A 288,358-nucleotide genomic window follows, 5' to 3' on the forward strand; every position below is an offset into this window, starting at 1 on the left:
TGCTGGACTTTCCAGCGATGCCCACATTCTGTGAATGAATAATAATTTAAAAAAATATTCCCTTTGGCACTTCTCCTTTCCTCTCTGCTTCACATTCACTACTTCCCTCTGCCCTCTTTCCTCCTATCCACATCTCCCCTCATGCCCCATCCCCTTTCCTCCCTCCAATCATCCCTTCTGCTTCCTCTCAGAGTTCCACATCACTCCCTTCCCTTGCCCTCTTTTTGTCTTATTATTTCGCCTCTGCCTCGACCCTCCTCCACACTCCCTGTTTCCCCTTTCTCCCTCCAGGGCAACCCATTCTTGCCTCGCTTCCTTTTTTGCTAATCTAGACGTGCTGGAGGAATCAGACGCAGGCAAAAGTGGACTCTGCCCCGGCAGCAGTTTAGAGTGAACAGCGAGACTCACTCTCTCCCTTCACAGCACCATCCATGGACAATCACCCCAGAGGAGTGAGAGAGTAAGGGAGCCTCTTATCAACAAGAGCAGACATTGAAGCAGAGATTCAACACCGCCTCCAATGCACCAGTGCAGCCTTCAGCCGCCTGAGGAAAAGAGAGTTCGAAGGCCAGGCCCTCAAATCTACCACCAAGCTCATGGTCTACAGGGCTGTAGTAATACCCGCCCTCCTGTATGGATCAGAGGTATGAACGATGTACAGACGACACCTCACGTCGCTGGAGATATATCACCAACGATGTCTCCGCAAGATCCTGCAAATCCCCTGGGAGGACAGACGCACCAACGTCAGTGTCCTTGTCCAGGCCAACATCCCCAGTATTGAAGCACTGACCACACTCGATCAGTTTCGCTGGGCAGGCCACATAGTTCGCATGCCTGACACGAGACTCCCTAAGCAAATGTTCTATGCGGAGCTCCTTCATGGCAAATGAGCCAAAGGTGGGCAGCGGAAACATTACAAGGACACCCTCAAAGCCTCCCTGATAAAGTGCGACATCACCACTGACACCTGGAAGTCTGCCCTAGGTGGAGAAAGTGCATCGGAGAAGGCGTTGAGCTCTTCGAATCTCAACGCTGAGAATGTGCAGCAGTCAAGCGCAGGCAGCGGAAGGAGCGTGCGGCAAACTAGTCCCACCCACCCCTTCCCTCGACGAATGTCTGTCCCACCTGTGACAGGGTCTGTGGCTCTCGAATTGGACTGTTCAGCCACCAAAGAACTCACTTGAGGAGTGGAAGCAAGTCTTCCTCGATTCCGAGGGACTGCCTATGATGATGATGAGAGGCAAGTGTATTGGGTGATATGGAGTGCACAAATAAGCAGGAGCCACTGGTGCTGGAATATGAGGACCATGGCTTTGTTGACCAGTGAGCTCTGGACCCATCACCCCTTGACTCACTGATCTTGCTTTGAAATGAAGGATGCTTGTAGAGCATCTAATGTATGTGCAGACACTGGGGATTGTGCCAGACAGTTCTATAGATGCTGGATCAAGTGGAACATCCACTACTCACATGACAAGGATGTCAAAGCCTTGGGGAGAGTGCAGAGGAGATTTACTAGAATGGTTAGGGGCTTCAGTTATGTAGAAAGACAAGAGAAGCTGGGATTGTTCTCCTTGGAGCAGAAAAGCTTAAGGGGAGATTCAATAGATGTGTTCAGAATTATGAGGGGTTTTGATAGAGTAGATCGGGAGAAACTGTTTCCGACCAGCAGGAGGAGCCGGTAACCAGAGGACACAGATATCAGATAATTGGCAAAAGAATCAGAAGGGAGATGAGGAGAAATATTTTTATGCAGAGAGTTGTTATGATCTGGAATGCACTGCCTGGAAGGGTGGTGGAATCTGATTCAATAATAACTTGCAAAAGGGAATTGGATATATACTGGAAAAGGAAACATTTGCAGGGCTACGGAGAAAGAGCAAGGGAGTGGGACAAATTCGATAGCTCTATAAAGAGGTGGCAGAGGCACGATGGGACAAATGACCTCCTTTTGGTATGTGTGTGCTGGATGGCTTCAAAGCATTGCAGTCCACCCTGGTGTGTGTAGTAATTCCAGGAACATCTGTGGGGGGGAAATGAAAAAGAGACTGCACCCTCTGACACTGCACAAATATGTAGAAGACTATTCCCTCGTGGTTGTGAACTGGGCAAGTGGCCTGGATGTCAGTAAAATGGTCACCACGCCTTGCAACACTCGCCACCCCAAGTCCCCAGCAGCGCCGGAAAAGGATTCCCTGAATACGCAGCTGGTCGGTAGGAGGTTTCGCCAAAGTGTGTCTCAACTGAAGATGAGGAACAGGAAGTGGAAAGCGTGCAACAGTAAATTGTAGAGGAAATTGCAGAATGGAATGGTAAGGAAAGAATTAACGGGAGAAGGTTCAGGTTGTGAGGCAAAGGTTCTTGCCTCTGATAAGCAGCTTCAGACGGAACTGCTCCACGCGTTTGAGCCTCCTCAATACACTTAACATTAAAGGATGGCTCTCAGTTCCTGGGATGCCATGGCCGCAGGTTAGATGCAAGGCCAGGACACCTAGGCAGCTGAAAAGAAAAGCTTGGATTTTTTATAGCGCCTTTCACGACTAACGGATGTCCCAAAGCGCTTTACAGCAATTGAAGTACATTTGAAATGTAGTCACTGTTGCATTTTAGGAAATGCATCAACCAATGTGCGCACAGCAAGCTCCTACAAACAGCAATGAGGTAATCACCAGATAATCTGTTTTTAGCGATGTTGAGGGATAAATATGGGCCAGGACACCGGGGATAACTCCCCTGCTCTTCATCGAAATAGTGCCGTGGGATCTTTTACGTCTCTCTGAGAGAGCAGAGCGGGCCTCGCTTTAACATCTCTTCGAAAAGACGGCACCTCCGACAGTGCAGCACTCCCTCAGCCCTGCATGAACTGTCAGCCTAGATTTTTATCTGGAGTGGTATTTTGAACCCCCAACCTTCTGACTCAGAGGTGAGAGTGCTACCCAGTGAGTTACGGCTGACGCCTCTGATAATGCCTCTGGAGGTACCCACCCTACTCCGCCGATAATCAGTACATCCCAGACTCTGGGAACCCTCGCAGCAAGAGCTCTTCTCTCCATTAGCCACGTGCTGCCTAAGCCCAGCACCCACAGTTGCGGCTGCGGATATGCAGCTCCAGCTGAAGCCCTGTTGCCTCAGTCAGGAGAGAGCCCCTGCCAGAAGCAGCCGTGCTCCAGCCTTTTAGTATATCACAGTAAAGGAAGGGTAACTCCAACAGAGCTGCAAGTACTTCCCGCAGTTTGATGGAGAAGGGCTGCCTGTGATAACTTGGGCGGAGCACCCAAAGAGGAAAACTGTCGCCAGCACTGACCATTTTAAGGATCCTCAATGTAAGAGGAGGGTCTGAAAACAGAAAGCCACTACCTGAGTGTGAACGCACGCCTGACTATTTTGCCTGAGCAGGAGACTTAGAACTCCCATAGAAAACCAGTGTGTCCCATCGTTTCAGAAAAATTAGTTAAATCCAGGGGAGGGCTATAAATGACTAGCCAGTACCAAATCATGGCTGTCAGCAGCTGATGTATGACCAACAGCAACTTGCATTTATATAGCACCTTCACAGGAGCTTTATCAAAATATAACCATATAAGGAGATATTAGGGCAGATGACCAAAAAGGTAGGTTTTAAGGAGTGACTTAAAGGAAGAAAAGAGAAGTAAAGAGAGCGCGGTTTAGGGCCTTGGACCTGGGGCCTCGGCAGCTGAAGGCACGGCCGCCAATGGTGGACTGATAAAAATCAGGGATGGGGAAGAGGCCAGAATTGGAGTAGCGTAAATATCATAGAATCATAGACATTTGAAGTTTACAGCACGGAAAGAGGCCATTTTGGCCCATCGTGTCCGCGCCGGCCGACAAGAGGCTACCCAGCCTAATCCCACTTTCCAGCTCTAGGTCCATAACCCTGCAGGTTACGGCACTCTAAGTGCACATCCAAGTACTTTTTAAATGTGGTGAGGGTTTCTGCCTATACCACCCTTTCAGGCAGTGAGTTCCAGACCCCCACAACCCTCTGCATGAAGACACTTCCCCTCAAATCCCCTCTAAACCTTCTACCAATTACTTTAAATTTATGCCCCTTGGTTGTTGACCCCTCTGCTAAGGGAAATAGACCCTTTCTATCCACTATATCTAGGCCCTCAGAATTTTATGCACCTCAATGAGGTTTCCCCTCGGCCTCCTCTGCTCCAAGGAAAACAAACCCAGCCTATCCAATCTGTCCTCTAGCTAAGATTCTCCAATCCTGGTAACATCCTCATAAATCTCCTCTGTACCCTCTCCAATGCAATCACGTCTTTCCTGTAATGCGGTGACCAGAACTGCACGCAATACTCCAGCTGCAGCCTAACCAGTGTTTTATACAGGTCAAGCATAACCCCCCTGCTCTTGTATTCTATGCCACAGCTAATAAAGGCAAGCATTCTGTATGTCTTCTTAACCACCTTATCTACCTGGTCTGCTACCTCCAGGGATCTGTGGACCTGCACTCCAAGGTTCCTTTGTTCCTCTACACTTTTCAGTGCCCTACCATTTAATGTGTATTCCGTTTCTTTGTTAGCCCTCCCCAAATGCATTACATCACACTTCTCCGGATTAAATTCCACATGCCACTGGAGGGTTGTGGGGCTGGAGGAGATTACAGAGATAAGGAGAGGACGAGACCATGGAGGGATTTGAAAACAAGGATGAGAATTTTGAAATTGAGGTGTTGCTTAACCGGAAGCCAATATAGGTCAGCGAGCACAGGGGTGATGGGTGAACAGGTGCGAGTTAGGATACAGGCAGCAGAGTTTTGGATGAGCTTAAGTTTATAGAGGGTGGAAGATGGGAGGCCGGCCAGGAGTGTGTTGGAATAGTCAAGTCTAGAGGCAACAAAGGCATGGATGAGGGTTTCAGCAGCAGATGAGTTGAGGCAGGGGTGGAGTCGGGCGATATTATGGCGGTCTTAGTGATGTAGTCAGAATCTCAGCTCGGGGTCAAATACAACACCAAGTTTGTGAACAGTCTGGTTCATATTCATCATCATACGCAGTCCTGCGGAATCGAGGAAGACTTGCTTCCACTCCTAAAGTGAGTCCTTTGATGACTGAACAGTCCAACACGAGAGCCACAGACCCTGTCACAGGTGGGACAGACATTCGTTGGGGGAAGGGGTGGGTGGGACTGATTTACCACATGCTCCTTCCGCTGCCTGCGCCTGACCTCTTCACACTCGCAGCGTTGAGATTCGAAGAGCTCAACGCCCTCCCGGATGCACTTTCTCCACCTAGAGTGGTCATCAGCCAGGGTCTCCCAGACGTCAGTGGTGATGTCGCACTTCACCAGGGAGGCTTTGAGGGTGTCCTTGTATCGTTTCCGCTGCCCACCTTTGGCTCGTTTGCCATGAAGGAGCTCTGCATAGAACAGTTGCTTAGGGAGTCTCGTATCTGGCAAAAGAACTAAGTGGCCTGCCCAGCGAAGCTGATCGAGTGTGGTCAGTGCTTCAATGCTGGGGATGTTGGCCTGGTTGAGGACATTGATGTTGGTGCGTCTGTCCTCCCAGGGGATTTGCAGGATCTTGCGGAGACATCGTTGGTGATATATCTCCAGCGACTCAATGTGTCTTTTGTAAGTCATCCATGCCTCTGATCCATACAGGAGGGTGGGTATTACTACAGCCCTGTAGACCATGAGCTTGGTGGTAGGTTTGAGGGCTTGGTCTTTGAACATTCTTTTCTGCAGGCGGCCAAAGGCTGCACTGGCGCACTGGAGGCGATGTTGAATCTCCGCATCAATGTCTGCCTTTGTTGACAAGAGGCTCCCGAGGTATGGGAAATGGTCCACATTGTCGAGGGCCGTGCTGTGAATCTTGATGACTGGAGGGCAGTGCTGTGCGGTGAGGACAGGCTAGTGGAGGACCTTTGTCTTATGGATGTTAAGCGCAAGGCCCATGCTTTCATATGCCTCAGTGAATACATCGACAATATCCTGGAGTTCAGCCTCAGAATGTGCGCAGACGCAGGCGTCGTCCGCATACTGTAGCTTGACGACAGAGGTTGGAGTGATCTTGGACCTGGTCTGGTGATGGCGAAGGTTAAACAGATTCCAACTGGTTCCGTAGTTTAGTTCCACTCCAGCGGGGAGCTTGTTGACAGTGAGGTGGAGCATGGCAGCGAGGAAGATTGGGAAGAGGGTTGGAGCGATGATGCAGCCCTGTTTGACCCCGGTTCGGATGTGGAATGGGTCTGTAACAGATCCGCTGGTAAGGATCACGGCCTGCATGTCGTCGTGGAGCAGGCGAAGGATGTTGACAAACTTTTGGGGGCACCCAAAATGGAGGAGGTTGCTCCATCAGCCCTCACGGTCGACAGTGTCAAAGGCCTTTGTAAGATCGAAGGCCATGTATAAGGGCTGGCGCTGCTCCATGCATTTTTCCTGCAGTTGTCGTGCTGAAAAGATCTTGTCTGTTGTTCCCCGTAGGGGACGAAATCCGCACTGCGACTCCGGGAGGAGCTCCTCGGCCACAGGGAGAAGACGGTTGAGGAGAACTCTAGCGACAACCTTCCTCGTGGTTGACAGCAGGGAGATTCCCCTGTAGTTGTTACAGTTGTATTTGTTCCCCTTGTTAAAGATGGTCACGATCACTGCATCTCTGAGATCTTCCGGGATGCTCTCCTCCCTCCAAATAAGAGAGATGAGGTCACTTATCCACGCCAACAGCGCCTCTCCGCCATATTTTAGCGCCTCAGCAGGAATTCCATCCGCACCCGTAGCCTTGTTATTCTTGAGCTGTTTTATGGCTTTGCCAACCTCGTGCAACGTTGGGGTTTCACTGAGGTGGTGGCGGGTCGCATGCTGCGGGATGGAGTTGAGAACACTCGAGTCAAAGGCAGAGTCTCGATTGAGGAGATCTTCAAAGTGCTCCTTCCAGTGGGCCCTGACAGCCTCGGTGTCCGCTCTTTGCCAGGACTGGGGTGGGGCCTTGAGAGTTGGACCGTAGGTGGCCTTGACTTCAGGAAAGAATCCTCGTATGTCGTGGCTGTCGGCTAGTTGTTGTATCACCTGCGCTTTCTCCATCCACCACCTATTCTTTAGGTCCCGGGTTTTTTGCTGGACCTCTGCCTTGAGCCGTCTGTAATGTTGCTTTGTAGCTCCCGAGTTTGGTTGTTGCTTGATGCTCAAAAATGCTCTGCGTTTACGATCTATTAGTTCTTGGATTTCCTGATCCTTTTCATCAAACCAGTCCTGGTGTTTTCTGGTTGAGTGACCAAGTGTCTCTTCACAGGCACTGGTTATAGAGGCCTGGAGGGCAGACCAAGCGCTGTGGGCATTCAGCATCTCAGGGTCATCAAGGCACGCCAGATTGGCTGTGAGGCGCTGGCTATATAGGGCTCTCTTAGCTGGGTCTTTAAGTGCCCCGGCATTAATTTTTTTGCGGCACTGCTTCTGCTGTCCCCTCTGCTTTGGGGCTATGTTAATGTCGATGATGGATTGGATTAGGCGATGGACCGTCCAGCAGTCATCAGCTCCTGTCATGGCGCGGGTGATGAGCACATCCTTGCGTTCCTTGGCTCGGACGCTGTCTGGTTCGGCCTCAGACAGTTGCCAGGGAGAGAGATGGAGTTGGGAATGGTGTTAGTGGTGGGGACCGAAGACAATGGCTTCGGTCTTCCCAATATTTCATTGCAGGGAATTTTTGTTCATCCAGTACTGGATGTGGGACAAGCACCTGTTGGAAAACACGTGGAGCAGCCCTTCCAATGTGCAAGTTAAGCGATGGTTTTCATCTGTCGATCGGTCCAGTTTGCTGAACTGGCGTAATATAATGGGAGGTGCACGAATTGAAATCATGGAGCTGAGAAACAAAGAACAACTGGTTTTTAAATTAGAGGATGTCCCAAAGCGGATTACAGCCAATGAAGTGCTTTGTAAGTGTAGTCACTGCTGTAATGTAGGAAACGCCAATCTGTGCACTGCAAGCTCCCACAAACAGCAATAAGATAATGACCAGATGTTGACTGAGGAATAAATATTGGCCAGGACACCAGGGAGAACTCCCCTGCTCTTCTTCAAATAGTGCCACGGGAATTTTTACGTCCACTTGCGAGGGCAGTACCTCTGACAGTGCAGCCCCCCCTCCCCTCTGGTGTGGGACTTGAACCCACAACCATTCTGACTCCGAGGCGAGAGTGCTCCCCACGAGGCATGGCTGACACCAAAGCCTGAGGGCAATGCTGCACATAGGAAGCAAAGGGGAAAGCGATGGGCAGACCAGAGCCAACACAGAGGGGGCAGCAGCAATGTTGGAGCTATGGCCCGAGGCAGCAGCAAGAAGCCAAGGGAAAGTCAAGAGCCCAAAACAGAAACATTTAAAAAGTCACAAATTAAAACAGCCAAACTCTGTGCATTGTTTAAATTGGAGAAAGGAGGGGGACTGGAGCTGGACAACTCGCTAGATGACTGGCGCCACAGTGACACTAGTGGTGGGAGGCCTGTAATTCATCATCATCATCATCATCATCATGAACTACACCCTGACGAGCAACTCTGTTTATGGAATTGCCTTAAGAATGTTAACACAGGCAGTTTCCATTGTAACTGTTGACAATAAAAGTGTTACTCAAAATGGTGGCACAAAAGGTAAGGTTTGTGGACAGGTCTGTATGGACGTCAAACAATTAAATCAGAGACATAGGAATATAAGGCTGAAAAGGTGTCAACCTTGACTCAGTGATTCTTCTTCTTCTCAGGCAGTCCCCCAGAGTCGAGGGTGACTCGCTTCCACACTAACATGAGTTTTATGGTGACTGATGAGACCAAAGAAAGATCTCCTGATGTTCCAGGTCTCTAACTTCATTTTAAAGGGTGGAAGATGCTTGTGCGCGAATTCTTTTAATGTGGGGTTGACGTTGCACACCATCTACCACACAAACTTGACAGAGCAAGGTCTTGGTCCAATGGCAACGGTATCCAAGATGATTGGTGTTGTGTCTTTAGATGCTCTAACAATGACTCCACGAGGCAATGTGTTGTACTCGAACTGTAGTGACCTTAGTCCTTTATTAGTTAACTCCAGAGTGAGGATCACACCTGGTGGCCTGCCTTTTATACTAGGCCAGGCACACCTGTACAGGTAACCTGCGAGTCTCCCACTGCTGTGCCCTCTGGTGGCACACCTTGCGATAGTACCAACAGTAGCCATGTAGGATACATGACATCACTCCCCCCTGAACCCTCAGTGCAAATCGACCCCGAATTGACACTGTTCTGAGCTTAGCTCGATATGGGTTCTGTCTGGTAGACCTCTGGGTGGGTAGTGGGTGCAGTAGCGTGCTGGTGGTTGCTGTTTGTGTGTGTGTTCCTCACCACTCCATTTCCCCCCCCCCCTTCCCCTATTCAAGTACATTCGAGTTCAGGTAAGTGGGGTTTGCGGTTTTTGTTGTGGTTCCGTGGTGCGACAAGAGCGTTAGATGCCTTGTCGATGCGGTAACCGCTGCGTGAGGACGAGCCAGTTCCGGAGCCTATGGGTGGTGTCCCTACAGTCTGGTGGCAGCTCAGTGCCCGGTGCTGGCAGTGGGGAGCCGGTTGGCTCTCGTAGCCTGCTCTCGGGGCTGTTGCCGTGGTCCCTAGTGTCAGGCAGGTTCACAGATGTCTGTGACCCCCCCCACCCGCCGTCCTTCCTTTACGCCCTGGGTCACAGCTTCTCCCTGAGGGGCTGTCTAGCAGTGCACAGGGAACTGCTGACTCGCTGGCCTGTGCGTCGCTTGGTTTGGAATCCTGGCTGGTGCTTGTTTCCTCTGGGGGAACAGTGGCGGGTGACCCTATATCTAGGGGTGTGGCCTTGGTGCAGTCTGCTCCTTCAGGCTCGTGGCCGTTGGTACCATTGGTTGCCTGAGAGATGGAGCCGACCCAGGGCCTGGTATCACCACCGTTGCCGTTGCCCTGCTGAGGTCACTTGCTTCGCAGCTCGTGTGTGTTGGCTGCTTGTGGCCACACTTCGTGGTGCCTGACTCTGGTCCTCGGGACGCATGCTACAGCATTGGGTAGCTTGCTGGACCTGTGTGTACCCGATGGGTGTCTGCCCGCTGCATTGGCTGCGTGCAGTGGGAATCTTCCATCGCACAGCTTTTCCTTACTTATAATGGACACTCTTGGGGTCCGATCACGATCGCGCGATTTTTCCTCGCTGGTTGCATATGCACAGTTCAGATCATCAATTACACATTGTACATATTCGCGCGACATTTCCTCGCCGGTTGCATGTATACAATTCCGATTATCAGTTACACTTTTTATATGGTCAGTTACCCGCTTTACATAATCCATTACACCTTTAGTCTCTAACTTACAATTACTGTTACATTGCTTAAATGTGTGGCTGTCCTTTAATTGTAGTGGGTTGCAGGCCTCCTTTAAGAGAGCCTTGTTTGCTTTACCCCAATCCGCTTCTCCGTTTGATGCCACGTGTTGCTCCATCAGTGCTGCACCTTGTGGTCTGGCCGCGGCCATCTTTGTCTTCAGCGCATCACCTCGTGGTTCGGACGCCATCTTTTCTTCATCCACGATGTTGACTGTGGCGATCTTCTTCTCCCCGGGTTCTGCCTCCGCAGTTGGGAAGTCGTTGCTGGATCCGATTTTCTCCCTCCCGAGGCCTGCCACTGGAGCCTGGAAGGTGCGTTCAGGTCATCTCAGCTGAATCATCTCTTCGCAGTCGTGTTGGGTGGTCTGTGTCTCGGGTGCCGTGCTGGTCAGCTCTCCGGTGCCGGGTCCACCCTCAGGTGAGGGTTTGCTTTGCCTCTGAGCACAGAGGGCTTCGATCGTTGGAGGGGTGAAGTCTTCCCACATCCAATGGATCTTCTCCATCCACCTTCTGCCGAACAACGTTGGTCCATCACCTGCAACAATCTACAGAGGTAACTTGTGCACCGCGCCATCATGGAGTACCTTTACATTCACACTACCAACGACTGGGATGATTTCATTGGTGTAGGTGCGCAGCTTTGTCTGAACTGGGGCCAACTCGGGTCGTTCAGCCGGATTGTCCCATAGCCTCTCAAAGGCTTCTTGATTCATCACTGACTGACTCGCCCCCGTGTCCACTTCCATGAAGACTGGACTTCCCTCTATCTCGACTTCCATCTTCAGCGGGGAACACTTGATGGTACAGGTAAACATGCTGTGTACCTCCCCATGGGACTGGGCTGCCTCTCTGTCTAACAATTCATAATCCACGCTGGATTCATGGCCATCTGCAGACTCCTCATCGACACAGTGAGTCCTATTTCTCTTACACATTCACTGGTGGTGGCCCTTTGTGCCGCAGCTTTTGCAAACATAATCTTTAAAATGGCACTGGTGAGCCTTGTGTTTCCCTCCGCAACGCCAGCATGGTGCGACTCGATTATCCCCCCTCGGCGGACTCTGAGTTAAGGGACTCAGGGGCCTGTTCTCTCTTCCCTGAGAGGGTTCGCGCTCTACAGTCCAGCTCCTGAACGGCGCCACTCTGTGCACAGTACCTGCCGGGTTTGAGTCCTGAGGATGAGACATCTGCCTGGAGCCGCAGGTCGAGGTCATGAATGCCTGGCTCACAGAGATGGCCTTCTGCAGTGTGACTGTGGTATCCACTGACAGTAGCTTGTGAAGAAGGCCCTCATGGCCAATTCCAATGCCGAAAATGTCCCGCAGCGCTTCGTTGAGGTGGGTGCCGAACTCGCACGGTGCCGCCAGCCTCCTGAGATCTGCGGCATACTTCGCGACTTCCTGGCCTTCGGGCCGTCGGTGGGTATAGAACCGGTGTCTGGCTGTGAGGATGCTCTCCTTGGGCTTAAGTTGCTCCTGGATCAGGTTTATGAGCTCCTTGTACGACTTGGTCGTTGTCTTCACTGGAGCCAGCAAGTCCCTGACGAGGCCATAGACGCTGGGCCCACAACTGGTTAGCAGGATAGCGCGACGCTTATCAGCCAGTGTGGCCGGGTCATCTCCTGCCTGGTCGTTTGCTGTGAAGAAATGTTCTAGCCTCTCCACAAAGGCGTCCCAATCATCACCATCGGCGAACTGCTGCATCGTACCAAGGGTAGCCATTTCCGCATGGAAGTTTGTAATCTCGTCGCCAGTTGTTGTGTCTTTAGATGCTCTAACAATGACTCCATGAGGCAGTGTGTTGTACTTCAACTGTAGTGACCTTAGTCCTTTATTAGTTAACTCCAGAGTGAGGACCACACCTGGTGGCCTGCCTTTTATACTAGGCCAGGCACACCTGTACAGGTAACCTACGAGTCTCCCACTGCTGTGCCCTCTGGTGATAGTTTTGGAGACCAGATTCTGCTGTATGGGCCTAGCACACACACACACATGTTTCTATTGATCCCCTCCCTCAGGTCCTCGCTTCCTGGTTTGCAGAGATCGCAGTGTAGGTGAGTGCATTCATCTTGGAGCAGCTTGCAAATTTGTCCATAAAATACTGACACTGTGCCCTGGCCCCCCTCCCACCCGCCGACCCCCCCCTCCTGCCGCCCCCGCCCCCCCCGGCTCTGGCTCCAGCTCCAGCTCCAGCACATTGCAGTCTCGCATTACACATACAGACATACAAGCAATGATGGACAGGTAAAGAGTCTCTGGTCCATCGAGCCTGTTCCACAGAATTGCGATACCATGTGCATCCCAATATATGATCTCCATTCCACCCAAAACCACGTGATCTCCTGGGAGAGGCAAAGAAAAAAGATTTTAAAAACCCGGGCCAATTTGGGGAAAATATCTGGAAAATTCCTCTCCGACCCATCTCGGCGGGTCCCGAAACTAGTCCCGGAGATCGCCCTGGCCCGGAATTCCCTGCAGTACCTACCTTCTGCAAGAGGTCATCTCTGCCCCAGCCAGAAACAGATCCAGCTCTCGCTTGAAGGAATTCAACGAATCAGCATCCACCACATGAGCCTGTTCCAGAGATCCACTCCTCCGGAGACGAGGCTGAAGTTACAGTGCAGTACTGAGGGAGTGCAGCATGGTCAGAGGTGCCGTCTTAGGAACTTCGAAAGCTAGGAGAATGAATAGGCCACTCAGCTCCTCAAGCCTGTACTCCCTGCAGTGACCATGGTGCCTTTCCAAAATCAGAAATACCATTTAAATATTGACTCCTGTATCCTGTGCAATATTAACAGTCTAAACTTGCTGGTGATAAGACTGTATGTTAGTGTTCATTAAGCTTTCATCTAATATAGTCATGGATTGAATGATAAAGAACACTAAACAACTAGACACATGGAATCTGGTTTCCGATACCCTGATACAAAAAGCAATGCTGTAAATTAGATAAAATCAAATTTATTTTCCATCGTTTCTTGCATTCATTGATTATGTGTTAACGTGTGCAATGGAAGGAAAGTCCATGGGGTAAATGATAATTCAAAATACCACAATATATACTCGAAGAGTGCTAATTGTTATATCCGGGCTTGACCTTTCTGTTCTTGTATAACTGAAAGCATGTTAAAGGGCTGTAGAGTACAAGCATAAGACATGTCAACAAACCCCTCCCCCCTCAAAAAAGGTACTGCAGTTGTCCAGAGTTATTGGTATAAGAACATAAGAACACAAGAATTAGGAACAGGAGTAAGCCATGTAGCCCCTCGAGACTGCTCCGCCATTCAACAAGATCATGGCTGATCTTCAAACTCAACTCCACCTTCCCGCCCTATCCCCATATCCCTTAATTCCCTTAGTGTCCACGGGGCTGAAATTCAGGTGCCCCAGAAAACCAGAAAGAGTTTTGGAGTGGTAGTCACCGCTGGAACTCCTGGTGCGGTGAGTAGATCCATTTTCAGGACGTTGATCACAGGAAATGGATCACAATGGGGGTGGGCCTTAGACTCAAAGCCAGGCTGACTGGCTGAAAATGGGTCGGTCGGGCCGTCCCAAGAGGGGATGCCAGGCTGCCTATTGGCAGACCAGCTGAACCCGGGGGTAGTATTTTGCCGGACTGTCGGCAAGTCAGCCGTCAAAAATGTTTACATTGCGGCCGTGACAGTGGGCCCTCCCCTTTAAGGGCGCCAGCTGCCGGACCGCACTCAGTGCGGAGATGGTGCACCGGCAGAAAAACCTACCGGGGGCACCGCGGCGGGGGATCGATGGACGGAGCTGAATATAGATAAGTGAATATTTCTTACATTTTAAATTGGCGGTGCATCTACTTGAGCAGGATGGGGTCCAGGCCGAAAAATCCCCGACCTGAATTTAGATCAGGTCGGCCTGTTGACCCCAAAGCGGCGGCCATTCGATGTTTAGGAATGGGCATTAACAGGTCTCTTTGCAACCCTGAATTTCCGCCCCCCATAAATCTATCGATCTCCGCCTTGAACATATGAGAATTCCAAAGGTTCACAACTCTCTGAGTAAAGAAATTCCTCCTCATCTCAGTCTTAAAAGGCCGACCACTTATCCTGAGACTGTGCCCCCTAATTCTAGACTCTCCAGTCAGGGGGAAACAACCTCTCAGCATCTACCCTGTCAATCCCCCTCAGAATCTTGTATGTTTCAATGAGAATTGCATTAGAATTTCTTGGTTGAATCAAGGAAAAGATTTGAAAACTGCTTTTAAACATCCCAGTGGAATATGATCATGCTGTGCAGGAGGAAGCCATTCGGCCCATCATGCCTGTGCCGGCAGAAAATAACTTCAAACATATAAATTTAAAGACCCATTACACATGAATGCTGAGAACTCCCAAAGTCGCCATATATGTTTGCAGACATATTTCCAACGACAATACTTCTAATATTTAATTTAAGGGGCAGATGTGCAGTGGACGCCATTGTTAAACTTGACCCGTGGTATTTTTCTAAATGTTTGTCGTATCTAAATTGTGCCGTGTGCTATAGATGGTTATAATAATTAGGCTCTGTTTAATACAGTGAAGGAGTTTACAGTGAATGTGCTACCATAGCATACAATGCAATATCTCAGTGTAGTTTGGTAAACAAAACTGCTGAATTGGCTTCTGCACTGAACTTAGGTACTGCTAAAAAACATCTACTCTCTAATTGAGCAAATTGAGGCTATTTTAAAATGTAGCTCTGATTTTCCAGCTCTTCCTCTTTCTGTCAACATCAGAATGTGTATACACGGAACAACGTCCTCCGAGTTGGCTACATCTCATGCAATGACCTGTGCATGGTCTTGTCCGTCTGCCACTGGTTAGCCCCTTGCCGCCAGAACCAGCGTGGTCACCACACTCCCAATGACCACCATCGCAGCTCCGAAAAACCACTTCCATGGGACAGCCTGCAACACAAGGTGGAGTTTAGTGGCACAAAGCAGTGATGTTTCAAAATGTCCTTCTTATGTTCGTTTAGGCCGCGTACAGTAGGACAGACTCCATACCAGGGCCGTCTTCTGTAGGGTCGGAAGGGGTGGCCCCGGCTTCTCCCCAGGTTTCTGGCACGTGCTGTCTTTTTGCTTCAGGGGGCCTGTCTGGCCAGTCTGTTTCTTAACTAGTTTGGAGAGTTCTGCATGAATGGCCTAGTAATGAATAAAAATCTATTAGCGCGGGTTGGGTGTAAACATAATATAGAAACATAGAAATTTACTGCGCAGAAGGAGGCCATTCTGGCCCATCGTGTCCGCACCGGCCGACAAAGAGCCGCACGGCCCTCGGTCAGCAGCCCTGAAGGTTACATATAAACCTATGAACAATGAACAATGGCGGACAGGTAAAGAGCATCCGGGCCCAATCAGTCCACCCCACACAACTGCAACACCCCTTACACTGAAACATTCTACACTCCACCCCAGCCGGAACTCTGGACATATTTTACTGATCATTTGTTCAAAAGAAACCACCAGTTTCTAAGGCGATCAGAGAAACAGAGAAATCATTGCATTTTTCCGCGAAGATTAAAAAAACGATGATAGCCTGTGATAAGCTTAGAACAACCAACTAGATTCTCTGCAGTTTCTTCAACAGGATCAGTTTTAGCAGGCATCAATTCTGGTCTCTTTACATCCCCCACTGTGTTCGCTGACCTACATTGTCTCCCGGACCCCATCCCAGGCAATAGGGATAAGTGAACATATTGTATTTTTATTTTCTTATCCTTGTGTTCAAATCGATCCATAGCCTCGCCCCTCTCCTCTCTCCTATCTCTCTAACCTTCTCCAGTCCTACAACCCCCTGAGAACTCTGCACTCCTCCAATTCTGGCCTCTTGTTCGTCCCCCAGATCCTTCGCTCCACCTTTGGTGGCCGTGCTTTCAGCTGCCCAGCCTCATAGCTCCTGAATTCCCTCTCTAGAAAGAAAGAAAGACTTGCATTTATATAGCACCTTTCACAACCGCCAAATGTCTCAAAGCGCTTTACGGCCAATGAATTGTAGTCACTGTTGTAATGTAGGAAACACATCAGCCAATTTGCACACAGCCATGGGTTAATGACCAAATAATCTATTTTTGTTATGTTGATTGAGGAATAAATATTGGCCAGGATACCAGGGATAACTATCTTGCCTTTCTTCGAAATAGTGCCATGGGATCTTTTACGTCCACCTGAGAGAGCAGACGGGGCCTCGCTTTAACGTCTCATCCAAAAGACGGCACCTCTGACAGTGCAGCACTCCCTTGGCATGTCAGCCTAGATTTTTATGCTTAAGTCCCTGGAGTGGGTCTTTAACCCACAACGTTCTGACTCAGAGGCAAGTGTGCTACCCACTGAGCCACAACTAACACTGAACTGCTCCAACTCTCCTTTTTTAAGTCGCTCCTTAAAGCCTATCTCTTTGACCTTGGTCAGTGTTGGATCAACCACCTTTGACACAACAGCAATGGAGGCGCAGAATTTCCAGTTCCCATGCACAGTTAAAGAAAGACTTGCATTTATATAGCGCCTTTCACGACAACCAGACTTCTCAAAGCGCTTTACAGCCAATGAAGTACTTTTGAATTGTAGTCACTGTCGTAATGTGGGAAACACAGCAGCCAATTTGCGCACAGCAAGCTCCCACAATCAGCAATGTGATAATGACCAGATAATCTGTTCTTTTAATGTTGATTGAGGGATAAATATTGGCCAGGACACGGCAGATAACTCCCCTGCTCTTCTTCGAAATAGTGCCATGGGATCTTTTACGTCCACCTGAGAGAGCAGACAGGGCCTCGCTTTAACGTCTCATCCAAAAGACAGCACCTCCGGCAGTGCAGCGCTCCCTCAGCACTGCACTAGAGTGTCAGCCTAGATTTATGTGCTCAAGACCCTGGGGTGGGACTTGAACCCACAACCTTGAATGTTAAGTGAAGGCCAAGCTCATCCTCACAAGGAGGAGAGCCAGCCCAGGGTAAAGGGGACTGGTTCAATGGCTGATAATTGAAGGCTTGGGGGCAAGCCTGTGTGTAAAGAAAGTAAATGGGGAGAGAAACAGAGGAAGAAACTCATCTTAAGACCACAACAACAACTTGCATCTATGTGGCACCTTTAATGCAGTAAAATGTCCCAAAGTGTTTCACAGGAGCATTATCAGACAACATTTGACATCAAGCCAAATAAGGAGATATTAGAATGGATGACCAAAAGCTTGGTCAAAGAGGTAGGTTTTAAGGAGTGTCTGAAAGAAAGAGGGAGATGTAGTGAGGTGGAAAAGTTTAAGGAGGGAATTCCAGAGCTTAGGGACTCGGCAGTGAAGGATTCGCCAATGGTCGGCGATGGAAATCGGAGATGTGAAAGTGGCCAGAAATGGAGGAAAGCAGAGATCACAAAGTGCTGTAGGACTGGAGGAGGTGACAGAGATAGGGAGGGTGAGGCGATAGAGGGATTTGAACACGAGGATGAGAAAATAAAAATACACCATGTTCACTTGTCCCTATTCCCTGGGATGTAACGATACTTTACATTCTTCGTGCTGTTCCCTATACTGTCGTCACAATGTGCTTTTACCATATTTGCCAGCACTTTGTTTTGCCCTGGATGCAAATTTGTTAACGATAACTGGGATTTTTGTTAAATTATCTTTTCGTGACATTTACATTTACGCTAAAAGTTTGGAACAGATAGTCAAAAGCCCATCATCGAAATGTTTTGTTCTGAAGATTCAGCCATTGACGGTATCAAAGCATACAGAGCAAAGGTGTGAAAATCGTGTTGAGATGCAGATCAGCCATATTCTAATTGAATGGCGGAACAGGCCTGAGGGGCTGAATGGCCTACCCATGTTCCAAATGTTCCTATGAGTTTTCAATATTGGCCTGGAAATCCCAGCCTCAACGGGTCCGTGCGCTGAAAACCGGCTTTTCCAATCTGTCAAGCTGGAGCCTGACAGATCCAAACGCATATCAGGAACGAGGACATTCGCATGGGCAAGATTGCGGTATTTACCCATATCTTGTCCAGCAAATGTCCTCAAAACTCTTGCGCCTGATAAAAGCAGGCGCATGGTCTACTTTTACAGGCGTAAGAGTTTTAAAACATAAAAAATATAATAAAATAAAATTAAAAAAACACATTCTATTGCTAAATACCTTGCCCACTAAGGAAAGTTTATTTTTAACCCTAATTACAAAACTTTAAAAAAAATTGGAAAAATATTTTTCTTTTCTCTCTCTGGATATCAAAGTTACCCAATCACTGATATTAAGTGGTGTACAAGAAAGAAAGACTTGCATTTATATAGTGCCTTTCACGACCACCGGACGTCTCAAAGTGCTTTACAGCCAATGAAGTACTTTTGATGTGTAGTTACAGTTGTAATACAGGCATTTCTTCACTTTAATTTAAATTAATTTCAATTAATTTTGTGTGTTTTTTATTTTTTATTATGGTGTTTAGTGTGTTTGTTTTTTTTCTCATTAACAGCAATGAGAACTGGTAGATATGGAGTTCCCATTGCTATTAGTGAGAAATCTGTGGAATACTGTACCCGATTGGTTGAGCAGTCCCACACGTGACTGCACCATCTCCGTGGGAACCTGGAGGACGGGAGCGCGCTTCGCAGCGCGGGAAGAGAAGGCCTCCCCACCGGAATCCTACGCTACTCCGGGATCACGAGGTAGATTCGTAGAAATTTTTCAGGTCAGAGGCATCCGCCCGAAAGAAGCCTCTGACCGCAATTTCTGGGCCATTATGTTTATTGCAAAATGACTGGAATAAATCTCTTCTGTAATGAAACAAAATCTATTGGTAGCAATGTTTACTATGGAGGACATGATAAATGGGTAAATAGACAGTAATATTTGGTAATATGAGTTACTTCTAACTAACTTCTAACAATGCAACGTCTACAGACAGGTTTTCACCGAGACATGCAGAATTGCAGTTTTTAAAATCTCCAGCAGAGGGCAGCCTTAACTAATAATTCTTGGCAGATGTTTCTGGATATCAAAGGTACCCAATCACTGATACTAAGTGGTGTACAAGAAAGAAAGACTTGCATTTATATAGCGCCTTTCACGACCACCGGACATCTCAAAGTGCTTTATCGCCAATGAAGTACTTTTGGAGTGTAGTCACAGTTGTAATGTAGGAAACGCAGCAGCCAATTTACACACAGCAAGCTCCCACAAACAGCAATGTAATAATGATCAGATAATCTGTTTTTGTTATGTTGATTGAGGGATAAATATTGGTCAGGACACCGGGGATAACTCCCCTGCTCTTCTTCGAAATAGTACTGTGGGATCTGAAAGGGTAGACCGGGCCTTGGTTTAACATCTCATCCAAAAGATGCAGCACTCTCTCAGCACTGCACTGGCGTGTCAGCCTAGATTTTTTTGTGTTCAAGTCCCTGGAGTGGAGCTTGAACCCACAATTTTCTGGCTGAGATGCAACTGTGCTACCCACTGAGCCACAGCTGTATAACGAATGTTACACAAGTGTTCCCTTCACATTCTAGTTGGTCCAGGTTGGCTTCTGTGAACCTAAGTGTGGCCGTTTCAATTCCCATCCCATCCCACCACCTATTTCCCTCTCCTTTAAGAACTTGATCACCATCCTCTATTGATAGTCAGCTGTGGCTCAGTGGGTAGCGCGCGCCTCTCTGTCAGAAGGTCGTGGGTTCAAGTCCCACCACAGAGTCCAGCCTGACACCTGTGTCTTTCGGATGAGACATTAAACTGAGGCCCTGTCTTCCCTCTCAAGTAGACATAAAAGATCCCATGGCATGATTTCGAAGAAGAGTGAGGGAGTACTCCCTAATGGGCTGGCCAGTATTTATCCCTCAACCAACATCACTAAAAACAAATGATCTGGTTGTTTTCACATTGCTGTTTGTGGGAGCTTGCTGTGCATAAATTGGCTGCCGCGTTTCCCACATTACAAGAGTGACTATATTTCAAAAGTACTTAATTGGCTGTAAAGCGCTTTGGAATGTCCTGAGGCTGTGAAAGGTGCTATATAAATGCAAGTTCTTTCTTTCTTATTCTCCAGTTCAACCTCCTCCCAGTCGCACTCCATAGCTACTTACTAAAACTTTCATAACACAACTGTTTCTAGCAATCCACCTCAGGACATGATCTGGATGTCTAACTACAGTTAAACTGATTGTGAATAGTCCCTGCTATTCACAATCTACATCAATGATTTGGATGAGGGGGCCAAATGTAATATATCCATGTTTGCTGATGATACAAAGCTCGGTGGGAATGTAAATTGTGAGGAGGATGCAAAGAGGCTTCAAGGGGATATAGACAGACTAAGTGAGTGGGCAAGAACATGGCAAATGGAATATAATGTGGAGAAATGGGAAGTTATCCACTTTGGTAGGAAAAATAGAAAAGCAGAGTATTTTTTAAATGGTGAGAGATTGGGAAATGTTGGTGTTCAGAGGGACCTGGGTGTCCTTGTACACCAATCACTGAAAGTTAACCTGCAGGTACAGCAAGCAATTAAGAAAGCAAATGGCCTTTATTACAGGAGGATTTGAGTATAAGAGTAAAGACGTCTTACTGCAATTATATCGGGCCCTGGTGAGACCGCACCTGGAGCACTGTGTACAGTTTTGTTCTCCTTACCTAAGGAAGGATATACTTGCCATTGAGGGAGTGCAACAAAAGTTCAACAGACTGATTCCTGGGATGGTGGGATTGTTCTATGAGGAAAGATTGAGTAGACTAGGCCTATATTCTCTAGAGTTTAGAAGAATGAGAGGTGATCTCATTGAAACATAGAAAATTCTTACAGGGCTTGACAGGGTAGATGCAGGGAGGATGTTTCCCCCGGGCTGGGGAGTCTAGAACCAGGGGTCACAGTCTCAGAATAAGGGGTCAGCCATTTAGGACTGAGATGAGGAGAAACTTCTTCACTCAGAGGGTGGTGAATCTTTGGAATTCTCTATCCCAGAGGGCTGTGGAGGCTCAGTCTTTGAGTATATTCAAGACAGAGATCGCTAGATTTTTGGATATTAAGGGAATCAAGGGATCTGGGGATAGTGCAGGAAAGTGGAGTTGAGGTCGAAGATCAGCCATGATCTGATTGAATGGTGGGGCAGGCTCGAGGGGCCAAATGGCCGACTCCTGCTCCTAATTCTTATGTTCTTATGTTCTTAAACGCGATAAAAACATGTTACTATGAAAAGGTGTTCCCTTCCTCTTTGAAAAAACATAGTAAAGATGTGACAATCTCAACTTCATTTTTTATTATCCTGTGTTCTAATACATACACGATTCACTGCCAGAAATAACTTGGTAATATGCAAGACCCATCTCACACTACTCGAGGTCCAATATTACAGAGAGGTTTTATACAGCCAATCAGTGGTGGGCTTACTGAAAGTGCAGTCACCTCCTGTTGCCATAGCTACAGAAACACAGACTGCAAAGGTAAAAATGTACATCAGGTTTGAAATTCCAGACAAAAAAAATTCCTAATCACACATTCATAATAAAGAACAGTTAGCTTTGGCTAAAACCTCAATTCTGATAATTGACATCCGTTCAAATATGAGTCCCATGATTTATGAGGCTATTTAAGCCCAGAGTCGATTGCTGGCTTTATAATTCACAGAGTGTTATTCACTATCTGTCGCCCTCTGGATATTATGTAATTTTAACGGATTGGAGTCCCGAGGTTTGAAATTCCACAGTGCTGTTTACAGAATTTATTTTTCCTTAAGCTAATCCACCTGGGGTGTTTCTGGCTCGATTTCCTGTCCCTCTTTTCCGTGAGCTTTCAGCACGACGTTTCAGGCATTTGCCATGTGCAGATAATGAATTGTCATTTTTTGGCAAATAATGCACACTATTTGCAAGAGGCAATGTGCAAATATTTGTTACTAAGTCAGGCCTTCAGGGTTCTGCTCTAGCCAACTGGGTGGCATCAAGACATTCCCTGTATACCAGTGTAAAGACATAGGGTGACAACACGTGGCATAGTGCTGCATTGTAGACCCTGGTGATGTTTCACTGTAGCATGGATTTAAGTCAATAGGCCACAGGAAAAAGCAACCAGTTTGCTCCTTTTAAGGTGACGGTGATAGAGGAGAGGGGGCACGGAATTGCAGAACACATGAGGACATATAAAGGAAAGCCTCACAGACCCTTCCACAATGAAGGCCCGCTATCTTTTATATTCATTCTTCGGGATGTGGGTGTCACTGGCAAATCCGGCATTTATTGCCCATCCCTATTTGTCCTTGAGAAGGGGGTGGTGGGTCTTCTCCTTGAACCACCGCAGTTCGTGTGGTGAAGGTGCTCCCATAGTGCTGTTAGGGAGGGAGATCCCTGATTATGATTGTGCGACAGTGAAAGAATAGCAATACGTATCCAAGTGTTAGGGATATCAAAAGGGAGTTAGATGTGGCCCTTACGGCTAAAGGGATCAAGGGGTATGGAGAGAAAGCAGGAATGGGGTACTGAAGTTGCATGATCAGCCATGATCATATTGAATGGTGGTGCAGGCTCAAAGGGCTGAATGGTCTACTCCTGCTCCTATTTTCTATGTTTCTATGTTGTGTGGCACTACCACGATGCTCAATGGGATTGATTCAGAACAGATCTAGCAGCTCAAAACTGGGCATCCATGAAGCGCTGTGGGCCATCATCAGCAGCAGAATTATATTCCACCACAATCTGTAACCACATGACCCGGTGTATCCCTTACTCTACCATTACCATCCAGCCAGCGGACCAACCCTGGTTCAATGAGGAGTCAGAAAAGCATGCCAGAAGCAGCACCAGGTGTACCAAACAATGAGGTACCAACCTGGGAAGCTGCAACACATGGTAAACAAGGGAAGCAGCATGCTATAGAAGGAGCTAAGCGATCCCACAATCACTGGATCAGATCAAAGCTCTGCAGTCCTGCCACATCCAGTCGTGAATGGTGGTGGACAATTAAACAACTAATGGGAGGAGGAGGCTCCATGAACATCCCCATCCTCAATTATGGTGGAGCCCAGCACGCGAGTGCAAAAGACAAGGCTACAGTGTTAGCAAACATTTTTAGCTAGAAGTGCCGAGTGGATGATCCATATCGGCCTCCTCCTGAGGTCCCCACCATCACAGAAGCCAGTCTTCAGCCAATTCGATTCACTCCACGTGATATCATAAACGGCTGAGCGCACTGGATACAGCAAAGGCTATAGGCCCCAATAACATCAGGCTGTCGTGCTGAAGACTTGTGCTCCAGAACTAGCCGTGCCTCTAGTCAAGCTGTTCCAGTACAGCTACAACACTGGCAATTACCCGACATTGTGGAAAGCTGCCTAGGTATGTCCTGTCCACAAAAAGCAGGACTTTTCCAATCCGGCCAAATAATGCCCCATCAGTCTATTCTCAATCATCAGCAAAGTGATGGAAGGTGTCACCGACAGTGCTATCAAGCGGCACTTACTCACCAATAACCTGCTCACTGATGCTCAGTTTGGGTTCCAACAGGACCACTCAGCTCCAGACCTCATTACAGCCTTGGTCCAAACATGGACAAAAGAGCTGAATTCCAAAGGTGAGGTGAGAGTAACTGCCCTCGACATCAAAGCAACATTTGACTGAGTGTGGCATCAAGGAGCTCTAGCAAAATTGAAGTCAATGGGAATCAGGGGGAAAACTTTCCACTGGCTGCTGTCATACCTAGCACAAAGGAAGATGGTTGTGATTATTGGAGGCCAATCATCCCAAGCCCAGGATATCACTGCAGGAGTTCCTCAGAGCAATATCCTAAGCGCAATCATCTTCAGCTGCTTCATCAATGACCTTCCCTCCATCATAAGGTCAGAAGTGGGGATATTCATGTAGTGCATCTCATACATGGTACACAGTGCAGCCAGGGAGCATCAGTGGTGGAGAGAATGAATGCTTAGGGTGTTGGATAGGGTGCCGATCAAGCGGACTGCTTTGTCCTGAATGGTGTTGAGCTTCTTGAGTGTTGTTGGGGCTGCACTCATCCAGGCAAGTGGAAAATATTCCATCACACTCCTGACTTGTGCCTTGTAGATGGTGAAAAGGCTTTGGGAAGTCAGGAGGTGAGGCACGTGTTGCAGAATACCCAGCCTCTGACCTGCTTTTGTTGCCACAGTATTTATATGGCTGGTCCAGTTGAGTTTCTGGTCAATGGTAACCCCCCCACCCCCACCGCTCCCCCACCCTCCCAGGATGTTGATGGTGGGGAATTTGGTGATGGTAATGCCACTGAATGTCAAGGGGAGGTAGTTAGATACTCTCTTGTTGGGGAAGGTAATTGCCTGGCACTTGTGTGGCACGAATGTTACTTGGCACTCATCAGCCCAAGCCTGGATGTTGTCCAGGTCTTGTTGCATGCAGGTATAGACAGCTTCATTATCTGAGGAGTTGCGAATGTAGCTGAACATGGGGCAATCATCAGTGAACAGCTCCATCTCTGATGGAGGGAAGGTCATTTATGATGCAACTTAGAATGGTTGGACCTAGGATGCTGCTTGAGCGGCATAACTGGTGGGGAGTGTATAGGTGGTGGGGTGCGTACAGGTGATGGGGAGTGTATAGGCGATGGGGAGTGTATGTGATGGGGAGTGTATAGGCGATGGGGAGTGTATAGGCGATGGGGAGTGTATGTGATGGGGAGTGTATGTGATGGGGAGTGTATAGGTGATGGGGAGTGTTTAGGTGATGGGGAGTGTATGTGATGGGGAGTGTATAGGTGATGGGGAGTGTATAGGCGATGGGGAGTGTATGTGATGGGGAGTGTATAGGCGATGGGGAGTGTATGTGATGGGGAGTGTATGTGATGGGGAGTGTATAGGTGATGGGGAGTGTATGCGATGGGGAGTATATAGGCGATGGGGAGTGTATAGGCGATGGGAAGTGTATGTGATGGGGAGTGTATAGGTGATGGGGAGTGTATGTGATGGGGAGTGTATAGGCGATGGGGAGTGTATAGGCGATGGGGAGTGTATAGGTGATGGCGATGGGGAGTGTATAGGCGATGGGGAGTGTATAGGTGATGGAGAGTGTATAGGTGATGGAGAGTGTATAGGTGATGGGGAGTGTATGTGATGGGGAGTGTATAGGCGATGGGGAGTGTATGTGATGGGGAGTGTATAGGCGATGGGGAGTGTATGTGATGGGGAGTGTATAGGCGATGGGGAGTGCTTAGGCGATGGGGAGTGTATAGGTGGCGGGGAATGTATAGGTGATGGGGAGTGTATAGGCGATGGGGAGTGTATAGGCGATGGGGAGTGTATAGGTGGCGGGGAATGTATAGGTGATGGGGAGTGTATAGGCGATGGGGAGTGTATGTGATGGGGAGTGTATGTGATGGGGAGTGTATAGGCGATGGGGAGTGTATGTGATGGGGAGTGTATAGGTGCCGGGGAGTGTATAGGCGATGGGGAGTGTATGTGATGGGGAGTGTATAGGCGATGGGGAGTGTATGTGATGCGGAGTGTATAGGCGATGGGGAGTGTATAGGGGATGGGGAGTGTATAGGTGATGGGGAGTGTATGTGATGGGGAGTGTATAGGTGATGGGGAGTGTATGTGATGGGGAGTGTATAGGCGATGGGGAGTGTATAGGTGATGGGGAGTGTATAGGCGATGGGGAGTGTATGTGATGGGGAGTGTATAGGCGATGGGGAGTGTATGTGATGGGGAATGTATAGGCGATGGGGAGTGTATAGGTGATGGGGAGTGTACAGGCGATGGGGAGTGTATGTGATGGGGCGTGTATAGGCAATGGGGAGTGTATGTGATGGGGAGTGTATAGGCGATGGGGAGTGTATAGGTGATGGAGAGTGTATAGGTGATGGGGAGTGTTTGTGGGGGAGTATGGGTAGCAGGGAATGTATAGGTGATGGGGAGTGTTTGTGGGGGAGTATGGGTAGCGGGGAGTGTGTAGGCGATGGGGAGTGTATGTGATGGGGAATGTATATGATGGGGAGTGTATAGGCGATGGGGAGTGTATAGGCGATGGGGAGTGTTTGTGGGGGAGTATGGGTAGCAGGGAGTGTATAGGTGATGGGGAGTGTTTGTGGGGGAGTATGGGTAGCGGGGAGTATGTAGGCGATGGGGAGTGTTTAAGTGGTGACAAAAGGCGGGTGGGATGTGAAATGGGCGTCTGACCTGAGCCCTCTCCATTCTCGCTGGACAGTTAAGCTGAAATGGGGAACCAGTTGAGTTTGCTCTGAACTCAGTAGCTGAACCAGACTGCGGAGCACAGCAGGCCTGATGCCAGGCAGTGTGCAGACACAACACAATAAACCAAAGACGTTATTGCCAGAGAATGAATAAAACAGTCAAACTGCTGGGAAGAAACTTGCACAATATATGCGAAGTCTGGTAAATGCCTGTCAGTGATAACTCCCCTGGATTACAATATTTTCAACAATGGTCCAATATGAGTGTAGACAAATAGATTAATGTTTCATGCCTGTTTTCTTAGCTCTGCTTGTTCCAAGGTGTATTTGTAGCAACATGTCGCAGAGCATAGTAAAGTGCTCAGTAATTCGACCTGTGGATAATCCTGAAGTCTCTGCGGATGGCTGCTTGTACGTTAAGTACAGACAGTCCGAGTAATAATCTCTGTTTAAGAGCGCTGGGGGTGTATTGCACCGAAACAGAAAAGATAGAGTATTTTCACTTTGCTCATAGCTTGCTTTAAGACTGTAGCATGCTGTCTTTACATGAGCTGTAGTGGCAGATTCTGTACCCGTGTAAAAGATGTCTTTTGCGAGCTACAAAGAACATTCAATACTCAAAAGAGGTTACAAAAGTTCACAGCCCAGCGCAGATTTCTTCCAGCAATGTTTTAGTACAGATTAGATACTTGAGCCAAGATAGTCAAATGATTTTTATTAGTTACTTCAGACACAAGAGGATTTGGTCCAATGGATAGCAAGGCAGCATCGTTACCCAGAGTGAAGCGAGACTTGACGTAATTAAATCTGATTGTGCAAATACACTTTCCCAATCCCTGCTCAGCACCTTCTGTTTGTATTAGAACTGTACCCTGAAATATGCCATTGCTAATCCTCTTTGAAGGCACATGCTATTTTCCCTATGTAGATGTGCAAAGGTTAAATTGAGGTTTAAAGCATTTATTTACCTTTGTGCTGGGTTCAAGTTTCAACGCTCTCTTGAGTGTCTCCATAGCTTCCGCATAGTCACCCTGTTCAGATAACAACTGCAGTACAATTCAAAAACAGAATAAATCATTTCGAGGAGACAAAGCCAAACAGGATTGTTTTTGTTACTTTTTTTTGACGCAGCGTAGTTTGCCCGTTTAAGTGCGTGTGGAAATTTAATTTAAAAAAAAATCATTTATAATGGCTTCAAGGGACTTTTAGAACCACAATGATGTGCAACTCAACATTGATTACGATGCTGGGTGAGATAAAGGTCATCGACTATTCCAGTCAGTTTGTGTTTCTTTTCAGTTGGCTGCTTGCATGTTGAGTGCAGTCAGTTCAAGCTGAGAAGCAAATCATCGCAATCCTCTTCTCTCCTCACCCCCACCCACCCCACAGCTTCACATTGTTGTGATTATTTATGCTTAATGCAGGAAGGGTTTAAACTAGAGCGTAAAGTGCCGGGACCTGATGGGGAAACATTCAAGCTTCCTGAGGGAAATGGAGGACGCAATAGTGAAGTCCCTGGAAATGATACTGCAGGGTGTTACTGACTGTGGATGTGTGCTGGAGAGTGGACAATGCAATAAAAGACAGACTTGGATTTATATAGCGCCTTTTACGACCACCGGAAGTCTCAAAGCACTTTACAGCCAATGAAGTGCTTTTGAAGTGTAGTCACTGTTGTAATGTGGGAAACGCAGCAGCCAATTTGTACACAGTAAGCTCCCACATACAGCAATGTGATAATGACCAGATCATCTGGTTTTTTTTATTATGTTGATTGAGGGATAAATATTGGCCCAGGACACTGGGGATAACTCACCTGCTCTTCTTTGAAATAGTCCCATGGGACCGTTTCATCATCACAGGCAGTCCCTCGTGATCGAGGAAGACTTGCTTCCACTCTTAGCATGAGTTTTTAGGTGGCCGTACAGTCCAATACGAGAACCACAGTCTCTGTCACAGGTGGGACAGATAGTCGTTGAGGGAAGGGGTGGGCAGGGAACCTGGTTTGTCGCACGCTCCTTCCGCTGCCTGCGCTTGGTTTCTGCATGCTCTCGTGACAATACTCGAGGAGCTCAGCGCCCTCCCGGATACACTTCCTCCACTTAGGGCGGTCTATGGCCAAGGAATCCCAGGTGTCAGTGGGGATGTCGCACTTTATCAGGGAGGCTTTGAGGGTGTCCTTGTAACGTTTCCTCTGCCCACCTTTGGCTCGTTTGCCTGGACGAGTTCCGAGTAGAGCGCTTGCTTTGGGAGTCTCGTGTCTGGCATGCGAACTATGTGGCCTGCCCAGCAGAGCTGGTCGAGTGTGGTCAGTGCTTCAATGCTGGGGATGTTGGCCTGGTCGAGGACGCTAATGTTTGTGCGTCTGTCCTCCCAGGGAATTTGCAGGATCTTGCGGAGACATCGTTGGTGGTATTTCTCCAGCGACTTGAGGTGACTACTGTACATGGTCCACATCTCTGAGCCATTCAGGGGGGTGGGTATTACTATGGCCCTGTAGACCATGAGCTTGGTGACAGTTTTGAGGGACTGATCTTCAAACACTCTTTTCCTCAGGTGGCCGAAGGCTGCACTGGCGCACTGGAGGCGGTGTTGGATCTCATCATCAATGCCTGCTCTTGTTGATAGGAGGCTCTCGAGATAGTAGAACATGTCGTGGAGTTCAGCCTCTGTTCTACGTCCACTTGAGAGAGCAGATGGGGCCTCGGTTTAACGTCGCATCTGAAAGATGGCACCTCCGACAGTGTAGCACTCCCTCAGTACTGCACTGGAGTGTCAGCTTAACACCCATATTCAAAAAGAGAGGCACAGCTAACCCAGGGAATTACAGGCCTGGGCTATAAGTGGTAGGAAAAAAGTGCCTTCTTTAATTAAAGATAAATTCACTAAATAGCTAGATAAAGAGAAAAACATCAAAGGCAGCCAACACCAATTACAGAAAGGAAGATCGTGCTTGACTAAGCTAATGGGTCCTTTGAGGAGATGACAATTGTTGGGAATTGCAGTGGATGTGTTGCATATGGAGTTTCAGAAAGCCTGAACAAGATACCACACAGGAAACTATTGGAGAATATTGAGGGGTATGGAATTGGGCAAGGGTTGTAAATCAAATTTAAAACTGTCAGAAGAGAGACAACAGAGAGTAGGAGTATAAGGGTGGTTCCCAGAGTGAGTGGAGATGGGGAGGGGTGTTCAAGGGTCTTGCTCTATCACTGACTGGAGATGGGGAGGGGTTCCCACAGGACCTTGCTCTATCACTGACTGGAGATGGGGAGGGGTTCCCACAGGACCTTGCTCTATCACTGACTGGAGATGGGGAGGGGTTCCCACAGGACCTTGCTCTATCACTGACTGGAGATGGGGAGGGGTTCCCACAGGACCTTGCTCTATCACTGACTGGAGATGGGGAGGGGTGCCCACAGGGCCTTGCTCTATCACTGACTGGAGATGGGGAGGGGTGCCCACAGGACCTTGCTCTATCACTGACTGGAGATGGGGAGGGGTTCCCACAGGGCCTTGCTCTATCACTGACTGGAGATGGGGAGGGGTTCCCACAGGACCTTGCTCTGTCACTGACTGGAGATGGGGAGGGGTGCCCACAGGACCTTGCTCTATCACTGACTGGAGATGGGGAGGGGTGCCCACAGGACCTTGCTCTATCACTGACTGGAGATGGGGAGGGGTTCCCACAGGACCTTGCTCTGTCACTGACTGGAGATGGGGAGGGGTGCCCACAGGACCTTGCTCTATCACTGACTGGAGATGGGGAGGGGTGCCCACAGGACCTTGCTCTATCACTGACTGGAGATGGGGAGGGGTTCCCACAGGACCTTGCTCTATCACTGACTGGAGATGGGGAGGGGTTCCCACAGGACCTTGCTCTATCACTGACTGGAGATGGGGAGGGGTTCCCACAGGGCCTTGCTCTATCACTGACTGGAGATGGGGAGGGGTTCCCACAGGACCTTGCTCTATCACTGACTGGAGATGGGGAGGGGTTCCCACAGGACCTTGCTCTATCACTGACTGGAGATGGGGAGGGGTTCCCACAGGACCTTGCTCTATCACTGACTGGAGATGGGGAGGGGTTCCCACAGGGCCTTGCTTTATCACTGACTGGAGATGGGGAGGGGTTCCCACAGGGCCTTGCTCTATCACTGACTGGAGATGGGGAGGGGTTCCCACAGGGCCTTGCTCTATCACTGACTGGAGATGGGGAGGGGTTCCCACAGGACCTTGCTTTATCACTGCTGCTGATCACTGTGCACATCAATGATTTGGATATAGGGCTAGAGGGAGAAGTCTCCAAGTTTACAGATGATACTAAAATAGGAGGCATAGTAAATAATGACAGGAACCAAAGGAAGCAGGAAGGAGGTTATAATAAGATGATGGAATGGGCAAATTGTGACAGATGGAATTCAATGCCAGTAAGTGTGAGGTGGTACATTTCGGTTAAAAAAACAGTAATAATGATACATTGAATGGAGGAAGGTTGGGTGATGTGGAAGAGCAGAGGGATTTAGGAGGTCCGTTTCACAAGATATTAAAAACAGCACCTCAATAGCACCAGCACGGACACGATGGGCCGAATGGCCTCCTTCTGTGACGTAATCTTTCTATGATTCTATGAATAGAATGAGGCCATAAAAAGCTGGGTTTTATGGCAAGAGGTACAGAATATAAAACTCAAGCTGTAAGGGTGAATCTATGTAAATCCTTAGTAAGGTGACAGTTGGAGTGCTGCTTGAAGTTTTGAACTCCACACGCTAGGAAGGGACTTGTGGATTCAGAGAGGTTACAGCACAGATTCACCGAGATGCTGCCTGGTATGAGGAAATATTGACAAATTTGCGCTGTTTCTGTTAGAACGGAGGAGATTATGGGGTGATTTGATTGAGAGACAGTTTGAAATTATGAAGGGATGGGACAGACGAGATAGAAACGGATTGTTGCCAGTGATTGAGGGATCCGGAATGATGGTACAGATGGAAGATTACATGTAAAAGATTTAGGACAGAGAGCTGGAGAAACTTTTCATATACAGCGGGTTACAAGGCTGTGGAACAGTCTGCCAGTGTTAGTGATTGAAGTAAAGACCATGTTAACTTTCAGAATCGGTTACATAGGTGGTTAAAGAAAGGGGGATAAAGGGAAATGCAAACAGGGCGGGTACATTCCAACAATGGAGACAGTGCGGAGAAGAACTATGAGGTTGATCGCTAATGTTAGAGGCCTGAGTTGTAAAGAAACACTGGAAACACAAGGGCTTTTTAGTCCTGCAAGGCAGCACCTCAGATGTGATCTTATAGTAGATATCTTATAGTTATATTTTAAAATATTCCTACATTACAACAGTGACAACACTTCAAAAAGTATTTCATTGGCTGTAAAGCGCTCTGAGACGTCCAGTGGTCATGAAAGGCACTATCTTTTTTTATTTTAAAATGATAATAGGATTCGATAGGATAGATAAACTTCAACAATTGTACATACCTGTCTGGAGTAAAAATAAAACGGGGAAGGTGGCTCAACCGTGGCTAACAAGGGAAATCAAGGATAGTGTTAAATCCAAGGAAGAGACATACAAATTGGCCAGAAAAAGCAGCAAACCTGAGAACTGGGAGAAATTTAGAATTCAGCAGAGGAGGACAAAGGGTTTAATTAGGAGGGGGAAAATAGAGCATGAGAGGAAGCTTGCTGGGAACATAAAAACTGACTGCAAAAGCTTCTATAGACACGTGAAGAGAAAAAGATTCGTGAAGCCAAACGTAGGTCCTTTGCAGTCAGAATCAGGTGAATTTATAATGGGGAACAAAGAAATGGCAGACCAATTGAACAAATACTTTGGTTCTGTCTTCACGAAGGAAGACACAAATAACCTTCCGGAAATATTAGGGGACTGAGAGTCTAGTGAGATGGAGAAACTGAAGGATATCCTTATTAGGCGGGAAATTGAGTTAGGAAAATTGGTGGGATTGAAGACCCAGGGCCTGATAGTCTGCATCTCCGAGTACTAAGGAAGTGACCCTAGAAATAGTGGATGCATTGGTGATCATTTTCCAGCAGTCTATCGACTCTGGATCGGTTCCTATGGACTGGAGGGTAGGTAATGTAACACCACTTTAAAAAAAGGGGGGAGAGAGAAAACGGGTAATTATAGACCGGTTAGCCTGACATCAGTAGTGGGGAAAATGTTGGAATCAATTATTAAAAATGAAATAGCAGCACATTTGAAAAGCAGTGACAGGATAGGTCCAAGTCAGCATGGATTTATGAAAGGGAAATCATACTTGACAAATCTTCTGGAGTTTTTTGAGGATGTAACTAGTAGAGTGGACAAGGGAGAACCAGTGGATGTGGTGTATTTGGACTTTCAAAAAGCTTTTGACAAGGTCCCATACAAGAGATTGGTGTGCAAAATTAAAGCACATGGTTTTGGGGTAATCTACTGACGTGGATAGAGAACTGGTTGGCAGACAGGAAGCAGAGAGTTGGGATAAATGGATCCTTTTCAGAATGGCAGACAGTGACTAGTGGAGTGCCGCAGGGCTCAGTGCTGGGACCCCAGCTATTTACAATATACATTAATGATTTAGATGAAGGAATTGAGTGTAATAGCTCCAAGTTTGCAGATGACACTAAGCTGGGTGGCGATGTGAGCTGTGAGGAGGACGCTAAGAGGCTGCAGGGTGACTTGGACAGGTTAGGTGAGTGGGCAAATGCATGGCAGATGCAGTATAATGTGAATAAATGTGAGGTTATCCACTTTGGTGGTAAAAACACGAAGGCAGAATATTATCTGAATGGCGGAAGATTAGGAAAAGGGGAGGTGCAACGAGACCTGGGTGTCATGGTTCATCAGGCATTGAAAGTTGGCATGCAGGTACAGCAGACGATGAAGGCGGCAAATGGTATGTTGGCCTTCATAGCTAGGGGATTTGAGTATAGGAGCAGGGAGGTCTTACTGCAGTTGTACAGGGCCTTAGTGAGGCCTCACCTGGAATATTATGTTCAGTTTTGGTCTCCTAATCTGAGGAATGACATTCTTGCTATTGAGGGAGTGCAGCGAAGGTTCATCAGACTGATTCCCAGGATGGCAGGACTGACATATGAGGAGAGACTGGATCGACTGGGACTGTATTCACTGGAATTTAGAAAGATGAGAGGGGCTCTCATAGAAACATATAAAGTTCTGACGGGATTGGACAGGTTAGATGCAGGAAGAATGTTCCCGATGCTGAGGAAGTGCAGAACCAGGGGACACAATCTAAGGATAAGCGGTAAGCGATTTAGGCCTGAGATGAGGAGAAACTTCTTCACTCAGAGTGTTGTGAACCTGTGGAATTCTCTACTGCAGAGAGTTGTTGATGCCAGTTCTTTGGATATATTCAAGAGGGAGTTAGATATGGTCCTTATGGCTAAAGGGATCAAGGGGTATGGAGAGAAAGCAGGAAAGGGGTACTGAGGTGAATGATCTTATTGAATAATGGTGCAGGCTCGAAGGGCAGAATGGCCTACTCCTGCACCTATTTTCTATGTTTCTATGTTTCTATGAAAAGAACCAAATCCAGAACAAGGGGCATAATCATAAAATTGGAGTCAGACCATTCAGGAGTGAACTCAGGAAGCACTTCTTCACACAAAGGGTAGTGGTACTCTGGAATTCTCTCCCCCAAAAGGGTCAATTGAAAGCTTCAACACTGAGAGTGATAGATTTTTGTTGGGTAAGGGTAATAAGGCATAAGGAGCAAAGGTGGGTAAATGGAGTTGAGGTACAGATCAGCCATGATATAATTGAACGGTGGAACAGGCTCGTGAGACTGAATGGGCTGCTCCTGTTCCTGCAGTCAACAGTATGGAAAAGGTAAATGCAGAAACTGAAAATTAAATTGCAAGTGTCGAATATAGGGAGACAAATTTCAACTAGTAAAAGGCAAATTAGGCACTGATGCCAGGAATGTCTCTGGACAAAGAGTGATCAACATTTGGAATGTATTCCCAGGTAGTGTAGTGTTGGAGAAAACTCTGGGATCATTGAAGGAACAATGGGGGTGGGGGGGCTGTAGGGTCATTTCGGATAGGTGTACTAAGATGGGCTGAATGGACTTCTTCATCTGTAATTATTTTATAATCTTATGAATTCCTGTCCACAGTTAATGCAGCACACCAGGGAAGGCCATTTTGGGAAGTGAAACTAAATCATTTACTTCTTGGAAGAACCAATGTTTCTTTAGTGTTGTGGATCACAATGACAAAGCATGCAGTTGAAGTTATGACCTCTCTCTGACAGAAGTAATGTCACGGTAGCTTTTGTCACTGTCCTATTAATCCAGAGGCCTGAACTAGAGACGTGAGTTCAAATCCCACCATGGCAGCTGGGGAATTTAAATTCAATTAATTAAATGCGGAATTAAAAAGCTAGTAACCATGTAACTGCTGGATTGTTGCAAAAGCCCATCTGGCTCACTCATGTTCTTTAGGGAAGGAAATCTGCTGGCCATACCTGGTCTGGCCTATACATGACTCCAGACCCACAGCAATGTTGTTGACTCTTAACTGCCCTCTGAAATGGCCTAGCGAGCCACGCGGTTGTCAAGAAGGCGGCTCACCACCATCTTCTCAAGGGGCAATTAGGGATGGGCAATAAATGCCGGCCTTGCCAGTGACACCCACATCCCATGAATGAATAAAAAACCCACCACGGATGATGTTGTTGTGCTGAGTGGACCTCCAACGCTCCTTCAAACAATTTTACAGGGTCGATGGCGCCCTTTTAATATCAGACCGTTATAAATACAAATCTGTAAATTATTAAAGAACTGTCAACTCAGTTAATGGGGAACCAGAAGAGCATCTGTTTCTGATTAACACAGAAGAAAGGTAACTCATCAAGAACAAATCAATTTGTCAGGGTGCTCGTATAAGTCAGAGATAAGGAACCGAGATTGAGGGATAAACAGCTCAATAAGCTGCAATCTGCCTCCCAACCATATGTCATTTTAAACTGATGTACACTGGCAGCACATCCACATAGCAACTCGGCTCCCAGCAACCGAGAATTCTGAATGGTTAATATGTAGGCTAATGTGCACTTTATAGAGCACGAGCATCTGTCCTATCCAATTTAACTTTGCACACAGGACATATTACATTGACCCAGTTGTATTATGCAAGGATTTCAGGGAAGTGTATCAGAGATACCTGTTAGAATCCAATATTCTTTAGCGTGCACATTGGGAGGGGAACAGAGAGCTCCTTGTATTTGGGGTAAGTGCGCTCTTACCTCGTACTGTAAGTGCCTGGTATTTAGGTGCAGCAAGGCGTCTGGTTATTGATCCCGGATAACATTGTGCTTGGTAATCTCACCAACCCCGAGGCAAACTTCTTATTAACATTCAATTTTAAGCGTTCCATGCTTGAAGCTGAGAGGATTTTGCGCGTTTGGAATGCAAATTGTAGAACAGGAGAAAGGGGGTGGGAAAGAAAGGTAAACACACAACGAAAATTTACACGCTTGCTCATATTCAAGTAAAATTAGGAATACAATATGCAGACGTGGAACGCTGTTAAATTGGATTTCCCCCCCCCCCCCCCATTAGAAAGTAAGGAAATTTAGCATCTGACCCACTTCTTTCCCTTCATAACCATTTTGAGATGGGGCGAGAGGCTGTGCAGTGATGCAATGCTGACCAAGGAAAGCAGTGTAATGAGATATTTCAATGTGAGTTATGATTCCACATTGTCCATCTGGGAAACAAACCAAAATTTAAAAAAAAGATTCATTAAATTGTTTTCCATGACAACACCCCCCTTTAAAAAGTCTGGCAAACAGACTTCCTTCTGAAGACTGTCGTTCTTAACATTTTGCAAAGGTGCTCCTCTAAATCCTAGAAATTTATAGTCCATATAAAAACAGAAAATGCTGGAAATCTCAGCAGGTCAGGCAGCATCTGTGGAGAGGAAGCAGAGTTAACGTTTCGGGTCGATGACCCTTCGTCAGAACAGGGACAAATTTATAGTCCCATCGTTTGTAAGTGGCCAGATCCTATTGAAATTGGACAGAGAATTGAAAAGGTCTTTAAAACTCAAGCATAAAAACTTCATGCAAAAACTTTTTTATTACCATATCAATGACAATGTATTGACGCATTCAATGCATGCTTGAACCAGGAAGCTAGCTCAAATTTAGGCCTCTGGCATCCTCGCAATAATGTGGGGGAGCCTCTACAGGCAGCTCGCTCTTTTTGTGAAGCAACAAGTTCAAGGCCGCCTGCCTCCCGGGGAGGTGTTGGGGGGGCCTGGGGGATGGACAGAGTGAGGGCCCGGGGGTGGGGGGGGAACCAATTTCTTTTTTTAAATGTACCTTTCGTTGCTGCATGTTGCTTAAGCTGCAGGGGCTGCTAACGAAGCCTGAGCGGGGTAGGCCCAACGCCTGTCCGGCTCATCGCACACCAGCGTTTGTGAGGGGACCTAAATAGCCATTAAGCCCCTTATTTACATGCGTAATGGAGCGAACGCCTGTTCAGGTAGCCGGCAGGAATGCCTGAAAAATGGCCCGACCCAATATTATCACAGGCGGCGTTTAGAGCCATCATTAGGACATAGGACACCGGTGCCCGAAATTGGACCTTGTTACACCCATTTCACGCCCGTAAAATGGCAGCAACAAAATCCAATTTTGACTCCACCATCTTTAGTTTGGCTGCAGAGCGGTTCACATGAAAGATCGTGTGTTAACTGGGTCAATGGCTGATCCAATTGATTTGTAGACATGACTGTCAAACCCCAAATCCCAGTCACTCCCAGCTCCAAGTTTCAGATCTCAGGCTGTAGTGCAAACTCCGTTTGGATCAGAAAGGGTGAAGTTTAACTATACTAAGAAGAAAAAACACATTTAAACAGTAAACAAAAAAATCCCATTCAGTTGTCCTTCCTGGGGATAGAGTTTGAAATGATTTTATAGGTAAAAGGAATCAACTAAACGTGTGTAGCATGATATCTCCACAGATGAATCCCCATTTACTCAGAAGCGGTTTTGGAGGTGGCTGAGTGACTGAGGCTTCCAAATCTCAAGTGAACCTAAAGATGTTGTATATTTTCTCAAACATAGATTCATAGAATCGCAGAATAATACAGCACAGAGGGAGGCCATTCGGCCCATTGTGCCTGTGCTGGCTCTTTGATAGAGCTGTCCAATTAAACCGCACTCCCCTGCACTTCCTCCATAGCCCTGTAAGTTTTTTCCCTTCATGTATTTATCCAATTCCCTTTTTAAAGCCACCATTGAATCTGCTCCCACCGCCCTTTCAGGCAGCCCGTTCCAGATCACAACAACTCGCTGCGTAAAAAAAATGATTCACCGTGTTCCTTCTGTTTCTTTTGCCAATCACCAATCTGTGTCCTCTGGTTACTGCCACTTTTGCCACTGGAAACAGTTTTTCCGTATTTACTCTATCAAAACCATTCATAATTTTGAACACCTCTATCAAATCTCTGCTTAACCTTTTCTGCTCAATTCGTTCTTAACTCTTATTAAAGTCCAACAACAACTTGTATTTATATAGCACCTTTAACGTAGTAAAATGTCCCAAGGCGCTTCACAGGAGGATTATGAGACAAGACAATTTGACACCGAGCCACATAAGTATAAATCAGAGCAGGTGACCAAAAGCTTGGTCAAAGAGGTAGGTTTTAATGAGCGTCTTGAAGGAGGAAAGAGAGGTAGAGAGGCGGAGAGGTTTAGGCAGAGAGTTCCAGAGCTTGGGGCTTAGGCAACAGAAGGCACGGCCACCGATGGTGGAGCGATTATAATCAGGATGCTCAAGAGGGCAGAATTAGAGGAGCACAGACACCTCAGGGGTTGTGGGGCTGGAAGAGATTACAGAGATAGGGAGGGGCAAGGCCATGGAGGGCGAATATTAGTGTATGAACAGTTAACATGTTGGTAAGCAGTTCCTTTTTCTGCCAGGCTAGTGGAGGGACGGATTTGTTTAAAATAAATGGATTAACGTTTCAGTTAGTTGAGACAAAAAGAATTCTGTACAAGTGGTAATATTCACACAGCGCAAACTCAAGCCCTGGGAGATGTTGTGGTTATGGAATACTCAACCTTTCCTTTCCTGAACAAAGCTTTCACGTTGTTGGGGTCCAGTTGCAGTACAGCGTTACTGGATGCAAGCACCTCTTCACAGAGGTCCAACTTCAGCTGGGCAGCTGCCAAATTATTGAGACATTTCAGCCCATCTTCCTGCAGTTCTTCTGCTTCCTGAGCATTGGGATTAACTGCAATTTGAAACCAGCACAGACATTAGAATGACCGCAACATACTTTAAAATTAGAACTCGTGCCGCATTGAAATTTATTCCAATCTATATGCATTTCCTATCGATAAAACTGTACTTCTTGTTGCCATGTTTCTGTGACACTTTTGTGTCGACTTGTAAATTTCAATGGTCACATTTATAATGGAAACTGATTATGTAAACATGTCACGCTGTAATCACACCCTTTTGCCAGAGGTGGCGCTGTGGTGCCTCTGTTTGGCTTCTTTTAGTGAATCCAACTCTCTTTGTTTCCCAAATTGCTGCAAGTTTTTTCATTTTAAATCTAAATAATAATATAAAACCGATGTATTGCATAAGAATAAGGATAGAATATACAACTTCAAAATAGAGTCTGAATCACGATTACATGCCCTGTCCAATTCGCTTGGCTTTCACTCCCCATGTGCCACACCATTGAAGATCCTATAAAATGATTGAATCAGAAAATATTCATCACGCTTAAAATGTCTTAAAATATTTCTGCCAACTATTTCCATTGCAAAGATAATAAAATTGTCATTTATCGTAGAAAAGCGTTCTAAGGTGCTTCACAGAGGCATTTAAAAAAATGGATGCTGAGAGGAGAAGGGGATATTAGGAGGGGGTCAAAGTGAAGAGTTTTAAAAATGGTCATAGAAGAGGATGGCGAGGTGGGGATATAGGGAGGGAATTCCAGAGGGTGGGGCTGAGGTGACTGAAGACAAATTGTCAATGATGGGGTTAGGCCAGAGTCAGAGGAACAGAGAATTCGGTGGGAAGGGCGGGGAGAGTATGGTCGGACTAAAGGAGATTACAGCGATGGGGGGAGAGGGTTGGCCATGAAGGGATTTAAACATATAAGCCCATCGAGCTCACGCTCTACAAAATCTATGACCTAAGTACAGCATCCAGCTGTCTCATGAATGCTTTTACCTACCTCTACCTTACGGTGAAGACCATAGAATCATAGAACGGTTACAGCACGGAAGGAGGCCATTCGGCCCATCGAGCCCGTGCCGGCACGCTGCAAGAGCACTTCAGCTAGTTCCCCTCCCCCGCCCTTTCCCTGTAGCCCTGACATTATTTTTCTTTCAGCTACTTATCCAATTCCCTTTCGAAAGCAGTGATTGAGTCTGCCTCCACCACCCTCTCAGGCACTGCATTCCAGACCCTAACCACTCGCTGTGTAAAAAAGTTTTTTCTTATGTTGCCTTTGGTTCTTTTTGCCAATCACCTTAAGCCATTATGACCATTCCACGTATTGATCACTCTTTCTGAGTGCTGTCTGAAATCAAGTGTCTGCTTGACTCAGTGGTGGCACCTTCACCTCTGAGTTAGATGGTTGTGAGTTCACGCGCCATTGCAGGTCTTAAGAACGTACTCGAGGCTGAAACTTTGGCACAGTACTGAGGGAGTGCTGCATTGTCAGAGGTGCCATTTGTTAGATGAGATGCCCTCCGTTCAGGTGGATGTTAAAGATTACAGGCATTGTTTGAAGGTAGAATTCGCCCAGTAAATATTGCAAAGACCGAAGCCATTGCCTTCGGTCACTGTCAAGCCACCAACTCCATCTCTAACCCTGACAACTATCTAAGGCTGAACCAGGCTGTTCCCAACCTTGGGGTCATATTTGAACCTGAGGTGAGCTTCCGACCACATATCTGCACCATCACTAAGACTGTCTATTCCCTCCTCCATAACAATGCCCAATGCCTCCTCTGCATCAGCTCATCTGCTGATGAAAACCTCATCCATGCCTTTGTTATCTCTAGATTTGACTATTCCAATACACTCCTGGCTGGCATCCAACATTCTACCCTACATAAACTAGAGGTGATCCAAAACTCAGCTGCCCTTACCTAACTTGCGCCAAGTCTCGCTCATCCATCACCCCTGTGCTCGCTGATCCACATTGGCTCCCGGTTGAGCAACACCTCAATTTTAAAATTCTCATCCTCATTTTCAAATCTGTTATGTATGTATGTAAGCCTTATCAAAATGTAAGCCTTGAAACTAGGGGGCACACCTGTGGGAGACCTAAGGGTCACCTGTGCACCCTGGGGCAAGCAGGTATAAAAGGTGATTCACCATGCTGCTTCCCCACTCTGGAGTCTGAATAAAGAGACCAAGGTCACAACAGTTTGAGCTTGCAATACAGTCCTGTGGATTTATTCTGTATTCAACAACTTGGCGACGAGTAATGGATCACTAATTTTCACGGGGTAATGGCTGCCATTGGTATTCTTGAGAGATTTGTTGAGGGTGATGATTGGGAAGCCTTCATCGAGCGCCTCGTCCAGTACTTCGTGGCCAATGAATTTGACAAGGCTGAGACAGCGATCAAGTGCAGGGCGATTCTCCTCACCGTGTGTGGGTCATCGGTATATGGCCTCCTTAAAAATTTGCTGGCACTGGTCAAGTCAACGGACAAATCTTATGCAGAGCTGTGTACACTGGCTAGGGAACACCTCAAGCCAAAGGAGAGCATCCTGATGGGCAGGTATTGCTTTTACACGCACCGTCGCTTCGAGGGCCAGAACGTGGGGAGTTTTGTCGCTGACCTAAGACGCCTTGCGGGGCAGTGCGAATTTGCAGGATCCTTGGGGGAAATGTTGCGGGAATTTTTCGTGCTTGGAATTGGCCACGAGGTCACTCTTCGCAAACTGCTGTCTGACAAATCCCTAGATCTGAGCAAGGCCATCACGATAGCCCAAGCTTTTATATTCACGAGCGATAACACTAAACAGATATCTTCACAGAATCGAAGATCACCGGCAAGTACTGTGCATAAAATAATGTTTTCAGCAGGCAGATCTGTATAGGGCAGGACCCACACGATTGCAGAGGCCAGACCTAGGCCTAGAGTGACTCAGAGTCCGCCATGGGGCATGAATGCGTATCCATTAGCAGCATGTTGGTGCTGCAGGGGCAGCCATAGAGCCCATCAATGTCAATTCAAGCCCTATGTGTACAAGGGCTGTGGAACAATGGGGCACCTCCAGCGAATGTGTAAACAATCTCTGACTCACCAAGTGGCAGAGTCAGGAGAGGACGACCGATCCAGCGAGGATCACGATGAATGAGCAGGAGAGGCAACTGAACCTGTGGATGAAGAGGAAGTATATGGGATACACATCTTCACCACCAAAAGCCCTCCGATAATGTTAAAAGTTGAACTTAACGGCACTCCAGTCTCCATGGAACTAGACACGGGGGAAAGTCAATCAGTTATGAGCCAGAAGGAATTCAAGAGGCTGTGGGGCGATGAAGCACAGCGACCCGAGCTGATCCCGATTCAGGAAAAGCTGCGCACCTACACCAAGGAACTGATACCAGTTATTGGTAGTACCGACATAAGAGTATTCCATGAGGGGGAGCAGTGCACGATTTACCGCCGTGGATTGTTTCAGGTGATGGGTCAATGCTGCTTGGCAGGAGGTGGATGGGGAAGATTCGATGGAACTGGGAAAACCTCTGCGTACCCTCTCCGGCAAACGAGGTCTCCCTTTCTCAAAGGCTGAGCAAACCCCCACCTTCAGGCATCAAAGTGCAGATCTATTTGCGGATCCCCGAGGCACAGGCCGCTCATCACGACCACGAGGAGGTGAAGATCAATCGAGCAGAGGTACAGGCGCGGTACCCACCACCCGAAGCCGACGACCTCGCAGCAGTCGGCATCACGGACACGGACGAAAGTGCGTCCAGACCACGGGACGAGAGAGCGTCCACACCACGGGGGGTCGCCGCAACGAAACGGAGGAACGTGTCGCTCAGCAAGACGACTGGGTTTGGGACAAAGATAAAGGGGCAGCTGCTGAGAAGGCCAGGAACCCACTACGCTCCAATAAATTGTGTGCACTATGTAACCCTTGTGAGTGGTCTTTCGCAGCCAATGACGTACCATTATATGGGGTGGGGGGACCTTACAACAAGCCAAAGTAACAGGCGAACACCAACCGGTTGTATATGTATCTGACAAAGTACTTGTAACAAGTGATGCGTTATCACAGGGGTCGCGAGTGTTGTGCAGCAAGCAAAAGTAGCGGCCGAGCCCCAAACGATTGAACATGTATCCAATAAGTTAACTAAGGCAGCAGCCTGTATTCCCGGGACTAAAGAGACGTACCAAAGACTGTCCCAATATGTGCTCGAGTCAGACAAGCTGTTCATCCCACGAGCTTGGGCGAGCAGAGGCACCAGTATCGATGCGTTGTTTCGAGAATGTCTAACACTGTCTGTGCACTGTAACATGATCCGCCACAGGCCAGACACTGAGAACGGCACTAATGCTCTCAGTTGGCCACCGTTGCCCACCCCCGGGGTGGAAATGGCGCAACCCGCAGACCCTCTCGTGGTCGTGGAAGTGCTAGAAAGTGAGGGGTCAACCGTAACGGCCCCCCAGCTTGGGACCTGGACCAGCCAGGATCCCAAGTTACTGCCTGCCAAAGGTGAACTAGACGGGATGTGGCAACTTATCCGTCGTAGAGACGAAAGACCCATCCCAACTTTACAAAGTAAGGTAGGGCAGTTACACATAGTCGGTGGTCCGGGGCCCCCATACTACGGCCCAGGATCCACGGGGACCACTAGGCCTCCCACCACTACTGAAAGTCTCAAGGGCACTGCGGCCATCCTGGGCTTACTAGACCTCAGGGTCAGTGACAATAGCCCAGAGCAGGCAGCCCAAATCACTAAACCTAGCACCACGCGTGTCAGGGTAGACTCCCTACAGACCCGGCTATCCTGGCCGCTACGCAGTCACCAGACAGAAACTCTCAGAACCGAGCCTTCCGTATGCCATCAGCAGAGAATGCACCATGATCGCACGGCCCCTCCACGCGGCATCAGAATAAATGATGTAGACCACGTTCAGGGCCCCAGTTGGGCCGCTAGCACTACTTTAGCTAAGGGGGGGAATGGAGTATATGTGATAAAAATGGAACGTTTGATTGTGAAACCGGGCTAACGAGTAAAGCATGTGGACAACATCAAACTGCGAACTACAGATAACCAGGAACCACGGTGAAAAGACCTGGCCCCCAGCGACCCACTAACACGATCGACCTCGCCGTCAACCACGAGGATGAACCCACCATGTCAGGCCTTCAACCCAGGCGATCGACCCAGGGGCACAGGGCATCAGATCGCCTCAACCTGCAAATAACTTGCACATAAGACTTTGGGGGGGGGGGGGAGTGATGTTATGTATGTATGTATACCTTACCAAGATGTAAGACTTGCCACTAGGGGCACACCTGTGGGAGACCTAAGGGTCACCTGTGCACCCTGGGACAAGCAGGTATAAAAGGTGATTCACCATGCTGCTTCCTCACTCTGGTGTCTGAATAAAGAGACCAAGGTCACAACAGTTTGAGCTTGCGATATAGTCCTATGGATTTATTCTGAACATAACAAAATCCCTCCATGGTCTTTCCCTCCCTATATCTGTAACCTCCTCCAGCCCTACAACCCACTGAGATATCCGCACTCCTCCAATTCTGGCCTTTTGAGCATCCCCGACTTTAATCACTCAACCATTGGTGGCCGTGCCTTCTGTTGCCAAGACCCTAAGCTTTGGAACTCCCTCCCTAAATCTCTCCACCTCTCTACTTCTCTTTCCTTCTTTAAGACACTCCTTAAAGCCTACCTGTAATCTGCCCTAACATGTGGTTTGATGTCAAACTTTTTTTGATTACACTCCTTGAAAGGCCTTGGGACGTTGTACTATGTTAAAGGTGCTATATAAATATAAGTTGTTGTTTCAGTGTCCTGACCAACATTTATCCTTCAGCCGACATCACCAAAAATAGATTTGCTGGTCATTTGTTGTGTGCAAATTTCCACTGTGCTTGCCTCTGTAACAATTGTAACTCCACTTCAAAATGTATTCATTGGCTGTGAAGTGCTTTGGGACATTGTGCGGATATGAAGGGCACTATATAAATGCAGGTTCTGTCTTGTGTCCTGAGCTTGCCTTTAACCAGTTCGTATCTATGCGGCGAGAGTTTGTGGAGGAGGTGTGGCAAATGTTTGTGGTGGAGGTGCGGCGAGAGTTTGTGGAGGAGGTGCGGCGAGAGTTTGTGGTGGAGGTGCGGCGAATGTTTGTGGTGGAGGTGCGGCGAATGTTTGTGGTGGAGGTGCGGCGAATGTTTGTGGTGGAGGTGCGGCGAATGTTTGTGGTGGAGGTGCGGCGAATGTTTGTGGTGGAGGTGCGGCGAATGTTTGTGGTGGAGGTGCGGCGAATGTTTGTGGTGGAGGTGCGGTGAGAGTTTGTGGTGGAGGTGCGGCGAATGTTTGTGGTGGAGGTGCGGTGAGAGTTTGTGGTGGAGGTGCGGCGAGAGTTTGTGGTGGAGGTGCGGCGAGAGTTTGTGGTGGAGGTGCGGTGAATGTTTGTGGTGGAGGTGCGGCGAGAGTTTGTGGTGGAGGTGCGGTGAATGTTTTTGGTGGAGGTGCGGCGAGAGTTTGTGGAGGAGGTGCGGCGAGAGTTTGTGGTGGAGGTGCGGCGAGAGTTTGTGGTGGAGGTGCGGTGAGAGTTTGTGGTGGAGGTGCGGTGAATGTTTGTGGTGGAGGTGCGGCGAATGAGGGTACGGGGCCCAGAAGAACCGAGGGCCCTGAGGCAGCACGGGCCCAGCCCACACTGCGATATGTGATCCTGGTTTAATTTGAAACTGTGCTCAGCATTAACCTTTTCTATTCCACTTAATATCTTTTGTACCTCTATCATCATAGGTGGTCCCTCGAACGAGGATGACTTGTTTCCACAAGAGTTCACAGGTGTTTCGATGAAGGACCCGATGTTCCAGTCCTGAACTCCAATCGAGGGGGTGGAAGATGCCTGTGCGTGAATTTTTTTAACGTGTGGTGACTGTTGCACATCAGCCATCACACGGGCTCGACAGAGCTAGGTCTTTATCCAGTGGCAAGGGTTAACCAGGATGATTGGAGACCTGCTCTGCTGCACGGACCTAGTGCGCTCACATATCACAGTGTGGGCTGGCCCGTGCTGCCCCTGGGCCCTCGGCTCTTCTGGGGCCCGTACCCTCATTCGCCGCACCTCCGCCACGATCTCTTGCCGCTCCTCCGCCACAAACATTTGCCGCACCTCTGCCATGAACTCTTGCCGCACCTCCGCCACAAACATTCGCCACAACTCCGCCACGATCACCCACCAAATCTCAGCCACGATCCCTCATCACTCCTCCGCCCCGATCACTCGTCGCAATTCCGCCACGACCTCCCCGCTCCTCCGCTGTACCAGGGCCCCGCCGATGCTCCTGCCCACGCTCCAAACGGCAACCTGGGTCCTGATGACGTCACCCAGTCGCCCACCTCAAAGCCGTTGCACATTTGTGTCGGCCCCCGCTGGAAGCTGCAGTGGCTTGCTCCAGCTCTTATACTCCCGACCTGCGGCGGTGGCACCTCGATAAGGTTCTTCTCATACACCCTTTTGCAAGGGTGAAGAGCCCAGCAAAGAATGACGAAGAGAGCAGTAAAGAAAGGAAAGATAGATTATGAAAGTAAACTTGCGCAAAACATAAAAACAGACAGTAAAAGCTTTTACCGATATATAAAACGGAAAAGAGTGACTAAAGTAAATGTTGGTCCTTTAGAAGATGAGAAGGGGGATTTAATAATGGGAAATGTGGAAATGGCAGAGACCTTAAACAATTATTTTGCTTCGGTCTTCACAGTGGAAGACACAAAAACCATGCCACAAATTGCTGGTCACGGGAATGTGGGAAGGGAGGACCTTGAGACAATCACTATCACTAGGGGGGTAGTGCTGGACAGGCTAATGGGACTCAAGGTAGACAAGTCCCCTGGTCCTGATGAAATGCATCCCAGGGTATTAAAAGAGATGTTTAGCAGATGCATTCGTTATAATCTATCAAAATTCTCTGGACTCTGGGGAGGTACCAGCGGATTGGAAAGCAGCTAATGTAACGCCTCTGTTTAAAAAAGGGGGCAGACAAAAGGCAGGTAACTATAGGCCGGTTAGTTTAACATCTGTAGTGGGGAAAATGCTTGAAGCTATCATTAAGGAAGAAATAGCGGGACATCTAGATAGGAATAGTGCAATCAAGCAGACGCAACATGGATTCATGAAGGGGAAATCATGTTTAACTAATTTACTGGAATTCTTTGAGGATATAACGAGCATGGTGGATAGAGGTGTACCGATGGATGTGGTGTATTTAGATTTCCAAAAGGCATTCGATAAGGTGCCACACAAAAGGTTACTGCAGAAGATAAAGGTTCGCGGAGTCAGAGGAAATATATTAACATGGATAGAGAATTGGCGAGCTAACATAAAGCAGCGAGTCGGGATAAATGGGTCCTTTTCGGGTTGGAAATCGGTGGTTAGTGGTGTGCCACAGGGATCGGTGCTGGGACCACAACTGTTTACAATATACATAGATGACCTGGAAGAGGGGACAGAGTGTAGTGTAACAAAATTTGCAGATGACACAAAGATTAGTGGGAAGGCGGGTTGTGTAGAGGACACAAAGAGGCTGCAAAGAGATTTAGATAGGTTAAGCGAATGGGCTAAGGTTTGGCAGATGGAATACAATGTCGGAAAATGTGAGGTCATCCACCTTGGAAAAAAAACAGTAAAAGGGAATATTATTTGAATGGGGAGAAATTACAACATGCTGCGGTGCAGAGGGGCCTGGGGGTCCTTGTGCATGAATCCCAAAAAGTTAGTTTGCAGGTGCAGCAGGTAATCAGGAAGGCGAATGGAATGTTGGCCTTCATTGCGAGAGGGATGGAGTACAAAAGCAGGGAGGTCCTGCTACAACTGTACAGGGTATTGGTGAGGCCGCACCTGGAGTACTGCGTGCAGTTTTGGCCACCTTACTTAAGGAAAGATATACTAGCTTTGGAGGGGGTACAGAGACGATTCACTAGGCTGATTCCGGAGATGAGGGGGTTACCTTCTGATGATAGATTGAGTAGACTGGGTCTTTACTCGTTTGAGTTCAGAAGGATGAGGGGTGATCTTATCGAAACATTTAAAATAATGAAAGGGATAGACAAGGTCGAGGCAGAGAGGTTGTTTCCACTGGTCGGGGAGACTAGAACTAGGGGGCACAGCCTCAAAATACGGGGCAGCCAATTTAAAACCGAGTTGAGAAGGAATTTCTTCTCCCAGAGGGTTGTGAATCTGTGGAATTCTCTGCCCAAGGAAGCAGTTGAGGCTAGCTCATTGAATGTATTCAAATCACAGATAGATAGATTTTTAACCAATAAGGGAATTAAGGGTTATGGGGAGAGGGCGGGTAAGTGGAGCTGAGTCCACGGCCAGATCAGCCATGATCCTGTTGAATGGCGGAGCAGGCTCGAGGGGCTAGATGGCCTACTCCTGTTCCTGATTCTTATGTTCTTATGTTCTTATGTTTCCTTATAACAGTCCCTCTGATACAAGGGGCTGGTGTTTTGGCAGGTTTGTGACCGGGTTTTTGCTGCGATTTGACCCTCCGCAGCGGAAACCCGGTCACAAAGCCCGGGCGGGATCCTCGGGTACCTGTTTGCGGTGGTGCTTCCAAGTATCGCCAGGGAGAGGTGCACCGAGGTGTAACGACTCGGTTTGCATTTGTGTCTGAGTTTCGGCACTCTCCTGACCCGTACACCGCGCCCAGAATAGAGACAGGGTCAAACCTGTTGGTGCAGCCCTGCCAGCAGCGGTGAGTATGAAAACCTGCCAAAAAAGTTAAGTTAAAGTTTTTATTTTTTAATTTTTTTGCAGCGATTAGATAGTTAAGGGTCTTGTAAATGTTTTTGGAATGTTTTATGGAATTTTTTTCCCCCCTCCAAAGGCCTCTCTTGCAGCATCCCCAGACTAAAGTTGCCAAAACTCGCATTTTGCGCCATGAATGCTTGTGCAACGCCTCCGTTAATGCAGATGTAAAAGGCCAAAGTTCAGCCTAAAAACAATAGTGCAGCGAAAACGCTAAGTTTCACGGATCGCTACTGATTTCGCTGAAAAGCCCCGAATGCCTAAAATGCGGCTTGGATCAGGCTTGTGACCCTTCCTTGCACCACTGCCAGGATCTGGATGGTTCCCCTCATGTCTTGTTGACCAGAACTGAACACAGATTCAAGGTGCGTCCTAACCAAACCTTGAGTATGGCAACATCAGTTTCATAACAGTGACTACACGTCAAAAGTATTTCATTGGTTATAAAACGCTTTGGGACATCTTTGAGGTCACGAAAGGTGCTCTATAAATGCAAGTTCTTTCTCGCTTTACTCTACTGACCTACCAATATTGCTCAGCATTATATTTTTTTGATAATTCCTGCTCCTGCAGATCTCTTTCAACCTCTTCCGTATCTAGTTCATCGCCATTCCTTAAGCAGGTTCCTTATTGTTCTTCCAATGTGTAGATTACAATGAAATAAAAGGGAACTACCAGTAGTGGGGTTGCCAAATCTGGAGGATCTGCTCTGGGATGGTTCTCATCTTTCAATATTGAGCTAAGATGGGAGCTGGGGGTGTCAGCTAAAGACCCGCACGTCTTGTGAAGCTGGCTACACCCTGAAAATAAACTTGCTAGGATCTGCCAGCTGGGAAGACCCATGGTGATTCCTGCCACTTTTATTTTCCCGGTTTATCCAGTTGGGCGAGAGGTTGGCGCCGGAGGGACTGGAGTGCATCATCACCCCCGGCAACCAAATTTTAATTTAAACCATGTAATGTCTAAAGTTTACTTAGTTTAAGTTTGTCGGTTTTAGTGCACCCCCCCCCCCCTACCTTTAACCAGGGGACACTTGATTTAATGATTTATTGTTTTACAGGTACAACTAAAATAGTTGTAGCCGGTTGGGCAAGACCCACGGATCAGCGGCCTATACCATTATCTCGGGCTCTGGCGCTGAATAAACACAGCTGTTGACACCAAGCCCAACATACACGCTAGATTTTCACTAGGCCTCATTTTTCATTTGTATTCGTAATAAAGATTTTAAAGTCCTCCGAGGCTGTCTGCAGTAGCAGCAACACAGGTTATTTCAGTAGCATAGAATAGGCAACAGGCCACAGCAAATATAAATCCTCAGAGAGGTTGTCAGGCCAGTTAACAGGGACCCATGCAGCTGCAAAGTTCAACTCTTTCAACAAAACTACTCATGAATATCTGTCCCGTTGATGCTTTCTATGTGCTCATATTTGGCAGCTAGTATTAAAGGGGGAGAAAAGTTAAAGGGGAGGACTTTCTGTTCAAAGTAGCTAACAGGAAAAGCATATAGACGCTGACTGCCGCGTGTTCCCGGTGCTGGTTGGATAATATCGTGATTTTGTGGTGACCCACCATTTTGAGATTTTCTACCTCCAGAGCTGTTCCATCATGTCACTGTTGGGGAAAAGCCAACTGCTTCATGAAATGACCCTGCCCATTGTAATGAAGGAAGCAAATTTAATGCAACTTGAGAGAAGAAAGGAAGAAGAAGAGGAAGTAAAAGAAGAGAAAGAGGAGAGAAAAGAAGGAAAGAAAGACTTGGATTTATATAGCGCCTTTCACGACCACCTTTACAGCCAAGGAAGTACTTTTGGAGTGTAGTCACTGTTGTACTGTGGGAAGAAGAAGAGAAAACAAACAAACAAACAAATAAATAAATAAATGACATTTGGTTCATGCCGGCATTTATGCTCCACTCGAGCCTCCTCCCGTCCTTAATTATCTAAATCTATCAGCATAACCCTCTATTCCCTTCTCCCTCATTGGCTTGTCTAGCCTCCCCTTAACTACATCGATACTATTCACCTCAACCACTCCCTGTGGTAGCGAGTTCCACATTCTCACCACTCTTTGGGTAAAGAGGTTTCTTCTGAATTCCCTATTGGATTTCTTGGTGACTATCTTATATTGATGGCTTCTAGTTTTGATCTTCCCGATAAGTGGGGACGCTCTCTCTATGTCTACTCCATCGAAACCGATCATCATTTTAAAGGCCTCTATTCGGTCGCCCCTCAGCCTTCTCTTTTCAAGAGAAAAGGGACCTGGCCTTTTCATCCTTTCCTGATAGGTATAGCCTCGCAGTTCTGATAGCATGCTTGTAAATATTTTTTACACCCTCTCCAGTGCCTGGATATCCTTTTTATAGTATGGTGACCAGAACTGCACGCAGTGCTCCAATTGGAGCCGGATTTTCGGCTTTTGGAGTTTTCTGGCGACAACGGTAGCGATATGTGAAAATTACCATTTATGTTGCGCCGTCGTTTTTAGGCTGAACTTTCGGTCTTTATGGGACGCATCAGTAAAGGAGGCATTGCACGATTATTCACAGCGCAAAACGTGAGTTTCGGCAACTTTAGTCCTGGGTCATTTGCACTGTGAGAGAGGCCTTGGGAGGGGAAAAATAACATTCAAAAAAACATTGCAAAAACATTTACAAGACCCTTCGCTACCAAATCGCTGAAAAATAAATTAAAAAATATAAACTTTAACTTCCTTTTTTTGCAGGTTTTCATATTACCGCTGCTGACAGGGCTGCACCAACGGGTTTGACCCTGTCGCTATTCTGGGCGCTGTGCACCGGTCGGTAGAGTGCCGAAAGTATGACGGTAACGCAATTGCATAGTTACACATCGGTGCACCTCTCTCCGACGGTACGTCCCATCACTGCCACAAACAACAAGCCTGGGCTTTGTGACCAGGTTTTTGCTGGCGAGAGTCAAAACGCGGCGAAAGCCCGATCGCAAACCACCCGAAAATCCGGCCCAAGTGTGGTCTAACCAAGGTTGGATACAAGTTTAGCATAACTTCTCTACTTTTCAATTCTATCCCTCGAGAAATAAACCCTAGTGCTGGGTTTGCTTTTGTCATGGCCTTATTGACCTATGTCGCTACTTTTAGTGATTTGTGTATTTGTGCTCCCAGATTCCTTTGCTTCTAAGTCCCATTTAGATTCTTATTTTCCAAGTGAAAAGTGACCTCCTCATTTTTCTTACCCAAATGTAATACCTCAAACTTATCTGTGTTGAATAAAGAAGGAGAACAACAACAACAACGAAAAGAGTATATATATTCTCCTGGACTAATGTCGATCGCCTGGATGGGTCGGAGAGGAATTTTCCCAGATTTTTTCTCCCTAAATTGGCCTGGGTTTTTATCTGGTTTTTGCCTCTCCCAGGAGATCATATGGCTCCGGTTGGGGTGGAGTGTAGAATGTTTCAGTATAAGGGGTGTTGCAGTTGTGTGAGGCGGACTGGTTGGGCTGGGTGCTCTTTGCCTTTCCATCATTGTTCATAGGTTTATATGTAACTTTTAAGGCTATTGACCGAGGGCCGTGAGGCTCTTTGTCGGCCGGCACAGACACGATGGGCCAAAATGGCCTCCTTCTGCGCTGTAAGTTTCTATGTTTCTATATATATATAAAACACCTGTGGAAAACAGGGCAATTCTCAAAGGCATAAGAAAAAAATGGATGCAAAGCTAAAGGAGGAAATATAAGGAGGGGTGAGTCAAGGAAGTGGGCTTTAAGGAGAGGTTCGAAAGAAGAGAGGGAAGTGGAGTGGATGTGCACTTAATTAGATAACTTAATAAAGAGCCATAACCTACAGGGCTATGGACCAAATGCTGGAAGGTGGGATTAGGCTGGGTAGCTCTTTTTCGACCGGCACGATGGGCCGAAATGCCTCCTTCTGTGTCGTAATTTTCTATGATTCTATGAGAGGTTGAGGGAATTCCAAAGCATGGATCCAGGAGACATGTGGGGACATGAAGGTGGGGCGAAAGAGATGGGGTTCAGAGAAGCTGAAAGTTTGTATTTATATAGTGCTTTAATATCGAAAAGCATCCTTTCGATGTTAAAGGTGCTAGATAAATGTATGTTGTTGTTGCCATTGTCCTGGTGTGATCACCCTCCCACAATATTCAAATGCCTCTGATTTGGACAGGGTCAGGGACATCGCCAACGGAACAGGCAAAATTCACAGCCCGATCTCCTGCCATAACTTTGCCGGAAACCTCGGAGAAACAGCTTAATTGGCTTGGCTTGTATTCCATTGACTCTAGGAGATTGAGGGTTGATCTGACCAAGGTGTTTTAATGTTAAAAGGATTCGATAGGGTAGATACAGAGAAACCATTTCCCCCGATGTGGTAATCAAGAACAAGGGGACATAATCTTAAAATTAGAGCGAGGCCATTCAGGAAGGTAATCAGGAAGTACTTTTTCAAACAAAGAGTAGGAGAAATCGGCAATTCTCTGCCCCAAAAGGCCGTGAGTGCTGGGAGAATTGGAGCTTTCAAGACTGAGACACTTGTTGCTTAAGGTTACCATGGGATGTGGAACAAAGGTGGTCAATTGGAATTCGAGATTTAGATCAGCTATGATTTAATTGAATGACGGAGCAGGCTTGAGGGGCTGAATGGCCTACTCCTGTTCCTAATGTTCCTATTTACACTGTTTCTCCGGAGTTTCTGCTAAAGATCAGGAGAACCCCACTACAAATTTTACCTCAAAGTCTGTAACTTGGGCTCTTTAAGAGCAAAGTGTATTCAATGTCAAACTGGTCTGGCAAAATTCCAGTCTATTTGTTGAAATCAACTGGGTACATGCAAGCCTGAACTAATCCCCTGTTTTGTTTTCATACTGTCAGCATCTGTGATTTGAATATGTGAGTTTATGCACACGACATGCAATTTTAATTTGCGGTATGTTAGTTACCTGTGCTAAGAAGCAAATCAGGTTCTCTTTTGTTCTGAAGCTGTCACATAAAGTGAAGCAAAGATGTCCTATTACACATCCAACAGATCCAGGCACGTTTAATACATATTCAAATTATACTGCTCAATATTCCAGTAGCTTATTGGTCTGTATGATCTGCAACTGAGTTATGTCTTTGCCCTATGGGTTAGGTGTTGTGAAACTTTAGATTGACAATGTCAATGAGTCAAGTTTGAATTGCAAAGAACAATGTGAGATACATTCTCTGCCATCATGCAGTGATTTATAAACAAACGTGAGGATTCATGCAGTTCAATATTTCTTGCTAAAAGCAATATCATCGCTTAGTCTTTGGGCACAAAGGCCAGGGAAAAGCAGACCAGAAACCGTTGATCATTAAGTTTCTGCCTCCTTCAAGTTACCCTGACTGTTTCAGGGCTTTCTTTGAGCAGTGGAGTGAGGCCTGTGCCTCCAATAGGTGTAGGCCCAGCATCGTCACGGTAATAAGGCAGAAGGGGGCATTCCTTGTGCTTGTAGTCTGGGTCACCCATTTCCCCATGGAGCCCCAAGAACGTTTGTGCCTGGGCTCTCCTCAGGCCAGTGGGTACGAGGGGGCCAGGAAACAAAACCGGAAGGCAAGTGGCCTACATTTTTTTGGCTGGCATTTTATTGATATTTGGTTTTGGAGGCCTTCTGTATGGTGCTCCCCACAACAGCAGCCAGATTGCCCAGAAGACCTCGATACCGGTGGATAGCCCCACCAAATGTGGGCATATCTCGACCCGAATAGGTGCAACACACTTCGGGCACATGGTGTCTTGTCCCGCACCCAGGAGGAAGGGGGAATCGGCCCCATGGTCTCTCAGGCCAAGCCCTCAGCTGATATTCAAACCCATCTCCCCTTGATGTGAGAGTTGCTATGGTAAACAGCACCATGAAAAGCAGCATGCGATTGTTGCAGGACACTGTCTGTAAGAAGGAAGAAACAACAGCAAGGATATCTTCTGCATCCCACTAAATATTGACCCCTATTGGCTAACGTGGAGTGAAATTGGAACATAGGAGCAGGAAGAGGCCATTCCGCTGCTTAAGCCTGTTCCACCGTTCAATTAGATCATGGTCTGTACCTTAATACCCGCCTTGGTTCCATATCCATTTATACCCTTCCCTATCAAAAAACGATCAATCTCAGTTTTGAAATTTTCAATCAACCCCCAGCCTCAACAGCTTTTTGGGGAGAGAGTTCCAGATTTCCACTTTGTGTGAAGAAGTGCTTCCTGACATCACCCCTGAACAGCTTAGCTCTAATATAAAGGTTCTGCCCCTTGTTCTGGACTTCCCCACCAGAGGAAACAGTTTCTCTCCATCTACCCAATTAAATCCTTTAATCAGCTTAGACACCTGAATTAGATCACCCCTTAATCTTCTATATGTAAGTCTAGACTATGCAATCTGTCCTCATGATTTAACCCTTTTAGCCCCGGTGTCACTCTGGTGAATCTGCGCTGCACTGCCTCCAAGGGTAATATATCCTCTCTGAGGTGCGGTCCAAGAACTGATAATACTCAAGCAGCTATCAGGTTGAACTTCCCTTATCTGGCACCCTTGGGACCTGGCCTGTGTCGAATAAGGGATTTTGCCGGATAAAGGGAGGTCACACCGAAGGGGGAGGGTGGGGGCGGGGCAGAGAGGCAGACCGAGGTCGGGGAGGGGGTGAGGTCGGTGCCCCGGGTGGGCCTGAAGTGTGGGCGGGCCCCAAAGTCGGGGTGGAGGTCGGCCACGTTCTGCGCATGTGTCCCCGGCCATCAGAATCATGGCGGACGAGGGGTGGTGCCAGATAAAGGCGGTCCAACCTGTATAATCCATTCTATCAGCTTAGATCATGAAGAACATCACTGATTAAAAAAAAGAAATAACTTGTATTTATATAGCACCTTTCACAACCTCAGGACACCCCAAAATGCTTTACAGCCAATGAAGTATATTTGAAGCGTAGTCACTGTTGTAATGTAGGAAACATGACAGCCATTCTGTGCATAGCAAGCTCCCACAAACATCAATGAGATAACGACCAGATGATCTGTGTTTTAGTGATGTTGGTTGAGGGATAAATATTGGTCAGACACCGGGGGGAACTCCACTGCTCTTTTTGAAAATAGTGCCCTGGGATTTTTTACGTCCACCTGAGAGAGCAGATTCGGTTTAACGTCTCATCCAAAAGATGGCATTCCGATGGAGTGTCAGGCCTAGATTTTGTGCTAGAGTGGGACTTGAGCCCATGACCTTCTGACTCAGAGACGAGAGTGTCACCCACTGAGCCACAGCTGACACCCAACACCATTGGGACGGGCAAAAAGCCAGCAGAAAGGGATTAAATGGGTGAGGGGGCGACGGGGGAATGATAATGAAACAACACAATTCAAATACAATAACCCGAATGTTGCTGCACCAGAAACAGTCAGAGGTTAGGTGAGGAGGGAGCTATAACCATTGTCTTGTGTCTTACGTTCTGGGGAAACATTCAGGACCTCCAGTGCCAGGTTGTAGGATTTGATGGCACCGTGGTAGTTTCCCCTCTGAAAATGGTAGTTTCCGCGCTCCCGTTTCTGTTTGCAGGTCCGAATGCAGTCTGAAGCCGACAGCCGTTTTGGGTCAGGAGCATTTCTGACGTCGAGAAGCTGGACTTCGTATATCAGGGTGGCATCGGTGGGAACATCAGGGACCCTAAAATGGGAGAGAACGTAAAAAGATCAGTCTTTGTTCGCCAGTCCTGTATGTGCGGGAAGGCGGATTTTTCATCAGATGTCGTTTTGCCGACATTTTCCATTTTGCACAATAGAAATGAGTTTGATATTGGGGCAGAAAGGGGGCCATGAATGGAAGGAGTTAGCCAGAACAACAGTCAGACATTCTTTGGGTGTGAGCAGCAGGTAGGGCCTACAGCCCAGTGGAATTTTGTTATGAGCCACAGGTTAGGAAAGACAGAAATTTCAATGGCCCGGAATTTGCGGTTGTGTCAGCACTCACTATCATTACCCTGAGAAACTGACAGCAGCTTCTGGCATCCGCACATGCTGTTAAACGTGCAAATCGGGAAGTTGCTGACAGTGATACCCAGCCCCTCCACAGGGCATGTTGTTGAAGACCTCACAGACGGTAATCAGCACAGAATCAGCGATTTGATGTGAACATCCCCTTTTATGCTATAATATCGCTGTTAAACCACCCCACCCCACCTCAAGAAAGTTAAGCCTTGTTCAATGAGGTGTAACTGGGATGTTAAAAGCGTACTAACTCATAATTACTGCTGAACAACCTCTCCGGCCCTAAAAAAACAAATTTTATATTTGTGGAATGTCAATTTTTTCCATTCTGATTAAAACGTCATATTTTTTTAATATAATAAAATATATATTTTTTTTAAAGTTTGTTTATGATATTTCAGCTTCTACCTTAATCCCATATGTATGTCCCAATCATTATTTCTCTCCCTGTAACATGATTAAAAAGTGAAGGATAAAGCTTACTTTTTACTTCCTGGTTTGCTGTCTGTGAGAATTTTAAAAATGTGTTTGGATGCTTAGCCTGCTTGAGGACATCAATGTTGCTGAATGCTGGCGATCTCCGAGACATGGCACCAGAATCAAATTATCGTTAAGAAAGGTGAAATCAATGCCACAGAGATCACGAGATCTTTGTGGGCAGCTTTCTTCATGGTCAACGGTGAACGCTGTCATTTTCACGCTGACCTCAAAATCTGGGCCAAACAATCCCAGGAACCTAATAGCCTCTGTAATCTCATCTGGGAGCGGAGAGCTTTTGGGGTACCTCAAACTCAATATGAACATTGGGTTTCATGCAGCTCTTGACTTTTACATTTACACACATTGGAGTAGAAATTAGACTTCGCTGTCAGTGTTTACGGGTGTAGAACAAGTGCAATGGTGACCAATTTCTGGCACCAATGTCCCATGCCCAAAGCCTGAAAGATGTCTAATCCGATACTGGGTCGGACCATTTTTCACGTGTCACCACTGTTTGCCGAAAACAGGCATTGGCCCCTTACATATGTAAATGAGTGGCCTAACTTAAGCCCTCTTGTCGAAACTGGACAGGCATTGCAAGTGCTGGGCCGGCTCTGATCAGAATTCTTTGATGGTGGTTATGTTTTATTTATCGTGGTGCTAGGTGAAGCAGGAATTGTCCCTAGACTCCACAGTAATCACGATCGGCCTCCCTTCCCCCAAGACCTCTGCCGGCGAGGCAAGTGGCCTGATATTCATTTTCTTAAAATGTGTGAGCTGCCTGTGGAAGCACGACAGATAAGAACATAAGAAATAGGAGCAGGAGTAGACCATTTGGCCCCTCGAGCCTGCTCCGCCATTCAATAAAATCATGGCTGAACTGATCCTGGCCTCAACTCCACTTCCTTGCCCACTCCCCATAGCCCTCGACTTCCTTATCATTCAAAAATCTGTTTATCTCCACCTTAAATATATTCAACGACACAGTCTCCACAGCTCTCTGGGTAGAGAATTCCAAAGATTCACGACCCTCTGAGAGAAGAAATTTCTCCTCATTTCTGTTTTAAATGGGTAACCCGTTATTCTGAAACTATGCCCCCTAGTTCTAGATTCCCCCACGAGGGGAAACATTTGCTCTGCATCTACCCTGTCAAACCCCCTCAGAATCTTATACATTTCAATAAGATCACCTCTCATTCTTCTAAACTCCAATGAGTAGAGGCCCAACCTACTCAACCTTTCCTCATATGACAACCCCTTCATCTCAGGAATCAACCTTTTGAACCGTCGCTGAATTGCCTCCAATGCAAATATATCCCTCCTTAAATAAGGAGACCAAAACTGTACACAGTCTCCACGTGTGGTCTCACCAACACCCTGTACAGTTGGAGCAGAACTTCCCTACTTTTATACTCCATCCCCTTTGCAATAAAGGCCAACATTCCATTTGCCTTCCTGATTACTTGCTTTACCTGCATGCTAACTTTTTGTTTCATGCACAAGAACCCCCAGATCACTCAGTATTTTATAATTGCTCCCCAATAATTTGCTTTTTTTTCCAACCAAAGTGGATAACCTCATATTTTCGCACATTATAGTCCATCTGCCAAATTTTTGCCCACTCACTGAGCCTATCTATATCCCTTTGTAGATTCTTTATGTGATCCTCACAACTTGTTTTCCACCTATCTATGTATCATCAGCAAACTTGGCTACATTACACTCGGTCCCTTCATCCAAGTCATTAATATAAATTGTAAATAGTTGAGGCCAGCAGTGATCCCCGTGGCACCCCACTAGTTACAGTTTGCCAACCTGAAAATGGCCCATTTATCCCGTCTCTCTATTTTCTGTTAGCCAATGCTCTATTACCCGCAGCCCGTGAGCTCTTATCTTGTGCAGTAACCTTTTGTGTGGCACCTTATTGAATGCTTTCTGGAAATCCAAATATACAACATCAATTGGTTCCCCTTTATCCACTCTGCTTGTTACATCCTCAAAGAACTCCAACAGATTTGTCAAAATTGATTTTCCTTTCATAAAACCATGCTGACTCTGCTTGATTGCATCAGGATTTTCTAAATGTCCTGCTACTACTTCCTTAATGATGGACTCCAGCATTTTCCCAATAACAGATGTTAGGCTAACTGGTCTATAGTTTCCTGCTTTCTGTCTTCCTCCTTTCTTAAATAGAGGTATTACATTTGCGGTTTTCCAGTTCGCTGGGACCTCTCCAGGATTCAGGGAATTTTGGTAGATTACAACCAATGCATCCACTATCTCTGCAGCCACTTCTTTTAAGACCCTGGCATGCATGTCATCAGGTCCAGGGGACTTGTCCACCTTTAGTCCCATTAGTTTGCCGAGTACTTTATCTCTAGTGATAGTGATTGTTTTAAGTTCCCCCGCACCCCCCACAATAGCTCTTTGATTAGCAATTATTGGGATGTTTTTAGTGTCCTCCACGAAGGCCAATGCAAAATATTTGTTAAAATTTCTGCCATTTCCCTGTTTCCCATTATTAATTCTCCAGTTCCATCCTCTAAGGGACCAACGTTTACTTTAGCTACTTTTTATATACCTGCAGAATCTCTTACTGTCTGTTCTGATATTTCTTGCTAGTTTACTCTCATATGCTATCTTCTCCATCTTTATCATTTTTTTAGTCATCCTTTGCTGGTTTTTAAAAATTTACCAATCCTCTGGCCTGCCACTGTCCTTTGCAACATTGTATGCCCTTGTTTTTAATTTGAAACCATCCTTTACTTCCTTAGTTAGCCAGGGATAGTTCATCCTTCTCTTAGCATCTTTATTTCTTACTGCAATAAATCTTTGCTAAGAGTTATGGAATATCTCCTTAAATGTTTGCCACTGCATTTCTACAGTCTTACCCTGTAATATATTTTCCCAGTTCACTTTAACCAACTCTGCCTTCATACCTTTGTAATTACCGTTATTTAAGTTCAGTACACTAGTTTGAAACCTAGCTTTCTCTCCCTCAAACTGAATTTGAAATTCTATCATGTTATGATCACTCTTCCCAAGAGGATCCTTCACTACAAGATCATTAATTAATCCAGACATGTTACACATTACCAGAGCAGGTCTCCAGTTGTCCTGGTAAACACTTGCCACTTGATAAAGACCTAGCTCTGCAAAGCCCATGTGGTGGCTGATGTGTCATGGTCACCACACGTTAAAAAAATCCATGCACAGGCATCTTCCACCCTTTCAACTGGAGTTCAGGACTGGAACATAGGGTCCTTCATTGAAACATCTGTGAACTCATGTGGAAGCAAGTCATCCTCGTTCGAGGACTACCTATGATGATGATGACATTACCAGATCTAAAATAATTTGCTCCCTGGTTGGCTCCACAATGTATTGTTCCAAGAAACCATCCTGCATACACTCTATAAACTCTTCCTCAAGGTTACCATTGCGAATCAATATGAAGACTAAAATCGCCCATGATTATTGCTGTACCTTTCTTACAAGTCTCCATTATTTCTTGATTTATACTCTGTGCCACAGAGTGGCTATTGTTTGGGGGCCTGAAGACCACTGCCACCAGTGATTCTTTGCTTTATTACTTCTCATCTCCACCCAAGCTGATTCTACAAACTGATCAAACTGATGCTAGAAGTTTGCACAATTAATATTACTGAGGCCCAATGCCTGTTTTCGGACAAGCCTCAGGCCTCCCGGCTGGGGCGCAGTGTCCATTTCAAACGGGCCTAAACTAATTTCAACCCCATTGCTTTCTTTTTTCCAGTGAATTTTATGCTTGACAACGTGAGGCCTGTTAGTGCTGAAAAATGGAGCACTTTCCTTTTTCAGGCACGCAATGTTACTAATAAATACTCCCAAGCCAGGTGTAATAAAGTTAGATGGAGTGTAAAGCTCCTTCTGAACATCCCAACAATTTGCCTGAGGCTAAACCTCAGAAGAGCAGCTTCTCCTGCACCAGTCTGACACCTTTCCATTTTCCACACGAGCCATCCCGATGGCTTCTCTGAGTGAAGTTGCTAATTCCGGGCCAATTAGTGCCAATTCAGAGCAGCTTTGTCTTGCAGCCCATGCCCGCTTGGATACGGGCTGAAACTGCCTGAGGCTATTTTACACAGTGCCATTACAGTCTTGCAGGGAGACCCAGACTTCCACCCCATCAGCCTGGCCTGGATTTGAACATAGGTCTCACGGGGCGAAAGGACAGCACCTAACTGATTTGAAGATTTTTTGTGAAGAAGCCTCAGTAGAGTTAATGAGGTAGATGGAGTAGCTGAATGAGGTATTTTTAGGGCAGAACATGGCACCAAGACACAACACTGTGTGAAGGTCTGCTGATAAACAAGTGTAATAATTATCACCTGATGTATGCAACAAGGAACAGGGACAGTGTCTAAATCTTCTAAAGTCTACTGATAATTAGGTCCAGAACAGATGATAATCACTGTTCACAAGATAATCACAAGAGTTTTCTCATTCGTGTGTACTGCCATGGGTGTTAACATTTTCTCTCTGCTCTGAGAAACACTTGTTGGAAAGATTTGCATTTATATAGCACCTTTCACGACCTCAGGATCATCCCAAAGTGCTTTACAGCCAATGAAGTACAGTTGAAGTGTAGTCGCTATTAAAATGTAGGAAATGTAGCAGGCAATTTGTGCACAGCAAGCTCCCACAAATATGATAACGGCCGGATAATCTGTTTCTTTTAGTAATGTTAATTGAGGGATAAATATTACTCAGGATATCGGGGATAACTCCTCTGCTCTTCTTCGAAATAGTGCCATGGGATCTTTTACATCCACCTGAGAGAGCAGACGGGACCTCGGTTGAATACCTCATCCAAAAGACAGCACCTCCAACAGTGCAGCACTCCCTCAGCACTGCACTGGAGTGTCAGCCTAGATTATGATGCTCAAGTCCCTGGAATAGGACTTGAACCCACAACCATTCTTATCCCAAGGCAAGTGTGCTCCCCACTGAGCCACAGTTGACACTTAACTAAAGACTAACAAATCAACTTTCTGCTCGTAATATATTTGTTTGGAATCTTCCTTGATTGAATTTGTTGCAGCCTAAATAGTGCAATAAAATATATTTGTAAATTGATGTTTATAACAGATGTGGAGAGAGCCTTGAGCACTTTTGCACAAAGATTTCCAACAATGGAAATCGGGGCCTTCTATAATGGCAGTTTTACACTCAGGCATTAAGTTGAAAATCTGCCCCAATGCCTCTTTCTCCCATGTCTGTTGCTATACTCAGTGCCCAAAGTACACTTGTGGGTTAATTCTATCCTATGTCTCCCGGTCTCTCTTACCTTGCCCATCGCTCACTTATTCGGAACTGTTTGGCTTTAGTTCCTGCTGTGTTTGTGTTTCTGAATCTATCTGCTTCCCTGTCACCTGTTGATATCTCTCTACTGATCCGTATCCACATTTAGTCATCGGCCCAATGGGTTTTGTTCTCTTTCTCATTCCCTTTCCATCTTTGACAACCAAAGGTATTGCGGGATATGAGACAGAGCCGGGTAAATGGAGTTTGGTCGCAGATCAGCCTTTATCTCATTGAATGGCGGAACAGGCTCGAGGGGCTAAATGGTCTACTCCTGTTCCTATATTTCCTTTCCCCTACTGACAGCCTAATGTTAACCTTTAAAAAAATTAATTCTCGGGATGTGGGTGTCACAGGCAAGGCCGGCATTTATTGTCCAATCCCTAGTTGCCCCTTGAGAAGGTGGTGGTGAGCTGCCTTCTTGAACCGCTGCAGTCCGTGTGGTGAAGGTACTCCCACAGTGCTGTTAGGGATGGAGTTCCAGGATTTTAACCAGGCGAGGATGAAGGAACAGTGAGCTATTTCTGCAATTTGCCATGTTCGGACATAAATCATCTACTTAATCTCATTACAACGCTATAAGCCTGACACAAAGTGCAGGAACTGGTGCATACATTCAAGTGAAAGAACAAATTCCAGATTGTATTTCCCCAAACCGTTTATTCACAGTTACCATGACGTCTTGCCCAGCATCACACATGTTTAATAAGATGGATCGGCTGCCTCTTTTTCTGCAAATGCTTTTCAAAGATTTCGAGTGTACATGAGTGCGGGTAACATTAGTTTGGTCAACTGTGACTTGATTGCAAATCATACTCCAATTGCCGAGAGTTTGTATAAACAATGGACTAGTTCAGCAGTGTATGAAGGGAGGTGTGTGTGTGTGTGCTGATAACAATGGCACAGGTCGTAAAAAGTTCATTGTAAATTAATAGTGTGTGTCCTGTTCAGTTACTTAACTTCTTCATAAACTATTCACTGTGTAAAGAGCTTATTTTGCATTCCTCGCCTAAGACTGAGTTGGGGGTAATTGCATAAGGTATTTGTCATTTATGTTTTATTATATTTTGCAAGGCTCAGTGAGAGTACGGAACATAATCTGCATGGGGAAGGCTGCCAAAAAGGCTGGAGAAATGCCGAAGGTATTATGGCTCTATTCACTGGACAAAAATAATATTCCATGCTGGCTTTTGCTTCCTAGGGATCAGCCGGCCTCTGCTACTTTGCCAAAGTTGACCGTTACTATACGTGAGGTCGGGCAAGGCACCTCGACAGGCTATTCGACCATTTGCTTCATGGGTTCTTTGCTTAAGAATTCATCGGAACACATTGCTATTCAGAACTAGTTGGTTTATTAGCAAAAGGTTTAACATTCACACTACATATTACCAGTTCATCCACCAGGCTCACAACCACCGTGGATCCCCTGAACCTAACTGGCTGGGGTTTTATTTAGTCTTGTGAACATCACGTGACTGGCTAAGCCACTCCCAACTCAACAGCTCTACAAGCCTGTGAGCATTCTCACAGATGCATACATTACAACAGCCAAGTCCAACCTCACCCGGTGAACACACAGGCAGATTTTTGTAAGAAGGGGTGGTGGTCACCGGATGGTAAACAGGAACTAGAGCAAGAGCCGCTTGTTCCCTTCCCCAACCTGAGGGACACCGAGGGCCTCAGCTGAGATTAGCCAACTCAGTATAGAGTATGGATTCAACCCAGTCCCTTCCTAACCTGTCCTTTTCAAGTCCACAGTCGGCAGTGCATCGAGCCACTGCGCCATCAAGGCTGGCATGAAGGCAGCAACTTGAATTTGCCTTCCTTCTCGTGGCTTTGTTAGTAAATATCTAAACAGTTGTCCTGATGGGCTGCCTGAAGTACTCATTTGATGGAGTGTCAGCTGTGACTCATTGAGCAGCACTCTTGCCTCTGAGTCAGATGTTTATGGGTTCAAGACATACTCCATAAATTTAAACATAAAAATCTAGGCTGACTTTCAGTGTAATGCTAAATTGTTAGAGGTGCCGTCTTTCAGTTAAACTGAGGCCCCGTCTGCTCTCTTTCTGATGGATGTTGAAGATCCTGTGGTACTATTTTGAAGAAGAGCAGGGGAGTTATCCTCGGTGTCCTGGCCAATATTTATCGTTCAATCAACATCACTAAAACAGTTTATCTGGTCATTATCATATTGCTGTTTGTGGGACCTTGCTGTGCACAAATTGGCTGCCGTGTTTCCTACATTACATAAGAACATAAGAAGATAAGAAATAGGAGCCGGAGAAGTCCACCTGACCCCTCGAGCCTGCTCCGCCATTTAATACGATCATGTCTGATCTGATCATGGGCTCAGCCCCACTTCCCTGCCCGCTCCCCATAATCCTTTATTCCTTTATTGCTCAAAAATCTGTCTATCTCCACCTTAAATATTTTCAATGACCCAGCCTCCACAGCTCTCTGGGGCAGAGAATTCCACAGATTTACAATCCTTTGAGAGAAGAAATTCCTCCTCATCTCAGTTTTAAATGGGCGGCCCCTTATTCTGAGATTATGTTCCCTAGTTTTAGTTTCTCCTATGAGTGGAAATATCCTCTCTGCATCCATCTTGTCGAGCCCCCTCATTATCTTATATGTTCCGATAAGATCACCTCTCATTCTTCTGAACTTCAATGAGTATAGACCCAACCTACTCAACCTATCTTCAGAAATCAACCCCTCATTTTCGGAATCAGCCTAGTGAACCTTCTCTGAACAGCCTTCAATGCACGTATATCCTTCCTTAAATACGGGAATCAAAACTGTACACAGTACTCTAGGTGTGGCCTCACCAATACCCTGTACAGTTGTAGCAGGACTTCTCTGCTTTTGTACTCTATCCCCCTTGCAATAAAGGCCAACATTCCATTTGCCTTCCTGATCACTTGCTGTACCTGCATACTAACTTTTTGTGTTTCATGCACAAGGACCCCCAGGTCCCTCTGTACTGCAGCATTTTGTAATTTTTCTCCATTTAAATTATAATTTGCATTTCTATTTTTTTTTGCCAAAGTGGATAATCTCACATTTTCCCACATTATACTCCATCTGCCAAATTTTTGGCCACTCACTTAGCCTATCTATATTCCTTTGCAGATTTTTTGTGTCCTCCTCACAATTTGCTTTCCCACCCATCTTTGTATCATCAGCAAACTTGGCAACATTACACTCGGTCTCTTCATCCAAGTCATTAATATAGATTGTAAATAGTTGAGGACCCAGCACTGATCCCTGCGGCACCCACTAGTTACTGTTTGCCAACCAGGAAATGACCCATTTATCCCGACTCTCTGTTTTCTGTTAGTTAGCCAATCCTCTATCCATGCTAATATATTACCCCCAACCCTGTGAACTTTAATCTTGAGCAGTACCTTTCATGTGGCTCCTTATTGAATGCCTTCTGGAAATCCAAATACACCACATCCACTGGTTCCCTCTTATTCAGCCTCAAAGAACTCCAGCAAATTTGTCAAACATGATTTCCCTTTCATAAAACCATGCTGACTCTGCTTGATTGAATCATGCTTTTCCAAATGTCCCGCTACTGCTTCCTTAATAATGGACTCCAGCATTTTCCCAACGAAAGATGTTAGGCTAACTGGTCTATAGTTTCCAGCTTTTTGTCTGCCTCCTTTTTTAAAATAGGGGCGTTACATTTGCAGTTTTCTAATCCGCTGGGACTGCCCCGGAATCCAGGGAATTTTGGTAGATTATAACCAATGCATCCACTATCTCTGCAGCCACTTCTTTTAAGGCCCTAGGATGTAAGCCGTCAGGTCCAGGGGACTTGTCCGCCTTTAGTCCCAGTATTTTACCGAGTACTACTTCATTAGTGATAGTGATTGTATAATATTCCTCCCTCCCTATAGCCCCTTGATTATCTATTATTGGGATGTTTTTAGTGTCTTCTACCGAGAAGACCGATACAAAATATTTGTTCAACGTCTCTGCCATTTCCCCTGTTCCCCATTATTAATTCCCCAGTCTCATCCTCGAAGTGACCAACATTTACTTTAGCCACTCTTTTCCTTTTTATGTACCTGTAGAAACTCTTACTATCTGTTTTTATATTTCGTGCTAGTTTACTTTCATAATCTATCTTCCCTCTCTATCATTTTTTTAGTCGTTCTTTTCTGGCTTTTAAAAGTCTCCTAATCCTCCGGCCTCCCACTGGTCCTGGCCACATTGTATGCCCTTGTTTTCAATTTCATACCATCCCTTATTTCCATAATTAGCCACGGATAGTTATCCCTTCTCTTACAGTCTTTCCTTCTCATTGGAATATATTTTTATTGGGAGTTATGAAATGTCTGCCACTGCTCATCAACCGTCCCATACTTTAACCTATTTTCCCAATCCACTTTAGCCAACTCTGCCTTCATACCTTTGGAGTCTCCTTTACTTAAGCTTACGACACTGGTTTGAGATCCAACTTTTTCACCCTCCAACTGAATTTGAAATTTAACCATGTTATAGTCACTCATTCCTAGAGGATCCTTTACTACGAGATCATTTATTAATCCTGGCTCATTACACAGTACCAGATCTAAGATAACCTGCTCCCTGGTTGGTTCCGCAACGTACTGTTCAAGGAAACTATCCCGGATACACTCTATGAACTCTTCCTCAAGGCTACCTGGCCAATTTGCTTTGTCCAATCAATATGAAGGCTAAAATCGCCCATGATTATTGCCGTTCCTTTTTTACAAGCCTCCATTATTTCTTGATTTATATTCCGTCCAACAGTGTAGCTACTGTTAGGGGGCCTATCGACTATGCCCACCAGCGACTTTTTCCCCTTATTATTCCTTATCTCCACCCAAACTGATTCAACATCTTGACCTTCTGACCCAATATCGTTTCTCACTAATGCACTGATCTCAACCTTTATTAACAGAGCTACCCCACCTCCTTTCCTTTCTGTCTGTCCTACCACATTGTCAACTACCCCTGAATATTTAGTTCCCAATCCTGGTCACCTTGCAACCACGTCTCTGTAATGGCCATCAGATCATACCCATTTGTGCTGTCAACTCATCTATTTTGTCACGAATGCTACGTGCATTCAGATAAAGAGCTTTTAAATTTGTTTTTTGACCATTTTTTCCTGCTTTGACCCCACTTTCTGATTCACCTTTATGTTTATACATTCTGTCCCTTCCTGTCACACTCTCCCTGGTTTCCTGGCCAATATTTATCCTTCCACCAACATCATTAAAACAGATTATCTGATCATTATGACATTGCTGTTTGTGGGAGCTTGCTGTGCGCAATTTGGCTGCCGCGTTTCCCACATTACAACAGTGACTACACTTCAAAAGTACTTCATTGACTGTAAAACACTATGGGACATCCTGAGGTCATGAACGGCGCTATATAAATGCAAATTCTTTCTTTTGTTAAGCAGAGTTCTTTATTTGAAAACATCCAAACTTTTTTTTTCAGTAAACAGGCAGAAAGTTGTCTCGAGCTTAATGGGAAACCAAATCATGATATCTCTCTATCTGCCTGTGTTTGATGAGTGCTTATTTTGGCAGGTCACTGGGCTGTCAGCAAACACAATGGAACCAATATAGTTGCTACTGGGGGCAATTATCAATACTGACAGTCCTCAGACTGTCTGCACGCAATCTGATAAAAGCTGCAATTCAGTCCGCATTGTTCTGAAAATGATAAGCACCATTCCAGCACAATCAGCTCTCAAGAAAGAAAAACACTTATTAGTGTCAACAGGGGATGGTTTCTGCTATAAAATTTCAGTGTCATTCATTTTGAGAGTCCACCTTAGTAAATTGCACACAGCTTCGGCACCACCTGGGCACAGAGCAGCGGCCAGGCGAAGTGGTGGTTGGGGGGTGGGGGGTGGTGCACAATCGTGTGCCAGTGATAGAGCCCACCCAGGCAAGCTCCATTACAGTCGCGCCATCCTCTCCACATTGATTTTCCTCTCAGCGATCTGCTCAGGTGATAATAACATATAAAACAAAAGGCATTTAGGGAAAGTCACTGATCAGCCAATAATCTCATTGAATGGCAGAACAGGCTCGATAGGCTAAATGGCCATCTCCTCATCTTATGAATCATAGGCTAACATTGCTCACCTTTCTGGTCCATATAATTTGAGCCCATGCTAAGAAAATAACTTCCCGGAGGTAGCCTTGACAAAGTTGCCTTGTGCTTTGAGGTTTATAATGGTGATCCACAGTACAATGTTCAATGTATATTAATGACTTGGAAGAGGGGACTGAATGTAATGTAGCCAAGTTTGTTGACGATACAAAAATTGGAGGAAGGGTAATGTGTGAGGAGGACATAAAGTGGCTGCAGGAGGACATAGACAGGCTAAGTGAGTGGGCAAGAATTTGGCAGATGGAGTATAATGTTGGAAAGTGTGAGGTCATGCACTTTGGCAGAAAAAAATCAAAGAGCAAGTTATTATTTAAATGGAGAAAGATTGCAAAGTGCTGCAGTACAGCGGAACCTGGGGATACTTGTGCATGAAACACAAAAGGTTAGTATGCAGGTACAGCAAGTGATCAGGAAGACCAATGGAATCTTGGCCTTTATTGCAAAGGGGATGGAGTATAAAAGCAGGGAAGTCTTGCTACAGCTGTACAGGGTATTGATGAGGCCACACCTGGAATACTGCGTGCAGTTTTGGTTTCCATATTTACAAAAGGATATACTTGCTGTACAGCCAGTTCAGAGAAGGTTCACTAGGTTGATCCCGGGGATGAGTGGGTTGACTTATGAGGAAAGGTTGAGTAGGTTGGGCCTCTACTCATTGGAATTCAGAAGAATGAGAGGTGATCTTATCGAAACGTATAAGATTATGAGGGGGCTCGACAAGGTGGATGCAGAGAGGATGTTTCCACTGTTGGGGGAGACTAGAACTAGAGGGCATGTTCTTAGAATAAGGGGCCGCCCATTTAGAACTGAGATGAGAAGAAATTTCGTCTCTCAGAGGTTTGTTAATCTGTGGAATTCACTGACTAAGAGAGCTCTGGAAGCTTGGACATTAAATAAATTTAAGACAGAAATAGACAGTTTCTTAAACGATAAGAGGATAAGGGGTTATGGGGAGCAGGCGGGGTAGTGGAGCTGAGTCCATGATCAGATCAGCCATGATCTTATTGAATGGCGGAGCAGGCTTGAGGGGCCTCTTGGCCTACTCTTGTTCCTATTTCTTATGTTCTTATGTTCTTATGTTATGTTCTTATGTTCTGTAGCATTCCCCACATCTTTTTGCAGAACCCATTATCGTATGATACCATAGTGTCAGGGACGTGACTTGCTCCAGTTTTCCCATTGCCATCCCTGATGTGGAGCATGTAGGCATTGAGATTCTTTCTTCAGGCACTGACCCTGTATTTCGCTTATGATAACTAGACATACCACCTCGAACTCTGCATCTTACGAGGTCACGTCTATTTAAAAAATAAGAAGTAGCTTTGCTGAGAAATGTTCTGCAGGGCATGTTGCCATGTTTACATTCTGTTGCGGAGATTCACGGCGAAGGACACCTCCAAGGTTGAAAAAAGTAAATGAAGTCAAGAGGTAGTCATTGGCTGACACAAAGATTAGATTTTAAAAAGCCCAAGGATTAAAGGAGGAAGGAAAGACTGAGGAATATTGTAGTTTTGAGAACCTGGGAAAGAATGAATAAGAAAAGTACGAAGAAAGAACTTGCATTTATATAGCACCTTTTACAACCGCAAGACATCCCAAAGCACTTTACAGCCAATGAAGTACTTTTGAAGGGTTGTCACTGTTGTAATGCAGGAAACGCGGCAGCCAATTTGCGCACTGTAAGCTCCCACAACTAACAATGGAATAAATGACCAGTTAGTCTGTTTTTTAATGATCTTGATTGAGGGATAAATATTGGCCAGGACACAGAGGAGAACTCCCCTGCTCTTCATCGAAATTGTGCCATGGGATCTTTTACTTCCAGCTGAGAGAGCAGACGGGGCCTCAATTTAATGTCTCGTCTGAAAGACGGCACCTCTGACAGTGCAGCACTCCCTCAACACTGCACTGAAGTGTCAGTCTGGATTATGTGCTCCAGTCTTTGGCGAGGGACTATGAACCCATAACCTTCTCACTCCGAGGCGAGAGTGCTACCACTGAGCCAATGCTGATGAAGTCGATGAAAACTGAGTCTTGATTTTAACACAATGAAGATGTGCAGGACAGCATATTTGGGGCTTAGAGAGAAAAAAGTTATATTTATTATATATATCTCTCTCAGAAATGTCTCTAAGCAATTTAGATACAAACAAATACTTTGAAATACAGTGAATGCTGTTATTTTGGAAGACATTTCATGCACAGTATGATTCAACTATTATCAGTGCGATGAACCAGTTACTCTGTTTTTTGCGGTGTTGGTTGAGGTAGGAACATTAGCTAGGACACCAAGAGAAGTACATGTTTTCAAATGTTGTCAGTGTCAGCTGTGGCTCAGAGGGCAGCACACTCACCTCTGAGTCAGAAGGTTGTGGGTTTAAATCCCACCAGAGAGACTTGAACGAAAAAATGTAGGCTGACATTCCAATGCAGTGCTGTGCACAAATTGGCTGCCGCGTTTCCCACATTACAACAGTGACCACACTCCAAAAGTACTTCATTGGCTTTGAGATGTCTGGTGGTTGTGAAAGGCACTTTATAAATGTAAGTCTTTCTTTCTTTCTGGAATCCTTAACATATCCCTGAACCAGTGATACTGATGGACATGATCTCAGCTTAACATCTTATCTGAAAGATGACATTTCTGAAAATTCTGTCCCCCTCATTACTGGACTGGAATGTCAGCTTAGATTATGCACTCACGTTCTGAAGTGGGGCTTTAACCCACGGCTTGTGACTCAGAAGTAAGAATGCTACCAATTGAACTAAGCTGGGACTGAAAGAAGAATCGAGGAAAGGTCAAGGAATAACTGAACCAATGAAATAAAAACAAGAAAGCTTCAACAGCAAGACAATGCGAGAGCCCAGGCGTACAAGAGGGTTGCCTTCTCAAACCTAAGAGCATTAATTAAAGTTTTAGGAGGACTTGGGCTTCATTGAAAGTTAGAATCCTTGGAGATGTGAGAGTTCCATTTGAGTTCAGAGGCCGTCCTGGAAGGTCATTAAGCACTTTTCCCACTGTGGGCTAACTGGCCTGTAATTAGCAGGTTGTAATAAAGGTATCTAATCCAGTAACAGTGAGGATTTTAGATCAAGGGGCCGAAAGTCACTGTCCCTGAGGTTTGGGCGGCTGGTCGAAAAAATGGAATGGCCGCCGTTTTCGGTTGGTTTTTCCTCCCTGAGCCATATTCAGCTTGGGGTGCTGGGGGGGGGGGGGGGGCAGGGAGGGCGGGGGGGGGGCAGAGGGGGGGGGGCGGTTCCAGCGGTGCGCACTGCCACCGGAAGTGGCGCGGTGAAGCCGCTGTAAAGGAAGGTTTGCAGCGATGACCTCAGCAGCGTGCGGGCCGCTGGAAAGCGGCCATGACAGCAATATTCGGGGATAAAAACATCGGATTTTTCTGGGCAGTGCCCCGCGAGGCTTTCCAGTCAGTGCACAAACGCGAGAGGTTTGCCGCGATCGGGTCCGTTTATTGTGGTGAGTAGTTTGTCATTGTTTTGGCTCCGTTAAACCTGCTGAGTGCTGCTCAGACAGACCTTTTTAAAACTTTCAGGTCTGACTGTTTAGTGGAGGCCTGTAGGCCCCATTGTGGGTTGTAGAGAGCTGCTTAGCAGGATTCACCCCGAGGATGGAAGGAGTGTTGGGAGCGCGATACCTGGTACTCCTGGTCAGAAGCAGGGCGGCCCACAGGAGAAGGCGTCGCCGTCAGCACCGTGCAGACAGGCAGCGAGCAATGGAGGCAGCGGCCATCTGCACAACAGAGAGCAGGGCGTGCAATGTGCGCAGACCTGAAGCTAGAGAGGGTGGCCAGGAGGGAGATGGCATCAGGAGAAGTGTGAGGGATGCTGACCCACAGCACCCCTCCCCCCACCGCCCACTCCCCCCTCCCCTCCAAATACGGGGAGATGAACCTTTCCAGCAAGAGCCTCCACAGGAGCCCAAGAATGAGGATGACCAGGGAGATGGCCAGCAGGCAGCTGCCAGGGTGGGTGGCCAACGCAGACGTGGGAGAAGGAGGCCCTAACCTCAAAGGGTCTACAGACCTCAGTTCTCCTTCCTCCAGCTCACTGATGAGCAATGTCTGCGAAGGCTACGATTTTGGAAAGAAGTACTGAGGGAGGTCTGCACTGTCCTGCGAGATCTGCAGCCTCAAACATGCCTCAGGACCACCCTCACCGTGGAGACCAAGGTCACCATCGCCTTGATTTTTATGCCATGGGGTCTTTCCAGTCTGCTACTGCAACATCTCACAATTCTCGGCACATCGGTGCATCCGGCAGGTCACAGATGCACTGTAAGGAGAAGGGTCCAGTACATCTCCTTCCCGATGACAAGGGACAAACAGGTGGAGCGGCAGGCTTCCCGAGGGTGCAGGGTGCCATTGACTGCACCCACATTGGGCTGAGGGTGCCACATCATCACCCCAAGATCTTTGTCAACTGCAAAGGCTTCCACTCTCTGAACGTCCAACTTGTGTGTGACCACCAGCGTCGGATCCTAGCCATTGATGTGAGGAACCCAGGCAGCAGCCATGATTCGTTCATTCTGCGCCAGACCAATGTGCCCGCCGTCATCACCGGCTCGAATCAGGATTGTGTTGTCTGCTTGGGGACAAGGGATATCCCCTGTCCACTTGGCTGCTCACTCCACTGCAAAACCGCAGGACAGCGGCAGAGCATGCATACAGTGACACACATTGTGTCACCAGGTGCATCATCGAGCAGTGCAGAGGCATCCTTAAACAGAGGTTCCGGTGCCTGGACTGATCTGGTGGCACCTTGCAGTACTCTCCTCAACGGGTCTCCATAATCATCGTGGTCTGCTACATGCTGCACAACCTGGCCATCATGAGGGGCAGCCACTGGAGGTCGAGCCAGCAGTATCACCTGAGGAGGAGGAGGAGGAATCCGTCGCCCCAGAGCTGGGAGGCGTTGCCCCATCGCCACCCTGGAAGGGAGGTGCAGCTGCATCTCATAGCTGCTCGTTTCAGATAATCCCATCCACACATGACCCTTCAGCTCCCACTTTTAGTGGCCATCGCAATGCGTGCCTTAACGCAGAATTGCCCACTGCCAAATGAAACCCCTGGCCAGATATATGTGCCAAAAATAAAGAAACATAGAAACATAGAAAATAGGTGCAGGAGTAGGCCATTCGGCCCCTTGAGCCTGCACCACCATTCAATATGATCATGGCTGATCATGCAACTTCAGTACCCCATTCCTGCTTTCTCTCCATACCCCTTGATCCCTTTAGCCGTAAGGGCCACATCTAACTTCCTTTTAAATATATCTAACGAACTGGCCTCAACAACTTTCTGTGGTAGAGAATTTCACAGGTTCACAATTCTCTGAGTGAAGAAGTTTCTCCTCATCTCGGTCCTATATGGCTTACCCCTTATCCTTAGACTGTGACCCCTGGTTCTGGACTTCCCCAACATCGGGAACACTCTTCCTGCATCTAACTTGTCCAATCCCATCAGAATTTTATATGTTTCTATGAGATCCCCTCTCATTCTTCTAAATTCCAGTGAATATAAGCCTCGTCGATCCAGTCTTTCTTCATATGTCCATCCTGCCATCCCGGGAATCAGTCTGGTGAACCTTCGCTGCACTCCCTCAATAGTAAGATTGTCCTTCCTCAGATTAGGAGACCAAAACTGAACACAATATTCAAGGTGTGGCCTCACCAAGGCTCTGTGCAACTGCAGTAAGACCCCCCTGCTCCTGTACTCAAATCCTTTCGCTATGAAGGCCCACATGCCATTTGTCTTCTTCACCGCCTACTGTATCTGCATGCCAACTTTCAATAATTGATGTACCATGACGCCCAGGTCTCGTTGCACCTCCCCTTTACCTAATCTGTCACCATTCAGATAATATTCTGCCTTCCTGTTTTTGCCACCAAAGTGGATAACCTCACACTTATCTACATTATAATACATCTGCCATGCATTTGCCCACTCACCTAACCTGTCCAAGTCACCCTGCAGCCTCTTTGCATCCTCCTCACAGTTCACACTGCCACCCAGTTTAGTGTCATCTGCAAATTTGGAGATATTACATTAAATTCTTTCATCTAAATCATTAATGTATATTGTAAATAGTTGGGGTCCCAGCACTGAACCTTGCGGTACCTCACTAGTCACTGTCTGCCATTCTGAAAAGGACCCGTTTATTCCTACTTTTTGCTTCCTGTCTGCCAACCAGTTCTCTATCCATGTCAATACATTACCCCCAATACCATGTGCTTTAATTTTGCACACTAATCTCTTGTGTGGGACCTTTTGAAAGTCCAAATACATCACATCCACTGGTTCTCCCTTGTCCATTCGACTAGTTACATCCTAAAAAATTCTTGAAGACTTGTCAAGCATGATTTCCCTTTCATAAATCCATGCTGACTTGGATTGATCCTGTCACTGCTTTCCAAATGCGCTGCTATTACATCTTTAATAATTGATTCCAACATTTTCCCCACTACCGATGTCAGGCTAACCGGTCTATAATTCCCTGTTTTGTCTCTCCCTCCTTTTTTAAAAAGTGGGGTTACATTAGCTAGCCTCCAATCCATAGGAACTGATCCAGGGTCTATAGAATGTTGGAAAATGACCACCAATGCATCCATTATTTCTAGGGCCACTTCCTTAAGTACTCTGGGATGCAGACTATCAGGCCCTGGGGATTTATCGGCCTTCAATCCCATCAATTTCCCTAACACAATTTCCTGACTAATAAGGATTTCCTTCAGTTCCTCCTTTTCGCTAGACCCTTGGTCCCCTAGTATTTCTGGAAGATTATTTGTGTCTTCCTTTGTGAAGATGGAACCAAAGTATTTGTTCAATTGGTCTGCCATTTCTTTGTTCCCCATTATAAATTCACCTGATTCTAACTGCAATGGACCTACATTTGTCTTCACTAATCTTTTTCTCTTCACATATCAATAGAAGCTTTTGCAGTCAGTTTTTATGTTCCCTGCAAGCTTACTCTCATACTCTATTTTTCCCCTCCTAATTAAACCCTTTGTCCTCCTCTGCTGAAATCTAAATTTCGCCCAGTCCTCAGGTTTGCTGCTTTTTCTGGACAATTTATATGCCTCTTCCTTGGATTTAACACTATCCCTAATTTCCCTTGTTAGCCATGGTTGAGCCACCTTCCCCGTTTTATTTTTACGCCAGACAGGGATGTACAATTGTTGAAGTTAATCCATGTAATCTTTAAATGTCTGTCATTGCCTATCCACCATCAACCCTTTAACCAGTCTATCCTAGCCAATTTACGTCTCATACCATCGAGTTACCATTCCTTAAGTTCAAGTTCCTAGTCTCTGAATTAACTGTCATTCTCCGTCTTAATGAAGAATTCTACCATATTATGGTCACTCTTCCCCAAGGGGCCTCACACAACAAGATTGCTAATTAATCCTCTCTCATTACACAACACACAGTCTAGGATGGCCAGCTCTCTAGTTGTTTCCTCGACATATTGGTCTAGAAAACCATCCCTTATACAGGAAATCCTCATCCACCGTATTGCTACCAGTTTGGTTAACCCAATCTATATGTAGATTAAAGTCACCCATGATAACTGCTGTACCTTTATTGCAAGCATCCCGAATTTCCTGTTTGATGACATCCCCAACCTCACTAATACTGCTTGGTGGTCTGTACACAACTTCCACTTGCGTTTTCTGCCCTTTGGTGTTCCACAGTTCTACCCATACAGATTCCACATCATCCCAGGCTAATGTCCTTCCTTACTATTGCATTAATGTCCTCTTTAACCAGCAATGCTACCCCACCTCCTTTTCCTTTCTGTCTATCCTTTCTGAATATTGAATACCCCTAGATGTTGAGTTCCCAGCCTTGGTCACCCTGGAGCCATGTCTTCGGAATTCCAATGATATCATATCCGTTAACAGCTGTCTGCGCAGTTAATTCATCCACCTTATTACGAAAGCTCCTCGCATTGAGACACAGAGCCTTCAGGCTTGTTTTTTTAACACTCTTTGTCCTTTTAGAATTATGTTGTAATGTGGCCCTTTTTGATTTTTGATTTTGGGTTTCTCCGCCCTCCACTTTTCCTTATCTCCTTTCCACCTTTTGCTTCTGCTGCCATTCTACTTCCCTCTGTCTCCCTGCATAGATTCCCATCCCCCTGCCATATTAGTTTAAACCCTCACCAACAGCATTCGCAAACACTCCGCCTAGGACATAGCTTCTGATCCTGCCCAGGTGCAGACCGTCCGGCTTGTACTGGTCCCACCTCCCCCAGAACTGGTTCCAATGTCCCAGGAATTTGAATCCCTCCCTCTTGCACCATTCCTTAAACCACATATTCATAGAAACATAGAAACATAGAAACATAGAAACATAGAAAATAGGTGCAGGAGTAGGCCATTTGGTCCTTCGAGCATGCACCACCATTCAATAAGATAATGGCTGATCATTCCCTCAGTACCCCTTTCCTGCTTTCTCTCCGTACCCCTTGATCCTTTTAGCTGTAAGGGCCATATCTAATTCACTCTTGAATATATCCAATGAACTGACATCAACAACTCTCTGCAACAGGGAATTCCACACGTTAACAACTCTCTGAGTGAAGAAGTTTCTCCTCATCTCAGTCCTAAATGGCTTACCCCTTATCCTACGACTGTGTCCCCTGGTTCTGGATTTCCCCATCATCGGGAACATTCTTCCTGCATCGAACCTGTCCATTCCCGTCAGAATCTTGTAAGTTTCTATGAGATCCCCTCTCATCCTTCTAAACTCCAGTGTATAAAGGCCCAGTTGATCCAGTCTCTCCTCATATGTCATTCTCGCCATCCTGGGAATCAGTCTGGTGAACCTTCGCTGCACTCCCTCAATAACAAGAACGTCCTTCCTCAGATTAGGAGACCAAAACTGAACACAATATTCCAGGTGAGGCCTCACCATGGCCCTGTACAACTGCAGTAAGGCCTCCCTGCTCCCATACTCAAATCCCCTAGCTATGAAGGCCAACATACCATTTGCCTTCTTCACCGCCTGCTTCATCTTAACTATCCTACTATTTCTACTCTGACTAGCACGTGCCACTGGTCGCAATCCTGAGATTACTACCTTTGAGGTGCTATTTTTTAATTTAACTCCTAGCTCCCTAAATTCAGCCTGTAGGACCTCATTCTTTTTTTACCAATATCGTTGGTACCTATATGCACCATGACAACTGGCTGTTCACCCACCCCCTCCAGAATGCCCCTCAGCTGCTCCGAGACATCTTTGACCCTTGCAAGGATCAAGGGTCCCCTATCTATTCCCCTTACAATAGAAACCCCTACCACTATAGCTCTCCCATTCTTTTTCCTGCCGTCCTGTGCAGCAGAGCCATGCATGGTGTCATGAACTTGGCTGCTGCTGCCTTCCCCTGATGAGCCATCTCCCCCAAAAGTATCCAAAGCAGTATATCTGTTTTGGAGGGAGATGACCACTGGAGGGGACTCCTGCACTACCTTCCCACTCCTGCTCTGCCTGATGGTCATCCATCCCCTATCTACCTTTGTAACCTTTACCTGTGGTGTGACCTACTCACTAAACGTGCTAGTCACGACATCCTCAGCATCGCAGATGCTCCAGAGTGAATCCATGCGCAGCTCCAGTGCCATCATGCGGTCTGACAGGAGCTGCAGCTGGATACATTTCCCGCACATAATAGTCAGGGACACTGGAAGTGTTCCTGATTTCCCACATAGCACAGGAGGAGCATGACATGGGTCTGGGCTCTCCTGCCATGACTTAACCCTTAAATTAACTTAATTTGGCAACAATGCCAAAGGTTTCTTACTGATAAGAAAAAGAAAAAAGATAAAGAAACAAGATTTATCCAATTATCCAAATCACTGTAAAAACAGAACGTAAAGAACAATATAATAATTCTGTAATCATTTTTTACCCCTGTGCATCTCACTATAACACCTGTTACACGTGACTACCCTAAAACTACGCCCAACTGTCATCCCTGTGGCTGCATCATGGGTCCGGGAAGGCTGCTGCGGTTGTTGTCTGGGACCTACAGCTCTGGGCCTGGAAGAGCCGGATGCAGACTGGCCAGAACTCTCCTGGGAGAGTGCGTCCTCACATATATGGAGGTGCCTGACACCTCCCATGCATTATGTACTGCCTGTCTGCCAGGTCTCCCCACATCAGGAAACAGTATTCTTCTTCTGACCTCCACACCGTCCATCAGTGTCTCCAGCTCCATATCAGTGAACCTGTTGGCTCTCCTTGCACCTCTTACACTAGCCCACTTCCAAACTCCTTCCCCCTCAGGGCCTTGCTGCAAACTCTGGTCTTTCGAAACCGTTACCTGCATGCTGAATTTCTCAGTGGTGATAACGCTCAAATTAAGACAATCACAGCACTGAAAAATCCACTTTGGAAGGGTTCATTAGCGCTGGAAGCCATTTGTTCACTTTTGGAGCTGAATATGGGGTGGCCCAGACACGAACAAATGTTGACGTTAATGGCCACAAAAAGGTGGGGGCACACCAGCTTTCCAGCGGGACTGAATTTCGGGCCCCCAGACTCTGTAACTGGATTGACATGCCTATATTAACTATTCCTGTAACATCTTATCCTGAGCATACAGAATCTTCCTCAAATATCCTCAAATATCATCATTGCGGTTTCCATTGATCAGACACGTAAACCAGATGTCTACAGTTTCACACAACTGCTGCCAGGTGACGTATTTCAGATTTTAATTATACCTCAGTCAGTAAAGCAAGGTCATGCATGCATTCTACGCACCTAGAACGCTTTATAATATGCAGGAAATAAATATCAAAAGAAGATGTTATTAGAGTTTATTCCTTCCATGTATCTCTGGCTGCAGTGATTTACTGCAATCCCCGGAATACTTCCTGATTTCTGATCCTCACTCCCCAATACCAAGAAACCGAAGTATTTTAATTTCTAGCAATACTGATATATCTCAACTAAAAATTATGGGGTGGAATTTCCTACGTGGAAGTCACACCTGAAATTACGCCCATTTGGGTGGGTATTTTGCCGATGTCTATTTATACCCAAATTTCCTTCCAGTCTTATTAACATAAACCTGAACATGATGAGTTAGTCTGGAAATATTCCTAACCTTCAAATGTATGCAGCCTTTCTTTGATATGCCTGGAATTCAGTGGTACGATGGTTTACCCTCTGTTGTGGTGGGAAGTGCAGCTGAAACATTCGTTGAAAATATACAAAACTGTTTCCTGACTCAACATATCAGTGAAGTAACCAAGGATAATTATGTATTAAATCTATTGGTTAGTAGTGAGCCTGACCTTGTCACAGGCCTCCATGTGGGGGAACATCTGGGCAACAGTGACCGCAACATTATATGGTTTCAACTGGCTGGTAGAACAAAAGCTACTGAGAAGCTACCAGATATCAGAAAGGCAAAATTTGCTAAAATAACAGACGATTTGGAATGGGTTAATTGGCTAACTGGGAAAATTTTTAAGAACAAGATACGAATTGTGGAAGTCAAAAGAAGGAAGTGTGGTAACAAAAAGCCACGGTGGTTGACTGATTGTGTGCATAGTCAAATAAGATTTAAACAAAAACGTTTCAACAAACCAAAGGCATTTAATATTTTCATAAGCAACCTAGACTTGGGTGTCGAGAGCAGCAATATAAAGTTTGTAGATGATATGAAACTTGGCAAAGTAGTAGATCATGATGAGGATAATTATAGGCTTCAGGATGACACAGACAAGATGGTGAATTGGGCAGAAGCAGGGCAGACGGAGTTCAATGCAGAGAAGTGTGAAGTGATGCACTTTGTGTGGACTAATATGGAAAGACAGAATACTATAAATGGCATGTTTTGAAACGTGTCGATGAGCAGAATGACCTTGGTGTGCATATACACACATATTTAAGGGTGGCGGGGCAAGTTGATAAGGTGGTCAAAAAGCATATGGGTTACTTGATTTTACAGTGAGAGGGATACAATATAAAGAAATCATGTTAGAATGTTATAAATCACTGGTTAGGACTGAGCTGGAGTATTGCGGACAATTCTGGGCACGACTTTTCAGGAAAGATGTAAAGACCTTAGAAAGGGTACAGAGGAGGTTTACCAGGACACTACCAGGCATGAGGGGCTTGAGTTATAGGGAGAGGTTGGAAAAGTTCAGACTGCTCTCCTTGGAACAGAGAAAGTTAAGAGGTGACCTAACAGATTTTCAAGATGAAAGGTTTTGATGGAGTAAATACGGAAAAAATATTCACTCTGGCCAGTGGATCAATAACTGGAGGTCATAAATTCAAAATCATTGGAACAGATCTAGCGGGGAGATGAGGAGAAATTTTTTCACTCAGAGTTGTCGGGATCTGAAACACTCTGCCTGAAAAGGTGGTGGAAGCTAATTCCATAAATAATAGGTATTTGAGGATGAATACTTTACAGGGTTACAGACAAGAAGCAGGGATGTTGCACTAAGCATGATTGCTCTTTCAAAGAGCCAGCATAGGCATGATGGGCTGAATGGCCATCTTCCACACTGTAAGTTTCTATGAATCTATAATACTCAACTAAACAGAGCTCAGTACAAGAACAGCTAAAAAGAAACACAGACTGTTGTTAGATCAGCTAAACGGATAATGGAAAAGAGGATCGTAGACCATTATGGAAGTAATGGGAAAAGCTTTTTCGTCGTGTGAAGAGTCAGAGAATTATTGAAGACTATTGGAACACTGAAGGATGCTCAAGATCAGGTTACTAAAGACTCACTAGGTATGGCCAAAATATTACGTTGCATCATTCTTCACTCTTGAATATGATGCTTAACTGTTAGAATTTAGTATGCTCTAATGTTAATAATAAAACTAGATGAAGATATTGTTTTAGATAGAATTAAGAACCTGAAAATTGATGGAGCAGCCAGGTCGGATGGTATCCATCCGAGGGTTCTCAGGGAGATGGGACATGTGCTGTGAAAACCCAGCCCGTATTTTAATAACTCACTGCACTCTGGGATGGTGCTGGTAGACTGGAAGGAGGTTAATGTAGTTTAAAAAAGGAGACAAAATGGACCCAGGTAACTATCGGCCCATTAGTTTGACATCAGGTGCTTGGGGGAATCATTAGGGATGCAATTTATAATTACCTGGGTAGGGAGGGACATATTAGGGACACCCAATATGGCATCAAAAAAGGAGGTTGTACCTTATAAATCTAATCATATGTTTTGAAGAAGTCACCAAGATGGTGGATGAGGGAAGCCCAGTAGACATCGTCTACTCAGACTTCCAAAAAGCTTTTGACAAGGTACCGCACAAGAAGTTCTCTAGTATCCAAGAGGTCTTTAGTATTAGTGGTAATATATTGAGTTGGATTGGGAACTGGCTGGAGGGATGTACGCAGAATGTAGTTATAGATGGATTTGGGTGTGTTTGGTGTCCAGCAGGGATCGGTTTTGGGATTGCTGCTCTTTACTATTTGTAGTAGTGATCCAGATGTAGGTGTTTGGAGCACAATCTGCAAATTCACGGCCGGTACCAAGATCTGTTTGAGTGTTAGGACTGTAGACGTTGCTCAATTGCTTCAGGCGGGTGATTGAGCTCATGACTGGCAAATGATGTTTAATTTGGAAAAGTGCAGCGTTATGCACGCGGGAAGGACAAATTCTCATCATCCATACACACCCTTCAGAGAAAAGCATTAAAGAAGTTGGACAGAGAAAAAGATCTGGATGTTCTAGCACCTAGATCTCTAAAGATTCATGAGCAATGCTATGAAGCATCAGTGAGAGCGAATAGAATGTTGGGTACATTCATTGATTATAAGACAAGACATACTATTTTGTCCTTGTACAAGACCTTGGCCAGGCCGCACTTGGAATACTGTGTCAAATTTTGGTCTCCTCACATGGTGGGTGATATTGAGGCTTTGGAGAGGGTGCAGAGGAGGGCCACTAGACTAATTTCTAGTCTAAAGCATCTTAGTTATCAAGATTGGTTAAAAGAGTTGGGACTCTACACTTTAGAGAAGCGTAGCCTTAGGGGGATCTGATTGAGGTTGAAAAGATAATGGAAGGGAATAGATTATGTTGGAATTGACAGGTTGTTCCAATTAAATAGGTTAGGGAGGACCAGAGGCCACAATTTTAAGTTGTGAAAGGTCTAGGTTAGATGTCAAGAGGTGGTTCTTTTCCCAGACAAAACATTGTGGACCTCTAGAACAGGTGCTGTGGACACCGATTTGCTAAATTCCTATAACAAGAGCTGGGCCTGTTTAAGGCTGGGGTGGAGATCACCACTTACGGACGGTAGGTGCTGCAAGGAATTCTCAGGGCCAGAGTGGTCTCCGGACTAGTTTTGATTGCCTAGTGGGGGTCGGAGAGGAATTTCCCAGATTTCTATTGCCAAATTGGCCTGGTTTTTTATCTAGTTTTTCGCCTCTCCCAGGAGACCACAGGTTTTTGGGTGGGATGGAGAGGGTACATATTGTGATACACAAGGTATATGTCTGCTATTGTTCGTACGTTTGTATGAATGTAAAAATCAGTGTAAACTATCGGGGCCCCGAGAGAAGAGCCAAACTCACACCATATATTCTTTCTAAAGTATGAAAATTAAAGTTTCAAGCCATCTAACTATCGTTGATGCATATTAGGCACAGCATGTTTAAGAATATGCAATCATGGAAGCTTTTCAATTTTTAATGTAACTCATTTTGATGCCATAAAAATGCACTCAATGTAACAGGAAATACAAAGCTGGTCTCAGTGAGGATAAATTCACAAATCGCTCAAAAGATCACAGTAAAACACCAGAGAAATGACTTTGTTTTCTGCTGTACATAAAATTCTGGCCTTAGTTTTACACCAGTTTTGAGTTGGCGTAATTGCAGGAGATTTGCTTGTACGGGGGATGGAGACTTTATGATGAGCCGAAATGTGTTTGGGCGCAGGAATCAATAGACGGGCGTAAACGAGTAAAGAAAAGACAAGCGTAACACACTTGCACCCGAGCTTCTTCTATCTTTTACAACGGATATTTTCTTTACATATGTCTCTGGTCACTAATACCACCTCCTTGATTTTACTTCTTATAAAGCAGTGGAAGTTGTCTTCCATGGTCTATCATTTGTGTATTCCAGGGACATCACCTCTATCTGTATATGACAGGAAATATCATCCACTGCCAGTGAATGGCAGGGAGAACTGCACCACTTGACCTAAGATAGGGGTTTAGCTCTGAACTCGGATATGTCGGGGCAGAGGAAACTCTGGGCTTCCATTCTCCCCGAAGCAATGAATAGATTTGCTCCATCAGTGGTGCGATATTATTTATTGCGGTTGTTGATTGAATAATATTAGGAAATGTGATCCGTGGCACAATCGTTAGAGAATCACACAGCGCAGAAAGAGGCCATTCACCCCCATCGTTCCTGTGCCGCAGGTTTTTGTTTTTGTTGAGTAATAAGGTCTAGAAAGGCTAGAAATGAGCCTCTTTGATTATTTTTTGTACCAGACACTACATTGTAGTGATCTGTGTACACGGACCCCGAAATCTCTTTGAACCTTCATTGTTCCTAGCTTTTCACCATTTAAAAAATATTTAGATCTATCCTTTTTTTGGTCTAAAATAGATGACCTCACACTTACCTGCGCTGAAATCCATCTGCAAGTTTCTATCATTCTAGATAATTTTGCTATAGAAACAGATAATCAATTCCATAACTTCCATCAAACATTTTTCCAGAGAATCACATCAGAATGTAGTCTGTACACTGAAATTGGAATCAAATATTCTGAAGTCTAACTAAATGAAAACTATAAAATGTTATATTGATAAGGTCGGCCAAAGAATGAAAGCCATGCCCCAGCACCTTGTGTGGTTCGCTGGTAGTGTACCCACACATTCCACTGTCAAGATACCATATTGTTTGATGCCATATTGTTCTTGCGGCACAGGAACGATGGGGGTGAATGGCCTCTTTCTGCGCTGTGTGATTCTCTAACGATTGTGCCACGGATCACATTCCCTAATATTATTCAATTAACATCCGTAATAAATAATATCACACCACTGATGGAGCAAATCTATTTATTGCTTCGGGGAGAATGGAAGCCCAGAGTTTCCTCCGCCCTGACATATCCAAGCTCAGAGCTAAGCCCCTATCTTAGGTCAAGTGGTGCAGAGGGATCATAGATATGAAACATTAACTCTGTTTTACTCTCCACAGATGCTGCCCGACCTGCTGAGTATTTCTTGCATTTTCTGTTCAGATTTCCAGCATCTGCAGTATTTTGCTTTTTGTGTTACCATATTGTTTATTCATTTCTTTTTATTTAGAACTTATCTGTGACATAAATCCACTGGGGGCCAGTTTAACTGAACGCATCCAGCGGGAAGAGGTGGGTTCAGTTCGACGCCTGTTTTACTCCCCGCTTTATTGTACACTCCACTGACTTGGAGCGTAAAATCGGGCGGGGTGTACATCGGGCGGGGTGTACATTGGGTGGGGTGTACATCGGGCGGGGTGTACATTGGGTGGGGTGATTGGATAGTCTGGGGTTGCTTTTGGGATTTTTTCCAATAATTTTCCCACCACTGAGGTTAGGCTGACAGGCCTGTAATTACTCGGCCTATCCCTTTCTCCCTTCTTAAACAAGGGTACTACATTAGCAGTCCTCCAATCCTCGGACACCATACCCAAATCCAAAGAGAACTTGAAAATGATGGTCAAGGCCTTTGCTAATTCCTCTTTTACTTCGCTCAACAGCCTGGGATGCATTTCATCCGGGCCTGGGGACTTATCTACTTTCAAAGCTGCTAAACCCCTTAATACCTCCTCTCTCACTATGTTTATTTCATTCAGAATTTCACACTCCTCGTCGGTAGCAGTATCTGCATTGCCCCTTTCCTTTGTGAAAACAGATGAAAAGTATTCATTAAGAACCATACCAACATCTTCTGCTTCGGCAGAGATTACTCTCACGGTCTCTAATAGGCCCTATCCTTCTTTAGTTATCCTCTTGCTCTTAATATATTTATAGCACATCTTTGGGTTTTCTTTAATTTTACTTGTCAAGAATTTTTCATGCTCTCTCTTAGCATCCCTAATATCCTTTTTAATTTTATCTCTATGAAACCCTAAGCCACCCTGTTCCTGCTGACAGGTTTGGCTAAAATGGGACCACTATCAATAAATGGCTGAAATTAGTTTTGAATCGACACATCCTATCCTTCTTCTATCTTGCTATTTGTTATATTATGGCTTATTTGTGGATAGATCAAAATAGATCACGATTATTATTATTTTCCAAGCGTTCTACATAAGAACATAAGAACACCTTACTTAAGGAAGGATATACTAGCCTTGGAGGGGGTACAGAGACGATTCACTAGGCTGATTCCGGAGATAAGGGGGTTACCTTATGATGATAGATTGAGTAGACTGGGTCTTTATTCGTTGGAGTTCAGAAGGATGAGGAGTGATCTTATAGAAACATTTAAAATAATGAAAGGGATAGACAAGATAGAGGCAGAGAGGTTGTTTCCACTGGTCGGGGAGACTAGAACTAGGGGGCACAGCCTCAAAATACAGGGGAGCCAATTTAAAACTGAGTTGAGAAGGAATTTCTTCTCCCAGAGGGTTGTGAATCTGTGGTATTCCCTGCCCAAGGAAGCAGTTGAGGCTAGCTCATTGAATGTATTCAAGTCACAGATAGATTTTTAACCAATATGGGAATTAAGGGTTATGGGGAGTGGGCAGGTAAGTGGAGCTGAGTCCACGGCCAGATCAGCCATGATCTTTTTGAATGGCGGAGCAGGCTCCTAATTCTTATGTTCTTATGTTCTTATGTAGTAACTATTGGTATTAGACATTTGAAATACAGGCAATCATTGTCTGAAACAAGAAATTCTCTAAGCCTACCTATTGAGGGCGACCATCTTATCTGTGTGACATTGCGGGATAAAAGGTCTTTATTGTACTGGCATATTAATATTAATAATGTAGGCATATTACCCTTCAAAGTTTAAAAAAACAGAGGCACGCACTGACTTTGACAGTGAGATGGCCAGACTCACTGCAAAGCAGTGGAAACTAAGAAGGCAGCAGGATACCTGTTGACTAAAGACAAACATAAATGAATACTTATAATCCCTTGGCTCAGTAATAAAAACTGCTCAACTAGGTAGATTTATCTGAGCAGTTTTCAATGTAAAGGTATAACTACAACAACAATTTGCATTTAAATGTCGCCTTTAACACAGTAAAACATCCCAAGGCGCTTCGCAGGTGCATTATCAAACAAAGTTTGATGCCGAGCCACAGAAGGAGATATTAGGACAGGTGGCCTTGGTCAAAGAGGTAGGTTTTAAGGAGTGCCTTAAAAGGAGGGGGGGGGGGGGAGAGAGAGGGAGAGGCCGAGAGGGCTAGGGAGAGATTTCCAGAATGTAGAGCTTAGGCAGCTGAAGACACGGCCACCAATGTGAGGCGAAGGAAATCGGGGATGCACAAGAGGCGAGAATTAGAGGAATTCAGAGATCTCGGAGGGTTATAGGGCTGGAGGACATTACAGAGATAGCGGTCCTGGTGGGATTTGAACATGAAGATGAGAATTTTAAAATCCAGGCGTTGGTTGACCGGGAGCCAATGTAGGCCAGCAAGCACAGGGATGATGGGTAAATGGGAGTTAGGAAAAGGGCAGCAGAGTTTTGGATGACTCACCTCTTCATTTTTAAAGTGGCCTATAGACCTTAAAATGACCCGCCTACCATTGCAATATCATTCAAACATTTTAAAGTGGTGTTCTATCAAAATGTAAATCACTCCCATGTCATTTCAATCCTGCAGCTGAATTGAATTATTTAATTCAAATTGAGTTTTTGACAAGTTGAAGCAGCTCTTTGTTAGATTTCTCCAGCTGCAGTTGGATTTTGTCATAAGGCAGTTTTAATGTTTAATGTTGTATGATATGTGCTGGTACCAGTAATGAATACGGAACTTAAATGGCTGTTTTATTGTTTTTCGATCCTTTGCTGTGAGATGAAAATTCAAACCTGAGTACTTGCCTTGAGAGGGATACAACTGTAATATTCTGGCCTATTCAAAGCCTATATTAGCAGGCCTCACAACTTCAAAGATTACATAAACTCCTCAGTTGCAGCTATGGTAATTACACCGGATTAAGGCCAATCTTATCTCAGCTTTCCTGTTTAACATTGCAAGTTCTCTGCAGGTTTCTTTCTCGTATTACATTTGTACTCCATCTTCCAGACGAGGCCTACTCGGGTGGAAGATTGCTCAATGCGAAGAAGACCATGGAGTTCTTCCAGCCTTCTGGCCAACATTCCTCTCTCAAACAATATTACCAAAAGCAGATCAATTATCTCATCTCTGTGGGATCTTCCTGGGCACAAAATTAGCTGCCATGCTGGCCTACATAACAACAGTGATCCATTGGTTGTGAAGCACTTTGGGATGTCCTGAGGCTAATGAAAGGCACCATATAAACACATGAGGGGAGAAATTCGGTCGCGCCTCATTTGGGGCAATAACCCAGGCAGAGCAGTAACTTTAGCGTCTTGAAAAAGTTTGCACCCTCTGACCAGAAATTCGTCAGAGTCAGTCGAAGAGCTGAGGCGTTAAATCAGCTGTTGCACACCAGGGCTTGGGGGGGACACTAATGAAAATGCCGGCGCTAAATTTAACTGAGTCATTGCATATGCGCGGAACTCTGATTCTGATCCCGGAGAAGCCGAGTCATAAAGGCACGGCATAGTAATGTACCATTAAAGTTTTCAAAAGAACTTTTTCTCGAGCTGAACTCTTATTGCTGCTGCAAACTGGGAGGCTCACACACCGTGCTGTGTGTTAATCGTTGCACTGACTGCGACCTCCGAGGGAAGCGGCTCTTCATTCCTTTAAGTAGCCGCCAGTTAACGACTCTGCAAGCCTGGACCCACTGTTTTTCCACACCGAATTTACCAACCGAGGCGCAAGTGTGGGCGTTGCACCAGGAATACGTCATGAGCGGAGTGATCGTCAGTACCCCGGTACTACTGGTTTGCGCCCCTGGTGAACCTCTAATGAATTTTTGGTCAGGGCGCTAAACACTGCGCTCCCGGTTGGTAACCTCGTATTATCGCCAACTCTGGCCGCTAACTGAGGTGTTAGACAACCGAAAATCCAGCCCCAGTTTTTTGCTTTATCTCTTTCCTCCAGTTAAGAGGCAATTCTCCCAGACAATCAACTTTACACGCACAGATAGACATATCCTCAAAGGCACTCACTCAAACAGATGGATGATGAATTTACTTCACAGCATTTGCACCTACAAAGTCCCTACCTTCAGTGTCAGCATTGTAATGAAAATGAGATGGCAGTAATGAATACTGGGCTGCTTTACTTGTCAGGATGCCCGATGGATAGCAGCGGTGGTGACAGTGGCGGGAATAAGTTCCCAGCAGTGGCATTGAACACCACAGGCTGCCATTTGTTTTCTGGTCTACCTGTTCGATGGGGTGTTTCTGCATTCGGGTCCAAATGGACCTTCTCCAGCCGCTGGAGAAATTTAAAAGTAGCATCCCCGCGGCTGTTTTTGTCTTGGTTTGGTTGATGCACTAGAATGAGTCCCGCACCGCAACGGGTTGGATTCCACAGCACCTGCAGCCAGAACAAAGAGGACTGCTTCTACCTGAAGTATTTTTATACAAGTGGAGGTCATTCTAGAAGGTTCTACTCCTAGGACGAGAGCATCAGGGCTGTAGGACCACAGTCCCATCTCCGCTACTGCGCTCACTGCTAGTCAGGATCTATCCCTGGGAGCAGAGCCCAGCAAAATCACTGTCTTTTCTGAAATATAAGTGTCTTGCCATGGTATCTGCCTCACTATACTGAAGTCTAATAGAAAACAGTTAAAACTGATCTCTTATTAGTGTCAGCTGTGGCTCAGTGGGGAGCACTCTAACTTCTGGGTCAGAAGGTTGTGGGTTCAAGTCCCACTCCAGGGACTTGAACACATAAATCTAGGATGACAGTGCAGTGCTGAGGGAGTGCTGCATTGTCAGAGGTGCTATTTTTTGGATGAGATATTAAACCGAGGCCCCGTTTGCTCTCTCAGGTGGACATAAAAGATCCAATGTCATTATTTTGAAGAAGAGCAGGGGAGTTATCCCCGGTGTCCTAGTCAATATTTATCCCTCAATCAACATAACAAAAGCATTATCACATTGCTGTTTGTGGGAACTTCCTTTGCGCAAATTGGCGGCTGTGTTTCCCACATTACAACAGTGACTACATTCTAAAAATACATCGGCTGTAAAGCGCTTTGAGATGTCCGGTGGTTGTGAAAGGCGCTATATAAATGCCAGTCTTGCTTTTTTTATGATTCCGATATCACATGAATATTTATTGCACTCCACTAATGATTATGTAGCAGCTGTCCCTTCATACAAACAGTCTGACGACTGACTGGGTCATTTGAAGCATAATAAAACTTTTCACATAGTTTCCAACCATTTTGCCCGCACCATTTTAATGATATGCTCCAAAGCGAGCTGCTTTGGTTGATTAAATAGGTGGCAAATAAAATCCCAACTGAGCAATTAAGTGTTTTCTTTCCATATCAAAGGGATGTTTTCTTGGGCCCAGCACTAAAGCAGCAGGTACTGAGAGCAGCAACAATCATAATGATTGTCGACTTCCTGCTGGGTCCAACCCCCAGAAGCTTCCTGAGTTTGGCCTAATTAATTATTCACAGCAGGGTAAAAATTGGGGCGGCGGGGGGGAGGGGGAAATAAAAATTCTTGCAGCCTTTATTCATTTATCGGGCAGCACATAATTAAAAAATGTACGCCAGCCTTTCCAAAGACCGTACACAGCAGATGGAATGTCTGGCAAAATAGATGCGGAGGCAGCAAGCGGGAGGGTAAATTCAGCACTCCTGCCCTCCCAACAGAGTGCTGCACTTAAAGGAAGGGTGGGTTAACGACTTGGGCAAAGCAGGTCCCATCTTCGAGGACATTCCCGGCCATTGTTTCACCAATCTGTATGTCAACATGATCTGCGTCCTAAAACAATGTCATTTTGTTCCGTTCATGGACTTACAGAGCGCTGGCTGCAGCAGACAGCACTGACACAGTTAAGGGGAGGTTTGACGCAAACATAGAGGGATATGGAGGCAAGGTGGGAAAGGGTCATTAAAGTGGGAGGAGGCTCACGTGGAGTATTTAAAAAAAGAAAGACTTGCATTTATATACCTCCTTTCATGGCCACTGGACGTCTCAAAACGCTTGACAGCCAATGTGGCTGTGACGAGGGCGACTGGATTTGATGTCACCCAAATCCAGGTCGCTGATTGGAGTGCGGGCAGGAGCTGGAGCAACGAGGTCGGGGCGAAGGAACGGCGAGAGTTCGTAAAGGGACCTCATCGGGGCCCAGGAGAGGCGTGAGTTCGGGACCCAGAAGAGGCTTGGGCCCAGGGGCAGCATGGGGCCAGCCCACACTGCGATATGTGTGCACACTAGGTCCGTGCAGCAGAGCTGATCTCCAGTCGTCTTGGTATGGCGAGAAAGCAGGAATGGGGTACTGAGGTTGCATGTTCAGCCATGAACTCATTGAATGCTGGTGCAGGCTCGAAGGGCCTACTCCTGCACCTATTTTCTATGTTTCTATGTTTCTATGGTTAACCCTTGCCACTGGAACAAGACCTAGCTCTGTCAAGCCCGTGTGGTGGCTGGTGTGCAATGGCCACCACACGTTAAAAAGATCCATGCACAGGCATCTTCCACCCTTCAAGATGTAGTTCAGTGCTGGAATATTAGGTCCTTCATTGAAATATCTGTGAACTCATCCCTTTTTTGACGTGGAAGTGGGTCATCCTTGTTTCAAGGGACTGCCTATGATGATGATGTAGGAAATGCAGCAACCAATTTGCGCACAGCAAGCTCCCACAAACAGCAATGTGATAATGACCAGATAATCTGTTTTTTTTGCTATGTTGATTGAGGGATAAATATTGGCTCAGGACACTGGGGATAACACCTCTGCTCTTCTTTGAAGTAGCAGCAATGGTAAATTTTCTTTTATTTATTTTATTTTTGAAGTTACATAAGGTTCCATAAAGTTTTTCTACAATAGGTAGGGAATCCATTCAGATGGGGATAGGAGCGGGCTGCGCTGCTTTCTTTAACTGCAGGTAAGGGTTTTTCCTACAGTGTTTTTAGTGTGTGTGCCGATTTAAAAAATATCGCTGATCAGGAAACTGGGCCTTATGTACTTTTCAACGTCCACCAACACCAGAACGTATGGCGCCAAACATTCTGTCGCTTGTAGTCGACACTGGTGCCCCATAATTGAGGAATCTCTAAACTAAACTTCTGCGCCAGAAAGAAAGAAAGAAGAAAAAAAAAAAAGAAAAAAAAAAATCGCTGGGCAAAATTCAGCCTATAAACTGAGCTTTTGAGAAAGCCACTAATCTGCTTTGCTCTAACAAGCTGCTGGTACATTATGACCCATGTAAACGTTTAGTATTGGCCTGTGATGCTTCGTCATATGGAATTGGTTGCGTACTCCAACAAGCTAATGAGTCGGGTAAACTTCAACCAGTCACGTATGCTTCAAAAAGTTTGTCTAAAGCAGAAAGAGCCTACAGCATGGTAGAGAAAGAAGCACTAGCCTGTGTGTATGGGGTTAAAAAGATGCATCAGTACCTGTTTGGTCTTTGGTTTGAACTGGAGACAGATCACAAATCGCTCATTTCACTGTTCTCTGAAAACAAAAGGTATCAATACCAATGCTTCACCCCGCATCCAGAGGTTGGCGCTGACATTATCCGCTTATGATTATGTCATTCGCCATAGATCTGGCACCGAGAATTGTGCCGATGCTTTGAGCCGTCTGCCGTTGCCCACATCGGAGGTGGAAACGTCACAACCGGTGGACCTATTGTTAGTTATGGATGCTTTTGAGAGTGAAGGAACCCCTGTCACGGCTCAACAAGTTAAGACTTGGACCAGCCAGGACCCGATTTTATCAGTGGTAAAGGGTTGTATCCTCAAAGGTGATTGGTCTGCCATACCCAAGCAAATGTGCGAGGAAACCAAACCTTACTTTTGTTGCAAACTGTCTATTCAGTCGGATTGTATACGGTGGGGCAATCATGTTGTTATGCCCAAGAAAGGGAGAGAGAAATTTGTGTGTGAGCTACATAGCACACATCCCGGCATTGTAATGATGGAAGCCATCGCCAGGTCTCATGTATGGTGGCTGGGAATTGACTCTGAGCTGGAATCATATGCGCATCAGTGCAACACTTGCATGCAGCTCAGCAAAGCACCAGCAGAATCGCCACTGAGTCTGTAGTCATGGCCATCCAAACCATGGTCCAGGATCCACCCAAACTTTGCAGGTCTCTTCCTGGGGAGATGTTTTTAAGTTGTGGTGGATGCATATTCGAGGTGGATAGAGTTTATAATCATGTCATCCAGCACATCTACAGCTACCATTGAGAATCTCAGTGTCATGTTCACGACACATGGTCTGCCTGACATCGTTGTTCGCGACAACGGATCATGCTTCACCAGTCAGGAGTTTCAAGAGTTCATGAAACTCAATGGTAGCAAACATGTAAGGTCAGCACCGTTCAAACCTGCATCCAATGGCAAGCAGAACGTGCTGTCCAAATCATAAAGCAGAGTATGAAGCGAGTAACCCAAGGGTCACTGCAGACCTGCCTGTCATGCATACTGCTGAGTTACAAGACAAGACCACACACGCTTACCGGGGTCTCGCCTGCTGAACTAATGATGAAGTGAGGTCTTAAGACTAAGCTATCTCTTATACACTCTGGCTTGAATAATCATGTTGAATATAAAAGATAAAGTCAGCAAGGGTATCACGATCGTGCAGTTGTGTCACGCGATATTTCTGTAAATGATCCTGTATAAGTTCTGAATTATGGTCAGGGTCCCAAGTGGATCGCTGGTACTATCATGGCCAAGGAGGGCAACAGAATATTTATTGTCAAGCTCAAAAATGGGCAAACGTGCAGGAAACAAATGGATCAGACAAAGCTGTGGCACACAGACGAACCGGAACAGTCGGAGGAAGAGACAATCGACGACCAACCAACCTACCCCCAGTCATCAGAGGACTCAGTGGTCATCAGTGAATCGGGACTTTCAATCCCTGACATGGCCATTGCCACTCCCACCAGGTCAGCCACCCAGCCACCAGTCACAACAGACTCTGAACACTCACCCAAGGCTGGAGTTGAACTGAGACGGTCAATCCGGGAGTGTAAAACACCGGACCATCTCAATTTGTAAAAGACTGTGTTACATCTCAGAGGGGGGTATTGTCATGTATGTACTTTTGGGATCACTAGGCACTAGATGGTGTCACTGTTGGAGACCATTGGGCTGCACGCACGTGTGTGCAGCCCAAGTATAAAAGGCCAGCCATTTTGTATATTAGTTACTTTGGGCCTTAATAAAGCAGAGCCAAGGTCATACCTCTTGGAGTTAAACACTCAGTCTAACAGTTATTGCAGCTAAATTAAAAAGTAGGACCTCAAAGGTAGTAATCTCAGGATTGCTACCAGTGCCATGTGCTAGTCAGAGTAGGAATTGCAGGATAGGCAAGATGAATATGTGGCTTGAGGAATGGTGCAAGAGGGAGGGAATCAAATTCCTGGGACATTGGAACCGGTTCTGGGGGAGGTGGGACCAGTACAAATTGGACGGTCTGCACATGGGCAGGACCAGAACCAATGTCCTGGGGGGAATGTTTGCTAGTGCTGTTGGGGAGGGGTTAAACTAATATGGCAGGGGGATGGGAACCAATGCAGGGAGACAGAGGGAAGTAGAAAGGGGGCAGAAGCAAAAGATAGAAAGAAGAAAAGTAAAAGTGGAGGACAGAGAAACCCAAGGCAAAAATTCAAAAGGGTCACATTACAGCAAAATTCTAAAGGGGCAAAGTGTATTAAAAAGACAAGCCTGAAGGCTCTGTGCCTCAATGCGAGGAGTATTCATAATGAGGTGGACGAATTAACTGAGCAGGCAGCTATTAATGATTATGATATAATTGGCATTACGGAGACATGGGTCCAGGGTGACCAAGACTGGGAACGCAACATCCAGGGGTATTCAGGAAGGATAGACCGAAAGGAAAAGGAGGTGGGGTAGCATTGCTGATTAAAGAGGAAATTAACGCAATAGTAAGGAAGGACATTAGCTTGGATGATGTGGAATCTGTATAGGTAGAGCTGTGGAATACCAAAGGGCAGAAAACGCTAGTGGGAGTTGTGTACAGACCACTAAACAGTATTAGTGAGGTTGGGGACATCAAACAAGAAATTAGGGATGCATGCAATAAGGGTACAGCAGTTATCATGGGTGACTTTAATCTACATATTGATTGGGCTAACCAAACTGGTAGCAATATGGTGGAGGAGGATTTCCTGGAGTGTATTAGGGATGGTTTTCTAGACCAATATGTTGAGGAGCCAACTAAAGGGCTGGCTATCCTAGATTGGGTGATGTGTAATGTGAAAGGACTAATTAGCAATCTTGTTGTGCGAGGCCCCTTGGGGAAGAGTGACCATAAAATGGTAGAATTCTTTATTAAGATGGAGAGTGACACAGTTAATTCAGAGACTAGGGTCCTGAACTTAGGGAAAGGTAACTTCGATGGTATGAGACGTGAATTGGCTAGAATAGACTGGCAAATGATACTTAAAGGGTTGACGGTGGATAGGCAATGGCAAACATTTAAAGATCACAGAGATGAACTTCAACAATTGTACATCCCGGTCTGGAGTAAAAATAAAATGGGGAAGGTGGCTCAACCGTGGCTAACAAGGGAAATTAAGGATCGTGTTAAATGCAAGGAAAAGGCATATAAATTGGCCAGAAAAAGCAGCAAATCTGGGGACTGGGGGAAATTTAGAATTCAGCAGAGGAGGACAAAGGGTTTAATTAGGAGGGAGAAAATAGAGTATGAGAGGAAGCTTGCTGGGAACATAAAAACTGACTGCAAAAGCTTCTATAGATATGTGAAGAGAAAAAGATTACTGAAGACAAACGTAGGTCCCTTGCAGTCAGAATCAGGTGAATTTATAATGGGGAACAAAGAAATGGCAGACCAACTGAACAAATACTTTGGTTCTGTCTTCACGAAGGAAGACACAAATAACCTTCCAGAAATACGAGGGGACCGAGGGTCTAGTGAGAAGGAGGAACTGAAGGAAATCCTTATTAGTCAGGAAATTGTGTTAGGGAAATTGATGGGATTGAAGGCCGATAAATCCCCAGGGCCTGATAGTCTGCATCCCAGAGTGGCCCTAGAAATAGTGGATGCATTGGTGATCATTTTCCAGCAATCTATCGAATCTGGATCAGTTCCTATGGACTGGAGGGTAGCTAATGTAACACCATCTTTTAAGAAAGGAGGGAGAGAGAAAATGGGGAATTATACACTGGTTAGCCTGACATCAGTAGTGGGGAAAATGTTGGAATCAATTATTAAAGATGAAATAGCAGCTCATTTGGAAAGCAGTGACAGAATCGGTCCAAGTCAGCATGGATTTATGAAAGTGAAATCATCTTGACAAATCTTCCAGAATTTTTTGAGGGTGTAACTGGTAGAGTGGACAGGGGAGAATCAGTAGACGTGGTGTATTTGGACTTTCAAAAGGCTTTTGACAAGGTCCCACACAAGAGATTGGTATGCAAAATCGTATTGGGGGTAATGTATTGATGTGGATAGAGAACTGGTTGGCAGACAGGAAGCAGAGAGTCAGGATAAATGGGTCCTTTTCAGAATGGCAGGCAGTGACTAGTGGGGTGCCATAGGGCTCAGTGCTGGGACCCCAGCTATTTATAATATACATCAATGATTTGGATGAAGGAATTGAGTGTAATATCTCCAAGTTTGCAGATAACACTAAGCTGGGTGGCATTGTGAGCTGTGAGGAGGATGCTAAGAGGCTGCAGGGTGACTTGGACAGGTTAGATGAGTGGGCAAATGCATGGCAGATGCAGTATAATGTGGATAAATGTGAGGTTATCCACTTTGCTGGCAAAAAGACGAAGGTAGAATATTATCTGAATGGCGGCAGATTAGGAAAAGGGGAGGTGTAACGAGACCTGGGAAGTCCTGGTTCATCAGTCATTGAAAGTTGGCATGCAGGTACAGCAGGCGGTGAAGGCGGCAAATGGCATATTGGCCTTCATAGCTAGGGGATTTGCGTATAGGAGCAGGGAGGTCTTACTGCAGTTGTACAGGGCCTTGGTGAGGCCTCACCTGCAATATTGTGTTCAGTTTTGGTCTCCTAATCTGAGGAAGGACGTTCTTGCTATTGAGGGAGTGCAGCAAAGGTTCACCAGACTGATTCCCGGGATGGCAGGACTGACATATGAGGAGAGACTGGATCAACTGGGCCTGTATTCACTGGAATTTAGAAGAATGAGAGGGGATCTCATAGAAATATCTAAAATTCTGACAGGACTGGACAGGTTAAATGCAGGAAGAATGTTCCCAATGTTGGAAATCCAAAACTAGGGGACACAGTCTAATGAAAAGGGGTAAGCCATTTAGGACTGAGATGAGAAACTTCTTCACAGAGAGTTTTTAACCTGTGGAATTCTCTACTGCAGAGACTTGTTGATGCCGGTTCGTTGGATATATTCAAGAGGGAGTGAGATATGGCCCTTACGGCTAAAGGGATCAAGGGGTATGGAGCGAAAGCAGGAAAGGGGTACTGAGGGAATGATCAGCCATGATCTTATTGAATGGCGGTGCAGGCTTGAAGGGCCGAATGGCCTACTCCTGCACCTATTTTCTATGTTTCTATGCATACACAACACTGAACAAGATGGATGCAGAGAGGATATTTCCATTCATAGGGAAAACTAAAACTAGGGGCATAGGGCCAGAAATTCAGTCCCGCTGGAAGGCTGCTGCTCCCCCCACCTTTATGTGGCCATTAGCACCAAAATATCTGTGGCTGGGCCACCCAATATTCAGCTCCAAAAGTGAACAAATGAGTTCCAACGCTAATGAACCCTTCCAAAGTGGATTTTTCAGCGTGTGGCTGTCTTAATTTGAGCGTTACCACCAATGAGAAATTCAGCATGCAGGTAAGGGTTTTTAATGAGCCAGCTGCTCCGTGGCCTTTTTAAAGGCCAGAGTTTACAGCAAGGCCCTGAGGGGGAAGGAGTTTGGAAGCGGGATGGTGGAAGAGGTGCAAGGAGAGCCAACAGGTTCACTGATATGGAGCTGGAGACACTGATGGATGGTGTGGAGGACAGAAGAAGAATACTGTTTCTGATGTGGGGAGACCTGGCAGACCGACAGAACATAATGCATGGAGGGAGATTTCAGGGGAGGTGTTAGGTACCTCCATATATGTGAGGATGCACCTTCCCAGGGGGCTGCTGGCCAGTATGCACCCGGCCCTTCCAGGGTGGCGATGGGTCGACGCCTCCTAGCTCTGGGGCGACGGGATCCTCCTCCTCCTCCTCCTCCTCGGGTGGTACTGCTGGCTTGACCTCCAGTGGCTGCCCTTCGTGGTGGGCAGGTTGTGCAGCATGCAGCAGACCACGACGATTATGGAGACCCTTTGAAGTGCAAGTGCCACCAGAGCGGTCCAGGCACCGAAATCTCTGCTAAGGATGCCTCTGCACAGCTCGATGATGCACCTGGTGACACAATGAGTGTCACTGTATGCATGCTCTGCCGCTGTCCTGGGGTTCCTCAGAGGAGTGAGCAGCCAAGTGGACAGGGGATATCCCTTGTCCCCAAGCATCCAACCGCAATCCTGATTCGGGCCGGTGAAGACAGCGGGTACTGGCGCAGAATGAACGTATCACGGCTGCTGCACGGTACTGATGGCGACACCTTCTCCTGCGTCCTGTGTCTGACCAGGTGTACCAGGTGTAGCCCTCCCAACATTCCTCCCATCCTCAGGGTGAACCCTGCTAAGCAGGTCTCCGCAGCCCACAGGTCTCCACTAAAGAGTCAGACCTGAAAGTTGTACAAAAGTACAGGGGTGTGCGCAAACCTCTGAGCAGCACTCAGCAGGTTTAATGGAACCAAAACAATTAATAAAATTACAAGAAAAGATAAATACTGCGGATGCTGGAAAATGAAATAAAATCACTAATAATTAATAAAACTATATCAAAAGATAACTACTGCGGATGCATGGTGGAAAATGAAATAAAAACAATCATAAGTGATAAAACTATTTACCTACCAAAGGGCCCCAGCGGTGTTGTGTTCGAGCATCGCATCGAAAACCTCGCCGGAGCACTGCCGGGAAAGTCCCACATTTCCCTCGGTGAATGTCACTGTGGTAGTCCCTTGCCAGTGGCCCCGCACGCTGCAGAGCTCACCGCCGGAAACTTACCTTTACTGTGGCTTCACTGCGTCATTTCCGGCGGAAGTGAACACCGCTCAAATCCCCCCCACGAGCTGAATATGGCTCGGGGAGGGAAAAGTACCCGACCACGGTGGCCAAAGTATATTTAAGGCGGAGATAAACAGATTTTTGAGCGATAAGGATATAAAGGGTTTTGGGGAGCGGGTGGGGAAGTGGAGCTGAGTCCATGATCAGATCAGCCATGATCTTATTAAATGGCGGAGCAGGCTCGAGGGGCCAAATGGCCGACTCCTGCTCCTATTTCTTATGATCGTAATCTGGTTTAATGATACTATGAGGGATAAATATTGGATAGGATACCAGGGATAACTTCTCTGCTCTTCTTCAAAATAGTTCTATAGAATCTTTTACATCCGCCGGCAGATTGAGCCTATACTCTCTGGAGTTTAGAAGAATGAGAGGTGATCTCATTGAAATATATAAGATTCTGAGGAGGATTAACAGGGTAGATGCTGAGAGATTGTTTCCCCTGGGCTGGAGAGTCTAGAACTAGAGGGCACAGTCTCAGGATAAAGGGTCGGCCATTTAAGACCGAGATGAGGCAGAATCTTTTCACTCAGAGGGTTGTGAATCTTTTGGAATTCTCTACCTGACAGGGTGTGGTTGCTGCAATGTTGAGTATATTCAAGACTGAGATAGATAAATGTTTGGACTCTACAATAACAACTTGTGTTTATATAGCACCTTTAATGTAGTGAAACGTCCCAAGGCGCTTCACAGGAGTATTATGCGATAAACGTTTGACACCGAGCCGTATAAGTAGAAATTAGCGCAGGTGACCAAAAGCTGGGTCGTAGAGGAAGGTTTTAAGGAGCGTCTTGAAGGAGGAAAGAGAGGGAGAGAGATGGAGAGGTTTAGGCAGGGAGTTCCAGAGCTTGGAGCCTCGGCAATAGAAGGCAAGGCCACCAATGGTTGAGTGATTCTAATCAGGGATGCTCAGGAGGGTCGAATTAGAGGAGCGCAGATATCTCGGGGGTGGGGGGGGGGTGCGGGTTGTGGGACTGGAGGAGATTACAGAGATAGGAAGGGACGAGGCCATGGAGAGATTTGAAAATAAGGATGAGAATTTTGAAATCAAGGCGTTGCTTAACCAGAAGCCAATGTAGATCAGCGAGCACAGGGGTGGTGGGTCAGCAGAACTTGGTGTGAGTTAGGACACGGGCAGCGAGTTTTGGATCACCTCTAGTTTATGTAGGGTAGAATGTGGGAGGCCGGCCAGGAATGTATTGGAATAGTCAAGTCTAGAGATAACAAAGTGGACCAATGAATCTGGGGATCGGGTGGGAATGTTGAGGTTGAAAATCAGCCATCATAATCATCATCATAGGCAGTCCCTCGAAATCGAGGAAGACTTGCTTTCACTCTAAAAGTGAGTTCTCAGGTGACTGGACAGTCCAATACGGGAATTACAGTCTCTGTCACAGGTGGGACAGACAGTGGTTGAAGGAAAGGGTGGGTGGGGAGTCTGGTTTGCCGCATGCTCCTTCCACTATCTGTGCTTGATTTCCGCAAGCTCTTGGCAATGAGACTCGAGGTGCTCAGTGCCCTCCTGGAAGCTCTTCCTCCACTTTGGGTGGTCTTGGGTCAGGGATTCCCAGGTGCCGGTGGGGATGTTGCACTTTATCAAGGCGACTTTGAGGGTGTCCTTGAAATGTTTCCTCTGCCCACCTGGGGCTCGCTTGCTGTGTCGGAGCTCCGAGTAGAGCGCTTGCTTAGGGAGTCTCGTGTCGGGCATGCGAACAATGTGGCCCGTCCAACGGAGCTGATCGAGCGTGGTCAGTGCTCCAATGCTGGGGATGTTGGCCTGAGTGAGCATGATCTTATTGAATGGCGGTGCAGGTTTGAGGAGCTAAATAGCCTACTCCTTCTGCTAATTCTTATGTTTTTAAACTTTAACAGAAATGAAAATCAGGTGGTATCTATAATGGGCGGTTGTACCACAACACCGGTTTCACACCCGGTGAGTTGAAGGTTGAACCAAGTGGGTAGCAGTCATGAGTGTCAACCTTGGCTGATTTAACTCCATCCCTGGCTCAGGGGCACGGAGGTCAACGTGTGCCTTGTCTGAAATGAATGAATTCAGCAGAGGCAAGGGACCCGGGAGCATCCTGGTCCAAATGTCTCCGCTCCGTAGCAAGCATTTGCCGACAACTTTTACTACAATTTTGAATTTCTTAGCATGTTATCTGGGTTCAAGCAGCCCTGGAGCCAATTGTTTTCAATGGTTACTACTTATTGGGTCATGAAAAACAAATACTATACGATAGCTAACGTTGGATCTTTATGATGCTGAATAAGCATGTAGTCTGGTAGAATTTTAAGTCTTACTGCATATCTGATCTTCATCAAAACTATAGTTATGGTCAGTAAGTGCACAATGCAATTGTCCATTTGTATTTCTAGTTCAACTGTTGATAGCTTTGTGATACGTTCCTAGAACTGACTGCTTGCCGGCAGCCCCTGTGAACCATGACGACCAGCCACAGGCAATCTAACAGAGTGCAGGGCTGACTAATCGCGGCAGCAGAAAGATTCAAAATGAGCTCAGAGGGTTGATAAAATATTTTCCGCCTACCTTACCGACAATCCCTTTAACTACCGTTCCCCAAGCGACCGGCCGAGCTCACAACGCCTCCTGCAGCTGCCAGTGTTGACACCCGGCGATGCTGCAGGGGGCGGAAGTGAATTTCGGATCCGGGGCGGTAACAGGGCGCTGCACACTGGATGACGTCATGATCTCCGCGATTCAGCAGATTGTGGCGTTAAGGTTTACCACCACCGCTAGCGTGCAAGAGAAGTTCGCGGGTGTCGGTACTCTCTCCGTGCCCAGTCAGAAAGCCAGTAGCGTTCCGTTATCACCTAACGGGAGGTGCAAAGGATGCTGATTTCTCCCCCAAAAGACATTTTTTACCCTTAATTGGGCTCAAGTTTTGGCCTGAGTTGCTCCTATTTTTTTGGAGCAACTGGTTTAGAATGGAGCATCTTAGAAATTGCAATTCTCGGCATTTAGTTTGCTCCAGTTCTAGTGAGTTAGAATAGTTTCATTTTAGAACAGATTTTTTTTTCCAAAAGGGGGCGTGTCCAGGCACTTGCGCCTGTTTTGCAAGTTTAGGCAGCGAAAATTTACTCCAAACTAACTTAGAATGGAGTAAGTGTAGATTTTTGTACACTCAGAAAAACCTTGCCTACACTTAGAAATCAGGCGTAGGGAACGAGAGATGGGGGGCGGGGGGAAGGGGGTTTACAAACATTAAACACTTCACTTTTACAAATAAAGAGCCATCATCAATAATAAATGATAAATAAATCAATAAATCAACCAATAAATCATCCAAAAAATAAAAACTATTAAAAATCAAACAAAATTAAAAAAAAATAATAAAAAATCAATCAATAAATAAATAATTAAGTTTCTACTCACCTACTGCAGCACCGGGAGCCCTCCAACAGCATGCTGGGGCAGGACCCCCCCCCCCCCCCCAGGAGATGCGGGTCAGGCGGGCCCCACCGCCGACACCACTTCGGGCGGGGCCTGCACCCAGCAGATGATCGCCGCCGCCGAGGACTTTGGGCAGGCCCCCCCCCAGTGAGATGCCGGGCGGGCCCCCCCCCCAGTGAGATGCCGGACAGGCGGGCCCCCCCCCCCAGTGAGATGCCGGGCGGGCCCCCCCCCAGTGAGATGCCGGGTGGCAGGCCCCGCTGCCGATGAGGGAAGGGCTGTCAGGCCACTCGGCCCGGGATAGGGGTGACATCCCTTCGGCCAGGGATAGGGTCGTCGCCTGGAGACAGGACGCACTGGAACGGCCGGAACTACTGCGCACGCGCGCAGCTGCCGACACTGTTTTTGGCGCAGGGCTGTAGCTCCGCCCCCAGCAGCTCCTGCTGCGCCGCGACAAACTGGAAATGGGCCGACAGATATCGGAGAATCGCAAGGTAAGTATTCGTCGCAATTTCTGTTCGACAAGTTAGGCGGGTCTCTCCGATGTGCACCGTTCTAGCGGGGATCCGAAACTTGAGCCCAGTGAGTGGTAGACATGGAGTAAGTACTCAATAAAGTCATTAACACTGTGCCCTGGCAAGAAGCTGGATAATTATCTTGCTGCTAAATGTTGTAATCATAGATTTGGTCAGAGATAGTTGAACACACTGGCTTCTGTCCTGCAATGGTCATGGGAGTGTTACCTGCGGAACCCGTCAGGTTTGAATGGTATAAAGCATGGTGTGCTTTCATATCCTGAAATTTTGCTTAATTGCCTTTGGAGATTAGGGAGAGATATTATGCAGCATTATCTTTGAAGTTTTCCCTGTACTTATTCACCAGGAGATTATAGAGGTGAGGAAAGCCTTTCCTCTCCATTGATAATGAATGGTTGTACATCTAACCCTGTAATAACAATGTGAATAGTGCATGGTCTCTTTGAAGGAACAAGCTTGAACATTTCCTTATTTCATTTTTTTATTAATAGCAGACTTAGAAATATTTAGAGGGAACCTGATATATCCTTTTAGAATTGACATTCTTTTAAAACTTTGAATGGAATGTAACTTTTTCCAACTGAAGAATATCAACAAAATACTGCGGATGCTGGAAATACTCAATAGGTCAGGCAACATCTGTGGAGAGAGAAACAGTTTCAGATCACTGACCTTTCGTCAGAACGTCTGAAGAAAGGGTCATTGACCTGAAACGTTAACTCTGTTTCTCTCTCCACAGAAGTTGCCTGATCTGTTGCATATTTCCAGCATTTTCTGTTTTTGTTTTATAGAATATCAGCTTTAGTTTGGGTCTTTACCGAACTTTTCCCTATCAGTTATACCTGCACATCAAGGGAGGTTGGAATAGAAAAGTGAGGAAAATACACAGAGCCACAGGAGATATTCAGACAGGTGATCAAAAGCTTGGTCAAAGAGGTAGGTTTTAAGGAGCATCTTACAAGGTGACAGAGGTAGAGAGACAGGGAAGTGTAGGGAGCGAATTCCAGAGCTAAGGACCTCAGCAGCTGAAAGCATGGCCGCCAATGGTGGAGCGATTAAAATCGGGGATGCACAAGAGACCAGAATGGGAGGAGGGCCGAGATCTCGGAGGGATGTGGGGCTGGAGGAGGTTACTGAGATAGGGAGGGGCGAGGCCATGGATTGAACTTTTTTCTCTCTCTCTCTCTCTCTCTCTCTCCAAGAAGTGCTAAGTCTCTGTAATGGGCTTGGGGAGGGGAAAGGGATTTAGAATCCAGCATTGTCACAAGTCATGCTGTACAAATTTGGATTCCAAATCCCTCCCCCCTCCTTAAAGTCATTACAGAGACTGAGCACTTCTTGCTTATTTAGAATAGAATCATACAGCACAGAAAGAGGCCATTTCGCCAATCATGCCTGTGCTGGCTCTTTGCAAGACCTAACAAATTAGTCCCACTCCCCTGTTCTTTCACCATGGCCCTACAAATTTTTAGTTTTTAAGGATATATTGAATTCCTTTTTGAAATGTACAGATTGAACCATCCTTATCTGGGACTCCCTTATCGGGACCACCCCTTGTCCAGCACCACTCCCAACCGCTCCGACGTGAACAAATTGAAATTCTTCCTCGCTGCCGACTCCCACAATCGCTGGCCTGACCCCACGATCCACCGTCCCCTCCCTACCACCCCCCCCCCCATGATCTCTCTGCCGCACTCCCAGCCCCAAGCCAGCCAGCCCCGATATCCCCTTGCTCAGCACCTGTACCTTCTAATTTAACGTGCCCTCCCCTCGTCCGGAAAAATCCCTTATCCGGCACAGGCCAGGTCCCGAGGGTGCCGGATAAGAGGGGTTCAACCTGCACTGTTGATTTATATATAAATAATAGTGATTAATTAACCTGCACAACCTAATAATGACTTGCTGTCTGGCTACCTCAAGATGATAATCTGTTAATGAACCATCCCCTCCTCGGGGCTTCATAACATTCACAGTTTTGATGTTATCCATTGGTTCAGTGAAGAAACTTGATGTTTTCAGAATAGCATTGTGGTGCGTTGCTTAAAGTGTTTATGGTTAATTGACATCAACCAGCAATCTCTGTATTTCAATTTCCCACTAAGTACAATTTTAAAATCTGAAAAGTTTAGGAACAAGCACAAGAAAACTAATGAGTGGTAGAAAGACTTCGAGTTGATGTTGAAAATGGAATCCTGTTTGATTCTGCACTCAGGGCCACATTTTTGCAAACTTGTAGTTAATAATTAATCAGCCATGTGCAGAAAAAAATGGAATTTACAACCTGGAAGCTATATTTTGAAACATGCAAATGGGAGCCTTCAGCAGTATTTGGGAAGCTGTTACTGTTCCTTGAAATTTGTCTTAGGGTTAAATATTTTTGTCCTCCCAAAGTTCGAGTTTCCACTAATGAAGGTGGGGGTGGGGTGGGAAGAAAGGAAGAGGGTCCTGAACTTTTAAAATGTTAAATGGAATAAATTTTAATGGACAGAAAACCATTTGAGCTGCAAATTGGCAATACGGACTTCTGGGCCCAAACTTCCAATATGGGCCTGGAATTTCCTCCGTGGGCCCACTCAGGAAGTTAGACCCGAGAAATTACCCATTCCTTCGCCCTTTCTGTCCATGTCAAGTTACACTCAACTTCCCCGTTTGTAGAGCTGTTGAGTTGGGAGTGGCTTAGCCAGTCACAAGACTCAATAAAACCCCAGCCAGTTGGGTTCAGGGGATCCACGATGAGGCAGGTGGTTGTGAGCTCTGGTGGATGAACTGGTAATGTGTAGTGTAATTGTTAAACCTTTGCTAATAAACCAACTAGTTCTTAATAGCAATGTGTTGCTATGAATTCTTAAGCAAAGAACCTATGAAGCAAATACATTACAAGCGTAAACAATCGTGACCCGAGGAAAGCCCAGAACTCTCACGATATATTTCATCTTTAAATATGACAATTATAGTTTCAACTCATTCAACCATCATTCCTGCACATCAGGCATTGTAAGAGCTCAAACACGAATAATGGCCACTTGGTTGATGTACGTTGCATCATATCTCAGCCTGAGTAAACGCTTTCAGGATAAGAGAAAAAATATAATAAAATATTAAAACATTAATTCAAAGCATTAAAAATTAAACATTAGTGGGTTGAATTTGATTATGGCTGTTTTTGAGGAGATGTCACTGCCTGAGTGCTGATTTTGCCGCTAGGTGTTAGGTGCAGCCTCAAAATGCCGAATTCGGTTTTGACACCCAGAGATGAGAGAGCAGCACTAAAAGTGGCGTTGCACACATCCTCGGTGCCAATGGGGCGGGAGCTCAGGAAGCCCACTCAATTTCCCGGTGGGAGGCTGCCGGCATGCGAGTTGGAAAACCCATACACATGTACTTCCCCACTGATGCAACCTGTAAATAAATGTTGAAATAGATAAAGAAAAAAACTTACCTTGATCTTTGGGCAATTCCGCCCAAGATCCACTATGTTCGCACCACTTTTTGCCGGCTGTACGATCGCCTGCCGATGAGCCCACCGTAGAAATGCAATATCGCAACAGTGGCGCCAAGAGGGCATTGCACGACAGATGAGGTCACCACGTGGGTGGCGTTACCTCGTGGACCCTCCACTAAATACCAACTCAATTTCCACAAAGACCTGGACAACACTTACCGCCAACAGTAGGCCTTTGCCACCTGGTTGCCGCGCATCACCGGCATTAACGGGCAGCGTTATCAAGGGAATTTCCGCCACTAGAAGGGTGAAGTGATACATTTTGGAAGGAAAAATGAGGAGAGACAATATAAATTAAATGGTACAATTTTAAAAGGGGCGTAGGAACAGAGAGACCTGGGAGTTTACATACAGAAATCTTTGAAGCTGGTAGGACAAGTTGAGAAGGCTGTTAAAAGTATACAGGATCCTGGGCTTTATAAATAGAGGCATAGAGCACAAGCACAAGGAAGTTATGTTTAAACCTCTATAAATCACTGGCTAGCCCTCAGCTAGAGTATTGTACCCAATTGTCAAGGCCTTGGAAAGGGTATAGAGGAGATTTACCAGTTTGAGGGACTTCAGCTTTGTGAAGAGACGAGAAAAACTGGGACTGTCTCCTTAGAGCAGAGAACATTAAGGGGAGATTTAATCTAATTCAAAATGATGAGGGGTTTTGATAGAGTGGATAGTGAGAATCTGTTTCCACTGGCAGGACGGTCGATAACCAGAAGACACAGATCCCCAGATCTCAGGTAAGTGGTTGGGAAGGATGGAATGCTGAGGCCTGGGGAGGCCCAAGGTGACCAGAGGAGAAACTCTGCACCTCCTGGTCCACAAGGAAACCAAAGAAAAGAATAAAATAAAATTAACTTATCTTTCTGGGCCTCCTCTGGCTCTGACTCCTGTAAAGTATTTGCTTCTTTGCTTAAGAATTCATAGCAACACATTGCTATTAATAACTAGTTGGTTTATTAGCAAAGGTTTAACAATCACACTACACATTACCAGGCTCACAACCACCTACTCATCATGGATCCCCCAAACCCAATTGGCTGGGGTTTTATTGAGTCTTGTGAACATCATGTGACTGGCTAAGCCACTCCCAACTCAACAGCTCATTACAACTCCTTTCATTGCCAAGTTGGCCTGGCAGGAAATCCACGATGACTACTCCAATCAGGCCTTGGGTTAAAATTGCAGTCCGGCCCCTTTGATGTCATTGGTGCACGATCTGCACATTTAAAGAAGGACCCTCAAAAGCGTAGGTTAAAATTACAGCGGATAGCAGGGGTAAATGGCTGCTGCCATTTTAACTGCCCAGTTTTCACTGGGTGACAGGTTAAAATTGGCCCTTACATGTTTACTGAGGAAGAAAATAGGTGCTGTCTTTGAAATCTGCAGAGCAGGAATCTAAGGCTCATTTCCAGTAAGATGCTTCTTTGCTTCTGGAATAGATTCACTACTAATGTGTTCCAAATTGCTCCAGGGAATTGATTAATGGTTATTTCCTGTGACTTCACTTCAGAGCAAACACTCCCACACAGTGGCTCAAGTACAGGCCTGGGCGGGAGAATGACAGCTTCGAAGTAGGCTGGCAGAAGCTGTTCCAAGTGGTTTTGTCCCAGGAAATCAGTGCACCGAGTAAGTAATTTATCACTGTCCTAGTCCAGAGATGGACTGAATATAACCAGAATAACCGGGATATAAACTGGACCAATTCTGGTATCTAGCCTGCTCATTGGATGCAAACAAATCCTTCTGTAGTTTAAGCATTTGTACTTGAAAAATACAAAATCCCTCCCACTTGTAATTGACTGCCAGAAGGCATCAGAAACTGCCCAGGCATAATTCTGCTCTCTAATTTTCCCTCATTCCGTATCACAAGATAATTACAGAAGTGAAGGACTAATCCATCCATGTGGAAGCACCCTACAGTGCCACCCCACCCCTACACCCATTCCATTTACCTCCTGAATGGTTCCAATACTCTAAATCGGAGTTCTTTCTCATAACTCCAATTTCTAACATTAGGGATCAGCCTTGTGGCTTTTCTTTGCACTACATAACATAAGAACATAAGAAAGAGGAGCAGGAGTACGCCATTTGGAGCCTCGAGCCTGTTCTGCCATTCAATAAGATCATGGCTGATCTGATCTTGGCCTCAATTCCACTTTCCTGCCTGCTCCCCATAACCCTTCACTCCCCTATCAATCAAAAATCTGTGTATCTCCCCTTTAAATATATTCAATGACCCAGACTCCATAGGTCTCTTGGGTAGAGAATTCCAAAGATTCACGACCCTCTGAGAGAAGAAATTCCTCCTCATTTCCGTTTTAAATGGGCAACCCCTTATTCTGAAACTATGCCGCCCCTAGTTCTAGATTCCCCCTCGAGGGGAAACATTCTCTCTGCATCTACCCTGTCAAGCCCCCTTCCACTGCCTTTGAATATCTCTCTTGCATCTCAGGGAGCAGAACTGAGCACTGTCCTCAAGCTGCGGTGTGTCCAGAGCACTGGTACAGTTTGGTCAGACTTCCCGTGACTTACATTCCAATTGTCTTGGCTATGTAGTTCAACATTCTATTGGGTTTCTGCACTACATTGGTTGAACATGTTTAGTGTCAAGTCCATTAAGACTCCCAGGTTTCCTTTAATTTCACCCACAACTATTTCCGCACCGTTCATGGAGTGCGTGTGTTGCTTAGTTTTCCCTTCCTATTTACGGTATCCTGCACTTGACTGCATTAAAGTGATATATCTACATACTTATTTTGTTCCACTCACCCTGTAATTTCCTTTGGGCTAGGCTTTCCACTCAGTAATGTGTGGCGCGCTGAGAGATACCACAGATGTCGCTAGCTGAAGCCTGAAAGGAGCCCGATGCGTAGAAGGATAGTGCCGCAGTAACCTTTACCTCAACAGGCAGTGTGGTCCTGATGGTGCTGGTAGGCTGCAGATCCCCCTTGATGAGCTGGCATAGCTCATCGATGACCTCCTTTCAGAAACGCAGCCTCCTAAGGCACGTGTTATCAGACAAGTTGAGGTAAGATTGCTTTTCCCTGTAAGTCCGTCGGCTGTACATTCTCCTCCTCCGCATTAGTCTGCCACCTCTTTGATTGGGCCCTTCACTAAACCCTTCACTAAACCCAACTTCAGACTCCAACATGTGAGCATTTACAAGTAATGATAGAGAAGTTACAGACCCCATCACTATCACTATCAATATTGCCATAAATGACCTTTGCACTAAAATAAATCTAAATATAAATGTGAGTGGATCAATCAGTAACTATAAGGCCCTTAAATAACTCACAAATTTAAGCAGCTTCTCACTTTCTCCGCGTTCAAAACGGTGTCCGCCGTGCCGAGTTCTGTGAGGAACGCCAGATAAAAACAGCTTTTCTCCAGCGATGTCCAGCAATCTTCTCGGCGAGCAATCAGCCCGGCGATGTGTGGGCAATGTGCCGAAAGTTGTGCTGGGCATGTGTGGGCGATGTGTGGGCGATCACCTCGGCGCTGTGACACACAAAAGTTGGGCCGGCAATTTTTCGGCAATGTTCTGGCCCAACTTTCCACTTTAAGGGAAATGGGCAATAGCCTGCCTTTTTGGGTGATAAATGGGCGATAGCCCAGCGATCTCGAATGGAAAGTCCAGCCCATTGATTTCACTGTCTCTCGCGCAGTCTCTCTCAGCACTCAGCACTCTAGGATTAATAACACTGCCTATTATGTTTGTTTTGAGCTCGTTTAGCTTGACCAGGACTTCCATGACATTTATTTTGAAGTGATTTTACTTTGGTGGTTTCTGTTTGAGGAATGCACATTAACTCATGTCTTCCCCTATGAATAACTGGAGGAACTAACAAACAAAATATTTATTATTTTATGCTAATTCTTAATTTTGATTTTATGGTTTCTATTTTTTATGTTACAGAATTAAAATATTTTTCCATATTATGTTTAACCATTGTATTTCTTATGAGGGAATCCCTTCCTCTTTCGAGCTGCAGGATTGTAGAGGCTATTTTTCTTCTTTAATAATGCTGTTAGTTTGTATGTTAAACTGTAGGAGTAACTTCACCACACGGACTGCAGTGGTTCAAGAAGGCAGCTCACCACCACCTTCTCAAGGGGCAATTAGGGATGGGCAATAAATGCCGGCCTTGTCAGCGATGCTCACATCCTGTGAACGAATAAAAATAAATTAGGGTCATGTTTGTTTAGCCTGGATTTTGGTCTGTATTTATCATGAAATGTTCAGTATTATACCTTTAAAGGTGTACTACCTGTCCTCCACTGACATTTCCTTGAACAACCACTGCCAATCTATTTCCTTTAATTGTTCCCTCATTTCATTGAACTTAGCCCCTTTAAGGTTATATATCTATCCCCTGGTCTTAGGTATTTCTGAGGCCAGATGATAATAAATGTTATCATTCTGTTGTTCCAAGGATGCTGCAACTTCCATTTCCTGTATGTTACTTGGATCATTTACACATATTAAGTCAAGATGAGCGCTGCTTATTGCTGTTTTAATGCACTGGGTCATAAATAAATTATGCATTGGTTTTACCAACTCTGATTCTGAAACACTGTTCCGTCAGTTTATATTTGGCTGATGGAATAATCCCTTCAAATTAACTTTCCTATTCTAAAAATACCCTTTTTGTCTCTTCATTGAACAATTCATGCCTCGTATACTAATCTAGAGTAGCATTCCCCCAGCAGTAGCTTGAATTTTTTTGCACTAGAGTTTTCCACCCACAGTAGTTAAGTCTGTTGCTTTTCCCTTCCATGAAAAGAAAGAAAGACTTGCATTTATCTAGCACCTTTCAGAACCACCAGGTGTCTCAAAGTGTTTTACAGCCAATGAAGTTCTTTTGGAGTGTAGTCACTGTTGTAATGTTGGAAACGCAGCAGCCAATTTGCACACAGCAAGCTCCCACAAATAGCAATGTGATAATGACCAAATAATCTGTTTTTGTTATGTTGATTGACGGATAACTATTGGCCCCAGGACACCAGGGATAATTCCTCTGCTCTTCTTCGAAATAGTGCCATGGGATCTTTTACCTCCACCTGAGAGAGCAGATAGGGCCTCGGTTTAACGTCACATCCAAAAGACAGCAAAACTCTCCCTCAGCAGTGCACTGGAATGTCAGCCTAGGTTTATGTGCTCAAGTCCCTGGAGTGGGACTTGAACCCACAATGTTCTGACTCAGAGATGAGTGTGCTGCCCACTGAGCCACAGCTGACACAGTCAGCTTTGACAGTGACGTCAACATTGTTTACTTTCCAGCTATCCCTGACATGTAGAAGCACACCTGTAGAGGTATACTCCACCTCCTTTTTCATCCACAGAGTTTTTTGTAGGCACTCTACACTCCTCAATCTTGTATTCACCTCCATCCTATTATTTAGCCATGTTTCTGATATTCCCACCAGAACCTCTGGCCACAATGTTACCTACCGCGGCGGGTCTGTGTGGATGATGTTTGTAGCTGGTGTCGCTGCTGGCTCCACCCCGGCCTCTGAAATGAATTTCCATTGAGATTGGGCTTGTTAAGCCCGCCCAGCGCGTTTGCCGACCAATTAGAGGATGCGGGTCTGGTGACGTCATTTGATGACGTGTCATCAGCCGGTTTCCTTAAAGGGACCATGGCCAACTTTCTTTTAACATTTGTGCTGTCAATGTTCGACAGCAGAGGGCTGTCCCTTGATTCCCTCCATATGCTTCGGGAGGGAAGCACAGCAAGCAGGGAGGTCCTCTTCCCTTCCCATGGGCAGAAGAGACCTCCCCAGGGGATCAACGCAGCCTGGTTGCACATTGCACAGGAGGGCACAAGCAGGGATGTGGTCAGGAGGACCTGGGTGCAGTGCCACAAACGTTTCAATGATCTCAGTAGATCACAAAACATTGGTATAAAGCCACACTCAACCTCATCCTGCTGTGCCTCTCATCACATCCCCATCACACTGCCTTGCCTAACCTACTCCTGCACATCCTCACTCACACCGACTTACCTTGCACCTCCACCCATCCCTCACTATCTACATTATCACATCCCCATCTCACTAGCCACCCTCACACTCACCCTCATCCTAGTGCAAGCATACCAACTAACAACACACAAGGGTAGGCACTTGGGTGTTTTATGCAATGTGCATGTAAAGTTTCTGTTAATATGGTGTCAAACATTGAAACCTTTATTTTCACCACTTTGCATTCTTGGATAGATTTGTGTGCACCTTTGGAAGTGGCTTAGTGAGTTGCAGTGAATGGTGAGACATAACGCCACCCCCGCAATGGTGATGTGTGTGAAAGGAATGGCTTGGGCATTGCCGGGATGTTTTGTGGTGCTGGTGGGGGGTGGTGCCAATCTGACACGGTGCTGACATCTTCGTCAGAAGCGTGGTGGTTCGGCGCACTAACTGCGGGGCGCGACACTGCTGTGCCCGCAAACTCCAGGGTAATTTCCCGGGAGGTGGTAGCGCTCCCCTCCCCTGGGCAAAAACTGTTAGTGCCCCCCCCCCCCCAGAGGCACGAATGGGGCTATAAAAAGGGGCAATTTCGCACCCAGATTTTCTGGTCATTATCTCATTGCTGTTTGTTGCATGCAAATTGGCTGCCACATTTCCTACATTATAACCGTTCAAAAGTACTTCATTGGCTGTAAAGCGCTTTGGGATGTCCTGAGGTCATGAGCAGGGCTATATAAATGCAAGACTTTCTTTCTTTCATGTACATGCATCTTAATACACCAACAGTGAACAGAGACACTTACTTAGATTATGAATATGGATGTGGGTAAAATAAAGAATTAAATTTCATATGGATAAAATAAAGAAATGAACCTTTAAAGTACTGTGGACAAGTTATCTCATTCGGCCGTGGCTGGATCACTGGAATAACTCAAGTTTCACTAGCAGTTCCTGATTTAAGTCTTGAAAATGCATCAATAATTGATCTCGTTGTGAAGGAGCAGATTTTTCGGGAACTGAAGGTAATTATCTGGGATAAAAGTCTCCTTGCTGATACCTGTGAGTCCTAAGGCTTTTATCTTTTATAATTAAGAGGTAGCGCTGCATTGAGGTTATTTAAATGTTATGATCACACCCGTGGCTAGGGGCCAGGTGCTGATTGTGAAACTCATTAACGTGGACTCTGCTTATGAGAAAGTAACTGGGACGAGGATGAAAGAAATAATTTTGCAGAGTTGATAATTGCTGCTGAGACGTTCTGTGGTGAGTAGGATGTCTGACAAGCATCTCAGGTGATCCATCAGCCACACCCAGTGACAGTGTGTCTGCCTGTAAAGGTTCTGAGAATGATGGATAACAGGCATCGCTGGTGTAACCTACAGCGTGTTTCTGTCGATCACATTTTTCAGTGTATAATGCACGTCATTTTATATTTCAAAAATAGCCAGTGCTCGCCATTGTCAGAGCATGGACATTATTGTCCAACTAGAACTCAAGCTGATGTAAAGGACACACGCGGCAGAAAGATCAGCGGAAACTCCGTTTACATGTCTATCGAGGGTTTCCTCTGATCTTCCACTGAAGTTATAGCATGCCAATCAGAAGAGCCCATGAGGAAATTCCTGACATTATCGAGGAGCCATATTACACAATTCATATCCCACAAATGGGCAATTTGATCAAGTTGAAAAGAAAGAAAGACTTGCATTTATATAGCGCCTTTCACGACCTCAGGCGTCCCAAAGTACTTTACAGCCAATGAAGTACTTTTGAAGTGTAGTCACTGCTGTAATGTAGGAAACACAGCAGCCAATTTTTTTCCCACAAACAGCAATTGATAATCTGATTTTTGGTGATGTTAATAGAGGGATAACTATTGCCAAGGACACTGGGAATAACGCCCCTATTTTTCTTCGAAATAGTGCCACGGGATCTTTTACGTCCATCTGAGAGAGCAGATGGGGCCTTGGTTTAACACCTCATCCCAAAGACAGCACCTCTGACAGTGCAGCATTCCCTCAGTACTGCAATGGAGTGTCAGCCTAGATTTTTGTGCTCAAGTCTCTGGATTGGGACTTAAACCCACAACCTTTTGACTCCGAGGCGAGGGTGCTACCCACTGAGCCACGGCTGACACTTTATGATTCCAACCTACAAATTACGGTTATAGTTGCCTGTGATTATTGGTCAGTATTGCAAGTATATTATCCCACAGCTTCTCATTGTGTATTCTGTTTATACCACAAATTGAGTAATGACAATTATAGAGGATAGATTTTACGAGTGTAGTGGTTATAGTACTGCAGCAGCAACCCAGAGTTCAAATCCCATTGTGGCAATTTGTGAAACTGAAATCAATGGATCTAGTAACTTGTCGGTTGGCACCATAAAAAATGACAATGAAATTGGCCAGGTTGTTGATTAAAAGAAAACCCCAGCTGGTTCACTAATGGCCTTCAGGGAAGGGAACTTGCTCGCTGAACCATGTCTGGCCTACACACAACTCCAGTCCCACACCACATAGTTGACTTTTAGTATCCTCTGATGCAGCCAAATAAGTCATTCCCTTGTAAAAACAAGCAGTGCCAGGGCAATCAGAGATGGGCAATAAATGTGGCCTTGCGCAAGTTACCCACATCCCAAAATCAGATTTTTTTTAAGTTACGACATTTTTAATGGTGCCATTATTTCAGTACTGCACTGAAGTGTCAGTTTAGATTATGGAGGGAATTTTAACTTCAAAAAGTGGGTGGGTTTGGAGCATGGCAGTAGTTAAATTGTTCAAAATGGGATTCCCGACCCGATCCCGACTCCAACCCGCCCACTTCCTGTTTTAACAGAGGCGGGATGGGAGCAGGATGAGGGCAGGTGACCAACCCGCTCCCAGGGGGCGGAGCATCAATTTAAATATTATAATGAGGCTGCAAGACTCTTTTTTAAACTCCATTTTGTTTTTATCTGCATGTGGACGGGTTTTACACAATTCGTAAAACCCGACAGTTTCAGCAAGGCAGGGACTGCTGGATCCAGGAGGTAAGTGACTTTGTACATACCTCCTGGATCCAGGGTCCCTGCTTAACTAACCCATCGCAATCGGACACCCCCTTATGAGGCCTGCGATCACCATCCCGGACACCTCCCCCAGGCCTCCCCCCACAACGATGGAACTGAAGTCAGGTCGATCATCCGGTGGCCAACCTCCATCTACTCTTCACTCGCCCTGATCATCTGGCCCTGATTGTCTCCCGGCCTCTGAACCCTGGTCCTCTCACATTCCTCTGATCCTTTGCCCGGCCCCTGATCCTCTCTCCCCCCTTAACCCCCCCCCGCCCCCCCCACATCCTGATCCATTTAACAACCCGGCCCTCACGCAAATCCTCCCTCCTCTGTCCAGTCGAAGGCCCTACCCTCCCGCAGTCAGGCAGCCGCTGGCTGCGGGCAGGAAACCCAGGCCTCACATGCAAATCAGGCCCTGCCGTTAAAGTCGGCGGGGCCTGTGGGAATCCCAGCCTCCTGGCATCCCCAATTGTCTGAGAGACCCCCTCCCACTCCCAAACCGCTTTCCTCCACAACATTCCAGCCTACGTGTTCAAGTCTCTGGAGTGGGACTAGACCCATGACCTTCTGAGTTAAAAGTTGAAGCAAACGAAGGCAGTCCCATCAAGCTGAAGAATGAGGAAGAGACATTGGAGGAGGATGGTCCGGGCAATCACATCAAAGGTTGCAGAGTGGTTGAGGAAGATAAGGAAGGATAGTACACCGTGATCACAGTGCCAGACACTGTTGTTTGTGACTTTGGTTACAGCCTATTGGTGTTGTGAGAGGGAGGGAAATCTGATTGGAAGGATTGAAACACAAATGTCCAGGAGAAAATCAACTACAATTAAGCCTAGTTAAGACTTTGGTCAAGGGCGGATTAACCACAGGGCAGATGGGGCTGTAGCCCCAGGCCCACCAAAGAACATAGACCCACCAAATAAATGTAGGAAAAAAAATATAAGGCCTCCCACATAGGCTGAATAGAATAGACAATAACAGAGGAAAAACAAGACCGAGGAAAATAGATTCACTTGTTTATACCTGTATAAAGAAATACCTATATACACTAATGTACCTATGTACAGAACAGAATATGTACCAGCCTGTTTTATTTCACATGTTATTGCATGCATATATGTATTGGAATCTAGTATTGCAATGTTATCAGAACCAGAATATTTACCTACTCGATACAAAATAAATGCTTGACTCTACAGGCCTATGTTTTCAGACACAGAATCAGAATCATATACATAATGTAATGAACATGAACAAACATAACTATCGGCCCATTGGGCTCAGTTTGCCCCAGACCCATCAGACCCATCAGACCCATCAGACCCATCGGGCCCATCAGGCCCATCAGACTCATCGGGCCCATCAGACCCATCAGACCCATCGGGCCCATCAGACCCATCAGACCCATCGGGCCCATCAGGCCCATCAGACCCATCGGGCCCATCAGACCCATCAGACCCATCAGACCCATCAGACCCATCAGGCCCATCGGGCCCATCAGACCCATTGGGCCCATCAGACCCATCAGACCCATCAGACCCATCGGGCCCATCAGGCCCATCAGACCCATCGGGCCCATCAGACCCATCAGACCCATTGGGCCCATCAGACCCATCAGACCCATCAGACCCATCTGACCCATCAGGCCCATCAGACCCATCAGGCCCATCAGACCCATCAGACCCATCGGGCCCTGACTTTGGTTAACCAGGATGATCCTTGCTGGAAATGAAAACCTTTTGCAGAAGGCAGCACATATCCAAAAGTGGAGTTAAAGGAGAAACTGTTCCATTCAATTGATATGTAATTCTGAAGGATAAATATAAAAATATCGGTGGATTTTTAATATTTTTAAGCCCCCCTTTGTCGCTGTGTTTATTCAATAAAATGGGTCTATTCTGCAGCACAAAATCCCTCACCTTAATGAATGCAAAAGTCCTAAAAAAAATCAAACCTTCTGTCGTCAAAGTACTGAATCTCTTGATTGCTGTGGTTACGATCTGCTTGATGCACAGGCATAGCAGTTGCCCCATACAGTTGCGAAAGTGACTAGTAATGCCCACTGACCTCGCTGGGGAGAACAAATCAGGCTGACGCAGGATTTTGTTCTGTCTGGCATTCGTAATGAGCCATTACGCTGGTCCCTGCCTCGCAGCATTGTTCGAGCAGGTCAAGTAGCAAAGATTCAATTACTGATGACTCTTCAGTTCACCCACATACCACCTGCTGTCTAGAACTGATTAGTTGGCAAGTGCAACAGTTAGCAATGACATTCTCACAGGATGGTGTCACGGAGGGGTCAAGACACCCAACATCAGCATTGGAATGACAAGGGACAGATGCGCAGCTCTGACGAATGCTGAGACGCATTAGTCTAAGGTTATGATGACTGTATTTATTAGTCATTCTGATGAATGAATAATCATTCATCAAAGGAAGAGAACTGATTCACCAGTGACAGACAAACACCTGGGAAACCACATAGTGCTATAATTGGATGTATTCATTTCAGAAGCCAGTTCTCGTAGAGTTTATCCATCCAGTTTAGTAATAGATGTGCAATATTTTATTAAGAAAAGCTCAGACAAAAGGACCAAGAGGTTCACAGGATTCAACAATAATCATTTCAAGATGATTGATTGACATCTATTTATGGCATGTTGGCCAAACTACACTGTGTGAGACTGAGAGATAAATCACGCTAGACAGCTTTCACACTACGCCACATGGTCCTGCAATTTTGAGAGTTGTATTCTTTATTGTGATTAGCTGTAACACCACAGGGACCTGAAGATTATATTCAGATGTGCAGGTGCCATTTATATGAGAAGTTAGATGCAACTTCAAGTCGATTTGATCTGGATGGCTTCATTTCACTGAGGAAGTCTTTACTTACTGCATCAAACCAAGGCCCTGTCTGCTCTCTCAGATGAACATAAAATATCCCACAGCACTATTTGAAGAAGTGTCCTGGCCAATATTTATCACTCAACCAACATCACAAAAAAACAGATGATCTGGTCATTATCTCATTGCTGTTTGTTGGACCTTGCTGTGCTCAAATTGCCCGCTGTGTTTCCTGCATCATCACAGGCAGTCCCTCGGAATCGAGGAAGACTTGCTTCCACTCCTGAAGTGAGTGCTTTGGTGGCTGAACAGTCCAATACGAGAGCCACAGACTCTGTCACAAGTGGGACAGACAGTCGCCGAGGGAAGGGGTGGGTGGGGCTGGTTTGCCGCACGCTCCTTTCACTGCCTGCGCCTGACCTCTTCACGCTCTCGGCGTTGAGACTCAAAGTGCTCAGCGCCCTCCCGGATGCACTTTCTCCACCTAGGGCGATCTCTGGCCAGGGACTCCCAGGTGTCAGTGGTGATGTTGCACTTTATCAGGGAGTCTTTGAGGGTGTCCTTGTAACGTTTCCGCTGCCCACCTTTGGCTCGTTTGCCGTGAAGGAGCTCCGAGTAGAGCACTTGCTTTGGGAGTCTCGTCTGGCATGCGAACTATGTGGCCTGCCCAGCGGAGCTGATCAAATGTGGTCAATGCTTCAATGCTGGGGATGTTAGTCTGGATGAGAACACCGATGTTGGTGCACCTGTCCTCCCATGGGATTTGCAGGATTTTGTGGAGACATCGTTGGTGATACATCTCCAGCAACTTGAGGTGACTTCTGTACATCGTCCATGCCTCTGAGCCATACAGGAGGGTGGGTATTACTACAGCCCTGTAGACCATGAGCTTGGAGGTAGATTTGAGGGCTTGGTCTTCGAACACTCTTTTCCTCAGATGGCCGAAGGCTGCACTGCGCACTGGAGACGGTGTTGAATCTCTGCATCAATGTCTGCCTTTGTTGATAAGAGACTCCCGAGGTATGGGAAGTGTTTCCTGCACCTTAACAGTGACTACACTTCATTGGCTGTGAAATGCTTTGGTACGTCCTGAGGTTGTGAAAGCAGCAAATTATTTCTTTCTTTATCCATCTTCGCAGCTGTGAAAGTTGCAAGCAGAAAATCCTTGAAACTGTCAAAAATAAAGGGGGAAAGCGCATTCAGACTGCAACTTCAGGATTCCCGCATGTACCTGCGCTCACTTTCAAGCCTGGACCACAAATTCCGGGCCATAATGTAGCATGACTTTTCTCCATCCTGTGTAAGGTTGCTTTGGGCAATGAATATTATGGACTAGTGTTCGGTGCCTGTCTTTGACCATGTGTGAGAGCCCCAAGGTGCCCTTTATAATTGGTGCCATATGAAGGAGATTTATGAGGAAGATGAGTCTTGGAGGCCACGAAGTGAATGAACTGGACACGGCAATTGAAGAGATGAAAGGAAAGTGAAGACCAAAAGACAAAAAAGAAAGAGTGCTCAGCTATTTATCATCAGAAATGATGGGTCGCCATAGAAACTCATGAAATGGAGGATGGAGGGAAAGATGCAATCTTCACGTGGCTGCCCTGAGAATAATATTACGAACGGAAAAAGGAGAAATAGATCTCCAAAGATTTAATTTTGATGATTTCATGCAAAGGGAGTAAAGGAAGAACTTACATTTACCTTTTCATGTCCTGAGGAGATCCCAATGAATTACTTGCTTCACAGCAAATTAATTACATTTTGAAGTGCAGTTAATGTTGTTTTGTAGGCAAACATAGCAGTCAGTTTGCACATAGCAGTGTCCCACTAACAGCAAATGAGATACATTACCAGTTAATCTATTATCATGGGGCCCGAGTTTGATCACCTTACTGCCCACTGCCACCGACATTCCTCCTGAAGTACCACCCACTGACACTTACAGGGTGGTCTGGAACGGGCGGGAAAGGAGAGCCGCCGGGAACCACCCGCTGACGTAAGTGAACGGCCGAGCTTCCGCCTGCCGAGCTCCCAGATTGGTGCGGGCGGGAGTCAGTGCCACAGCGGGGTGGAGCGCTGGCTGGAGGCTGGTCTGTCCCCAACAGTAGGTAGGAAGATCCTGAAAAAAAGATTAGTGAACTTTTTTGATTTTTTTTTCACAGCACAGCGACGTACCTCAATGGTGACCCCGGAAGGTCTTCCGATAGATTTTTTTTTCCCAACGATTTTAATTTTCAGCTCTTCGACCCTCCATGGGCCCGACTCCATCCTCGGTGGCACTTGGGCCGAGAATAAGACCTCCCGCCCGCTGCTGCCCAGATTGGCGTCGTACGTCGCAGATTTTGCCGCTCGCCCCCACACAAAGTACCGTCAGGGATCTCTACGGCCATCGGCGGTCCTTTGGATGGCACTTGGATGGGCGGAGGCCTTCACCAAATTCGGGCCCAAGGTGTTGGTTGAAGGAGAAATATTGGTCAGGACAGTTGAAGAACTCACAGCTTTTCAAGTCAACCATGGGATCTTGAACTTGCACTTGGGTAAGCAAATGGGGCCAGGGTTTAACGTCCCATGCAAGCGTCTGCACCTCCAGCAATGTAGCACTCCTTCAGTATTGCATGGGAGTATCAGCCTAGATTATGTGCTAAAGTTCTGGAGTGGGATTTAAGATCAGTTGCTCACTCAGGCAAGTGCTATCACTGAGCCAAGCTGACACGTTGCAAAATAAAAGAGCTTCTTCCAGCCATCTGCTTCATTAAGCAATCATCCCAAAGTTCAGTTGAGGTGCTATGACATATTGCCCAATGTCCGATGATCATACTGTATACAGATTGTGTGTTTGTGTTTATAGTTCGCTACTTTTATTTACTCAAGTTTTGACTCTGAAATCTGAGCCATTTTTTTGGCTTGGTTTGAGATGAGCTCATCCTGGAAAATCTATGACTTGCCCACCCTTAGTAAACATCTCATTTAATTGTTTACTTGAATGTGGAATTTGAAGAAAAACATTCACTGCTCTGAGATGAGATGCACAGAGTTTTACTTTCGCAGAGTGGTAGAAATCACAAAGCAGAAAGACCCCGTCACACTTGAAGAGGCTGGCTCTTCAAATGGAGCGCTCTACGCTAATCCCACTTCCCTGCCCATTCCCCGTATCATTTTATATCCTTCCTCCACAAATATGTTCTGATTCTATTTTGAATGATGCATCTGCCTCAATGGTCACTTGTAGTAAACCATGCTTCACATGGTGTAATGTATGCACCTGTGAGTATGCTCACAGGTTTGTAGAGCTGTTGTGAACAGGTCCAGGCAGCGGGCGGTCGAGGGGGTCGTTCAGCCCGACTGCCTGTCTCTCTTCTGCGGTTACATCCGAGCCAGGGTGTCCCTGGAGATGGAGCACGCGGTGTCCACCGGTACGCTCGCGGCCTTCCGCGAGAGGTGGGCACCGGAGGGACTGGAGTGCATCATCACCCCCGGCAACCAAATTTTAATTTGATTTTATATGTTTGAAAGATTAATTGGTTTATTGTGCAGGGATTTAGTGTCCCCTCCCTTTTAGCCAGGGGGCACTTGTTTGAAAGTTTTTGGAGTGTTCCCCCCCTTTAATCAGGGGGCACTTGATTTAATTGTTTAATTGTCTTCAACCCAAAAGAGTTGTAGAGCTGTTGTGAACAGATCCAGGCACGGGAACTCCAGGGGGTCGTTCAGCCCGATAGCCTAGAACACAAGCACATAAGAAATAGGAGCAGGAATAGGCCATTTGGCCCCTCGAGCCTGCTCCGCCATTCAATAAGATCATGGCTGATCTGATCATGGACTCAGCTCCACTTCCCTGACCGTCCCCCATAACCCTTTACTCCCTTATCGTTCAAAAATCTGTCTATCTCCACCTTAAATATATTCAATGACACAGCCTCAACAGCTCTCTGGGGCAGAGAATTCCACAGATTTACAACCCTCCTTGTCTCAGTTTTAAATGGATGACCCTTTATTCTAAAACTATGCCCCCAAGTTCTAGATTCCCCCATGTGGAAACATTCTCTCTGCATCTATCTTCTCAAGCCCCCTCATTATCTTATATGTTTCAATAAGATCATCTCTCATTCTTTTGAACTCTAATGAGTACAAGCCCAACCTTCTTCATAAGTCAACCCCTTCATCTCAGGAATCAACCGAGTGAACCTTCTCTGAACTGCCTCCAATGCAAATATATCACTCCTTAAATAAGGAGACCAAAACTGTATGCAATACTCCAGGCGTGGCCTCACTGATACCCTGTACAGTTGTAGTAGGATCTCCCTGCTTTTTATACTCCATCTTCCTTGCAATAAAGGCCAACATTCCATTGCCTTCCTAATTACTTGCTGTACCTGAATACGAACTGTTTGTGTTTCATGTACAAGGATCCCCAGGTCCCACTGTATTGCAGCAATTAGTAATTTTTTCCATTTAAATAATAAATTGTTTTTTTATTTTTTCTGCCAAAGTGGATAACGTCACACCTCCCTACATTATACACCATCTGCCAAATTTTTGCCCACTCACCTAACCTGTCTATGTCCCTTTGTAGATTTTTTGTGTTCTCCTCACAACTTACTTTCCCACCCATCTATGTATCATCAGCAAACTTGGCTACATTACACTCAGTCCCTTCATCCAAATCATTAATATAGATTGTAAATAGTTGCGGCCCCAACATCGATCCCTGCAGCACCCCACTAATCACTGGTTGCCAACTGGAAAATGACCCATTTATCCCAACTCTGGGCTAGAGTTTTCTCTCAAACCGCCCATTTATCGCTCGGCGGTAAATTCCACAGTCATTACCGCCGGGCGGTATTCGATACTGTCCGCCCATATATTACCGCCCAAATTGGTAGTTTCAGCATTTAAGATCCGTTTACCACAGGACCTTAATACCGTCCTGAAAAAGCAGGTCTTACTGGATTTTAAGTGGGCGGCGTGGACATGATCTGACAGGTTTGTTTGATATTACACAGATCTTTATAGTTCTCCACAGTTTGAGGTTATTTTAAATGGATTGTAGTATTTTCTAGTGTTAGGCAATAACATATATGGCCTAATAAAGCCTTATTTACTCCTTTGGTCACTCTCACACTAGTCTCACTCACATTAATCTCACTAACCCCCAGTCTCTCTCTCCCCAGTCTCTCTCCACGCCCAGACTCTCTCACCCCCCAGTCTCTCTCCCCCCAGTCTCTCCCCACCCTCCCCCGAGTCTCTCCTCCCCCGAGTCTCTCCTCCCCCGAGTCTCTCCTCCTCCCGAGTCTCTCTCCCTGCAGTATCTTCCCCCCAATCTCTCCCCCCCCAGTTTCTCTCCCCGCAGTCTCTCCTCCCACCCCCGTCTCTCTCCCCCCAGTCTCTCTCACCCCTCAGTCTCTCTCACCCCCGCAGTCTCTCCCCCGCCAGTCTCTCCTCCCCCCCCCCAGTCTCTCTCCCCCTGCCACAGTCTCTCCTTACCCCCCAGTCTCTCTCAACCCCAGTCTCTCTCCACCCCCAGTCTCTCTCACTCCCCCAGTCTCTCTCACTCCCCCAGTCTCTCTCACCCCCAGTCTCTCTCACCCCCCAGTCTCTCTCACCCTGCAATATCTCTCCTCCCCCCAAGTCTCTCTCCACCCCCAGTCTCTCCTCCCCTGAGTCTCTCCCCCACCAGTCTCTCCTCCCCCCCACAGTCTCTCCTCCCCCTCAGTCTCTCCTCCCCCCGCAGTCTCTCCTCCCCCCCCCCAGTCTCTCTCACCCTCCAGTCTCTCTCAACCCCCAATCTCTCTCACCTCCCACTCTGTCTCACCCCCTACAGTGATCTTCCCCACCCCCACAGCGATCTCCCCTCCCCCCCCACAGCGATCTCACTCTCTCCCCTACCCCCCCACAGCGATCTCACTCTCTCCCCTACCCCCCCACAGTGATCTCACTCTCTTCCCGCACCGCCCCCACACACCCCACAGCAATCTCACTCTCTTCCCACCTCCCCCCCCCCACACACCCCACAGTGATCTCACTCTCCCTCCCCCCCACAGAGATCTCTGGCCTCTCGTCGCGCCTCTCGGGGGGGCAGAGTTTGACGGCCGTGTGTACATGCGCACAATGTGGGAGTACAAGATTCCCGAGTCGATAGGCCTCCTCTGCTGCACAGCTTCGCTGCCGCCGACATGGAGCATCCGAAAACTGCGGGAGCGCGCACCAGCGGCTTTCCGGCGGTTGAAAAAAACGCAACCGCCGGAACACCGCTAAGGATCGGACGGGGACAAATTCAATGGAAAATCCAGCCCTCTGTGTTTTCTGTTAGTTAGCCAATCCTCTATCCATGCTAATATATTACCCCAACCCCGTGAGCTTTTATCTTGTGCAGTAACCTTTTATGTGGCACCTTATCGAATGCCTTCCGGAAATCCAAATACACCACATCCACTGGTTCCCCCTTATCCACTCTGCTTATTACATCCTCAAAGAACTACAGCAAAATTGTCAAACATGATTTCCCTTTCATAAAACCATGCTGACTCTGCTTGACTAAATTATGCTTTTCCAAATGTCCCGCTACTGCTTCCTTAATAACGGACTCCAGTATTTTCCTGATGACAGATGTTAGGCTAACTGGTCTATAATTTCCTGCTTTCTGTCTGCCTCCTTTTTTAAATAGGGGTGTTATATTTGCGGGTTTCCAATCCGCCTCTCTTCCACAGCTACATTCGTGCCTGGGTGTACCTGGAGATGGAGCATGCGGTGTCCACGAGAGGTGAGCACTGGAGGGACTGGAGTGTATAATTATCCCCGGCAACCAAATTTTAATTTGATTTAAGTTGCTGTTAAAGTTTTATTTTGACATTTTTGGGTTCTAGTGCCCTTGCCAAAAGGAGCACTTGATTTAAAATAGTTGTAGAGCTATTGCATTGTGAGTGGCTTAGCCAGTCACATAATGTTCACAAGTCTCAATAAAACTCCAGTCAGTTGAGTCTAGGTCATGCACGATGAGGTATGCAGTTGTGAGCCTGGTGGATGAATCTTTGTTATTAAACCAACTAGTTTTTAATAGCAATGTGTTGCTATGAATTCTTAAGCAAAGAACCAATGAAGCAAATACATTACACACAGTTTTGCAGATAACAAAGTGTTCGTGTGATCTCCTGGACTGGTTCTGATCGCCAGAGGGGATCAGAGAGGAATTGTCCAGAGTATTTTTTCCCTTATTGGCTCTGAGTTTGTTCTCTGTTTTATTGCCAGAAGATTACATGGCTGTGGGTGGGATGGGGGATGGGGGATGCAGAGTGGGTTGGGGGATAGGGGGTGTGGGCTGGGGTAGGGTAGATAGAATGGGGGATAGGGTGTGGGGTGAGTGGGATAGGGGTGGGGGATGTGAGCTGGGGTGGGTGGGATGGGGTGCGAGTAGGAAGTGTCTGGTTATGATACTTCAGTCATCACGTGTGTGGGGCTGGTTTGATGGGCTAGTTGGTCTTTTCCTCATCATAATTTTTCTATGTTCGTATGCCATGTTCCAATAACTTTCAGTGTGAAAATAATCTTCATTGCTCCAGTGATAATCCTCCATCCCACTCCAGTTGCAAATTTGTCCACCAGTGAAAACAACCTTTCACTGTTTAACCTCTCAGAATTTCAAAAACTTGCTTTCCATGATGGAACATTTCCTTGACCATATTGGTTTGGGACATTACATAAGAACATAAGAACATAAAAATTATGTAGGCCATCTAGCCCCTCGAGCCTGCTCCGCCATTCAATAAGATCATGGCTGATCTGGCCGTGGACTCAGCTCCACTTACCCGCCCGCTCCCCGTAACCCTTAATTCCCTTATTGGTTAAAAATCTATCTATCTGTGACTTGAATACATTCAATGAGCTAGCCTCAACTGTTTCCTTGGGCAGAGAATTCCATAGATTCACAACCCTCTGGGAGAAAAAATTCCTTCTCAACTCGGTTTTAAATTGGCTCCCCCGTATTTTGAGGCTGTGCCCCATAGTTCTAGTCTCCCCGACCAGTGGAAACAACCTCTCTGCCTCTATCTTGTCTATCCCTTTCATTATTTTAAATGTTTCTATAAGATCACCCCTCATCCTTCTGAACTCCAACGAGTAAAGACCCAGTCTACTCAATCTATCATCATAAGGTAACCCCCTCATCTCCGGAATTAGCCGAGTGAATCGTCTCTGCACCCCCTCCAAAGCTAGTATATCCTTCCTTAAGTAAGGTGACCAAAACTGCACGCAGTCCTCCAGGTGCGGCCTCACCAATACCCTGTACAGTTGCAGCAGGACCTCCCTGCTTTTGTACTCCATCCCTCTCGCAATGAAGGCCAACATTCCATTCGCCTTCCTGATTACCTGCTGCACCTGCAAACTAACTTTTCAAACTAACTTTTTGGGATTCATGCACAAGGACCCCCAGGTCCCTCTGCACCTCAGCATGTTGCAATTTCTCCCATTCAAATAATATTCCCTTTTGCTGTTTTTTTTTCCAAGGTGGATGACCTCACATTTTCCGACATTGTATTCCATCTGCCAAACCTTAGCCCATTCGCTTAACCTATCAAAATCTCTTTGCAGCCTCTCTGTGTCCTCTACACAACCCGCTTTCCCACTAATCTTTGTGTCATCTGCAAATTTTGTTACACTACACTCTGTCCCCTCTTCCAGGTCATCTATGTATATTGTAAACAGTTGTGGTCCCAGCACTGATCCCTGTGGCACACCACTAACTACCGATTTCCAACCCGAAAAGGACCCATTTATCCCGACTCTCTGCTTTCTGTTAGCCAGCCAATTCTCTATCCATGCTAATACATTTCCTCTGACTCCGCGTACCTTTATCTTCTGCAGTAACCTTTTGTGTGGCACCTTATCGAATGCCTTTTGGAAATCTAAATACACCACATCCATCGGTACACCTCTATCCACCATGCTCGTTATATCCTCAATTTCTAGAGTAGATGTAACAGTGGATGTGCAGGAAACGTTAACCACTAAACACCGTTTGTGAATGGTCTTTGACAGTTTGAGCTGCGTTGACTTTTACTCCAGGTGAAATGGCGTTTTATAGGTTTTCTTGCGGGGTGTAGATGACAAGAAGGCTGCTGGCAAACACATGCCCCGCTGCAAACCAATTGGTCATGGCTGCAGCAGTGGTGATTTAGTCTGAGCGCAGGGGCACGACATTCACCACTGATGTGTTTGTGACTTTTGAAATGTTTATATTTACCACAATAAAAGTTGTATTAGATTTGGATGGAATCGACTTCAGACCTTTTGTGTTCAAAATGTGGACATGCTACAGAACTTTTATTCCCGCACTATTTTTAAAGGATTTACTGCCATATTCAACAATCGTGCAGGATTATGCTGGGCCCGTAAGGCTCCCCATGTAAATTCTCTTGTCGTATTTACTGCAGTTAGGTAAGGACATGAGGGAGAAAGGAATAGAAAGAATATGTAGATAGAAGTAGGGTGGGAGGAGGCTTGTGTGGAGAATAAACACCAGTATTGACCAGTTGAGACGTATGACCTATTTCTATGCTGTGAAATTCTGTCTAGACTTGACTATTCCAACACACTCCTGGCTGGCCTCCCACATTCTACCCTATGTAAACTAGAGATGATCCAAAACTCGGCTGCCCGTATCTTGACTCGCACCAAATCCCACTCACCCATCACCCCTGTGCTCGCTGACCTACATAGGCTCCCGGTTAAGCAACACATTGATTTCAAAATTCTCATCCTCATTTTCAAATCCCTCCATGGCCTCGCCCCTCCCTATCTCTGTAATCTCCTCCAGCCCCACAACCCTCCGAGATGACTGCACTCTTCGAATTCTGCCCTCTTGAGCATCCCTGATTATAATCACTCAACCATCGGTGGCCGTGCCTTCTGTTGCCTCGACCCCAAGCTCTGGAACTCCTTGCCTAAACCTCTCCACCTCTCTACCTCTCTTTCCTGCTTCAAGACGCTTCCTAAAACCTACCTCTTTGACCAAGCTTTTGGTCACCTCCTCTAATTTCTACTTACACAGCTCAGTGTCAAATATTTATCGCCATGGGACGTTAAAGGCGCTATATAAATGTAAGTTGTTGTTGTAATTCTATGCAATTGGGTTAAAATGCACCTTCCATGCATCAAAATAACTGGTCAAAAGTAGAAACGATGGACTGTGTCTTGGTGGACTAGTAAATATTGGGATCAAATGGTAACTTTCCCCTCCTCCTCCTCCATAACAACCAGAAATATTGTTCTGCACAGAGAGGTTATCTCTGCTGCTTTGGACTGTTTCCTGAACAGATGGCTTGTAATTTGTAGAGAAAAAATAATTTGATCTTGTTTTCTGCAGGGTTTGCGGCAGGTTCAATGTTATCTCCTCACTAACCGAGTTAATCCTTTTTTTGAAAATAACTTGTGGAGTGAAAATTTTGCAACCACAAAAGACCCACATAAACAAATATGGTCCAGCATCACAGAAAAAAACCCAGCCACAGCAGGCTGCATTGAAAAGCCCACGTGCAATTAATATTGCCGAACTGTTTGAACACAAAGCTCTCAGTCTGTAAGGTTTTCTTACACACCAGCGTAGGAAGCGGCCATAAGCATAGCTGGGAAAATGAGTAATGTTTACAATTGGTCACCCACAAAAAGACTATTCATTGAGGTTCTGGGAATCATACTTCTCCACACATATATAACTGGAATAAACCCGTGCACTCAAACCTTTGGTTTTTTTTTAACAGTTGCTTTACTGACCTTTTACTGTTATTTTTTTAAGGGCTCTATTTTAGGAACGTCTTGCTACACAGAAGAAATTGAGGCACTTGGTTGATGCCCACTGCCGAGCCTGTTTACTAGTTCCAGCGATTTAGTTCCAGCTTTCTACTTGTGGAGAGTCAAAAATTAGGGACCATAAGACAGTCACTAGTAAATTCACTAAGAAATTCAGGAGAAACTTCTTTACCCAGAAAGTGGCGAGAATGTGGAACTTGCCACCACAGGGAGTGATTGAGGCGAATAGTATAGATGCATTTAAGGGGAAGTGAGATAATCACATGAGGGAGAAAGTAATAGAAGGATATGCTAATAGGGTGAGATAAAGTAGAGTGGGAGGAGGCTTGTGTGGAGCCTGAAGGCCAGCACAGACCAGTTGGGCTGAATGGCCTGTTTCTGTGCTGTAAGTTCTATGTAATTCTAAATGCTAGGAGAAGGTATGCTGACTGCAGCTTAATTTTCACAATAACTGTTTTTGCTGCGACTGAGAGTGTGCGACACAATAACGGGGTAGTTTTAACCCAACTTGCTGGGATGGAAACACATGGCATCGGGTGCAACGCTGGTTTTACACTAAGGAGTCGCCAACTCTGGTTGGATATATTCCTGGAGGTGTCATCACATGACCATCTGCATCCAGCCGCCCCCCCCGCTTCCCCCCAACGCTCCCGCCATTGGTCGACCGACAATCCATCCTCAGGGTGCACTGCCTTCCCGTACCAATCGGAAAGTGAATAGACCCTCATTACCCGATTGGATGATTCTGGACTGTCAGTCAATCAGCCTTTTTTCCCATTTCCGATATTTTTATAACAAATAAACAAAAAATTTGAATGAATTTTTTTGAAATCACACTTTTTTAATGTCACTGTGATTTTTCTCCCAGTTGCTCACAGCAGTGTCTGGAGATTAACCGATAATTCCTGGAGACTCCAGGACAATCCTGGAGGGTTGGCAACCCGATCTACACCCCGCCGAATATTATTCTCCCTTCACTTCAGTGGAGAGTTAAATCGGGCGGGATGTAAAATTTGCGATGTACCCAATCCCATCAGTTTCCCGATGGGCAGATTATAAGAACATAAGAACATAAGAATTAGGAACAGGAGTAGGCCATCTAGCCCCTCGAGCCTGCTCCGCCACTCAACAAGATCATGGCTGATCTGGCCGTGGACTCAGCTCCACTTACCCGCCCGCTCCCTGTAACCCTTAATTCCCTTATTGGTTAAAAATCTATCTATCTGTGACTTGAATGTTATGTTAAAATTGCACCCAATATTTAACTTCCCTGTGGGATATCTTTCTTTAATATATGAGATGAAAAGATAACTTCTCAGCCAATACTACTTCTCAGCATTCGTTACAAGAGATTCTGAGAGATACACAAGATGACCCTTCATGAGTCACACACTGCATCCATTTCACACCGTTGTATCATCACTTTTCCCTTCAGGCACCTCCCGCCATTAGCATGACATTATCCTCCCTCCAAAGGCTTGACTCTTAACAACAATTTACATTTATATAGCACCCTTAACTTAGTGAACCATCCCAAGGTGCTTTGACATCGAGTCACAGAAGGAGATATTTGGACAGGTGGCCAAAAGCTTGTTCAAAGAGGTAGATTTTAAGGAGCGTCTTAAAGGAGGACAGAGAGGTGGAGAGGTTTAGGGATTCAGCTTTGGGCTCAGACAGTTGAAGGCATGGCCGCCAATGGTGGAGTGACGAAAATCAGGGAATCACAGGAGACCAGAATTGGAGGAGATCTCAGAGGGTTGTAAGGCTGGAGGGGGCTACAGAGATAGGCAGGGGAGAGGCGATGGAGGGATTTGAAAAAAAGGATGAGAATTATAAAATTCAGGAGTTGCTAGATTGGGAGCCAATGTAGGTAAGTGAGCATGGGGCTTACGGGTCTTCAGCCTAAAATTGACCATACTGTCACATTCATTGGGTTGAAAAGGTTCTCAAAGATAATGTTAAACTCGCTCACTATTACGTATACCAAATAAATGCTCACTCTATCACAGCATACAAGTCTGTGCTGATTGTAGATGTAGACTCTAAAGGTTCGTACATTTCTTACAAAGACCTAACAAAAACCCTTTGATCCACGCACTCCTCTCTCCCATTAAATTCTCATCCTTCTTTACAAATCATTCCATGGCCTTGCCCCTCCCTATCTCTGTAATCTTTTTCAGCCTCACAACCCCACAAGATGTCTGGGCTCCTTAAATTCTGGCCTCTTGAACATCCCTGATTAAAACTGCTCAACCATTGGTGGCCGTGCCTTCAGCTGCCTGGGCCCTAAGCTCTGGAATTCCCTCCCTAAACCTCTCCGCCTCGCTACCTCTCTTTCCTCCTTTAAGAAGCTCCTTAAAACCTCCCTCTTTAAACAAGCTTTTGGCCATCTGCCGTAATTTCTTCTTTTGTGACTGGTGTCAATTTGATCTGCTTTGTCTTATAACATTGCTGTGCAGCGCCGTGGGACGTTTTACTATGTTAAAGGCGCTATATAAATAAAAACCAAAATGGGCGCTGCTACTTTAATCTTTAAAACACCAACTTCCAATACCCGTCCACAACGCAGCCGGCAGCCTTCCTCTGTCGATGGATCATGTTTATTCGGCTGCCGGCTGGCCAGATCGAAGCGGATAGCGCTGGATTGTCCTTCATTTGCACTCACCTGGGAGGGCCTGTGGCTGGGTCTCGCTAGGTGGATGGGGGTCAACTTCTATATATATATATATAGTTTTCTTGATTGTTAATGGGGGTCAATATATATGTATATAATTTTCTTGGATGAGGACGCTAACATTGGTGCATCTGTCTTCCAGGGGATTTGTAGGATCTTGCGGAGACATCATTGGTGGTATTTCTCCAGCAACTTGAGGTGTCTACTGTACATGGTCCATGTTTCTGAGCCATACAGGAGGGCGGGTATTACTACAGCCCTGTAGACCACGAACTTGGTGGCAGTTTTGAGGGCCTGGTCTTCAAACAATCTTTTCCTCAGGCGGCCGAAGCACTGACCACACTTGATCAGCTCCGCTGGGCGGGCCACATTGTCCGCATGCCAGACACGAGACTCCCAAAGCAAGCGCTCTACTCGGAACTCCATCACGGCAAACGAGCCAAAGGTGGGCAGCGGAAATGTGATAAGGACACCCTCAAAGCCTCCCTGATAAAGTGCAACATCCCCACTGATACCTGGGAGTCCTTGGCCAGAGACTGCCCTAAGTGCAGAAATTGCATCCGGGAGGGCGCTGAGCACCTCGAGTATCGTCGTCGAGAGCATTCAGAAATCAAGCGCCGGCAGGGGAAAGAGCGTGCGGCAAACCTGTCCCACCCTCCCCTTCCCTCAACAACTGTCTGTCCCACCTGTGACAGAGACCGTGGCTCTCGTATTGGACTGTACAGCCACCTAAGAACTCATGCTAAGAGTGGAAGCAAGTCTTCCTCGATTCCGAGGGACTGCCCATGATGATGATGATAGTTTTCTTGGCTGTTAATGGGGGTCAATTTATAGATATATATATTGGTAGCAAGAGAGAGTGGTGCTGTCGAGGTAATCCTGGTGAATTGCTGCATTGCATCCTGCAGCCGCAGTATGCCGGTGATGGAGATGATGGAAATCGAGTTCAGTGTCTTCGATTATGTTGAGCTTCTTGTGTTTTGTGGCTGCACCCATTCAGGTGAATGATGCATCTGTCCATGACCGTATTGATAGCAGTCGTTGATTGGAGCGTGGGCAGGTACAGCAGGAGCGGCGAGGTCGGGCTGAAGGAGCGGCGCGTGATTGCAGAGCGACATGATCGGGGCCCAGGAGAGGCGTGAGTTTGGGGCCCAGGAGAGGCGAGGGCCCAGGGGCAGCACGGGCCCAGCCCACACTGCGATATGTGAGCGCACTAGGTCCGTGCAGCAGAGCTGGTCTCCAGTCGTCTTGGTTAATCCTTGCCACTGGACCAAGACCTAGCTCTGTCAAGCCCGTGTGGTGACTAGTGTGCAAAATTCCACACACAGGCATCTTCCACCCTTCAACATGTAGTTCGGGACCTGGAATATTAGGTCCTCATCCAAACACCTGTGAACTTGTCCCTTTTTGGCGTGGAAGCAAGTCATCCTCAATACGAGGGACTGCCTATGATGATGATGATAAATCAAAATTATTATTATTTATTATTATACAAGCACAGACTGGAACATGAAGGCTGCCTTTATACCAGTGTGATTCTCCTGACCATGGACTGCCGTCGTTTATAACCGAATTCTCAAATCTGGGGTTAAAACCGGTCCTGGAGGCCACAGCAATTTTCAAACCAGGTTTTGATACTACATGAGTTATACTCTGTACAGTGTCCATCCCAAGAGGTGGGAGACTGCCTACCCCCACCCTCTCCACCCTCCCCACCCCACCCTCCACACCCTCCCCACCCACCCTCCCCACCCTCTCCACCCTCCCCACCCTCCACACCCTCCCCACCCTCCACACCCTCCCCACCCTCCACACCCTCCCCACCCACCCCACCCTCTCCACCCTCCACACCCTCTCCACCCTCTCCACCTTCCCCACCCTCTCCACCCTCTCCACCCTCCCCACCCTCCACACCCTCCCCACCCACCACACCCTCCCCACCCTCTCCACCCTCTCCACCCTCTCCACCCTCCCCACCCTCCCCACACACCAAACCCTCCCCACCCTTCACACCCTCCCCACCCACCACACCCTCCCCACCCCACCCTCCCCACCCTCTCCACCCTCTCCACCCTCCCCACCCACCACACCCTCCCCACCCTCCACACCCTCCCCACCTACCCCACCCTCCCCACCCACCACACCCTCCCCACCCACCCCACCCTCTCCACCCTCCCCACCCCACCCTCCCCACCCTCTACACCCTCCCCACCCTCCCCACCCACCACACCCTCCCCACCCACCCCACCCTCTCCACCCTCCCCACCCACCACTCTGACCTCCTGGGGCTCGCCAGTCGTGATGGAGCTCGGAGTAGAGTGCCTGTTTCGGGAGTCTAGTATCAGGCATGTGGACTACGTGGATCTGATTGAATGTGATCAGTGCCTTGATGCTGGGGATGTTGGCCTGAGAGAGAACACTGACGTTGTTACGACTAATGCAAATGCAAAGTAGAGACTGCTTGACAGACCCATTGAACGGCAGTATAAATACACGCTGAAAACTCCAGAATAAAGTGAAATAAATTTGACATTGTTTTTAAGTGGAATGTACTGATTCTTTTCTCAGTACGGAGCATCTGTGTAACATTAAGTGCTACATTTAGGCCCATCTTGTCCTAAGGAATGGCGTCCACTGGTGTCTTGATGTAATGCCAGAATGAGTTCCAGCGAAGAAAGAATCTTCATCTGGAACCATTTCAAACCTGACGATTAATCTAGTCTAAATCCTAAGTTACCTGTAAATAATATGTACTCTAAACTACATGAGTCGTCGCTAATAAAACATTTAGGGTTGAATTTCCCCGGTCATTTCCACCTTGCTTGAACCTTTTTGCAAGTGACTTTTTTTTTGCTATAAATCAATCTTTGATGTTCTTAAATCAATTGATTTATTTTCTAAATTTGTTTTCTAGGCAACAGCTGTTCCAAATTATAATTTTGAATTATATTTATAAACATTTTTAATCTTTATGTTACCCACATATGGTACATAGAAAATTGATCCAGCATTAAGTCCTACATTGCAGCCTCCCCACAGACCTACTATAATATAACTGTGTGCATGCAGAGGTCAACAGTTAAGTACTTTATACTTAAGCTAAATGGTAGTGTTCCAACTGTCACTATCACTTAAAAATACATTGTGACTACATCTGAGGTCCAAATGATGCACTGCACGAAGAAAAGAAAACAAGATGGGAACAATTAAATATGAGTCTCCTGTCAAACTGTTGCAATGAACATCTCTCCTAGACAGAGTTCAATGTATTGCAATTGCATTTTAAAACCCCAGTTTCACTTATAATCTGTAAACGTGGTTCTGCATGACCAGTTCTAAGGTCCTCTTCACAATATACTGGAACATTAAGAACATGTTCTGCCTAATCCCCCAAATCCGTGACCATCTTTCTATGAATTCAATGTTTGAATCCTTTCAATCTGGTTTTCACCCCTGCCACAGGACCGAAACGGCTCTCATCAAAGTCACAAATGACACTTGCGAGTGTGACAGAGGTGAACTATCCCTCCTCGTCCTTCTGGATCTGTCTGCAGCCTTTAACACAGTTGACCCTCCATCGTCCTCCAATGCCTCGCCACCAACTTCCAGCTGGGTGGGACTGCACTGGCCTGGTTCCATTCTTATCTATCTAATCGTAGTCAGAGAATCACCTGCAATGGCTTCTCTTCCCACCCCCGCATCGTTACGTCTGGTGTCCCCCAAGGATCTGTCCTTGGCCCCCTCTTATTTCTCATCTATATGCTGCTCCTTGGAGATATCATCCAAAAACACAGAATCATATGTACGCTGACGACAAACAGCTCTACCTCTCCACCACTTCTCTCGACCCCTGCTTGGGGTCAAAATTGTCAGATTGCTTGTCTGACATCTGGTACTGGATGAGCAGAAATTTTCTCCAAGACCAAAACCATTATCTTTGGTTCCCACCACAAACTGCGTTCCCGAACCACTGACTCCATCCCTCTCCCTAGCATCAATCTGAGGGTGTACAAGACTGTTCGCAACCTAGGTGTCATATTTGACCCTGAAATAAGTTTCCAGCCACATATCCACATTTCCACCTCCGTAACATTGCCCGACTCTGCCCCTGCCTCAGCTCTTCTGCTGCTGAAACCCTCATTCATGCCTTTGTTACCTCGAGACTTGACTACTCCAACTCACTCCTGGCCAGCCACCCACATTTTACACTATTTAAACTTGAGGTCATCCAAAATTCAGCAGCCCATGTACTAACGCGCACCAAGTTATGATCACCCGTCACCCCTTGTGCTTTCTGACCTACATTGGCTCCCGGTTAAACAACACCTCGATTTCAAAATTCTCATCCTTGTTTACAAATCACCCCATGGCCTTGCCCCTCCCTATCTCTGTAATCTATTTCAGCCTCACAACCCCACAAGATGTCTGCGCTCCTCAAATTCTGGCCTCTTGAACATCTCTCATTAAAACTGCTCAATTATCGGTGGCTGTGCCATCAGCTGTTTGGGCCCTAAGTTCTTGAACTCCTTCCCTAAACCTCTCCACCTCTCTACCTCTCTTTCCTCCTTTAAGATGCTCATTAAAACCTACCTCTTTAAACAAACTTTTGGTCATCTGCCCTAATTTCTTCTTTTGTGGCTCGGTGTCAAATTTATCTGTTTGTTTTGTAACACTGCTGTGATTTGCCTTGGGACATTTTACTATGTTAAAGGCGCTATATAAATAAAAAGTATTAGAATCATCATTGCTTCTCCTACCCATCCTTTCCTGTATCCAACCGCATTTAACATTAATATATACCTCCATGCAACAAATAAACACACTGCACACCAAAGAAGATGCATCAAGAAAGCCAAATGAAACAAAGGTCAATAGGGGTTAAAGAGAAAATGCTCCAGTGGCTGGAGCCAGGCCTGACGGCTGTGATCATTGGAGACCAATCATTGTAATCACAGGACCTCGTTGCAGGAATTCTTCAAGGCAGCATTATTCTCCATCTCTCCAACTTCTTCTGCTTTATGAATGTCCTTCCCTCTGACATAAGCTTAGGAATGGGACCATCCACTAACTATTCCACAATATGTAGCTCCTTTCGCACTTGCTCTGAAAATAAAGCGACCCATGCGAGCCTACAACCGAACCTGGACAACATCCAGGCTTGGGCTCACAAGGTAACATTCATGCCACACGTGTGCTGGGCAATGATAAGCTCCTACAAGAAAAAGCCCAACCACAATCGTTGATTTCCCCACCATCAATATCGTATCTGGACCAGTCAATACAAGAGCTACAAGACCTGTAAGGGTGGGTGTTTGTGGGTCTCTATGAGGGAGTCAGGTTCCCTTCTGACCAACTTGAGCAGTTTCGAATCGCTCCCCCTCCCTTGGGTTCTGTACTCTGGATTTATTTGGGGTGGGGTGACAAAAGTGCAGAGGACGCTGGTTTGTTGCAAAGAACTTTGGTTTTATTACAGTCAGGGTAATACAGGCTTACTACTCTAGTAAGAAAATACACAGCCAAACCACAATCACTCGAATAAAGAACAATACAAGGAAAGGTACAAGGTCAAACTTATAATCACTCTAACAAAGTACCAGACACTACACATTCAAAAGGGGTTGCAGTAACATTATACCTCCCATCTCCCAATACCTAATTCTAGCTAGGTTACACTCCAGGGCAGGCAGGGACTTATGCTTACCAATCCTTTTGATAGTTAATGGTAGATGGTGATGTTCTTCCTTCCTTCAGGACTTCAAGACTTCGAGGCTGTCGCATTGGTTTCTCTCCTTGTCTTGATGAGGTAGTAGCAACCACCTCTCTCCCCTCTCTCTAACTTCTGTTGAAAACAGGGGCAGTTATACGATTTCAGTGTTCTAATCTTGCCGCCCAAGCTGTTCACAATCCTTTGTATAATTTTGGCGGGCTTGGTTCTTCTTTGTAATATTTTGTCGGGCTCGTTAAAAGTTGATATGTCTTGGGTGGGTTGATGTTCGAAAACTGTTTCCTGATGGAAATATTAGTTTGGTAATTGCAATGTCCTTTTGTGCTTAGTCTTTCACATATAGGCTGGATTGGGCCTCTTTGTGATGTATATGCTGAAATGGTTTGTCCAGACCCATGTTGATGGGGAGCTATCTCTGGGTGATACTCATTCTTCCAGACAGGTTAACTCAGTCCTCACACCCAGACAGTTCCAATAATCAAGTGGGCTTCTTTTGTTCCCTAGGTCTGCCCACAGGCTTGAATTTGTCTTGTAAAAGTTCATAATTCTATTAAAGTTTGTAGTTTCTTCCATAAGCATTTTAGAGTTCCAAACATTTCGGTAGATAGTCCCAAATTAAATTTCCTTTCGAATGAGCCCAAACACAGGGGGGGGGGGTTCTGGTGAATTTTGCTCCCTGCAGTCCCTCCTGTTGACACTCTACACTCCTTGAGTGTCAATCAAGGTAAGCAAAATTCCTGCTCCCGAGAGTCAACCTTCCCTGCATTTATACTAGCTAAACATTACCCTGCATCCTTCGTTGAAATGCAATGCAATATACAGGTGAATACAGAATAGAGGGGTATGATGTCCCTCTTTTACTTGGTTTTCACAGTAAAATGACGCTATACAGTCATACACAACTTTAATAAAGTAAAATAAAAACACATAGTAACACATTCTCAAATAGCAAAAAAGGTCCATAGTCAAACACGTTTTAAGTTCAGTAAAATAAAGGTACATTGTCAAAACATTTAAGTGACACTCTTACAACACTCGCGATGTTGCGGTTTACAGCAGGTAAAATCAAACACAAATTAAACATGGTAGTATGATGTTACCCCTCCCTGCGCGATTTCCAAGTTCGGCCAAGGAGCGTACAGCACCCTTTGGTGCCTGACCTAACGGCCTCTGCGTTTCACTCGGCAAGTGAGTCACCATAAGTAAAGTATAATCACAAGTTGACAAATAACTAAAGTGTGGGAAGCGATTCTGATCCAGACTGGGACCTCTGTATTTCTGAAAAGGTCCCACCAAGGCGGAATGGTGATCTCAAGAATCTTTTTCTCTATCCCAATGGTTTTCTGTTCTAGAGTGTAGAAGTGTTTTTGTGAGGTAATTACAGCTTTTAGTAGAGCGATAAGATGTTCGGGTAGAGGGGGAATTGCTTAGCCAAAATGTACAACATAATCCTGCAGGTTTGTAATGTTTTCCTTCACAGTGAGGTGGACAGTGGAGGGTTCAGGAATGGGGATAATCCGTTCCTGGGCCACTTGAACTGATGCCTCAGGTTTGAAGCAAAAACTGCTGTCACTTACCGGACACCAGAAGTGTCCATGTTGGTATTGGGGCGCACTGATGGTGACACAATATGTCCCAGCCCCTATGTATGTTACCTGTGGAGGGACCTGGTCTTGTGCCAGTACCTCCACGGTGCAGTTAATAGGCTGTGTGACAGCAGCTTTAAACCCACAGTGTGACTTTGAATGGGCACTGAAGTGCTGGGAACACAGTATTACGTGTGCACCCCAGCTCCGGCACCCGGAGAGGTCAGTACCCGTTACAGCGTGCTCCCACTTTATGACATAGGGTGGGACTGCTGCGAAACGAATGTATGCACCTCCCTGAATAACTCCAATGTTCTCCACCCGGTACACCGGTGTGGGTCGGGCTGTCCCACCCATGACCAGCATCCTTAATACTATCCCCATAATAGTGTGGTTAGATTTCCCACAGTCTACTGGGACAGGGTAGGCTTCAGAGGCTAGGCGGAGCTGGCACGGGCTTAGTGAATTGCTGTACAGGTGGAGGGCTGCGAGGTGCTTGTTCCTGATCCAAGAGGGGACTACACCTTGTTTTAAATCCTCCAGGTTGTTGCAGCCCTCGCCCAACAAACATGCCCCATACAGTACGCACACCTCGTTCTGTGCAGCCTGGTCAGAAGCGTTTCTATCCTCCCGTATAAGTGCATTCACTGTCTGTGCTTGTTTTTCCAGCTCAGCCACTATTTCTTTTAAATGGACAGTCATAGCCTGATCCTACTACTGTGTTCTCCTGTTTCAGGATTTTTCTCAATTGGTTCGTTAAACTATTTATCAATGTTTGCAGTTCTATGTCATCTGGGCTATTTATTACAGAGGATACTGTATTGTAGGAAGTGAAAACGTCGTTTATGATTCCCCTTTCTAGGTCTCCCTGAGCCCATGGTGTCCCTAACGTTTAGGGTGTATAGGTCTGCTTTGTCTACATTTCCAAAGTCTAACTCATAAAATGTCTTGAACATGTCTTTAAGTAGGGCCTGGTATAGCAGCTCTGTTTCCTTTGGACACCATGCAGGCAGAATTAATATTACTGAAGCTACTGCATAATGTACCCCCTGGTATAACACCTTTTCGGTCGGTACCAATACTAATCCGTTCCCAGGTCCCTTGGTGGTGGTAGGACACCTTTCTATTACTGTGTGTATTGGCGGGTTGTGGGGAGGGGTTTCTCAATGTGTGCTCTTAGTTCGGTGGCGTTAATTGGGAGTGGGGAGTGTGGGACCACGCACCGTGTAGGCTAGAGTCCCACCCCATCCCTTCCCCTTCATCTTGCCATTGCCTGGCGAAGGTGATCGATATACCTGCGGGACAAATACTCTCTGATCCCCACATGCAAACATAAATTCCTTGTTCGGATTCCCACCATTTGTCCAAACACACTTTTACTCCTCCCCGTGTCCCCGTGACGGTGCGGTACGTATCATTACCGAGTTTCCCAGTCCGATTCCTGGTCCCATGCGTCCTTGCTGAGTTTTCTGAGCCACCATCATCTTCCCAGGGGAATGTTCTCTTTGCAAGTCAAACACCACCCTGCCTGTTCCATTCGTTGCCAAGTGGTCTCAGGTCCGGGGTGTCCTGCTCCTGGACCCTCGTGGGCCAGCTGAGGAATTCTCTCCGGTGTTATTGTGGTACTACCCATTGCTTCCACCTGAACAGCATGCCTTCTTTAATGGCAATTGCTGCGGTGCTGTACGGGCCGTCTACCCTTTCCCTTTTAGCTAGTGTGTTCAGGACAGTTTTGACGACCGGGTCTTGGGTCTGGTCCGTTTTTAGGTCCGGGGGCAAAGCTATCCCTGCCTTCCCTGCCGTCCCCATCCTACCCCTGACTGCTGCAATGGGTCCTGGGTTGTACGGATCCCAGAGCTTGCCTGTGTGGGCCCCTTGCTTGGCTAACATGACAGCCTGCTGGTTTCCCTCGCTACAGGGTTCTGTGGTGGCATGTGCCTTCACCTTATGTATGTAGATATTCCCTTCCTCCCCTAGGGCTTTCATGATCTTTCCAGTAGGGGTTTAATTGCCAGGGGTCTCCCGTCTGCGGAGGTGTATCCGCGGCGGGACCAGATAGCCAGGTACTCCATACACGAATTGCATGTGAACATACTGTCCGAGCAAATCGTGTATGGGGTAGGGAATTCTTCGGGGTGTGTGACTACATACACCACCGCAAACAGTTCAGAATGCTGGGCGCTCATAGTATTGGGGAGTTTAATCGCCAGGGCAATGCCTGCCTCGGGGTCATAAACTCCGCAGTCTGTGAGTCGTTCACCTGCAGATACCGTGCTTGAACCATCCACATAGATCTCTCAGCCTGTGGGCGTAACCCAGCCCGAAAACCTATGTTAATTTCCCATACCCCTTCTATGAAACACCAGTGGGCTGTCCCTGGATAAATCATGTTGGCTGTGAGTCTAGGCTCGCAGAGACCCTTTACCCTTAGGCCCATTTGAGAGAGGAGCAAGGTCCAGCGAGCAATGTGGGCACTGCTCACTGTCCCGTCCTTAATTCTCCCATCCAGGAGTATTTGGGTGGGCGTATGGTGGGTAAGGAGTGTGATAGGGGACCCCTCTGTGAAGATCAGTGATCTTTTCACAACCCAGTGAGTGGCTAGGAGGTGCCGCTCACAGTTGGAGTATCCCTTCTCCATGTCCGTGAGTATCCTGGAGAAGTAGACCACTGGTCTCAGCCGGCCGTGCTGTTCTTGGAGCAGTACTGCACTCAAGCTGTCCCCACTGGCTGCTACCTCCAGGAAAAACTCTTTACCCCCATCGATGGCCTCTAGAGCTGGTGCGGTCTGCAAGTCTTTCTTGAGTTGGGTAAATGCTGCCTCACAACCTTTGTCCCATTCCCACTCCACTCCCTTGTGTAGGAGTCGGAGCAGAGGGGCTGCGGTGGCTGCATAATCCTCAATGAAATCTCTTCAGTACCCGGTTAGCCCTAGAAAAGATCTTACTCCTGTTACTGTGTTGGGGGCGGGTAGCTTCTGCACTGCTTCTCTTCCAGCTTTGTCAATGGCCCTTTCCCCAGCGCGCACAGCCAGTCCCAGGAATTTTACTTCCTTCAGGCCGATCTGTGCCTTCTTGGGGTTTACTTTAAATCCCTCTTCTTTCAGCAGTGAACAGGAGCAGGTCATCTACATACTGTACTAATTGCTGGGGTCTGCTGAAACTCTTTAAACAGTTGGCCATACACTGGTGGAAAATACTGGGGCTGTTGTGGAAGCCCTGAGGGAGACAGTTCCAAGTATATTGCTGCCCTTAAAGGTAAAAACAAACTTGTACTGATCTTCCCTTCTTAAAGGTATGGACCCGAACCCGTTGGAAAATCCCAGCACCGTGAAGATAGTCGCGGAGGCTGGGATACTTCCAATGAGGTCGGCGACAGCAGCAACGGTGGGTGCACAGGCGGGGATGTTACGGTTGAGTACTCGATAGTCCACCTTGGCTCTCCAGGAGTTGTCCGGTTTCTTAACCGGCCACAATGAAGAGTTCACATGGGTAGCTATTGGTCTCAATACCCGCTGTTTAACCAGCGAACCCAAGGCTGTTTCCTTGTCTGTCTCCGCCTCCCTGGGGAAGTTATACTGTTTCTGTGGTCGGGTCATGGGCTCCCCATCTATGCTAACCTCGACCCCGTTTATTCTCCCGCAGTCGTGTTTGTGAGTGGCAAAAGCTGCAAGGTTTTTCCTCACATACTCTTGGTATTCTATTGGAGTGTTACTGACCAGTGATTCAAGGTCATAACCCTCCTTTGGTTTCATGGTGCACACCGTCCCTTTTCCCTGTTTTCCCGGGATAACCATCACCTCACTCTCCTGCCCCATACAGACTGACCCCCAAAGACACTGGTTTCTTAAACCCACTAGGATCCCATGGCCTAGGATGAAGTCAGCCCTCAGGAACCCTCTCTCTTCCTGCTCCCACTTCATCAGGACACAAGTCCACTTAGTGTGGAGTGTACCTATATGAATGGAGAGCGGAACGGAGAATGAGCCAGTCTGTTCAGTGCCTGTGAAATCCACCAAGCTGTAGGGGACTCTGTTAGACAGAGGTGAGGCAGTGGGGTTAGCTGTATAGACAAGGGTGCTTGAGACAGGTAAGTCCCTTTCACCTTTTCCACTTCCATCTGTACGGTCGGTCTCCCCCACGCATCATACTCGAGGGCACACAGCTGGACAGGCTGTGCCTGTCCTAGTCACGGTTTTGATTGGGAGGGGGCAGATGGGATCTCTGTACCGGTGGCAGTGGCTACCTTTCCCAGGGCCATCTAACATGGCTCGGAGCGCAGTTAAAAAGGTCTCAAACGAGTGGGGAGAGACTGGCTTATCTGTCTCGGTCTTTTGAGCAGGGGCTGGAGAATTCTTTCCTGCTCTATTCTTCCAAGGATTTTTACAATCCCTTCTCCAGTGCCCACTCTTTCCGCACCCGAAGCAGGTACGTTTTGTATCGGAGGGGTTGCCCCCCTCGTGGCGCCATTACCTCTTGTCTTGGTTAGGTCGGATATCGTGAACCCTTCCCTTTTGTGGGTGCTCTTCTGTCCCTCTGCTGTTTCTGTAAGCTAGGGTCAGCTGCCTAAACACTCCCTGTTCTGTGGCTTAGGGATCTCTGGGGTCGAACCAGGCCTTAGCCTTGGTTCTTATTCTGGGTAAACTGTTAGCTACTAGGCTTCGGAGCCAGTGTGCTAATTATTTCGGGTTTAAGTGATCCCTGTCTATGTCCCCACTACAGGCGCTTTTGTACACCGGCCACAATCGGTCTGCGAAAGCCTGTGGGGTTTCTCCTGTGAGCTGCACCGTTTTCCCTACTCTAGAGATGGAACTCCCGTCATTGCAGCCCATAGCTTCTAAAATGTCCTTTTGGACGGCAGCAAGTGTTTTCTGTCCTCTTTTGCTCTCAGTAGAGAGGCACTGGTACAGTTTGCTGTCTAGGGATAGGAGAAGCATCTTTGCCATTTCTGCATCATTGCACCCATTAATATCCCCGGCCTGTTCCACTTCCACAAAGTGAACCGAGGGGTCTCCCTTTGGAGTGAGCTTTCCCAGGTGGCTTATCATGGCCCGAAGCTGGTGGTGAGGCTCTCCCTGTTCTGGCTCGCCTCCCTCTCCTCCCTGCGGCCAAGCCGAGCTGAAACTCGGTGCTACAGGTGGTGGTGGTTCACTATCCCTGTCCGCCCCGCAACTGATTTGCCCGTCCTGCTGCTTCACCGGTGTAGTCACCGGTGCCACAGGTTGTGGCCGGGTAGTTTCTTCCTTCTCTTCCAGGTTTACCTGGGGCGTACCCGGGCTTATTTGGCATACCATGCCTTTTGCCTTGGACAGAGCAAGGTTTAAACTTTTAATTTGTTGCTGGCAGGGACCGTGGTCTCCCGATTCAAACCCATTAGTGCTAGCTACTTTATACACTGCCTGCACATCTTTTAATCTTTCCTGGAGCTCTTTTACTTGTCGGGTGAGGCGAGTGCTTTCCTCCCGCAGTGACTTTTCATTACTTTTGGCCTCGGTAACCTGACATTGAAAATAGTCCTGACTGTTTTTAAACCTTTCCATTATTCGGGTCCTTTCCTGTTTTAGCTTGCGGAGTTCTCCTGATAATCTTTCTTCTGACATAACCCTTTCCTGATAGTTCTCTGCGCATTCCCATAACTCTGCCTGTTTTGTTTCATTCATTCTGTCCAGCAGTTGGACCTGTCGCTGTCGACAGACCAACCAAATTGTCTTCTCTACTGCTTTTTTGTGATCTTTACTTGCTGTCCACTGGGCTGCAGTGTGAGCCGGACGCTCAGCGCGCAATAGACTAAGCACCCATTCCTTAGTTACATTCACTTTCTTATACACATAGGAGGAAATCCTCTCTTCCATTTTGGTTCTTTGCCCCAAACCATCACACCCCGTACCAGAGTCATGCCACGGTCGGCATTTTGTAAGGGGGGGGGCTGGTGTTGTGGGTCTCTATGAGGGGGCCAGGTTCCCTTCTGACCAACTTGAGCGGTTTCGAATCACTCCCCCTCCCTTGGGTTCTGTACTCTGGATTTATTTGTGGGGTATGACAAAAGTGCAGAGGATGCTGGTTTGATGCAAAGAACTTTGGTTTTATTACAGTCAGGGTAATACAGGCTTACTACTCGAGTAAGAAAATTCAAGGCGAAACTACAATCACTCTAATAAAGAACAATACAAGGAAAGGTACAAGGTCAAACTTATAATCACTCTAATAAAGTACCATACGCTTCACATTCAAAGGGAGTTGCAGTAAAATTATACCTCCAACCTCCCAATACCGAATTCTAGCTAGGTTACACTCCAGGGCAGGCAGGGACTTATGCTTACCAATCCTTTTGATAGTTAATGGTAGATGGTGATGTTCTTCCTTCCTTCAAGACTTCAAATCTTGCCGCCCAATCTGTTCACAATCCTTTGTATAATTTTGACAGGCTTGGTTCTTCTTGTAATATTTTGTCGGGCTCGCTAAAAGTTGATATGTCTTGGGTGGGTTGATGTTCGAAAACTGTTTCCTGATGGAAATATTAGTTTGGTAATTGCAATGTCCTTTTGTGCTTAGTCTTTCGCATATAGGCTGGATTGGGCCTCTTTGTGATGTATATGCTGAAATGGTTTGTCCAGACCTATGTTGATGGGGAGCTATCTCTGGGTGATACTCATTCTTCCAGACAGGTTAACTCAGTCCTCACACCCAGACAGTTCCAATAATCAAGTGGGCTTCTTTTGTTCCCTAGGTCTGCCCACAGGCTTGAATTTGTCTTGTAAAAGTTCATAATTCTATTAAAATTTGTAGTTTCTTCCATAAGCACTTTAGAGTTCCAAACTTTTCGGTAGATAGTCCCAAATTAAATTTCCTTTCGAATGAGCCAAAACACAGGGTGCGACTCACCAAGGTTACTCTTCAACAACACTTACTTGCCCCACAACTTCCTCTACAACGAAGAAGGACAAGAGCTCTAAGATCACGGGAACACCATTACCCTTCGAGTCACACACCGACCCGACTTGGAAATATTTCGGCGTTCCTTCATTGTCGCTGCGTCAAAATCCTGGAACTCCCCCCCAACAACACAGTGCGACCGCCTTTACCACACGGACTGCAACAATTCAAGAAGAAGGTCCACCACCACAGTCTCAAGGGCAACTAGGATGGGCAATAAATGGCAGCCTTGGCAGCGACACACACATCGAGAGAACAAATAAAAAAATAAAGTATCAGAAATAATTTTCATGCACTCTGCAAAATCTCTCAGTTAAATTTGAGAAATGGCTTGGCCTCTTTTCTTCACTCCAATGCGATGAAATCAGGGGGGTGAAATTGCTCCGCGCCCCGATCAGGGGCGGTAAGCTTCCGGGACCGGGACTCTATTGCCCCTCAAAGAAAGTGCTTCCTGAGGGGGCGGTCCCAGGGCGGTAACGTAGTGCTGAGTCTGTGTCACGTGACAATGCCCCTCCCCTTCCATTAAAGCGGGGGTCGCTGCGCAGTCTGCATGGCCCTTCGGTGACCGCCACTAGGCCACCAGGGACGCGTGAGAACAGGCCAGCAGCCCGACATCTGAGACGGTGTGGCGGGCTGCCCGTTAACGGCCTGGACCACGCGAGGGCCGCCATGGTTGGTCCGACCGAAGAGTCGGCCGGCCAACAAAAATGGCGGCCCGGGGCACTGCAGGCCTCCCCTTTAAACAGCGGCCCGGGAGCGGATGTCCGCCATCGTCACGACCCGCGAAGCTGGCATTGACATCCGCCCGTGCTGGCCTCATTGCCCTCGGGGCAATTTCTCCCGCGTGCCGTTAAGGGGTCAGCGCCGTGTGGTGAGGGGTTGTCGCACACGGCGATAACGTCATCACCGGTTGTGCAGCGGCCCGGGACACTAACCGCAGGGCGCGGCGCTGCCGGGACAGAGCCTCCCAACGCTCCAGGACAATTTCCCCACTCCCCCGGGCGAAAACTGCATTGCACTAACGGGGGCAAAAAGGGACAATTTCACCCCCGAGATCTCTCAGACATCAAGTCACTAAACTTTTGTTTAAAAGAAAGAGGCTCTCAGAATAAAGTGTAATTATTCTCAGCGGTCAGAGAAGTTTTCAAATAATACTTTCATTTTTCAATTACATTTATTTGAAATATTAATGTAATCCAGCTGCAATCAGTAAAGGATACATTGGTTTAAAATCAAGGCATTCTAGGTCAATAATGTCTGTATTTTCATCTCTAAACAGATGGCAACCTCAAATACCCTTTCTAATTCTTTTTTAGTTTGAAGATCAAGATGTGACCTCTCATGTAGAGTATGGAGACAGTAATTCAAAACATAAAACGTAGGATTTTTGCAGTGCAGTCAGTTATTTAATATATCATCATTGACACCACTCTAAGCCATTAGAAAAATAGCGAATCCATTCGACACCGGTTACAACAACACAGCTGGCTGCGGAGTCACGTGTTGCGGCGCATTAAACCAGATGTGAGCGAGGTTAACTGTTCAAGGGCGGGTCCCAGCTTCACGGCTCATGTGTCAAACGAAATGTGCTTATAGATTCACATATCGGGTCAGCCTAAGCCGTTCTACAGCAGACGCTCCAGATGAATATTGTTGTTTGTAAGACATGGACAATTCACTGCGTTTGAGATACATATTTTAAATGGGTTAATGTCTCCAAGAAAATATCGGAGAGAGCAACTTCAGAGTTAAGCGCTTGCACCTATTATTCCACCAGGGCATTTCAAGGTCACCCTGATTAAGTTGGAGAAGTCCATGCCAACTTAAGCAAGCCCTGTTAACCAATTAAACTTCTGCATCGTCCCACGTGTAGTTTACTGAGGAACTTCAAGGTTTCACCCAAGAGTAGATTTTATAGATTAGAGTTCCCGTCAATGACACACTTTAGAACAAGCCAGTGGTGTAAAAATAGAGTGCACTGGTAATGTTCCTTCCTGCGGTACTTGTGGCCACAGCCTTGGAGCTGGTCTGCAGTTCGGGCTGCAATACTGAGCAGAGCTTCCCCAGGGCTTCAGGACTGAATTGTAGCCTCCTATGGCATAACTCCAAAGAGACATTCAGAAAGGACCTCCCAGATTCTCATCCTTATGTTCAAATCCCTCCATGGCCTCGCCCCTCCCTATCTCTGTAATGTCCTAGAGCCCCACAACCCCCTGAGATGTCTGCGCTCCTCTAATTCTGCCCTCTTGAGCATCCCTGATTAAAATCAGCGCGCCTTCTGTTGCCTCGGTCTCAAGCTCTGGAACTTCCTGCCTATTCCTCTTCGCCTCTCTACCTCTCTTTCCTCCTTCAAGACACTCCATCAAACCTACCTCTTTGACCAAACTTTCAGCTGCGCTAATTTCTACTTATTCGGCTTGGAGTCAAATTTTTATCTCATAATACTCCTGTGAAGCACCTTGGGACGTTTCACTATGTTAACGGCGTTATATAAATACAAGTTGTTGTTGTGATATATAAACCCTGCTGGCAGGCTATCTGCAAGAAGGTTTGCATCTTCGTTGGAGATTCCCATGCAGCCATTTGCTGTTCTCCTTCCTCCATCTCCATGTTAGAAGTAATGGAATCCCCATTGGGAACCCCCTTTTGCAGGCTTCACAGATTAGATGCTAAGTTATCCTGGCTGGTGACCCTCTCCAAGAAAACTTTGATTTGAAGTGTAAGGCTTCGCATGAAAGGAGCAAAAAGGATTTCCCGGGAAGATGCAATCAAAGCAACGTTGTAAACAAAAACCGCTTTCCTGTGCTGAAGCTGCTACAGCTTCCCTTCACGAACCCCTCTATCACCTGATCCGGACAGATCTGCCGATTTGACACTGACACCTCTTCGAAGGGCGGAGCTGAGGGAGGAAAAGATGGAATTTAGGATGGGTGCTGTTAGGATGTTGTCCTAACTCCCTTCTTTACATGTTTGCATTTCTTATTGGGCAGTGACTTCATTCTCCTGACCTCACATGTGGGCCATTTTAGGACGCACTTTATACTGGGTGCAAACCCAGCGCTTCACGTATGGTTTCCGCCCCAATTTCCATCCCGCCACATGCAAAAACCGTCACTAATGGACCCGCTTAGGGCCCAGGACTTTCAGGGCTATTGTACTTACCATCACAAAATATTTTTGTGCTGGAGAAAAGTTCTCAATTTCATCCACCAAAGTCCTTTTTTGGACCAGAACGGCAATTTAACCCCTTACTGCGCATTACTCTGCAGAGCGCTGTTTCAGTAGTTGGTGCTCAATCCTGATGTTTCAGTGTTGTTTATAATTTATAATTAAATAATGCAATGATTTTCGCCCACACAATTCGCATCTTCTGTTTGATATTTTTACTATAGAGGCAGAAGAATGAGATTAATTTTCAAGTACCTAAAACTGATGTTGTGTATCGGCCTGTTATAGAAACCACCTGAATTTCATTTCCATTGGCATTCAAAGTAAACTGCATGAAAAATCCCAATTTTTAACCATTTCCCAGCCATTGAAATCCCAGCTTGACCTTCATTCTTTCAGACCCATGGTGCACCTTAATATTAATATACAACCTTTCATGATCTGAGAACGTCCCAAAGTGCTTTACAACCAATGAAGTACTTTTGAAGTGTAGTCACTGTTGTAATGTAGGAAATGCGGCAGCCATTTGGGGCACAGCAAGCTCCCGCCAACAGCATTAAGATAAATGACCAGATAATCTGTTTTAGGTGTTGGTTGAGGATTAATATTGGACAGGGCACCAGCAAGAATTTCTTTGCTCTTCAAATAATATGGTGGAATCTTTTACGTTCACCTGAGAGAGCAGATGGAGCCTCGATTAAGCGTTCTCATCTGAAAGATGGCACTTCCGAACAGAACAGCACTCCCTCAGTATTGCACTGGAGCGCCAGCCTGGATTATGCACTCAGGTCTCTAGAGTGGTATTCTGAACCCACAATCCTCTGACTCAGAGACGAGACTGCTACCCACTGAGCCAAGATCGAGAATGTAAGATGTGGAAAGTTTTAACACAGTGGATGAACTGGTAATGTGTAGTGTGATTGTTAAACCTTTGCTAATAAACCAACTAGTTCTTAATAGCAATGTGTTGCTATGAATTTTTAAGCGAAGAACCCATGAACAAATACATTACAAGCACCAATACAATATTTTCTCCCAGATGTAATGTATTTGCTTCGTGGGTTCTTTGCTTAAGAACTACTTGGTTTATTACCAAGGTTTACTACACATTACCAGTTTATCCACCAGGCTCACAACTACCTGCCTCATTGTGGATCCCCTGAACCCAACTGGCTGGGGTTTTATTGAATCACGTGACTGGCTAAGCCACTCACAACTCAACAGCTCCACAAATCTGTGAGCATACATTACACCAGGGACATTGAACATTGAGATCACTAAATTGACTACACCAGAGACTAAAAGCCAACTAAAACCCATGGACCAAGAACAAATAAATTGATTCAACAGTCCTAGCACCAACATAACCGTGCCATGAAATCTTAATGTATCAATTGACTCTTCCTGAGGCACTAAGTAAACAAAACATATGATGACTTCATTAAACATATACACAAACTTTTGAAAGTACAATAAAAAGTACAATAAAAAGTATGTCATTTCTTTAAGAAAGCTACGTTTCTATGGCCTATAAGGGAACTATTATTTTGGGAAATTAAATTTGTGCAAATGAAATTTACAAACAGAACAAGACATATCACGAGGTATTTCAGTATGGTAATGATTTCGAACAATCATGACATCAATTAATCAAGATTGTTCCAGTAGTTTTTCTGTTTTGTTGTAACTAATGCATTACTGCTTTTCAGCTCCCAATGAAAGGCGAAGATTTGTGGTCCAAAAAAATAATAATTGGAACAACCTGGTTTGTGTCTCAATCAAAACAACTTCTCCATCAATCATCTTTGTAAATTCTGACAGTAAAATAATTTACAGTATACTGAAAGCTGCAAATTAATGTCACAGTACAGGCGCATTCAGTGGGCCGATGTGCATACCAGGCCTCAGAATAAGTGCCTGCTGAAAGGGGAAATTCAATTTATTGGGGCTTCAGCAAGCTCCGAACAAGGTCACCCTCGACACTGGGGGCGTGGCCGGGAGCAAATAACTCCTAGGCCGGAGTGTCCTTGTGCTGGAAGATAAGCAGTGGCCGTACGCCGAGTGGAAGGAGGCATAGCAACCATCATGTGGGCTCAAGTCAGACCCACCTGTGGGTTTGGGGCTGGATCTGTGGAGAAAATGTGGCAAACCTGTAGCTTGATGGGCCCTCTTGACAGACTTTAAATTTTATACCGTGGCTGGGCTTCTGCCGTATTAGCCGTCCTTCTCTACCCCATGAAAGGTGCCCAAGTTGGACTCTCAGTACTGCAGGCATCTATCAGCAATATTCTAATATGGTGACCTCTTGCTGAACCGGCATACTCGGGCAGGGGCAAGTTTGAAGGTCACTGACAGGCATACCCTGGCACTTATACTATGCATTTTAAACTGTTTATAATTGAAAAATAGTTTCTTTCTGAACCACATATTCAAAAGAAGCCAAGTCACGTGTTACAAATGTTACCTGATATTAAAATAGGGCTGCCTTGTTAGCTGAAAGTGTAAATATAATACTGAGTCATACAAGCCAGGAAGGCAGTAATCTCTCCCGAGTTACCTGGGCTCAGGCAGCGAAGGGTCACTATAGTTGGTTTCCAATGGAAAATTCCATTGGGTGGCACAGCAAACCGTGTCATATTCCTCCTTGAAGAGGGGAAATCCTACTCCAATGTGTCTAAGATAAGAATGAAGAGTGTCCTTTGGCAACAAAGGGCTTCTGCTCTCAGGAACGAAGAAGGGAAACTTGACCAATAAACGGGGTTTAATTAGACTCCAATCTTTGAAAAGCCAAAAACACAAACATGGATTTATGAGTCAGGAAGATAAGTGCTATGTTCGCATTGCCAAGGCTGACCTTTTTATTTGAAGAAGTTAAGTCTTCCTGAACCTCTTGGGTTTCACAAAGGGTTCACTGATAAACATTACAGAGAACTTGGCTACTGTGAATCTGCTTCTTCAGTTCTGTTTTTCAGAACACAGTCGAAAAAATATTTTTGTGTGTGGTTTCCATGAATAATTTGTTTTGGGTGTGCAGCCTCGATAAATCCACCAAGCACCGTCCCTTCACACTTTCTCAGTAACACCCATTTTGTTTCACCTTCTAACTAAGATCTTGCCTTTTCTATTTTGACAGCAGCATTGTTATATCTTCCCATATCATGCTGTTCAAGGCCATTTATGACTTACAGATCATTACCCCACCGCCCGAGGTATAGTGACATGCAGAATATCACAACAAAGGCATTACTCAAAAAGTAACCTTTACATAGAATTACATAGTAAGTACAACACAGGAACAAGCCATTCCACCCAACTGGTCTGTGCCGGTGGTTATGCTCCACATGAGCCTCCTCCCACCCTGCTTTATCTAACCCTATCAGCAAATCCTTCTATTACTTTCTCCCACTTGTACTTATCTAGTTAAATGCATCTAACCGTGTGTTGAATGTGTTCATTTCCCCACCTTCAGATTTTCTACAATATCCTGCTGACTCGGGTACCTTTCTCCCTCAGTGTTAATGGCCCACTTCAAAAACAGGTAAGATTGAGGAGCTGCATTCCCCAGGAATGGGGGGGAGGCTATTCTCCTGCTCATACACCATTTTTCTGGAGCTTCCATGGCTCTTCTACCGAAGTTATGACAGCTGAGCTATGGGAGGGGAATCCCTAAGGAAGTCCATCCCCCAAGTGCAGTCAAGGAACTGGCCTAGGCTTCTTTGGCAGCACCCCGCAAATCCATAACCCCCACCACCTAGAAGGACAAGGGCAGCAGGCGCATGGGAACACCACCACCTCCACGTTCCCCTCCAAGTCCTGACTTGGAAATATATCGCCGCTTCTTCATTGTCGCTGGGTCAAAATCTGACTTAACAGCACTGTAGGTGTACTTTCAACACAGACTGTAGTGGTTCAGGAAAAAGGCTAACGACCACCTTCTCAATGAAGAATGGGCAATAAATACCGGTCTTGCCAGCGACGCCCAGATCCCAAAAATGAGTGAATAAATCAACTACCATTTTTTATAAATAACAGTTGTGAACAATGAGAATGATGCAGTTCAGACCATATCTATACAAATATCCCCAGGGCAAACCTTCACATAGACTCCCTGACTACCAATATTGAGAGATCATTGCATTTGACTATATGCAGTTCGTTCCTTATGGGATAATTTCTTAAAATTTGTTAATGGAACATGAACGACACTGGCAAGGCTGCATTTATTGCCCATCCTTCGTTGTCCTGAGGGCATTAAGAGTCAACCCCATAGTGGTGGGACTGGAGTCACGTGGGGGCCAGAGTGGGTAGGTGTGGCAGGTTCGATTCAATTCCAAAACAGGCCACAGAGTAACACAGGACATTTAAAACGTGCCCTAAAAATACAAGAAGGAAGAAAGAATTTGCATATATATAGTCCCTTATCACACTCTCAAGACATCTCAAAACACTTCACATGCAATTAATTACTCTTTTTTATTGAAGTGCTGTCACTACTGTTAAAAAGTACAGTAGTTAATTAAAAAAATTAAACCTAAAAAGTAATGATTCCACTCAAGTGAATAACTTGCTATCAGCCTTTTAAAAACAGCCTGGGGAAAATTTCTCCTGGTGTTTGATGTCGGAGAGGCGGAGTGGGAGCGTCGGGAGACATACATAAGGCCAAACAGGCGTCGGGAGCCAGCGAAACATCAGCGAGGCGGAGCGGGAGCGTGGGGCCAGCTGGTGCAGGGAGGCAAAAAAGAAGTAGAAAGAAATCGAAAGGTGACATCACAGCCAATGGGTAAGTGATTGGCTGGTGATTGGTGAGTAGTTTTTCTTTTTCTTTTCTTTATCAGTAAGTAACCTTTTAGCATTGTTGTTGCCAAATTAAGTTGATCTAATGGTTAAGTCATGGCAAGAGAGGACATGTGTTATGCTCCTCCTGTGCTATGTGGAAGTCAGGGACGCTTCCAGTGTCCCTGACGACTACATGTGCGGGAAGTGCATCCGCCTGCAGTACCTGACAGACCGCGTTGCAGCACTGGAGCTGCGGGTGGATTTACACATGGCACTGTGGGTGGCTCTGCTGCACAGGAGGGCAGAAAAAAGAGTGGGAGAGCAATAGTGGTAAGGGATTCAATTGTAAGGGGAATAGATAGGCGCTTCCGCGGCCGCAACCGAGACTTCAGGATGGTATGTTGCCTCCCTGGTACAAGGGTCAAGGATGTCTCGGAGCGGGTGCAGGACATTCTGAAAAGGGAGATTGAACAGCCAGTTGTCGTGGTACATATAGGTACTAACGATAGATGTAAAAAAACTGTATGAGGTCCTACAAGATGAATTTAGGGAGATCAGAGCTAAATTAAAAAGTAGGACCTCAAAAGTAGTAATCTCAGGATTGCTACCAGTGCCACATACTAGTCAGAGTAGGAATCTCAGGATAGCTCAGATGAATACATGGCTTAAGGAGTGGTGCAGAAGGGAGGGATTCAAATTCTTGGGACATTGGAACCGGTTCTGGGGGAGGTGGGACCAGTACAAACAGGACGGTCTGCACCTGGGCAGGACCGGAACCAATGTCCTAGGGGGAGTGTTTGCTAGTGCTGTTGGGGAGGAGTTAAACTAATATGGCAGGGGGATGGAACCTATGCAGGGAATCAGAGGGAAGTAGAATGGGGACAGAAGCAAAAGATAGAAAGAAGAAAAGTAAAAGTGGAGGGCAGAGAAACCCAAGGCTAAAATCAAAAAGAGCCAAATTACAGCAAAATTCTAAAGGGGCAAAGTGTGTTATAAAGACAAGCCTGAAGGCTCTGTGCCTCAATGTGAGGAGTATTCGGAATAAGGTGGACGAATTAACTGCGCAGATAGCAGTTAACGTTTATGATGTAATTGGTATCACGGAGACATGGCTCCAGGGTGACCAAGGCTAGGAACTCAACATTCAGGGGTATTCAACATTCAGGAAGGATAGGCAGAAAGGAAAAGGAGGTGGGGTAGCGTTGCTGGTTAAAGAGGAAATTAATGCAATAGTAAGGAGGGACATTAGCTTGGATGATGTGGAATCTGTATGGGTGGAGCTACGGAATACCAAAGGGCAGAAAACACTAGTGGGAGTTGTGTACAGGCCACCAAACAGTAGTAGTGAGGTTGGGGACAGCATTAAACAAGAAATTAGGGATGCATGCAATAAAGGTACAGCAGTTATCATGGGCGACTTTAATCTACATATTGATTGGGCTAACCAAACTGGTAGCAATACGGTGGAGGAGGACTTGCTGGAGTGTATTAGGGATGGTTTTCTAGACCAATATGTCGAAGAACCAACTAAAGGGCTGGCCATCCTAGACTGGGTGATGTGTAATGAGAAAGGACTAATTAGCAATATTGTTGTGCGAGGCCCCTTATGGAAGAGTAACCATAATATGGTAGAATTATTTATTAAGATGGAGAGTGACAAAGTTAATTCGTAAACTAGGGTCCTGAACTTAAGGAAAGGTAACTTCGACGGTATGAGGTGTGACTTGGCTAGAATAGACTGGCAAATGATACTTAAAGGGTTGACGGTGGATAGGCAATGGCAAACATTTAAAGATCACATGGATGAACTTCAACAATTGTACATCCCTGTCTGGAGTAAAAATAAAACGGGGAAGGTGGCTCAACCGTGGCTAACAAGGGAAATTAAGGATAGTGTTAAATCCAAGGAAGAGGCATATAAATTGGCCAGAAAAGCAGCAAACCTGAGGACTGGGAGAATTTTGTAATACAGCAGAGGAGGACAAAGGGTTTAATTAGGAGGGAGAAAATAGAGTATGAGAGGAAGTTTGCTGGGAACATAAAAACTGACTGCAAAAGCTTCTATAGATGTGTGAAAAGAAAAAGATTAGTGAAAACAAACGTAGGTCCCTTACAGTCAGATTCAGGAGAATTTATAATGGGGAACAAAGAAATGGTGCACCAGTTAAACAAATACTTTGGTTCTGTCTTCATGAAGGAAGACACAAATAACCTTCCGGAAATACTTGGGGACTGAAGGTCTAGTGAGAAGGAGGAACTGAAGGAAGGGAGGTCTTACTGCAGTTGTACAGGGCCTTATTGAGGCCTCACCTGGAATATTGTGTTCGGTTTTGGTCTCCTAATCTGAGGAAGGATGTTCTTGCTATTGAGGGAGTGCAGCGAAGGTTGACCAGACTGATTCCTGGGATGGCAGGGCTGACATATGAGGAGAGACTGGATCGACTGGGCTTGTATTCACTGGAGTTTAGAAGGATAAGAGGGGATCTCATAGAAACATATAAAATTTTGATAGGACTGGACAGGTTAGATGCAGGAAGAATGTTCCCGATGTTGGGGAAGTCCAGAACCAGGGGACATAGTCTAAGGATAAGGGGTAAGCCATTTAGGACCGAGATGAGGCAAAACCTCTTCACTCAGAGAGTTGTTAACCTGTGGAATTCCCTACCGCAGAGACTTGTTGATGCCAGTTCATTGGATATATTCAAGGGAGAGTTAGATATGGACCTTACGGCTAAAGGGATCAAGGGGTATGGAGAGAAAGCAGGAAAGGGGTACTGAGGTGAATGATCAGCCATGATCTTATTGAATGGTGGTGCAGGCTCGAAGGGCCGAATGGCCTTCTCCTGCACCTATTTTCTATGTTTCTATGTTTCTAATGCGCTCACTCTTGCCTCTTGTTGTGAAGGGTGAGCATTTTCACAGTGACAGAAGCTGATCAATGAACACCGGTAGTGGGTAAAATGATGGAATCAATTATTAAGGATGTCATAGCAGTGCATTTGGAAAGAGGTGACATGATAGGTCCAAGTCAGCATGGATTTGTGAAAGGGAAATCATGCTTGACAAATCTTCTGGAATTTTTTGAGGATGTTTCCAGTAGAGTGGATAAGGGAGAACCAGTTGATGTGGTATATTTGGACTTTCAGAAGGCGTTCGACAAGGTCCCACACAAGAGATTGATGTGCAAAGTTAGAGCACATGGGATTGGGGGTAGTGTACTGACATGGATTGAGAACTGGTTGTCAGACAGGAAGCAAAGAGTAGGAGTAAATGGGGACTTTTCAGAATGGCAGGCAGTGACTAGTGGGGTACCGCAAGGTTCTGTGCTGGGGCCCCAGCTGTTTACACTGTACATTAATGATTTAGATGAGGGGATTAAATGTAGTATCTCCAAATTTGCGGATGACACTAAGTTGGGTGGCAGTGTGAGCTGCGAGGAGGATGCTGTGAGGCTGCAGAGCGACTTGGATAGGTTAGGTGAGTGGGCAAATGCATGGCAGATGAAGTATAATGTGGATAAATGTGAGGTTATCCACTTTGGTGGTAAAAACAGAGAGACAGACTATTATCTGAATGGTGACAGATTAGGAAAAGGGGAGGTGCAAAAAGACCTGGGTGTCATGGTACATCAGTCATTGAAGGTTGGCATGCAGGTGCAGCAGGCGGTTAAGAAAGCAAATGGCATGTTGGCCTTCATAGCAAGGGGATTTGAGTACAGGGGCAGGGAGGTGTTGCTACAGTTGTACAGGGCATTGGTGAGGCCACACCTGGAGTATTGTGTACAGTTTTGGTCTCCTAACCTGAGGAAGGACATTCTTGCTATTGAGGGAGTGCAGCGAAGGTTCACCAGACTGATTCCCGGGATGGTGGGACTGACCTATCAAGAAAGACTGGATCAACTGGGCTTGTATTCACTGGAGTTCAGAAGAATGAGAGGGGACCTCATAGAAACATTTAAAATTCTGACGGGGTTAGACAGGTTAGATGCAGGAAGAATGTTCCCAATGTTGGGGAAGTCCAGAACCAGAGGTCACAGTCTAAGGATAAGGGGTAAGCCATTTAGGACCGAGATGCGGAGGAACTTCTTCACCCAGAGAGTGGTGAACCTGTGGAATTCTCTACCACAGAAAGTTGTTGAGGCCAATTCACTAAATATATTCAAAAAGGAGTTAGATGAGGTCCTTACTACTAGGGGGATCAAGGGGTATGGCGAGAAAGCAGGAATGGGGTACTGAAGTTGAATGTTCAGCCATGAACTCATTGAATGGCGGTGCAGGCTAGAAGGACCGAATGGCCTACTCCTGCACCTATTTTCTATGTTTCTATGTTTCTATGTTTCTATCAGGACTAGTGCTGAGATGGATGTCAACTCCAATAAAATTTAGTCACAAGCAGGTAAGATCTAGCTGAGTATCCTTTTAGTTCACATACAATTGGTAGCAAATAAAGAGAAAAGTCATGGGGCACCAAAAAGAGGGCTCATTTCTGTCATGTATCCTACATGGCTACTGTTTGTACTATCACAAGGTGTGCCACCAGAGGGCACAGCAGTGGGAGACTTGTAGGTTACCTGTACAGGTGTGCCTGGCCTAGTATAAAAGGCAGGCCACCATGTGTGATCGTGACTCTGGAATTAACAAATGAAGGACTAAGGTCACTACAGTTCAAGTTCAAGTACATCACATTGCCTCATGGAGTCATTACTAGAGCATCTAAGGACACAACAATTTCCTACCTGGGTCGAAGTTCATCTTGTTAGTCAGGTTGTCCATGTCGCGCAATGATAGCAGATCCCTGGTACATTGGAACCAGTTCTGGGGGAAGTGGGACCTGTACAAAAGGGACGGTCTGCACTTGGGCAGGACTGGAACTGATGTCCTAGGGGTAACATTTGCTAATGCAGTTCGGGAGTGTTTAAACTAATATGGCAGGGGGATGGAAACCTATGCAGTGAGATAGGGCGAAGTAATATGGAGTCAGAAACAGATGGTAGAAAGGTAAAAAGCAATAGTGGAAGGCCGAGTAAACAAAGGCAAGAAACAAAAGGGGCCACACTACATCATATTCTAAAAGGACAAAGGGTGTTAAAAAAACATGCCTGAAGGCTTTGTGTCTTAATGCAAGGAGTATCCGTAATAAGGTGGATGAATTAACTGTGCAAATAGACGTTAACGGATATGATGTGATTGGGATTACGGAGACGTCGCTCCAGGATGATCAGGGCTGGGAACTCAACATCCATGGATATTCAACATTCAGGAAGGATAGAATAAAAGGAAAAGGAGGCGGGGTAGCATTGCTGGTTAAAGAGGAGATTAATGCAATAGTTAGGAAGGACATTAGCTTGGATGATGTGGAATTTATGTGGGTAGAGCTGCAGAACACCAAAGGGCAGAAAACGTTAGTGGGAGTTGTGTACAGACCTCCAAACAGTAGTAGTGATGTTGGGGAGGGCATCAAACAGGAAATTAGGGGTGCATGCAATAAAGGTGCAGCAGTTATCTTGGGTGACTTTAATATGCATATAGATTGGGCTAACCAAACTGGAAGCAATTCGGTGGAGAAGGATTTCCTGGAGTGCATAAGGGATGGTTTTCTAGACCAATATGTTGAGGAACCAACTAGGGGGGAGGCCATCTTAGACTGGGTGTTGTGTAATGAGAGAGGATTAATTAGCAATCTCATTGTGCGAGGCCCCTTGGGGAAGAGTGACCATAATATGGTGGAATTCTACATTAGGATGGAGAATAAAACAGTTAATTCAGAGACCATGGTCCAGAACTTAAAGAAGGCTAACTTTGAAGGTATGAGGCGTGAATTGGCTAGGATAAATTGGTGAATAATACTTAAGGGGTTGACTGTGGATGGGCAATGGCAGACATTTAGAGACCGCATGGATGAACTACAACAATTGTACATCCTTGTCTGGCGTAAAAATAAAAAAGGGAAGGTGGCTCAACCGTGGCTATCAAGGGAAATCAGGGATAGTATTAAAGCCAAGGAAGTGGCATACAAATTGGCCAGAAATAGCAGTGAACCTGGGGACTGGGAGAAAATTAGAATTCAGCAGAGGAGGACAAAGGGTTTGATTAGGGCAGGGAAAATAGAGTACGAGAGGAAGCTTTCAGGCAACATTAAGACGGACTGCAAAAGTTTCTATAGATATGTAAAGAGAAAAAGTTAAGTAAAGACAAACGTAGGTCCCCTGCAGTCAGAATCAGGGGAAGTCATAACGGGGAACAAAGAAATGGCAGACCAATTGAACAAGTACTTTGGTTCGGTATTCACTAAGGAGGACACAAACAACCTTCCGGATATAAAAGGGGTCAGAGGGTCTAGTAAGAAGGAGGAACTGAGGGAAATCCTTATTAGTCAAGAAATTGTGTTGGGGAAATTGATGGGATTGAAGGCCGATAAATCCCCAGGGCCTGATGGACTGCATCCCAGAGTACTTAAGGAGGTGGCCTTGGAAATAGCGGATGCATTGATAGTCATTTTCCAACATTCCATAGACTCTGGATCAGTTCCTATGGAGTGGAGGGTAGCCAATGTAACCCCACTTTTTAAAAAAGGAGGGAGAGAGAAAACAGAGAATTATCGACCGGTCAGCCTGACCTCAGTAGTGGGTAAAATGATGGAATCAATTATTAAAGATGTAATAGCAGCGCATTTGGAAAGAGGTGACATGATAGGTCCAAGTCAGCATAGGTTTGTGAAAGGGAAATCATGCTTGACAAATCTTCTGGAATTTTTTGAGGATGTTTCCAGTAGAGTGGACAAGGGAGAACCAGTTGATGTGGTATATTTGGACTTTCAGAAGGCTTTTGACAAGGTCTCACACAAGAGATTAATGTGCAAAGTTAAAGTACATGGGATTGGGGGTAGTGTGCTGACATGGATTGAGAACTGGTTGTCAGACAGGAAGCAAAGAGTAGGAGTAAATGGGGACTTTTCAGAATGGCAGGCAGTGACTAGTGGGGTACCGCAAGGCTCTGTGCTGGGGTCCCAGCTGTCTACATTGTACATTAATGATTTAGACGAGGGGATTAAATGTAGTATCTCCAAATTTGCGGATGACACTAAGTTGGGTGGCAGTGTGAGCTGCGAGGAGGATGCTATGAGGCTGCAGAGTGACTTGGATAGGCTAGGTGAGTGGGCAAATGCATGGCAGATGAAGTATAATGTGGATAAATGTGAGGTTATCCACTTTGGTGGTAAAAACAGAGAGACAGACTATTATCTGAATGGTGATAGATTAGGAAAAGGGGAGGTGCAACGAGACCTGGGTGTCATGGTACATCAGTCATTGAAGGTTGGCATGCAGGTACAGCAGACGGTTAAGAAAGCAAATGGCATGTTGGCCTTCATAGCGAGGGGATTTGAGTACAGGGGCAGGGAGGTGTTGCTACAGTTGTACAGGGCCTTGGTGAGGCCACACCTGGAGTATTGTGTCCAGTTTTGATCTCCTAACTTGAGGAAGGACATTCTTGCTATTGAGGGAGTGCAGCGAAGGTTCACCAGACTGATTCCCGGGATGGCGGGACTGACCTATCAAGAAAGACTGGGTCAACTAGGCTTGTATTCACTGGAGTTCAGAAGAATGAGAGGGGATCTCATAGAAATGTTTAAAATTCTGACGGGTTTCGACAGGTTCGATGCAGGAAGAATGTTCCCAATGTTGGGGAAGTCCAGAACCAGGGGTCACAGTCTAAGGATAAGGGGTAAGCCATTTAGCACCGAGATGAGGAGAAACTTCTTCACCCAGAGAGTGGTGAACCTGTGGAATTCTCTACCACAGAAAGTTGTTGAGGCCAATTCACTAAATATATTCAAAAAGGAGTTAGATGTAGTCCTTACTACTAGGGGGATCAAGGGGTATGGCGAGAAAGCAGGAATGGGGTACTGAAGTTGAATGTTCAGCCATGAACTCATTGAATGGCGGTGCAGGCTCGAAGGGCCGAATGGCCTACTCCTGCACCTATTTTCTATATTTCTATATTTCTATCCCATGGTTCTGGAATGGACTGTTGTGTGACTGCGTCCATCGGGCAGGAGGTGGTTGGATTCGATGGAAGCTGTCTGCGGCCCCACAGTTGTCATGGCTGGGGCTTCATTACCACACCTTCACGCACTGACCGATCGGAGAGAGTAAGAAACCCAGCTGCTCCACCACCACTCTTAGTCCCCACAAAAATCACCCACACACCTGTTCCTTAAACTTTTTCTGGGTGGTCTCTTAGTGCGGTTGCTTATGGTCAAGTACCAACAGGAGGAGCATGTGCTGGGCCTGGGCCTCAATGGGCCCTAATGCCTTTAACATAATGGGGGGGAAAATCGTGGTCATACGAATGCCTCCAACCCTCAAAAAATCTACAAAAGTACCTGGTGGCCCGTAAGATCCCAGTCGAAGGCCTAGATTCGCTGCGCAGCACATGGTGAGATATCTTTCACGTACGTACGTACATGCTGGGGTCACGTGGGCCTGGACCACCAATCACCATGCAGTATTCTCATTGATAAAAATGGGAGCTCCGTTTGTACGAGTTCCCATTACTATCAATGAGAAAAACCCCTATAACACCGAAACACAGCATAATAAATAAATAAAACACCTCATATTTAAAATTAATTGAAGTTAAATGTAATTGAATGTTTTAGAAAAAATATATATTTTTTGGAATTTTTTTTAATGTGTTTTAATAGTGTTAAGAATAAACTTACCTTAATGGACAGGGTTTTTAATATAAAAATTAGTGTTTAAATTTAATTTTTATAGGTTTTAAAAATAAGCTATGCGCCTGCTTTTACCAGGTGTAAAAGTTTGAAGGACATTCACTGGGCACAGGTTGGGAAATAGTCCAATCTCTCCCGCACGGATGTCCTTCTCCCGGAGATGTGGAGGATCTGTAAAGAGAAATCTTGACAGATTGCAAAAGCCGTTTTTTGGCGCATGCGCACTGTGCCCTAAAAAACGATTTTTGCGAGGCCTCACGGGGTCCGTGTGCACTTCGTACAGACCCAGTGAGGTTGGAACTTTCGGCCCAATACTGCATCCAAAGGCACTTCACAGGAGCCCAACACAGAATCAGTCACAGTGGCAATGCTAGCTTATCTAAGGGTATGGAACAGATTTTATGCAACAGGTAAAGCCTATATTCTGCTTTTGGTGACAAATTACTGACTACTGCATCCTTTAAGGGAAGAGTAGAAAGCATTTGGAGGAGGAGTAGGAGAAGGTGATGGGCCGCGGGGAGAGAATGGAGCAGTGGGGTTAGTTTTGGATTCCTCCAGCAAAGTGCCAGTACACACATGATGGGCTGAATGACCCACTTCTGTGCTGCAAAATTCTATCGTTTGATTCGGGCCCAAAATTCCCAAGGCTCTGTTCTCCTAGTGCAGCGGGACTCCCCTTTGCCTGGAGAAAAGGACACGGGCCTCATCCTAAATCATGAGGATGGGGTGATTTCCGCAATCGGGCTGAGCAGCTTGTGCCTCTACTGGTGAAGCAGAGATACGCACCCTGACTGCCAGCCAGAAAATCAACGCAGCACCATGTTGCTCCAAAGACAGAGCATAATGCCCTTGTAGGGATGAACAGAAAGACTCAGGGGACGAATTTGGGCTCCTGTGCACTTGTCGTTAGTGCCTCCGGGGGCTGCTCTCATTAAAGCACGTGGCCCTCTCCCTCGAAACAGGATTTGTACCAGCCATCTCACAAAGGTGTCTCAGTTGCTGAGATATCTGACTCAAGTACAGCAATGCTGAAAATGAGCAGCAGCAGTTTGAAATTACCTCCCCTTTAAGAGCTGGAATGAGCTCGAGGCAAGGATTGAAGGCTGATTACTGAATACAAGTCAGCTGAAATTGGGTAATTCTCTGTCAATAGCACCCCTGCAGTCCCCCATTTTTTTGGATCTGGCCTGGAGTCGACGAAGGTTGAACAGGTTCCCACTGGTTCTGTAGTTTCGTTCCACTCTAGCGGGGAGCTTATTGAGTGTGAGGTGGAGCATGGCAGCGAGGAAGATCGAGAAGAGAGTTGGCGCGATGGCGCAGCCCTGCTTGACCCCGGTCTGGATGTGGGAAAACCGTTAGTGTTCTCGATCAGGCCAACATCCCCAGAATCGAAGCACTGACCACACTTGACCAGCTGTGTTGGGTGGACCACATTGTTCGGATTGATGATACAAGACTCCCAAAGCAAGCGCTCTATTCGGAACTCCGACGCAGCAAGCAAGCCCCAGGTGGGCAGAGGAAACGTTTCAAGGACACCCTCAAAGCCTCCTTGATAAAATGCAACATCTCCAGCAATGCCTTGGAGTCCCTAGCCAAAGACCGACATAAGTGGAGGAAGAGCATCCGGGAGGGTACTGAGCACCTCGAGTCTCGTCGCCAAGAGCATGCAGAAAACAAGCGCAGGCAGCGGAAGGAGCGTACGGCAAACCAGGCTCCCCACCCACCCTTTCCTTCAACCACAGCCTGTCCCACCTGTGACAGAGACTGTAATTCTCGTATTGGACTGTTCAGTCACCTGAGAACTCACTTTTAGAGTGGAAGCAAGTCTTCCTTGACCTCGAGGGACTGCCTATGTTGATTATGAGTGCCCCATTGAGGCCATTATCACCTCATTTACCGCCCCCCTTCACTCCTGGGGCAAAAACACAAAATTTCCCACAATTTTACAAACCATTTCGCTGGGTGTTAACTTTTCAAAAAGTTAAAAGCAAACGCCCCAAACAGGGCGCGACCGAATTCCGCTCCCTCATTTGTTTTCCCCGTTGTTTTAAGTGAATGAAAACTTAGCGAAAACAAATTTGAAGGTAAGTGATCCCCTTTGTGATCAGTTATCTTCGATGTTGAGCCTTTTGGGGGGGGCTTTGGAAGGCCCCTTGTGGAACTCACCCCTACTCTCAGCAGCAGTACAGTGGGCGTAATGAGAGGAACTCCTCAGGTATTCTGGGAGTGCCCCAGTTGTGACCCACAAAGCAGGGACAGGGGAGGGGGCACAGACGGAAGATTCACCCACCCCTCCACATGAAATTCCAGATTTCCCACCCCAAGTCACGCACCTCAGGAGGCAACCTGCCCACTCTGCGCCCTCTAATTCCATCGGAACTTCAGGTCCTTGTAGCAGTCACCAGGAATTATAACAGCGGGATTTATATTTTTATTAGTTCCTGTTTGTAAATGGTCGATTTACATTGTTTTCTGAAGCTGTGTGAAATATCTTCTTAAGAAAAGTACTATCCAATAATTGGTGCAGGCTCTGAGGGAGACTGGAAACAAACGGCTGCATTACTCTAAATCAATGCCGTGCTATGAATTAAGTACGTGCAGAATTTCAGTTCGTGCAATCGCAGTACTTAAAAAAAAATTTGTATCAAGAGAACTACAGAACCCTCTTGGAGTGCCTATTATGTATGAGAAGAGTGATTAAACCCTCTTTTGAGCACCTGCTCTTCATCCAACGCAATGTTATTTTTGGCACTGGACATCACTCCCAGGGGGGTCACGTCTAAATCATTAATAAGGCTGCTTAAATTATTGTCTTGTTAACTTATCTTTTCTACTTACAGACTAGCTGCTGCGGCGTTCCAATATGTTCCGATTTTATTTCACATTTCCAGCATTTGAGGGTTTTTTTATAATTGTTTTACACTTAACTTATAAAACAGTTCACATTTTAGGTCGGGCTCTTCAACTCCTGGTTTCTGTAAATCTCTTCAAGCATTGTTTTAGCATCTTACACTTTTGAAAGTAAAACTAGCGCAATTTTCCAGTTCCATTCAAGTCAACGGGCTTCCCATTCACTATCGTCCACATCATGTGACGGCCAGAAATCAGTTCCACCCCCCCCAGGACGCTGCATCATAAGTGACTGCTGTCCCAACTCAGGGAAAAGAAAATACAATCCCGATCATCTCAGCAATATCTTTTTTTCAATGCCATGTATTTTCACACAGATTTATGGTGATAAAGATCATACAGTGCTTTAATATCTTGGCCTGGAGTTTCCACTTTGGACGATCTGATCTCAACATAGTGCTGGTTTTAAGAGGTGTTTTTGTTTGCTCAAGTTTCCGCTCAAATTGTGGAGTTGAGGTTGAAGATTAGCCATGATATTGAATGGTGGAGCAGGCTCGAGGGGCCGAATGGCCTACTCCTGCTCCTATTTCTGATGTTCTTAGTTCTTATGTTCACACTCATTTGCATCTCACCTAGTGCAAAATCCGCCGCAAACCAGCACAATTGGGCAAGGTTTTAGAAAGCTTTTTTAAAAATGTATGCATTAAAAAGTATTCCTTGGTATACTTGAGAGGGTAACCTGGTGCAGTTTTATTAATAACGCTAAAAATGGGTCTTTCAGCAAAAAATAAACATTTTTTATCAAAGTGTCTGGTCCACCACCTGTGAGTCAACCCGATTTTAAATCACTGAAAATGACTTAAAAAATTACACAGGACCATTTGTTAGTTATATTGGTGTATAGTTGTCAGTTTCTTAGTAAATTAAAAAAGTTCAAAAGCTTTTAAAACGTGCCTATCAGTGTTCTTGCGCCTAAAAAAATAGCAAAATTCTTACAGCTGCCTTGTAGGCCCACAAATAGGTGCAATTAGTGATAGCTTGCAATGGTGATTAATTCGATCTGTGGGGGCGTGGCCAGTTTTGTGGGCGTGGCCAGCTTCCAGTGCGATGTTTTTTAAACTAGCGCAAAAGATCACGGAAGCTTGATTTGTGCTGGGCGTCATTTGCACTTAAAATGGTTTGGCTGATTTTGGGCAAATTGCACTGAAAAAAAATAACGCAACCTAGCGGAAACTCCAGGTCCTTGTGTTCTATTAACTCGGGGGAGGGGGAAATTCTGACTGTAAACACTTTAAGCAAACAAAGTCGGCGAGACAGGTTCAACTATTTTTATCCAGTTTCAGGCAAACATTTTTCTGTTGACTCCGTTTTACTGTAGAATTTGTTCTCACTCCAAATATATCTTTGTCAGGAATTAGGAGTCAGGCAATGGGGTTCTTTACAATCACGGGATGCCAAACAGTGATATTTTATCTCTGGGTAATAATTGGGTATTAGCTATAGGTCACAAATTTCATTCTTAGGAGTAATTCGAAAGGGCATCAATATTTTTCCTCCTTTTCTATCAATTCACCGACCCACAAACTCCCTAAACCCCTGAGAAAGTTGGGGTGGATTTTGAACTTGCTGCCTGGGCGTAACACTGACGTTGAGGCTCGGTCCCCGTAGACAAACTGCCTGGTTACCGTCGCCAAAGAAATGAATGGAAACGAAAATCAAGTGATTTCTATAACGGGCGGTCAATCCGCAACATCAATTTTACACCCAGGCAGCAAGTTCAGAATCTATCATGTTGAGTCCTTGTTTGCGCATGGTTCCGTGAGTGCTATTCTTCAACATCCATCATCATCGTCATCATAGATGGTCCCGCGAATGAGGATGACTTGCTTCCACGAGAGTTCACAGGTGTTTCAATGAAGGACCCGATGTTCCAGTCCTGAACTCCAATTGAGGGGGTGGAAGATGCCTGTGCGTGGATTTTTCTAACGTGTGGTGACCGTTGCACATCAGCCACCACACGGGCTTGACAGAGCTAGGCCTTTATCCAGTGGCAAGGGTTGAACCAGGACCTGTTCAGCTCACAGACCTTGTGTGCACACATATCACAGTGTAGGCAGGCCCGTGCTGCCCCTGGGCCCTCGGCTCTTCTGGGCCCTGTACCCTCATTCGCCGCACCTCTGCCACAATCTCTCACTGCTCCTCTGCCACAAAACACTCACTTCAGGGCCCGGCGCTCCAGCTCTATTTATAGCCCCGACCTGCGGTGGTGTTCTTGCACAGGTCGGGGTGGCCCACGATCTTAAACATCCACTCCCTCCATTGCTGCCACACCATGGCCGCAGTGTGTACTATCTACAGGATGCACTGCTGAAACTCGCCAAAGCTTCTTTAGCAACAGCTGCCAAACCCGCGATCTCCACTACCTAGAAGGACAAAGGGAGCAGGTGCACGGGGAGATCACCATCTCCAAATTCTCCTCCAAGTCACACACCGTCCTGGTTTAGAAAGATAGAAACATAGAAAATAGGAGCAGGAGTCGGCCACTCAGCCGCTTGAGCCTGCACTGCCACTCAACACAATCATGGCTGATCCTCTATCTCAACACCATATTCCCGCTTTCTCCCTATACCTCTTGAAGCCTTTTGTGTCTAGAAATCTATCTATCTCCTTCTTAAATATATTCAGGGACTTGGCCGCCACAGCCTTCTGTGGTAGAGAATTCACCACCCTCTGAGTGAAGAAATTTCTCCTCATCTCAGTCTTAAATTTTCTACCCCGTATCCTAAGACTGTGACCCCTTGTTCAAGACATCCCAGCCAGGGGAAACATCCTCCCTGCATCCAGTCTGTCCAGCCCCGTCTGAATTTTATATGGTTCAATGAGATCTAGTGAATACAGGCCTAGTTAACCCAATCTTTCCTCATACGGCAGTCCTGTCACCCCAGGAATTAGTCCGGTGAACCTTCGTTGCACTCCCTCTATGTCAAGTATATCCTTTCTAAGGAGACCAAAAATGCATACAATACTCCAGGTGTGGTCTCACCAAGGCCCTGTATAACTGTAACAAGACATCCTTGCTCCTATACTCAAATCTTCTTGCAATGAAAGCCAACATACCATTTGCCTTCTTAACTGCTTGCTGCACCCGCATGTTTACTTTCAATATCTGGCGTACAAGGACACCCAGGTCCCTCTGTACATCGACATTTCCCAAGCTATCACCATTCAAATAACACTTTGTCTTTATGTTTTTCCTCCCAAAGTGGATAACTTCACATTTATTCACATCTGCCATGTGTTTGCCCACTCACGCAACCTATCTAAATCGCCTTGCAGCGTCTTTGCATCCTCCTCACAACTCACAATCCCACCTAGTTTTGTGTCATCAGCAAACTTGGAAATATTACATTTGATTCCCTCATCCAAATCATTTATGTATATTGTGAATAGCTGGGGCCCCAGCACTGATCCCTGTGGTACCCCACTAGTCACTGCCTGCCACACTGAAAAAGACCCGTTTATTCCTACTCTCTGTTTCCTGTCAGTTAACTAATTTTCAATCCATGCCAGTATATTACCCCAATCCTATGTGCTTTAATTTTGCACACTAAACTCTTATGTGGGACTTTATCAAAGGCCTTCTGAAAATCTAAATACACTACATTCACTGGTTCTCCCGTATCTATTCTATCAGTTACATCCTCAAAAAATTCCAGTAGGCTTGTCTTGTCAAACATAATTTTCCTTTCATAAATCCATGTTGACTTTGTCTAATCCCATTGATATTTTCTAAGTGTTCCATTATCACAATCTTTATAATAGACTCTAGCAATTTCCCTACTACTGATGTTAGGCTAACTGGTCTGTAGTTCCCTGTTTTCTATCTCCCTCCTTTTCTAAATAATGGGACATATATAAGCCATTCCTTCATCATCGCTGGGTCAATATCCTGGAGCTCCTTCCCGAACAGCGCTGTGTCATTGGAGTAATTGTTATTGACATGACGTGAAGTTTTAAAGAGGCAGTACAGGCCTCCTTCTGTGGTGTATGATTCTATAAGTTGAGAGCTAAAGCAGTCCAGTCAAATTTTCATTGAATATATTTAAGGTGGAAATGGACAGATTTTTGAGCGATAAGGGAGTGAAGGGTTATGGGGAACGGGCAGGGAAGTGGAGCTGAGCCCAGGATCAGATCAGCCATGGTCTTATTAAATGGTGGAACAGGCCCGAGCGGTCAGGTGGCCTACTCCTGCTCCTATTTCTTATGACTGTTGCAATATTGTTATTGGACTCCTTTTAAACAAACAAATAAATCCCATTCGGCACACTGTCTGTTTTGAATGGCTCCTTTACAGTGCCGTACAGCTTTAAATAGCATATTTATATTGCTGGAGTGACCATCAATTGCTGCAACATCGGGTCAAGCTTTCAAGGGAAAATTGCCAGCAGCTGAATGAAGGATTCCAAGGCAACACTCTCAGTGAGTATACTGGCAGGTTTAGCACACGATGTGAAACAATGCCATATACAGCACACAGCCATACCTCTGGTGAGGTACATCGCTCAGCTCACTGCCGTCAACCTGGCCCCGTGACATTAAAGCATGCCCTCTCCCTCAGTGAACATACACTTAGCTGAACCCAGCAAGATATTAAGTCGGACACAATCGTGTACACCTATTTGCGGTTGTTGCTATCGGAGTCGATAGATGATGGCGGGGTAAACATGGCTCAAAGGGATTCGATAAAAGTGCAGCTGAATGGCTTTTGGGTGAATGTGTTAGAATGAGCTGACTGTGCAAGAATAAAATGTTACTCGTGGGCTAACTGGGGATCTGACTTTGAGACGTGGGATTTTTTTTATCACCAATCTTGTCGGCAAATTTCTGTAAAAAGGAACAAAATAAAAAAACGGCAACTGGACTAAATGGAAGAGTGTACAGGACTGCCTTTCTCATGCCTTAGACGACCCCCAGCTTCTCGTTCCCCACGGGGAAGCTCTTCCATTCTCAAGATGCAGTGCAGCAAACTGAACTTGGTCCAATGAACCATTCCGTCACATCCTGGAGACTTGCTCAAAGCTGGACCGAAAATCTTCCGCCATTGTTCTTTTGAATGATGTCCCATTTTGTTATGGCAAATTAAGCTGGCAACATTGGAGCTGATTTCTCTGCAGGCAGGATTGTCACAATGTCGATTAAGAGTAACCGCCGTGATTCTGCATCATTAGGCCACAATTAGAAGCCTGTCACTCAGGTCGGTGGTGGGCATGACTATGTAAACCATTGGCTATTATTGAATGCTCCTCTGCTCTGCCACCAAGTCACACTTTAGCAATTACATTCGGAGATCACTAGTTGCTCCACTATTGAGATTAGACAGCGTAAACACCAAAGTATTGAACTAACATTTACTGGAAGTAGTAAAACGAGAGAAATATTACTTGTTTCTTTTCAGCTGTCCGTTCTGATGAAAGACTCATTTCTTTGTTCTTCGTTGCTGGTTTTGATCCAAGTCTAACACATTCGCCAGTACAAAGGTTACATTTAGCTTTGAAAGGAATGTTCTCAGGCCAGCATTAATCTACTGTATATTTTCCTCTGGACTGTCACCTTCACATCATTTATTTAACAACTGTGTAGCATTTTGTTAAACTAAATGTATGTAACCGAGAATTTTAACAAAATGGTACAGTAATCACGGATTAGCTAACCAACATTTATAAATAACATACCACAGGTCTGAGAGGTTCTAAAGGGTCAGACGCGCTCAGCGAGAATGTTAACCCTATAGCTGGCAGAATCTCATCAACATGTCTGAGCAAAATACAGAAACCTAAATGGCTCGGTGAAATTAAGTATAAAAAGGTACATGGGGCTGGAACATCCACTTTTTTTGCATGCTTAATGCCCGTGCAATGCCTATTTTACCGCTGAAATGACGTATAACGCCCAGATATCGCCCATTTAGCCACAAAATGGAAACTGGCGGGCATTTCTCAGAAACTTATCGCCGCGCGTTACTTTCCCCATGTGCTTAACGCCGGGAAAAAATAATACCGCCTGCCCTCTTTTTTTGGGCAGAATCATCAGAATGGGTGAAATCAACGCCCATAATATCGCCCAGCGTTACTTTCCGCATGGATTTAACGCCGAGATTCAATATTAACGCCCGCCCACTTTTTTTTGTCGTAAACAGCATATTTACCGAAACTAGCGGCCATGAGATCACCCACCGTTACTTTCACCAACTCGCACACATATCGCCCACAATATTACTCGCCTAAAAAAATGCTCAGAAAAAGTGAAACTAACTGGAACTCATCACAGCGTTATGAATGCCATGTTCTATATCACACGTCGCATCCTTTAAAAGGCTGCGGTGTTTTAACCTCTGGGTAGTTCGGATGTACTCTGGAGGTCGTTGGAGTTGATGTGAACATCTGTACAAACATCTTGACCATACTGTTACCGATTGGAATTGAATAGGTGTCTTCGTCGGGACATTCATTGTTTGTGACCAATCGGTGGAAAACAGAGAGCTACTGTAATGGGGCCTATCCTTTCTCACCCTCTCTTGATGACCAATTACATGCAGCAGGCTCAAGATTGCCGAAGGTACGCTCCCCAGCATTATGTGCCCAATGTAAGAAGTGACAGACAGATGAGGAGGACCAAACGTTACACCACCCCCCGCAAGTACAAGGAGAAGCATTCTTACCTCGACATGCCCGACACCACCTGCCTTCAAAGACTGCGCTTCCACAAAGAGGCTATCACTGAGGTATATCAGCTGATAAGGGGAGATCTGCAGCCTGCCAACACTATCAGTACTGCACTGTCTGTCGATGTCAAAGTCATCGCGGCACTGTCGTTCTATGCCTCGGGTTCTTTTCAGGCCACAGCTGGCGACATTTGCAGACTTTCTCAGCATGCCACACATTGCTGCATTAGACAGGTCACTGAAGCCCTGTATGCCTGTAGGAAGGACTTGATCAGCTTCCCTATGATCAGGGAGGCACAGAGTGAGAGGGTTCTAGGATTCTCCAGAATTGCAAACTTCCCCAAAGTGCAGGGAGCAATAGACTGTGCGCACATTGTGATGCGGGCACCTTTTGAGGATGCAGAGGTTTTCAGGAACTGCAAAGGATTCCATTCCCTGAATGTCCAACTCGTTGTCGACCACCAGCAAATTATACTGGCAGTGAATGCTCAATTTCCAGGCAGCATCCATGATGCGCACATCCTGTGAGAGCACTGTATCTGACTTGTTTAACAATCAGCCACAAGGTCAATGCTGGATGATTGGTGCCAAAGGATATGGCCTCGCCACCTGGCTGATGACCCCCCTGCGTGACAGCCACACCGAAGCCGAGAGGCAATACAATGAGAACCACAGAGCCACTCGCAATATCATGGAGAAAACCATTGAAGTTCTTAAGCAATGCTTTAGATGCCTGGCCCACTCAGGAGGCAAGCTCCAATACCACCCTGAGCAGGTTGCTCAATTCGTGGTGGTGTGCTCCATGCTACACAACTTGGCTATCAAGAGGGGACAAGAATTGCCTGATGAGTCTGACAGTCCACCTCACCAGAGAGAGGAAGAGGAGGATGAGGAGGCAGACGCTGACATCGGGCCAGACAATCAGGCTGATGCTGAAGCCATGCCCCCGCCCCCCTGTAGACTGCATGAAAGGGCCCGTGGGGCATGATAGCTGCAAGAGCCTTACATCAGGAGCTCATCAATGATCGCTTTTCCTGAAAGAACAAGGCTGACACAATGCTGGGTGTGCAGGTGATACATCAATGGTGGGCATCACCTTGGTGACAGTTAAAGTTTAAGTTGGTTGAAGTTAAGTGTCATTATACCCATTGATGTTAAGGAATCGCCAGTGTGTAACGGTGCAACTATCTGAGGCAATGCGCAACAAGGTTTTATTAAATAAAAAACATTTGTCTGAAATCATCAGTATTTCTGTAAAAACCAACCCTTCCCCCCACCACCCCCCCCGCCCCCACCCTGCTTCTCCTCCCCACCTCTACCCATTCCCCTTCCCCTCCTGAATCCAAGATATCTGGCCGAGGAGCTCCTCAGGCGATGTTTCATTGGGGGGGAGGGGTGGGGTGGGTGATGGCCGAAATGCTGCTTGGATGGAAACGGGAGAGGACGGTCCCGAGGTGGGAACGTGCTCTGAGCCAGAAGCCAGATGTTTGGCTGGCTCTCATGTGTTCGTTGGCAATGGGGGTGTGGCACCTTGGGGTGCAGTGTGGCGCTCCTGGTTACCAGCTCCAGGGCCTCCTCCATCCCTTCCATGTTATATCTTATTTGTTGAACAAAAACTCGGTGCCAACTATGTTCTTGGTGCTTAGTGGGCTTTTTGCTGCTGGTGAATCTCCCTTGTGTCTCCCACAACAGCCAGACAAGCACACACCACACCCACACACGCTTTCAGTGCCTCTGAGCCCCCTCTCTCTGTGTCTCCTCTTCTGCGCATGTCATGATGACCCTTGACCTCCTGAATCGCGGGAATCGAGCATTGCCATGCCATTGCTAAGGACGGACACACCTTGCGGCAGAAGGTCAGAGAGATTTAACTCTATCGCCCATTTCATATCGCTCGCGGTAACGCACAATTTCAAAAATGGAGACTAGGTGCTTTGAAAATGGGCGAGAAGCCGGCGATCAGAAAACCCTTTTTTACCCTGCACGCCGGAAATAATGCCCATTTTTGGGCGATAAGCACAAAAGTGGAAAATCTAGCCCATGAACTTTAAATTTGTAATGGAAATCAGATCAGTGCTTAAAACAACAATAACAACAACTTGCCGTTATATAGCACCTTTAACATAGTAAAACGCCCCAGGCGCTTCACAGGAGTGTTATCAAGCAAAATTTGACACCGAGCCACATAGAGAGACATTAGGACAGTAGGTTTTAAGGAGCCTTCTCAAGGAGGAGAGAGAGGTAGAGAGGCAGAGAGGGAATTCCAGAGCTTAGGATCTCGGCAGCTAAAGGCACTTCCACCAATGGTGGAGCGATGAAAATCGGAGATACTCAAGAGGCATTGGAGAAGCGCAGAGATCTTGGATGGTTATAGGGCTGGAGGAGGTTACAGAGATAGGGATGGGCGTGGAGGAATTTGAAAACAAGTATGATAATTTTTAAATGGAGGCGTTGCCGGACAGGGAGCCAGTGTAGGTCAGTGAGCATGGTGTGGTGGGTAAACGCAATAAAAAAAAACCTTACAGTCAGTTGAAGAACATTCTTTGTACTTAAGATAAGCTACCACGCACAAAACTAATCTCGTTCTGCATTACATAATGAACAGCAAAAGGATTCCTTACAATGTATGCAATAATTACTTAAAGAACCAGAAGAAACTGGAACTAATGATTGACCAGAAAATACATTTGCAACAATCCTGTTGGAGAAAGACTGTTTAAAATGTAATATCTTAAATATTTATAAACTGTATAAACAAAGGTTTTATTAGAAATGGCTGTGTTTTGCTGCAATCACAAATAGTCATTTACTCAGTCAGTGTTCAATTTAATAACATTATAAGCCACATCTAGCTCCCTTACCGAGGATTTTCCCTCCTGCTACTTTTCTTAACACGTCTTGCACATCAAGACTTAATGCAACCCTTGGTACAAATCAAAAACTTACTGCAAAATCTGAGACATGGTTGACAGTCATATTAATATTGTTATCAACATCTGATGACCATTTTCATCTTTGCCTACTTTTTCTACGATCTGCCCTTGTGATCTTTTGTTGCCCCAACATCTTGAAAGTCCAACTTTTCCTGCTGCTCGCAGAACACCATCATATAAAAATGTGACCTTACCTCCCAGTGCGACCGTAGGCATACTGTCCATCAGAGATTACAAGAGCAATTTCATCCAACTGCATTGAAAATGCGCAGAATTCAAGAGTCTGCAGAAAGCATAAAAATATAAAGGCATTATTTGGTTACACGAGTTACAAATATTCCAAATTGTTAAAGTGTTTTGAGATATTCTAAATTCTTGGACACCATTTTAATATGTTTTTGAGCATCAGAATATTGTTTGAATAATAAACGGAGGCTTGATGTAATTTGCAAAGATTGAAAAATGAAGATTCTCTCCCAACCTCGAGCTCACAGCCAGCACTGGGCTTCCCAGCTGCTGGTCCAACAACATGTCTCCAGCTTGGCTTTGGCAAGGATGAATCCATCTTGTTCAGCTCCCACCAAAAATTCTACCCCATCACCATCGCTTCCATCTACCTCCCCAGTCGATAAGGCTGAATCCAACAATGCTCAATCCCAGTGTCCTGTTTCACTATTAGCTCAACATCAAATTTTCTTTTCTGCCCATCACCAAACTGATCTATTTCCAAAATATTAGCTGGCTTCCTTAGCTCATCCCACCACTGTTGAACATTCATTACTGCCTTTGTTATCTCCAGATTGTACTTCTCCAATACTGCAGCCTCCCTAATTCTACCCTCTATAAATTTCACCTTGCCCAAATCTCTGCTGCCTGAATTCTATCGTGCACTAAGTCCCGCCCTCCTATCACCCCCGTCTTTGCCAATCTGCCCATTTCCCAACACATCCTCATAGTCATTTGAAACTCCCTCTATGAGTACATCAACTTCTCAATCATGTCAACCTTATGTCACCCTGCCTCTTCCAACTCTGGCCCCTTTCAGTGGCAGAAGCTTTAATCATCTCTACCCCACACTTTAGAACCATCAAACTGATTCCCTAAACCCTTCTGCCTTACTACCTCTTCCTGACCTTCGAACGACTGCTCAAAAGTTATGTCTTTGGTTAACTTCTCCAACTACTGCCTTACATTTGTTTTCACCCCTGTGAAGTGTACTGGGAACAGTGTACAATAACAACAACAAATTGCATTTATATAGTGCCTTTAACAGAGGAAAACGACCCAAGGCGCTTCAGAGAAGCGTTATCAAACAAAATTTGACACCGGTCACATAGGGGATATTAGGACAGATGACCAAAAGCTTGGTCAGAGAGGTAGATTTGAAGGAACGTCTTAAAGGAGGAACGAGAGATAGCAAGGCAGGGAGGTGTAGGGAGAGAATTCGAAACTTAGGGCCTCGGCAGCTGAGGGCACGACCACCAATGGTGGAGTGTTTAAAATTGGAGATGCGCAAGAGGCCAGAATTGGAGGAGTGCAGAGATCTCGGAGCATTGTGGGGCTGGAGGGGATTACAGAGATAGGGAGGGGCAAGGCCAAGAGGGATTTGAAAACAAGGATGAGAATTTTGAAATCGAGGCGTTGCTTAACCGGGACCCAATGTAGGTCAGCGAGCACAGGGGTGATGGGCGGTATATAAATGCAGGTTGTTTTGTATGTGTAGACATGAGGTGAGCAAAGCATCATGTTGAGCTGTGATATTCTCTCCCCACCCCTCATGGTCAGGCATTCTACTGAAACTCACTGTCTAGGCTCACCCATGGAGAATAGCTATGCAGGTGAGGTGCTGGAGGTATAGCAGCACACATGGGATCATGTCTCATCTTGAGTCAATGGCTTCATTCGAGGGGGGGGAAATCTGAATGGAGGTGAATTAAAGATAGCCATAAAATAACTGTTTCATTACATAATTTATGTGGCACAAGGGGAAGCAGATGCAGTGAAGCAAACTCCAGCCGACACCAACCTGCCACTGATTACTCTGGAGGGGGAATTGGCCTCACAGCCAGCATACCTCTTTGCCAAAGCCCCTCACATGGAAACCTGGATGACGATGACTAAGACTAAGCCTGGTGCAAAACATTGGTCGTTGTTATCTACAAAATCAAAGCGACTGGCAGTACTCAAGCTGCCCTATGTGGGTCCTTCCAACATGTTGAATGCCGATGCCTGTCCTGTGCATGATGACGAAACTCATCGACTGGGGACAACAGCTGCTGAAAGGGGATGAGAACAACGTGTTGGGTAAAAGAACATGATGCTTGCCGTGATATTTTAAAAATGAATTCTCATCACTGGCACAGCCAACATTTATTGCCAATCCCTATATGAAAAGATGGTGGTGGGCCTTCTTCTTGAACCACTACAGCCGTGTAGTGAAGGTGTTCTTACGTAGGCAGTTCCAGCATTTTGATGAAGAAGGAATGGCGATATATATCCAAGTCAGGAAGCTGTGTAACTTGGAAGGGAACTTGGAGTTGATGGTGTTCCTGCACCTGCTGCCCTTGTCCTTCTAGGTTGGAGATTGCGGGTTTGGGAGGTGCTGTCGAAGAGGCCAAGGTGAGTTGCTGCAGTGCGTCCTCTGGCTGGTACACACTGCAGCCACGGTGCACGAGTGAAGGAGGGTGTGGATGTTTAAGGAGGTGAATGGGGTGCTGATTAAGCGGCTGCTTTGTCCTGGATGGTGTCGAGCTTCTTGAGCATTGTTGGAGCTGTACTCATCCAGGCAAGTGGAGAGTATTCCATCACTCTCCTGACTTGTGCTTTGGAGATGGTGGAGAGGCTTTGAGGAGTCAGGAGGTGAGTCACTTGCTGCAGAATACCCAGTGTCATGTTTGTAACCTTCACATAACTGTAACCTTTATGTAACAATACTGTACACTGTATACACCTGAGTAATGCACACCTTGACCACAGGGGGTGAACTTGTGGGAGACACTCCTCACCTGGTCATCCAGGTATATAAAGGGAGGTCCCACGCAGGGTCAGCACTTCTTGGTCCTGGGAATAAAGGTTCAGGTCACGTTGTGACCTTGTCTGCAGTACATGTCTCGTGTGATTCTATAGTAAGGTATAAGGACACTACATTTGGTGACGAGAAACGGGAATCAACGACCCACGAGGATGGCCACTGGTAGCACAGAGGAACGGTACTGTGTTGGTGAGGACTGGGACGATTTCATTGAGAGACTTCAGCAGAGCTTTGTCACGAAGGACTGGCTGGGAAAGGAAGCAGCTGGCAAATGGAGGGCGCATCTACTGACCAGCTGTGGATCCAAGACGTATGCACTGATGAAAGACCTGCTCGCACCCGAGAAACTGGCAGACAAGTCCTTTGAATAGCTCAGCACTCTGATCGGTGAGCACCTCAAACCAGCGAGCAGTATACACATGGCCCGGCACCGGTTCTATACACACCTGCGTCGGGAGGGACAAAGTATATGGGACTTCATTGCGGATCTTCGGCGTTTGGCCAGCCTCTGTAAGTTCACAGACGCAGTGGGGAGATGTTAAGGGATTTCTTCATTGAGGGCATTGGTCATGCTGGGATTTTCAGGAAGCTTATTGAGACCAAGGACTTGACTTTGGAAAGGGCAACACTGATAGCTCAGACCTTCATGGCAGGGGAAGAGGAGACCAAGATAATTTACGCGCGCAGCCCTGGTTCCAACATGACGATGGACCAGGGAGTTAACATTGTAAACGAGACACAGAACCCCGCAGGCAGGCAAGGGCAATTCGACACTGCCCAGGCAGCAACAGGCTCTAGGGTGGGCCAGCAACAGACAGGGGGATCGGCAATTCACGCCATCACAAGGGACAATGCAACCTGAGATGGGACCATTGACATTCAGCAACAGAGTGCTCAGGAATAATCAAAGAGACAATCAGAGAGGAATGCCTGTTAACAGTTCCTTTGTTCACAACAATCTCAGCTCATGCTGGAGGTGCAGTGGCAGACATGCTACGAAAACCTGTAGGTTTCAACAATTTATCTGTAGAAACTGTAATTTCAGTGGACATCTGGCCAGAATGTGCAGAAAGCCCATAGCGAGGCTAGTTTATGAGGCAGAGGAACCAGACGAGGGGTCTGCAAGACAGGGTGATGCTTGGGGCAAAGCTATGGACACTGAAGTCCAGCGGGTTCATGTGGCAGACATCTACAGCTCATACACCAAAACACCACCTATGACGATGAATGTTCTATTAAATGGCATTCCAGCACGCATGGGGCTGGACACAGGAGACAACCAGTCACTTATGAGTGCCCAACAATTTGAAAAACTATAGCCACTCAAAGCTAACAGGCCCAAACTGGAACGCATTGACACGCAGCTACGGACGTACACCAGAGAGATCATCCCAGTACTGGGCAGTGCAAACTTGGTGGTCACACACAATGGATCGGAGAACTGGCTGCCACTCTGGATTGTCCCGGGGAATGGTCCCACGCTCTTGGGGAGGAGCTGACTAGCCGAGATGAACTGGAAATGGGGGGATATGCACGCCATTTCATCAGTGGAGTAAAGTTCATGCTCACAGGTCCTACAGAAATTCGAGCCACATTTTCAACCAGGTGTCGGGACCTTTAAGGGCACCAAAGTAATGATACGCATCATCCCGGATGCCAGACCAGTGCACCACAAAGCCAGAGCCGTGCCATGTGTGATGCGTGAGAGAATTGAGAGTGAGTTGGACAGGCTGCTAAGAGAGGGCATAATTTCGCCTGTTAAATTCAGTGACTGGGCAAGCCCCATCGTTCCTGTCCTTAAAGCGGATGGCTCGGTCAGGATTTGTGGCGACTACAATGCCACCATCGACCGAGCGTCACTACAGGACCAATACCCGCTTCCGAGAGCGGAGGATCTTTTTGCCACGTTCACTTCAGCCTACATGACTCAGGAACTGGCTGAAGAATCCAAGCTTCTGACCACGATCTCAACGCATAAGGGGCTATTCATTTACAACAGATGTCCGTTTGGCATTCGTTCAGCGGCCGCTATCTTCCAGGGGAACATGGAAAGCTTGCTTAAATCCATCCCTGGAACAATCGTATTCCAAGATGACATCCTAATCATGGGTCGAGACACCGAGGAACACCTCCACAACCTGGAGGAGGTGCTACGCCGACTGAACCGGGTAGGCCTGCGACTAAAGAAGTCCAAGTGGGTGTTTTTGGCCCCAGAGGTCGAGGTTTTGGGCAGGAGGGTTGCCGCAGATCCGGCCTACCGAATCCAAAATGGAGGCGATCCGTCGTGCGCCCAGGCCGGGCAACACATAGGAGTTGCGGTCATTTCTGGGACTATTGAACTACTTCGTGAACTTTCTGCTGAACTTAAGCACATTGTTGGAGCCGCTGCACATGCTCCTGTGTAAGGGTTGTGAATGGTTTTTGGGGGGACTGTCAAGAACGGGCTTTCAATCGGGCGTGGAATCTGCTTTGCTCTAACAAGCTGTTGACCTTGTACAACCCCTGTAAGAAACTGGTTTTAACGTGTGATGCATCATCCTATGGGGTTGGGCGCGTGTTGCAGCAGAGTAATGATGAGGGCCAACTCCAACCTGTGGCTTATGCCTCCAGGTCGCTCTCCCAGGCAAAATGGGGATATGGGATGGTTGAAAAGGAAGCACTCGCATGTGTCTTCGGGGTGAAAAAGATGCACCAGTACCTTTTCAGCAGAAGGTTCAAGTTAGAAACGGACCACAAACCGTTAACATCCCTGTTGTCCGACAACAAGGCTGTCCATGCACAGTCCCTGCGGCCAGCCCGGACAGGCCAGAATCACCTCAGGCGACAGAGACGCATGCCAAGGACCAACCACCAGAGCCCCAACTGCGGCGCTCCACGAGAGAGTGTCGACCGCCTGAAAGACTCAATCTTTGACCCAAAGACGTTGGGGGGAGGTGATGTCATGTTTGTAACCTCACATAACTGTAACCTTTATGTAACAACACTGTAACAACACTGTACACTGTATACATCTGAGTAATGCACATCTGAGTAGTGAACTTGTGGGAGACACTCCTCACCTGGTCATCCAGGTATATAAAGGGAGGTCCCACGCAGGGTCATCACTTCTTGGTCCTGGGAATAAAGGTTCAGGTCACGTAGTGACCTTGTCTGCAGTACATGCCTCGTGTGATTCTATAGTAAGGTGTAAGGACACTACACCCAGCCTATGATCTGCTCTAGTAGGCACGGCATTTATGTGGCTGGTCCAGGTGAGTTTCTAGTGAATATTGACCAATGCTGAAGCCCCAACCTCCAACTGTGGGACGACAATTGAGTGGGGTTTCGTGTCTGTCCATGATGGGGTCAGGGCAATGAGGGCAATGAATTGTGCTGCTCACCATGCCGCTTGTAGGGAGCTTCTAGTACCCGCTGTACAGCTAATGAGGGTTTGAACTCAGATTCATCAATTGTCAGCCAATGAAGGCAAGCTGCTGTCATTGGAGCCAATGTTGCTCCAACTATTAACAGGAGTATGGAGTGGGGCAGAAATCAGCACCCCAAATCTGCGACAGTCTCAATTCTCCAGCACAACCCACCTCTTAACCGATTCCAAAAGACGTTCTGACAGCAGCAGCTTTACGACTAGAGACTTGATGAATTTATTTGTTAAAAATCACAAAGCATCCTTCACTAAAATGTGCAATAACTGGAATAAATCTAGTCAGAGAATCTCGACTGTGCGTGTGTGTATTTTGGAATGGGTACAACAAGACAGCACCTTATCCATTTCATATTACACTGCCATGAAATCTGTGTCCCTTTATTTGCTCCACTAAATGTTTTAGCAGAGGAAATATGGAATTCTATTTCATTCTACTGACCTATATCAAATAGTGTTCTTGAACTTTGTATTTGTTCTGGAACAGTTTCAAATGCTCTGTAGCTTTTCATTGTCAGTTTAGTCCAAGAAATGATTTTAATTTTACCCATCTTTTGAATGAGACTTTCAACCTCTCAGGTGGATGTAAAGGTTCCCATTGCATTATTCGAAGAAGAGCAGTAGTGTTCTCCCTTGTGCCCTGGCCAATATTTTTTTTTACCTCAACCAGCATCTAAAAACAGATTATCGGTCATTATCACATTGCTGTTTGTGGGATCTTGCTGTGTGCGTAATTGCCTCCAGAGATTTCGGCACTGCACCAGTGACTAGACTTCAAAAGTACTTTGTTGGTTGTAAAGCGCTTTGGACATCCTGAAGTTGTGAAAGTGGCTATTTAAATGCAAGTTCTTTCTTTTTTTATTTTGTTTATAATCTTCAGAATAGCGTTGCCAACGCTCCAGCATTGTACTGGAGTCTGCAGGAATTAAAGACTTGCCTCTGAGACACTGCTGGGAGCAACCTGAACAAAAATCATAGGGGCAGTAAAAAAGTGCTTTAAAAAAAATTCTTTGGGGGCGAAACTGCTTCCCATTAGCGCGCTAATGGGGCGCAAACGGCTCTGTGACCGGCCGCGACGCTGACATCGACTCCCGCCATCGTCAGTGGGAGTTTAGCGTCGATGCTACGATGTTGCGCCCCGATTTCCTGCGCCCCGGTCTCGTGACGTCATTGCCCTGCACATCGCCCTGCTAGCGCCCGAAATTCACTTCCGCCCCCTGCAGCAGCGCCGGGCAACAACACTGACAGCTGCAGGAGGTGTGCATTGGCAGCCGGCCGCTACTGGGGCGATGATTAAAGGCGAGGTGGTCAAGGGATATCTTTTTTTAATTACCGCTGTTGCTGTTTTTCGCAGGTTCCTGGCGCGATCATTCAGCTCAGCACTCTGCTTGTGTGCCGGGCTGATTGCCGCAGCCTTGGTGGCTCAGGTAGATCATCTTCCTATTGCAGAGCCTGCAGCGATGGTGCTTCCCGTTAAGTGAGGGAAGGAGCCTTCGAACGTGGCAGCGCTGCACGGCCCACTGTGCAGAGGAGCGGGAGCTCCACTTCCTTCTTGGAGTGCAAACGGTGAATTTTTTTAAAGTTTTAAATCATTGGTGCCTTGCGCTAACTTTTCAAACTTTTAAATATAAACACCCCCGAAGGGGCAATAGTGAATTTTACCCCTCTTTTTTAAACACTTTTATTATAAAAATATTGGAGATGGGGGAAAAAAGCTGTTTGACTGACAGTCAGGAATTATCCAATCGGGTAATGGTTAATCCCACCCATTCACACCCTATCCAGATTAACCTTTTTCTAACGTCTGTCATGACATTTCAATTCGGCTCAAATTCCCTTTTGTCTCTCTAATCTCTCCTGCCTTCCACCCTGTCACAGACCTTCCCTTTTGTTCTTTCCTCCTCCCCCTTTCAGTGCTTAAGAATGTGCTCTTTTCGAACATTTGGCAGTTCTGACAAAGGGTCACAGACCCGAAATGTTAACTCTGTTTCTCTCCACAGACGCTGCCTGACCCACTGAGATTTCCAGCATTCTCTTATTTCCTTGACATGATTTATGTTTCAAAGCATGACATAATGTTGTTCCATTTTCAAACAGGGCCATCCAAAGTGTTGGGAAATAAAGCAGCACCTTGATGACAGCTGACACTTTGTAGAATTAAATCTATGCAGCTATTTTTGGGGGGATGCTGTTGTAACTCTGTCAGCAATCTAGCAGAATAGCCCATAAATAAGCCAGACCCTGGATATGCCAGCTCGGGCCTATGCGGAGATTCTTGATCAGCCTTGGGAGGGTTAGAGCCCTCACCCACCCCTGACAATGTGTGGAGTGGATGGGAGTCTCTACACTGGGAACTCCCACTTCTCCACCCATTTGGGCCCCTGGGAAAGTATGTGTAGTGAGATAAGGCCCAACCAGAGCGGGCCAGAGAAGAGAAGTGGGCTGGAGCCCCCAAAAGGTGAGGGAAGTTCTTTGAAGAAAAAAAAAAATGATTTGCACCAGCTCCATTGGTAAAGGGGTTTAAGGGGGCAGAGAAAATGTTCCTGGGGAGATCACTAGGCAACAAGCTGGCAGGTGGACACAGGACCTTCTAACAGCGTGGGGCTGGTGCTACTCAAGATATGCCGACCACAACCCCGCTGTAATGGATGCACCTGTGAGGATGCTCACAGGTTGGTAGAGCTGTCGCATTGTGAGTGACTTAGCCAGTCACGTGATAGTCACAAGATTCAATAAAACCCCAGTCAGTTGGGTCTAGGTCATCCATGATGAGGTATGCAGTTGTGAGCCTGGTGGATGAACCAGTAATGTGTAGTGTGATTGTTAAACCTTTGTTAATAAACCAACTAGTTCTTAATAGCAACGTGTTGCTATGAATTCTTAAGCAAAGAACCCATGAAGCAAACACATTGCACCCACGAACTCTGGTGAGATCAACATTAGAGAGCACCAGCAGGCATAATCCTGACATAATTTGCTGTGCACAGATTTTTGAACTTGTCTATTTCAAACGTTGTGAACCATTGTTACTTTGCTACTAGATCTAATTTCATTTTACTGAACGATGTAGCTACCCCGGCCTAGATCTCTCTACGATGAGATTGTATATCAGCATTTCAACAGTTTAAGGACCCAATTCTCAGTCTGAATTAGAGGATATAATATTTTCTGAGCTGTGGATAGGGCATGTTCCACTCCCGACTTCGCAACGTCTGTTCTAATTGCACAAAGTGACAAAAATGTACCCATTAGTCTTTACTTAAAGGCCCCGATCTTATGGTGGCGCGGGATCATTCTGTGCGAGGGACCCGGGCGAGCAACAAGCTCGCATGTCGAAACACGGAGAGATTTTAACTCCCGGGCCTCATTTACAAATCCAGGCCCCGACTCCCACCCGAACCCAGCAGCAATCAATCACTGCTTGGCCGGTGAGGGGGTGGGAGCGACAATCTGGGCGGGACCCGTGAGAATGACCCCCCCTCTCGGTATTCAGGCAAGTGCTGAGTGGGGGAGGTGTGGGGGATGGGGGGGGGGTCACTGCTGCTCATCCAGGTTCACAATTAACCCTAAAACATAAAAAAAAAACATTATTTGCCTGGAAACTCTTTTAGAGTCTACCTGCAAAACCTGGTATTCCCAGGCAGTCTCCCATCCAAGTACTAACCAGGCCTGACTCTGCTTAGTTTCCGAGATCAGACGAGATCGGGCGTTTTCAGACTAGTGTGGCCGTAGGCCTGGATCTCTTCTGGCCCACGATCCAGCTTCTGGTCGTCGAGACCAGACCAAAAAGCTGTCACAGCTCAGGCCTCCATTTAACACATGGGAGACCGGGCCCCGATGACATCATCGGAGCAGAGCTGCATATTTAAAGAGGACCCCGCCGCTTGGGTTCTTGGGCTGTCCCTGCTGCCTGTAATTTAAAATTGGAGTCGGTCAGATCAGGGCGGAAAAGGAGTTAGTAAATGCATTGTTGTTGAAAGGAAGTTCGCAAGACTGAGGTCCTGGACAACTACTAAAGAAAAGATTTGCATTTCTATAGTATTATAGTGTAGTATTAGTATAGTGTAGTGTAGCAGTCCCTGACCCACTTCCACACCAAAAAAAAAGATGAGTTCACATGAGGGATCTGACATTCCAGGTCCAGAACTACATCTTGAAGGGTGGAAGATGCCTGTGCGTGAATTCCTTTACCGTGGGGTGGCCGTTGCACACCAGCCACCACACGGGCCTGACAGAGCTAGGTCTTGATCCAGTGGCAAGAGTTAACCAAGACGACTGGAGACCAGCTCTGCTGCACAGACCTAATGTGCACACATACTCCTACTGTCCTTGGAATTCATAGGTCACAGTGTGGGCTTCATGGCCTCGCTGCTGGCCCATGCTACATCTTCCCTGGGCCTCGACCCCGCTGCTGCTACATGCTGCGCCGCTCCTGGGCCCTGACCTTGCCACTCCTGAGCCCAGCGCTCCTGGGCCCTGACCTCGCCACTCCTGGGCCCTGACCTCGCCACTCCTGGGCCCCGACCTTGCCACTCCTGAGCCCACCGCTCCTGGGCCCTGACCTTGCCACTTCTCGACCCCGATGTCGCTGCTCCCGGACCCCAATCTCTCGCCGCTCCTGGGCCCTGACCTTGCCACTCTTGGGCCCCGACCTTGCCACTCCTGAGCCCGCCGCTCCTGGGCCCTGACCTCGCCACTCCTGGGCCCCGACCTTGCCACTCCTGGGCCCCGACCTTGTCACTCCTGGGCCCCGACCTTGTCACTCCTGGGCCCCGACCTTGTCACTCCTGGGCCCCGACCTTGCCACTTCTCGACCCCGATGTCGCTGCTCCTGGGCCCCAATCTCTCGCCGCTCCTGGGCCCCGACCTTGCCGCTTCTCGACTTTAACTTCACCACGCCTCGGCCTAGATTTTTGTGCTCAAGTCTCTGAGGTGGGATTTGAACCGACAACCTCTGACTCAGAGGCGAGGGTGCTTTGAATTGAGCCATTGGCTGATGCTGGTTATCAAATAATATTTATATCTGAATTGATAACAAAAGATTCAATGGTTCTAATACTTCAAAAGTTAAACTTGACAACAGGTTACATAGCTTAGACTGAAATCTGAGTATAAGCTAAATAAAAGAAAGAAAGACTTGGATTTATATAGCTCCTTTCACAACCACCGGACGTCTCAAAGGGCTTTACAGCCAATGAAGTACTTTTTGGAGTGTAGTTACTATTGTAATGTGGGAAACGTGGCAGCCAATTTTCACAGAGCAAACTCCCACAAGCAGCGATGTGCTAATGACCAGCTAAACTGTTTTTGTCATGTTGATTGAGGGATAAATATTGGCCAGGACACCAGGGAATTACTCCCCTGCTCTTCTTCGAAATAGTGCCATGGGATTTTTTATGTCCACCTGAGAGAGCAGACAGGGCCTCAGTTTAACAGCTCATTCAAAAGACGGCACCTTCGACAGTGCAGAGCTCCTTCAACACTGCACTGGAGTGTCAGCCTAGACTTTTGTGCTCAAGTCGCTGGAGTGGGACTTGAACCCACAACCTTCTGACTTAGAGGTAAGAGTGCTGCCCACTGAGCCACAGCTGACACTAGTTAGGTGCATATTATTTGTGCTTTGCAGTATTTTAGAGACCTAGGTCCCAGTCACACAACCTCTTGACTTGGACAAACTACCATTTCAATCCTGGACTCGCCACTGGCTGACAATCTTGGAATTCTCTCACATTTATGGAAGCACCATCACCAGAAGGACTGCAGTGGTTCAAGTCGAAAGTCCAGCACCAGGTTCTTATGGCAACTCGGCCTGGGCAATGATGATGGTCTTGCTGGCTTCGCTCATAATCCAAAATCAAATAACTACTCATAAACCTTTTCGTCCACAATAAGTTCAATCTCATTCGGCATCCCAAAATCTGTTTTCACTTTGGAGAATTCAGTGCCATTAATGGCATTTCTTTGAATGGTTTAACAGAGCATTGCTTTTATCGCTTGTGCTGTGGCTCAGGACAGGCTTGCAGTGTTTGTCGAGACGATCAGTTATATTTGTAAAGGATAAAAATGAAAACTCACATGTGAATTATTAGCATATTTGGCAGCCACTTGTAGACTTTGGCCCCAGCATGAAATTCTCATTGACTCTAGGAGTCAAGGAGAGGATGGATGAAATGTCTCCAGATTAGTATGAAACAATCTGTGCAGCCAAACTGCTCTCCACAAAAGCATTCAATGGATTCATTCCAATCGCCTGCAGACCATGACCCTCCCTTGCATGTCAAGCAAACAACACACAAGTTATGATTGGTAATAAATTGTAAGTGTGTCAAGGTTATGAATTGTGTTTGGAGCTCCAGCTTTGGTGGTGGGTTTGGCAGTGAGAAATATTTTAGGACTAGATAGCGAAGGTAGTTGGCTCCAAAATGACTGCATAGTTAATTCAGATATGAAAAGCATTCCATAACTAACTCCATCTTTGGCTTTACTTGTATAGAAAAAGAAACATTCTTGTGTTAATGTAAAGGCCACATGATCAAGGTGCAATGACGAGCAGAGATCGGCGAACTCGAGGCATCTTCTGAAAGATTGCAACTTACTTGCTATATAAATACAAGTTGTTGTTGTTGATGTTGCTCTTAAGAGCAGATGATTGATGGGTCCTTCACCATTATGACAAAGCATGTCAATTATTCGTCAGTATTGAAATGCTTTTCATTGTTAACTGTACTTCAGTTGTTTTTTCTGGAGGTGCCAACTAAGCCATCAATTGCCTTGCCATCTCTATACCTGATCCTAACCAGTCCTTCGCATTTATCTATACTAAATGGAATGCGTAAATGGTGATGTCTGGCACCTCAGTGTGAGGACTATTTCTTCTCTACATATACCTGTATAAGATATCTGGATTCAGATATGGGAGTGCAATGACTACATTTGAAGATGACACAAACATGTATATGACTTCAGGAGGATAAATAAATTGGGCATAGATGTCAGATGAAATTTAATGCTGAAAAATTTGAGGTGATATTTTGGGAGGAAGAATAAGGAGAAGACATATGCATTACACGATAAGGAACATAGGAGAAAGCCATTCAGCCCCTCGAGCCTGTTCTGATATTCAATTAGATGATGACTGATCTGTAAATTAACTCAATTTTTTCGCCTTGGTTATACAACCCTCAATACCCTTGTCTAACAAAAATCTATTAATCTCAGTTTTGACATTTTCAATTGATCCCCAGCGTCAACAACATTTTGGGGGAGAGAGTTCCAAATTTCCACTACCCTTACCACGTACAGGAAGATCTGGACAACTTCCAGGCTTGAGTTAGTAAGTGGCAAGTAACATTCATGCCACACAAGTACCGGTCAATGACCATCTCCAGCGAGAAAGTCTAACCACCACCCCTTGACATTCAACAGCATTACAATCGTCCAATCCCTCACCATCAACATCCCAGGGGTCAACATTAATCAGAAATGTAACTGTAAATGTAACATAAATACTGTGGCTACAAGAGCAGATCAGAGGCTGGTTATTCACATCCTGACTTCCCAAAGCCTTTCCATCACCTACAAGACACAAGGCAGAAGTGTGATGTCTACTTGCCTGGATGAGCGCAGCTCCAACAACACTCAAGAACCTCGACACCATCCAGAACAAAGCAGTCTGTGATTGGTACCCCATTCACCACCTTAAAAATTTACTTCCTCCACCATCAGCATAATGTGGGTGCAGTGTGTACCATCTACAAGATGCACTGCAGCAACTCACCAAGGCTTCTTCGACAGCATCTCCCAAACCCGCGACCTCTACCGCCTAGAAGGTCAAGGGCAGGAGGCGCATGGGAACACTACCACCTCTAAGTTCCCCTCCAAGTCACACCCCATCCTGATTTGGAAATATATCGCCATTCCTTCATTGACACTGGATCAAATTCCTGGAACGCCCTCCCTAACAGCACTGTGGGAGTACCTTCACCACACGGACTGTGGTAGTTCAAGAAGACGGCTCACCACCACCTTCTCAAGGACAATTAGGGATGGGCAATAAATGCTGGTATTGCCAGTGATGCCCATATCCAGTGAATGAATATTAAAAAAATTGATTATCTGGTCATCATCACATTACTGTTTGTGGGACCTGGCTATTTGCAAATTGGCTGTTGTGGTTCCTACAATACAACAGTAACTGCACTTTAAAAAAAAAAGTATTTTATTTGTTGTAAAGCACATTGAGATGTCCTAAGGTCATGCTATAAAATGCAAGTTCTTTCTTTCTTTCAACAATAATTACTCTAAAAGCTCGCTCCAATCTTTCTTCAAAAAGTTCACCGTTACCATTATATTCACTGGCAATCAGTGATCAGGTTCCAGTAGATTGCAGACTAAATTCGTTAGCCCACCTGTTTAATTTATCTTTGAATATGTTTTTGGCTTTCCTACACTGGTTGTTTGAGCATACACTTTGATATCATCAACAAATGGGAACGGTAGCACAGTGGTTATATTATGGGACTAATAATCCAGAGGCCTGGACTAATGATCCAGAGACGTGAGTTCAAATCCCACCATGGCAGCTGGGGAATTTAAATTCAGTTAATTAAATAAATCTGGAATAAAAAGCTAGTAATGGTGACCATGAAGCTACAAGATTGTCGTAAAAATCCATCTGTTTCTTTAATGCCCTTTAGGGAAGGAAATCTGCTTGTCCTTACCTGGTCTGGTCTATATGTGACTCCAGACCCACAGCTATGTGCTTGATTCTTAAATGGCCTAGCAAGCCACTCAGTTGTACCAAATCGCCACAGAATAAAACTGGATGAACCACTTGGCACCGAATTCGGATGCAACGATGACACACCCAGCCCAGTACACTCTGCAAAGTTCTCCTCACTAACATCTGGGGACGTGCCAAAATTGGGAGAGCTGTCCCACAGACTAGTCAAGCAACAGCCTGACAGTCATACTCACAGAATCATCCCTTTCAGCCAAAGTCCCAGATTCCACCAACACCATCCCTGGGTATGCCCTGTCCCATTGGCAAGACAGACCCACCTGAGGTGGCAGCACAGGGGTATATAGTCAGGAGGGAGTGGCCCTGGGAGACCTCAACATTGACTTTGTGTCTCGTGGCATCAGGTCAAGCAAGGCCAACGAAAACTCCTGCTGATTACCAACTATTGCCCTACCGCCCTCCCTCAGCTGATGAATCAGTGCTCCTCCGTGTTGAACATCACTTGGAAGAAGCACTGAGAGTGTCAAGGGCACAGAATGTGCTCTGGGTAGGGGATTTCAATGTCCATCACCAGGAGTAGTATGGCATCACCTCTACTGACCGAGCTGGCTGAGTCCTGAAGGACATTGCTGCCAGACTGGGCCTGTGGCAGGTGGTGAGACAATCAACACGAGGGAAAAACCTACTTGATCTTGTCCTCGCCAATCTACCTGTCACAGATGCATCTGTCTATGACAGCATTGGTAGCAGTGACCACCACACAATCATTGTGGAGACGAAGTCCCATCTTTACACTGAGGACACCTTACATTGTGTTGTGTGGCACTACCACTGTGCTAAATGGGATAGATTCAGAACAGATCTAGCCGCTCAAAACTGGGCATCCATGAGGCGCTGTGGGCCATCAGTAGCAGCAGAATTGTGTTCCACCACAATTCGTAACCTCATGGCCTCACATATCCCCCCCTCTACCAGTACCATCAGCCAGGGGACCAACCCTGGTTCAATGAGGAGTGTAGAAGAGCATGCCAGGAGCAGCACCAGGTGTACCTAAAAATTAGGTGCCAACCTGGGGAAGCTGGAACACATGCATGCTAAACAAGAGAAGCACCTTGCTATAGACAACACTCAGCAATTCCACAATCACTGGATCAGATCAAAGCTCTGCAGTCCTGCCACATCCAGTCGTGAATGGTAGTGGGCAATTAAGCAACTAATGGGAGGAGGAGGTTCCATGTATATCCCCATCCTCAATGATGGTGGAGCCCAGCATGCAAGTGCAAAAGACAAGGCTGAGGCATTTGCAACCACCTGCAGCCAGAAGTTCCGAGTGGATGATCTATCTTGGCCTCCTCCAGATGTCCCCAACATCACAGAAGCCAGTCTTCAGCCAATCGATTCACTCCACGTGATGTCAAGAAACGGCTGAGCGCACTGGATGCAGCAAAGGCTATGGGCCCCGAAAACATTCCAGCTGTTGAGCTGAAGACTTGTTCTTACTCAACCTCACCAATTACTGCCCCATCAGCCTACTTTCAATCATCAGCAAAGTGATGGAAGGTATCATCGACAGTGCTATCAAGTGGCACTTACTCACCAGTAATTGGCTCACTGATGCTCAGTTTGGGTTCCACCGGGACCACTCGGCTCCAGACCTCATTACAGCCTTGGTCCAAACATAAAAGAGCTGAATTCCAGAGGTGAGGTGAGAGTGACTGCCCTTGATATCAAGGCAGCATTTGACCAAGTGTGGCATCAAGGAGCCCTAACAAAGCTGAAGTCAATGGGAATCAGGGGGAAAACTCTCTACTGGCTGAAGTCATACCTGGCACAAAGGAAGATGGTTGTGGTTGTTGGAGGCCACTCATCGAGTGACTCATCTGCTGACTCACCAAAGCCTTTCCATCATCTACAAGGCACACATCAGGAGTGTGACGGAATACTTTCAAGTTGCCTGGATGAGTTCTAACAACACACAAGAAACTCGACACCATCTAGGACAAAGCAGCCCGCTTGATTGACCCCCCATCCACCACCTTCAATAATCTATAATTACCTTTGAGAAGGTGGTGGTGAGCCGCCTTCTTGAACCACTGCAGTCCGTGTGGTGAATGTACTCCCACAGTACAATTATGGAGGGAATTCTAGGATTTTGATCGAGCGATGATGAAGTAACAGCGATATATTTCCAAGTTAGGATGGTGTGTGACTTGGAGAGGAACGTGGAGGTGGTGGTGTTCCCATGCGCCTGCTGCCCTTGTCCTTCTAGGTGGTAGAGGTCGCGGGTTTGGGAGATGCTGCCGAAGAAGCCTTGGCGAGTTGCTGCAGTGCATCTTGTAGATCGTACACACTGCAGCCACAGTGCGCCGGTGGTGGAGGGAGTGAATGTTTAAGGTGGTGGATGGGATGCCAATCAAGCGGGCTGCTTTGTCCTGGATGGTGTCGAGTTTTTTGTGTGTTGTTGGACCTGCACTCATCCAGGCAAGTGGAGAGTATTCCATCACACTCCTAATGTGTGCCTTGTAGATGGAGGAAAGGCTTTGGGGAGTCGAGAGGTGAGATACTCACCGCAGAATACCCAGCCTCTGACCCGCTCTTGTTGCCACAGTATTTATGTGGCTGGTCCAGTTAATATTCTGGTCAATGGTGACCCCCCCAGATTGTTGATTGTGGGGGGTTCAGCGATGGTAATGCCGATGAATGTCAAGTGGAGGTGGTTAGACTCTCGCTTGTTGGAGAGAGTTATTGCTTGACACTTGTGTGGTGCGAATGTTAGGTGCCACTTATCAGCCCAAGCCTAAATGTCGTCCGGGTCTTGTTGCATGCGAGCATGAACTGCTTCATTAAATGAGGAGTTGTGAATGGGACTGAACACTGCAATCATCAGTGAACGTCCCCATTTCTGATCTTATGATGGAGGGAAGGTTATTGATGAAGCAGCTGAAGATGGTTGGGCCTAGGACATTGCCCTGAGGAACTCCTGCTGCGATGTCCTGGGGCTGTGATGATTGGCCTCCAACAACCACAACCATCTTCCTTTGTGCTGGGTATGACTCCAGCCAGTGAAGAGTTTTCCCCCTGATTCCCATTAACTTCAGTTTTACTCGGGCTCCTTGATGCCACACTCGGTCAAATGCTGCCTTGATGTCGAGAGCAGTCACTCTCACCTCACCTCTGGAATTCAGCTCTTTTGTCCATGTTTGGACCAAGGTTGTAATGAGGTGCTGGAGCGAGTGGTCTTGGCGGTACCCAAACTGAGCATCGGTGAGCCAATTACTGGCGAGTAAGTGCCGCTTGATAGTACTGTCAATGACACCTTCCATCACTTTGCTGATGATTGAGCGTAGGCTGATGGGGCGGTATTTGGCCAAATTGGATTTATCCAGCTTTTTGTGAACAGGACATACCTGGGCAACTTTCCACTTTGTCGGGTTGATGCCAGTGTTGTAGCTGTACTGGAACAACTTGGCTGGAGGCGGACTACTTCTAGAACACAAGTCTGCAGTACGACAGCTGGGAAGTTGTCGGGGTCAATGCTACATCCAGTGTGCTCTATTGCCTCTATAACCATGCTGATATCCCTAATGGCTCCATAGTGTTTAGATGAACACTAATAGCATCCAGTAGAACGCTATTGAGAATTTTTCTAGTTAATGTTAGACCATCCAGTAATTCTCTGATTTGTGTCCTCAGACAAGATAGAAACCTCCATGCTGTTTTAAAAGAGAGAAAGCAAGCGTATACTTTGCAGTGTCTTGTTGATATACTTCATGAAAAAGATTTTCACTCCACAGCGCTGAGACTAATCAGTATCTTATATTTCAGATTAAAAATCTAGCTGCCCTTTTTGTAGTTATCCGCACACATATTGAACAGTTTTGAAAGCCATGACATATGGCTCTCCCCCCAAAACAGCAGCTGGGGCGAGGTCAGTTGAAAATGTAAGAACTGAGATTGACAGGTTTTTGCGAGGTGAGGGCATTAAGGGTAATGAAACAAGGCCGGTAAATGGAGCTAATTCCCAGACAATCTTCCCTGTCTTTTTTTTTCATGCGCGGGTTCTTTAACGGGCTGCGCAGCCCATTCAAATTTTCGCGAATGCTCGGTTATTCCCATTGAAAAGCCGGTGAGTGGCTTGCGCGAAACCTCCAGACCATTGTGTGGCCACATACCCTCACCGCTTAGCGGGAATATTATTCCCAGCCCCCTTTCCCCTCCTCCACCCTTGAAGCCAAGTAATCGCCCGGAGGGTGCAAAAAAAGAGAGAAAACCCAGGGCCTATAAGGGAATGAATACTCTGGAAAATTCCACTCCTGTTCGCATGGTCCTATCTCCCACAATTATTTTAATTAAATAATAAAGCCAAGTGTTCCCTTATTAAAGGGGCACTAGAACCGACATAATAACAAATAAAACTTTGTGAACCTTAAATGCTCAAGTTAAAATTTGGTTGCCGGGGGTGATGATGCACTCCAGTTTCTCTGGTGCCCACCTCTCGCGGAAGGCCACAAGTGTACCGGTGGACCCCGTGTGCTCCATCTCTGGTCACCCTGGTGCAAAGGTAGCCGCGGACGTGAGGCAAGCAGTCGGGCTGAACGACCCCCTCGACCACTCACCGCCTGGACCGGTTAATAGCCAACTTGGCCAGGCCCAGGAGCAGTCCTACGAGAAGGCCCTCCAACCTGCCCACTACCCTCCGCACAGGGTGCCCAAAGATCCGGAGCGTGGACTGAAGTGCAACCAAAAATCGAAGAGCAGGCCCTTCAAATAATGGAAGAGGAGCTGCAGCCTCACACATTGTACATGCACATGGAACACGGACTCCCCTATCTCACACAAACCATTAAGTTCAGTGGACAGGTGATCAAGCATGAAGCTCACTTCACCAAGGCCCTTCCCAACATGTCCTAATTAGAGGGAGATGCAGACTTGACAAACTAGTTCCATGTGAAGTAGTAGCCTGTGGATGCTTTTCAAACATTTGGAGGGGGAATTCATTCCTGGAAAAGAAACAGTTTGTCATGTATTCAGCTATCAATGTAACCCATGTATAAGCTGACCTAAGTTGTATACCTTGAGAACACTGACCACAGGGAGCGAACTTGTGGGACACTCCTAACCTGGACTTTCCGGTACAAAAGGGGAAGCTCCACCCACCATCTGTCTGTTGAGGTCTTGGTAATAAAAGTAACTGGTCACAGAGTGATCTTTTCTCAAGTATGGGCCTTGTGTGCATTTATACTGTATAGTAAGGACATATTATTGGCGATGAGAAACTGGCCACTAGCAGCACAGAAGAGAGGTACTGTGTTGGTGATGATTGGGACGACTTTATTGAGAGACTACAGCAAAGTTTTGTCACTAAGGAATAGCTGGGACAGGATTCGGCCGACAAACGCAGGGCTCATAGAAACATAGAAATATAGAAAATAGGTGCAGGAGTAGGCCATTCGGCCCTTCTAGCCTGCACCACCATTCAATGAGTTCATGGCTGAACATGCAACTTCAGTTCCCCATTCCTGCTTTCTCGCCATACCCCTTGATCTCCCTAGTAGTAAGGACTTCATCGAACTCCTTTTTGAATATATTTAGTGAATTGGCCTCATCAACTTTCTGTGGTAGAGAATTCCACAGGTTCACCACTCTCTGGGTGAAGAAATTCTTCCTCATCTCGGTCCTAAATGGCTTACCCCTTATCCTTAGACTGTGACCCCTGGTTCTGGACTTCCCCAACATTGGGAACATTCTTCCTGCATCTAACCTGTCTAAACCCGTCAGAAATTTAAACGTTTCTATGAGGTCCCCTCTCATTCTTCTGAACTCCAGTGAATACAAGCCCAGTCGATCCAGTCTTTCTTGATAGTCAGTCCCGCCATCCCGGAATCAGTCTGGTGAACCTTTGCTGCACTCCCTCAATAGCAAAAATGTCCTTCCTCAGGTTAGGAGACCAAAACTGTACATAATACTCCAGGTGTGGCCTCACCAAGGCCCTGTACAACTGTAGCAACACCTCCCTGCCCCTGTACTCAAATCCCCTCGCTTTGAAGGCCAACATGCCATTTGCTTTCTTAACCGCCTGCTGTACCTGCATGCCAACCTTCAATGACTGATGTACCATGACACCCAGGTCTCTTTGCACCTCCCCTTTTCCTAATCTGTCACCGTTCAGATAATAGTCTGTCTCTCACATTTATCCACATTATACTTCATCTGCCATGCATTTGCCCACTCACCTAACCTATCCAAGTCGCTCTGCAGCCTCATAGCATCCTCCTCGCAGCTCACACTGCCACCCAACTTAGTATCATCTGCAAATTTGGAGATACTACATTTAATCCCCTCGCCTAAATCATTAATGTACAGTGTAAACAGCTGGGGCCCCAGCACAGAACCTTGCGGTACCCCACTAGTCACTGCCTGCCATTCTGAAAAGTCCCCATTTACTCCTACTCTTTGCTTCCTGTCTGACAACCAGTTCTCAATCCATGTCAGCACACTACCCCCAATCCCATGTGCTTTAACTTTGCACATTAATCTCTTGTGTGGGACCTTGTCGAAAGCCTTCTGAAAGTCCAAATATACCACATCAACTGGTTCTCCCTTGTCCACTCTACTGGAAACATCCTCAAAAAATTCCAGAAGATTTGTCAAGCATGATTTCCCTTTCACAAATCCATGCTGACTTGGCCCTATCATGTCACCTCTTTCCAAATGCGCTGCTATGACATCCTTAATAATTGATTCCATCATTTTACCCACTACCGATGTCAGGCTGACCGGTCTATAATTCCCTGTTATCTCTCTCCCTCCTTTTTTAAAAAGTGGGGTTACATTGGCTACCCTCCACTCCATAGGAACTGATCCAGTGTCAATGGAATGTTGGAAAATGACTGTCAATGCATCCGCTATTTCCAAGGCCACCTCCTTAAGTACTCTGGGATGCAGTCCATCAGGCCCTGGGGATTTATCGGCCTTCAATCCCATCAATTTCCCCAACACAATTTCCCGACTAATAAGGATTTCCCTCAGTTCCTCCTCTTACTAGACCCTCCAACCCCTTTTATATCCGGAAGGTTGTTTGTGTCCTCCTTAGTGAATACCGAACCAAAGTACTTGTTCAATTGGTCCGCCATTTCTTTGTTCCCCGTTATGACTTCCCCTGATTCTGACTGCAGGGGACCTACGTTTGTCTTTACTAACCTCTTTCTCTTTACATATCGGTAGAAACTTTTGCAATCCGTCTGAATGTTCCCTGCAAGCTTCTTCTCGTACTCCATTTTGCCTGCCCTAATCAAACCATTTGTCCTCCTCTGCTGAATTCTAAATTTCTCCCAGTCCCTGGGTCTCCTGACGGTTTGTGGATCCAGAACGTATTCCCTGATGAAGGACCTTCCAGCGGCAGAGAAGCCGACGGACAAGATGTTCGAAGAGCTCAGTAAGTTCATTGGGGAACACCTTAAACTGGCAAGCAGCATGCACATGGCGAGACACCGGTTTTACATTCACCGGCAGCGAGAAGGGCAAAGCGTTCCAGGCTTCGTGGCAGATCTCCAGCGACCGGCGAGCCTATGTAAGTTCCCAGATGCATGTAGAGCGAGACATTTTTATTGAGGGCATCAGGCACGCTGGGGTTTTCAGGAAACTGATTGAGACCAAAGACTTGACCTCGAAAGCGGCGGCTCTGATAGCCCAGACATTTATCTCAGGGGAGGAAGAGACCAGAATGATTTATGGCAAAAATCTTGGCTCAAATGCGGCAAATGACCAGGGAGTCAACATTGTTAATGCGGCACACAGTTCTCTAGGCAGACAAGGATAATCGGACATGCCCTAGCATGCAGTCGAACCCAAAGGGGGAATTCAACAGAGACAATGGCTAGCTGAACGGCGATTCATGCCATCGCAATGGACAATGCGGCCAGTAATGGGGCCATCAACACCTGTTAATGGTGCACTTAAGGAAAGTTACAGAGACAGTCAGAGACGATCGACTGGTAATGGACCTTTTGTTTCCAACAACGGCTCATGTTGGAGGTGTGGAGGCAAACACACAGCCAGAGCTTGCAGGTATCAGCAATATACCTGCAGAACTGCAACGTCAGCGATCACTTGGCGCGTATGTGCAGGAAGCCTGCAGCCAGGTTGATGTATGACGAGGACTGCCCGATGTAATCCCTACGAGGCCAAATGAATACGGGGGGAAATCGCTGGAAGCTGAAGTTCAGCGAGTTCATGTGGAGCACGTATGCAGTTCATATACCAGGACGCCACCGATAATGATGAAAGTGCTCCTCAATGGCATCCCAGTTTTAATGGAGCTGGGCACGATGGGCAGCCAGTCCCCGATGAGTATCAAACAGTTCAAAAGGTTGTGGGTGTCCAAGGCCAGGAGGCCAAAATTATTGCCGATTGACGCACTGCTACGGACATATACAAAGGAGATCATTCCGGTGCTAGGCAGCGCCACGGTAGTCGTGACCCACAAAGATTCGGAGAGCAGGTTGCCACTCTGGATTGTCCCAGGGGACGGTCCCACACTATTGGGGAGGAGTTGGCTTGCTGTCATGAACTGGAAATGGGGCGATGTCAATGCAATTTCTTCTGTGGAGCGAGTATCATGCTCACAGGTTCTGGACAAGTTTGACTCGTTATTTCAACCTGGCATCGGCGCTTTCATGGGGTCCAAGGTATTGATTCACATAAACCCGGACACCAGACCAGTACACCACAAGGCCAGAGCGGTGCCATACGTGATGCAGGAAAAGATAGAAGGCGAATTGGACCGCCTGCTGAGGGAAGGCGTCATCTTGCCAGTCGAATTCAGTGACTGGGCGAGCCCTATCGTGCTGGTGCTCAAGGCGGATGGGTCGGTCAGAATATGTGGCGATTACAAGGCCACCATCAATCGGGTGTCACTCCAAGACCAGTACCCGCGCCCGAGAGCGGAGGACCTCTTTGCGACGCTATCCGGTGGCAAACTTTTTGCAAAGTTGGACCTGACCTCAGCTTACATGACCCAGGAACTGGCGAGTGAGTCGAAGAAGCTGACCACCATCACGACACACAAGGGGTTGTTTGAGTATAACAGATGTCTGTTCGGGATTCGCTCGGCCGCCGCGATCTTTCAGCGAAATATGGAAAGCCTCCTCAAGTGATAGTCAGAGTAGGAATCACAGGATAGCACAGATGAATACGTGGCTTGAGCAGTGGTGCAGCAGGAAGGGATTCAAATTCTTGGGGCATTGGAACCGGTTCTGGGGGAGGTGGGAACAGTACAAACTGGACGGTCTGCACCTGGGCAGGACCGGAACCAATGTCCTAGGGGGAGTGTTTGCTAGTGCTGTTGGGGAGGAGTTAAACTAATATGGCAGGGGGATGGGAACCAATGCAGGGAGACAGAGGGAAACAAAAAGGAGGCAAAAGCAAAAGACAGAAAGGAGATGAGGAAAAGTGGAGGGCAGAGAAACCCAAGGCAAAGAACAAAAAGGGCCACTGTACAGCAAAATTCTAAAAGGACAAAGGGTGTTAAAAAAACAAGCCTGAAGGCTTTGTGTCTTAATGCAAGGAGTATCCGCAATAAGGGGGATGAATTAACTGTGCAAATAGATGTTAACAAATATGATGTGATTGGGATTACGGAGACGTGGCTCCAGGATGATCAGGGCTGGGAACTCAACATCAAGGGGTATTCAACATTCAGGAAAGATAGAATAAAAGGAAAAGGAGGTGGGGTAGCATTGCTGGTTAAGGAGGAAATTAAGGCAATAGTTCGGAAGGACATTAGCTTGGATGATGTGGAATCTATATGGGTAGAGCTGCAGAATACCAAAGGGCAAAAAACGTTAGTGGGAGTTGTGTACAGACCTCCAAACAGTAGTAGTGATGTTGGGGAGGGCATCAAACATGAAATTAGGGGTGCGTGCAATAAAGGTGCAGCAGTTATAATGGGTGACTTTAATATGCACATAGATTGGGTGAACCAAACTGGAAGCAATACGGTGGAGGAGGATTTCCTGGAGTGCATAAGGGATGGTTTTTTAGACCAATATGTTGAGGAACCAACTAGGGGGGAGGCCATCTTAGACTGGGTGTTGTGTAATGAGAGAGGATTAATTAGCAATCGCCTTGTGCGAGACCCCTTGGGGAAGAGTGACCATAATATGGTGGAATTCTGCATTAGGATGGAGAATGAAACAGTTAATTCAGAGACCATGGTCCAGAACTTAAAGAAGGGTAACTTTGAAGGTATGAGGCGTGAATTGGCTAGGATAGATTGGCGAATGATACTGAAGGGGTTGACTGTGGATGGGCAATGGCAGACATTTAGAGACCGCATGGATGAACTACAACATTTGTACATTCCTGTCTGGCGTAAAAATAAAAAAGGGAAGGTGGCTCAACCGTGGCTATCAAGGGAAATCAGGGATAGTATTAAAGCCAAGGAAGTGGCATACAAATTGGCCAGAAATAGCAGCAAACCCGGGGACTGAGAGAAATTTAGAACTCAGCAGAGGAGGACAAAGGGTTTGATTAGGGCAGGCAAAATGGAGTACGAGAAGAAGCTTGCAGGGAACATTAAGACGGATTGCAAAAGTTTCAACAGATATGTAAAGAGAAAAAGGTTAGTAACGACAAACGTAGGTCCCCTGCAGTCAGAATCAGGGGAAGTCATAACGGGGAACAAAGAAATGGCGGACCAATTGAACAAGTACTTTGGTTCGGTATTCACTGAGGAGGACACAAACAACCTTCCGGATATACTAGAGGGTCTAGTAAGGAGGAGGAACTGAGGGAAATCCTTATTAGTCGGGAAATTGTGTTGGGGAAATTGATGGGATTGAAGGCCGATAAATCCCCAGGGCCTGATGGACTGCATCCCAGAGTACTTAAGGAGGTGGCCTTGGAAATAGTGGATGCATTGACAGTCATTTTCCAACATTCCATTGACTCTGGATCAGTTCCTATGGAGTGGAGGGTAGCCAATGTAACCCCACTTTTTAAAAAAGGAGGGAGAGAGATAACAGGGAATTATAGACCGGTCAGCCTGACATCGGTAGTGGGTAAAATGATGGAATCAATTATTAAGGATGTCATAGCAGCGCATTTGGAAAGAGGTGATATGATAGGTCCAAGTCAGCATGGATTTGTGAAAGGGAAATCATGCTTGACAAATCTTCTGGAATTTTTTGAGGATGTTTCCAGTAGAGTGGACAAGGGAGAACCAGTTGATGTGGTATATTTGGACTTTCAGAAGGCTTTCGACAAGGTCCCACACAAGAGATTAATGTGCAAAGTTAAAGCACATGGGATTGGGGGTAGTGTGCTGACATGGATTGAGAACTGGTTGTCAGACAGGAAGCAAAGAGTAGGAGTAAATGGGGACTTTTCAGAATGGCAGGCAGTGACTAGTGGGGTACCGCAAGGTTCTGTGCTGGGGCCCCAGCTGTTTACACTGTATATTAATGATTTAGACGAGGGGATTAAATGTAGTATCTCCAAATTTGCGGATGACACTAAGTTGGGTGGCAATGTGAGCTGCGAGGAGGATGCTATGAGGCTGCAGAGTGACTTGGATAAGTTAGGTGAGTGGGCAAATGTATGGCAGATGAAGTATAATGTGGATAAATGTGAGGTTATCCACTTTGGTGGTAAAAACAGAGAGACAGACTATTATCTGAATGGTTCAGATTAGGAAAAGGGGAGGTGCAAAGAGACCTGGGTGTCATGGTACATCAGTCATTGAAGGTTGGCATGCAGGTACAGCAGGCGGTTAAGAAAGCAAATGGCATGTTAGCCTTCATAGCGAGGGGATTTGAGTACAGGGGCAGGGAGGTGTTGCTACAGTTGTACAGGGCCTTGGTGAGGCCACACCTGGAGTATTGTGTACAGTTTTGGTCTCCTAACCTGAGGAAGGACATTCTTGCTATTGAGGGAGTGCAGCGAAGTTTCACCAGACTGATTCCCGGGATGGCGGGACTGACTATCATGAAAGACTGGATCAACTGAGCTTGTATTCACTGGAGTTCAGAAGAATGAGAGGGGACCTCATAGAAATGCTTAAAATTCTGACGGGTTTAGACAGGTTAGATGCAGGAAGAATGTTCCCAATGTTGGGGAAGTCCAGAACCAGGGGTCACAGTCTAAGGATAAGGGGGAAGCCATTTAGGACCGAGATGAGGAGGAATTTCTTCACCAGAGAGTGGTGAACCTGTGGAATTCTCTACCACAGAAAGTTGTTGAGGCCAATTCACTAAATATATTCAAAAAGGAGTTCGATGAAGTCCTTACTACTCGGGGGATCAAGGGGTATGGTGAGAAAGCAGGAATGGGGTGCTGAAGTTGCATGTTCAGCCATGAACTCATTGAATGGCAGTGCAGGCTAGAAGGGCTGAATGGCCTACTGCTGCACCTATTTTCTATGTTTCTATGTTTCTATGATTCCAAGGACAGTGGTTTCTCAAGACGACATCCTCATCACGGGTCGCGATACTGAAGAACACCTCCACAACCTGGAGGAGGTGCTACGCAGACTGGACCGGGTAGGGCTGCGACTGAAAAAAGCGAAGTGCCTCTTCCTAGCTCCAGAGATAGAATTCCTGGGGAGGAGGGTAGCAGCAGATGGGATTAGACCCACTGTGTCCAAAACGGAAGCGATCCAGAGAGCACCCAGACCCTGTAACATGACGGAGCTGCGTTCGTTCCTGGGGTTCCTGAACTATTTTGGTAACTTTCTTCCCAAATTGAGCATGCTGTTAGAGCCGCTACACATGCTCCTACGCAAAGGTCATGATTGGGTCTGGGGGGACAGCCAGGAAAGGGTTTTTGGTAGAGCACGCAATTTGTTATGCTCCAACAAACTGTTAACGTTATATGACCCATGTAAGAAACTTGTTTTAACGTGCGATGCGTCGTCCTATGGGGTCGGGTGTGTGTTGCAGCATGTCAATGCCAAGGGTCAGTTACAGCCGGTAGGTTATCCCTCCAGAAGTCTGTCCCAGGCAGAAAGGGGCTACGGGATGGTGGAAAAGGAAGCGCTTGCATGTGTATATGCAGTAAAAAAAATGCACCAGGATCTGTTTGGCAGGAAGTTTGAGCTGGCGACAGATCACAAACCCCTTACATCCCTTTTGGCTGACAACAAGGCCATAAATGCGAATGCATCGGTCCGCATACAGAGGTGGGCACTTACGTTAGCCGCCTATGACTATACAATTCGGCACAGACCGGGCACTGAAAACTGCGCCGATGCACTCAGCAGACTCCCACTAGCCACCACTGAGGGGGCAACTGAGCATGATGCTGAGATGGTCATGGCTGTTGAAGCTTTCGAAAGCGAAGGCTTACCTGTGACAGCCGTCAAATTAAAGTCTGGACAAATAAAGATCCGCTACTGTCTTTGGTTAAGAAATGTGTCCTGAATGGGGACTGGGCAGCCATGTACGGGGCATGCCCTGAGGAATTTAAACCATTTCATAGGCGCAAGGATGAAGTCTCGATTCAGGCCGATTGCCTACTGTGGGGAAACCGAGTAGTCATGCCCCAGAGGGGCAGCGAGGTGTTCATCAGAGAACTTCACAATGAGCACCCGGGCATTGTCATGATGAAGGCAATTGCCAGGTCACACGTTTGGTGGCCAGGGATAGATGCAGACCTGGAACTTTGTGTTCGCAGGTGAAACACATGTGCTCAGCTGGGCAACGCACCCAGGGAAGCCCCCCTTAGCCCCTGGTCCTGGCTCGCCAAGCCATGGTCACGCATCCATGTGGACTACGCAGGTCCTTTCATGGGAAAAATGTTTTTGGTTGTAGTAGACGCCTACTCCAAATGGATTGAGTGTGCCACTTTAAATTCAAGCACATCTTCTGCCATGGTAGAAAGTCTACGGGCAATGTTCGCCACCCTTGGACTACCGGACATCAAGCACTGAATTCCAGGATTTCATGGCAGACAATGGAATCAACCATGTCAGAACGGCACGGTTCAAGCCGGTCTCAAACGGCCAGGTGGAACGAGCAGTGCAGATAATCAAACAGGGGATGCTCAGAATCCAAGGGGGGTTCCCTACAAAGCCGCTTATCACGCCTCCTGTTGGCCAATAGATCCCGACCACACTCGCCACAGGAGTTCCACCCGCAGAGCTGCTAATGAAAAGGACGCTCAAAACCAGGTTATCCCTTATACACCCTACTATGAAAGAAATTGTTGAGAGCAGGCGTCAGTCACAATGTGACTACCATGACAGGAATGCAAGGGCGCGATGTATTGATGTCAATGACCCTGTTTTTGTCCTTAATTACGCTGCAGGGCCTAAATGTCTTGCAGGCACTGTGATTGCCAAAGAGGGGAATAGGGTTTTGGTAGGTAAACTTACCAATGGACAAATCTGCCGCAAACACGTGGATCAAACTAAAAGGAGGTTCAGCAACCCCATCGAAGAAGCAGAGGAAGAACACGACGTAGAGTTTACTCCACCACATGTGACCGAACACCAGAACCAAGTGGAGGAGAACCCAGTCACTGTGGGCAGTCCGGACAGCCCTGAGGCACCGCAAACAGCAGACACTCAGGCCAGCGCCCAACAACCGGAGCCCCAACTCAGGCGCTCCACAAGGGAGCGTAAACCACCAGAGAGACTCAACCTGTGATCCCAATAAGACTTTGGGGGGAGGTGATGTCATGTATTCAACTATCATTGTAACCCATGTATAAGCTGACCTATGTTGTATACCTTGAGAACACTGACCACAGGGGGCGATCTTGTGGGAGACACTCCTAACCTGTACTTTCCGGTATTAAAGGGGAAGCTCCACCCACCGTCTGTCTCTTGAGGTCTTGGTAATAAAGGTAACAGGTCACAGAGTGACCTTCTCTCAAGTATGGGCCTCGTGTGCATTTATACTGTATAGTAAGGACATATTACAGTTCATCAGAGAACAAGTGAGTAAAGCTGCCTCAACTGAGCTGGCCAAATTTGGGTTTGTGGTGTGAACGCATAATTATCCTGACTTTTTTTAGAACGACCATTCGACAACAAGTTTGTTGACAAACTCAATCAAGTGTGCCTGAGATGAGGCACATGGGGAAATTAATTCTTTGAAAGACTGTTTTGAACACATTTTTCTTTAATTACTTTCAATGTGTTTGGCCAGCTTCCAGTACTGCCATCGCTCTTGGCTTTTTATTTCATGGACTCTGAATGACTTCCCACTGTCTAAACAGCGAAAGAACAAAGAAGCATTGCTATAAGCTAGCTGATATAAAATCAAAGAGCTTATTAAACGGAGCCTAGGCAAAAGGAGATGAAAGAGCTGACTTGGCAATGAGGAATGTGCTTGGTGTTCACACAGTGCTTGGTTTTGCACAAGATGTATTGATGCTGTGCCCAACGAGTACAAATGAATTTGCAGTATCACAGCAGTGGGGCAGTGCTGGCAGCCCTTGATCAGAACGGTCAGTGAGGCTGGGCTGTTTGATGGCTTCCTGCGAATATGACCAAGAACTTTGATGTGCTATCATTTCTCACAATGGAGCAGTATGTTTCCTCTTGGTTAAAAACAATGGTTTGTCTGTGTACTTCGCCTGTTCATAGTTATCCCTTTTCTCAGGGTGCCTCGCTGTGTTTTGTCAGACACTGTAGTGCAAGGTTTTTTGATGTGTGTGAGTACCACTCATGTTTACTTTCGAAAACCAATAATATTTTCCATATTAATCAGATTTAATCACTCTGCTTCTCTCTTTGATGAATCAAGGTTGGAAATTTAACACAAAAGTACCTCATCCTGATATCTACAGAAAATGCTGGAAATCTCAGCGGGTCGGGCAGCATCTGTGGAGAGAAACAGAGTTAACGTTTTGGGTTGATGACCCTTAGTCAGAACTGGCAAAAGTTCGAGATATAACAGATTCTTAACCAGCACTGAAAGGGGGAGGGGAAGAAAGAACAAAAGGGAAGGTCTGATAGGGTGGAAGGCAGGAGAGATTAGAGAGACAAAAGGGATGATGGGCAAAAATGAGATGGTAATGACATAAATTAGGAAACAAAAGATGAATCTAGACGGGGTGTGAATGGCAGAATCACCAGCTGCCATGGAACGAGAAAAAAAGGGGGGGATTTGTAAAAAAGAAAGGGAGAAAAGGGAAAAAAATATGGGCAGAGGTTATGGTCTGAAATTGTTAAATTCGATGTTGAGTCCAGTTTGTAAAGTGCTTAATCGAAAGATGAGGTGTTGTTCCGCGAGCTTGCATTGAGCTTCATTGGAACAGTTAGGAGGCCGAGGACGGAGAGGCCAGAGTGGGAGTGGAGGGGAAAATTAAAGTAACAGGCGACCGGAAGCTTGGGGTCACGCTTCCGGACTGAACGGAGGTGCTCCGCAAAGCAGTCACACAATCTGCGTTTGGTCTCCCCAATGTCGAGGAGACCACATCGTGAGCAGTGAATACAGTATACTAAATTGAAAGAAGTACAAGTAAATCGCTGTTTCACCTGGAAGGAGTGTTTGGGGCCCTGGACAGTGGGAAGGGAGGAGGTCAAAGGGCAGGTGTTGCATCTCCTGCGCTTGCACGGGAAGGTGCGTGGGAAGGGGGGACCTCCCCTTTTGTTCGTTCCTCCCCTCCCCCTTTTACTGCCCCAGCACTTCCTTAAGAATCTGTTACATCTCAAAGTTTTCCAGTTCTGACAAAGGGTCACAGACCCAAAACGTTAACTCTCTTTTTCTCCACAGATGTTGCCTGACCCGCTGAGTATTTCCAGCATTTTCTGTTTTTATTTCAGATTCCAGCATCCGCTGTGTTTAGCTTTTGTGGCGTGTAATATCTAGTTCCATTAATATGTCAATATTTTTATATGTGGTCGAAATTTTGTAGCAAAGTATCTAAAGATCTGTGGCACAAATCAGTATAAAGTTTCCTGAGGAAAAATTTGTGAACAAGTGATAATATTTTTTCTTCAATACCAAAATTCTGTTGTAGTTAAAAAAAGACAAACTCTGTTCTATTTCCTTCCCTTAAAACCTCTCCAAGCACACATTTTGACTGCAATTGAGAGGATGGGCAGATATCTCTGGATTTGTCTACAACCTTTCCAACGCCTCTCTGTGTATGGTCACCTGCTCCAAAACACAGAGGTGCTTTGTACAAAGTGATCTGGCCAAGGTGGAACCACTGCCAATGGACCCCTCCTCCCATTGGCCAATCACCTTGCCTCCGCTCCACATTAGGCCTGATGGCTCTGGGAGGCAGATGACATGTAACTATCAACAGAAGCTTGATATTGGATACTGGTCTCACAATACAGAACACTGCTCAAAACTTTATTTTAAGACAATTTCTCATACAACGTATTCGCAATGGCAACAGAGCTTGGAGTATAGGTTTTAAACTGAGATCCATGGATCTTAGGATATCTGCAAGGGGAGTAAAGCGATCAGTGAGGACATTATTTCTGCCCATCTATGTCTAGGCTTACTGTGTGCTGCAAGCATATTCTCAAGAATTCTGCATTCTAGACTTCTTTTCTATATTTGATGACTTACTTCTCTACATTATTTCAGTTGTTGAATACCAACAATCGTTTTGTAGTGATAGCACTGTCTTCATTTGGGTAGTTGACATTGTCTGTCGGATGTTTGGACAAGAGGTATGTCAATATTTGCAGGGGGTGCACATGATTATGCCAATAGTGGTGGAAGTGGGGGGGGGAGTGGGGCGGAGAGCTCCAAGTGTCAGCTTGGCTCAGTGATAGCACTCTAATCTCCAAGCCCAAAGTTCAAGGTTCAATCCCATTCCAGGATTTTGAACACATAATCTAGGCTGACACTTCAGTGCAGTACTGAAAAGGTACTAAAGTATCGGAAGTGCCATCTTTGAGATAAAATATTAAACTGAGGTTCTGCCTGCCTGTTCAGATGGATGTAAACGATTCTAAGGCACCAATAGAACAAAGCAATGAGTTCACCCAGTGTCCTACCCAATATTTAACCCTCAACCACCAGAAACATGCCCACTGGTCATTTATCTCACTGCTGTTTGTGGGACATTTCTGCTGTTTTTGCTTATATAACAGTGACTATGTTTTAAAAATAACTCTGAAGAAAGAAGAAACTTCTTCAAATGAAGGAAGTAAAAGGGTTAAATTATGAGGACAGGTTGCATAGACTAGGCATGCATTCTCTTGAATATAAAAGATTAAAGGGTGATCTAACTAAGGTGTTTAAGACGATTAAAAGATTTGATAGGGTAGATCGAGAGTAACTATTACCTCTGGTGGGGAGTCCAGAACAAGGGGACATAGCCTTAAAATTAGAGCCAGGCCGTTCAGAGTTGATGTCAGAACACACTTCGTCACACAAAGGGTTGTGTAAATCTGGAACTCTCGCCCCCAAAAAGCTGTTGAGGCTGGGAAAATTTTACAACTGATACTGGTAGATTTTTGTTAGGCAAGAGTATCACAGGTTATGGAACCAAAGTGGGTCAAACAGACCAGCCATGATCTAGTTGAATGGCTCGGGGGGTTGATTGGCCTTCTCCTCTTCCAATGTTCTTAAGACTGAGATGTGACTTGATCAAAGTCTTTAAAATGATGAAGGGGTTCAATAGGGTCGTTGTGGAGAAAATGTTTCCACTTGTGGAGAGTCCAAAGCTAGGGGCCATAAATATAAGATAGTCTTTAATAAACCCAATAAGGAATTCAGCAAAAACTTCTTTATGTGAGAATGCAGAACTTGCTATCACAGGGAATGGTTGAAGCGCTTAGCACAGATGCCTTTCAGGGTAAGTTAGATAAGTACATGAGGGAGAAAGGAATAGAAGGATATGTTGATAGGGTGAGATGAAGTAGGGTGGGAGGAGGCTCGTGTGGAGCATAAATACTGGCGTAGACAAGTTGAGCCGAATGGCCAGTTTCTGTATTGTAAAATTCGATGTAATTCTATGTAACTCAGTGGCTATAAAGTACTTTGGGATGCCCTGAGGATATAATAGTGTAATATTAATATAAGTTCTTTCTTCAAATTGGAACCAATTGCAGTTAAAGATACCAAACCTTTTTTTAATCCTATCCTATAAAGTAACTTTTTGTTCAACCATAGAAATCTTCAACAAGAGAATTATCCAGGTACCGATTGTTAGTAAATTCTAAATGGTGCTCAATGAATGGGTGAGAACAGCTGACAGCATTAGAAACATGGACCAAAGATCCTATTAATAGAATTCTATTCCTTAATTTCCATCTGTAGGAAGACAACATTAATTTTATGAATGATTCTGATTTTTATCCAATGATAAAAACAGAAAATGCTGGAAAAACACCGACGGTTAGTCAGAGACCCTTCAGCAAGATCCCACCAAAAATGTTAAACCCGCTCCCTTTCAGATTCTAATTAACTCCCTTTGTATTTGGACCATTTTCTTTTCCTTTTCAGAATGTCCCTCATTTTTATATCTTTAACCAGTCATAATACGGCTGTATTAAGATATTCTAATGGGTGTGAGAATGTAGGGTAATGGTAACAAGCGACCAATAAAGACAGTAATATTGTAAAGGCACAAATCAATAAAAATGGCACCAACCTGAATGACGTCACCATCTCCAAGGACAAAAGTAAGCTTTGGGTCCCTGTCTATAATGGTCCCATCTTCCAGCACTCCTAGTAGCTTTATTGTGACCTCTTGACCTACATCAGGTCTGGTCGCGTCCCCCTGCCCTTCTTTCAGAACTTGCTTCTGAAGCAGCCAATCGTCTGAAAATTGAACGTGTTTTGAAAATTATTAAAACGAGGTTAAAACGTGCCCACGCTGAATAAAAGTGCAGTTATACCATAGATACTGTGGACTGCTGACAGACCTAAGTTATACTGCTGACTATACCTCACACTGACTTCAGTAGCAAAGGAGTTGTGCACAAGTGACCACAGTCCTGAGGGCTAATTTTTCACATTATGAGAGGTTGCTTTCTCCTGACTTCGAGAAGATTGAAAACATATATCTATCAAGTCGCCAAGGAATTAACTGTCCACTTGTAAAATGCCAGTTACCGAAAACAGATTATCTGGCCTTTATCACAATTGCTGTTTGTGGGAGCTTGCTGTGTACAAGTTGGCTTCCCTACATTAAAACAGTAAATACACTTCGACTTTATTGGCTGTAAAGCACTTTGGGGCATCCTGAGGTCATGAAAGGTGCGATATAGATGCAAGTTCTGTCTTCTTTCTTTCTATCCTGGAGCTAACGCTCTCTCCAAGCAGTGTGAGACTACCGAATTAAGTTAATATTGAGATTGTGCTACCAGTGAGAACCTTTACTCACCGATCACACCTATTGGAAAATCACAGGCATGGTGCTCACCGTAGTTTGTCCATTAAAAATGAAGCCACAGAAAACTGTACGCAGTAAACCTGCATATTTCCCAGTGTGCATGAGCAGCATCTCTCATGAATGCTCATACGGTTACTATAAGCTCAATTCTTAAATATACTGCCTTGGTATACCAGCTTCAACATGTTGGAAGATCACATGGAGCTAACCTTGTGGCAGGGGTTTAAAGACCTTATACCTGCAAGAGTCCGTAGAGGGAAGTGACCGGAGCCCGAGAGAGGCGTGAATCTTGGGCCCAGAAGAGATGAGGGCCCAGAGGCAGCACAGGCCAGCCCACACTGAGATATGTGTGCGCTCGGTCCGTGTAACGGAGCTGGTCTCCAGTTAGTCTTGGGTAATCCTTGCTACTGGACCAAAACCTAACTCTGTCGAGCCCGTGTGGTGGCTGGTGTGCAACGGCCACCACACGTTAAAAAAATCCAAACACAGGCATCTTCCACCCTACACGATGTAGTTCTGGACCTGGAATATTAGGTCCTTCATTGAAACACCCGTGAACTAACTCATCCCTTTTTGGCATGGAAACGGGTCATCATCGCTTCAAGGGACTGCCTATAATGATGACCTGCCCAAAGGTATGGTCTCTGCCAGATCACTCAACATATTGAGGGAATGCCAACAGCAGAGCCTATAGCAGTCATGAATTTTCAAGACTTGCATTTATATAGTGCCTTTCACAGCCTCAGGACATTTCAAAGCGCTTTATAGCCAATTAAGTACTTTTGAAGTGTAATCACTGTCGTAATCTAGTAAATAGGTGGGAGGCTGGTGAAGAGATACAACATTCAGGCCATCAGGTGACAATAGAAGTGCCAGAAGAAATAACAACAACAACTTGTATTTATATAGCACCTTTAATGTTGTAATATATCCCAATGCATTTCACAGGAGCGTTATCAAACACAATTTGACACCGAGCCAAATAAAGAGACATTAGAATTTGTGACCAAAAGCTTGGTCAAAGTGATAGGTTTAAGGAGTGTCTTAAAGGAGGAGAGAGAGGGAGAGAGGCAGAGAGGTTTATGGAGGGAATTTGAGAGCTTAGGGCCTTGGCAGCTGAAGGCACGGCTGCCAATGGTGGAGTGATTAAAATTGGGGATGCGCAGGAAACCAGAAATGTAGAAGCACAGAGATCTCAGATGGTTGTAGGGCTGGAGGAGATTGTCGAGATAGGGAGGGATAAGATCAAGGAGGGATTCGCAAACAAGGAAGAGAATGGACCGGGAGCCGATGTAGGTCAGCGAGCACAGGGTGATGGGTGAACGGGACTTGGTTCGAGTTAGGATGTGGGCAGCAGAGTTTTGATAAGCTCAAGTTTATGGAGGTGCAAGCTGGAGGCCGCCAGAAGATCATTGGAATAGTTGCGTCTGGAGCTGACAAAGGCATGGATGAGGGTTTCAGCAGCAGATGTGCTGATACATTGTGGTGATGGATGATACGGAGATCAAAGTAGGCAGTTTTGGTGATGGAACGGATATGTAAGTCAAATAGGACACCAAGGTTGTGAACGGTCTCGTTCAGCCAGTGGCCAGGGAGAGGGATGAAGCCAGTGGCTAAGAAACAGAGTTTGTGGTGGGGACCAAAGACAATGGGTTGGATTTTCGCTAGGTTTGCGACCGCAATTTGACCCTCCTCGGCGACCTGGTTGGCGGGATCCTCGGATACCTGTTTGCGGTGGCGCTTCCAAGTACCGCCAGGGAGAGTTGCGCAAAGTGCAACGATGCAGATTGCGTTTGCGTCGTACTTTCGACATTCTCCTGACCTGTACACCGCGCCCAGATTACCGACAGGTCAAATCTGTCAGTGGAGCCCTGCCAGCAGCGGTAAGTATGAAAACCTGCAAGGCTGTGAGTCTCAATAGCGAGGAGCATTCGTAATAAGATGAATGAATTGACTGCGCAGATAGCTGTTAACGGATATGATGTAATTGGGATTACGGAGACATGGCTCCAGGGTAACCAAGGCTGGGAACTCAACATCCAGGGGTATTCAATATTCAGGAAGGATAGACGGGAAGGAAAAGGAGGTGGGGTAGTGTTACTGGTTAAAGAGGAGATTAACGCAATAGTAAGGAAGGACATTAACGTGGATGCTGTGGAATCTATATGGGTAGAGCTGCGAAACACCAAAGGGCAGAACACATTAGTGGGAGTTGTGTACAGACCATCAAACAGTAGCAGGGAGGTTGGGGATGGCATTAGGGATGCATGCAATAAGGGTACAGCAGTTATCATGGGTGACTTTAATCTGCATATTGATTGGGCTAACCAAACTGGTAGCAATACTATGGAGGGGGATTTCCTAGAGTGTATAAGGGATGGTTTTCTAGACCAATATGTTGAGGAACCAACTAGAGAGTAGCCCATCCTAGACTGGGTCATGTAATGAGAGAGGATTAATTAGCAATCTGGTCGCACAGGGCCCCTTGGGGAAGAGTGACCATAATATGGTACAATTCTTCATTAAGATGGAGAGTGACACAGTTAATTCAGAGACTAGGGTCCTGAACTTAAAGAAAGGAAACTTTGACGGTATGAGATGTGAATTGGCTAGGATAGACTGGAGAATGATACTTAAAGGGTTGACGGTGGATAGGCAATGGCAGACATTTAAATATCACATGGATGAACTTCAACAATTATACATCCCTGTGTGGTGTAAGAATAAAAAAAGGAAGGTGGCTCAACCGTGGCTAACAAGGGAAATTAGGAAAAGTGTTAAATCCAACGAAGAGGTATATAAATTGGCCAGAAAAAGCAACATACCTGAGGGCTGGGAGAAATTTAGAATTCAGCAGAGGAGGACAAAGGGTTTAATTAAGAGGGGGAAAATAGATTATGAGAGTAAACTTGCAGGGAACATAAAAACTGACTGCAAAAGCTTCTATAGATATGTGAAGAGAAAAAGATTAGTGAAGATTAATGTAGGTCCCTTGCAGTCAGTATCAGGTGAATTCATAATGGGGAACAAGGAAATGGCAGACAAATTGAACAAATATTTTGGTTCTGTCTTCACTAAGGAAGACACGAATAACCTCTCGAAAATACTAGGGGACCGAGGGTCTAGCGAAAAGGGGGAACTGAGGGAAATCCTGATCGGTCAGGAAATGGTGTTAGGGAAATTGAAGGGAATGAAGGCCGACAAATCCCCAGGGCCTGATAGCCTGCATCCCAGAGTACTTAAGGAAGTGGCCCTAGAAATAGTGGATGCACTAGTAGTCATTTTCCAACATTCTATAGACTCTGGTCCAGTTCCTATGGATTGGAGGGTAGCTAATGTAACCCCACTTTTTAAAAAAGGAGGGAGAGAGAAAACAGGGAATTATGGACCGGTTAGCCTGACATCAGTAGTGGGGAAAATGTTGGAATCAATTATTAAAGATGTAATAGCAGCACATTTGGAAAGCAGTGACAGGATTGGTCCAAGTCAGCATGGATTTATGAAAGGGAAATCATGCTTGACAAATCTTCTAGAATTTTTTGAGGATGTAACTAGTAGAGTGGATAAGGGAGAACCAGTGGATGTGGTGTATTTGGACTTCCAAAAGGTTTTTGACAAGGTCCCACACAAGAGATTAGTGTGCAAAATTAAGGCACATGGTATTGGGGGTAATGTATTGACGTGGATAGAGAACTGGTTGGCAGACAGGAAACAAAGAATGGGAATAAATGGGTCCTTTTCAGAATGGTAGGTAGTGACTAGTGGGGTGCCGCAGGGTTCAGTGCTGGGACCCCAGCTATTTACAATATGCATTAATGAGTTAGATGAAGAAATTGAATGTAATGTCTCCAAGTTTGCAGATGACACTAAGCTGGCTGGCAGTGCGAGCTGCGAGGAGGATGCTAGGAGGCTGCAGGGGGACTTGGACAGGTTAGGTGAATGGGCAAATGCATGGCAGATGCAGTACAATGTGAATAAGTGTGAGGTTATCCACTTTGGTTGCAAAAACAGGAAGGCAGATTATTATCTGAATGGTGACAGATTAGTAAAAGAAGAGGTGCAACGAGACCTGGGTGTCATGGTACATCAGTCATTGAAGGTAGGCATGCAGGTACAGCAGGCAGTAAAGAAGGCAAATGGCATGCTGGCCTTCATAGCAAGGGGATTTGAGTATAGGAGCAAGGAGGTCTTACTGCAGTTGTACAGGGCCTTGGTGAGACCACACCTTGAGTATTGTGTTCAGTTTTGGTCTCCTAATCTGAGGAAAGACATTCTTGCTATTGAGGGAGTGCAGCGAAGGTTCACCAGACTGATTCCCGGGATTGCAGGACTGACATATGAAGAAGACTGGATCGACTGGGCTTATATTCATTGGAATTTAGAAGAATGAGAGGGAATCTCATAGAAACATATAAAATTCTAACGGAATTGGACAAGTTAGATGCAGGAAGAGTGTTCCCGATGTTGGGCAAGTCCAGAACCAGGGGTCACAGTTTAAGGATAAGGGGTAAGCCATTTAGGACCGAGATGAGGAGAAACTTCTTCACTCAGAGAACTGTGAACCTGTGGAATTCTCTGCAACAGAAAGCTATTGAGGCCAGTTCGTCAGACATATTCAAAAGGGAGTTAGATGTAGCCCTGACGGCTAAAATGATCAAGGGGTATGGAGAGAAAGCAGGAATGGGGTACTGAGGTTGAATGATCAGCCATGATCATATTGAATGGTGGTGCAGGCTCGAAGGGCTGAATGACCTACTCCTGCACCTACTTTCTATGTTTCTATGTAAAAGGTAAGTTAAAGTTTTTATTTTTTTATTTTTTTCAGTGATTCGATAGATAAAAGTTTCGTGAATGTTTTGTGAATGTTTTCTGGACTTTTATTTTTTATTTTTTTCCCCCCTCCCAAGGTCTCTGTCGCAGCGCTCCCAGCCCCAGACTAAAGTTGCCAAAACTTGTGGTTTGCGCCGCGAATCGTCGTGGAACGCCCCAAAACGGTAATTTTGCCCGAAAACCGAAAATCTAGCCCAAAGGCTTCAATCTTCGCAATATTTAGATGAAGGAAATTTCTGCTCATCCAGCACTGGATCAGGCTGCCACCACAGTAGGGGACATGGTTCAGTGCAGATCTTTTGCAATGCTCCTCATAAAGCAGTCCAGTAAAACTTACTCTTTCCACAAGGGAATCCCTTAGAAGAAGCAATAGATGGGGGAAGTAATATGTCCTTACTATACAGTACAAATGCACACGAGGCCCATACTAGAGAGAAGGTCACTCTGTGACCAGTAACCTTTATTCGCCAGCACTGAAGTGGAGAAGATGGGTGGAGCTTCCCCTTTTATACATGAAAGTCCAGGTTAGGAGTGTCTCCCACAAGTTCACCACCTTGTGGTCAGTGTTCTCACGGTGTACAACTTAGGTCAGTTTATACCTGGATTACAATGACAGTAGAATACATGACATCACCTCCCTCCCAAAGTCTTATTGGGATCACAGGTTGAGTCTCTCTGGTGGTTTATGCTCCCTTGTAGAGCGCCTGAGTTGGGGCTCCGGTTGTTGGGCGCTGGCCTGAGTGTCTGCTGTTTGCGGTGCCTCAGGCCTGGCCAGACTGCCCACAGTGACCGGGCTCTCCTCCACTTGGTTCCGGTGTTCGGTCACCTGTGGTGGAGTGAACTCTACATCATGTTCTTCCTCTGCTTCTTCTATGGGGTTGCTGAACCTTCTTTTTGTTTGATCCACGTGTTTGCGGCAGATTTGTCCATTGGTAAGTCTACCAAAACCCTATTCCCCTCTTTGGCAACCACAGTGCCTGCGAGCCATTTGGGCCCTGCAGCGTAGTTGAGGACAAAGACAGGGTCATTGACATCAATACATCGCGCCCTCGCATTCCCATCATGGTAGTCACATTGTGACCAGCGCCTGCTCGCAACAATTTCTTTCATGGTGGGGTGTCTAAGGGATAACCTGGTTTTGAGCGTCCTTTTCATTAGCAGCTCTGCGGGTGGAACCCCTGTGAGCGAGTATGGTCGGGATCTATTGGCCAACAGAAGGCGTGATAAGCAGCTTTGTAGGGAACCCCCTTGGATTCTGAGCATCCCCTGTTTGATTATCTGCACTGCTCGTTCCATCTGGCTGTTTGAGGCCGGCTTGAATGGTGCCGTTCTGACATGGTTGATTCCAGTTCCTGCCATGAAGTCCTGGAATTCAATGCTTGTACAGCACGGGCCATTGTCGCTGACCAAGACATCCGGTAGACCATGGGCGGCGAACATTGCATGTAGACTTTCTACTGGAATTAATTCTAATTTACTGGAATTCTTTGAGGATATAACGAGCATGGTGGATAGAGGTGTACTGATGGATGTGGTGTATTTAGATTTCCAAAAGGCATTTGATAAGGTGCCACACAAAAGGTTACTGCAGAAGATAAAGGTACGCGGAGTCAGAGGAAATGTATTAGCATGGATCGAGAATTGGCTGGCTAACAGAAAGCAGAGAGTCGGGATAAATGGGTCCTTTTCGGGTTGGAAATCGGTGGTTAGTGGTGTGCCACAGGGATCGGTGCTGGGACCACAACTGTTTACAATATACATAGATGACCTGGAAGAGGGGACAGAGTGTAGTGCAACAAAATTTGCAGATGACACAAAGATTAGTGGGAAAGTGGGTTGTGCAGAGGACACAGAGAGGCTGCAAAGAGATTTTGATAGGTTAAGCGAATGGGCTAAGGTTTGGCAGATGGAATACAATGTCGGAAAATGTGAGGTCATCCACCTTGGGAAAAAAAACAGTAAAAGGGAATATTATTTGAATGGGAGAAATTGCAACATGCTGCGGTGCAGAGGGACCTGGGGGTCCTTGTGCATGAATCCCAAAAAGTTAGTTTGCAGGTGCAGCAGGTAATCAGGAAGGCGAATGGAATGTTGGCCTTCATTGCGAGAGGGATGGAGTACAAAAGCAGGGAGGTCCTGTTGCAACTGTATAGGGTATTGGTAAGGCACACCTGGAGTACTGCGTGCAGTTTTGGTCACCTTACTTCAGGAAGGATATACTAGCTTTGGAGGGGGTACAGAGACGATTCACTCGGCTGATTCCGGAGATGAGAGGGTTACCTTATGATGATAGATTGAGTAGACTGGGTCTTTACTCGTTGGAGTTCAGAAGGATGAGGGGTGATCTTATATGATCATTTAAAATAATGAAAGGGATAGACAAGATAGAGGCAGAGAGGTTGTTTCCACTGGCCGGGGAGACTAGAACTAGGGGGCACAGCCTCAAAATACGGGGGAGCCAATTTAAAACCGAGTTTAGAAGGAATTTCTTCTCCCAAAGGGTTGTGAATCTGTGGAATTCTCTGCCCAAGGAAGCAGTTGAGGCAAGCTCATTGAATGTATTCAAATCACAGATAGATAGATTTTTAACTAATAAGGGAATTAAGGGTTATGGGGAGCGGGCGGGTAAGTGGAGCTGAGTCCACGGCCAGATCAGCCATGATCTTGTTGAATGGCGGAGCAAGCTCGAGGGGCTAGATGGCCTACTCCTGTTCCTAATTCTTATGTTCTTATGTTCTACCGTGGCAGAGGATGTGCTTGAATTAAGAATGTCACACTCGATCCATTTGGAGTAGGCGTCTACTACAACCAAAAACATTTTTCCCATGGAAGACCTGCGTAGTCCACATGGATGCGTGACCATGGCTTGGCGGGCCAGGTCCAGGGGCTAAGGGGGGCTTCCCTGGGCGCATTGCCCAGCTGGGTACACATGTTGCACATGCGAACACAAAGTTCCATGTCTGCATCTATCCCTGGCCATGTAACCTGACAATTGCCTTCATCATGACAATGCCCGGGTGCTCATTGTGGAGTTCTCGGATGTACGCCTCTCTGCTCATCTGGGGCATGACTACTCGGTTACCCCATAGTAGGCAATCGGCCTGAATCCTTGCGCCTGTGAAATGGTTTAAATTCCTCAGGGCATGCCCCGTACGTGGCTGCCCAGTCCCCATTCAGGACACATTTCTTGACTATAGACAGTAGCGGGTCTCTATTTGTCCAGACTTTGATCTTACGGGCTGTCACGGGTGAGCATTTGCTTCCGAAAGCTTCAACAGCCATGACCATCTCAGCAGCATGCTCGGTTGCCCCCTCAGTGGTGGCTAGTGGGAGCCTGCTGAGTGCATCGGCGCAGTTTTCAGTGCCTGGTTTGTGCCGAATTGTACAGTCATAGGCGGCTAACGTGAGTGCCCACCTCTGTCTGCGTGCCGATGCATTCGCTTTTATGGCCTTGTTGTCAGCCAAAAGGGACGTTAGGGGTTTGTGATCTGTCTCCAGCTCAAATTTCCTGCCAAACAGGTACTGGTGTATTTTTTTTACTGCATATACACATGCTAGCACTTCCTTTTCTACCATCCCGTAGCCCCTTTCTGCCTGACAGACTTCTGGAGGCATAAGCTACCGGCTGTAACTGACCATTGGCATTCACATGCTGCAGCACACACCCGACCCTATCGGACAACGCATCGCACGTTGAAACAAGTTTCTTACATGGGTCATATAGTGTTAACAGATTGTTGGAGCATAACAAATTGCGTGCTCTGTCAAAAGCCCTTTCCTGGCTGTCCCCCCAGACCCATTCACGACTTTTGCGTAGGAGCATGTGTAGTGGCTCTAACAGCGTGCTCAATTTGGGAAGAAAGTTACCAAAATAGTTCAGGGACCCCAGGAACGAACGCAGCTCCGTCGTGTTACGGGGCCTGGGTGCTCTCTAGATCGCTTCCGTTTTGGACGCAGTGGGTCTGATCCCGTCTGCTGCTACCCTCATCCCCAGGAATTCTACCTCTGGAGCTAGGAAGACGCACTTCGCCTGTTTCAGTCACAGCCCTACCCGGTCCAGTCTGCGTAGCACCTCCTCCAGGTTGTGGAGGTGTTCTTCAATACCGCGACTCGTGATGAGGATGTCGTCCTGAAAAACCACTGTCCTTGGAATCGACTTGAGGCTTTCCATATTTCGTTGAAAGATCGCGGCAGCCGAGTGAATCCTGAACGGACATCTGTTATACTCAATCAACCCCTTGTGTGTCGTGATGGTGGTCAGCTTCTTCGACTCACTTGCCAGCTCCTGGGTCATGTAAGCTGAGGTCAGGTCCAATTTTGCAAAAGGTTTGCCACCAGATAGCGTCGCAATGAGGTCCTCCACTCTCGTTAGCGGGTACTGGTCTTGGAGTGACACCCGATTGATGGTGGCCTTGTAATCGCCACATATCCTGACTGACACATCCGCCTTGAGCACCGGCACGATCGGGCTCACCCAGTCACTGAATTCGACTGGAGAGATGAGGCCTTCCCTCAGCAGGCGGTCCAATTCGCCTTCTATCTTTTCCCACATCACGTACGCACCGCTCTGGCCTTGTGGTGTACTGGCCTGGCGACCGAGTTTATGTGAATCACTACCTTGGACCCCATGAAAGTGCCGATGCCGGGTTGAAATAGTGAATCAAATTTGTCCAGGACCTGTGAGCATGATATTCGCTCCACAGAAGAAATTGCATTGACATCGCCCCATTTCCAGTTCATGACAGCAAGCCAACTCTTCCCCAGCAGTGCGGGACCGTCCCCCGGAACAATCCAGAGTGGCAACCTGTTCTCCGAATCTTTGTGGGTCACGACTACCGTGGCACTGCCTAGCACCGGAATGATCTCCTTTGTATATGTCCGTAGCTGTGCGTCAATCGGCAATAATTTTGGCCTCCTGGCCTTGAACGCCCACAAATTATCGAACTGTTTGATACTCATCAGAGACTGGCTGGCCCCCGTGTCTAGCTCCATTGATACTGGGATGCCATTCAGGAGCACTTTCATCATTATCGGTGGCGTCCTGGTGTATGAACTGTATATGTGCTCCACATGAACTCGCTGAACTTCAGCTTCCAGCGATTTCCCCCAGTATCCATTTGGCTTCGTAGGGCTTACATCGGGCCCGTTCTCCTCGTACATCAACCTGGCTGCAGGCTTCCTGCACATACGCGCCAAGTGACCGCTGACGTTGCAGTTCTGCAGGTATATTGCTGATACCTGCAAGCTCTGGCTGTGTGGTTGACTCCACACCTCCAACATGAGCCGTTGTTGGAAACAAAAGGTCCATTACCAGTCGATCGTCTCTAACTGACTCTGTAACTGTCCTTAAACGCACCATTGACAGGTGTTGATGGCCCCATTACTGGCCGCATTGTCCATTGCGATGGCATGAATCTCCTTTCAGCGAGCCATTGTTTCTGTTGAATTCCCCCTTTGGGTTCGACTACATGCTGGGGCATATCCGATTGCCCCTGTCTGCCTGGAGAACTGTGTGCCGCGTTAACAATGTTAACTCCCTGTCCATTTGCTGCATTTAAACCAAGATTTTTGTCAAACATCATTCTGGTCTCTTCCTTCCCTGAGATAAATGTCGGGGCCATCAAAGCCGCTGTTTCCAGGGTCAAGTCTTTGGTCTCAATCAGTTTCCTGAAAACCCCAGCGTGACCGATGCCATCAATAAAAAAAATCTCACAGCATCTCCACTCTGCATGCATCTGGGAACTTACAAAGGCTCGCCAGTCGCCGGAGATCTGCCACGAAGTCTGGAACACTTTGCCCTTCTCGCCGCCGGTGCGTGTAAAACCGTTGTCTCGCCATGTGCATGCTGCTCGCCGGTTAAAGTGTTCCCCGATCAACTTACTGAGCTCTTCAAAAGTCTTGTCCGCCGGCTTCTCTGGTGCTAGAAGGTCCTTCATCAGGGAGTACGTCCTGGATCCACAAACCGTCAGGCCGTTTGTCGGCCGAATCCTGTCCCAACCATTCCTTAGTGACAAAACTTTGCTGTAGTCTCTCAATAAAATCGTCCCAATCATCACCAACACAGCACCTCTCGTCTGTGCTGCTAGTGGCCATGCTCGCATGGTTTAAATCCCAGTTTCTCATCGTCAATGATATGTCCTTGCTATACAGTACAAATGCACACGAGGCCCATACTAGAGAGAAGGTCACTCTGTGACCAGTAACCTTTATTTGCCAGCACTGAAATGGAGAAGATGGGTGGAGCTTCCCCTTTTATACCTGAAAGTCCAGGTTTGGAGTGTCTCCCACAAGTTCATCACCTAGTGATCAGTGTTCTCACGGTGTACAACTTCAGTCAGTTTATACATGGATTACAATGACAGTAGAATACATGACAGGAAGTGTCATGTATCACCTGTAAAGCACAAATACAAAGGGGAAGCACTGTGGCAAATTGTACAGTATTCACACTCCTGACACTGGCTGAAATCAATGCACTGCACTTGATTTTCTGTCTTCTCGAGGTAGCTGTGCCTGGGTCAGTAAACCAGATGTGCAACAGATGGCAGGATCTGTTGGTATGCTACCTTGCCTTATGACACCCCAGGCAGCCCTTTGCTGCTCTTGTTGGCCCTTCTCTGCCAATTGCTTTGCTAACGTAGGGCTGAATCCAATCTCCATCGTGCTCAACAAGAGGGCAGTTCCAGTTCAATTATGTAGTCGTTCACTTACCAGTGAACAGGCAAGCAAACAGATTGTAGCCTCTGCAGTGAATGCTAGTTTTACTTGAAGGCTTACAACACACCACACACGGGATGTGTTAGCCTTACATGTGGTGTACTTTCCCATAGCGCTGCTAATAATAAGCTCAACAGCTCTAACACATGTCTTTGGCTTGGTAGTACATAGAAGCCACTTCCTCCGGACAGCAATGTTGGAGTATGCAATAAACAGATGGGAATGAGTGGTGCCAGCCTTGTCTCAGTGGGAGCAGTCTTATTTCAGTCAGATCAGGGGCGCATTCTGCACACCAGGGACTTGAGCACATAATCTAGGTTGATGCTCCAGGGCAGTACTAAGGGAGTGCTGCATTGTCAGAGGTGTCATCTTTTGAATGAGACGTTAAACCAGATCGGCCTACTTAAGTTGGATGCAGATAATTCCTTGACATTTTTGGAAAAAGAGCAGGGGAGTTCTCCTGGTGCCCTGGCCAATATTTATCACCCAACCAACACCACTAATAGCAGAATTTTTGATCAATTATCGAATTGCTATTTTGTTGGACCTTACAATGAACAAATTGGCTGTCACTTTTACCTCAATTACAGCAGTGACTGCACTTCAAAAGTAGTTCTTGGGCTGTGAAATGCTTTGCACTATGCAGAGGATATGAAAGGCGCTATATAAATTCAGACCCTGGCTAAGAGTTTCCGCTTTGGGCACAAATTGTGCTCAAAATTGCACTCGTTTTCTGAAGTGAAGCGATGGTTCAAGTTTCTGTTCAAACTCAGTTGCATAGTTCTTCCATGAACCAGCGCAATTGGGCAGCATTTTAGAACAAAATTGTTTATTTTTTAAAAATTGTTCGATATATTTAAGAGTGGTAACCTGGTGCGATTTTATTAATACAACTGAACATCGGTTTATCACAAAAATAAGCATTTTAAATGAGTGTCGTGTCCACCACCTGCGAATTCATTTTAAATAACTGAAAATGACAGAACTATTTATTAGTTTCAGTGGTTTGCAGTAGTCAGTTCCTTAATAGATTAAATATTTTAAAACTTTTTAAAGGTGCCTATTGGTGTCCTTGTGCCTAAACATAGGCTTAATTTTTAGGGCCTCTTCGAGGGCCCCCAAACGGGCACAATTAGCAGAAACTCGCCATGGTGATTAATTCAATCTGGGGACGTGGCTGGTTTTGTGGGCGGGGCCAGCTTCAAGTGCAATGTCTTTCAAATCAGCGCAAAAGCTCGCAGAATCTTGATTGGCGCTGGACATAACTTGAGCTTGAAATTCCTCGACCTCTGGCACTGGTTTGTCCGATTTCGGGCAAATTGCGCTGAAACAAGGTGAAATCCTTTCTTTATGTCCAACTACATTACATCACACTGCTTCGCAAACCTTGAACAATGCAGGGGTACAGCAAATGTCGGGGGTAATTCTTAGGCTCTTAGGAATAATAGGCCCAAATTTCCACCGACCCTCAGAACGGCGCACTTCTGTGAGGTCCACCGATTTTCTCGAACAAAAAGCGTGCCTAACCCTTACCGTAGTATTCTCCACACTGATCAGGCCTGCTTGGGACTCGGCGCAGTGCAGCAGAACCAGTGGGGGGCGGAGCTACAGCCCTGCACCGAAAAGAGTGCCGGCAGCTGCGCCTGTGTGCAGTGGAGTCTGCGCGCGTGCGCAGTAGCTCCTGGCCCTCCCAATGCGTCCTGGCTCCGGGCGACCCTATTCCTGGCCGAAGGGACGACGTGATGTTCGCCGCTCCTATCCCGGGCCGAGTGACATGCCGCACAGGCCAGCCGCTGCCTTCCCGTGCTCACACCAGTTCATTGTTGTAGCCTCCCGCACCCCCATTGCCTGCATCCTCTGCTGCCAGATGGCGGAGTGTGTGCGCGGTATGTGCCGAGGGAAGCTTGCCGGGGAGCCCAGTGGAGCAGGAGCTCGGGGGGCCGCGACTCGAGTCCGGACCACCAGATCAGCACCGGGAGTCATACAGCACGTTTGCGGCGGAATTTTTGAGACACGATACTGGGGCGATGAAGCTATTGGTTTGTGTCACTGATCACATCTATGTCAAGAAATTTCAAAGCATTAATGCCAAAAGACAATATCCCTTTTGGACTTTATAAATCGAGTTCAAGACTCAATCCAATCTGAGGGCTACAAGAAACAGGTTGGCGTCGGGAGACTTTTGGTCGGGGGGTGGGTGGGGGGAAGAGTTTTGATACGGGGGGGTGGGGGAAGGAGGAGAGTTTCTTTAAATGATTTAGAAATAGAACAAGCTGCTCGAATTAGAAAAAGTGTCCCTACACTGTCTGCTGATAAGAGCAGTAAGAAAGGCAGTCAGCACTATCAAAATTCAACTTCTGATATAAATGATATTAAAAAGTGCATATTTTATGAAGCTTTATATAATGGAATGTGTAAATGATGCAAAGGTTACAGTACGAGATCTGTATTAGTTGTTGTGAAGGTGTTTAGTGCTTTGCAAGGTCCTCTAACTTCCCGCCCTCCCACCCCAATCTCTGGCTACCTGCGCCTGATTTCTAAAATATCCACAAGGTTTTTCTGAGCGGATACATATGCTGGCCTAAGATAAATTGAAGTAACTTTTTGCTGTCTGAACTTGCTTAAATGGCCAAAACAGGCATAAATGGCTGGCAACGCCCTTTTTGAAAACAAACTGAACTAAAAAGAAACTGAACTAACTTACTTAAACTAGAGCAAACAATGGGCTCAAGTTTCGGACGCCCGCTAGAACGGCGCACGTTGGAGAGGCCCGCCTAATTTATTGAACAAAAATTGCGCCGAGTACTTACCTCGCGATTCTCCGATATCTGTCGGCCCATTTCCACCTGGGCACGGCGCAGCAGGAGCTGCTGGGGGCGGAGCTACAGCCCTGCGCCAAAAACAGTGCCGGCAGCTGCGCGCATGCACAGTGGAGGCTGTACGTGTGCGTAGTAGCTCCCAGCCCTCCCAGCGCGTCCTGTCTCTGGGGCGACGACCTTATCCCAGGCCAAAGGGATGTCGCCCCTATCACGGGTCGAGTAGCCTGACGCATCTTACCTCGCCCGAAGTCCTCGTTGGAGTCGGCGGCAGCGGCAGCGGTGGGACCCGCGGCCTCTCGCTGGGGGCGGGCCCTGCCCGAAGAGTCATCTGCGTCGGCGGGCCGGCATCCTAGGCCGAAGGGACGTTGCCCCCTATCCCGGGCCGAGTGGCCTGATGCATCTTACCTCGTCGGCGGGGCCTGCTCACCCGGCCTCTCACTGGGGGTGGGTCCTGCCCGAAGTGTGGCGGGGGCCTGGCTTCATTGTCTTCTCCCCCCCCACAACCCTTCACCTTCTTCTTCTCCCCCCCTTCATCTTCTCCCCCTCCCTCTCTTCTTCCCCCTCCCTCTCTTCTCCCCCCTCCCTCTCTTCTCCCCCCTCCCTCTCTTCTCCCCCTCCCTCTCTTCTCCCCCCTCCCTCTCTTCTCCCCCCTTCATCTTCTCCCCCCCCCTCTTCTCCGCCCTTCCTCTCTTCTCCCCCTCCCTCTCTTCTCCCCCCTTCCTCTCTTCTCCCCCCTTCCTCTCTTCTCCCCCCTTCCTCTCTTCTCCCCCCTTCCTCTCTTCTCCCCCCTTCCTCTCTTCTCCCCCCTCCCTCTCTTCTCCCCCCCCCTCTCTTCTCCCCCCTTCCTCTCTTCTCCCCCCTCCCTCTCTTCTCTCCGGTGCTGCAGTAGGTGAGTAGAAATAATTTTTATTTATTGAGTGATTTTTTAAATTATTTTTTTAATTTTAAATTTTTTAATTTTTTTTGATTGATTTATTGGTTTATTTATTGATTTATTTATAATTTATTATTGATGATGGCTCTTTATTTGTAAAAGTGAAGTGTTTAATGTTTGTAAACCCCCCTCCCAACGCCCCCCCCATCTCTCTTTCGCCACGCCTGATTTCTAAGTGCAGGCAAGGTTTTTCGTAGCGTACATAAATCTACACTTACTCCATTCTAAGTTAGTTTGGAGTAAGTATTCGCTGCCCAAACTTGCAAAACAGGCGTAAGTGGCTGGACACGCCCCCTTTTGAAAAAAAAAACCTGTTCTAAAATGGAACTATTCTAACTCACTAGAACTGGAGCAAACTAAATGCGGAGAATTGCAATTTCTAAGATTCTCCATTCTAAACTAGTTGCTCCAAAAAAATAGGAGCAACTCAGGCCGAAACTTGAGCCCAATATGTGGAGAATTGCGTTTTTTAAGATACTCCAAAAAAAACTAGTTACTCCAAAAAAATAGGAGCAACTCCTGTTGAAACTTGGGCCCTAAAAGTGTAACTTTCTAAAGTAATTTAGATTCCTTTTGTGGGGATTATGATCAATATCATGCATCATTGTAGTCAAGTTTGATATTAAATTGCTTGGTAACAATAATGTCACTGAGTTGCAAGTGGCTGTTGCAGAACTGGCATTCGCCAACATCTCAATTAATAATCATATGTCCCTCCTGCCTCAGTATTATGAGCGGTCTACAATTACATGATAAATGTAAACCCGCCCTCCTGTATGGCTGAGACATGGACCATATACAGTAGATGGTACACTCATTATAAAGGATGAAACTGAGTACTGTGTACAATGAGCAAGTGTGACCTTAGCTCCTTTAATAAGACTCCAGAGTGCAGGTACCAGGTGGGTGCACCCAAGGGATGCTGGGATCCCTTGGGACTCCAACAGGTGGGCCCTCTGGTGGTCAAGTGATATACAGGTTACAAAAGGTTAAATACATAACATCACTCCCCCGTACACTTATTTACAAGGTGAGATGATCTGGGGCTTTTCGTTCCCTTGTCGATCGTCTCAGTACAAATGCGGGTGTGGGTGAGTTGGTTAGTTCTTCACTGGGCTGTTGGGCAGCTGGCCTTGCCGGGCTGCTGGGGATGGTGAGTTCAGTTTTGTGGTCAACCATGATGTCAGTTGCCACTTGTGTGTGTGTTGGAGGGTCAAAGTTGGTGGTGTCTTCTTCAGGTTGTTCGTAACTATTGGTAAACCGCAATTTGATTTGGTCCAAATGTTTTCTGTACGTTTGTCCATTGGCCAATATGACCTGAAACACCCTGCTCCCCTCTTTGGCTGTGATCGTGCCGGCGAGCCATTTGGGACCATGTCCATAATTGAGTACAAACACAGGATCATTGATCTCAATATCGCGTGACAAATTTGCGCGGTCATGGTACACACTTTGTTGATGCTGCTTGCCCTCCACGTGATCATAGAGATCAGGGTGGACAAGAGAGAGCCTTGTTTTTAGTGCCCTTTTCATGAGTAGCTCAGCTGGGGGAACCCCGGTGAATGAGTGGGATCTGGTGCAGTAGCTGAGCAGCACTCGGGACAACCAGGTCTGCAGGGAGCCTTCCGACACACGTTTCAAGCTTTGTTTGATGGTCTGAACTGTCCATTCTGCCTGACCATTGGATGCGGGCTTGAACGGGGCAGATGTGACATGTTTGATCCCGTTGCAGGTCATGAATTCCTTGAATTCAGCACTGGTGAAGTACGGCCCATTGTCGTTGACGAGGACATCAGGCAAGCCTTGCGTGGCAAACTGGGCTCATAGGCTTTCAATAGTGGCCGTGGATGTACTTACCGACATTATTGCACATTCAATCCATTTTGAGTAAGCGTCCACAACAACCAAAAACATTTTGCCTAGAAATGCGCCCGCATAGTTGATGTGGATCCTCGACCACGGTTTGGAGGGCCATGACCACAAACTAAGCGGTGCCTCTCTGGGTGCATTGTTCAGCTGAGAGCAAGTGTTGCACTGACGCACTCATGTCTCTAAATCTGAGTCGATGCTAGGCCACCACACATGGGATCTGGCTCTGGCTTTCATCATTACAATGCCTGGGTGGGTGCTGTGCAGTTCACATATGAATATATCTCTGCCTTTCTTGGGCAAGACCACGCGATTGCCCCACAATAGACAGGCCGCCTGCAGGGACAACTTGTCTTTGCTTCCTTGGAACAGCTTAATCGCCTCCTGCATCTCCGCTGGGACCAACTCCCATGGAGGACGCAATTTTTTTCACCAAGGACAGTAAAGGATCCTGGCTGATCCAGGTCCTCATCTGGTGGGCCGTAATGGGGGACTTTTCGTTCTCGAATGCCTCCATGACCATGAGCAAGTCCGCTGGCTGGGCCAGTTCCACCCCGGTGGTGGGCAATGGCAGCCGACTGAAAGCATCTGCGCAGTTCTCTGTGCCCGGTCTGTGGCGGATTACATAGTTGTATGCCGACAGCGTGAGCGCCCATCTTTAGATGCGGGCAGAGGCATTGGTATTAATCCCTTTGCTCTCAGTGAACAGCGATATGAGCGGCTTGTGGTCGGTTTGAAGCTCAACCTTGAGGCCAAGTAAATACTGGTGCATTTTTTTCACCCCGCAAATGCACGCCTGAGCCTCTTTTCCAATCATGCTGTCAGCCCTTTCGGCCTTGGACAAACTCCTGGACACATAAGCGACCGTTTGCAAAATCTCCGATTCATTAACCTGTCATAGAAACATAGAAAATAGGTGCAGGAGTAGGCCATTTGGCCCTTCGAGTCTGCACCTCCATTCAATAAGATCATGGCTGATCATCACCTCAGTACCCCTTTGCTGCTTTCTCTCCATACCCGTTGATCCCTTTAGCCGTAAGGGCCATATCTAACTCCCCTTTAATATATCCAACGAACTGGCATCAACAACTCTCTGCGGTAGAGAATTCCACAGGTCAACAACTCTCTGAGTGAAGAAGTTTCTCCTCATCTCGGTCCTAAATGTTGAATCATTGTGGGTGGAGATTAGAGATAGTTTAACATCTGTAGTGGGGAAAATGCTTGAAGCTATCATTAAGGAAGAAATAGCGGGACATCGAGATAGGAATAGTGCAATCAAGCAGACGCAACATGGATTCATGAAGGGGAAATCATGTTTAACTAATTTACTGGAATTCTTTGAGGATATAACGAGCATGGTGGATAGAGGTGTACCGATGGATGTGGTGTATTTAGATTTCCAAAAGGCATTCGATAAGGTGCCACACAAAAGGTTACTGCAGATGATAAAGGTTCGCGGGGTCAGAGGAAATGTATTAGCATGGATCGAGAATTGGCTGGCTAACAGAAAGCAGTGAGTCGGGTTAAATGGGTCCTTTTCGGGTTGGAAATCGGTGGTTAGTGGTGTGCCACAGGGATCGGTGCTGGGACCACAACTGTTTACAATATACATAGATGACCTGGAAGAGGGGACTGCGTGCAGTTTTGGTCACCTTACTTAAGGAAGGATATACTAGCTTTGGAGGGGGTACAGAGACGATTCACTAGGCTGATTCCGGAGATGAGGGGGTTACTTTATGATGATAGATTGAGTAGACTGGGTCTTTACTCGTTGGAGTTCAGAAGGATGAGGGGGGATCTTATAGAAACATTTAAAATAATGAAAGGGATAGACAAGATAGAGGCAGGGAGGTTGTTTCCACTGGTCGGGGAGACTAGAACTAGGGGGCACAGCCTCAAAATACGGGGGAGCCAATTTAAAACCGAGTTGAGAAAGAATTCCTTCTCCCAGAGGGTTGTGAATCTGTGAAATTCTCTGTCCAAGGAAGCAGTTGAGGCGAGCTCATTGAATGTATTCAAGTCACAGATAGATATATTTTTAACCAATAAGGGAATTAAGGGTTACGGGGAGCGGGCAGGTAAGTGGAGCTGAGTCCACGGCCAGATCAGCCATGATCTTATTGAATGGCGGAGCAGGCTCGAGGGGCTAGAAGGCCTACTCCTGTTCCTAATTCTTATGTTCTTATGCACCCCTTATCCTTGGACTGTGTCCCCTGGTTCTGGACTTCCCCAACATTGTGAACATTCTTCCTGCATCTAACCTGTCCAGTCCTGTCAGAATTTTGTATGTTTCAATGAGATCCCCTCTCATCCTTCTAAACTCCAGTGAATACAGGCCCGGTCGATCCAATCTCTTCTCATATATCAGTCCTGCCATCCCGGGAATCAGTCTGATGAACCTTTGTTGCACTCCCTCAATAGCAAGAACATCCTTCCTCAGATTAGGAGACCAAAACAGAACACAATATTCCAGGTGAGGCCTCACTAAGGCCCTGTACAACTGCAGTAAGACCTCCCTGCTCCTATACTCAAATTTCCTAGCTATGAAGGCTAACATGCCATTTGCCTTCCTCACCGCCTGCTGTACCTGCATGCTAACTTTCAATGACTGATGTACCATGACACCCAGGTCTCGTTGCACCTCCCCTTTTCCTAATCTGCCGCCATTCAGATAATATTCTGCCTTCGTGTTTTTGCCTCACATTTATCCACATTATACTGCATCTGCCATGCATTTGCCCACTCACCGAACCTGTCCAAGTCACCCTGCAGCATCCTCCTCACAGCTCACACCGCTACCCAGCTTAGTGTCATCTGCAAACTTGGAAATATTACACTCAATTCCTTCATCTAAATCGTTAATGTATATTGTAAATAGCTGGGGTCCCAGCACTGAGCCTTTGGTCACTGCCTGCCATTCTGAAAAGGACCCATTTATCCTGACTCTCTGTTTCCTGTCTGCCAACCAGTTCTCTATCCACGTCAGTACATTACCCCCAATACCATGTGCTTTAATTTTGCACACCAATCTCTTGTGTGGGACCTTGTCAAAAGCCTTTTGAAAGTCCAAATACGCCACATCCACTGGTTCTCCCTTGTCCACTCTACTAGTTACATCCTCAAAATATTCTAGAAGATTTGTCAAGCATGATTTCCCTTTCGTAAATCCATGCTGACTAGGACCGATCCTGTCACTGCTTTCCAAACGCGCTGCTATTTCATCTTTAATAATTGATTCCAACATTTTCCCCACTACTGATGTCAGGCTAACCGGTCTATAATTACCCGTTTCCTCTCTCCCTCCTTTCTTAAAAAGTGGTGTTACATTAGCTACCGTCCATTCCATAAGAACTGATCTAGAGTCGATAGACTGCTGGAAAATGATCAGCAATGCATCCACTATTTGTGGGGCCACTTCCTTAAGTACTCTGGGATGCAGACTCTCAGGCTCTGGGGACTTATTGGCCTTTAATCCCATCAATATCCATAACACCATTTCCTGACTAATAAGGATTTCTTTCAGTTCCTCCTTCTCATTAGACCCTCGGTCCCCTATTTCAGGAAGGTTATTTGTGTCTTCCTTCGTGAAGACAGAACCAAAGTATTTGTTCAATTGGTCTGCCATTTCTTTGTTCCCCATTATAAATTCACCTGCAAGGGACCTACGTTTGTCTTCAGTAATCGTTTTCTCTTCACATCTCTATAGCAGCTTTTGCAGTCAGTTTTTATGTTTCCAGCAAGCTTCCTCTCATACTCTATTTGCCCCCTCCTAAATTAACCCTTTGCCCTCCTCTGCTGAATTCTAAATTTCTCCCAGTCCTCAGGTTTGCTGCTTTTTCTGGCCAATTTATATGCCTCTTCCTTGGATTTAACACTATCCTTAATTTCCTTTGATAGCCACAGTTGAGCCACCTTCCCCGTTTTATTTTTACGCCAGACCAGGATGTACAATTGCTGAAGTTCATCCATGTGATCTTTAAATGTTTGCCATTGCCTACCCACCATCAACCCTTTAAGTATCATTTGCCAGTTTATTTTAGCGAATTCACGTCTCATACCATCGAAGTTACCTTTCCCTAAGTTCAGGACCCTAGTTTCTGAATTAACTGTATCACTCTCCATCTTAATAAAGAATTCTACCATATTATGGTCACTCTTCCCCAAGGGGCTCGCACAACAAGATTGATAATTAGTCCTTTCTCATTACACATCACCCAGTCTAGGATGGCCAGCCCTTGAGTTGGTTCCTCGACATATTGGTCCAGAAAACCATCCCTAATACACTCCAGGAAATCCTCCTCCACCGTATTGCTACCAGTTTGGTTAACCCAATCTATATGTAGATTAAAGTCGCCCATGATAACTGCTGCACCCTTTTTGCATGCATCCCTAATTTCTTGTTAGATGCTGGCCTGAACTTCACTACTACTGTTTGGTGGTCTGTACACAACTCCCACTAGCGTTTTCTGCCCTTTAGTATTCCGCAGCTCCACCCATACAGATTCCACATCATCCAAGCTAATGTCCTTCCTTACTATTGCGTTAATTTCCTCTTTAAGCAGCAACGCTACACCACCTCCTTTTCCTTTCTGTCTATCCTTCCTGAATGTTGAATACCCCTGGATGTTAAGTTCCCAGCCTTGGTCACCCTGGAGCCATGTCTATGTAATGCCAATTATATCATTTTCGTTAATAGCTGCCTGCGCAGTTAATTCGTCCACCTTATTACGAATACTCCTCGCATTGAGGCACAGAGCCTTCAGGCTTGTCTTTTTAACACACTTTGCCCCTTTAGAATTTTGCTGTAATGTGGCCCTTTTAGATTTTTGCCTTGGGTTTCTCTGCCCTCCACTTTGACTTTTCTTCTTTCTATCTTTTGCTTCTGCCCCCATTCTACTTCCTTCTGTCTCCCTGCCTAGGTTCCCATCCCCCTGCTATATTAGTTTAACCCCTCCCCAACAGCACGAGCAAACACTCCCCCTAGGACATTGGTTCCGGTCCTGCCCAGGTGCAGACCGTCCGGTTTGTACTGGTCCCACCTCCCCCAGAACCGGTTCCAATGTCCCAGGAATTTGAATCCCTCCCTCCTGCACCACTCTTCAAGCCACGTATTCATCTGAGCTATCCTGCAATTCCTGCTTTGACTAGCATGTAGTACTGGTAGCAATCCTGAGATTACTACCTTTGAGGTCCTACTTTTTAATTTAACTCCTAGCTCCCTAAATTTAGGACCTCATTCCATTTTTTAATCTATATTGTTGGTACCTATATGCACCACGACAACTGGCTGTTCACCCTCCCCCCTCCAAAATGTCCTGCAACCACTCCAAGACATCTTTGACCCTTGCACCAGAGAGGCAACATATCATCCTGGAATCTCAATTGCGGCCACAGAAATGTCTATCTATTCCCCTTATAATAGAATCCCCTACCACTATAACTCTCCTACTATTTTTCCTGCCCTCCTTCTATAGCACACCCCCGACCACGTATGATGACGCATCGCAACCTAGCACTAATCGTTTACAAGGGTTATACAGAACAAGCAGTTTGTTTGAACACAACAAATTTCTGGCTTTCTTAAAGGCAACCTCTTGTGAATTCCCCCATACCTAGTCATCTCCGTTGCGCAGTAGCGCGTGTAGGGGTTCCAGCAGGGTGCTTAACCCAGGTAGTAAATTGCCAAAATAGTTAAGGAGTCCCACGTTCTGTGGTCTCGGCGTGTTCTTGAAGGCCTTCGTCTTGGCGTCGGTGGGTCTGATACCGTCTGCCGTGATTCTTCTTCCCAAGAACTCGAACACCTGTGCCAGGAAAATACACTTCGAGCGTTTCAACCTGAACCCCACGCGATCCTACCGACTAAGAGCCTCTTCCAGATTCTGCAAGTGCTCATTGGTGTCCCGACCTGTAACCAGTATGTCGTCCTGGAAAACTGCGGTGCGAGGAACCAACTTTAGCAGGTTCTCCATGTTCCGCTGGAAGATAGTCGCGGCTGACCGAATCCCGAACGGGCACCGGTTATAGATGTACAGACCTTGGTGTAGTTGATGCAGGTGAGGCCTTTCGAAGACTCCTCCAGCTCCTGCATCATGTAGGCCGAGGTCAGGTCCAGCTTGGTGAAAGTCATTCCTCCAGCCAGGGTCGCAAATAAATCATCTGCCTTGGGTAGCGGGTACTGGTCCTGCAGTGAAAAACAGTTAATCGTTACTTTATAGTCCCCACAAATTCTAACCATGCTGTCCTCTTTAAGTACCGAGCCCAATCGTTGAATTCCACCGGCGTGATGATGCCTTCTCGCGGCAGCCTGTCCAGCACAATTTCCACTTTTTCACGCATCATGTACGGTATCGCCCGAGCCTTGTGGTGGATGGGTCGTGTACCGGGAACCAAACGGGTCTGCACTTTCTCCCCCGAGAAGCTTCCAATGCCTGGCTCGAACAACAATGGGAACTTGCTCAGAACCTGGGCACATGAGGCGTCGTTGACGGACGAAAGCGCTCGGATGTCGTCCCAGTTCCAGTGGATTTTGCCCAGCCAGCTTCTGCCGAACAACGTGGGGCCATCCCCGGCACAATCCACAGCGGGAGTTCATGTACTGCTCCGTCATAGGAGACTTTGACTTCTGTACTGCCAATTACAGGGATTAGTTCCTTGGTGTAAGTCCTTAGTTTGGTGTGAATGGCGCTGAGCTTGGGCCTGTGTGCCTTTTTGCCCCACAGCCTGTCGAAGACCTTTGTACTCATTATGGACTGACTTGCCCCTGTGTCTAGCTCCATAGACACTGGAATACCATTCAGTTCAACTTTCAACATTATTGGTGGACATTCCGTAGTGAATGTGTGTACCCCGTACACTTCTGCCTCCTCAGTCCGAGTCTCCTGATCCACAGTGGATCGATCTTCCTCTGCAATGTGGTGGTTTGCAGGGTTTGCAGCTCGCCTGCACATTCGTTGGAGGTGTCCCATTGTTCTGCAACCATTGCACACATAGTGCTTGAAGCGGCATTGATGGGGCCGATGATCACCTCCACAGCACCAACAGGGTGTTAACTGCCTCACATTAACGATTGATGGCGGACTCTGGGTCATTTGAGGTTGGGCAGCAGCATCCGTCATGTATGTTCTGCCCGGTACATTTCTGCTCGAATCCGACGTTACTTTATCCACAGTACTGGCCGAAACTTCTTTACTCTGCGAAACCTGCTTGGTTTTGTCGCTGGTGGACATAAATGCCTGGGCTACCGATATGGCTTTACTTAGGTTCGGAGTTTCTACAGTCAACAGTTTGCGAAGGATTGTCTCATGGCCAATGCCCAATACAAAAAAGTTTCTAAGCATTTGTTCTAGGAATCCCTCAAATTCACAATGTCCTGCGAGGTGCCTTAGTTCGGCGACGTAGCTCGCTACTTCCTGGCCCTCCGATCGTTGACGCGTGTAGAACCGATACCTCGCCATCAAAACGCTTTCCTTAGAAATTAAATGCTCCCAGACCAGCGTACACAATTCTTCATAGGATTTCTCTGTCGGTTTTGCTGGAGCTAGGAAATTCTTCATGAGGCCAAAGGTTGTTGCCCCACAGAGAGTTAGGAGGATCACCCTTCGTTTGGTGGCGTTCTCGTCCCCTTCAAGCTCATTGGCCACGAAGTATTGGTCGAGTCTCTCCACTAAGGCCTCCCAATCGTCCCCTTCTGAGAACTTCTCCAGGATACCGACTATTCTTTGCATTTTCGCGCAGTTGTTCGTTGCCTTGTCGCCAATTGGTATACTCATAATAAAGGATGAAACTGAGTACTGTGTACAATGAGCAAGTGTGAACTTAGCTCCTTTAATAAGTCTCCAGAGTGCGGGTACCTCGTGGGTGGCCTGCTTATATACTGTGCTCCCAAGGGATGCTGGGATCCCTTGGGACTCCAACAGGTGGGCCCTCTGGTGATCAGGTGTTATACAGGTTACAAGGGATTAAATACATAACAGTAGACACCTCAGATCGCTGGAGCGATACCACCAATGATGTCCCCGCAAGATCCTGCAAATCCCCTGGAAGGACAGACGCACCAACGTTAGCGTCCTTGACCAGGCCAGCATCCCCAGCATTGAAGCACTGACCACACTCGACCAGCTCCGCTGGGTGGGCCACATTGTTCACATGCCTGACACAAGACTCCCAAAGCAAGCGTTCTACTCGGATCTTCTTCACGGCAAGCAAACCCAAGGTGGGCAGAGGAAATGTTTCAAGGACACCCTCAAAGCCTCCTTGATAAAATGCAACATCCCCACCGACACGTGGGAGTCCCTGGCCAAAGACTGCCCTAAGTGGAGGAAGTGCATCCGGGAGGGCGCTGAGCTCCTCGAGTCTCATCGCTGAGAGTATGCAGAAACCAAGCGCAGGCAGCAGAAAGAGCGTGCGGCAAACCAGTCCCACCCACCCTTTCCCTCAACCACTGTCTGTCCCACCTGTGACAGAGACTGTGGTTCTCGTATTGGACTGTACAGTCACCTAAGAACTCATTTTTAGAGTGGAAGCAAGTCTTCCTCGGTTCCGAGGGACTGCCTATGATGATGATGACATGATAAATCTAACATGTGAGAAACTGAGGTGCATCTCGACTGTAATATTAAGATTGTTGTGAAGCAGAAAACACTGTGCTAAAGTTGGGGTATAAATTGGAGTCAGAATTCAACCAGGTTGAAGAGAAAAGCAGATTGAGAGTCGCTGGAGGAGATGGTCTCGCACCACCTGGGTATCGACACTGCCTGGTCTGTCACTCTAGTGTGGTGTTGATAGTAGCCAGGGAGGGAATATCCTCATCTAAAGTCGAGTTAAATGTTTAGCAAGGGTGCACGCTGATATCTGTACTCTCTAAACTGCTGGAATAGAGAATCCACACATATCGGCAAAGTTCTCTCCTGAGCAAGAGAATTGTGGTTGCAGCCAGTCAGTGGAACGGAGGCACTGCCTAGTTAGCACCCACACTGCAGCCTCTGCGTGTCAGTAAAAACACAGCAAAAGGACGTCAAATATGAACTCCAAAGTTTGACTACCGGTGGTACTTACTTTCATTGAATCAAAATGTATAGCAAAAACACTGAAACCTGCCTTAAAGAAAAAACCTATGCAGTCATCCACCTGCTCGGATTGAGCAATTTCAACCAGGACCTGCACAGGGGCATCCTGTAGATAGCATCTGTAGCCAGTCCATAAGATGTCCACAAAGATGGGGTTCACTGAAGTAAATAGTCTCCATAGCCCCGGCGAGTGGTGGTGAATACTGAGTTGACATCCATGTCCGATGAGAGTGGAGTGAAAATAAGATAAGAAATAGGAGCAGGAGTAGGCCATTCAGCCCCTCGAGCCTGCTCCGCCATTCAGTAAGATCATGGCTGATCTTCTACCTCAACTCCACTTTCCTGCACTGTCCTCATATCCTTTGATTCCCTTAATATCCAAAAATCTATCGATCTCTGTCTTGAATATACTCAAAGACTGAGGCTCCACAGCCCTCTGGAGTAGAGAATTCCAAAGATTCACAACCCTTTGAGTGAAGAAATTTCTCCTCATCTCAGTCCTAAATGGCCAGCCCCTTATCCTGAGACTGTGACCCCTGGTTCTCAGAATAAGAGTGCGAGCAGGAGATCAGAGCCCCGGTTTCTGGATACTGGGTTGACATGCAGTGTGGACACGTGTGTCCGATGGGAGTGGGATGGCAACCCATCCATCTAGACAACTCTCCGAGTAGGGAGTTGTGAGTCAGGTTAACAACCTATCCATGTTTAAGGGAGCTTAGTTACAGAAATGACCCAGGGACACCCTTCTGGATGTAATGGTGGTGGAAGAAATAAGCTGCTTCATGTTCTGCTGGGCACAGAAGAAGAACTAGTCTTCATACACATTTGTTGTCATCAAAATGCTTTGTTGCAATGATTAGTGAGTGAACAATTTGTCTTGTGCCTGAGATCTTGGTGCAATAGAATGAACACCATGGGCTCTGTTAATATCTCCTGACCTTTGGCTGGTGTCCTTGGGCAGTTCTAAAGTTACTGGCATTATATCCATTTCAATTGAAATTCTGTGCCAGCACTGTAGTATGTTGAATGGTGAAGTGGCTAAGCTTATTAAAGTCACCACAGTGGGAGATATAGTGGGGGGAGTTTTAACCGAACCTGCCCGGCTGGAAACTGACGGAATCGGGTGCAACACTCATTTTACAACCCACCTGAGTTTATTCTCCATTAGAGTCAATGAAAACCCACATTCCATCTGATCCCTTGGTTTTGGCTCCTGGCTGCGTTAAGTTAAAATGAACCCCATAGCCTCATTCCTCCCACACCAAGAAACTGATGATCTGACTGGTTTGGCTGTGAGAAGGGGCATTAACAGAGGCCTGGGAGCCATACTCTCAGCCTTTGGTGCAGTGTGGCCTAGGGAGAAGACAAAAGAAAAAGAAAGACTTGCATTTATATAGCGCCTTTCACGACCGCCGGATGTCTCAAAGCGCTTTACAGCCAATGAAGCACTTTTGGAGTGTAGTCACAGTTGTAATGTGGGAAATGCCGCAGCCAATTTGTGCACAGCAAGCTCCCACAAACAGCAATGTGATAATGACCAGATAATCTGTTTTAGTGATGTTGATTGATGGGTAAATATTGGCCAGGACACCGGGGATAATTCCCCTGAGGAAGAACCCAGTACCTAGGGAGAAGATAAAAGGATTTGATAACCTCAAAAATTTGTTAACGCTGCTTTATGGAAATAATTTGATGAAACAATTAAGCTGAAACATTGCACGGAGTTACGTCGAGTCTGCTCCACTGAAGACCGAGGGGAATATTGTATGTGTGGCTGTGGACAGAGAGCTTTGACTGGCTTTATCTTCCTGGTGGTGAGGTCAAACAAAGGGACAAGCGAGGGGCTGATCGGTTGACTGACTTTTTCCTTTCCTGAAACTGATGGTGGCTCCTTGTCACTGGCAATCATTGAAAACAAGAACATTCTGTTTGTTGCTCTATCTTAATAATTGCATTGCCACTCCAGGTACACACCTGGCAAAAGGTAGATCTTAACCCCCCCGCATTCTGTCAGCACTAAGTTAATGTTGCATTAACCATATGACAATCACTGCAGCTCAGAAAGCTTTCATTAAAAAAATAATAATTGCAGTATTTTTATTCGTGGAATTGTTCGCAATTCAATGTTACAAATACCGATTAAAAATTCTTCAAATAATTTCCAGAGAAATAAAAAAATAAAGTCAATGTTTTATTATTAAATTAGACATTTGATTCAAAAATTGTCTCTAAAAAACAAAGAGGTTATGTTTTTAAAACACTGTAAATGGAGGTAACAAGTCTTTAATTATTTAGGTTTTAAAATGCATGTTTAGAATTTAGTTCTGCATTTAAGTTTTCTAAACATTATCTTTTAACAATTAGAATAACTGAATAATATGCTTTATATATGGGGCTCTGGATGTATTTATATGTTTGTGCGATTTATTGCTAATAGAATGACAATTTCTAATATACAAAGTCAATCAAAGCCAAAGTAACGACTCAACAGATCAAAGGGGCAGTACTTGCCTGTGATGCCAATCCAACTCTCAGAGTGACAAGTATTCATAAAAGTACTAACACGACATTCTCCAAGGACATCAATCTCAAAAAATGGGGCCTGCAAATCATCAACATCAGAAGCTCTTATTGTCTCTGAAGGCAGCTGGAACCTGACAGCTTTACTGAAGCTAGGAACTTTGTCCGGTTTTATTTGTTCTGCCTCCTGAGGACCAACAGATCCCATGACGGACTCTTTAACGGCTTTCAAAGCTGCTTCGTCGACGTGCTCTGGTCCTCCAACCTTTTTTGCTCCAAGCATTAGATGCTGTTTATCCATTTCAACAACCAAGGCCTTTCCATCTGGACCGGGCTTGGGTTGTGTGCAGCACTGAGCCTCTTCCATATCTACCCAATTAACTGGCTGCGTTTTATCCTCATCCACTTCTGCCAAGGCCCCACCATCTGGACAGGCCGATGGTTGCGTGCAGTGCAAAAACATTTCAGTCCGATTAACTGATTCCTCTTTAGTTTTAGCAAACAGTTCCAGATTTGTCGAGTTTTTGGAGGATAATACTTAACTAAAAAGTCTCTCAGAGGCTGTCAATCCATCAGTCTGTTTATAAGCGAATGTGAGACAATATAGCCTTCAGTTAACTAGTTCAACAGACAGTCCAGCATTTCCACAGCAAAACAAACACAGGCCAGAATACGCCATAAACAGCTAAAGTAATGCGACGAACACACCAAACAATGTCAATAAGAAGTCTGTGGAGATAATCCCTGCAGATTAACATGACAAAATCCCGTCCTCAGAAAGTGTCACTCAAAACCAATTATTGTCGAGCACTCCCATGATACCTTTGAGTTTAAAAGAGCAACCTCGGCTAAAAATAATTGCAAAAACTTTAAAACCCAGACTCACACGCTGACCCCAGATGCTCCTTTGATTTTCCGCGGAGTTATTACACACCCCTGATTTTCCTGAAGCTCTGGAATGAAGCAACGTTTTCCTGTCATTCTTATTCCAGAAGCCTGTCCTCTGTGAGGTTGTTCTATATTTACATCTGCCCGATTAACAATGCTGGCTGGATGATCAACAGAGTCTCAGCAATGAATATGGGAGATACACAAGAGACAACACAAGAATGTATAGATTTATCATTTACGCTATTCTTATGAGTATACGGGGTTACGGTGCGCTTTCGGGTCCGAAACCTGGGACATGGCAACACCGCGCCTCCCAACAGGGAGGCTTGAGGTCGGCCTGAAATTGGTCCTCGAGCTTCATTTAAAAAAATTCCGCCTGTCGCTGAAGGATTCTGAGCGGAACGGACTCCCGCTCCACTTATTGGGCACTCAGTTCTCAGATAGGGTCCTTAAACAGGCGCTCATTGACATATGCAAGGGGCCTAATGCCTTGCCCAAAAAACATGTCAGATGGATTTAGCAGAGGCCCAAACGCAGGCGCAGATTGGGTGCGGGGTGTCCCCACAGCAAATTCACCACCGTTGTTTCCATTTCACATCCGAAAAGTGGCTGCACTGCACACCAATTTATACCCCACATATGTTTTCAGTTATTATTATTGTGTCTCGTGTATTGGGACAGGATATCAAGAAGATGGCAACTGAGCTTTACAGTAAAGATTTTAAAAGATATTTTTAAATATTTTAAAGGATGGATGCTGATAGAGCTTTGAGGACAACAGCGGGGGGGGGGGGGGGGGTTGTCACTTTAAATATGTTAATGAGGCTTCCAGCCTCTGCTTAACTGTAGCTGGCCGAGGTTCCCGCGCCTCAGGATTCCTGGTAGGTGCAGTGAGGCGAGGATGGTCTCGGGAGCACTCCTTGTGGGCCGGGAGGGAGGAGCAGGTGTGCTTCCTCTCGGCTCCCCTGTAAAGGGGGGGGGGGTTGTTATGGGTCTCTATCAGGGGGTCAGGTTCCCTTCTGACCAACTTGAGCGGTTTCGAATCACTCCCTCTCCCTTGGGTTCTGTACTCTGGATTTATTTGGGGGGTGTGACAAAAGTGCAGAGGATGCTGGTTTGATGCAAAGAACTTTGGTTTTATTACAGTCAGGATAATACAGGCTTACTACTCAAGTAAGAAAATACACAGCCAAACGTACAATCACTCGAAAAAAGAACAATACAAGGAAAGGTACAAGGTCAAACTTATAATCACTCTAACAAAGTACCAGACACTACACATTCAAAGGGGGTTGCAGTAAAATTATACCTCCCTCCTCCCAATACCGAATTCTAGCTAGGTTACACTCCAGGGCAGGCAGGGACTTATGCTTACCAATCCTTTTAATAGTTAATGGTAGATGGTGATGTTCTTCCTTCCTTCAGGACTTCAAGACTTCGAGTATGGAGAAGTTAGTTTTACAACTGTCGCATTGGTTTCTCTCCTTGTCTTGATGAGGTAGTAGCAACCACCTCTCTCCCCTCTCTCTAACCTCTCTCTCCCCTCTCCCCTCTCCCCTCTCTCCTCTCTCTCCCCTCTCTCTCCTCTCTCCCCTTTCTCTAACCTCTCTCCCCTCTCTCTAACCTCTCTCCCCTCTCTCTAACCTCTCTCTCCTCTCTCTCTCTCCCCTCTCTCTCCTCTCTCTCCTCTCTCTCACTCTCTCCCCTCTCTCTAACCTCTGTTGAAAACAGTGGCCAGTTATACAATTTCAGTGTTCTAATCTTGCCACCCAATCTGTTCACAATCCTTTGTATAATTTTGGCGGGCTTGGTTCTTCTTTGTAATATTTTGTCGGGCTTGTTAAAGTTATGTCTGGGTTGATGTTCGAAAACTGTTTCCTGATGGAAATATTAGTTTGGTAATTGCAATGTCCTTTTGTGCTTAGTCTTTCGCATACAGGCTGGATTGGGCCTCTTTGTGATGTATAGCTGAAATAGTTTGTCCAGACACATGTTGATGGGGAGCCACCTCTGGGTAATACTAAAATGTTAATGTCTCTTGTGGAGGAAGATTTCCAAATACTCATTCTTCCAGACAGGTCAACTCAGTCCTCACACCCAGACAGTTCCAATAATCAAGTGGGCTTCTTATGTTCCCTAGGTCTGCCCACAGGCTTGAATTTGTCTTGTAAAAGTTCATAATTCTATTAAAGTTCGTAGTTTTTTCCATAAGCACTTTAGAGTTCCAAACTTTTTGGTAGATAGTCCCAAATTCAATTTCCTTTTGAATGAGCCCAAACACAGTGGGGGGTTCTGGTGAATTTTGCTCCCTGCAGTCCCCCCTGTTGACACTCTACAGTCTTTGAGTGTCAATCAAGGTAAGCAAAATTCCTGCTCCCCAGAGTCAACCTTCCCTGCATTTATACTAGCTAAACATTACCCTGCATCCCTCGTTGAAATGCAATGCAATATACAGGCGAATACAGTCATTACAATTCGGTTGTAGCATAGAGGGGGTATGATGTCCCTCTTTTACTTGGTTTTCACAGTAAAATGACGGTATACAGTCATACACAACTTTAATAAAGTAAAATAAAAACACATAGTAACACATTCTCAAATAGCAAAAAAGGTCCATAGTCAAACACGTTTTAAGTTCAGTAAAATAAAGGTACATTGTCAAAACATTTAAGTAACACTCTTACAACACTCGCGATGTTGCGGTTTACAGCAGGTAAAATCAAACACAAATTAAACATGGTAGTATGATGTTACCCCTCCCTGCGCGATTCCCAAGTTCGGCCAAGGAGCGTACAGCACCCTTTGGTGCCTGACCTGACGGCCTCTGCGTTTCACTCGGCAAGTGAGTCACCATAAGTAAAGTATAATCACGAGTTGACAAATAACTAAAGTGTGGGAAGCGATTCTGATCCAGACTGGGACCTCTGTATTTCTGAAAAGGTCCCACCAAGGCGGAATGGTGATCTCAAGAATCTTTTTCTCTATCCCAATGGTTTTCTGTTCTAGAGTGTAGAAGTGTTTTTGTGAGGTAATTACAGCTTTTAGTAGAGCGATAAGATGTTCGGGTAGAGGGGGAATTGCATAGCCAAAATGTACAACATAATCCTGCAGGTTTGATGTTTTCCTTCACAGTGAGGTGGACAGTGGAGGGTTCAGGAATGGGGACAATCCGTTCCTGGGCCACTTGAACTGATGCCTCAGGTTTGAAGCAAAAACTGCTGTCACTTACCGGACACCAGAAGTGTCCATGTTGGTAGTGGGGCGCACTGGTGGTGACACAATATGTCCCACCCCCTATGTATGTTACCTGTGGAGGGACCTGGTCTTGTGTCATTACTTCCATGGTGCAGTTAATAGGCTGTGTGACAGCAGCTTTAAACCCACAGTGTGACTTTGAATGGGCACTCAAGTACTGGGGACACAGTATTACGTGTACACCCCAGCTCCGGCACCCGGAGAGGTCAGTACCCGTTACAGCGTGCTCCCACTTTATGACATAGGGTGGGACTGCTGCGAAACGAATGTATGCACCTCCCTGAATAACTCCAATGTTCTCCACCCGGTACACCGGTGTGGGTCGGGCTGTCCCACCCATGACCAGCATCCTTAATACTATCCCCATAATAGTGTGGTTAGATTTCCCACAGTCTACTGGGACAGGGTAGGCTTCAGAGGCTAGGCGGAGCTGGCACGGGCTTAGTGAATTACTGTACGGGTGGAGGGCTGCGAGGTGCTTGTTCCTGATCCAAGAGGGGACTACACCTTGTTTTAAATCCTCCAGGTTGTTGCGGCCCTCGCCCAACAAACATGCCCCATACAGTACGCACACCTCGTTCTGTGCAGCCTGGTCAGAAGCGTTTCTATCCTCCCGTATAAGTGCATTCACTGTCTGTGCTTTTCCAGCTCAGCCACTATTTCTTTTAAATGGACAGTCATAACCTGGTCCTCGTGTAGTTCTGATCCTACTACTGTGTTCTCCTGTTTCAGGATTTTTCTCAATTGGTTCGTTAAACTATTTATCAGTGTTTGCAGCTCTATGTCATCTAGGCTATTTATTACAGAGGATGCTGTATTGTAGATAGTGAAAACGTCGTTTATGATTCCCCTTCTAGGTCTCCCTGAGCCCATGGTGTCCCTAGCGTTTAGGGTGTATAGGTCTGCTTTGTCTACATTTCCAAAGTCTAACTCATAAAATTTCTTGAACATGTCTCGAAGAACATGCCTGGTATAGCAGCTCTGTTTCCTTCAGACACCATGCAGGTAGGTGTACCTCGGTAAGGTTTAATATTACTGAAGCTACTGCATAATGTACCCCCGGTATAACACCTTTTCGGTCGGTACCAATACTAATCCGTTCCCATTCTCTTGGTGGTGGTAGGACACCTTTCTATTACTGTGCGTATTGGCGGGGTTGTGGGCAGGGGTTTCTATGGGCCCAAGTTTCGGCCTCAGTTGCTCCTGATTTTTTGGAGCAACTGGTGTAGAACGGAGTATCTTAGAAATCGGAATTCTCGGCATTTAGTTTGCTCCAGTTCTAGTCAGTTAGAACAGTTTCACTTTGGAACAGAATTTTTTTTTCAAAAGGGGGCGTGTCCGGCCACTTACGCCTGTTTTCAAAGTTTCGGCGGTGAAAACTTACTCCAAACTAACTTAGAATGGAGTAAGTGAAGATTTTTGTACGCTCGAAAAAACCTTGTCTACACTTTAGAAAATCAGGCGTAGGTTACAAATCAGGCGTAGGGAATGGGGGTGGGGGGGGGAGCGGGGGTGGGGGAAGGGAAGTCATTACATTCTACAATCAATCCTTAGTTATACTTATACAAATATTATACAAATAAATCCAAACTGAATAAAAATTTATAAGCAAAGAAAAGATTAAATAAACCATGTTCCTACCTGTGTGAAACATCAGCAGCCTTCGAGCTGCTGTGCTTCAGGCAGGCCTTTCATGTTGGAGACAGGCAGGGGTGTGGCTTCAGTGTCTCGACGGCAGCGGCAGCAAGCAGCCTTCGAGCTGAGCTGCGGTGCTTGGGGCAGGCCTTCATTCTCTTCGTGGCTGGCCGCGAAGAAGCAACACCGGACGGACTCGAGGCCATTCGGCCATGAGAGATCAGCGGCGTCAGTGGCTGGCCGGCAGCCGAAGAAGCAACACAGGACACACGCAGCTCATTAAGGTTCTTGAGGCCATTCGGCCACGCTTTAGGGGCGGCGTCAGTGGCTGGCCGGCAGCCAAAGATACAGCAGCGGACGGACTCGAGGCCATTCGGCCATGAGAGATCAGCGGCGTCAATGGCTGGCCGGCAGCCGAAGAATCAGCAGCGGACCGACGTGAGGCCATTCAGCCATAGGATATCAGCGGCGTCAGTGGCTGGCCGGCAGCCGAAGATACAGCAGCAGCCTTCGAGCTGTGAGGGGGACTGAGGCCTTTTGGACAGGGAGAGGCAGCCACATCGACAGTTTTATACTTACATTAGCAGAATGGGTGCTGCATTGTCAACACCACGTATTATGCAATGGTTCGCCATCAATTCACTGCATAGGAGAGAATTGATTAGAGCTCACCACACCAGGAACCTCGTAGCCCGTAGGTCGATGGGCAGGAGACCTTACCCACGTCGGTAATATCGAACCAGGCGCTCATACCTGGACATGAACGGCCCGTAGGTCAATGGGCAGGAGACCTTACCCACGTCGACAATATCGAACCAGGCGCTCGTACCTGGACATGAACGGCCTGTAGGCCAATGGGCAGGAGACCTTACCCACGTCGGTAATATCGAGCCAGGCGCTCATACCTGGACATGAACGGCCCGTAGGCCAATGGGCAGGAGACCTTATCCACATCGGTAATATCGAGCCAGGCGCTCATACCTGGACATGAACGGCCCGTAGGTCGATGGGCAGGAGACCTTACCCACATCGGTAATATCGAACCAGGCGCTCATACCTGGACATGAACGGCCCGTAGGCCAATGGGCAGGAGACCTTACCCACGTTGACAATATCGAGCCAGGCGCTCGTACCTGGACATGAGTGAGGCTGATTGTGTGAAAAGGCTGCGTTTTCGCAGAGAAGTTGTCACTGAGATCTGTGATATGGTGAGAGCAGATTTGCAGGCCAGAAGCAGAATGCCAACTGCCCTGTCTGTTGCAGTGAAGGTAACAGCTGCACTTTCTTTCTATGCCTCGGGATCATTTCAGGCTACAACTGGAGATGTGTGTGCCATCTCTCAACGTGCAATAAATGCCTGCATTTACCAGGTCATGGTTGCACTGTATGCACGAAGGAATGACTTCATCAATTTCCCAATGACCGCACAAGCGATCCATGAGAGGGCTGTGGGCTTCTTCAGGCTTGCCGGCTTCCCAAAGGTACAGGGCTGCATTGATTGTACCCACATAGCCTTGCGAGCACCTGTGGAGGAATCTGAGTAGTACCGAAATAGGAAAGGTTTCCACTCTATCAATGTGCAGCTCGTGTGTGACAACAAACAGTGCATCATGTCAGTCGATGCGAGATACCCTGGCAGCACCCACGATGCGTTCATCCTGCGCGACAGTGTTCTATCTGACATGTTTCAGCAGCAGCCAGAAGGGCAGAGCTGGCTACTGGGAGACAAAGGGTACGGCCTGACCACCTGGCTCATGACGCCCCTACGCGTGACACGGACAGAAACTGACCGTCAATACAACATGGCGCACATTGCGATGCGCAGCATCATTGAGAGGACCATTGGCATATTGAAACAGCGATTCTGATGCCTGGACCATTCCGGAGGACAGTTGCTATACTCTCCTCAGATTGTCGGTCACTTCACTGTTGTGTGCTGCATGCTTCATAACTTAGCCATCATGAGGCAGCAGGAGCTGGTAGTGGAACCAGAAGACCTACGTGAGGGTCCAGTGCATGATGATAATATTACGGAAGACCAGGATGTGGATGATGACGACGATCAGGAAAGCATGCAAGTGCCTGATGCCGGAGCATGAGGTCGGAGGAGGGCCGTCCATCGTGCCCCTTTAACGATTGCTCGAGCCTTGCATCAGCAGCTCATCCGTGAACGCTTCAACTACTGATGCCTGAGGGCTCTGCGACCACTTTTGCACCTGGGCATGTTTATTCTTTGCAGTTGTTCCTACGTTGTGTTGTGTTAATGGAACATGAAACAGTTTTAATGAAAAAGATTTATTGAAAAGTTAACGTCACTCTAATAAAATATTTGTTGTATCAAACTATACTTTTTAATATGACTCTTGAAGATCACTTAAAAACTTTAAGATCACTTATAAACTTGTAAAGTTACAAAAGTTACAAAACACTTTCTATGTGAAAAATTTTACACTCTAAGATCACTTACACTTCAAGATCACTTTTTAGATGCAAAATTAAATAATTTACGGAATGTGAGAGCATTTACACTATAAGATCACTTGAAAACCATAAGATCCCTTATAAGTTGTAAAGTTACAAAACTTACAAAACAGTTTCATTGTGAAAAATCTTACACTCTGAAGAACACTTAAACTTCAGGATCACTTTTTAGGTGCAAAATTAAATAAGATACAAAAAAATGTGAGAGCATTTACACTATAAGATCACCTAAAAACCATAAGATCCCTTATAAGTTGTAAAGTTACAAAACTTACACAACAATTTCAATTTGAAAAACGCTACTACAGCTACATCAAGAACAAGAACAAAAGCAGCAAAGAAAAGCTGCAACCATGTCTCATCCATATCTCAGTGAATGTTCACTTCTTCATGGGGGTGTCATTTGATTGGCCGGGCTGTGTGCCCTTATTGCAGCAGCTACCTCAACCAGGCCCTCCCTGACGGCCTGTGCCGACACTTGCACTCCCTCAGACATTCCCTCCCTAAGTTCCCGTGTCATTACTGCTATTTCTCCCGTCAGGACCGTCAACTCTTCACCCACTGCACTGATGACACCGATGAGTGATCGGGTAAGCTCATTGGTCTCCACACCCAATGCCACAACCTGAGTCGCATCTGTTGCACGCTGCATCTCAGGAGAGCGTGTCTCCAATCTCCTTCTCCTCTGCCTGGGTCTGCCTCGTGGCACCACTACACAGGGAGGCGCGGGCTGGGACTGTGAGACACTCTGTGTTCCAGACGGCTGAACTGGAGGGAGAGGCTCGGGCTGGAATGGTGGGACATTCGGTGTTCCAGATGGCTGAACTGGAGGGAGAGGCTCGGGCTGGAACGGTAGGACGCTCTGTATTACAGACGACAGCACTCGAGTGCGAGCCGTGGGCTGGGATGGTGGGTGAATGGGTGTAAATTGCTCCATGATATCAGCAGCAGCACTGGGACCCGAAGCGTCGGAATCAAAACCATAGTAGGTGAAACCAGAACCTATGCGAGAGGGAGGCGCAGGATCGGACGGTGATGCACTAACTGTCGAATGCTGCATTATACCAGCAGCACCACTGGGACCCGCAACATCGGAATCAAAACCATGGAAGGTGGAACCAAGACCTATGCTCGGGGTTGAAACTCTGATGCCCCTTGATGGGGGCTCATAAACATTAAATTGGAAGCTCTCCCCTGCAGACATTTCAGTCATCACTGCCATCATCCAGTCTGGATCATCCGCAGCTGGTTGTACTGGTTCTTGTTCTGTACCCTCAGGATCCTCAGGGTTGGCAGCAGCAACATCATCGTCATCATCGTCATCATCATCATCATCATGTTGTGCAAAATACATCAGAACAGTCAAATGTTTAACAGCAAGGGAGGGGGCAGGATGGGTGGCATGAGTACTCTCACACATAGCAGGCCAGGCAGCAGGTTGATTTAAAGGGCCACGATGCATTTTCAGGACTTACCCTCTTCCTCGCGTGCGGGCCCAGCTTGTGCTGTACTGATTGCTTTACTCCATGTCCGACTCATCATAGCAGCTACCCTTTGTTCCAAGGGTGTCAGTGGATGCAGATTGGGCACGCCTCCTCCTGTCCGAGTTGCCTCCCTTTTGTTGTGGGCCAATTTTTTCTGCAAAGAGTAAAATATAACTTTTTGCAGAGTGTGTCAGTCTGCAGGGTGGGACATACAGACAGCCAGGTTATAATTACGATTAAATTAAAAATGGGAAATATTACTTACACTAACTACTTGACCAAGGTTGTACCATTTCTTTTTACACTGGTTTCCAGATCTCCTGGTATGCACCACTGCGCAGTAATCTTCTGCAACTTGGTTCCAGCGTTTCTTCATTTCTTTTGGTGGCACTTTTATGCGACCTCTGTTGCTGGTATCTAGCTCCTGCCATCTCTGCTCAATTACGTTGACTAATATCTCTACTTCCTCATGCAAGAAATTATTTGTTCTTGGTGGACATTGATCCATTGCAAAGTTGAATTGGCACTCTTATTTCTCAAAACACACAGTCCTTAATTTGCATGCACCAATGCAGCACCGGTTCTTCAAGTTTAGCAGTGAAAAGCTACACTCACTGATTTCAGCAGGTGATTTATTCAACAGTGCTGCTAAAAGCACACCCTCACACAAAGAAATATCACAAAAATTAAATTACAAGCCTTTGAAGGGGACCAAGAAACAAATCTTCACTTTTTCTCCAGAACTTTTAAAAATGGCCGAGTGCCAATGTTTGTTTGATACTGTGCGTGCGCGCACGCTCCAACGCGCATGCGCAGGGTTGCCGGCACCACGAAGGCTCATTTAAATTGGACCCGCCCCCCACTACTTACAGAATCGGCGCGAGTGTTTGGCTCCGCCAACCGCTGAGAAGTGCGCGCCGTGCCAAGCTGAGTTAGAGCTCCGAGGAGCCAGAAAATCTCGGAGTTTTTTTTTCGCGCACTTTTAGGCGCGAAGAACAGGCGTCTAGCTCGGAGATGCGCCTTTTTAGGCGTGGGCCGAAACTTGGGGCCTTAATGTGTGCTCTTAGTTCGGTGGCGTTAATTGGGAGTGGGGAGTGTGGGACCACGCACCGTGTAGGCTAGAGTCCCACCCCATCCCTTCCCCTTCATCTTGCCATTGCCTGGCGAAGGTGATCGATATGCCTGCGGGACAAATACTCTCTGATCCCCACATGCAAACATAAATTCCTTGTTCGGATTCCCACCATTTGTCCCAATACACTTTTACTCCTCCCAGTGTCCCCGTGACGGTGCGGTACGTATCATTACCGAGTTTCCCAGTCCGATTCCTGGTCCCATGCGTCCTTGCTAAGTTTTCTGAGCCACCGCCATCTTCCCAGGGGAATGTTCCCTTTGCAAGTCAAACACACACGTTTTCCCTCTGTAACACTGACTCGGGCAGCGATGATCCACATCCGGGGGAATGGAAATGAGGCCTCCCCGTCGGTAAAACCTTCCTGGCTGGAGTAGCGGGTAGAGTTAGATCCCAGCCACCCTGGCCATCTTCCCTCGTGGGCGTAATCGGCAAATTCTTCCACGTCTCGGGGGCCACCCCCGGCGGTTACGATCGGTGCTCTCCCTCCTGAACACCTGTAAATGAGGGATTCTTCCACGTCTCCTCGGTCGCTGCTGCTCATCCTTATCAGGGCGAGCAAGAACAGGATCCTTCTCATGTTGTCCTCTTTCCTGTAGGGGCACATAAACAGATTGTCCAGCCCTGAGAAATGTCTCTGGCTGGACAAAAGTGACCGAGTTCCAATTTGGGCTCATAGTCTTTAACTGACTAGCTGTCTTATTCAGTTCCTTGTGGACTGATTGCTTTTAACTGTATCTGTCGTTCTGTTTGTTATCTTACCAGTGCTTCCTTAATAGCCATACCGGTAGATTCTTCTTACTCCCGGGTATTACCCGGCCTGTGCTTCTTTTAACAGCTGCACAACCAGATTCTTTTCCTTACCTTGGTAACTAATACATATATACTTCTCATTACACAGATAAATCTTACACTAATCTAACTTATTCACTAAATATACTAAAATTCATATTGCTAAACATCCTTAAATTCACATCGCTATATATGTACATCTGCCACCCGTCTTCAGGTGGCCAGGTTAATTCCTGCCTTCTCTCTTTCTTCTTCTCCCGCTGAGTGTCCAGCGAGGTAGGGGATAGGTCGGTCTGCACCGTCAAGCCCTAAGTATCCTCGCCTTATGTATGTAGATATTCCCTTCCTCCCTTACGGCTTTCATGATCTTTTCCAGTAGGGGTTTAATTGCCAGGGGTCTCCCATCTGCGGAGGTGTATCCACGGCGGGACCAGATAGCCAGGTACTCCGTACACGAATTGCATGTGAACATACTGTCTGAGCAAATTGTGTATGGGATAGGGAATTCTTCGGGGTGTGTGACTACATACACCACTGCAGACAGTTCAGAATGCTGGGCGCTCATAGTATTGGGGAGTTTAATCGCCAGGGCAATGCCTGCCTCGGGGTCATAAACTCTGCAGCTTGTGAGTCGTTCACTTGCAGATACCGTGCCTGAACCGTCCACATAGATCTCTCGGCTTGTGGGATGTAACCCAGCCCGAAAACCTATGTTAATTTCCCATATCCTTTCTACGGAACACCAGTGGGCTGTCCCTGGATAAATCATGTTGGCTGCGAGTCTAGGCTCGCAGAGACCCTTTACCCTTAGGTCCATTTGAGAGAGGAGCAGGGTCCAGCGAGCAATGTGGGCACTGCTCACTGTCCCGTCCTTAATTCACCCGTCCAGTAGCATTTGGGTGGGCTTATGGTGGGTAAGGAGTGTTATAGGGGTCCCCTCTGTGAAGATCAGTGATCTTTTCACAGCCCAGTGAGTGGCTAGGAGATGCCTTGGAATATCCCTTCTCCATGTCCGTGAGTATCCTGGAGGAGTAGACCACTGGTCTCAGCCGGCCGTGCCGCTCTTGGAGCAGTACTGCACTCAGGCTGTCCCCACTGGCTGCTACCTCCAGGAAAAACTCTTTACCCCCATCGATGGCCCCTAGAGCTGGCGCGGTCTGTAGGTATTTCTTGAGTTGGATAAATGCTGCCTCGCAACCGTTGTCCCATTCCCACTCCACTCCCTTGTGTAGGACTCGGAGCAGAGGGACTTCGGTGGCTGCATAATCCTCAATGAAATCTCTGCAGTTCCCGGTTAGCCCTAGAAAAGATCTTACTCCTGTCACTGTGTTGGGGGCGGGTAGCTTCTGCACTGCTTCCCTTCTAGCTTTGTCAATGGCCCTTTCCCCAGCGCGCACAGCCAGTCCCAGGAATTTTACTTCCTTCAGGCCGATCTGTGCCTTCTTGGGGTTTACTTTAAACCCTCCTCCTTTCAGCAGCTCCAGCAGCTCAGCCAGCAATGGGCCATGCTCCTCCCCCTGATCGGTGAACAGGAGCAGGTTTATCCACATACTGTACCAACTGCTGGGGTCTGCTAAAGCCCTTTAAACAGTTGGCCATACACTGATGGAAAATACTGGGGCTGTTGTAGAAGCCCTGAGGGAGACAGTTCCAAGTATATTGCTGCCCTTAAAGGTAAAAGCAAACTTGTTCTGATCTTCCCTTCTTAAAGGTATGGACCAGAACCCATTGGAAAATCCCAGCACCGTGAAGATAGTCGCGGAGGCTGGGATACTTCCAATGAGATCAGCGACAGCAGCAACGGTGGGTGCACAGGCGGGGATGTTACAGTTGAGTACTCGATAGTCCACCGTGGCTCTCCAGGAGTTGTCCGGTTTCTTAACCGGCCACAATGAAGAGTTCACATGGGTAGTTATTGGTCTCAATACCCGCTGTTTAACCAGCAAATCCAAGGCTGTTTCCATGTCTGCCTCCGCCTCCCTGGGGAAGTTGTACTGTTTCTGTGGTCGGGTCATGGGCTCCCCATCTATGCTAACCTTGACCCCGTTTATTCTCCCGCAGTCGTGTTTGTGAGTGGCAAAAGCTGCAAGGTTTTTCCTCACATACTCTTGGTATTCTATTGGAGTGTTACTGACCAGTGATTCAAGGTCATAACCCTCCTTTGGTTTCATGGTGCACACCATCCCTTTTCCCTGTTTTCCCGGGATAACCATCACCTCACTCTCCTGTCCCATAGAGACTGATACCCAAAGACACTGGTTTCTTAAATCCACTAGGATCCCGTGGCCTAGGATGAAGTCAGCCCTCAGGATCCCTCTCCCTCCCTGCTCCCACTTCATCAGGACACAAGTCCACTTAGTGTGGAATGTACCTAAATAATGGAGAGCGGAACGGAGAATGAGCCAGTCTGTTCAGTGCCTGTGAAACCCACCAAGCTGTAGGGGACCCCGTTAGACAGAGGTGAGGCAGTGGGGTTAGCTGCATATACAAGGGTGCTTGAGGCAGGTAAGTCCCTTTCACCTTTTCCACTTCCATCTGTACGGTCGGTCTCCCCCACGCATCATACTCGAGGGCACACAGGTGGCCAGGCTGTGCCTGTCCTAGTCACGGTTTTGGTTGGGAGGGGGCAGATGGGATCTCTGTACCGGTGGCAGTGGCTACCTTTCCCAGGGCCATCTCACATGGCTCGGAGCGCAGTTAAAAAGGTCTCAAATGAGTGGGGTGGGACTGGCTTATTTGTCTCGGTCTTTTGGGCAGGGGCTGGAGAATTCTTTCCTGCTCTATTCTTCCAAGGATTTTTACAATCCCTTCTCCAGTGCCCACTCTTTCTGCACCCGAAGCAGGTACGTTTTGTATCGGAGGGGTTGCCCCCCTCGTGGCGCCATTACCTCTTGTCTTGGTTAGGTCGGATATCGTGAACCCTTCCCTTTTGTGGGTGCTCTTCTGTTCCTCTGCTGTTTCTGTAAGCTAGGGTCAGCTGCCTAAGTACTCCCTGTTCTGTGGCTTAGGGATCTCTGGGGTCGAACCAGGCCTCAGCCTTGGTTCTTATTCTGGCTAAACTGTTAGCTACTAGGCTTCGGAGCCAGTGTGCTAATTCGTCCGGGTTTAAGTGATCCCTGTCTATGTCCCACTACAGGCGCTTTTGTACACTGGCCACAATCGGTCTGCGAAAGCCTGTGGGGTTTCTCCTGTGAGCTGCACCGTTTTCCCTACTCTAGAGAAGGGACTCTCGTCATTGCAGCCCATAGCTTCTAAAATGTCCTTTGGATGGCAGCAAGTGTTTTCTGTCCTCTTTTGCTCTCAGTAGAGAGGCACTGGTACAGTTTGCTGTCTAGGGATAGGAGAAGCATCTTTGCCATTTCTGCATCATTGCACCCATTAATATTCCCGGCCTGTTCCACCTCCACAAAGTGAACCGAGGGGTCTCCCTTTGGAATTAGCTTTCCCAGGTGGCTTATCATAGCCCTAAGCTGGTGTGGGGGACCACAAACTGACTTTCCAGGGGCCCTGGACTCCTGTTAAGGGTAGGTGGGCCAAACCTCTGTTGCCGGACCGGGCACATTGGCCCTGGTTCTGGCTCTCCCTGGTCTGGCTCGCCTCCCTCTCCTCCCTGCGGCCAAGCCGAACTGAAACTCGGTGCTACAGGTGGCGGTGGTTCACTATCCCTGTCCGCCCCGCAACTGATTTGCCCGTCCTGCTGTTCCTCCATCTGCTGCCGACCATGAGCATCTAAATCCCCTCAAAGGGGACATTTTCATTTCTCCACCTGATTCAAACCCATTAGTGCTAGCGACTTTATACACTGCCTGCACATCTTTTAATCTCTCCTGGAGCTCTTTTACTTGTCGGGTGAGGCAAGTGCTTTCCTCCCACAGTGACTTTTCATTACTTTTGGCCTCGGTAACCTGACATTGAAAATAGTCCTGACTGTTTTTAAACCTTTCCATTATTCGGGTCCTTTCCTGTTTTAGCTTACGGAGTTCTCCTGATAATCTTTCTTCTGACATAACCCTTTCCTGATAGTTCTCTGCGCATTCCCATAATTCTGCCTGTAATGTTTCATTCATTCTGTCTCGCAGTTGGACCTGTCGCTGTAGACAGACCAATCAAATTGCCTTCTCTACTGCTTTTTTGTGATCTTTACTTGCTGTCCACTGGGCTGCAACGTCAGCTGGACGCTCAGCGCGCAATAGACTAAGCACCCATTCTTTAGTTACATTCACTTTCTTATACACATAGGAGGAAATCCTCTCTTCCATTTTGGTTCTTTGCCCCAAACCATCACACCCCGTACCAGAGTCATGCCACGGCCGGCATTTTGTAAGGAGGGGGGCTGGTGTTGTGGGTCTCTATCAGGGGGTCAGGTTCCCTTCTGACCAACTTGAGCGGTTTTGAATCACTCCCCCTCCCTTGGGTTCTGTACTCTGGATTTATTTGTGGGGTATGACAAAAGTGCAGAGGATGCTGGTTTGATGCAAAGAACTTTGGTTTTATTAGTCAGGGTAATACAGGCTTACTACTCGAATAAGAAAATACACAGCCAAACTTACAATCACTCTAATAAAGAACAATACAAGGAAAGGTACAAGGTCAAACTTATAATCACTCTAACAAAGTACCAGACACTACACATTCAAAGGGGGTTGCAGTAACATTATACCTCCCACCTCCCAATACCGAATTCTAGCTAGGTCACACTCCAGGGCAGGCAGGGACTTATGCTTACCAATCCTTTTAATAGTTAATGGTAGATGGTGATGTTCTTCCTTCCTTCAGGACATCAAGAGTTCAAGGCTGAAGAGTCTCTCCTCTCTCCCCTCTCTCCCCTCTCTCTCCCCTCTCTCCCCTCTCTCTCCCCTCTCTCTCCTCTCTCTCTCCTCTCTCTCCCCTCTCTCTCCCCTCTCTCTCCTCTCTCTCCTCTCTCTCACTCTCTCTCCTTTCTCTAACCTCTGTTGAAAACACGGGCAGTTATATGATTTCAGTGTTCTAATCTTGCCGCCCAATCTGTTCACAATCCTTTGTAATATTTTGTCGGGCTTGTTAAAGTTGATATGTCTTGGGTGGGTTGATGTTCGAAAACTGTTTCCTGATGGAAATATTAGTTTGGTAATTGCAATGTCCTTTTGTGCTTAGTCTTTCGCATACAGGCTGGATTGGGCCTCTTTGTGATGTATATGCTGAAATGGTTTGTCCAGACCCATGTTGATAGGGAGCCACCTCTGGGTGATACTGTGATGGTCATGTCTCTTGTGGAGGAAGACTTCCATATACTCATTCTTCCAGACAGGTCAACTCAGTCCTCACACCCAGACAGTTCCAATAATCAAGTGTGATTCCTTTGTTCCCTAGGTCCGCCGACAGACTTGAATTTGTCTTGTAAAAGTTCATAATTCTATTAAAGCTCGTAGTTTCTTCCATAAGCACTTTAGAATTCCACACTTTTCAGTAGATAGTTCCAAATTAAATTTCCTTTCAAATGAGCCCAAACACAGGGGGGTTCTGGTGAATTTTGCTCTCTGCATCCCCACCATCGGTTCCCCGGAACGTAACCCCCCCCCCCACCACCGGGTCAGTGATCACACACCTCCGGGTAGTGATCAGACCCCCTCTGGGGTCGTGGATCAGACATCCCCTGGGGTCGGACCCACCCCTGCATCGATGATCGCCCCCCCCCCCAACCCCCCCCCCCCCCCGCCCCCCGGGGTCAGCACTTGCACCTACCGAGGGCTGTGGCCTCTCCAGCATTCCCTGGGGTCGTAACCCCGCCTCTGGGCTCGGGACTCACATCTACCAGAGGCTGCGGTGTCTTCTCCAGCGCTCCCCTCCCGACTCGAAGCCAGCCTGTCAATCGGGGAATCTGTCCGTGATTTCTCACGCACGCTGTGGTGTCAGCATGCTTCCCCGGGCTGGGAAGTCTAGAACAAGGGCTCACAGTCTCAGGATACGGGCGAGGAAATTTAGGACTGAGATGAGGAGAAATGTTTTCACTCAGAGGGTGGTGAACCTGTGGAATTCTCTCGCACAGAAGGCTGTGGAGGCCAAGTCACTGAATATATTTAAGAGGGAGATAGATAGATTTCTAGAAACAAAAGGCATCAAGGGGTATGGGGAAAAAGCAGGAATTTGCTATTGAGATAGAGGATCAGCCATGATCACATTGAATGGTGGTGCAGACTCGAAGGGCCGAAAGACCTACTACTGCTCCTATTTTCTATGTCTCTATGTTTCTATGCAGGGAAACTCGTACTTCCGGCTATCTCCCGCTCTGCTGGGACCCCGCTCTGCTCCCGGTGGGTCAAAAATTTTAAATTCCAGCCCTTAACTCTATTTCTCTCTCGACGGTTGCTGCCTGACCTGCAGCATTTTCAGCATTTCCACTTTTTATTTAATTAATCTTTTTTTTTTGACCAAATGCTGAAGCATTTTCTTAAATGTCCAAAACCTTAACCACAAATGATTCTTAAAAACCTTGCTTTTATCCAATTACAGTCATTTGTGTATTAATAGAAATGCATTGTAACCGCAGAAAGAAAATCCAATTAACATATGACGCTGTTACCTCACAAAAGCCTCATTGCAATTTAAACAATTTATGTAGTTGATGCACCTGAATCAGTTTTATGCCACATTAATATCTGTTATAAATTCATCTGTAAATCATTCATATTTTTATTTGATTTGTTTATCACTTATTTTCTGACCATCACGATACCCTTAACTTTTGTATATAAACTCTAGTAAATAAAGCGTCTCCCTATTTTTAGGATTCTTGTCTTGTTAACTGCATTAGAAGTGGTATATAAACGCAAGAACTCCCGGTTTCTTTGAATAGTGCCATGAGGTAGCTTACATCCACCTAAGCAGACTGACTGGGCCTCGGTTGAACATCTCATGCAAAAATTGGCCCTTCTGACAATGCAGCACTCCCTCAGCAGTGAGCTGAAGTATTACCCTAGATATGTGTTCTGCGGAGTGACTCAGAGGTCAGATTGCTACCAGTTGATCAACAAAGCTTACATTCATTGTACAAATCTCTGTACCAAACCACACAAAGCCAAGTATTATATTATTCAAAAAAATACAGAGAAAAGGAAACATATCCATCTGTATTTTTATACACAACTTAAATTTGAATTTACAATATATTCAGCATTGTAAAATTATGTGTGCAGATAAGGGCCTAAGTTTCCCCAGGAGTTGCTCCTATTTTTTTGGAGCAACTACTTTTTTTGGAGTATCTTAAAAATCGCAATTCTCCCCATTTAGTTTGCTCCAGTTTAAATGAGTAAGTTCAGTTTCTTTTTAGTTCAGTTTTTTTTTCAAAAGGGGGCTTGACCAGCCACTTATGCCTGTTTTGGCCAGTGAAGCAAGTTAAGCCAGCGAAAAGTTACTCCAAACTAACTTAGGCCAGCGTATGTGTCCACTTTTGTACGCTCAGAAAAACCTTGCGGAGACTTAAGAAGTCAGCGCAGGTAGCCAGGGATGGGGAGGGGAAAGGAAGTTAGAGGATTTTCCAAAGCATTTACCACTTCACTTTTAACAATAAAGAAGCATAGAAACTATTGTGTTCCTAACATAGAAGAGGCTGCACACAGTGAGGTTAAAGTAACAGTGACCTCAGTCTTTAATAAGACACTCCAGAGTGAGGAACAGGCCTAAGGGGCCGGCTTATATATAACGCTCCCAAGGAATGCTGGGATCCCTTGGGACTTCAGGGGATGAGCTCCCTGGTGGCGGAACATGGGAGTGCATGCTTTACAGATACACAACATCACTGCCCCCCGCAAAGTCAAAGTGAAAACTATTTACAAGGTGAGGCGGTCGGGAGCCTTTCTTTCCCTGGTGGACCGCCTCGGTACAAATGTCTGTTCTGGTGTGTTGGCTGTGCCCTCACTGGGCTGGCGTGTTTTTGGCCCTGCAGGGCTGCTGGGTGAACCTGGCCTAGCTGGGCTGTTGGGCGTGATGGGTTCAATTTCCTGGTCCGGCGTGGTGTCGTTGATCCTTTGGGTGTGTGTTGTGGGCTCGAAAAAGGTGGTGTCTGCTGTGGGTTGTTCAGGACAGTCTGTGAACCGCAGCCTCGTTTGGTCCAGGTGCGTTCTGCAAATTTGTCCATTGTCTAGTTTGACTACAAACACCCTATTCCCTTCTTTAGCTATCACCGTGCCTGCGAACCACTTGGGACCATGTCCATAGTTTAGCAAATACACAGGGTCATTCAGATCAATTTCCCGTGACACAGTGGCACGACCATCGTTTACATTTTGTTGCTGCCACCTGCTCTCTACCTGATCATGCAGGTTGGGGTGAACCAGTGAGAGTCTGGTTTTAAGTGTCCTTTTCATGAGTAGCTTAGCCGGGGGCACCCCTGTGAGCGAGTGGGGTCTCGTGCGATAGCTGAGCAGTACTCGGGACAGACGGGTTTGGAGTGAGCCTTCTGTGACTTGTTAAAGCTCTGTTTGATGGTTTGTACTGCCCGCTCTGCCTGCCCATTGGAGGCTGGTTTAAACGGGGCCGAGGTGACATGTTTGATCCCATTGCGGGTCATGAATTCTTTAAATTCGGCACTGGTGAAACATGGCCCGTTGTCACTGACCAGTATGTCAGGCAGGCTGTGGGTGGCAAACATGGCCCTCAGGCTTTCAATGGTGGTGGTGGCGGTGCTTCCCGACATTATTTCACATTCAATCCATTTTGAAAAAGCATCCACCACCACCAGGAACATTTTACCAAGAAACGGGCCCACATAATCGACATGGATCCTCGACCATGGTCTGGAGGGCCAGGACCACAAACTTAGTGGTGCCTCTCTGGGCGCGTTGCTCAACTGAGCACATACGCTGCATTGCCGTACACAGGACTCTAAGTCAGAGTCGATACCGGGCCACCACACGTGGGATCTGGCTATCGCTTTCATCATTACTATACCCGGGTGTGTGCTGTGGAGATCCGAGATGAATGTCTCCCTGCCCTTTTTTGGTAGCACTACGCAGTTACCCCACAACAGGCAGTCTGCCTGAATGGACAGCTCGTCCCTTCACTGCTGGAACGGCTTGATTGGCTCTTGCATTTCAACGGGGATGCTGGCCCAGCTCCCATGCAGTACACAGTTTTTTTACTAGGGACAGCAGAGGATCATGGCTGGTCCAAATCCTAATCTGGCGGGCCATGACAGGTGAGTTATCATTTTCAAACGCTTCCATGCCCATCAAGTCTGCGGGCTGCGCCACCATCAACAAGTTTGCAGGCTGCGCCATTTCCATCCCCGTGGTGGGCAATGATAGCCAACTGAGAGCATCCGCACAGTTCTCAGTGCCTGGCCTGTGGCGGATGGTACAGTTCGACGCTGATAGCGCGAGTGCCCACCTTTGTATGCGGGCTGAGGCATTAGTATTTATCCCATTGTTTTCAGCGAACAGGATGTGAGGGGCTTGTGATCGGTTTCAAGCTCAAATTTGAGGCCAAACAGGTACTGATGCATTTTCTATACCCCGAACACACATGCTAATGTCTCGTTCTCAATCATGCTGTAGGCCCTCTCGGCCTTACACAAGCTCCTGGAGGCATAGGCGACAGGTTGCAACTTCCCCACAACGTTAGCTTGTTGTAATACACACCCGACTCCGTACGATGACGCGTCACATACTAGCACAAGTCTTTTACACGGATTATACAATACAAGCAGCTTGTTGGAGCATAAAATGTTTCTGGTTTTCTCAAAAGCAATTACTTGTTTTTTTTCCCCATACCCAGTTCTCACCTTTACGCAATAACACATGTAGGGGCTCTAAAAGGGTGCTTAACCCCAGTAGGAAGTTACCAAAATAGTTGAGGAGTCCCAGGAACGACCGCAGCTCCGTGACGTTCTGTGGCCTGGATACGTTCCTGATAGCCTCTGTCTTGGCGTCTGTAGGCCAAATGCCATCCGCCGCGATCTTTCTCCCCAAAAACTCCACTTCTGTTGCCATGAAGACGCATTACGACCTCTTTAGCCGCAGCCCTACACGATCCAGTCGCTGGAGGACCTCCTCCAGGTTTTGTAGGTGCTCGGCGGTGTCCCGACCCATGACCAATATGTCATCCTGAAAGACCACCGTGCGTGGTACCGATTTGAGTCGGCTCTCCATGTTTCTCTGGAAGATCGCTGCAGCCGACCGAATTCCAAACAGGCATCTGTTGAAGATGAACAGTCCCTTGTGCGTGTTGATGCAGGTAAGGCCCTTTGAAGACCCTTCCAGCTCCTGCGTCATGTAGGCCGAAGTCAGGTCGAGCTTGGTGAACATCTTGCCTCCTGCCAGCGTCGCAAATAGGTCTTCTGCCTTAGGTAGCGGGTATTGGTCCTGTAGCGAGAAACGATTAATAGTTACTTTATAATCATCGCAAATCCTGACCGTGCCATCACTTTTGAGTACTGGAACAATCGGGCTGGCCCACTCGCTGAATTCCACTGGGGAGATGATGCCCTCGCATTGCAGCATTTCCAGCTCGATTTCCACTCTCTCCCTCATCATGTGAGGTACCGCTCGCGCCTTGTGGTGAGTGGGTCATGCCTCTGGGACCAAGTGGATCCACACCTTCGCCCCGGAAAAGTTTCCAATGCCTGGCTCAAAAAGGGAAGGAAATTTGTTGAGAACCTGGGTACATGAGGCCTTATCAACATGTGATAGCGCTCAGATGTCATCCCAGTTCCAGCGGATTTTGCCCAGCTAGCTCCTTCCAAGCAGTGTGGGGCCATCGCCCGGGACAATCCAGAGTGGCAGTTCGTGCACCGTGCCCTCGTAGGTGACCTTGACCATGGCGCTGCCCAGGACAGTGATAAGCTCTTTGGTCTACGTTCTCAGTTTCGTGTAGATGGGGCTCAGGGCTGGTCTGAATGCCTTGTTGCACCATAGTCTCTCAAACATCTTTTTACTCATGATGGATTGGCTCGTGCCAGTGTCCAGTTCCATGGCCATTCAATTTTACGTTTAGCATTATAGGTGGACATTTCATCGAAAATGTGTGCACCCTGTGTACTTCAGCATCTGCCTCCTCTTTCTGAGGCTCGAAATTGCTTTGATCCACCATGGACCGATCTTCCTCTGCCACGTGGTGGTTAGTAGGTTTTGCAGAGCTTGCAGCTCATTTGCAAGCTCATTGGAGGTGCCCCATTGTTCCACAGCTCTTGCAAACATACCCTTTGAAGCGGCAGTTGCAGACTCATAGGATCTGCCCTGTACATTTCTGCTCGTAAACACAGTTCCAGTTAATTTATGAACATTGCTAGCACTTGTGTGTTGAGAGATTTGTTTGGTGTTATCACTGGTGGACATAAATGCCTGTGCTATCGCAATGTCCTTACTGAGGATCGGTGTCCCGACAGTCAAAATTTTTCGTAGGATGGTCTTGTGGCCAATGCCCAGTACAAAAAAGTCTCTGAGCATTTGCTCCCGGTAGCCATCAAACCCACATTGTCCTGCAGGTCGCCTTAGCTCAGCGACGTAGCTCGCCACTTCCTGACCTTCAGATCGCTGGCACGTGTAGAACCGATACCTCGTCATCAGAACGCTCTCCCTTGGGTTAAGATGCTCCCGAACCAGTGTACACAGCTTTTCATACGACTTATCTGTGGGTTTCACCGGAGCCAGAAGATTCTTCATGAGGCTATCGGTCGGTGCTCCGCAGACTGTGAGGAGGGCCGCTCTCCTTTTTGCAGCGTTTCCTTCTCCGTCCAGCTCGTTGGCTACAAAGTACTGGTCTATCCGATCAACATAGGTTTCCCAGTCCTCACCCTCCGAGAACTTCTCCAGGATGCCCACAGTTTGCTGCATCTTTGCGTTGGATTCATATTCTCGTCGCCAGTTATTGTGTCCCTAACACAGATGAGGCTGCACACAGGAAGGTTAAAGTAACAGTGACCTCAGTTTTTCATAAGACACTCCAGAGTGAGGAACAGGCCTTAGGGGCCGGCTTGTATACAGTGCTCCCAAGGGATGCTGGGATCTCTTGGGATTTCAGGGGATGAGCTCCCTGGTGGCGGAACATGGGAGTGCATGCTTTACAGATACACAACAGAAACCATCATAATTAATAAATAATAATAAATGAAAAATAAATCAAGTCATAAGAAATAAAAAGTCCTACCTTGCCGAATGGAGCACGCACTGGCAAAGCCGTTCGGCCAGGGCTAGGGGCGGGATCCACAGAAGAAGTATCGGGAGAGCCCTCCGGGGCAAGACACGAAGCAGCGGCAAGCCCTTCAGCCAGGACTAGGGGGAGGCACGCAACAAGCAGCAGGCTGGGCTGTAAGAGAGAATTTAAAGGGAGCTGCGAACACGCAGGCTGCAGGAGAGGGAGAGAGAAGTGATATGACTGAAGGGGGGAGGGGGAAAGAACAAAAGACCTTTGGGTGTGGTCCATATACAGACCTTGTGGAGAGGGAGAGTTGTTGTGCTGCCATTTTTCACGATTGACTTGTGAAAGTTTAAGTTTTACTTCAAGTATGGGTGCTGCATTATCAACGCCACGGATTTTGCAATGGTTCTGCATCATTGTGCTACATAGGAGAGAATTGATTGGAGCTCATCGTTTCAGGAACATCATAGCCCGTAGGCTGCTGGGCAGGAGGCCTTACCCACCTCGGCAATATCGAGTCAGGCGTTCGTACCTGGACCTGAGTGAGGCTGATTGTGTCAAAAGGCTGTGTTTCCGCAGAGAAGTTGTCCGTGAGATCTGTGAGTTGCTGAGACCAGATTTACAGGCGAAAACCAGAAGGTGGACTGCCTTGTCTGTTGAAGTGAAGGTTACAGTTGCACTTTCCTTCTATGCCTCGGGATCGTTTTAAGCTACAACTGGTGATGTATGCACCAACTCTCAACGTGCAATACATGTCTGCATTCGCCAGGTCACGGCTGCACCGTATGTGCAGAGGAATTACTTCATCAAGTTTCCAATGACCGCCCAAGCAATCCATGACAGGGCCGTGGGGTTCTCAAAGATTGCTGTCTTCCCAAAGGTACAGAGCTGCTTTGATTGTACCCACATCGCCTTCCAAGCACCTGTGGAGGATGCCGAGCATTTCAGGAATAGAAAAGGCTTCCACTCCATTAATGTGCAGCTTGTGTGTGACAACATGCAGCGCATCATGTCAGTCGATGCGAGATATCCTGGCAGCACCCACAATGCGTTCCGCCTACGTGACAGCGTTATATCTGACATGTTGGGCCTCTACTCATTGGAATTCAGAAGAATGAGAGGTGATCTTATCGAAACGTATAAGATTATGAGAGGGCTTGACAAGGTGAATGCAGAGAGGATCTTCCCACTGGTGGGGGAGACTAGAACTAGAGGGCACGATCTTAGAATTTAAAACAGAGATGAGGAGAAATTTCTTCTCTCAGGGAGTTGTAAATCTGTGGAATTCGCTGCCTCAGAGAGCTGTGGAAGCCGGGACATTGAATAAATTTAAGACAGAAATAGACAGTTTCCTAAACAATAAGAGGATAAGGGATTATGGGGAGTGGGCGGGAAAATGAAGCTGAGTCCATGATCAGATCAGCCATGATCTTATTGAATGGCGGAGCAGACTCGAGGGGCCGTATGGCCTACTCCTGTTCCTATTTCTTATGTTCTTATGTTTGAGCAGCAGCCAGAAGGGCAGAGCTGGCTACTGGGGGACAAAGCGTACGGCCTGGCCACCTGGCTCATGACGCCCCTACGCGTAACCCGGACGGAAGCTGACCATCAGTACAACACGTCGCACATTACGGCATGCAGCATCATAGAGAGGACCATTGGCATCTTGAAACAGCGTTTCCGATGCCTGAACCATTCCGGAGGCCACTTGCAATATTCCCCTGAGATTGTCGGTCAGTTCACTGTTGTGTGCTGCATGCTGCATAACTTAGCCATCATGAGGCAGCAGCAACTGGTAGTGGAAGAAGACGACCCACCTGCGGTGAGAGTGGCTGATGATAGTGATGTGGAAGATGCAGGTGACGAGCAGGAGGAGGAGGAGGAGGATGACGATGAGAATGAGGAAACCATGCAAGTGCCTGAGGCCAGAGCACGACGTCAGAGGAGGGCGGGCATTAGTGCTCCTTTAACAATTGCTCGAGCCTTGCGCCAGCAGCTCATCCATAAACGCTTCACTGATGCCTGAGGGCTCAGCGACAACTGTTCCCCATGGACATGTTTATTTTTTCCAGTTGTTCCTCAATGTTGTGTTGTCTTAATGGAACATGATTCAATTTTAATGAAAATATATTTTATTGAAAAGTTTACAATGTACTGCACTTTAGTGTAATAAAATAATTCTTGTATCAAACTTTTACTTTAATATGACTCTTTAAGATCACTTAAATACTTTAAGATCATTTATAAACTTGTAAAGTTACAAAACTTGCAAAACAATTTCAATTTGAAAAAACTTACACTCTAAGATCACTTAAACTTTAAGATCACTTTTTAGTTGTAAATTTAAATAACTTATAAAATGTGAGAACATTTACATTCTAAGATCACTTAAAAACTCTAAGATCTAAAATTGTAAAGTTACAAAACTTACAAAACAATTTGAAAACAGTTACAACAGTAACATCAACAACAACAGCAAAGAAAGGCTGCATCCATCTCTCATCCACATCGCGGTGAATGTGCACTTCTTCATGGGGGTGGCATTTGATTGGCCGGGCTGTGTGTCCTTATTGCAGCAGCTACCACACCCAGGCCCTCCCTGAGGCAGTGCCATCACTTGCACTGCCTCGGACATTCCCTCCTTCATTTCCCGTGTCATTACTGCTACTTCTCCCGACAGTCCCGTTACCTCATCACCCACCCCACTGATGGTGCCCACGAGTGATCGGGTAAGATCATTGGTCTCCACACTCAATGCTATAACCTCAACCACATCTGTTGCACACTGCATCTCAGGAGAGCGTGGTCGGATTCTCCTTCCCCTCGGTCTGGGTCTCCCCCGCAGTGGGAGGCGCAGGCTGGGACGGTCGGGCCTTGGGTCTTCCAAGCGGCATTCCACCACCACCACCACTGGAACCCGCAACCTCTGACAGTGGGGCACTGGGTCTTCCAAGCGGCATTCCACCACCACCACCACTGGGACCCGCAACCTCTGACAGTGGGGCACTGGGTGTTACAAGCTGCATTCCGCCACCACCACTGGGACCTGCAACCTCTGACAGTGGGGCACTGGGTGTTACAAGCTGCATTCTGCCACCACCACTGGGACCTGCAACCTCTGACAGTGGGGCACTGGGTGCTACAAGCTGCATTCTGCCACCACCACCACTGGGACCCGCAACCTCTGACAGTGGGGCACTGGGTGCTACAAGCTGCATTCCGCCACCACCACCACTGGGACCCGCAACCTCTGACAGTGGGGCACTGGGTGCTACAAGCTGCATTCCACCACCACCACTGGGACCCGCAACCTCTGACAGTGGGGCACTGGGTGCTACAAGCTGCATTCCACCACCACCACCACTGGGACCCGCAACCTCGGAATCTGGGAAACCATGGAATGTCGCATCAGAACTTACAACACTCTGCAAGGATGGGGAGGTCACGAAACCATGGAATGTCGTACCAGAACTCATGGAAGTGTTTGGCAAAGTGAGGTCCTGTAATATGGACTGATCCATATTAAAATCAACATTCTCCCTTAAACCCATATCCATGCCACCCCTCCTCACACCCCCAGCCTTGGTCTAATCGTACACATCTGAATCTTCTTCTGGATCTTCAGGATCTTCAGGATTGGCATCATGTTCTGCAAAATATAACAGAACAGTCAAATGGTTAGCAGCACAGGAGGGGGCAGGATGGGTGGCATGAGTAGTCTGACACGTAGCAGGAGCAGGAGCAGGCCAGGCAGCAGGTTGATTTAAAGGGCCACGATGCATTTTCAGGACTTACCCTTTCCCTCGCGTGTGGGCCCAGCTTGTGCTGTACTGATTGTTTTTCTCCATGTACAACTCATCAAAGCAACGACCCTCTGTTCCAAGGGTGTCAGTTGGTGCAGATTTGGCGGGCCTCCTCCTGTTCGAGTTCTTTCCCTTTTGTTGTGGGCCAATTTCTTCTGCAGAAATGAAAATATAACTTTTTAGAGAGAGTGTCTTTCTGCTGGGTGGGACATATACAAATGGTCACATTTACAATTGCAATTCCATTGAAAAATGAAAATATTACTTACACTAACTACTTGACCGAGGTGGTGCCATTTCTTTTTACACTGGCTTCCAGATCTCGTGGTATGCACCACTGCGCAGTAATCTTCTGCCACTGGGTTCTAGCGTTTCTTCATTTCTTTGGGTGGCACTTTTGTACGACCTCTGTTGCTGGTATACAGCTCCTGCCATCTGTTCTCAATGACATTAATAGTATCTCCACTGCGTCATGCAAGAAATTCTTCGATCTTGGTGCACGTTGTTGCATTGCTGTATTGAATTCACACGGTGATTTTCAAAAACACATAATCCTTACTTTGTATGCACCTATGCAGCATTTCTTCTGGAAGTTTACCAGCAACACAGAGCACTCACTGATTCCAGCAGCTGATTTCTTCCACAGTACTGCTCACAGCACTCCTTCGGGCACCAAAAATCAATGAGAAGGCTTTCCACTCCTTCAGGCATCCAAAAATCACTTTGCAGGCTTTCCCTTTAAAAATGGCCGATTGCCAATGTTAGTGAGTTATTGTGCATGTGCGCACGCTCCAACGCGCATGCGCAACGTTGCTGGCACTCAGAAACATGCTGGGCCCTAGCCCCGCCCCCTGCTGGCTGTGTTGACCCAGCACTGCCACAGCTCCGCCCCCCCCCCCCCACTAGTTCTGCTGCGCTATTCTCAGGGCCTGCATCGTTCAGACTGCAGGGAGAATATCACGATTACTTTTAGCCGCGGTTTTTGTTCTAAAAAGTCAGTACACCTCACGGAGGTGCGCCGTTCTAAGCAGGGGGGCAAACTTGGGCCCTATATTTTGCAAAGGACATTTAAGGTGAATCAAGAGCTGTACAGAGCTTAAATTCAGATTTCTGCCGAAGTAGAAATATTTTTTGGCATAAAGTCTCCTTCTCTTTTCTGCCTTGTCCAAAAAAGCAATTCGATTTGGCTTTTTTTTAAATCGCATTCACACTTCGCAGATAATTCCTTTTCCCACTGACTTATCGCAGTAACAATAATTCACAGCTGTAAGTCATTACTGTACTTTCCTTCTCACTTGTTTCATTGCAGCTTTCTGTTCTTTAGCTGCTCAGGCCTAGTCTCCAGAACTCCTTCCCAAACTCCCTCTGCTTCTCGCATTTACCTTTAGAAACCTTCCCAAAACCTGACATTTTGACCAGTCGATTAACTCACGCACCTTTGGCTCAGCACCTTTGTTACTTTTATCTATTTTTAAATCAATCGGCGGAGGATATTTCCTCCAATAAAGGCGCTACGTAAACGCACATTGTTCAGCTAATAACACAGGCCTACTTCAAATAGAAGTGAAGAACAAATAAGAAACAAAACGCTTCACCTTTTAAACTGGGTAAAAGAATATGTTACGCCATCAAGTGAGCGAACTTCTCTATTCCATTAATTGGACGTTAGCAAGGAAGTCTGGCCCCGATTTTAATTCGGGTGCATTCCCCGCTCAGGCTGGAGTTAAAATTACAGTCGGGTCTCAATGATGTCATCGGCCCACAACATATGTAAGGAAGGACGCCTGTCCTTGCTGCCTGCTCAGGAGAGCAGGTTACCATTTCAGATGTTGCGATCATGGAGGTTTTCAGACAGATAGGAGCCAAGGTGATTTTAACTCCCCGCCCGCCAGGTTTTTGCTGAGCGAGTGGGGTTAAAAATGCCCCTTAGCGTGTCTGCAGGCAAGAGACAGCCAGTTCTCTGCACACAATTTAAAAAATGATCCAATATGTGTCTTCGTGAGAATTGTCAGCTTTTTCCACTTTTTTCTTGCCTTAATTGAAGTATGTTTTCAATAAAACAAAACTAAGAGCCGATGTATATGTAACAATAACACACGCAAGCACTCATTCCCCATTCTCTGCTGCAACCTACCACCATGTTACATCTATCTTCAATACAAGCAGGATTCCATGCCATGCGAAAATACACTGTATTTTCCAAGGTTGTTTTTTAATTGGACAATCTATACTATGTTACGTGGCAAATAAAGACATGTTCAGAAAGGAGTAGATCAGCACAGCTAAGGAGTCAAATTTGGGGATAAGAGTCAAAATAAGATGTAAAAACACTCCTGAATTGTTCGGGTTTGATCCGGAGTGTTACTGGAGGTGTTTGTAGCTGAAATTATGTTGGGAAGTCCAGAACCAGGGATCACAGTCTAAGGATAAGGGGTAAGCCATTTAGGACCAAGATGCGAAGAAACCTCTTCACTCAGAGAATTGTGAACCTGTGGAATTCTCTACCACAGAAAGTTGTTGAGGCCACTTTGTTAGATATATTCAAAACGGAGTTAGATGTGGCCCTTATGGTTAAAGGGATCAAGGGGTATGGAGAGAAAGCAGGAATGGAGTACTAAAGTTGCATGATCAGCCATGAACATATTGAATGGTGGTGCAGGCTCGAGGGGCCGAATGGCCTACTCCTGTACCTATTTTCTATGTTTCTATGTTTCATACAGGGAGCATGTGTCTATGTCACAAGCAAATTATTGGGCGTGAGGGAGCATTTCCTGTCAATCTCAGGAGGTGTGGACATGTGTCTATAGATCAGCTCTCAATCTTTCCATTCTTCTACACAGGAATGAATAAAAATAAGATGTTCTGTTCTGCACAATAACCCATAAAAACGATGTTCAGATCTGTTTCTAGAATTCTCCTAAAATTATAGCCCTCTCCTGGTTCTGGCTTTCACTTAAACACAAAAATAATGTAACATTTCAAAAGGCGTTTGATGCAGTGCCGCATAATAGACTTGTTAGCAATTTTGAAGTATATGGGATTAAAGTGGCAATGGCAGTGTGGTTGTAACATTGGCTGAGAGACAGAAAGCAGAGAGTAGAGCTGAACGGTTGTTACATACTGGAGGGAAGTATAGAGTGCTGTCCCCCAGGGTTCGGCATTAGGGCCACAGCTCTTTGAGATATATTGGCTTGTATTCTCTTGAGTATAGAAGAACGAGGGGTGATCTGATCGAGGTGTTTAAAACGTTAAAGGGATTCAATAGGGTAGATACAGAGAGACTATTTCCTCTGGTGGGGGAATCAAGAAGGAGGAGATACAATCTTAGAATTAGAGCTGGATCATTTTGGGGGGAAATGAGGAAGCACTTTTTCACTCAAAGCGTTGTAGAAATCTGGGGGGAGAAATTAGGCTCCTTTGTGCCTCCTGTTAGCGCCTCCAAGGGGCGATAACAGGGCGCAAAGGGGTTTGCGACCGGGCGCGGCGAGGTCAGCGACACCCATTACATTGACAGGAGTTTAGCGGCGGCGGTAAGACATTGAGCCTCGGTCTCCTGCACCCAGGGATCGTGATGTCATTGCCGTGTGCAGCGCCCCAGTAGCGCCCCAGATTGTGCGCCTGCCATTAAAAAAGACAGGTAGAGGAGGCGGCTTTCAGTCGGATGCCGGCTGGAGGGGCGCTATTCAAAGGCGTCAACATCCAGTTTAGTTTTAATCGGCCAACAATGCTGCCTTGTTACTTGCACAAAGGGAAACGGGCCTTTTGAGCGATTTGAGCCTTTTGGAGTTGAACAAGTGTTCTGGCTCATAAAGATTCTTGAGTTTCATTGAGGGAAGATTTGAATGTGCAATATTTGAATCCTTTCATGGGGGCTGTAGTGGCACTGGACCTCGCCCTCCAGCGTCAAAGCCAGAGGCAATTGAGGCACAGAGAAAGACTACAAAATGTGGCCAGAGGTAGGAGGGCCAACAGGGCTCTCAACAGGAGGCCTTACCCTCCATGGGTGTTCCAGCAGTGGTTCTCTCACATGAATTTCACTGAGGAACAGTGTGTTCGAAGGCTGCGCTTCAGCACGGACGAGGTCGCAGAGCTCTGCCACCTCCTGCAGTCACACCTCAAGCCTCAGACCAGGGTGACCACGGCTCTCTCACTGGCAGTCAAAGTCACCATCGCGCTCAATTTCTGCACCAGCGAATCCTTCCAGTGTGCAACAGGCAACATCACCAACATCTCCCAGTTTGCCGTCCAGTGCTCCATCCGCCAGGTCACAGGGGCTCTGTACAGAAGGAAGAGAGACTACATTTCCTTCCGCGTGACCAGACCGAAGCAGCACAAGCCTGCATGTGGCTTTGACAGGATAACGGGCTTCCCCATGGTGCAGGGCGCCATTGACTGTACCCACATCGCTTTGCGGGCACCTCATAACAATTCTAAGGTATTCCGTAACCGCAAAGGCTCCCACTCACTGAAGAAGCCTTGGCAAGTTGCTCCTCCCATTAGTTGTTTAATTGTCTACCACCTTTCATGACTGAATGTGGCAGGATTGCATAGCTTTGCTCTGATCCGAATGTTGTGGAATCGCTTGGCTTTGTCTATAGAATGCTGTTTCTGCTACTTAGCATGTATGTAATCCTATGTTGTAGCTTCACCAGGTTGGCACCTCATTTTCATGTATGCCTGGTGTTGCTCCTGGCATGGTCTTCCACTCTCCTCATTGAACCCGGGTTGATCGCCTGGCTTGATGGTAATGGTAGAGTGAGGGATATGTCGGGCCATGAGGCTTAACACTGTGGTGGAATACAATTCTGCTGCTGCTGATGGCCCACAGCGCCTCATGGGTGCCCAGCCGAGGTACAAATCCGCCATGATCTAATTGAATGACAGAGCAGGCTGGAAGGACTGAATGGCTTACTCCATTTCCTATGTTACTATCACTGTACTGTGTCAGCCATGTCTCATTGGGGAGCACTCTCATCATTCTGTTAGCATTGCTGAGGCTAGATATGCTAATAACATCGACTCAACCTGCAATCATAGGACATAGGAACAGGAAGAGGCCATTTAGCACCTCGTGCCTGTTCCATCATTCAATGAGATCATGGCTGATCTGTGACCTAACTCCTTTGCCCCATATCTTTATTACCTCAGATTTAAAATGAACAATTAACAATTGACCTGGCCATCTGCGGAAAAGAGTTTCAAATTTATACCACCCTTTGCATGAAGAAAAGTTCCCTAACTTCACTCTTGAAAGGTCTGGCTCTAATATTTAAGCTATGCTCCCTAGTCCGACTCCCCAACCAGCAGAAATAGTTTCTCTTGAACTACCCTATCTGTTCCCTTTAATATCTTGAAAACTTCAATCAAATCATCCCGTAACCTCCTAAATTCTAGGAAATACAACCCTAGTTTGTGTAACGTCTCCTTGGAATCCAGGTATCATTCTGTTAGATCTGTGCTGGACTCCCTCCAAGGCCAATATATCCGGTGTGGTCTAACTAGGGCATTGAACAGAAAACTTAAGCTCATGATTCTGCTATCATAAGTGCTTCAGAATAGGACTCCCACCTACCCAATTTCCCAATGCCATTCCTATTGGGAAATCCCCGGGTCAGCACAATTCCATACTGCTGAGCGGGCCAAAGGTGCATTCACAAATCCATGGGATCATTCTGCGCATTGTGGTATATAGTAAAAGCCCAGAAGAACTGAAGGCCCAGGGGTGGCTCGGGACAGCCCACACTGCGATATGTGTGCGCACTAGGTCCGTGCAGCAGAGCAGGTCTCCAGTCGTCCTGGTTAATCCTTGCCACTGGACCAAGATCTAGCTCTGTCAAGCCCGTGTGATGGCTGATGTGCAACAGTCACCACACGTTAAAAAAATCCACGCACAGGCATCTTCCACCCCCTCGATTGGAGTTCAGGACTGGAACATCGGGTCCTTCATCGAAACACCTGTGAACTCGTGGAAGCAAGTCATCCTCGTTCGAGGGACTGCCTATGATGATGATGATGATGATGTATATTCTCACGACTGACAGCATAAGTTTCATGTCTTTGCCGTGGTTGGGCCCGATTTCTACTCAGCCACAGATTCAATAGGAATTCTATAACTTGCCATCAGCAAGAATCTCAGGCAGTAATCCGTGCTTCCCAGGGAGATAAGCAACCACTAATTAAATTAAGTTTTTCTCAATAATTATCATCAGATTACATTTCACACAATTTGCATTGAATGTTTGAGCATCATTGATTTCTCATTTCAGCCCTGTGAAGTGAATTGGGATGTTTTTCTATGTTAAAGGTGCGATTTTCTCCAATTGTATATTGGGAAGACCGAAGTCATTGTTTTCGATCCCTGCCACAAACTCCGTTCCCCAGCCACCGACTCCCTCCCTCTCCCCAACTTCTGTCTGAGGCTAAACCAGACTGTTCGTAACCTTGGTGTCATATTTGACCCTGAAATGAGCTTTCGACTGCATATCCGCAGCATAACTAAGACCGCCTATTTTTACTCTGTAAATCGCCCGCCTCCGCCCTTGCCTCAGCTCTTCAGCTGCTGAAGCCCTCATCCATGCCTTTGTTAACTCTAGACTTGACTACTCCAACGCACTCCTGGCTGGCCTCCCACTTTCTACCCAACGTAAACTAGAGGTGATCCAAAACTCGGCTGCCCGTGTCCTAACTCGCACCAAGTCACGATCACCCATCACACCTGTGCTCGCTGACCTACATTGGCTTCCGGTTAAGCAACGTCTCGATTTTAAAATTCTCATCCTTATTTTCAAATCCCTCCATTATCTCGCCCCTACTTATCTCTGGAATCTCCTCCAGCTCCACAACCCCCCCGAGATATCTGCGCTCCTCTAATTCTGCCCTCTTGAGCATCCCTGATTATAATCACTCAACCATCGGTGGCCGTGCCTTCAGCTGCCTGGGCCCCAAGCTCTGGAACTCCCTCCCTAAACCTCTCCGCCTCTCTACCTCTCCTTCCTCCTTCAAGACGCTCCTTAAAACATACCTCTTTGACCAAGCTTTTGGTCTCCTGCGCTAAGTTCTACTTATGCGGCTCGGTGTCAAATTTTTAATCTCATACTGCTGTGAAGTGCTTTGGGATGTTTCACTACATTAAAGGCGCTATATAAATACAGTTGTTGTTGTTGATATAATTGCCAGTTGTTGTAATTCTGAAAATCACAAATTAATTGTAAGGCTGAAATACACTGTGAATTGACAACGCATATTTCACTCAGTGTTGTAATAGATACATGAAAAGTTTTACAAGATTCTGAATTAATTGAGGGAGTTCTGATGGTGTTGTGAACCTTGAGGGTGCTTTCTGCTGTACTCAGGCACTGAGTTTGAAGTCTAGCCTCATATCCCACCAAGTCTTGCTTCTATATAATTTAGGGGACTTTAAAATGGAAGTCCAATACTCCTGTTGCAGAGGGGGTTGTTGCCGTGTGTCATCGCAGTTTGCCTGCTGGTGGTTGATCTTCCTGACTCGGTTTTATTTTTGCCATTCGATAAACTGTTCTCTGTCCTGCTATATAACTTACACAAAACAGCAGCTAGTCTGATAAATAGCTTTTGTGCAATGATGTGAGAAATACCATTCTATGATATTGTCAAACACTTTCTTTAAAATGTTAATTATTCTAGAGAAACCTGAAAGCAAACGAGCCACAAAATAACATAGAGCATTGGAATTAAATGTAATGCTACTGAAGCCAAAGTATAATCAGAACCACTTGTCTGGTTTTCCAGTATTATCAGATGATAAGAAAGAAAGACTTGCATTTATAAAGTGCCTTTCATGACCTCAGAATGTCCCAAAGGGCTTTTCAGCCAATGAAGTACTTGAAGTGTAATCACCATTGTAAGTTAGGAAATGCGACAGCCAATTTGCGCACAGCAATGTCCCACAAACAGCAATGTGATAATGACCAGATTATTTGATAGATACTGACTGGAACATAACTCCTTTACTGGTTTATAGGTTTATATCATATTTATGCAACATGTTCATGGATTAAAACTCATGTCGTGAGCTGTGAGTAAGTAATTGTGGTATTTTGGGAATTTAATCCACTTGGCCTGGAAGGATTTTGTTGGATTATTGATATATGGTCAGATGCTGCTTGCAAAGGGTTAACTCTCAGACATACACAAGCCATTATAAATCGTAATTAGGATGGTTGCCAGGTTAGACCACAGATTCAACAACCTTCTAACCATGCAGTGTTGCATGTCACAGCGGTTTGAAGACTGTAGAAAGTTGCTGAATACCTTCCATAGCTGTTCCCACCCTCATGCTTGAATGGTTTTTATTCATTGTGCCGGGCAGGGGGCTTGGCTGAGCCAGGCTTACAGGTGCCATCAGCACTCACACCGAGGTTGCTTCACATTCAAGGCGGTAACTTTGATTGGCAACTCAGAAAACTAATCTTCAACACACAGTGTTGAAGAAGGAGTCAGAGATCTGTCCCCCCTCTCTCTCTCTCTCTCTCTCTCTCCCTCTCTCCTCTCTGTCTCTCTCCCACTCTGTCCCTCTGTCTCTCTCTTTCTCTTACTCTCTATCTTTGAAGAGGAGAGCGATCTCTCTAGCTCGTGTGTGTAAGACAGTCAAAGAGACACACAAGGGCTTCAGTATGGCAGTGAGGACTCATTCTGTTTGTAAGACAGTACAGGTACCCGATAGCTTAATGACAGTTAGCATGAAAAGTGAGTTTCTACCCAGAACAGAGGCATAAATGTGTCGTGTGTCAATTTATTTACAAGGAACAGAAGGAAATAGATGTTTCACTTTGAAAACTTTATTCTGTTCATTCATATATTCTATGTAAAATAAACCATTTTTTTGGCTTAAAGTTGGCCTCGACTCACGACAGTGTTTTTGAGACTTCTATAAAACAGGTGAAGGCACGAGGTGACACATGTGAGACCAGTGTCCAGTACAGGTAACAAGGGGTCTATATTGAGATCCTCTAAGTCATAATATTGTTTAACGAGATATTAAAAGAAAAAAGAAAGACTTTCTATAGCACCTTTCATGACCTCAGGATGTCCCAAAGCACTTTACAGCCAATTAACTACTTTTGAAGTGTAGTTACTTTTGCAATGTAGGAAACGCAGTAGGCAATTTGTGTACAGCAAAATCCCACAAACAGCAATGTGATAATGACCAAATAATCTGTGTTTTTTTTGCGATGTTGATTGAAGAATCAATATTGGCCAAGGTACCAGGGATAACTCCCCTGCTCTTATTCAAAATAGAGCCATGGGATCTTTTACGTATGCCTGAGAGAGCAGACAGGGCCTCGGTTTAACATCTCGTCCAAAAGATGGCTCCTCTGACAGTGTAGCATTCCCTCAATGCTGCGTTGGAGTGTCAGCCTCAATTTTTGCACTCAAATCTCTAGAGTAGGACTTGAATCCACAACCTTCGGACCCAGAGTCAGGAGTGCTACCAATTGAGCCACAGCTGACACCAGTAATGATATTGGGCAGTAATGGTGTACTCCTGAGCATAGGGGATGTGAGTGACCAGTGGCACTGAGCTCTATTGTGCACTCATGAAATTTGTAGCAGTAATTTGTACACTTTTTTTGATCCTAATAAGATTCAATGACCAATAGTCTTCAGCGACTAATATTAGTGAAGGGTGATGGAGAAGTGATTGTTTGGCATAGACTAACTATGCAATACTGATAAGAATGTTCCAGAACGTACTGAAGTGCAGTGCACCATCACACAACTGTGGCAGGGGTCACACTTCAATCTTGCATTCTGTCCCTCACATTGACTGCTGCATCATGGTGCATTGAATGTACAATCTTTTCGGTATCTGATTTTGCTTTTAAACTATGCATTATTGCAATGGCTTCCCCAGTGCCTTTGTCACTTGTGTAACTTGTGTATCTGAGCTGTAGACATCAGAAAGTCTATTTCTGTTCTTTGCTGAGCAGACTGAAATGGGTGGCAGTGCAGGTGTTGCTTCCATATCCTTGGGCTAAGGAGGGGAGAATCAGTCAGGATTCTGATTGCATTTCAGTGACTTCCGTGGAAAGCACGTGTGTGTGTGCGTGGTTAATGGTTGAGATCAGGATTAAGTTCAGTCGTGCTGCCCTCAATGGATAAATAAAGTGCTGATGCATGACCACTTGGGCAAGGGATCAGAGGCTGGACAACAACAACAACTTATATTTGTCATGTCTTTAATACTCTTATGAATAACTCCACGAGGTCTAGTATTGTACTTGAGCTGTTGTGACCTTAGTCCCATTTATTGTAACTCCAGAGTGAGGCACAAGCATGGTGGGCAGCCTTTTATACTGGGCCCTGCACACCTATGCAGGTGACCCTCAGGTCTCCCACCGCAGTGCCCTCTGGTGGCACACCTTATGTGACTATACAGTTAGTATTCATGGTCTGTATACATGACAGTATTTATATAATGCCTTTAACCTAACAAAACATCCCAAGGAGCTTCACGAGAGGGTTATAAAACAAAATTTGACACCGAGCCACATAAGGAGATATTACTCGATCACAGAGGTAGGTTTTGAGGAGAGTCTGAAAGGAGGAAAGAGAGACAGAGAGGTTTAGGGAGGGAATTCCAGAGCTTGGGGCCTTGGTAGCTGAAGGCACGACCACCAATAGTTGAACGATTAAAATCGGGGATGCTCAAGTTTACGGAGGGTAGAACATGGGAGGCTGGCCAGGAGTGTGTTTGAGTAGTCAAGTCTAGAGGTAACATAGGCCATTGCAGAACTTAACCCCAGCAATGTGCTAAAATCTTTAGAAGGGTTAAATGTTCTCGCATATAATTCCTTACAGATAAACGGCAAATAAATGAGCACATGGCACTGGAGCTCCTTCTCCTGGGACCGCCCACACAATGTTAGTCTGTGTCTGGGTTAAGCTGCCACGTGTTGGAGCCTGTCTCTCTCGCAGCTGTTTTGAGGTTGATCGGGAGCAAGGAAGCATTGACAGTTCTGACAGAAGTCTTGTTTCTGGGCATGGACACGCTTGGCATTGCCATGCTCTGAGGTATGCCACTGATCAATGGCCCCAGTTTTCATCGTCATGAGTGATCGTGGGCCCTGCACTTTGAGCCGCGCCTGGCTTATGCCTGTGCTCACTTAGCGTTACATCGCTAGGCTGTTACGGTGGGAATGCCCTGATCTACTGGAGCAGCCAGTGAATTAGCATCTCCAGCACGTCTCACATACTAATTGGGCGGGAGTGCAAAGCGTGCGAGAGTGAATTGGCAGCCCGCTTTACCCTTCCACTCCCATGCAAGGCACTGGGACAAACTGAAGTTACACATGCGTGAAGCCTAGGAAGCATTGAGAAGGAAGATGGAGGCGAATGCAAATGGCTGCAAGAGCAACAACAACAACTTGTCTTTATATAGCACCTTTAACATAGTAAAACGTCCCAAGTACAAAACCGAATATAAGTCCCAGGCCCGAGAGAGGGGGAAGGTATATATGAAGGAAAAGGTGAACTCTAACATACAATAGGTAAGTTTAATGATGGTTTTAAATATATATTTTTTAGTTATGGTGTTATAAATTTAATTATTTATCACATGATGCCAAAGCAACTTTGGAGCAATTTGATTGGTTGGTATTGTGGTCGTTTCTGGTTCCACATGGGTTATTTCCAACAAAAAAAATGCAGTTTTGATAGGTTGGTTTTGAGCCTGATTGGTAATGTCACAGTTTCCTATTCACCTAGTAGCAAGCAGATAGTTGAACCAATCAGAATGGTTAACAAAAAAATTGTGGTTGTCTAAGCCAATCATTAAAATGTCCCAGATAACTTATCATGCTACAGACAAAGGCCCAGGATATCCTGTCCACAAAAAGCAGGACAAATCCAATCCGGCCATTACTGCCCCCCCGCCCCCCCAGTCTACTCTCAATCATCAGCAAAGTGATGGAAGGTATCGTTGACAGTGCTATCAAGAGGCACTTGCTCACCGATGCTCAGTTTGGGTTTTACCAGGGCCACTCGGCTCCAGACCCCATTACAGCCTTGGTCTAAACATAGACAAAAGAGCTGAATTCCAGAGGTGAGGTGAAAGTGACTGCCCTTGACATCCAGGAAGTATTTGATCAAGTGTGGCATCAAGGAGTCCTCGTAAAATTGAAGTCAATGGGAACCAAAGACAAACTCTCCAGTGGCTGGAGTCATACCTAGAACAAAGGAAGATGGTTGTGGTTGTAGAAGGTCAATCATTTCAGCCCCAGGACATCGCTGCACGATTTCCTCAGGTCAGTGTCTTAACATCTTCAGCTGCTTCATCAACGACTCTATAATTAGGGGGATAGATTGCGTCCTCTGCAGCCAAGAATGAGAATCCCGAAGGGTGTGTTGCCTACCCGGTGCCAGGGGAAGGGATGTCTCACGGCGGCTGGTGAAGAACTTGGAAAGGGAGAGGGTATATTCAGTTGTCGTGGTGTAAGGTTACTAATCTTCAGAAAAATGCAGACCATGAACTAAAAATTGATCGATACAAGCTTTGGAATTAAACAATTAAGGACATCCTGTGGTCAAGAACCAAAAGTGACTTCATGCATAACAACAATGGAGTTGTTACGTGAGGCCTGAACTTGATTGACCAGGGTGGGGAAAACAGCCACTGGAGACATCGAGTAACAACAAAGGACCCCCACGCAGTACAAATTCAACCTCATCACCAATCAGTTAACGGCTCGATCGAATTTCGTCCCAGCGGGAAACTTATTCAAAACCTGCATATAAATATATGGACACAGACACACAAGTAGGGGAAGCAACAGCAAGCAGAGAACACAGAAAGAAACAGCAGAAGCAGGAGGAAGAGACAGAAAGGACACAAAAGGAACAGAAGAATAGCTACAGCGACATTATATGTCTAAAGTCAATTTTCTCTCAGCAGTCTAGACCTGTAGTTTTTAGTTGTTTTTGTTTCGTAATAAAACGAACACTGGGTTAAGCCTAAAATTTTGTGCCATGTGTTGTCCTTCCATTATAAGTTCCAAGGTCTAAGAATCAGAGTAGAGTAAAAGAAACAAACACCCTACAGTGGTCCACGTTGGAACAAATGACATAGGTAGGAACAGGGAGGATGTCCCACTGAAAGCGTATCTGAAGTTAGGCTCTGAATTAAAAAGCAGGACTGCGAGGGTAATAATCACTGGATTATTGCCCGAGCCACGTGCAAATTGGCATAGAAGCAGCCTGATCAGGAGAATTAACACGTGGTGTGGGAAAGGGGGTTCCTTTTCATGGGACACTGGCACCAGTTCTGGGACACGAAGGAGCTGTACCGATGGGACGGGCTCCACCTGAATCAGGATGGACACACGTACTAGCGGAAAGGGTAAATAGGGAGGTGGCAAAGGCTTTAAACTAGTAAGATGCAGGGAGGGATCTACAAGAAATGTAAACAGCCTAAATATTAACAAAACAGGAAAAGAGAACATAGGAAAGAATAAAGTAAGGGAGGACATTGACAGCAAGGGAGCAAATAGAGTTATAGAGCTGGAGTCTAAAAAGATGGTTAAACATAAAGTGAGAGGAAATCTATTAAAAATTAGTTAAACTGTCTGTACACAATGTACACTGTGTCCGTAATAAAACAGGGGAACTGGAGGCAATCATGCATTGCGAGGAACCAGACATAATCGGGATTACAGAGACATGGCTACAGAAAAATCAGGACTGGGAATTAAACATTGCAGGGTATAACATATTTAGAAAAGATAGAGTAGGAAAAAGGGGAGGTGGAGTAGCTGTACTTATTAGGGATAACATAATGGCTGTAGAAAAAAGGGACGCAGCTATCAGCAAGACAAAAATACAATCCATATGGATAGCGATAAAAGATAACAAAGGATCAATCACACTAATAGAAGTAGTCTACAGACCACCTAATAGTGGAAGGGAGGTGGAGGAAGAAATATTCAGACGAATTAGGGAAATTAATAAAAAACATAGAATAATAATCATGGGGGATTTCAACTCCCCCAATATGAATTGAACAGAAGAGGTAAGTAAAGGGGCTGCCGTGGTTCACTGAGTGAAAGCAAGGTTCACTGACAGAAAAAGGGGCACTGCAGAGCGGATCAAAGATTTTTGGAGCTAAATTTTGCGGGAGATGCGATGGTGTGCGCGAGATCGGCGGTGCGTGCGTTGATGACGCGCTTAGGATGGCCGGTAGCAGTAGGGCGGAAGTGGGGACCACCAGAAAAATCCTCGAGCTAAATTTTGATCGTGGCGGCCATTGGATCAGAAGTCAGCGGCTGCTTGACTCCGCCATCTGGCTGCCGCTTTCTGGCGGTAAGTGGCCTTTTTGGGGAGGCTGATTTTCGGCCACATAGAATCTTACAGCACCGAAGGAGGCCATTCAGCCCAAGGTAATTCTGCCAGTCTTTGAACGAGCTGTCCAATTAGGCCCACTACCTCTGCTCTTTCCCCACAGCCCTACAAATGTGTACTTTTCACGTATTTATGCAATTCCTTTTTGAAAGTTACGATTCCACCATTCTTTCAGGCAGTGTATTCCCGATTGCAACAAGTCAGTGCGCAAAGAAAATCCTCCTCATTTCGCCTCTGGTGTATTTGCTCATGGTCTTCATTCTGTGTCCTCTGCTTACCGATTCTCCTGCCAGTGGAAACAGTTTCCCCTTATTGAGTCTATCAAAACCTTTCATAATTTTGAACACTATTAAATCTCCCCTTAACCTTCTCTAGACAGCAGTAACTTTTGCAATTAAATTAATCTGATCAGATTAGTGTCTTTTTTTAGGAACAAGGGAAGTGCATGGGAATACCGTAACCGCCAGGTTCCTCCCCAAGTCACACACCATCCTGACTTGGACATATATCTGTTGTGTATCTGTAAAGCATGCACTCCCATGTTCTGCCACCAGGGAGCTCATCCCCTGAAGTCCCAAGGGATCCCAGCATCCCTTGGGAGCACTGTATATAAGCCGACCCCTAAGGCCTGTTCCTCACTCTGGAGTGTCTTATTAAAGACTGAGGTCACTGTCACTTTAACCTCCCTGTGTGCAGCCTCATCTGTGTTAGGAACACAATAACTGGCGATGAGAATACGAATCCAACACAAAGATGCAGCAAACTGTGGGCATCCTGGAGAAGTTCTCAGAGGCTGAGGACTGGGAAGCCTATGTCGAACGGCTATACCAGTACTTTGTAGCCAACGAGCTGGACGGAGAAGGAAACGCTGCAAAAAGGAGGGCGGCCCTCCTCACAGTCTGCGGGGCACCGACCTACAGTCCCATGAAGAATCTTCTGGCTCCGGTGAAACCCACAGATAAATCGTATGAGGAGCTGTGTACACTGGTTCGAAGCATCTTAACCCGAAGGAGAGCATGCTGATGGCGAGGTATCGGTTCTACACGTGCCAGCGATCTGAAGGTCAGGAAGTGGCGAGCTACGTCGCTGAGCTAAGGCGACCTGCAGGACAATGTGGGTTTGATGGCTACCTGGAGCAAATGCTCAGAGACTTTTTTGCACTGGTCATTGGCCACAAGACCACCCTACGAAAACTTTTGACTGTAGAGGCCATTGCGATAGCACAGGCATTTATGTCCACCAGTGATAACACCAAACAAATCTCTCAGCACACAAGTGCTAGCAATGTTCATAAATGAACTGGAACTGTGTTTGCGGGCAGAAATGTACAGGGCAGAAACCACGAGTCTGCAACTGCCAGCAGGCCTCAGGTGACCCAGATGACTCAGAGTCCTCAACAAAGGATGAATGCAAGGCAATTCACACCTTGTTGACATTGTGGAAGCTTCCATTCAGCCTATTCATGCCGCTTCAAAGGGTATGTTTGCAAGAGCTGTGAGACAATGGGGCACCTTCAACGAGCTTGCAAACGAGCTGCAAGCTCTGCAAAACCTGCTAACCACCACGTGGCAGAGGAAGATCGGTCCATGATGGATCAAAGCAATTTTGAGCCTCAGAGAGAGGAGGCAGATGCTAAAGTACACGGGGTGCACACATTTTCGATGAAATGACCACCTATAATGCTAAATGTAAAATTGAATGGCTTACCCATAGCCATGGAACTGGACACTGGCGCTAGCCAATCCATCATGAGTAAAAATATGTTTGAGAGACTGTGGTGCAACAAGGCATTCAGACCAGCCCTGAGCCCCATCCACACGAAATTGAGAACGTACACCAAAGAGCTTATCACTGTCCTGGGCAGCGCCATGGTCAAGGTCACCTACGAGGGCACGGTGCACGAACTGCCACTCTGGATTGTCCCGGGCGATGGCCGCAAACTGCTTGGAAGGAGCTGGCTGGGCAAAATCCGTTGGAACTGGGATGACATCCGAGTGCTATCACATGTCGATGAGGCCTCATGTACCCAGGTTCTTAACAAATTTCCTTCCCTCTTTGAGCCAGGCATTGCAAACTTTTCTGGGGCGAAGGTGCAGATCCACTTGGTCCCAGAGGCACGACCTATTCACCACAAGGCGCGAGCGGTACCTCACATGATGAGGGAGAGAGTGGAAATTGAGCTGGACAGGCTGCAACGCGAGGACGTCATCTCCCCAGTGGAATTCAGCGAGTGGGCCAGCCTGATTGTTCCAGTACTCAAAAGTGATGACACGGTCAGGATTTGCGGCGATTATAAAGTAACTATTAATCGTTTCTCGCTACAGGACCAATATCCGTTACCTAAGGCAGACGACCTATTTGTGACGCTGGCAGGAGGCAAAACGTTCACCAAGCTCAACCTGACTTCGGCCTACATGACGCAAGAACTGGAGGAGTCTTCGAAGGGCCTCACCTGCATCAACACGCAACAAGGGACTGTTCATCTACAACAGATGCCCATTTGGAATTCGGTCGGCTGCAGCGATCTTCCAGAGAAACATGGAGAGCCTACTCGAGTCGGTATAACACACAGTGGTCTTTCAGGACGACATATTGGTCACGGGTTGGCACACCGGCGAGCACCTACAAAACCTGGAGGAGGTCCTCCAGCGACTGTATCGCGTAGGGCTGCGGCTGAAGAGGTCGAAATGCGTCTTCATGGCAACAGAAGTGGAGTTTTTGGGGAGAAAGATCGCGGCGGAAGGTATTCGGCCCACAGACGCCAAGACAGGCTATCAGGAACACGCCCAGGCCACAGAACGTCACGGAGCTGCGGTCGTTCCTGGGACTCCTCAACTATTTTGGTAACTTCCTACCGGGGTTAAGCACCCTCGAGAGCCCCTACATGTGTTATTGCGCAAAGGTGAGAACTGGGTATGGGGAAAAAAACAAGTAATTGCTTTTGAGAAAGCCAGAAACATTTTATGTTCGAACAAGCTGCTTGTATTGTATAACCCGTGTAAAAGACTTGAGCGAGCATGTGACACGTTGTCGTACGGAGTCGGGTGTGTATTGCAACAAGCTAACGTTGTGGGGAAGTTGCAACCAGTCGCCTATGCCTCCAGGAGCTTGTCTAAGGCCGAGAGGGCCTACAGCATGATTGCGAAAGAGGCATTAGCGTGTGTGTTCGGGGTAAAGAAAATGCATCAGTACCTGTTTGGCCTCAAATTTGAGCTTAAAACCCATCACAAGCCCCTCACATCCATATTTCTTGAAAACAAGGGGATAAATACTAATGCCTCAGCATGCATACAAAGGTGGGCACTCGCGCTATCAGCGTATAACTGTAACATCCGCCACAGGCCAGGCACCGAGAACTGTGCGGATGCTCTCAGTCGGCTACCATTGCCCACCACGGGGGTGGAAATGGCGCAGCTTGCAAACTTGTTGATGGTGGCGCAGCCCGCAGACTTGTTGATGGTCATGGAAGCGTTTGAAAATGATAAATCACCTGTCACGGCCCGCCAGATTAGGACTTGGACCAGCCAAGATCTTCTGCTGTAGAAAACTAGTAAAAAACTGTGTACTGCATGGGAGCTGGGCCAGCATCCTCGTTGAAATGCAAGAGCCAATGAAGCCGTTCCAGCTGCGATAGGACGAGCTGTCCATTCAGGCAGACTGCCTGTTGTGGGGTAACCGCGTAGTGTTACCCAAAAAGGGCAGGGAGACGTTCATCTCGGATCTCCACAGCACACACCCGGGTATAGTAATGATGAAAGCGATAGCCAGATCCCACGTGTGGTGGCCCGGTATCGACTCTGACTTAGAGTCCTGTGTACGGCAATGCAGCGTATGTGCTCAGTTGAGCAATGTGTCCAGAGAGGCACCACTAAGTTTGTGGTCCTGGCCCTCCAGACCATGGTCAAGGATCCATGTCGACTATGCGGGCCCGTTTCTCGGTAAAATGTTCCTGGTGGTGGTGGATGCTTTTTCAAAATGGATTGAATGTGAAATAATGTCGGGAAGCACCGCCACCGCCACCATTGAAAGCCTGAGGGCCAGGTTTGCCACCCACGGCCTGCCTGACATACTGGTCAGTGACAACGGGCCATGTTTCACCAGTGCCGAATTTAAAGAATTCATGACCCGCAATGGGATCAAACATGTCACCTCGGCCCCGTTTAAACCAGCCTCCAATGGGCAGGTAGAGTGGGCAGTACAAACCATCAAACAGAGCCTTAAACGAGTCACAGAAGGCTCACTCCAAACCCGCCTGTCCCGAGTACTGCTCAGCTACTGCACGAGACCCCACTCGCTCACAGGGGTGCCCCCGGCTGAGCTACTCATGAAAAGGACACTTAAAACCAGACTCTCGCTGGTTCACCCCAACCTGCATGATCAGGTAGAGAGCAGGCGGCAGCAACAAAATGTAAACGATGGTCGCGGCACTGTGTCACGGGAAATTGATCTGAATGACCCTGTCTATGTGCTAAACTATGGACATGGTCCCAAGTGGATCGCGGGCACGGTGATAGCTAAAGAAGGGAATAGGGTGTTTGTAGTCAAACTAGACAATGGACAAATTTGCAGAAAGCACCTGGACCAAATGAAGCTGCAGTTCACAGACTGCCCTGAACAACCCACAGCACACACCACCTTTTTCGAGCCCACAACACACACCCAAAGGATCAACGACACCACGCCAGACCAGGAAATCAAACCCATCACGCCCAACAGCCCAGCAAGGCCAGGCTCACCCAGCAGCCCTGCAGGGCCAACAACACGCCAGCCCAGCGAGGGCACAGCCAACACACCAGAACAGACATTTGTGCCGAGGCGGTCCACCAGGGAAAGAAAGTCTCCCAACCGCCTCACCTTGTAAATAGTTTTCACTTTGACTTTGGCGGGGGAGTGATGTTGTGTATCTGTAAAGCATGCACTCCCATGTTCCACCACCAGGGAGTGCATCCCCTGAAGTCCCAAGGGATCCCAGCCTCCCTTGGGAGCACTGTATATAAGCCGGCCCCTAAGGCCTGTTCCTCACTCTGGAGTGTCTTAATAAAGACTGAGGTCACTGTTACTTTAACCTCCCTGTGTGCAGCCTCATCTGTGTTAGGAACACAATAATATCGATGTTCCTTCATCGTCGCTGGATCAAAATCCTGGAACGCCCAACCGAACAGCACCTTCACCACACGGACTGCAGCGGTTGAAGAAGGCGGCCCACCACCACCATCTCAGAGGTAGCTAGGGATGGGCAATAAATGCCAGCCTTGCCAGTGATGCCCACCTCCCAAGAATGAATAAGAAAAATAAAATGTGCGTGGGATAGATGATTTTTCTCTGTTGCTGTTTCCAAAAAAGGAAGTGCAGCCAGGGAGTTGGTGCCTGCAGCAGTGGGGGACGCTTGTGTTGCCGGTGCTGCTGAGAGTTCAATACATCCCCCAGGACGTTAACGAGGCAGGTAGTGACATTGATGCAACAAGCGATGGCAGGGCTAGGTATGGCAGCCGGAATTGTCCAGAGGGGGTATCACTCAGACAGCTCACGGCCTTGTCAAGCTTGCTGAGCTGGTAACATGATGTTTTGACATGCTAGCTGCTGTAGATGCTGAAGTAATTGGCATGTTACCAATTAAAACTGAGAGTGGCTTATAACAAACACTGAGCTCTTCAGCAGCCATTATTCAATTTTCTTCCACACAAGCTCCCTGGGTGTTGGTGAGCTGGCGGGGGCGTTATAGGGATGACGCAATCAGGTGCATTCATAGAATCACAGGGGCCGAAATTGCCCCTTTTTATCGCCCCGTTCGGGCGCAAGGCAATTTTCGCCCGGGGGAGGGGTGTGCTACTGCCTCCCGGGAAATTGCCCCGGAGGTTTGGGAGACGCTGTTCCGGCAGTGCAACCCCACTGTGTGCGGTGACCCCTCACTGCCCCATGTTGACCCCTTAACGCCCCGCGGTGGAAAATGCCCCATGGACTGCGAGGCTGGGGCGGGTTCAAAGGGGGGGGAGTGCAGTGCCCCAGGCCGCCATCTTTGTTGGTCAGCTGAGTCTTGGGTCAGCCCGATTATGGCGGCCCCAGCGTGGACTTGGCCGCCATCGTGCAGCCTGACGCTCCGTCTCGGGTGCCGAGCTGCCGGCATGGTCTCACGCGTCCCTGGTGGCCCAGTGGCGAGTACCAAAGCACCATCCATTGTGCGTAGCGGCCCTCCCCTTTGAGGGGCGGCAGGCCCAATTCCGCATCGGCGACGGGATTTCTGGGCCAGGCAATAAAAGTCCCAGCCCTGGAAGGATACCACCTCCAATTGGGACGTGGGGCAATGTCGCCCCCTTAGAATAGTACAGCACAGAAGGAGGCCATTCGGCCCATCGAATCTGCGGCAGCTCTTTCAAAGAAGAATCCAGTTAGTCCCACTCCCCGTTCTTTTCCCATAGCCCTGCAATTTTATCTCCTTCCAGTATTTGCCAATTCCCTTTTGAAGGCTACTGTTGAATCTGTATCCACCCCCCTATCAGTCAGTGCATTCCAGATCCTAACCACTCGATGCGTAAATTCCCACCGCTGCCTGCTCTAATGGCCCCAACATGCAGTGTGCCTGCATGAAGCCCAAGGGATCCACCACATTTCAGAACGGCTGGCTCCCTTAAGGCAGACAGTTACAAAGCGATCACCCCCCACTCTCCTGCCACCCACCAACACACTTAGCAGGTGTCTCAGCTGCACTAATACTGAGGTGGGTGCCCAGCCACACTGTGGAAATGCCCCATACCCCATATGTTGTGGCGGGGGGCAGTGGGGAGGGGGTTGCCTGGGGTCAGTAGCCGTAAGACCCACGCTACCATTGTGGAATTTTTCTTTTAATTACAAAATGGTTAGTTGGAAAATCGGGGCCACTGCTTTGTGAACTACAAGGTTGTAAACTAGAATCATAGAATCATTGAAATTTACAGCATGACAGGAGGCCATTTCGGCCCATCGT

The 288,358-nt window shown here is 46.6% G+C and overlaps 1 protein-coding gene and 1 pseudogene across 1 annotated transcript; both read right to left on the reverse strand.

Moving 5' to 3' along the window:
- Positions 1 to 13,763: 13,763 nt before the first annotated feature.
- Positions 13,764 to 239,903, reverse strand: fkbp16 (FKBP prolyl isomerase 16). Its single transcript, XM_070859292.1, has 8 exons — positions 239,432 to 239,903; positions 209,943 to 210,112; positions 175,379 to 175,467; positions 55,974 to 56,191; positions 38,604 to 38,776; positions 27,460 to 27,537; positions 15,350 to 15,487; positions 13,764 to 15,250 (listed from the first exon to the last, which is right to left on the reverse strand). The coding sequence occupies exons 1-8, from the start codon at positions 239,901 to 239,903 to the stop codon at positions 15,164 to 15,166; spliced, it is 1,425 nt and encodes a 474-aa protein (XP_070715393.1). The 3' UTR covers positions 13,764 to 15,163.
- Positions 185,252 to 185,370, reverse strand: LOC139228428 (5S ribosomal RNA; annotated as a pseudogene).
- Positions 239,904 to 288,358: the final 48,455 nt, after the last annotated feature.

This window comes from Pristiophorus japonicus, chromosome 17 (assembly GCF_044704955.1).
Source record: "Pristiophorus japonicus isolate sPriJap1 chromosome 17, sPriJap1.hap1, whole genome shotgun sequence".
Taxonomy (NCBI): domain Eukaryota; kingdom Metazoa; phylum Chordata; class Chondrichthyes; family Pristiophoridae; genus Pristiophorus; species Pristiophorus japonicus.

Excerpts from the sequence above, each read along its gene's own strand:
- fkbp16 (XM_070859292.1), bottom strand. The coding sequence starts at position 239,903 with ATGTTTTTGCACTGCACGCAACCATCGGCCTGTCCAGATGGTGGGGCC. Across the intron at positions 175,468-209,942 it reads GAGATGGTGACGTCATTCAG|ACTCTTGAATTCTGCGCATT; the intron begins GTTGGTGCCATT and ends TGCTTTCTGCAG. Across the intron at positions 27,538-38,603 it reads CTTTGTTCAGGAAAGGAAAG|TTGTTATCTGAACAGGGTGA; the intron begins GTTGAGTATTCC and ends ATTGTACTGCAG.